Source organism: Zootoca vivipara, chromosome 5 (genome assembly GCF_965207765.1).
Source record: "Zootoca vivipara chromosome 5, rZooViv2.hap1.1, whole genome shotgun sequence".
Lineage (NCBI taxonomy): Eukaryota > Metazoa > Chordata > Lepidosauria > Squamata > Lacertidae > Zootoca > Zootoca vivipara.
In genome coordinates this window covers 67772705-67983471 of record NC_142588.1, presented here as the reverse complement: position 1 = coordinate 67983471, position 210767 = coordinate 67772705, and the positions used below count along the sequence as shown (strand labels likewise).

Below are 210767 nucleotides of genomic sequence, written 5' to 3'. Positions count from 1 at the left end.
GTCCTGAACTAGATTGCAACTCCATATGCTAACAGTTGTTCAGGGCCATCCCAAAACATTTTACTGCGTAAAGCAAAGGACAAGGTGGGAGCCTCTGCCCTTATTCCACATACAGAAGCTGGTCCAACTGGGTGTTGAATCTTAGCACTGGTGAGGAGTTGGCAACACTGCAGTATTTTCTACTGCCCCTGAAGGCATCAGACTAGTTTAGGGTGTACAGATAGTTCTGCTCTCACACAGAGAAGTCAGTTACCATTGTCGTGTCCCCCCCCCCCAATCAGTGTTCATTGCTTAAATTGACTGCATACTCCATTGTTCAGATAGTAACTGCCATAGCTGTCAAGTTCTCCCTTTTTTTAAGGGAAATTCCCTTATGCTGAATAGGCTTCCTCATGAGAAAAGGGAAAACTTGACAGCTATGGTAACTGCTGATGGGCAGCATCAAGGCCTCCTCTCTTCCTTCTTTATGGTTACTTACTTGGACCAGGTAACCCTACAAGCAGAGAAAGACTTTAAACAGAGGACTGTAGGAAATGTGACCACTGTGTGGGTCCAGGTGTCCTGGCTCCCATTCATGGACACACAGTTTGAGTATTCCCCAAAACTTTATTCCAAAAACCACAGCACAGCTTCACATTAGACCAGGCTACAGATCACAAGGTTCAGGGTTCAAAGCAGAGCTCTAAGATGCAAGGCTAGATACAAGCAACCAAATGTCCTGAACTCCTGGCCTACCTGGCAGCAAGTCAGTAGGCAAAATCCAAAGGTCGGGAAACACAGTCCAAGGTCACTGCAAGTAGCCAAGTCCAAAGTCCAGCAGTCAGGATACAGTCCAGAGTCAAACCTGAAGCACAGTCCTGTGGATGTCCAGGAACATCCAAGTCAAGGTCCATCAACATGGGCAGTTGAGCAGTCCCAGAACCTCACCTCGGCTTTCCTCTTGTACTTTGCATGCTGATCTGGGCTTAATGAGCCATGTGACTCTCACCTGCTCCAAGCCTACTTCAGCTGAACTTATATCAGAGCTAGCGAGCCCCACCTGGCCAGTTGGGAGCTGGGCTGTGGGCCCTTGCCTGTCTCAGGCTCCTGGAGCACTCTTCCCACAGCTCCCTACACCTCAGAGCCTGCCATGTTCATGGGAACAGGGGCCCCTGTCCTGCTGCTCTGGTTCTGGGGCATTGACCGCCATCCTCTGCAACCCAGTGAGTACTTCCTTCCTCAACCCCTGTTTGCCCTTGTGTGTCCCAGTCCTGACTACACCCCTTGCTGGGATCCTCTTCCTCCTCTCCATCATCTAGCCAGTTCATGGCATCAAGACGTTGTTTCAACACTTGACATGTTCCCTTTGCCCTGCTTTTGGAGAGTAGGGTGGGTACAGTCATTTGTGGGTTTCAGGTCCCAAGAGGCAGGGCTGGACAAGCAAGCGGGCAGTCTTGTGACTAGGCTGGATCTGTTCACACTGGCACATCTGATGGCATGTCCTTGGAGATGGGGGTGAGGCACCTTGGTTGCTGAAGGTAGGGCAGGGGCTGGTTCAGGTGGCTCTCCTTCCTCTTCTGAAACATCTGGCACCAGCGGGGTGGATTTGTCTGTTGGTGGACTTCTCAGCACCTCCCCAACATTGAGCTCGGCACTCTCCTCTCATTCCTCCTCCTCTCTGATCAGTCCTGCCAAGAGGTCTCCCTGGGAGTCATGACACTGGGGTCTGCTTTCGTTATGGAAAGAGAGAGTGGCCATTCATAAGGATATTTTTAAAGCATATGCTTTGCATAACATATAGTTTGACTCTTGGTGTTCATGTGTGTCCACTTATAAGAGTATTCATTAAGTTCAAGGTACAGCTTTTTAACATGCATCTCCTCCCGCTCAGAGATTTAGCTTCTAGATAGGCTTGAGAAAGGGCTGAAAGCTCAAGGGAAGCCATCGTCATGCCTGTGTCTCACAAAATATGAAAAGAAATATTCACAAAGTCTCCCCGGAAGGCAAACAATGGTGGCAGAGAGTGGGGAGGTTTACTAGCAGCAACCCCTGGAAAATGGGAACAGTTGGTGCATATGAATAAAAGTCTCATAACAAGTTCTGAGAGAAGAAAAGTGCATAGCAATTAAAATGAGAAATGGCTTAAGCTAGGAGCAAGATGTGCATATTTGCAATGTGTATAGGAGGGAAGAACGCAAGACTTGGCAACTGAGCTGAATTTCAGAGACAGAGAAGGAAGAATTCATAGATAAAATGAAGGGTTTTTGGATGAATGGCAATGTGTGTGATAATCATATCTGAAAAGATGGAGAGAGAACACGTACGGAGAGGCGGCTAGCATGAGAATATCATGTTGAACGTGAGACAGATATCAGTGTTCTGTCCATGAAAAAATGTATGAAAAGCATGTTGCCTCTTCCTTTCTTTTTAATTAGCAAGACCCTTTCCTGAAGCGGCTCCACATTCTAAATCTTTATATATTGCACAACTGATTCATGCACATAGCATCTTGCGGTTGGGCGATCTTTGTGCTGCATTCTTAATAATCATTAAAGCAAGGAAATTGTTTGAATTGAGGTTGGAAATCTATCCTTCGCCCACTCTGTTACGACTTGGCAAGTGAGACTCCCAACCAAGAATTCGACTTGGCCCACAGATCAAGGAATTCCAGCTCAGATTTCTCACATAGGCTCCATTTCTGCCACAGTTGCTGTGGCCTGCAGGTCTCTAGCAGCCAAAAGGTAGAGCACAAATCCCTTGTTTAGATCTTTGTTCATTCAGTATCATGAATACTCTATCCATTGTATGCATCATTCTACAACAGGAGTTGGAAACTCATCAGCCCCAGCCATCATGACCACTGCTCAGCCTAGTTGTGAGCTGCATTGACACAACAGTTCACCCCATTTCCCTGACATTTCCTAGCAGTCAATCTCCACATTATATTTGAATTTTCACACAGCATAAAAGCCACTCCTGGAAATCTAGTGGAATATAGTACAGTGGTACCTCGGTTTATGAACACAATTGGTTCCGGAAGTCTGTTCATAAACTGAAGCGAACGTTTCCATTGAAAGTAATGGAAAGTGGATTAATCTGTTCCAGATGGTCCACGGAGTACTTAAACTGAAGCGTTCATAAACTGAAGCGAACTTTCCCATTGAAAGTAATGGAAAGTGGATTAATCCGTTCCAGACGGGTCCGTGGAGTACTCAACCTGAAGCGTACTTAACCTGAAGCATGGGTGTAATTGGTCCCAGAAGTCTGTTCATAAACTGAAGCGTTCATAAACTGAAGCGAACTTTCCCATTGAAAGTAATGGAAAGTGAATTAATCCATTCCAGATGGGTCCGCGGCATTCGTAAACCGAAAATTCGTAAACCGAGGTGTTCATAAACCGAGGTTCCACTGTACAGTGGTACCTTGGGTTACAGACACTTCAGGTTACAGACGCTTCAGGTTACAGACTCCGCTAACCCAGAAGTAGTACCTCAGGTTAAGAACTTTGCTTCAGGGTGAGAACAGAAATCACGTGGCGGCAGCAGCGGGAGGCCCCATTAGCTAAAGTGGTACCTCAGGTTCAGAAGAGTTTCAGGTTAAGAACGGACCTCCAGAATGAATTAAGTTCTTAACCCGAGGTACCACTGTACTCATTTCTATATTAATTGATTCCCTGTTATTTCTCCCCCCCAAAAAAATGTGGAAGTAAAGTGATGAAATTTAGGGTGGTGCATTGGCACACAGTACTTTTCTGCTGTTTTCATGGAGGAACAGAAGCGCACATGGATGGAAAGCTTGGGGGAGTAGTAGCAACATTGTCCAATGCTGTTGGTTGTTGTGTCACACCATGCCCACTGGTGTGAATACCAGTTTATTGGTCAAAAAGCTATGGTTCTGTAACACAACAGGTTCTGCAATGTGAAAGGAACATTATAAAAATGGGGCAGAAGCACTAGCATTATATTCAGGAAAACTAACTGAATATTTCTCACACCTGAATGCACTGGTAATCTAACAGAATGAAAATGTATCCTGCATTGTTTTAGCCTTCTCCACCAACTTCTGTGCATTGATTACAAAAGAGAAGAGCAAAATTCAGGGGGGGGGGAACTCATGGATGGGATTGTGGGGCATTTGTTGTGCTTATTTTACTTTCAAGGTGGGCAAGGGGTGTTTGTGGGGGGTTCTTTCACTAAAGTCTGTGAATCATCTCTCCAGTGGCCTGGCCTTTCAATTGAAAGAAAAAATCAGCGACTGTAACAATTTCAAGTGCTCAGGAGCCCATCTCCCTGGCTTCCCTGTTTCAGATAAAGCTCGGGGGAGGGGGAGATGAAATGTGGTAACCTTTCCCATGGGGCTTTTTCAGAGCAGAAAGTACAGGCAACTGGGAAGGTGGCAGAAAAATGTGTACTGGAAACAAAAAAATACACACGACCACCCACAACCAGTAAGGTAAGCTCAGTCCTGCACGCACACACCCCAAATTCTAAAGGGATTCTCAGTGGCCCTGAGAAAGTGGCTGGAGAATGAAAAGTCCCTTTTGCAGGAGAAGAAAACTTTCAAGAAACTGGCGAAGAGGTTTTAGCACAGCACCAACAACACTGGGAGCTGCCACAGGTTCCCCATCCCTGTTCTAGAGTCAGAGCTACCCAAGAAAGCAGTTGACAAAAGTCTGGTTCACATTTTACTTGGGGGGGGGGCATAAAAATGTCTAAGCTTAAGGGGCAAAAAGACAAAAACAGCACTGTCACTTGAAAACGGATTCCGTGTGCTTAAAAGACCATGTGTCATCTAGATCAATGCATTTTAACATTGATTGGTTTGTTATCATTCCATATCTCCTAGAAGCTCAAGATGACATTCATGAATCCCTCTTCCTCTTGTTTATCCTCACAGCAACCCTGTGTGAGGGAGTGTATGAGAGAGACTGGTCCAAAGCCATCCAATAAATGTTAGGGTTGAGCAGGGATCTGAAGTGAAGCCTGAACCTAAACTCAAGCATTTTGTCTAACACGGGATTCCTCAACCTCGGCCCTCCAGATGTTTTTTGGCCTACAACTCCCATGATCAGGACCAGTGGTCAGGGATGATGGGAATTGTAGTCTCAAAACATCTGGAGGGCCGAGGTTGAGGAAGCCTGGTCTAACACATTTCAAAAAGCAAAGGTGATCTGGTTCTGAGATAAGGTGGGCGCTCATAATATGTTAAGCATACCTCAGAGTAGTGACAAAATTTGCTCTTAAGAAACGTTTGGTTTTTTTAAAAGTCTCTTAAAAGCACTGCAATTAAAATATTCCCAGTCTGATCAGCAGCTTCTGGACGCCTGTGAAACGACACACTTGTTGCCTCTGTGAGCCCTGCGGTGGGGCTCCTGTTTTCTTAAATCTGAAGAAGAGCTTGGCTTCAGCACCCAATTTCAAACATGCCCAGGAAAGAGAGAGGTGCAATATCTCTCAGGGGCCTCCTTTCAGAATGAAAATAGGCGGGTATTTTCAGAACAACATAGGGCATGTCAAGCACAAAGCAAAACTCTGCTTCCGCACCCGCTATCAATGAACCATGAGGAATCATAAATGCTGCACTTTCCTGCTATTATTGAGAGACTGCTTCTAAAACCAGCAAAGCACTTTACGCAAAACAGGAATAATCAAAGGCTTTGCCTGAAGGCTCATAACTTTATTTCTTCTTCTTCTGGAGTCTATGTATTTCTGACATAAAAAAACCAACAAACCATGAAAGCAACAAATGCTGTTAAAGTACACTAGGTTTGTTGGTTTGCAGTTGGATCTGAATACATCCAACGGCAGAGAAGTGAACATTGCTGTGAATCTTCCTGCTGCCATTGTCCACTTGCTGAATTCCACCCGCCCCCTTTCTCATTACCTGGGCATAGGGAACCTAAGGCCCAAGGGCTGGATGTGGGCCTCCAAGCATCTCTTTCTGCCCTATAGACAATGTGGTCCCAATGCAGCTCAGCATGCCCAGTCCCATAGATGCTTTAAATGGGATCGTGCAGGTAGCATGACCAATAATTTAGCCATTACAATGGACGAATATGCCCATTTCCTTTCCTCTCGGTTTCTCATTTTTAAAATCTTCACATTTCCACATCACTTTGTGATTTATTTATTTTTTAAATAAAAAAAGTGCCCATGAAAACTTATGAGTGGTTTGGGGTGGATATTTTTTGTACATTATTTTCATGAACATATTCATTTTTATGGATGCTTTATTCCACCATATGCATTTTTATTTACAATACCTGGCTGGAGAGCTACATTGCAAAATAAAGATGAGTTGCAGATTTCGAAGGAGGACAGCTGTGTTTTGCTTTGCGCCTTGGTTTCAGAAAGTGCAAATGGCATAAGTTCCCCTTTAAATGAAAAATGAATCCAATTTCTCCTGCATCCCTACCTGGCCCTTCCTAGAGGAGGAAACCCGAATTCTGCATCCACCTTATGTCTCAGGAGCAGAGCAGACTCTGGCACTCTGGCCTGTGGCCTCATTCTGCATTTTGCATTGGCAGCAGATTTCTAATGTGAGACCGTGATTCCAAGAGAAATCACCTCCTGGCAGGGACTGGCACCTTCCTCGCCCTTAGAGCAGACAGCTGTGCTAAGTGCCGTGGGGACTGCTCTTGAAAAATCTTTGGCAGCAGCTGGTAGCACAGGGAAGAGCACATGTCAAGCCGTGCGAGAGTGTCAGACTTTTATAGCAGCCACCTGTGCCTCTCTATAGGCAACATGATTTCTTGTGGCTTCAGACTGACAACTGGCTAATGAAATAACTAGTCTTGTTGTTTGACATCAGCTCTCTCTTCCCACCACGACCTTCAAATGCTTGCCTCTCCAACAGGCTCCTTCTCTTGGATTCATAGAGGTATGTTTTCACAATAGGGTGTCTCTAGAGCAGGCACCCCCAAACTTCAGCCCTCCAGATGTTTTGGACTACAATTCCCATCATCCCTGACCACTGGTCCTGTTAGCTAGGGATCATGGGAGTTGTAGGCCAAAACATCTGGAGGGCCGCAGTTTGGTGATGCCTGCTCTAGAGGGCAATCTGCCTGTCTAATTTTTCCTTGGTCATAGGAAAACAACCATTGGTGGACCTCTATGCTAGTGTATATAGTACTGTATACGCTCCCTCCAAACATGTGATGGCTTTATACAGTAGAACCTCGGTTGTCGAACGTCTCCGTTGACGCATGTTTTGGCTTTTGAATGCCAGAAACCCGGAAGTGGTTTTCAACGATTTTCAGATGCCGAACATGCCTCGTGGCTTCCATTTTGAGTTTCCCTATTGTATTGAGGCTTCCGCTTTCAGTTTTCGGTTTTTGAAAGTTTCGGAAGTCGAACGATCTTCTGGAACGGAATACATTCAAAGACCAAGGTTCTGCTGTACCTTTAAATGTCAGAGGTCTGTGAGAATCTCAAATAGAAATGGGGGCTGCATTCAACTATCTTTTAATCAGAGCAGACACATTGAAATTAACCTCTGTGACTAACTTCACTCCGCCAATTTCGACAGTGCTGCTCTGAGTAACAGTTGAACGCAACACTAGGTTAGCAGCAGGTCAGTTGGAATTAGTAGGATATGCAACAAAATGTGATAGCGTAGAGTCCTGCTGCTCAGGATGCCTGCCAGCCAGCCATGCCCTTTTCCAAGATATGCTATTCCAGCCCCCGCAGCTGAGCTTGGGAGGACAGTATCTAAAATGACATAACATGACAAAGGAAGGCAAAGAAAAGGGGTGGGGTTGAGTCTCCCATAAGCTGTGTGCACCTTTTGTTGTAAAAATTATCTCTTGCTTTCTATGTGAGCAGAACAGACACGTGTTTAAAAGCAGGGCGGTTATTCTGCCCCCTTAAGCATGGCTCTCCTCCTTCAGTGCACCAAAAATTTAAAACATGTGTACGGCATGTATAAAGGGATGTCTGCATATGGACTTTTCACTGCATGCCAATTTGACGTTGCGGCTACAATCTGAGCCTTGCCTGTGAAACAAGCCAACTCATTCTTTCTCCTGTTGTTGAATTCAAAACTCTTCTCATCTTGCTTTTCAGAGAAAGCAACACACCCCCTTAACCCAAAGCAACAATAGGTTCAGCCTTGATTACCTCCTGTATGTGGGAAAATAGATTTTGGTTGTGTTAGAGAAATTCAATCCCATACAACCCAGAGCATGCACGGGTTGGGAGTTCAAAGACAGAACATCTGATCTTGCAATATGCAGGGGCTACAGGAGATTTGGGCAGGTCAATATGCAGGGGCTACAGGAGATTTGCTGCAGTGTTATGGTTGAGGAAACACTTTCATCCTTGGCCCTCCTCCTCGGAGGCTTCCAGCCTCTTGAGAAAACTTCCCAGTGGGCTGAAATTTCTCATGCTCTCTCAGCCTTCCTCCCCCCGCATTTGGTTTTCCTGCTCATGATTTAATTGAAAGCTTCTGTCAGTGCTTAATTGTTGAGATACTTCCTCCACAAATGTGTAGTTTACAGATCTGTTGATGGTTCGCATCGGCAGCATGTGAAAGACATTAATTCAAGTGGAAACGTAGTCCAATTTCTTGAAATTCAGTCAGAGAATGACGTTCTTCCCAAAAGCTGAATAGCCAAATACACTTACATATCCGGTGCCTATGAAAGCTGTATATTTTCCAGGGAGAGAAACAACTTGCCATGAGCCCTGAGGCAGCATCTTGGAGGGCCTGATCTGATCAGGACAAGGGGTGGCAGGGAGTTTGATGAGGTGCTCTAGGATGACCCCGGGCAAGGATCTAGTGGGTTGAGGTGGACCACATCAGGACCCCAGGATTCCAAGCTGTAAAGGGCTGTGTTGGCATGTGAGGAATTTACTCCTGAGGGGGGACCCAATGGGTTGTTACCTCACTGGCTTTTGCCAGTCTAGTCCACCATCTTGTTATCATTAATGGTCCACTAGAAGCTTCTAGGAAGCCCATAAGCAGTAACTCTTTAAAGACGTCAATGGGAGAGTCTTTTACCTGGAGGCATATCTGGGAGTTTCTGCACTCAGCGCATGTGCTCTGCCACTGAATTATAGCCTTAAAAAAGACTGAATTGACAATGGCTGCTTTTCACTTGGATAAATGGCAACAACACCTCAGGTAGTTGCCCAAAATGCAGTCGGGGCTTGCTCTGGATTCTTACCTTTTGTTGCTTTTTGAAATCCAGCAAGAGCATGGATATGTTCCCAAATATATTTCAAAACTTTTCATTAAAAGCAGCAAAAGATCCTTTCCTTCACTTGAGAGAAAACCACACTATCTCAAGTGACCTGTCCCACAAGGCTTGTTCGCAGCTAGCGTAGCTGGGAAAAGACCATCCATCAAATTTTTAATTAAAAACACAATGCTGACAATGTTAAATGACACAGTCATCTGTGTGAGGCTGTTAAGGAAGCCGAAATGTTCATGCAAAGGAAATAAGTCTCAGATTTGCTCAGTAGTCAACCACTGTTCAATAACTAACTATTGCTCTCAATGATACCCCAGCATATTCTAGGGTCAATGCCAGATTCAATCCCAGGCATTCCTAGTAGGGCTGGGGATGCCTGAAACCCTAGACAGCGGCTGCTAGGCAGTGCAGACAATATGGAATTAGAAGGGCCCAATGGTCCGACTTGGTATGAGGAAGCTTATGACCCTTTGTTTATGCTTATGACGCTGTCATAAGGCTGGGAAGTTTTCGTCAGACAACAGCAACCACTGATGGAGATAGAGATAGAAATAGAAATATGGTGGTGTCATCAGCAAACTTAATAATTGCAGTAGATGGGTCAGATGAAATGCAATCATATGTATATAACAAATACAGGTATGGACTTAGCACACATCCCTGTGGAGTGCCAGTGCTGAGCTTCAGGGAGGTAGGTCCAATCCTCACTCTTTGTGCCCGATCTCTCAGAAAGTCTTTAATCCAATCACAGATGTTAGATGAAAGGTCCAGGTCCCTTAACTTTCCAATGAGAGTGTCTGGAAGGATGGTGTAGAAAGCCGAGCTATAATCAATAAGCAGCATTCTGACATAATTCCCTGGTGTCTCATGATGACTCACTGCAAGGTGAAAATGTACAATGTAGTTATAGGTGTTTGTAGGGAGAAATGCATACCTTCAAGACATTGCAACACAGGATAAGTCGGTGAACTTGACACAGGATGCCATTATTGACAGGAGCTCTATGCCTTCAGCGAAACGTTGTTTTATGTTTGTTTATTACTAAGGTTTGTCTGCTTCATCCACACCAGCGCACAGCTATTCTTGCTCCACTTGCCCTGCTCACTTGTCAACACCTTGGACGTCACTCAAACCACCCACTACCACAAACCCAGATCACTTGCCTGCTGCCACCCCTCTTGGGTACCCTGCTGTTGCAAATCCAGTTTTCTTGCTCACGCCCCACCCTCTCACATTGCCCTTGAGCAATGGCAGTGGCAGCACGACAATCGGCAGCATAACAATGGACTAGTACAACTGTAATACACAGAGAAATTTCTATCCCACCTTTTCTCGAAGCAGCTCATGGCAGAATTGGTTCTCTCCCTACCCCCCCACCCCCATTTAGTGACTTGCTCATTGTCATTCAAGGCTCAGGAGGAATTTGAACCAGACAACTACATCACACTTAAGTTAACTCCCCCTGTCCTAAAGCTGGGCATCTTTTTCATACTTCACCTGATTTGTAGTCAGCAGGAACCACTAGTGGACATTGGAAACTAGGTTCATCTAGCTTAGAACCATAGGTGCCAACTCAATGGGGCTGAGGACAGCTCAGCCCCCCAAAGTATGTGCAGATGGGACTGAGCCCCCCAATCTTGAGGAGCTAGTCCCTCCCATGATGGCAGAGGGCCTTGTCATGCTTACTCGTGGGGGCAGCAGGCCTCCCCAGGCCTTGCAGCCTTCTCTCGATGCATGTGTGTGTCGCATGTGTGATGTTGTGAGCTTAGGATGAGCCCCTCAGTCAGTGTTACATGGAACTCAAGTGCCTCTGCTTAGAACTGACTAGCTGTGGTTCTTCAGTCTTGGGACTTGCTGAGTCCAACTTTGAGGGGCCAGGGATTGAAAAACGGGGCCTTCTGCATCCAAAGCAGCTGCTCTGCCACCGGAAGTTTTATTTCAAAATGTTGACTGGGACACCTTTCATCAAGAGTGCCCGCATCTTTGTCCAACACAAGGATGGAGAACCTGAGACCCTCTTGATGTGGCTGGACTCCAACTGCTTTCAGTCCCATCCAGCATGATGAAAGGTCACGGCTGATGGAATTTGTAGTTCAACAACTCTTATTTATCTGCATGATAAATAACATCAGGATAATTTGCAAACCTAAAAGCATTAAAGCTATGAGGACTGTAAATCGCAGTAACACCTTAAAACCAGTTATAAAATACTAAGCTAACAACAGAAATGGGTGACATTGATAACTGTCCCCAAATGCCTTGCTAAAGAGAGATATCAGCAATATAGACCCTAGCAGTATTTCTGATGGAAGATCCATATATTGGATGCTGCCAGAGAAAAATCCCTGTTTCAAATCACTGCCTGTTGTAGCACAGTTCCTGGTGATGAGATCTCCAGAAAGGCCTCTGTTATGTACTGAGCTGAATCCTAGAACAATAGGATTCAGAATCAGCAGTCTGATTGGTCTGCAGGAGCTACCCAATCCAACTCCAGGTGGAAGTGAATCCGCAACCTGATTGGCCTGCAGGAGTAGCCAATCAGGCGGCTGGTAGAAGTCAATCCACAACCTGATTGGCCCACAGTTGTAGCCCTGAAGTAGCCAATCACGCAAGGCCCATTGTGTAAATAATGTATATAAGCAGATGGTTTTGGGAAAAGAGCCATTCTTCTCTTCTTCTCCTTGATGACTATGAGCTGAATAAAGAGCATGAAATTCACTCTCGACTCCGAGTATATTTCAGCCTCTTTGCACATCTCAGGGCTGATGGAGAGAAATCTGTGACAATCCAAACACTAGGCTCCATTAATCTACAGCCAGTGGCAGAGGAAGAGGAGTGGGGGGGGAGCGCACCGCCCCCGGCAGCGCGATCCCAGTGGGGGGCCAATCGTGGCTGTCCCCCCGGCTGTGCTGGGTGGCACACACTCGCAGGCAGCATGCCACGCCCTGTGGGTAGCGCCATAGCTGCCAAGTTATCCCTTTTTTACAGGGATTTTCCCTTATGCTGAATAGGCTTCCTCGCGAGAAAAGGGAAAACTTGGCAGCTATGGGTAGCGCACCATGCCCAAGGATGCGCGCTAGCCCTGCCTCCGCCTACTGTCCGCCCCCCAGTGCCAGAGCATGAAGCTCCTCCACTGTCTACAGCTGCAGTTCAGTACTGCAGAGAGAGAGAGGTGGCGGAGGAAATCTTAAAATTGGGCTACCAACTGGATAAGTATTATTACTTCCATGGGAAGCTGCTGAAAAGATCCGTTGCATGTTATTTTCAGGGATATTTAGAGACAGATGGAAGTAATAAATAAGGTCTGTAAAGAGATTTGAATGAAATGAGCAGCAAGTCGCCCTGTGTTGCATAAGAAACAGCAGTTGCTCTAGATCGCTATCGTAAAAGCTCATCAGAGCAGACTGCTCTTGACATTGACAATGACCAGATGCTTAGCTTAAAAAACATCTAGTTTCCCTTCCAAATTAACTTTTGCTCTGCAACTCAGCTGCTTCCTGTTTCAAATCTGCTTCCAAAGTGCTCTCTATTCTTTTGGCAACATAATTATTAGATCCTCAAGCACAATCGAAAGCCCTGATAGTGGATGAAAATAGATGCTTGTCAAATCGATTTCTCCATGTTCCGATGGCTGTACCTGCGAGGGCTTTTGCTTCATTCACTGACATGCCTAACTGCATGCTTCAAATCCTACACAGGTGTGGACAGGCTTTGAGAGGCAGGAAATAGGGCAGTGAGTACAAGAGTGGACTCCACTTTCCCATCTTGATTAGCCTCAATTTCTTGAGCGAGGTCTTAATAAGTAGTGCAGCCAAGGGGCAGACAAGTTAATGGAGACCATTCCAGATTATTTTTCACTCAGCTGAACCTTCCTCAGTGATGCCCAGCCCTAGGATGTACAGTAATGATGCCCTTTTGTGACTGTTCAGTTTAGTGATCAAATTTTGTGAAAATCTTGAAGCTGAGCTTATCTGCATATATTTCCCTACTAATTTGCATCTTGTTCCTTGATCTAGTCAAGAAGTGGGTTATATATTTTTTCAGTCCAGCTAGAAATATGAACAATTAGTATGTTAGCGGAATCATTAGTGCGAGGGCAATGGGATTTCCCCCCTGAGCAACTTTGGGACATGGGAGTGGGAAGGGGAAGTCTGATTCTAGCTCTCTGTGCCACACAAATGCCCCCCCCCCAAATATGCTTTTTGGAAACTGCTATTTGCATTTGACAGGAATCCTCCCTTGACTTCAATTGCATTTGCTTAGATTTAGTTTGGCCCTGAGGCTTTTGTGGTGGCAGCAGCAAGGGTCAGGATCAGGCCAGTTTCTCTGCTTGGAAAATAGGTGGTTGTAGGGTAGCAGAGAGTGGAACTGAGGAAGGGGTGGATCCTTCTCCTTCTGCCCATCAGAACTGATGGGATTTGAGCTAGTCATGCATCATCATTAGACAGGTTGACGTATTCTGTCATTACTGAGTGATTTGCCTCCAAAACCATTTATCTCCATCTCCAGCTTGCTTAAAAGTACGTTGGAACAGTTCACACTGTTCTCTTATGTGCCAAGAGTTTTTTAGTGGGGTATCCTTCATAATACAGCTGTGTCAACTATGATGCTTTGGGTTTGATCGAATGGGAGTGTTGGCATGTTATATTTCACGATGACTGATGACATTTTGGTAGGATACAGATGGTACTGCTATGAGCTCTAGATCATTTGCATTCTGCATCTCTTGGAGTGGCTGGGTGGGTTTTTGTTTTGGACAATATGGGGGAACTGGTAGAAACTGGTAGATCAGGAGGAGGCACCTGTATATCGCTGGAACATTGCTATAGATTAATTTGTAAGCAGAAGCAAGGCAGATGATTCGAGAAGGGAGTCGAAGAATATTGTGGATCATCTACAAGCCTGGTAGATGAAGGGAACGCTGTGGATGTAGCCTATCTTGATTTCAGCAAGGCCTTTGACAAGGTGCCCCATGATATTATTGTAAAGAAGCTGGTAAAATGTGGGCTAGACAATACTACCATTCAGTGGATTTGTAACTGGCTTACTGACCGAACCCAAAGGGTGCTCATCAATGGCTCCTCCTCATCCTGGAGAGTAGTGACTAGTGGGGTGCCACAGGGTTCTGTCTTGGGCCCAGTCTTATTCAACATCTTTATCAATGACTTGGATGATGGGCTTGAGGGCATCCTGAGCAAGTTTGCAGACAACACCAAATTGGGAGGGGTGGTTAATACCCCAGAGGACAGGATCACACTTCAAAATGACCTTAACAGATTAGACAACTGGGCCAAAGCAAACAAGATGAATTTTAACAAGGAGAAATGTAAGGTACTACACTTGGGCAAAAAAAAATGAAAGGCACAAATACAGGATGGGTGACACCTGGCTTGAGAGCAGTACATGTGAAAAGGATCTAGGAGTCTTCGTAGAACACAAACTTAACATGAGTCAGCAGTGTGATGCAGCAGCTAAAAAAGCCAATGCAATTCTGGGCTGCATCAATAGGAGTATAGCATCTAGATCAAGGGAAGTAATAGTACCACTGTATTCTGCTCTGGTCAGACCTCACCTGGAGTACTGTGTCCAGTTCTGGGCACCACAGTTCAAGAAGGATACTGACAAGCTGGAACGTGTCCAGAAGAGGGCAACGAAAATGGTCAAAGGCCTGGAAACTATGCCTTATGAGGAACGGCTTAGGGAGCTGGGTATGTTTAGCCTGGAGAAGAGAAGGTTAAGGGGTGATATGATAGCCATGTTCAAATATATGAAAGGATGTCATATGGAGGAGGGAGAAAGATTGTTTTCTGCTGCTCCAGAGAAGCGGACACTGAGCAATGGATTCAAATTCAAGAAAGAAGATTCCACCTAAACATTAGGAAGAACTTCCTGACAGTAAGAGCTGTTCGGCAGTGGAATTTGCTACCAAGGAGTGTGGTGGAGTCTCCTTCTTTGGATGTCTTTAAGCAGAGGCTTGACAGGCATATGTCAAGAATGCTTTGATGGTGTTTCCTGCTTGGCAGGGGCTTGGACTGGATGGCCCTTGTGGTCTCTTCCAACTCTATGATTCTATGATTCTCCATCATCCCACATATTAGAGTGCTGACTCCAGCCCAGATGGGCCAAGCCAGGCAATTAAGAATATAGGAACTAGAAGCTGCCTTACTCTGACTGTTTGGAACACCTGGTTCAATATTGTCTGCAATGGCTGATGCTACTAAGGATTGAACCTGGCATCTTTTCCATGCAATATATGTGCTCTACTACTGAGCTACAGCCCTTTCTGCCAGTTTGGTAGCTTAGTCCTATCTCGTTAGAGACCCTTATTTGGCTTTTGGCACACATTAGAATCATTGAGTTACCCTGGCTATTATGGGCAGAGGTTTAAAGTCGTTGTATATCTGGGTTGTCTCATGGCCATCAACTCCCTTCTCCCTGGATTTGTTTAAAGGTGTGTATATTTTTTAAGAAGATCTCATATTTCTTTGGCTTTTGAATTTATCATAGAGAAAATCACAAGCTGCAATTATTTTCTGCATCATGAAATATTTATGGTCATCTAATTAACTTGCTAAGTTTTATATTGTTTTGGAAATGTTTACACACACACACACACTCCCACTAAGTTCAGTGTGAAATTCACACACTAAAAGTGTCAGAATTAACATATGCTGTTTTCCAAACATAAAAATTAGATCCCCCCCCCGGACATTAAAATGATTTGGGGAAAGTTAGGTTTCCTTTACCCCCACCTCCAAATTGCAGCCAAGTAAAATATTAATTTTATACCATTTTTCATGATGGTGCTGCTCTACAACCTACTCCAAAGTAAACACCAGAAATGTGTCTTTTCAGTCTTCATAAGTGGGTCATGGAATACAGTGCATTTTTATTTTATTTTTGTAAATACTTGTTTTCCCTTTCACAGGGCTGCTGGCCATGTATGCAAAATTTCATGTATGACTCAGCCCTTGGTTTCTGCTTATCTATGCATCTAAAAAGCTAGCTCTTGACAATCCATCCCACTCTTACAACAGACTGTCACACAAGCGCGTGACCAAGAAACAGAACCCATGTTGGTACAAAAAAACATGACAGCAGCTTAATGACACTCAGGGATGAGGAGCAAGTTTATCACGGACCCAGAGTCCATCCTTTCACTTTCTTGCATAGCAATGGATGGCTGCCATTTATTTCTGTAGGGAAAAGCAAGGGGAAAGCTCTTGTTAAGTGAAGAACATCTGTTTTACATGCAGAAGATTCCAGGTTCAATCCCTGGCATCTCCAGATAGAAGAGGGAAGGGCAATGCTCCTATCTTCCTAAGGAAAACACTATGTTTCAGGATGCTGATGTGTTGCAGATGAAGCCTGCCTTCTACCCTGTAGTCTAGGTAGCGTGTCCTTTCTTATGGGGATCCCGCAGGAGTTTACAATCTGCCTGTGTGCACTGAGCTTACATATATGCTTTAGTTGAGATTCTTGTGTTGCAGGGAGTTGGACTAGAGCCAGTGGTCCTCAACCCCCGGGCCACGGACCGGGACCGGTCCGTGGATCAATTGGTACCAGGCCGTCCAAGGAACATTAAATAGAATTAAATTAAAATTATTAAATCAAAACAATCTAAATAAAATATAAACAATCAACGCCCCCCCCCCTCAGCCGGCCACAGTAAAATTATCAAACATTGACTGGTCCACGGTGATAAAAAGGTTGGGGAGCACTGGACTAGATGGCCCTCAAAGCAGTGGCGTAGTGTAGTTTGCCAGTATCCAGGGCCACACGGAGGAGTAGGAGGGAGGGAAACGAATGGAGTGTGCATGCACATTCAACTGCCTAATGGCGTTCATGTCATCCAGTAGATGGCAGCCACAGAGATAAGAAAAGAAGAGTCGTTCTGTTGTCTGGCAAGATCATTTCCCGGTTTGCATGGAAAAGCCGTTTTTAAAGGAACCAAGTGACAAAAGTGCACAACTGAATTGAAGCAGCACCAGTTGCTCCCCCTAACAGTTTTGCAACTGGAACAACTACCCCAGTGGCCTCCCCACCCCCCATGCTCTGCCACTGCCTGAAGGTCCCCTTTCAACTCTACAATTCTATGATATTTATTGCACCCCCATAAGCCTTAGGGCCTAAGGACTACAGCAGTACTACAAGCCTTCTCTCTATGGACGCCTACCCATCATCACAACTAGCATTTTTCATAGCATTTTAATAAATCACAGCTTTACGAAATGTGGGAGAATGAGAAAGCTCTCCCAATGCAAGCGTTGCTTTTAGAATGTTGTGTGTGCAGCGTGGGCGTTTGCTTGCTTTTCCGACGCAGTTTTTGTGCTTTTTGGAATTGATGTAAGGCTTTAGTTCATGCCAGTTGGCATAGTTGTCTCTTTTCCAAAGTCCATGCTGTGTCACTATTTCACAAAATACAGTCCCAACCTGTCAAAATATCATCTTCACTCTTCTCTGGAACTGACTCCCTGACTCCTGCAATTACTTTAAAGCAGGAGCGGGTTGAAATTGTTGCCTGTTATGACAGCATCCAAAATCCCCAGAGGCAAGGATTCCTATTTATTCTTACAGCCTCATCTAACTGCAACACACACACACACACACACACACAGTCCCTGCAGTGATCAGAATTTTAAGAGTGCAGAAGGATGTTTGTCACCTGTTCGAAAGTCTTTAAGCGTCTTTAAGCTCTGCTAGTTGCCATTTCCCCAGAAATGTTGAGTTTTAGGTTGAGTGTTATTCCAAGCACTTTGGCCTAAATTGTGGTAATTTGCTCAGTTGATTGCCTCACTTAGACCAGCGTTTGCCCGCCTGGCGCTTCCCCGGCTCCATCAGGCCCTAATGTGCTGGTGAGAGTAGCAGTCCACAATATCTAGAGGGCACCAGGTTGAGGAAGGCTGGCTTAGACTATTTTCAGAATAAATATAAAAAGGTAGAGGAGGGAGGATAACTGTGGACTAGTATGGTAATTTATCTCAATTTCTCTTCTGAACATTGGTTTGGTTCTAGGATAATATGGATTATTTATACAGGAAGTGAAGTAAAGAATAGTATATACATGAGTTTGTGGGTGCCAGACCCCACTAAATTCCTGGGTCTATTAGGTGGTAGAATTTAATCAAGGCTTGGGGAGTTGAATCAGATGCCAGACACCTAATCCCTGGACCCAGCTTCCCATGTTCCGATCGCCTGGGAGATGGCCCATTAAGAGAAGAAAGGAAAGGTAATGAGCCATTAAGAAAGCCAAAGAGAGGGGGCTCTATGCTAAATGGCAAGTGGGTGGGGCCCCTCCTCCAGCCCTGAGATAGTTAGAAGAACAAAATCTAGAGTTTATAGCAGAGAGTTGGCTGTGATGTGATCTAGAGGGGAAAAGATTACAGGCTGGTAAAGGCAGCAAGCTGAAAAATGAAAGAAGCAGAGCATGATGTTTGATATCTGTTTGAATCCAAGGCTGCAGCTATGGCAGATACAATACCGTTTTAGGGTGCTGATGCTGTGGACCCCCCCCCCCCCACCTATCACAAGCTCAGGTTGTATATATGTGTAAATAAATACGTTATAAAGACACACAGCGCCTGGAAACCCTGGAATCTCATGCCACTCAAAGATTGGGGTGGCATGCAATAATATATAATATATTTTGAACTGCTTTTTCTCTCCCTCCCCACTGCAGATCTTCCAGTAGATCCAGGCCTAGCTTCTGCCCATACTCATAGCTGCCAAGTTTTCCCTTTTCTCGCGAGGAAGCCTATTCAGCATAAGGGAAAATCCCTTAAAAAAGGGGATAACTTGGCAGCTAGCGCTCCCATTGGGTGATGAGCTGCTGCTTAAGATGGGAGGGACCTGCCTGTACGTTCTGTCCCTCACACTATGCATACTTAGTCTGCAATATACCATAAAGAAATGAGCTCATTAGGTATGGCCTAAGGGACAGAGAATTGCCCTCGATTTCACAAGAGAATCCCATTATGAATTTAGAAAGGCAATCCTGACCTTTTTGCTTCCCGGTCCTTTAGCCACAAAGCGGTTTGTGTGTCAGTTTGGATAGAGTTGCACAATCACTTTTCTCATGTCTTTTCTCTCACCCCTGCCCCTGTTTGTTTATCTTCTCTTTTCTTTCCTGTGATTATACCATGAGCCACCCACCCGCCACCCACAATTAGCTACTGTGCAATAGTTCTCAGCAAGATCTCCAAGTTTAAGCCTAAAGGTTTTCTTGGCTAGACACAGAGCAAAAGGCAAGCATTGTGTCACAGTCAGATTTAAAGTTTTGTCTTGTTCGTAAAATGTAAACCCGGTTAGCCAATGCTAATCCTCTAGTCTTAACGACTGTACTTTTAATTCTATGATCAAAACCCCTTCCGTTTAAGAGAAGGCTCTTAGAAATCTACTCATGCTTCAGAAAGCATGGAAACTATTTACTAAACTGTTAACTGAGCTGTCACTTTAACTTACACACCATGTAAGCAGAAAAGGACATACTATAGCAAGGGTCAAGGACTGGATATGGCCTGAGGGACACATTTCCACATCCCTCACCTCCTTGGCCACCAGGTGGGTGGAACTGCTCACCTGTCAGTCACCTGATGTCATAATGGTATTAAGCGAAGCCTTTTCCTTTTGCACAGCTTGGCTTTATTTGTGAGGATGGTGTTGCCTCTTTCACTAAATACAGGAATGAAAGCAATTCTGGGTAACCAGATAATAGAAAACTGCTTTATTCTGAATCAGGCAGCTAATGAACCATTTAAGCTTAGTATTAGCTACACTGACGTACAGCTGTATTTCAGACAAGAGGTCTTCCCTGAAGATGCCAGGAACTAAACCTGGGACCTTTGCCATGTAACACATGTCTTCTTCCACTGAGCACCCCTGTGATCCTAAATATACTTATTTAAAAGTTAGTTCTATGGAAATGAATAGGACTTAGTACTCAAGTGAATACATTCTGCATTCAAGAGGATGTGTGCTCAGAACCATCTCATCCTTATTAAGAGAGAGAGAAAGTTTTTCACTGACTTTTAACTGCAGCAAAATCAATTCAGCCAATAATGAGAACAATGTCTTGAACTAGAGAGAATTAATGAACTATGCACCTGAACAAAAGCCATTACTATTGGGAGATAATATTCTAGATCTGCATAGCCTTAGGGCCCTGAAAACTCATTGTAAGCTCCCAGGGTGGGTTATCTCCAAATACTTGCAGGAATCATTAGGACGTGGGCAGATCTCCCCTTCCCAGAACTCCCTAGTCACATCCATGCCGCCCAGTTGTGTGTGTCTATGCACTTCAAGTGTTCCAATTTTCCTGGGATTTTTCCAGAATTGTTGTTGTTTAGTTGTTTAGTCGTGTCCGACTCTTCCTGACACCATGGACAATAGCACGCCAGGCACTCCTGTCTTCCACCGCCTCCTGCAGTTTGGTCAAGCTCATGTTCGTAGCTTCGAGAACACTGTCCAACCATCTCATTCTCTGTCGTCACCTTCTCCTAGTGCCCTCAATCTTTCCCAACATCAGGGTCTTTTCCAAGGATTCTTCTCTTCTCATGAGGTGGCCAAAGTATTGGAGCCTCAGCTTCACGATCTGTCCTTCCAGTGAGCACTCAGGGCTGATTTCCTTCAGAATGGATCGGTTTGATCTTCTTGCAGTCCATGGGACTCTCAAGAGTCTCCTCCAGCACCATAATTCAAAAGCATCAATTCTTCGGCAACCAGCCTTCTTTATGGTCCAGCTCTCACTTCCATACATCACTACTGGGAAAACCATAGCTTTAACTATACGGACCTTTGTCGGCAAGGTGATGTCTCTGCTTTTTAAGATGCTGTCTAGGTTTGTCATTGCTTTTCTCCCAAGAAGCAGGGGTCTTTTAATTTCGTGACTGCTGTCACCATCTGCAGTGATCAAGGAGCCCAAGAAAGTAAAATCTCTCACTGCCTCCATTGCTTCCCCTTCTATTTGCCAGGAGGTGATGGGACCAGTGGCCATGATCTTGGTTTTGTGGATGTTGAGCTTCAGGCCATATTTTGCGCTCTCCTCTTTCACCCTCTTTCATCCCCAGAATTACAGAAGCCATTTTGGTTTTTGATTTGATTCCAGAATGTCCCCCTTTTTGCCCTCTAGCCCTGCCACTGAGCCACCGTTTGCAGTGCTGCCGCCAAAAGACACGTGTCCCAAATTTCATCGGAGGAATGTTGGAGGGTATGTTCTCTCTCTTACTCACTCACACACACACACACACACATGAGAGAGAGAATGAGAGAGAGAGAGAGAGCGTCAGAGTCATGTCGCTCTTACATCCCTGCCCACTTACACAAACTCTTTCCTATCAGCCACAGACCAAGACTTACCTGACTGCACTCTTACAGCTTCAGCTTATTTATTTATTACTTATATATCCCAGCTTCTCCTAGAAGAAGCTCAGGGTGCCATATATTTTTGTGTTGTTCCCCCCCCAACCAATTCATTCCCACATCCCTGTGAAGTTGGTTAGGCTAAGAGGCAGTGAGTGGCCCAAGGTTACTCAGCATGGTTTGTGTATCCGACTGAAGATTTAAACCCTGGTCTCCCACTGCACCACAATGGAGGGATGCAAAATGCTCTCTCTCCTAAGGCAATAAAGTTCCTTGACCTGACACAGCGATGGGGGAACCATTGTCCGACTCAGGACTGTATTTCTTTCTTGGCAACCTTCTGAAGTCCACCTTCCTGTGGTGGGCGGAGCCAAAGGCAAAAATGGGAGGAGTAACTGAGGCACCTATGTATGGTAAGCTAGTTTCTACACACATTCATGCAAGATGGGCAAGAGGCCTTATCAGAGCGGTGGCGAAGATGCTGTGTATCAAATCTCATATTGCTCGGACAAATTCGCCCAATTTTATAAGGGACGGAGATTCGTGGTGTTAATAGAGAAAGCCTCGTGGTTTCACTATTGAACTGCTACCCAAGCTCTATAATGAGGGACTTTCTGAGTGTTCTGAAAGGGTCATTCTGTGAGCTGCTGTGAACCGAAAGACAAGGAATTCCTTCATGCTACGCTGAATGCTTTCACTATTCTCAAATCTAGTTGTTAGGCTTTTTTTCAGGGAATGCCAAGGCTAACTGCAGACTTGATATATTTTTTAAAAACAGCACGTGTTGCTCTCTTTTTTTCTGGAGCTGGAGGTTAGGAAGAGGAGGGCGGGGAATGTATGGAGAGCTGAACAGATTTCGGTTAACTGGACGGCTTGGAGTTGTGTCTGCAGAACATTAAGGATCACTGTCGGCTCGATCTCTAGCCAAGGCTGTCGGATGTGCTGATTTACTACTTTGTTCCAACAGGGAGAGCTTATTGCCTGTAATTAGAACCTCATGGCTACTTCTTTGACAATAAAATAGCAAGGCGGGAACAGATAAATGAAGCCAACAGCAGGAACAGATAGAGATTGGACATGTTGCAATTGACTTCTTCCCATTGTTCCCAGCAAACATGCAGTTCTGTAGCCAGCATAACTTGGAGGAGGAAACAAAGATGATTAATTAGAATGATTTTCCCTAGCCAGGGTAAATCCTGAGTAAATTGGGAGGGGGATGCAGGCTGGCTTTTTGATAGCAACAATGTTGTGTGCATGAAGCAAAAACAAAACAAAACATACATATATGAGGAGCACCAATCCCACGATATAAACACCTGTCTGAAGCCTCCAGAGTCACAGGATGTGATCATAGCAGGAATAACACTGGAGGAATAACACATATTACCATAAATTTGGTATATGATTCTATTCACCTCCGTTCTATGTGTGATGAGAACTCCCAGGGGCTGCAATGCTTACCCAGGTTTGGTTCCCTTTGTAAGGTGGGTACTGAAGCTATTTTGCAATATCTGTGTTCTTTCATGAATACACAGGTTGAACACAGATGGAGGCAGAGCTTAACTCTCCAACAGACATCCAAATCCACTGCCCCCCCTCAACCCTTAACTCCCCAAAGGCATTTCCAGATCTTGCTCTCTCCTTTCCTCTCCCCAAAACAAAAACAACTGCAGTCTGTTTCTCAAAACGCTCCTGTTGTTTTTTCCATCCACACCTAGCTAACCCAAACCCTCTGGCTAGAGGGAGAGGTGAGTCATCTTCTCCAACCATCTCCTAGCCTTCTCAGGCCATTTAGCTGTAATTTCCTTCCTACCAACTTTGCCACTAACCACAAAGGTCAGTGCTAGCTCCATTAAATCTCACCTGTCCAAACTCTCAATCTTCACTACAGTCAGGGATACAAACACTTTTGCAGAACACCAAAGTCTGCGAACACCTACTGGTAATCGGATGGAATGTTATCTCTGAGGTGGCAGGTCTGGGGCAGCACAGTGGGAGACAGACCTGGAAGTTCTCCTGCAAAAGTTCTATTGCAAAATTAACAGGAGCTGCACCAGGACCCAGAGCTGCCATACTGAATGGGGCCTTCTTGATGGATTGTGTGCCACGTTGAGTAGTGTGGGTGGAGGTGTCATTTGGAAAGGAATTGACTTCTGTGATGGCATATCACCTGCCCATTTCCAATGGTAAATAAATGTGTACAAGGCCTCAGCTTTTCAGATGGGACACTGGTGCTCTTCTTAACACAGAACATTATCCTTAGCCAGACCAGTGGTCCTTCTAGCTAAGCATAGTCTACGGACTAGCAGTGGCTCTCCAGGATTTCAGAGGTCTTTCTTATCCCTACCTGGAGATGTCGGGGATTGAACGTGGGCCTTTCAATACATAAGGCATGTGCTCTATCGCTGATCTATGGTTCTTCCACAAATCTTTCTAGAAACGTGAATGATTTGCCTATTTTCTCCCCCGTATCAAAATGCCTCGTGCCTTTATAAAATAGTAGAGGATATTATGTAGCTTGAAAAGAGTTCTTAAAATTCATGGAGTGAATTTTCTCTCTCATTAAGCCTGCTCTAGTGAGAAATCTTACACTGCTTACAACCATTCTATAAAATGCCATAAGACTCTTCTTCATAGTTTTTTGTTGCAAAAACATAATGACTACCTTTCTGGAAGTAGTTTTCTTCTTGGTCATCTCAGCTTTTACTTGTTTTCAGCTCCTGAAAATGTTGGGTTATCCCCAAACAGCGAGCTATGATCAAACAGTTAGTGGTGTCAATAAAATGATTGAGCACCAATCATTTGGGAGAGGTTCTTGTATTACCAAGTTTCCTGGTTGTTCAAGTGATTCTGTAAACTATTTCCTGAGCAACATAGTCTTTTTAGGCCAGTGGGACTGCTTTGTGGTGTTGTTTAGTCGTTTAGTCGTGTCCGACTCTTCGTGACCCCATGGACCATAGCACGCCAGGCACTCCTGTCTTGCACTGCCTCCTGCAGTTTGGTCAAACTCATGTTGGTAGCTTTGAGAACACTGTCCAACCATCTCGTCCTCTGTCGTCCCCTTCTCCTAGTGCCCCTTCATGGATCAATGCCTTGTCGTGGTGAAGGGGCTTGAATAACTCAGAGAAGCTATGAGCTATGCCATGCAGGGCCACCCAAGATGGACAGGTCATAGTGGAGAGTTTTGACTAAACGTGATCCACCTGGAGAAGGAACTGGCAAGCCACTCCAGTATCCCTGCCAAGAAAACTCCATGGACAAAGACAACAGGCTTTGTGGTACTGAAGTCTTCTGGCTGTTATACTGTATATCATTTTTCTCTTTTGTAGATGGCCCCATCTTTGTTTTTGTGCTTTTAGGTGCGTAGGCACGTTGTGTTGGGAACATTTAGTCCTTTTGAAAAAAGTTTCTGTAATGTCAAGGCTGCTAGAAAATAGGTCAGCAGGAAAATTAGTACGTTACACTTGTATAAATGTGCTAATACCTGGAGGCATGTCCAAATATCACCCTTGAGTGCAAGGTCACCTCCCAACCTCTGTCCTTAGAAATTCAAAGTCACGTTTGTGAAGATGAAAGGTGTCCACCTCATTTTCTGCACTAAACTGTCTGGTGATTGAAAGGGACCAGTGTCTGCTTTGTGTCACCTGCATGAGGGCTGCATGATACAGATCTATTTCCAAGATCCTCATATGGATCTAATGTCCAACACCCACCCAGGCTGAGCCCAGAGATGGCACACCGTGCTCTTTTTGAAAATATTAGATTTCTCCAAATGAACTCACTTGCACCAACATTTCTCAGAGCAACCTTTTAAGATGAGGATTTTGACAAATTGCTTTCCGAAGGCATAAAGCACAGAGCACCCTAAGAAAACCACCCCAGAATCTTCAGCTTATGTTAATATGGCATTTTGAAAAAGGCATCACCATGGTTTCAAAGTGTAAAGCTTTGAAATCCCTGACACTTTGGCCATTAAAAAGTCATATGTATAACATTCATCTCCTCTGTGTCCTCTCCTGTCACCCTTCCCCCCCCCCCTCAGTTTCCTTAAACAGCTAGAATAAAAGAGTGGTCAAGACATACAAATTAGGCCATTGTTTAGCAGTTAAAAAACTATTAATAGTGGCAATTATAATAAATTCACACAGGACCTTTCAAGTGTCCAAGGCTCCGATTTTATACATAACATAGCTGGGTGTAAATGCCACAAAACACAGTTTGACCTGCATCTGAGAAAACAAAATCCTTAGGAACTTTTATAGGAGAGTCCTTTTCAATGCATCTCATAAGCATACCTATTAAAAGCTACAGAAGTTGCAAGAATCATGGGGCAGAAACCACACATTAATGCAGTATATCAACAAATAAAGTGTTAGGGCTGTGCATGGGCCCCTGATTCAATTCAGGACCCAGTCAAAGTGGGATTGGGGGATCTTGGGCTGACCCAACCTGGGTCCAGCCCCCAAAGGATTCAGGCCTTGCACAGTCTTATGGTTGGGACAGGGTGGGGAGAAGAAGAGACATGCCTCTCTTTCCCTCCCTGCTCCTGGCTTTTAAATCCTAAATAAAGAAAAGATGGTGGTGGAGAGATGCAAACAGGCTGTGTATCTCCTTCTCCACCCACCCACCTGCCACTGCTAGGCCACCCTCCTTCTGAAAACCCCAGATCACTCCAGCTGGACACCATCTGACCTGGGGCAAGCCATAGCTGCTGCAACCCAATCCAACCCAATCCCGGGTTGACCTAAATCAGCTCAATTTGTTATGTGATCTGGAATTTGGCCATATCTGGTGCGCAGCCCTATAAAATACATGTGATGAATCGAGTTATTGCCCATGCAAATGGATGCTATGTGCTAGTCCAGGCATCCCCAAACCGCGGCCCTCCAGATGTTTTGGCCTACAACTCCCATGATCCCTAGCTAACAGGACCAGTGGTTGGGGAAGATGGGAATTGTAGTCCAAAACATCTGGAGGGCCGAAGATTGGGGATGCCTGTGCTAGTCTTTAAGGTGCCACATTGCTGCAACAGACTGATGTGGTTAGTCTTCAAGTGCAGTGGGCCTGCAGCTCTTGCATAATCTACTTATGTGATCATACCCTTAGCCACATGGCCAATGAATGAATGAATGAATGAATGAATGAATGAAGAACAGTTAAAATCCACCATGGAAAGAGCTTGTTAAGCCCTCAGTCTTGCTTACCAGGCTCTGGGAAGGAGGTGCAAGGGCTTTGGGAGTGCTCCAAGGATCTCAAGCAGAGGGCAAGGTCTGCCGTTGGACAGATGGACCCCCATGTGGTGGGGCTGGTTCCAGGATTTCGTAGCCTTATGCAATTTTGCGTTTGTGTGTGGACCCCCAGAACTGAGCCCTCACATAAGCAGTGGACCCACATATTTTTAAATGGCTGGCCTGTGGTGCCTTTAAAAGGAATAGAAGGGCAAAATATGCAGGTCTCTGTCTCAAGGTGCTTACAGATTTCTGCATCTGAATTTCCATCATGAGAGAGATGACAAATGGGAGGCAAAGTTGGAACATGGGTGACGTGGGATGAAGTGGGCGAATGTATCTACAACCTGAATGCCAGCTACTTAGCTGTAGTTCCTGCATTGCAGGGGGCTGGATTGGATGACCCTTGGGCCTCCCAGCTCTACAGTTTCTATGATTCTACTTTCTGGATCATGGTTATTAGTGCCGATTTTAGGTGAGCTAGAGGGGGGGAAACACTGTGCTATACTTTCAGATACCACAGTGCATTCCCCCCCCCATAAATGGAGCCTATAAAAATCTCCTTCCTGCCACTTCAAATCTGTTTAGAAAATAAAGAATTTCAGAAGTTTTGGAGAGATTTTTTTAAAAAATCTGTCTGATTAGATTTCATCCTCTTCTACTGCTGCTTCTCCTGCCACTGCTCACTCCCCCCCCCCCGTTTTTGCTTCATTGCTCCTCACAGCTGGAGCTTGGTGAATGTCTCCTTTTTGTAACTGCATAAACCCTTCATCATGAACTGTCTGAATGTTTCGATGACTAAATCCTCCTCTTCCTAAAAGGTCAGCCGGCAATGTGTTTGGGAAAATGTGTTTGGTTCAAGAGAAGAAAAATACAGAGTAGCATCCAAAAGCAACTATCTAGGGTGGCAAGCACAAAATTACTTCCTTTGCTATTGAAGGAGCGTGAATTACATGCCTGTGACCTTAGCATCTTCTTGAAACCGCGAGCATGTTTTAATTTTGATGGTTAAAAATAAGTTTGAGAACAACTGTCTGAGGTCACTTGTCATGTTGCAGATTTATAAAATCCCACAAATGCATAGATTGGGAAAGAATCTCAAAGGCACTTCAGTCCAATGCCCCAAAGGCACATTTCTTTGTAACCTTAACACTGACCCAGCAATCGGGACCAAAGAATTAATCTATTTTACACAGTGCTCTTGGCTTAAAATTTTTTTGTTTCCCATCCCTTGCTGTCCAGACTACGTGGTTGCCGTTAGACTTCTGTTTTATTTAGAAATAAATATAGCTAAATAAAACAGCTTGCCTGCAAAACTGGGTTCTATATATAAAAGAAGTACTTGCCCTCAGGCTTACAATCTAAACCTTGCTTTTAGGTGATTGATGAATGCACAAAGAGGGAAGTGAGGCAGAATGCTAAATACATGCAGAAATATAAGTGAGAAACAGGAGAAAGAACTTTTAATGGGTGGTTGCTTAGAAGTAAGAATGGGGGTATAATTGCCATTTGCAAAACATGCACCCATTACTTTTGGGTTTGAATCTTGGCCATGGAGATCAGGACCCTGGGTAGTTCCCTCTAGGTCCTGTTGGTTGAAGTGTGGAAGATAACATCACAGCAAAGGACTGGAGTCATCTGCAAGCTTCAGAAGGTTGTCAAGGTCATTCCTTCCAGTGACTCCACCCACCTGGAAGAGCTGCCTGTAACCCTTAAAAGTTCCACAGGGCTCCCCGCCCCATCCAAAGTGGGTGATCTCTAAGTTGTCTATAGCTTAACCTTCATCAGGGCAACTCTGGGACCATACCATGACACATTGAGGTTGTGATCTGGCAGTTGATATATTTCTAATATATTAAGCAGCGTAGAAATTAAATAAGCAATCAATAAGCAATCAATCAACCTTGCTTGAGTGCGCATCCAACCTACAGTTAAGAAGCAGGCAAAAGAAATGGAAACCGGACAAACTGCATTTGATGATGGCCAATGCATCACTGTAAAGATGCATAATAAATCTACCTGCCCTGGGAAGTCAGTATGCAATAAATGTCTTTTTAAAACTCCTGAAATCTTCTGAGGTTTCCCCACCACCACCTGCCCCTAGTTCTACTGAAGTTTGAACTTTGTGACCTGGCTTAAATGAGACAAGGCAAACCCAAGGGAAGGCGAGTGAAAGGAAAAGGTGGATGTGCGAGAGCAGTTCAAAGAAGCAAGACTTAAAATAAATACATAAATGAAATCAGGTATTTAAATAAATCAAAGGGAGAAGCCAGAGAGACTTAAGAGGGAATTATGGAGGGCAAAGAGTCCAGAGGAGCAGAGAGACTACAATGAGATATAGGGAGAGAGAAGAACAGAGAAGTATTAGGAAGACAATAGCATTGCTTCCTGTGTGCAAAGTCTTGACTGCTATGCATTGACATGCAATTGGAATTCCTGCAGTTCTATACTAGAGAGAAGAAGGTGGGGAGGGAATGTCCTATTTAAAAGAACTACAGCCAAAGGGAATCCATAAAAGTGAGGCCTGTGCCGAGGTGAAAAATGGAGACCTGCCTGTGTTAATTCTAAGATACCCTCTGAGCATCGTCATAGACTTCCCATCAAAAGTGACCTTTTAATTTTGGTGTGTTCTCCCGCAGAAGCCATCCTTTTCAGAATAAACATGGTGATGTAATCTCCTAAACAAAACCCGGCAAAGGAAAGTGTTCTCACTGCGGTCAAAATGTTTTGTTAACTAGGAGTGCTGCTGCTGCAGAAGAAGAAGGATCTCACAGAAATGTCGAAACAGTGGGACTGGAAAGTCTCCCCACCACCACCACCACCCCTAGAATTGCTCCACATAATGTTTCTCAAAAATGTTCTTTTCAGCTTACAGTCACTCCCTTCATAAATTTTCTGCCCGCTGGCTTACTTGGGAGTGAAGTCACTGATCCAAGGTGCCACATCAGTTTACCACACCCATTATGTCATTAAGCAGAAGTAGGTTCTGGGAAGTGAGCTGTTTTCCATAGACAGAACATCTCTGACAGCAGTTGGGTACAGGAGACACTTTCTGTGTATTCCGCATTAACAACCAAGTCCCCCCAAACCCCAGAACAGGAGGATATCTTCAACTCATAAGGAGAGCCTGCTGGGTCAAGCAAGTGGCCTACCTAGTTCCCACAGTGGCCAACCAAATGCCTCTGGGAAGACCACAAGCAAAGCACTCTCCGAGCCTGCTATTTCCAGAAATGGCTATACAGAAGCATATTGTCTCTGAGGTAGAACATAGCCATCACAGCTAGCAGCAGTTAACAGTCTTATCCTCCATTTTGTCCAACCCTCCCATCCTTCCTTTCTTGAATTGTGTGGCAGAATCAACCACGTGCGGATTTTGTAGCTCCATTGGAAGCTGTTGGCTGCACGTTTGACTGGAAGATGAGATATTATAGTCACTCATCATGGGCAGCCGTTGGTTCCTTTCAGTTTACTCAGATATACTGCTGCATGAACACCATTATTTGTCAAACAATTACTGTTTGCCATAAACTTAATGGATAGGAAATAATCTGCCAGTGATTAAAGGACCTGTGCATATATGCAAAATCATCTGCCCATAGTAAATGTGACTGCTTGTAAAACGAGCCTTTATGTTCCCATAAACAAAGATTTATGCCTACAGGTCCTGCTCCGCTGGTTTCCCTTTCTGAATGGCTTGCATCTCATTTAGAGGAACATAAAAGATTCACTGCTAGCTGTAGGGCAATTTAAAGGTTTGCTGTGGTGATGGTCATAATCTTCCCCCACAGTTTTCATAAACCAGCATTCAGGATACACAGATGATGATGATGATGATGATGATGATGGGAGAAAGGTGGGGGAAAGTTCCTCAGCAGGATGCTTTCCAGTTCAGGCGATTCATGACATTTTTAAAGTTAAGTCACACCCTTAAGATATCAGTGACTCCCCTTCTTTTCTTTCCATGGTTCATTTTACATATCATTAATTCCTGCAGATTTTACAAAAACTATACCATTCATTATTCCATTATTAAAGGTAAAAGGTAAAGGGCTCCTGACCATCAGGTCCAGTCGTGTCCGACTCTGGGGTTGCGGCACTCATCTCGCTCTATAGGCCAAGGGAGCCGATGTTTGGCCGCAGACAGCTTCCGGGTCATGTGGCCAGCATGACAAAGCTGCTTCTGGCGAACCAGAGCAGCGCACGGAAACGCCGTTTACCTTCCCGCCGGAACGGTCCCTATTTATCTACTTGCAGTTTGATGTGCTTTCGAACTGCTAGGTGGGCAGGATCTGGGACCGAGCAACGGGAGCTCACCCCGTTGCAGGGATTCGAACCGTCGACCTTCTGATCAGCAAGCCCTAGGCTCTGCACCACCTGCGTCCCTTATTCCATTATTGCATCCATCAAAACTTGTTTACACTGTTGAATTTATCTTAACGCTGCCAGCGTTTTCAGTTGTACACAATTATTTCCCATATATTCAGTAAACATTTCCCAATCTTCTTTAAACGTATGGTCTTCTTGTTCTCTTATTCTATATGCTAAGTCTGCGAGTTGTGCATATCCTGTCAACTTCAGTTGTCATTATTCTTTTGCTGGGACCTCTCTCATTTTCCTTTCTGGGGCTAACAAAACACGGGCTGCAGTAGTAGCATACATAAATAACCTTTTTTTCACACCTGGGAATTTCAGTCTGAATTATTTTTCTAGAGAAAGAAAAAGAAAACAGATGTCAAAAAGGAAAACAACTACCAGACTTTTAGAAGACATCTGAAGGCAGCCCTGTTCAGGGAGGCTTTTAATGTTTAATAGATTATTGTGTTTTATTCTTTTGTTGGAAGCCGCCCAGAGTGGCTGGGGAGACCCGGCCAGATGGGCGGGGTATAAATAATATATTATTATTATTATTATTATTATTATTATTATTATTATTATTATATGGTATTGAGTGGATAGCTGCAACTTTACAGAATTTTGCAGACAGAGAGAGCCATCCAATACATGCGCGCTCTCTCTGCTGGTCTATATTGCAATGGAGAGCAGAAATAAAAAGCCTGCTAAGACTGCTGTTTGGAAGAAAAGGAAAATCTGAAGTTTATTAGTACGTACAGTGAAAGAAAGCTATTCTTCAGTATGTACAAGTTTACTTGTGGCTAACACAGGCGACATATTGCAAGCACTGTTGCTTTATTCAACTGAACTAGCCGGGTCCTCTTAAACCTCCTCCTGAACCTGGTTGTGCTTTGGATTGGCACCCTTGGATTCTTACAAGAACCAGGAATGTGTCTTTTCTCAGGGTCAAACAAGAGAGAGAGTGAGAGAGAGAGAGAGAGAGAGAGAGAGAGAGAGAGAGAGAGATCATGTGAGAGGTCACGGCAGAGAAACTGCTTTGCATGCCAAAGGGCTCACTTTCAATCCCTGCAGTTAGGCTGGGAATCGGCTCTATCTGAAATCGCGGAGAGCCACTGCCAGCCAGTGTAGGCAACATAGGCAACATTGAGTTGGATGGGCCAATGGACTGACTCAGCGTCCGACAGCTTTCTATGATCCTCAGTATAGGACATGAATGGGAAACCTGGAACCCACCAGTTGTTGGACTCCAGCTACCATCAGCCTTCACTAGAATGGTCATGGTCAATGGTCAGGGATGATAGGAGCTGGAATTCAACAGGGCACAGTTTTTGTCATCCCTGCTGTAAGGTGTCGCCTTCCAATCCAATCCCCAGCATGCAGAAGGTATCCGTTTGGTCAATGAAGCAGGGTTTCCTCCACCACCCCTCACTTCAAGGTTAATAGCTCTGCATTCTTACTGTATCTTTCAGTCTCTAGCAACTGCAGGATGGTAGTGCTCAAAGAGCCTTGATGAATACTAAAAAAAACCCACAAAAAACCAAGCCATCTGAAATTGCAAAGTTTGGAATACCCATTTTAATATCTGAACAACCATCATTCTTGGCAGCTGCATTGCATGGGGGAGCAGTCCAAAACTATGATAAATCAAATGCTGGCATTTCTCCAGACACAAATGTGTTTGAGAGAGGAAAACAAGTAGAGTGAGTAGCTTTCAAAAATCATCACTCCACTTTCACAAACACTTATCTTTTTCCTCCTTGAAAGATTTTGCTTTGTATTCTGATGGAAGACTCCTACTCCAGATGTTTTATTCAAACATTCATTATCTGTCCCTCACTACTTTATTTCTCCTTCCTTCCTTCCTTCCTTCCTTCCTTCCTTCCTTCCTTCCTTCCCCTTAATAATTGCTGCTATGGATCATGTTGGTTCCAGAAGAGTCAGGCAGTCTTTGGAATGCTTTCCCCTTGCCGGTGTACTTGGAGCCAACACTTTTCTAAGTTGACACCCTGCATGCAAAGCCTTGACTGGCCACCCAAGCATTTGCAGTGTTTTAGGCTGCAAGCCCAACCCTCCATCCACTGTGCTAAGTGTGAGTGGGGGATTTGAACCTGGGTCTCCCAAGTCCTAGCCGAACACTCTAGCCACAACAGCACACTGGCTTTGGATTGGAGGAAACACTGTGGCCCACCTGAAAGAAGCTTTTGGACCACAGGTGGTCTATGGACCGCAGTTTGGGAAGCCCTGTTTTAGCTCAAGAAGCACCACTAGTCACTCTTTTCCATACTTAAGTGTGAAAGTTAATAGCTTTTGTTTCTGTGAGTGGTGGGCCAGGCAGCTTCTGCAAAAATGGCATAGTGTATTTACAAACCACATTCTGATTTACATATATAAATGAGAATTCAGCATGTGGAATGAAGATAACACGAGTCCAATGGAAAATAAGCCTTTGCAGATATGCTTGTGACTGCTGTGGTTCAGACGGGTGCCTTCCTTTGAATTACTAATGGTTTTGATGTTCTCCCAAACCATTTAAAATCAAATACTTGATACAGCAAATGTTGTTGAAAGTTGGTTGGGAAAATATTAGCACTGATTTTAAAAAATAAAAATAAAAATGGGAAAAGTCAAGTTTCTTCCTCCTGTGCCTTTGATAGCCTGAACAAGAAAACAGAATAAACCCAGCAGATTAGCGATGGCAAGACTGCATTACAGGATATTTGCTAGAACCGTGACTGGGAATTCAACCCAGCCTCAGTTTTATTTCTGACTAACAATATTAACTATTTTGGACTATATTGCAGCACTGCTACAAGAAGCTACTCTCTTGGCACAGCTGTTCAACCTGCAACACAGTGTATTACTCAGTCTCTCAGCTTAATTTACGATGTTGGGGGGGGGGAACAATGTATAACATTGCAGTGGGGTTGTGCTCCTAAGCTAAAGCCCAATGTACAACTGTGCCACTTTCTAAATTTTGGAACTGATTTCAGTGTTGAAGCTTTTGGGGTGGCACTGTGGTCTAAACCACTGAGCCTCTTGGGCTTGCCGATGAGAAGGTCAGAGGTTCGAATCCTGGCAACAGGGTGAGCACCCATTGCTCGGTCCCAGCTCCTGCCAACCTAGCAGTTCGAAAGCACGCCCCAAAGTGCAAGTAGATAAATAGGTACCGCTCCGGAGGGAAGGTAGACAGTGTTTCCGTGCGCTGCTCTAGTTTCCAGAAGCGGCTTAGTCATGCTGGCCACGTGACCCGAAAAAACTGTCTGCGGACAAACGCTGGCTCCCTCGGCCAGTAAAGCGAGATGAGTGCCGCAACCCCAGAGTCATTTGCAACTGGACTTAACTGCCCAGGGTCCTTTTAAGCCCTGTTTAGGGACTTCCAGCCAATTATGTTACTTTGGATGACTCTCTTTAGATAACACTTTTTCTGGAAGACACACATAAGTGGCTGGAGGGTTATTTTCATCTGCCAGCCACGAGAAATTTCTTATTTCTTATTTCTGGTTTACATTAAGCAATGAAACAATACATAATCTGGAGGTCTTGTCAACAACTCTGCATTCTTCTTAGGGCCACCTTCACAAGGACATTTATATTCTTGCTCTTTTTAGTGGGTTTCTGTTTGTGACTACGACGTGAGTCTCTCTTGCATGTGCTACAATATGAGTCCATTTCACGTGTGTTCTAATATTCTAATGCTGTAATATATTGCATTGCTATACCTATTACAGTGGTACCTTGGTTTAAGTACACAATTGGTTCCAGAAGTCTGTACTTAACCTGAAGCATACTTAACCTGAGGCGATCTTTCCCATTGAAAGTAATGGAAAGTGGATTAATCCGTTCCAGACGGGTCCGCGGAGTACTTAAACTGAAAGTACTCAAACCGAAGTGTACTTAAACCAAGGTATGACTGTAATTACATTGAGTATCCCTTATACTCAATGTATAAGGACCCAGGTGGGACCCAGGTGGCGCTGTGGGTTAAACCACTGAGCCTAGGGCTTGCTGATCAGAAGGTCGGCGGTTCGAATCCCTGTGACGGGGTGAGCTCCCGTTGCTCGGTCCCAGCTCCTGCCAACCTGGCAGTTCAAAAGCACGTCAAAGTGCAAGTAGATAAATAGGTACCTCCAGCGGGAAGGTAAACGGCGTTTCCGTGTGCTGCTCTGGTTCGCCGGCTCCCTCGGCCAATAACGCAAGATGAGTGCCGCAACCCCAGAGTCGGTCACGACTGGACCCAATGGTCAGGGGTCCCTTTATCTTTACCTTTTTATCCGTTATACTATTTCTAAATGCTACTGACTTTCTCTATGGTTTTCCATAAAATGTGTGATATACAATTAATATGCTGGCCTTGAATGTGCCACTTTAAAAAAAAAAAAAACACGTTGCTACTCCAACACATGAATTTTCCAGAATTTGTGCTGTGTAAAGAAGCCCAGCAGATGCTACTGGACCTGTCAAATGAGACCCAATTCATATAGCCCATAAAACCGGCCATTTCCATGAACATGAAAGTGGGAGGAATTCAGACAACTTTGGCATGAGAAGTGATGCAGTTAAATAATTTTAGATTCTGGATGTAATGGCCTTAGGGGGGGCACTCTGCAGATATGGGGTCTTTCGTTTCAAGAAGTGTTAAGCGACTCCTGGGTTTAGGGACGAGTAGGTGGAGTTGTCAAGCAGGGACAGCAGCCCTTAGTATTACTAAATATTTGGGGGGGGGGTATGTTCATGCCAGATCCAGGAAAGTTATTCACTGTTATGTTCATGATGTACAAAACACACTGAACTAATTACCACAGGAGCAGATGGATACTTGTTTGCTATGTGGGTGATTATGTTCTAGCAAAGTTCAGTTAATTCGAAGTCAAAAACAGCTTCAGCTGTCTCTTCCCAGAAAATGCTTCGTTGAGAATCAATATTGATAATATTGCTGAACTGTAGGAGAAAAACAAATGTGCATCGAGAATGTCTCACACAGAAATATTAATTGCAGGGGAAATGCTTTATAATGTCAGTGATAGCAGGAAAGACAAAGCTATGCAGGGGGGGAAATGAGAAATTTTTATGTTATGTTTATGTTGACTTAGAAATAAGTCTTGTTGTATTCAGTGGTGCTTATATAATAATAATCATCATCATTATTATAATATTATAATTATTATTTATTTATACCCTACCCATCTGGCTGGGTTTCCCCAGCCACTCTGGGCGGCTTCCAGCAGAAAAATAAAATACAGTAATCTGTTAAACATTAAAAGCCTCCCTAAACAGGGCTTGCCTTCAGATGTCTTCTAAAAATCTGGTAGCTGTTTTTCTCTTTGACATCTGATGGCAGGGCGTTCCACAGGGCGGGTGCCACTACCGAGAAGGCCCTCTCCCTGGTTCCCTACAACTTGGCTTCTCGCAATGAGGGAACCGCCAGAAGGCCCTCGGTGCTGGACCTCAGTGTCCGGGCAGAATGATGGAGGTGGAGACGCTCCTTCAGGTATACTGGACCAAGGCCATTTAGGGCTTTAAAGGTCAGCACCAACACTCTGAATTGTGCTCGGAAACGTACTGGGAGCCAATGTAGGTCTTTCAAGACCGGTGTCATATGACCTTGGCGGCCGTTCCCAGTCACCAGTCTAGCTGCCGCATTCTGGATTAGTTGTAGTTTCCGGGTCACCTTCAAAGGTAGCACCACGTAGAGCGCATTGCAGTAGTCCAAGCGAGAGATTCCCTGTAAGTTGGATAGCCTAAATCAAGGCAGGTACCCGTGGAACTCCAAATGTTGTTGGACTCTATCAGACTCAGCCCACATACATGGGGGTGGGGGGATCACAAGTTAGTCACCCTTGGTCTAAATTATGTAAATTTAATTTTGTCACCATGGTAGGTTCAGTTTTGTAATTGGATGCAAATCTGTTCATTAGCTTACTGCAAAATACCTGTCATCAGCTTAAACATGCTCACTGTTTCTAGATGATGAAAACGGAATGCTATTTTGAGGGCCTGCTCTATATAATGTGTGGTGCTGTGGTCTAAACCACTGAGCCTCTTGGGATTGCCAATCAGAAGGTCAGTGGTTCAAATCCACACGACGGGGTGAGCTCCCGTTGCTCTGTCCCAGCTCCTGCCAACATGGCAGTTCAAAAGCACACCAGTGATAGATAAATAGGTACCGATGTGGCAGGAAGGTAAACAGAGTTTCTGTGCATTCTGGTTTCTGTTACTGTGTCCTGTTGCGCCAGAAGCAGTTTAGTCATGCTGGCCACACGGCCTGGAAAGCTGTTTGTGGCCAAACGCCGGCTCCCTCGGCCTGAAAGCGAGATGAGCACCACAACCCACTGACAAGCTGGAACGTGTCCAGAAGAGGGCAACCAAAATGGTCAAAGGCCTGGAAACGATGCCTTATGAGGAATGGCTTAGGGAGCTGGGTATGTTTAGCCTGGAGAAGAAAAGGTTAAGGGGTGATATGATAGCCATGTTCAAATATATGAAAGGATGTCATATGGAGGAGGGAGAAAGATTGTTTTCTGCTGCTCCAGAGAAGCAGACACGGAGCAATGGATTCAAACTTCAAGAAAGAAGATTCCACATAAACATTAGGAAGAACTTCCTGACAGTAAGAGCTGTTTGGCAGTGGAATTTGCTACCAAGGAGTGTGGTGGAGTCTCCTTCTTTGGAGGTCTTTAAGCAGAGGCTTGACAGGCCTATGTCAGGAATGCTTTGATGGTATTTCCTGCTTGGCAGGGGGTTGGACTGGATGGCCCTTGTGGTCTCTTCCAACTCTATGATTCTATGAACCCCAGAGTCACCATTGAATGGAGTTAACCATCCAGGGATCCTTTACCTTTTCCCCTATATAGTTCTGAGTAACACCCAAGGTGGTGAATCTATTAATGCACTTAAGGAGTCTTACTCCCCTTCCCTGTGGGGTCATCTTGACATCAAAGAGATTGCCAACCACTTGTTAAAACTAGTAGGAGAGGATGCCTAAAGCTGTGTCTCACCCGCAATAGAGGGTATGAGAGACATAGGGAAAGAAAGAGAAAGAAAGGCCGTTGCTATTTCTGAGTACAATTCAAACACACATACCAGGAAATTCAGGTTGCACAATTAAAGTTCGTTTGAAGGGCTTGTGCAATGAACCTGCTCCATCCCCCAAAACTGGACTTTTCACAGTAAAGAAAGGGAGGCGGAAATACACTAGAAAGTATAAAAGGTCACATGCTTGATGCCATGCTATCTGGCCTCCTCACAAGAAAATCAGAATGAATGCGCAGTAAACAAGTGGCCTAGAAGTAACCTAAGAGAGATTCCCTGAGGTACAATCCTATACTCCTCTGAGATAGAACTATCGACCTGTCTATCTCGCAGCCAATCTTTTGCTTCCTAGGCAAAGCCAAAACCATTCCTACTGTTGGCCATCCTAAATGCTGCAAGACCTCCACCCTGCATTGCTGGCTAATATCCACCTGGCCTGCACTGACTTATTCCAGCTGCTGCTGCTGTTGCTATTACAGGGACCAGAGCCCACCATACCTCACCATAGCTGTCAAGCTCTCCCTTTTTAAAGGGAAATTCCCTTATGCTGAATAGGCTTTCTCGCGAGAAAAGGGAAAACTTGACAGCTATGTACGGTACCTCAGGTGAAGGACCACCTACCATTTGCTTCGTCTTCTCTCATCTGTTCCTATTCAACTTGCTGATTATAAGGATTATGTAGTTTTAAACTGGTGCCTGTTTGCTTATTTTCCTCTTTGTTCCCCACCACTTTTCCTCTTGTGTTGCATCTTTTAAATTGTGAAGGGACATACAAGGACAGGGTTGTTTTTAATCTGTGCAGAGTGCCTAGTAAAGTTGAAGGTGCCTAAAAATAATAAAACTGCAGAACCTACACTACGTGGCACCAGCGAAAGATATCAGAATATTCTAATCCACAGATCATGGAATCATAGAATTGTAGAGTTGGAAGGGTCCATGAGGGTCTAAGTCTACCCAAAGCGACACCCACACCGGCAATGCAGGAATCTTTTGTCCAACGTGGGGCTTGAACCCACAACTCTGAGATTAAGAGCCTCATGCTCTGCTGATTGACAGCTATCTCAGCGGAAACGTTTTCAGCCTGAGAGGAGCGCATTACTTTCAGGACTACGTCCTGAGGACCACACGCCAGTGGCAAATACTGGTAGTGCCAGAGGCTGAAATGGGTGGAATGATAAACCATGAATTCAAACTTTGTACGATAAGCTAGTTTCTATCTATCCTATTCTCTATCCTCCATCCAGGCAAGAAAGAGGCATTATCAGAGCAGGATACATTCCAGCCAAGCAAAACACTAGGGCTTGAGGTAGAAAACTAGGCCTCCTATGAGGGGGGTGGCTTGTGGCTGAGGCAGTGGCGGAGCTTCATGCTCCAGCACCGGGGTGTGTGTGTGCATAGAGCAGGAGGAACGGGGCTGGTGCGCGTCCTGGAGGCATGGCACGCCGCCTGTGGGGGCGGGGCGCTCAGTGTGTGAGGGGGACAGCCGCAATGGCGCCCCACCAGGATTGCGCTGCCGGGGGCGGTGCGCTCCCCCCCCACTCCTCTTCCTCTGCCAGTGGGCTAAGGGACAATTCTCAGAGAAGGCTGGAGGGTTGCATTCAGTTCTCAGGCAAGCAGTTCCTGTTCTAATACTTTATCCAAAAGCTTCTTTAGTTAACCCTTATGCACAGTGAACTAGGCAGCAAAACAGCAAGCAAAAGTTGTAATGGGCTTTTCAGGACAAGAAAATGGTTTGGCAAGAAAGAAAAGGGGCAGTGCTTCTCTTTCACCCTGTAACTTGCTGACAAGCATCTGCACGCCTGGAGCAATTTCAGATTTGTTTCACAGCATCTCACCTTCATGCTGCCTGCTTGAGTGAATAATGTTGGCACCTGTCAACTTGTCCTTTCAGGGCTAAGAAGGCAATTGCAAGGGCAGCAAAACTCATGAACTGCCCAGAAATCAGGCTATAGTTGCAATGGCAGTGACCAGATATGTATGCATGAATGTACGGTATGTATCTAGCTAGCTCAGTTAACATTTATCTCACCGATTGTGTGTGTGTGTGTGTGTGTGTGTGTGTGTGTGTGTGTGTGTGTGTGTGTGTGCAGCTAACTTTAGGACTGAATTGCAGGTTTTGCTACTCTTCTCCCTGAAATCTCTGATGAGTTTGTTGGTGCCAGACACCTATAATCCTAGCAAAGTGTTAAAAGCAAAATAAGACAGGCTAGCTTCCTGTGTGGAGGAAATCGCCTGGGTGATGGGCAATTAAGAGAGCAAAGGAGAGGGGGCTCTGTGCCAGATAGCAAATGGGTGAGGCCCCTTCTCCAGCTCTTAGTTAAAAGGACAAAGGCTGAGTTGCAGGGCATGTGGGTGTATACACCATGCGGATGTATTAAGTTGCCTACAGGGATCAAATTGCAGTATTGGGTTATTCAGAGAAGTTGTTAAAAGCGCTCTGACTCATATCGGGGTGGCAGAAGGAAGGAAGGAAGTGCAAAGGTTATAGCAATAAGATGATGCAGTCTACTTTGGCGTAATAACTATCTTGTTTTGCAAATTGCAAACATGTTAGTTTTTTTTTTCTTTTAAAGACTTTTGCCTTAAGGGTGGGATTAAGGCTTTAGACATTCTCTCTTGGAAGAGGCTATGTTTTGCATACTGCAAGCCAAGAGAACCACAGAGATGTAAACAAACCAAGGATCATGTAAAAATAACAATAGGGCTGCCATATGTACCGGGATTTCAAAGAAAGAATTGAGGTCTGGGCACAATGTCCTTGATCTTTGGCAAGTCAATTGAAAAATCACATTTTGGGGGCGGGGGGCGGTCCTGGTTTTTACTTTTTGAAATATGGCAACCCTAATAATAATATTGAGAGGGTGCTTTCACTTTTAAAGCCCCAAACCAAAAAGTACAGTTTGCAAGTTTTGTATATGAGCAAAAGTGATTTCTTCTTTGCCCCCCCTTTTTGCCAGAGGTTTTATTTCTCTCCATTTACCAATACAGTGGTGCCTCGCAAGACAAAATTAATTCATTCCACGGGTCTTTTCTTATAGCGAAAAATTCGTCTAGCGAATCCCATAGGAATGCACTAAATTTTTTCCGACTTTTTTTTTGCCCGTAGGAACGTATTAATTGAATTTCAATGCATTCCTATGGGAAACCGCGATTCGCTAGACGAATTTTTCGTAAAACGCATTCGTCTAGCGAGGCAAGCTCCGCTCGAAAAATCCTTTCGTTAAGCGGAAATTTCGTTAAGCAGGGCATTCGTTAAGCGAGGCACCACTGTAGTTGGTCAGCTTGCTCAGTCCTCCATAGGAAGGTTTTGCAGTTTCTCCCCCCCCCCCTTTGGGTTGGAACAAGTGGAACCTCGAACAAAAGTTCATAGCACCAAGTGCTACTGCTCAGGATCCCGGCCTTTCCAGGATACTCTCTTCCACCCCACCCACCCCGCTTTAACAGAACTCAGCAGTCTGTGACCATGAAGCATGCTCATTCATCTTCATTGGGCTGTTTTTGCACTCCCCACCCTTAGGTAGTAGTTTCTTTCTAAAAATTACTCCTGCAAACCTTGAGGTTCCCTCAAGCCATCTGTTTGGGCTGCTGTAGTCACATAAGGTCTCACACTCCAAGTTCAGAGGTATATTTTCAGTTGTTGTAGAGTAGGAACATACTGTGCTGCCTTCATATCTTGCTTGGGGGCTTCCTGGGGCAGTCTGGTTGGCTCCTGTCGGAAGGTGGGGCTAGAGGTGACCTCTTGGTCCGACCCAGCAGAGCTCCTCTTATGGGGCTGCATTCTGTGCACGCTTCCTCGGAAGCAAGTCCCACCAAACTCTGAAATGTATCTGTGAGTAAATATGCGCAGGATCAGGTTCCGATAACTGTTTTTCATACAGGGTGTTTGAAACAAGGACTGATAAATCTAATTAAGACGTCCTTCGCAGGAGCATAACACAACAGTTTAACAAACAGCAGTTAACATTTACATACCGAACCTCACTTAGAAAGTCAACACTCTGCATAAACCACTTATTTGGCTTTTTCTCAGGGTTGCCGTGGAAACCACTGGATTCCTCTTCCACGATTAGCAACCAAGTCTGTACTCAATCAGCTAAAAGCAACAGTCTTTTACCCCACAGAGGTAAGCAGGATTTGTATCAGCCAAGCAACTTGAATGCAAAGGTTGCAGAGTATGGTACTTACTCTGTCACTGATGCTTTAAAATGTGTGTATAAAATAAGTCTATAAGTCTTGGATCTGAAAGCAGGTCTTCTTCACTCAAGGCTTCATTCATTATACAAGGAGTGGGGAACCTGTGGCACTCCAGGTGTCGTTGGACTCCAACTCCCATCAGCCCTAGCCAGCCCTACAACATCTGAAGGGCCACAGATTTCAGGTATAGTTCAGCTGGTTGAGTCTGAGACTCTTTAATCTCAGAGTCTTCGGTTCAGGCCCCAAGTTCAGCAAAAGATTCATGCATTGCAGGAGGCTGGACTAGATGGCCATTGTGGTCCCTTCCAGCTCTCTGATTCCCCATCCCTGTGCTACACAATACTGGCTGTGTCTGTGTCGGGAAGCGCTTATTGACAGAATGCTGCTCCTGAACTCTTGGGCCTTTCTGCACCAATGCAAAGTTCACTCCTTCCTGGTTCCCATAATTCAAACCTTACGTAACTAGAACCATCACTTACTGCAATGGTGTTTCCTGCTTGGCAGGGGGTTGGACTGGATGGCCCTTGTGGTCTCTTCCAACTCTATGGTTCTATGATTCAATGCAGTTTATGTGCGGCTGCCTTGATGGGAAGCTATGGCTGGCAAGGGATGCTCTGTTGAGCCTCCATAAGGACGTGAGGAGGTATAAATGCACAGTCCCAGGGTGGGACTCAACATCAAGCCAAGGTTTCTGCTTGCTGGATGGAACAATCTCTCCTCTCCTTCCCTGTGTGCTGCTCTGGGGGTTGTCCTGACCTCACCCTAACCACCTGAGCTGATTTCTGGAGTGCAGGGGATGCATAAGAGGATCAGAAAGCCCCATTGAGCTAGCAGAACTCACTGCATTGGTTCCTGTTAGCATAGCTATTTCGTTGAATCCAACCCTGTTTGGGCCAACTTTTCTGGCTTCCTGTTGGGTTCTAAGCATTATTTAAGATGTTTAAGTTGGGGGGGAATGGGTCCCTTCAGAAAACACCTGTTCCAAAGCTCATGGAGGCTGGTAGGCAAAGCCTTGTTTTATATTCTGTCCTTGAGAGATGCAGCTTATCAGAGCTGGCCTTGTGCTCTGAAATGGGCTCTTTATCCATATTCACCAACCCTGCAGGCATCTGAGGCTTTTAAATCCTTCCTGTTCCAGCACACTCTTCCTGAACGTGCCTTCATGTTATGCATTTGGCCCTGAAAAATTATCCTGAAAGGCTCTGTGCGAAGATCTCGCCACAACTCCATATGCCTCTTTCTCCTTCTTCAGCTGCTGCTTGCAGTCTTCACTTTCTTATCCTTTCTCATTCTTGTGCTGACCTCGTTTTTCCCTTTCTTTTTATAGTTCTATTTCTAGTGTAGTTTTTTTAAAAAGCATTTTCTTAATTCAAACGGCACTTTAAAGCTCCGTGGTACATGAGTATGTGGAAGACCCCAAGGCAGATCAGAATCTTGGAGAGGTCAGCTACAAGTGCTTCAGCAATGCTGTCGCCAGAAGAATTGAAGCTAATGATCTTTACACGAGCGATAATGGCGTATCATGCACCAGCAGATGAACATGGAAACGAAGGGCGCGTAACAACTTTGTTCCCAATCTTGTCATCAAAGAACACTGCGAGAGGAGGTAATTTCAAAGTCTCTCTCCCCACCAGCACCCCAGAATAATTAGGTCCCTTGTATATTCATTTTGCTGCTTAGATTTGCCGTTGCTGCTCAAAGCGAGCTGGAAACAAGCCACAGCCTCGGCTGAACCTGGATTTCCTTAGAGGCTAACATCTTAACTGCCATGACGAAGTGCAAAACCAAGGCACGGGTGCTGGAAGACTTTTAATGGAGCAGGAAGCTAAGCCTAAGAAACTAATTCCTGACTTCACCGAGGCAGATGGGAAAATGCAAATATACAAACTTGGGGGAAGGGGAAAGGTCATTGGTAGAGTGCATGTTTCATGGGCAAAAGGTCTTATCCTTTTGCCCATGCCGCCCCACGAGGCCCTTCTGGGGCCTTGGACAGCACTCCGATCCCAGGCGCATGTTTATTTTTGTTAGTCGAAGGGAAGCCCCGCAGAGTTCAGCTGGACTTCCCCCCGTCCCCATCCCCCTCCCTGGTCCGTGTTCTTGCTCGAGAGGAGGCGGTGGGCAGGTTTCTGACGACGTGAAGGCCCGGGTTTAGCAGGGGCCCTTTTGCAACCCTGTGCGAGTAGACCCCCCAAAGAAGCCGCTCTCTTCTCCTTTGATCTTAACCCTCCAGCGTGGGTTTAATGTGCGAACAGAGCACTTTTTTTAAAAAAAAAAAAGCCACATAGGGTTGCGTTTTGAAGGCTGGTGACCCTGTGCATGCTTTGCTTGGGAATGGGTGAGGCTAACTTCCAAGTAAACATGCAGAGGGCTGCATGGCCAACCCTTTTTTAAAAAAAGTGGGCAGAAAGGGGGTTTTCTAATCACCACAAGGGCGGATCAGCGACGTGTTTGAGGATTTCTTTATATCTGTCCCCGTTTGTTCTTTTACCCCTTCCCCCAGTGACCACCAGGCACTGCAGTGTTTGCAATTTCCCTCTCGCCTTTAGGACACTCTGCCGCGGCATTCCTTCACAGGGCGCAGGGCGCTGCAGTGAGGGTTTTAATACTGGGTAGTAGATTGCAGCCTGGTCTATTGCTTTGATTTTATGGAACAATGGCCTCGTTAGATAGTAAAATTAATGTTAAATTGCTGTTTTAGGGGTTGTTTTTCATCATTGGAACAGATTAATCCGTTTTCCATTACTTTCTATGGGAAAGCACACCTTGGTTTAAGAACACTTTGGTTTAAGAACAGACTTCTGGAACAGATTAAGTTTGTAAACCAAAGTGCCACTGTATGTTATCCTTCTTGTCCACCTAGAAATACCAGTAATTACACATTAACAGACTTGCGTGTTGAGTATATGGAAATGAGTTGTGGGCAACTTAAAGCCTGTAGGGCAGGCATTCCCAAACTTTGGCCCTCCAGATGTTTTGGACTACACTTCCCATCTTCCCCGACCACTGGTCCTGTTAGCTAGGGATCATGAGAGTTGTAGGCCAAAACATCTGGAGGGCCGCAGTTTGGGGATGCCTGCTCTATGGCAATGCCTCAACGCCTTCCACGTGCTCTGTGTCAGGAAAATTTGAGGCATATTACATGGCACAGAGTCTCAAAGAAAGATGTGCTCTCCCAAGCCCACATTCCTAGCATGTACACACTCCTGTCTCAGCGACGTCTACCCTGGCTTGTTCATAGAAGATGGCAGGATCCCGAAGGACGTGCTCTATGGAGAGCTGGTTTCAGGTATCAGGCCCATTGGCAGATCAACTCTGTGTTAGAAAGATGTCTGCAAATGGCACATGAAGGCTGGCAATATCAACCCTGCCATGTGGGTGCATGAGACATCTGTGACCTGATAAAAGAGACTTTTGAAACCAAAGCAAATCTTTAATAAAAATTACTATTAAAAAAAACAACCTATCAAACACCCTGCCATATGGGAATCCATAGGAGCCAACTCCTAGGAGCCGAGGTGGCTTTGCTCCCCCAGTAAAATATTTGAGGGGGCCAGCCCACCCACCCACCCCCCAATTAATGGGCATTGCCATTCAAACGGTGTGTGTGCATCGCTTCATGTCATTGATTATGCGGTCCAGGCTTATCTGCCCCCCCCCACCATATTTTATTCAAGTTGGCACCCTTGTGGGAATACCCTGCAGATGTCCGCAGTGCCTGGAGACAGACAGTCAGATTATGCATCCACAGCAGTGACCAGAGGAGAAGTGACCGCTAGCAGGAGTGTGGAGAGAAGAGACATCATTGTGCACCTGTAGCAGCACAACCAGACACCTTCATGTGCCCCAGCTGCAACAAAGCATTTCTGTCCTGTATCAGTCTCTAAAGCTGCAGCAGGCACCACAACTCTCCAGCAGTTTTACTTCACCCCCAAAGATGCAATCCTTCATTGTCTCCCAAGACAGATGGATGCCAACGTTTAACAACAACAACAACGTTTAAGCTAACTGTAGAGCATAGCAAAGAAATGTTTCAAGACTCTCCTTGGTGTGTTTGAGTGATTGCCTAAGTGCCCGAGGAGAAATTGGATGAAAAATACAATTGTTACAGTAGTTTTTGAAGGTAGTTTTAGAAGAGCTATTTTCCTGCTGGATGCTTTCAACAAGTTATTTCACTTTTATCTTTTATTGACAGAATAAATAGATTTAAAGTCATCTGTAGTTATTTTGGAAAATATCCAAAGTGGAACACCCAAGTGTGCTTTTGTTTGCTTTTTGAAAATCCATTGTTACCTTTAATGTTTTTCAGCTCCTGTTCTACTCAGCCCTGGCTGAGAATGGAGAAATTATTCCTGTTTAATGATGAGTAGGGAGGAAGGAAATTTTCTCATTTGGTTTGCATTTTTACGTGTAATGAGCCCGTTCACACCTCCTGGACTAATACACAAATTGGAACATATCTGTCCTTATAAATTTTGCACTCCCCTGAATTTTGCAATACATTTTTTAGCTCATTAAAAGTCCAAAATGAATATTTTTAGGATAAAACATGTTTAGAAATGTGTATATTGGGATGTAATGCCTATTTTCTCTGGACTTAAAAAAAGCTCAGATTAATGCAAAATTGGAGTAGAATGGATTTATGAATGCAAGATTGAAATTTATGAATGCAAGATTGAAACTCTAGTAATGGACACCCTGATACTTTTATGATTTGGGCATTGGCAACAAAGATTACAAATTCAGCATTATAAACTCTGACAGAATGCCTCTTTTGTGCTCATTTGAAGCATCACTTGATTTTTAAAAATGCATAAATGTCACTGAAATGCATCTTGGGAACCTGGTATGAGTAGTATGACATTCTTTGCCCCATCACGTTTTGCAGTGTCATGAGTCACTTTTTCATTTGGGTGCCAGGAAAAGATAAATTTGCTTGCTCAGGCATTTGCAGAATAATAGCATTTTTATGTGGAAGTAAGCTGCCCATTCTGCAGTTTTTACGGTTGTAATTTATACTGTATTTAAAAAATCTTTTAGGCTTGATTTAGTGTCCTGCATGTTTTGGGAATTGCAATTGGTATTGCACCCCTCCCTGAGATCTTATGGTGAAATGCAGGTTAGAAATGCATGAAATGAATACATATATACATAGCATTGTAGTCCCTTGCAACGCAGCCTTCAGGCACATTTCCCCTTGGTTTTCTTCCTTTGCAGACTGGAAGCAGCACTGAAAAAACTCCACTTCTGTTGTTACCTCCCATAGACCCAGAGGCATTTCCATCAGTTTGTTCCTTCAAAATGGCTCTGACATTGCAGGCGGTTGTTGTGCACCTCAACTACTAACTGCTATTGCAGGGAGATCATTGGCCATTATGGAACATTAGCCAGTATTTCTTCCTCAAAACATCATTGCTTCAAACTGCAGAGTGATCCCCAACAATCTGATTACAAACCCATAATATTAATAATAATAATAATAATAATAATCATAGGGTGTTGCTAGGCCCCCCAATGCTCAAGATGTGCATAGAGATTTGGTTTCACACCAGAAGGGAGATTTTGCCTGTTGGGAATTGTCTGACACATCCTTCCCCAACATGGTTGCTTCCAGCTGTTTTGGATGCAACTGCCAACAGTGCTAAAGTTAAAGCTATGGTTTCCCCAGTAGTGATGTATGGAAGTGAGAGCTGGACCATAAAGAAGGCTGATCCGATTGCCGAAGAATTGATGCTTTTGAATTATGGTGCTGGAGGAGACTCTTGAGAGTCCCATGGACTGCAAGAAGATCAAACCTATCCATTCTGAAGGAAATCAGCCCTGAGTGCTCACTGGAAGGACAGATCCTGAAGCTGAGGCTCCAATACTTTGGCCACCTCATGAGAAGAGAAGACGCCCTGGAAAAGACCCTGGTGTTGGGAAAGATTGAGGGCACTAGGAGAAGGGGACGACAGAGGACGAGATGGTTGGACAGTGTTCTCGAAGCTACGAACATGAGTCTGACCAAACTGCGGGAGGCAGTGCAAGACAGGAGTGCCTGGCGTGCTATGGTCCATGGGGTCACGAAGAGTCGGACATGACTAAACGACTAAACAACAACAACAACAAGCCAACATTGCTAGCCAGCACCAGGTTGGGGGAAGACTGGTGAACTTCCTCTCCACTGTTTCCTCTAATTTCAGCTACATTTACCAACATTGTTGTTCTGATATCCAGAATCTCTCTCACCTACAAAATTAAACAAGCACCACTTTGTTCATGTGCACCAGAAGAACATAAATGGACTACATGGTGCATTGACCAAGAAATGGGTATCAATTGGCTTTGATTGAGATGGCCTTTTAGGGAAATTTTGAAATCACAAAGGTATCACAAAGGCAAGGTAAGGAGGCAGTTTGGGGAACTGAATGGGGATCGGGAAGAAACAAACACATGCCTTATTCAATTGAATTCTAGCAGTTGACAAGGAATTATTCAGATTGAAGCAATGCAAAATAAATAACTCTAAGGTGTTTTTAAATGAAGGTCTGAAGCTCAGTAGCAGAACAGCTGCATTGTATGCAAAAGGTTCCTGCTTCAATCCCCAACATCTCCAGGTAGAATTAGGAAATATTTCCTATCTGAAGCCCTGGGGAGTCACTGCCAGTCAGTGCAGATATTACTGAGCTAGATGGGCCAATAGGGAGGGGCTGTTCAATGTTGTCCCACTGCCTTCTCACATGTTAACTTTTAGTAAAATCCCCAAATGGGGCTGCAGTGGCCGTTCTTTCAAAAGTCTTGAGAATGCTAGTACAGAGGTTCCCAACAAAATTTTCTCGAGGACCCCTCATCGAGCCGCTATTGTGACAAGGACCCCCATTAATTCCTAATCCTAAAATTAAAAAGTGAGAGCCAAATTAAGAGTCTTTTTATAAGAGTCCAGGGAGGAGGGAGGGGAATGGAGAAGACAGGGTACCTGCGCAGTAGCGCACAAATGAAGCCGACGCGCGCAAAGCATCTTGGGGAGGTGAGCGTTTAGAATGCGCGCGCTGCCTCTTTGCAAAACAGTAGTGTTTGTAAAGCGCCACCTAACGGCATACAGCAGAACTACTGCCTCTATCTAATTCTAGTTTTGCGCTAGACTCTGCTCATGCAGGAAGCGGCCAAAACAAAAAATCTGTTATCATACGAAATATATTTAATATATTTTTTATTCTAATAGCATCTTGCGGACCCCTCTGGCATAGCTCGCGGACCCCTGGGGGTCCCCGGACCACCTGTTGGGAACCACTGTGCTAGTATATAGGAAGATGATCAAACTTAGACAGGGACTATGGAATACTAAAACCTTTTAATGTAATCAGAGATAAATCACAGGTAGATGGCAGGAAGTGGGGCTAGTATTAATATTATTAATATTATTATAGGCGACTTTCAATTTACCCAAGGGTTACATTCCAGGGATAGTGCATAAAACCAAAATGGTGCATTGTCTCAACACAATGGGTACAATAGTGGGTAAGATTCATAGCTGTCAACTTCCGGATTGGAAAATAAGGGATCAGCAGTGGCGCGGCACCGAAAGTCGCTTCTGTGCATGTCTGGACATGCGCAGAAGCGACTTCCGGTGCCGGCTCTGCCCGATTTCCGGTGCCCAGACATGGACAGAGCAGCACTGGAAATCGGTTCTGCGCATGTCCAGACATGCGCAGAAGCGACTTCCGGTGCCGGGCTGCCCGTGTCTGCATGTCTGGGCACCATAAATCACTTCTGTGCATGCCCGGGCATGCGCAGAGGCGATTTCCGGCAGAACCCGGCAAGCCAAGGGAGGGAGCAGCCAGCCGGGAGCCGGGACATTTACGCAGCTGAGGAGCCTCCCTGGCCAGCAGGAGCTGCTTTCTTATAAATCCGGCGGATTTATAGGATATTTTGCAAATTCGGGAGAACAGTGGGAAACGGATTTAAATACGGGGGTTTCCCGTGAAAAATGGGAGAGTTGACAGCTATGGTAAGATTGCCAAAATCCCCCCCACCTTCTTTCTATGCCCACCACCTTCTATCTATCTATAGGCCCAGTGCATAAAGCTGAATGTGCGCAAGTTAAATATGTGTAAGTTGTGAGTTACCTGTGTTATGCCATAGTCACTTGTTACAGAGAGATCTCCAAGCAATGTACAACATATTTAAAAATGGAAACATAAATGCATTATTATATCAACACATTCATACAAAACACATGCAGTTCATAAAAAGATACAACACACACACACACACACACACCAGCTGCAGGAAGCTTTGTCAGCACACTAACAGCAAAAACAGCTAGTCCATCAAATGCCTGGGGTGAAAGGTAAGCGTTTACCTGGCCTCAAGCAGATCTCAGTGAAGGCGCCAGGTGGACCTCACTGGGGAGGAGTGTCCTAGACCACAGCTACCTTTCAGACATTTTAAGTGGAAGAAGCATTATGCAATATAAACTGGACAAGTAACTCTGTTCATTAGCTGTGTATTTTGAACAAAAGCTGACTCTTGGGTCATGTAAAATTCAGCAAGTTCATGCAAGTCATTTTTTCTTCCCCAAATGAGAACAGACCTTATAGGAGTAAAATGGTAGCCTGCTGCGTCTATGCTGGATAATTGTGATAAGTTTAAGAAAATATCGTAGTTTTCACAGAGTTTAAAATATATCTTTGGTTTGCTGGAAGCAAAGAAAAAACGATTTCCTGTTCTCTGAGACTGTAATAAGGAGAAAGATATTAAGCCCTATTCTTGAATTGTTTCCTTTCAGAACATTTCACTGTAATATAATAAGGTCCAAGATAGAGGAACAATGTTTCTCTCTCTATACTATATGTCTACTGCATGCTGTGTTCTTAATTTGAAATAGACTGATTCTTTTTAAGGGAATTATTCATAAAAGAATGCAGAAAAATATATTATACAGACACATTTTGACAACCGCAGTGAAATTACAGCAAATCTTATTTTACTAGAACATTGCTTCCAATAAAAATCTCTCAAGTTTTAAGAACAGTGTGTTCCTATATACATTAAAATGTAAGGCTGTCTTCATGCAGCTCAGACTGGAGGATTTGTAGTGTCATGCTATTATTATTATTATTATTATTATTATTATTATTATTATAATTTTCTATACCGCTTTATATTTTAAAGAATTTTTTTTCAAAGCGGTTACAACCAACATTAAAACACCAAAAGAAACCACCCAAAATTTAAAAAAAACAGGGGGGGAATCAAATAATAAGTATACAATCAAAGCAGCATAATTAACTGGAAACAAAAATATTATCTTAAAAAGTTTTCAATAAGTAGGTGAGTAAAGTTTAATGAGAATTTACCAGCTACTTGTCAGAGAGGATTTAAGGGATGGGGGCGATATTACAATATATGTTGGCAATGCCCAGTTGTACAAGCAAGCTTGTTTTCTCCTGCTCTGGGGGGTAAGACTTGAACCAATGGCTTCAAGTTACGAGAAAGGAGATTCTGACTAAACCTCAGGAATAACTTTCTAATAGTAAGAGCTGTGTGACAGTGGAAATGGAATCCCTCAGGAGGTTGTGGGCTTTCCTTCATCTGAGGTTTTTAAGCAGAGGCTGCATGGCCATCTGCCATGGATGCTTTAGTTGAGATTCCTGTATTGCAGGGGGTTGGACTAGGTGAACTTTGGAGTCCCTTCCAACTCCACAATTCTATGATTGTGTGATTCTATGATTTTAAAAAGCAGAGACATCACCTTTCCGACAAAGGTATGTATAGTTAAAGCTATGGTTTTCCCAGTAGTGATGTATGGAAGTGAGAGCTGGACCATACAAAAGGCTGATCGCCGAAGAACTGATGCTTTTGAATTATGGTGCTGGAAGAGACTCTTGAGAGTCCCATGGACTGCAAGAAGATCAAACCTATCCATTCTGAAGGAACTCAGCCCTGAGTGCTCACTGGAAGGACAGATCGTGAAGCTGAGGCTCCAATACTTTAGCCACCTCATGAGAAGAGAAGACTCCCTGGAAAAGACCCTGATGTTGGGAAAGCTGGACGGCACAAGGAGAAGGGGACGACAGAGGACGAGATGGTTGGACAGTTTTCTCGAAACCACCAACATGAGTCTGACCAAACTGCGGGAGGCAGTGGAAGACAGGAACAGGGCCGTCTCAAGCAGGTTGGGCGCCCTGGCGCTGAGGCGCGGAAATCGCTCCGGCGCCCCCGCCCTCGCAGCGCGCAGCACGGCTTTGCCACGCAGCACCCCACGCCACCGGGACTACACCTAGAGCCGGGCCTGGACAGGAGTGCCTGGCGTGCTCTGGTCCATGGGTTCACGAAGAATCGGACACAACTAAACGACTAAACAACAACAACAACAACAACAACAGCATGATTTTTGAGTAAAAGTTTTTCAGACTATGTCTTCCAATAGTGCAATAAAATATTCTTCCAAACTTCCAGGTCTGACATTGCTACTACACTTTCCAGAAAACATGCACAATGTGTTATATAAGGATCTAATCATCCTCCTAGTAACAGCAGCTAGGCTGCAATTGACCCAGCATTGGAGATATCATTCCCATTGTACTCTAAAGGGAATAAGTTATGGCAGTTACTGATTGCAGAAGAAGTTACAGAGTGTAACTGACAACTTAGAGGGGGGGTTAATCTAAAATACCATTCTCAGTTATATGGTTTTCATTTGTCGAATGTGTTTTGCAGTAACAGGGAGCAGTCTTTCCCCAGATCTCCATCATCCATTACAGACTGGTATCATACCCAAACATTTTTGGCCTTCAGCTTAAAATCTATACATTAACTTTGCTGGCATTCCATATCACTATTTTTACATCATCTCCATGATTCTTTTGGTTTTGCCTTTTTTCTGTGCATTTACAAGCAGCGCCGGAACTAAGCTTACAGTCAAGTTTTGTTATGTGTGCCTTGTTTGTTGTGATGTATATTTTGTTTATCTGAAGAAAATCAGTAATTAAAAAGAAAAAGACAAGCAGGAGAGGGCTGTCGTGCTCATATCCTGCTTAAGAGCTTACCTCGGGCAGCTGAATAGCCACTGTAGGATCAGATGCTGCAGCAGAATACATATTTGGTATGATCCAGCACAGCTCCTTTTATGTCATTAAAGGCATCAAATGCTTGCTGGCAGGTGAACACTGGGATGTCAGCAAAAAATTTAATGTAGACAGAGTGCTATGTTCATTGCCCTGCTCTAGCTCTCTGCCACTTGCTGTTTGATGACCTTTGCATGTATGCAGCAGTTCTTTAAAAGCACACAGGGATGCTTTTGAGGGACAGAATGAAGAAAGGCTATAAGGATAGCTGATCTAAGTCCATCCACTCGTGGTGATATTGAAGTGAGGGGAGAAGGTGGACCTTCTGGCCATCAGTGCCACAGTTAGAGAGCCAGTGTGGTGTAGTGGTTAAGAGTGGTAGACTCGTAATCTGGGGAACCGGGTTCGCGTCTCCGCTCCTCCACATGCAGCTGCTGGGTGACCTTGGGCTAGTCACACTTTTTTGAAGTCTCTCAGCCCCACCCACCTCACAGGGTGTCTGTTGTGGGGGAGGAGGGGAAAGGAGATTGTTAGCCGCTTTGAGACTCCTTCGGGTAGTGATAAAGCAGGATATCAAATCCAAACTACTATTCTTCTTCTTCTTCTTCTTCTTCTTCTTCTTCTTCTTCTTCTTCTTCTTCTTCTTCTTCTTCTTCTTCTTCTTCTTCTTCCCTGCAAAAGACACCACCCTGAAGAAGCTTCCTTCTGCTCATTGTGAGATTCAAAGGCACCAGCTTCTCCGAACGTGACGTCGCACAACGTCCTGATGTTGCACGCCAACGCCCTTGATGAGATTGGATCTACTGTCTAATAATGGGGGCTTTGAAAAGAAGCTGTAGGTATCGCAGGAGCCCTGCAATGAATTCAGAGTGAGGAAAACATATGGTGTGCCTCTTCAGCAGTTCTTCACATGGCTCCTTCACCTTCACCTTCTCTTATGCTCCCAGCTTTTGATCTTCTGACACCTATTGTTCCAGTTCCACTTTCCTGTTTCAGTCTCAACCACCTGGCTTGTCTTCCCTTCTATACTCCAAATAATTAAAATCCTCCCATTTATTAATTTCTAGGGTTTAAGGCTCGCCCTCCCACAAAACTGTAACAATATGTGGTTTTTTTTTTTAAATGTAGGGTTGGTTTATTTATACATTATCTTGGGGCACAGAAACTCCCATACTGCTTGTAGAGCTGGCAAGGTGGTTCCTTCGCATGCACTCACTTGTCATCATTTATCTGCAGAAGTTATTAAAACACATTGAGGCAAGAGCCAGATTGGAATGGACCTTAAAACTATTTCCAACCTGCCATTCCACACCTGAGAAATCATGTGACTATGGAGCAACTGGGAGCTTACGTGCTGCGGAGGAAAAGAAAGCCTTGTCTTCAGAATAGATTAAATAAAGGTGACTGAGGAATCGGTTGCCCAAAACAGACATCGCAAAACTGATTAGATTCCTGTTGTTTCTGGGTAATGTGGTTGCTCTGCTGACATTTGAATGACAAATGCTGAAAATCTCCGGGTTTTCTGCTTAAAACTGTTACAGACCAATCCCCAGTTTGCCTTCTGCGTGCCTTACAGAATGATGCTTGACCTCGAAATATTGGAATTTCTAATAACATGGGCTGAATTCACTTTTAACCTGATAATCGTATCCTGTGGACACATATTGACATTGAGAAATGCTAAGAGCTCGCATTTTGCTGCTGGCTGGTGGAGCGACTCATGAAAAGGAGAGTGATGCTCCATGTGACTTAATTGCCATTCAGGATGGATTTCTGCAGCTGCTCAAATAACAGGCAGATAGCCAACAACAGCATCCTCTTGATGCTCCAGGACAGTGTTCCTTGTGTAAGAATAAAAATATAATGACTCTAATGTGTCGTTTGGGTTGCTTCACACATCACCTGCAGATTGCCATTTGGAATGTATAATTAGAGCAATGCTCGGGGAGGGGGGCAGGAAGTGGGGGCTTAATTGCAATCTCTTGGAGGCTGGCCAAACATTTTGAGCACCCTTCTGTGATGTTTGAACTGTGCTGCCTACAGAATGAATAATATACCTGGCTTCTTCCAGATGCTGCACTTTGGGATGTCATTAATATGCCTTGCATGCTCCTCTAGACTCTCTCTCTCTCTATATATATATATATATGGGGGGCCCTGACCATCAGGTCCAGTCATGTCCGACTCTGGAGTTGCGGTGCTCATCTTGCTCTATAGGCCGAGGGAGCCGGCGTTTGTCCACAGACAGCTTCCAGGTCATGTGGCCAGCATGACAAAGCTGCTTCTGGCGAACCAGAGCAGTGCACGGAAACGCCGTTTACCTTCCCGCCGGAGCGGTCCCTATTTATCTACTTGCACTTTGATGTGCTTTCGAACTGCTAGGTGGGCAGGAGCTGGGACCGAGCAACAGGAGCTCACCCCGTTGCAGGGATTTGAACCGCCAACCTTCTGATCAGCAAGCCCTAGACTCTGTGGTTTAACCCACAGCGCCACCTGGGTCCCTATATATATATATATATATATATATATATATATATATATATATATATATATATAATATATATATCTGTAGTTTACTACAGTAAACTACAGGTATATATATATCTGTAGTTTACTTTGGGGGGAAATCTATCTATCTATCATCTATCTATCTATCATCTATAAATATCTATCTATTCATCAACCATCTACCTATCATCTCAACAGACTAGAACTTTGTCATAATTGTCAAGCTGCCTCAAATTACACAATAACTCGGCAAGGTAATCTACTATTAGTTATTATTTATTTACTTAAATGTTTATAAACTACACTTTCATAAAAGATACAAGAAGGTGGTGGGAACCCAACCAAAAATACCTACGTGTCTATAAAAATGGTTTATTAAAAAATCCCAAGTGTCATACGTAGAAACATAGAATTGTAGAGTTGGCTGGGTCATCTACTTTAACTCCTTGCCATGCAGGGATCTCAGCTAAAGCATCCATGACAGATTGCCATCCAGCCTCTGCTTAAAAACCTCGAGTGAAGGAGAATCCACAACCTCCCGAGGGAGTCCGTTCCACTGTCAAACAGCTCTTACTGTTATAAAGTTATTCCTGATTAGTCAGAATCTCCTTTCTTGTAACTTGTATCAGGTCCCAGAAAACCTGGAAAAGCTCTGCTGGATGACCACTTGAGAATGTAATAGAAGCAGTAAGGTAGGATTCCTTTGTTGCCTTTTTTGTCACATGGTAGGTATAGTTGTGCTCTCTAAACAATGCTCAGTCGGCCATGGAGCGAGTTCTTATAAAATAAGTTTAGAAATGTGATAAATGATGTAATAAAATAGTATTTAGATATATTTTTTGTAGTACAGATTAATGGAGAAATGAATTGGGACTTATGATCACATGCAAAATCGACATGAACCAGAAACAGACTGATCTGCGCATCCCTAACTATGGGAAATTATTATTATGTCTTTCATACCACTTTGGCGGGGGGGGGGGGGAGTGACCTTCTTTGGCCTTGATTTTATATAGAAGAGAGCAAGCAGATTTGGGAAAGAAATAAAAGCCACCCACTGTCCACAAAAGGTCCCCTGCAACCTTCACCACCGCCACATCTTTCTTCCTCCTCTGGTTGGTCAGTCTGCCCTTTTCTCCTAGCTTTGCTGACCATCATAGTTCCCAGGAGATACAAGGCCAGAGTATTGTTGATGTCATCCACATCATAAAAAACCAGCACTGAATTTTAACAGATCCATTAAGGATAAAAGAGGTTAGACAAGGCACTTAATGGTGTGATGTTCTGAGTTAATGGAGAAAGTTAAATGTAACTTTAAGGATAAACGGGCACTAGCTTTTCACGGGTCTACATTTCCTTAGACCCAGCTGAAACAGTTCTCCCACTGTGCTTCGGTTGTCAGAGCCTCGTCTGCATGAACAGGGTATACCAAGTCCATTCTGGACAGTAGATGAGGTTGGTGTTTGGGCAACATAGGCTATATATTGTGCTTCATTGCCTCATTAATGAACTGACAATTATTTATCAGTTATTTATTTTGTTACTGCATTCTGAGGGTTGAATCCAACGCAGCAGTAAGTGAATTAGTTAATGAAGGGATTTGTTGCTTTGTCGTTTAGTCGTGTCCGACTCTTCGTGACCCCATGGACCAGAGCACGCCAGGCACTCCTGTCTTGCACTGCCTCCCGCAGTTTGGTCAAACTCATGTTCGTAATGAAGGGATTTACAATTGTGCAATGGAACTTCCCCCTGCTCTTCCCTATAACTCATGGACCCGCTAAATCTGTTCTGAGGTTTTCCCTAGCGCTCTGTAGCAGATTTGGGGAAGGATGAGAATTTCCATTGCACAAGCATAAATCTAATAGAACAAGTGCATAGAATGCTGCCCTGAATTTCCAAATCATAACTCTTTTCTTTTTCTTTTTCTTTTCCAAGCTCAGAAACATCCATCTTTTATGGGGAAGTTATATATAGCTGAGGTTCATCATCACTTTATTTTTATATTCTTAAACCAATGCCTAATTTTTTTGATGTTGATTACATTCTTATTTCTGCTTGCTTAAGCTAAATCATAGAATCATAGAATCATAGAGTTGGAAGAGACCACAAGGGCCATCCAGTCCAACCCGCTGCCGAGCAGGAAACACCATCAAAGCATTCTTGACATATGCCTGTCAAGCCTCTGCTTAAAGACCTCCAAAGAAGGAGACTCCACCACACTCCTTGGTAGCAAACTCCACTGCCGAACAGTGGAAAATGATTGTTACCATCACAATTCTTTAAAGGCCTTGCTTTTCTCCAAAACTATTAATATTCCAATGCAACTCAGATAAAAAACCTCATTGCTTTTTGCTCAGCATGTGCCATAACTCCTGAGTTTCTATACATCATTGTAAAAAGATCAGGGATTCCATCATTTCCCAGGATAGTATTGTTTCTCTTTGTGCTCAGCTTCCAACATTTAGTAACATTGATCGTTTATCTTGTTTTTCCTCAGTGTAGCGAATCATTCTAATGCTGGCTCAATATTTAAGAAAATATTTTTGAAGAAAAGAAAAAAGGGAAAGTAAGAAAAAGATGTTACACATTTGCAGTTCTTGCTGAAAAGAATAAAAACACAGTTGTTTTCTTCATGGCTGCTGTTTTCCAAGGCTGCTGTTAATTTTAACGCATGTACTGTACTTCCAAACCCTTGTTGCTTTCCTTTCTTTTGCTTCCTTTTTTGTCTTTTCCTTTTGTTACTTTTGTATTCCTATTTTGAGAAGAATGGTTCATTGTTCCAGTCTCTGCAGTGGAAATTGTGTGATTTGGAATAGCGGTCTTCTAATTTTCTTTGAGCAAAGTATCTTATCTGTTTGTGGTACCAGGGTTATTCCCAAGATCAACTGATGCAGGTTAAATGGAGAGCCAAATGGGATGTGTGCTTATGTGTATCAGATTTTAACTGAGAAACTAGTGCTGGGGAAAGGCTTGAATCCTCCACACCCGCTGCATAATGTACCTGGTTGAAATCAGGGAGCCCTTGTGGCTTCTGGTTACACTTTAAAAGCAACAACATGGGAGAGTCTATTAAGGGATGTTCCATATCGGAAGGTCGGCGGTTCAAATCCACACGATGGGGTGAGCTTCCACTGCTCTGTCTCAGCTTCTGCCAACTAGCATTCGAAAGCATACCAGTGCAAGTAGATAAATAGGTACCACTGCAGCAGGAAGGTAGAGTTTCCGTGTCCTCTGGCACTTGTCACAGTCCTCCGTGTGCCACTAGCAGTTTAGTCATGCTGGCCACATGACCCAGAAAGCTGTCTGTGGACAAATGCCAGCTCTCTTGGCGAGATCGAGCACCACACCCCATAGTCACCTTTGACTGGACTTAACTGTCCAGGGGTCCTCCTAACTTAATTTGGTTCTCACCATTCCTACCTTTAACTAGTTTTGATCATGCTATCAACATACAGAATGGTTCAGTACAGAGGCATCTAAAAAGTGGAGTGGTTATTATAATACAATTAAGTATGTTATCAATAGTTCATGGTCAGATGGTGTGATGGGTCAGAATACTCACCTGAACTACCAACAGCTTAGTCTCTGCTACTTCCCAGGAAAGAGAGGGGGAGGGGGAGCCAGTGGAAAGGTTGGCATAGTGCAAATGTACCAGTAGAGTTAATTTGGTGCTCCTGCAGTAGAGCCTCTGGCAGGACATGAGCATTGGTGGTTGGCTATACCGTAGTATCCAAGCCAACTCCTGACTCCTTGATAGTTAAGTGGTATGTTGTGCACGCAAAGGTGTCAGGCTCAATTATCTTCCTAACCCTTATAGGTGAACACACAATTAAGAACATACAACCAATTTACTGGCTTAAATGTTGCAATATTGCTTCACTTAATGTCATCTCAAAAGAATCAGCAGAGTTTCACACTGCCAATTAGTCATTGTCTATCAGCAGGTAACTAAACATTCTGAAACAATTCTTTCAACATGTTCCCAACTTAGAGTTCCTAACTCCCACATCAGGACAAATCTCCCTGTGGATTTTCATTTTTCAGTTGTTCCTGTACAATTGGGTTTGATTGACTCTACTTCCAGTACAAAAGAATCAGCTCTACATTTCTCTGGTACGTCACAGTAAATTACTATCCAATCCATATCAATAAAATGCAGTTTCATGCAGGCAGTTATTTACAACTTGCTGGGTATTAAATTATCTCTTGAAAATGTCTACTCAAATTCTGTTGGTGACTGGAAATGCAGGCCTTGAAAGCTTATATGCTCTTCGACCTTTTTTTTTTTTTTTTGTCCAGTAGAAAATTTTCCATCTCATTCTTGGGGATTCTGCACCAAACTGGTAAGCTGAACTCGTGAAGCTAACTTTTACTCAGAGAAGACCTGCTGAAATTATTTCTGCTATATTTCAGTTTTTCAGTCACATTTATTAGCATATCACTACATGTAAACACGGGACGCAGGTGGCGCTGTGGGTTAAACCACAGAGCCTAGGGCTTGCGGATCTGAAGGTTGGCAGTTCAAATCCCTGTGACGGGGTGAGCGCCCGTTGTTCGGTCCCTGCTCCTGCCAACCTAGCAGTTCGAAAGCACGTCAAAGTGCAAGTACAGTAGATAAATAGGTACCGCTCCAGCGGGAAGGGAAACGGCATTTCCGTGTGCTGCTCTGGTTCACCAGAAGCGGCTTTGTCATGCTGGCCACATGACCTGGCCAATAATGCGAGATGAGCGTCGCAACCCCAGAGTTGGTCACGATTGGACCTAATGGTCAGGGGTCCCTTTACCTTTACATGTAAACAAGGCCCATTACTTTCAGTACAATATGAAGAAAAAAAATTCTAAATAAAGAGAACAGAATTTAATTGAGTACAATCTTGTGACAAATGGGGAACTCTACACAAGTAAACTGAACTGTGCTGGCCTTTGCATTTATAATCCCAGCCTAGAAGATTATCACCTTTACACAGGCAAAATTCTCCTGAAATCGTTTTACCCAGCACAATGAACAATATATTTTCCTTTAATTTGTAATCATTAACTTATAATGGATACACATGCAATCCTGTTCAAATGCTCATTCACCTGGGGAACTGTGATTGCTTAACAGGGCTATAGATGGCTGCTTCTTGCTAAGTGAAATTGAACTCATAAGACTACATGGCAACAGGCAATCTGATCCTCCTAGACTCTACCTGTTGTATTCCATTATTTTTAAGTCTGTGTTTAAGAAGTGTGCCCCAGTAGTTAAGATGAAAGGAATTAGAGCAAGAGCTGCCAACCTGGCACTTGTTTGTGCCATGGTACGCATGAAAGCTTCTACTGGTGCATCTGGGTAGGTGCCCCAGAGTCTGAACTTTCACTTCTTTTTAAAGCAAGTCTCTAGCCCTCCTAGAATGTAAGTTATGGGGCAACATGTACAGGCACCTTCTATGAGATTTCTGTGGAATGAATGTGGTGTGGCCACTTCACATATTTTATTTGGTACTTAGGAATTGTGCACCCTGTTGACATTAGACAGTAACAGTGTGTGTGTGTGTGTGTGTGTGTGTGTGTGTGAAATAAGTAAGGTGTGATTTCCCCAAGCAGGACATAACTGACTTCCTATGCTAACTATAAAGTTGTCATGGGCAGCACTCTCTCTTATTTTGTGTTACCGCATGCTCCCCATGGCAGCCATTCTTTGTGTTAAGCCCCACCCTGCCCCATAGCAGCTATTTTGTGCCTCCAGTACACTCTTTCAAAACCTGAAATGTGCCCACTTGTCTAAAAAGGTTGAGAATCCTTGAGTTAGAGAAAAGTGGTGGTGGTGGTGGTGGGGAATGCTGAGAATTTGGCTGGAGGTTATGAATAAAGATCTGCATTGAAGTGGGTTGGACTACTTCCACAATGGGCTCCTCAATTAGATTTTAACCTTTGCTGGATCCAGGAATTAGAAAGGACTCAGGTCTACATACTAACCCCTCTCCAAAGTATAAATTACTTCATCAACAGGTTACGGGTCCAGCAGGGGGACTACAGAATATGTGAGAAATTGCCTTGTGCTGGCAAATGTGTGGAGACAGGGATACCGGTACCTATACACACTTCTGGTGGACATGCCCGAAGGTGAATTTTTTTGGGAAACTAGTGTTTAATGAGATAAGTAAAATTGTTGTCGTTTAGTCGTGTCCGATTCTTCGTGACCCCATGGACCAGAGCACGCCAGGCACTCTTGTCTTCCACTGCCTCCCACAGTTTGGTCAGACTCATGTTTGTAGCTTCGAGAACACTGTCCAACCATCTCGTCCTCTGTCGTCCCCTTTCCTTGTGCCCTCAATCTTTCCCAACATCAGGATCTTTTCCAAGGAGTCTTCTCTTCTCATGAGCTGGCCAAAGTATTGGAGCCTCATCTTCAGGATCTGTCCTTCCAGTGAGCACTCAGGGCTGATTTCCTTCAGAATGGATAGGTTTGATCTTCTTGAAGTCCATGGGAAAGTAAAATTACTCATCATCATATCATGAAGTCTCCAGAGCTTGCTTTACTGAATCTGTATTTGGAGAAGAATCAGAACTTGGTGAATAAACCACTAATTAGATTTCTCTTATGGCAGTACCCATGGTTATAGCCACATTCTAGAAAGACTGAAAAGGTGCGAACTTGAATGCTTGTTACAAGAGAGTAGGCATGAGAGTATCTTAAGTTTGATTTTTTTGGGGGGGGGGAGGAGAGAGTTAAAAGCAAAAACACTCCTCTTGATTGTTTCCTACAAAAAGCCTAGCACTGTGACTTTAGTAAGAAAAGGAAAGAGCATATATTTCTGCAAAATCCCATTTGTCACTTTAAGATCATTCAAACTGTAAAATGTTGCTTTCCATCAAGTCTGAAAGGTGTTCATTTGTTTGTGTTGCCAAGGATACATGTGGTAATAACAGGAAAAATATTTCTAGCACGCAATGCACAAAGCTGACAAAAATAAGCCAATGTTAAGCCCCGTATCAGCTCTACAGCCTAATCCAAACTTTGGCTATCTGATTATACTTTACTGACTAGCTGGCATCAGCCCCTAGGGAGCTTGAGGAAATCCCACTGCTTACTTTGTTCCACTTTGAAATAATGACTTTTAACCACTCATTGACCAAACCTGTCTACTTATCCGTGTTCAAATATTGCTGTTATGATGCTCGTTGAATTACTTCACACCAGTTACTGTCTTTCAGTATAACATATCTCATATAATTTTGCATCCTGAGAAGAAAGCAAAAGAGGAGCCTAAGCTCATCGTATTGGCTCCTGAAGAGGCCATGACTGACTGAATTCTGCTGTTTTATGCTTGTTTTACATTTTGGATTATAATCATGGGGAATTGGCAGAAAGGAGTGCATAGTAATTACAGTGCATATATAAATATGCACTGGTTGCTGATTTTGGTGGAACTCAGATAGACAAAATCATCTACCACCTCAAGCATGTGGTCACCAAAGCTGATGCATGGAGAGCTGGCGACATCCTGATCTAGGATGTTGGTTTTTGTCAGGCTGATGTGGGCCGAATTCCCTGCAGGCTTGGGCAAAATGGTTGATGAGTCTCGGTAGAGCTTCCTTGGAGTGCACTGTCTAGATGGAGGATAGAGGGGTTTGTGAATATGGGCGTAGCCAGGATTTATGTTGGGGGGCCAGGCTTCATATTAGGGAGGGAAGAACCTCAGTTAAGTATTTTTATTGATTTACCTACTTGATTTGGGGGAGGCTATGCCCATGTTTGTGTGTGTATAGTAATTAGCATACCATGCAAAGGTAAAAGTTACATCTGTTGCTTTTGCTTCTGCGATGCCCCCCCCAACCCACCCCCAGCATGTGCCCCTTGAAAAGCTGTTCAGAAAGGAATGCAGCTGCCTTGCTGACAAATATTCCTCACCCCTGCCCTATAGTGAACGTATTTGCCCAGTGGGAATTCCTCTTTAGCCAAAATGGCACCATCTATGCTTCAAAAAGGAAGTATCCAACTTAGGCAGAAGGCTCAAAGTTCACCGAAGTTTGACAAATCTTTAGCAAGGCACTTCCCCAAAACAGCCCAATTGGACACAGAGTGTTGACTGAGCTGCTGAAAAGCAGAAAACTGGGGAAGGGGCAATGGCATATCCCAGAATTTGGCACAGCTGGCATGCTGCTTGGCTTCCCCAGCAAGCACTCCATGCTGCAACATTTTCTTGCAGGCACCACTTGAGAGAGAGGCGAGCTAGAAAACTTAAACTTGTTATGAAATTCCATTATAATACTGTACCAGAAATGAGTTGCTTTGTTGTTGTTGTTTTCGCCCCCTCACTTTTATCCCCTTTACTAACGAGCGACTGTAAAAGGAACTCAAGTTTTTAAAACACACCTAGTTATAAAACTCTAATGATGAGGCTGGTGATGCAAAAAACAACAACAACACGCCATAACAAACAAACAAACAACCGGGTTCTGGCGGGACCCAGGTTCTGCCTGACTCGCTCCAAACCCGTGTTTACACATCGAGTCACATCGTTGTTCTCCTCGGTGCTCCCTTTTTTCTTTTCTTTCGAGCGCCTTGGACGCTCTTGGAAAAGGCGGAGAGGCGCTTCTGGACTTGAGGGAGGGAGGGAGGGAGGGAGGTGGCGCCTCAGGCCGGGAGGCGAGGCCTCCTGGCGGCGTGGTCTTTCGAGGAAGGGCGGGAGCTGGGCGAGGCGGAGGAGGAGGAGGCCGCTGCCGAGGAGACAAGCGGCGGCGTCGGCGTCGGCGGCCCCAGTGGGAGGGGGAAAGGCGAGTGGGCGCCGCCCGGCCGCTTCTGCGCTCTCTCGCCGGCGGGCGGGATAAATGCGGGATTCGGGGCGGCCGCTCGGCTTAGTCGCTGAGCTGAGCGGGAGGAGCAGCAGAGAGGAAGCTCAGCCGCCGCCGCCGCTCTTATTCCCCCGGAGAGGCGCTTCTCCAGCGAGGGCGAGAGAGGTGAGGGCTCCTGAGGGGGTGACTTCGCCCTGGGGGTCGCGCTTCCCCCCCCCTCTGAGGTGGGCGTCGCTCTCCGCCTTGCCTGCCCTTTCCCTTTCAATGGGATTTATTGCGCCCCCCCCCCAACCCCAGCTTTCAAAAAGGAGGGTTTATTTTGGCGATCACTCTCATCCTGCTTCCCCCCCCCCCCGGCCTGTGTACTTTCCCTTTCTTTCTCGGCTGCTTATCAACTTCATGACTAACTCTTCATTACCCTACGGCAGTTCAACATCTCCATTAAGGTTGTTCTTTACTCTTTTTATGAATTCTAACGAGAGATTGAGTTTGTGGGACGGGGGGGGGGGGGCGGCGGCTGGGCAGCCAGAAATAACTGCTGGGTTTGCAGAAGCCCCCCCCCCCCGGTGCGGTTTATTGAGTTGAATTTACAAGGGCTCTTCTTGCCCCTCTCCTCCCTCCAAATCTGTCATGTGCGTAGTAAATGAATACTGTAAATTCCCAAAGCCCACAACTATGCGGTATATCGGGGGTGGGTTTTTTTTTGGGGGGGGGAGAGAAGAGCGTCCCAATTTAGTTCTCCGATTTCCATCTCCAGAAGAAGGAATGAGTGTATCTGAGATCCCCCTTCGGTGCTTTTATGCTTCCCATTCACCCCGAATTTTGTGCGGTCAGGGCACCCTTGGAAACAAGTCCGGTCAAGTTACTAGCCCCTACGAAAACGTCATTAGCTCACATTCCCGCCGATACTTGTAGCAGGAGCTTCTTTCTCTCCCCCCCCCCAGGCTTTTCAAAAGAGCTCATTCTTATCCTGGGGCGGGATGAGATTTTTATGTGCTATGGTTGAATGGTAATTTACAAATTTGGCATAGGGCATCAAAGGAGTGCCATAAAGAGAACAGGTGACTATAATAAAAAGTGGGCGTCTAAGTCCTTACATCTATCTTAGTCTGCGGCTGGATATGTTGCTCATAAGGTAGAAGCTATTTGCAACACAGACAGATGTCCTTGTCTGCCTCTGTAAGGTAATGGTCACCACAGGGAGGCTTTTGAAGGACCTCTAGTTTTTCTTCTCTTGCTGGTGGGTGTAAAAGTGGTAACAGCACAACCGAATTTAAAGGTGTTATACTTGTATAGAGAATATCTAAGAAATATTTAGTGTAGAGCATATCCCTGAATTGAAATGGAAAATGAGAACGTTAAAGAGATGTTCAGACAGGAGTTGATAATTTTATTGTCTTTTGTCCGTCCGCCCCCCCCCCCCCCGGGTGTGTGTGAGGGTCTGAAACAGAGACATTTTCCTTGAACTATGGGAACACTTGAAATAACTGTGAAACTTAATTTGCTTAAAATTAGACAAGAATTTGTTTTAAATTAGACAGTACAGTGCATCTCATGGCCTCAGTTGGTAGGAGCCCAATTCAAAATATATTCTGTGAAATAGTGGTCTGTGTGTGGATTCTGCCTAAATCTCTGTAGTGTCCTTTTGTACCAAAGTAAATTATAAATGGCTTACAAGCTATTCACATACACATAGCAGACAGACACCCTTTGATGCTCTTGCATACTTTTATTTTTGGAAGTGGAATCTTGAGCTGGAAGCCGAAGAATATTTATTTGTATAAGAATTTCCATTTGGTGTTGAATGTCACCACAGAATCAAAAGGGCACTTTTGCCTCATTTCTAGCCCTCCTATGTGCAAAGATGCTCGACATGCCCAGTAATAACTTGTGTGGGCACTTAAAAAAGAAGACGGGAGGAACACATTATTTGTTAGAAAGATATGTTCATCCAAATTGACAGTTTCCATCCAAGACCCATCTGTTCCAGACTTGCTTTCCCCCCAAATAGATTCATGATAGGACAGAGGACATTGCTGCTGTACTGGTATCTGAAGTCTAAAGTACAATGTAGTCAGTTTGGCTGTACTGGTTTTTAAAGAGCTTGCTGGAAGATAGTAGTCAAGCAGTAGATTATGAGAGGTAGGGTATAGTATCAGAATAGTTAACTGCACTGCAACTAAGAACTGTAGGTCTTCTAGCATGTAATGCTCTAAAACTATATTTTGAGGGCACAGCAGCATTACACATGCTGGATCCTGCTGGATCAGGCCAATGACCCATCTAGTTCTCACAGTGGTCAGCCAAATGCTTCTGGGAAACTTGCAAGCAGGATCTGAGCTCAAGAGCACTCTCCCCTCCTGTGGTTTCCGACAAGTGATATTCAGAAGCTTTACTACCTCCAGCCATGGAGGCATCACATAGCTAACATGTCATTGTTGGTTAGGTGCAACATTCTTCTTTAATGGAACTGTATTTTTGTCATCATCTTCTTGAGCCATCCTACCTGAATTGAAAGGAAGGGCTTTTCTGGTGGTGGGAACCTAAACAGTTAGTCGGGAATGGGATGAACCTTTTGTCCACTCATTCATGGAAGTGGAATGTCTTTTCTAGTTAAAGCTTGGCAAGGCATTTGGCTCTCTAACAAGCAATTGCCGACAACATCCTTTGAGTAACTGCTTTGAGTAAGTGAAGAATTAGGTCAGCCACAAAGTACATGCTCTAGAAAGGCAACATTTCTTTCCCCAAAACAGTTTTAGAGTCCACCTGAACAATTAAGAGCAAATCCAGACTTGCAGTGGAATAAATAATAGGCACAAAATAAACAGTAGTATTTGTTTATTGATAGTTTTCTGGGGGTGTGCTTCCTTATTCACTGAATTTCAGTACAGTAGAAGCTATTTTAACACAGTTCTTGCATTTTGATGCAAGTACAACTATAGCTGACAATTTGTCTTGAATTCACTTGCTAACCTCACTGGTCTGTGTGTGAACATTTTGGAAACTTTGAGATGGGACCTGTGCAAATAGGAATGTTGGTGTACTTTCAGGATTAAAATGTATCCTACTTAAAATTTTAACAACTACTACTACTACTACTTTACTGGATCTTCTCTTGAAGATATGGGCTGGATTAGCTCTTTATTCACATGACAATTATTTAAATGCACTACACAGTCGTAAGCAGTTGTGTTCTAATTAAGTTTTGGCATAGCTTGCTGCTTTTTTCTGAACAGGGATGTTTATGTTCTTTGCATCTTTGATAACATTCAGTGCCTTTTCACAGGTAGTGAGTAGATAAACAATAGGGCATCACATAAATTAATATGGGTGTTTTAGGAACGGTTAGTTCTGCATCATCAATCCTTTTAATGTATTGTTGCCTTGTAAAACACTGTTATTTCACAAGATAAGGGACAATAAAAGAAAGCACCATGATGAAGGAACACATTTGAAGAAATTAAATGTTGTTTGTGACCTAGTAGCAGTTAGTAACCAACACATATTAATTACGCAATGCATCGAAATATTGTCATCAATGCATGTTTGTCAAGAACACAATTGTAAGGCTTTAGTTCTCTTTACATAACATTTGATAGGATTACCAATATGTCAAATGAGTGTGCTGCTTTTTTTTTTTTTTAGATTGGTGTTTCAAATAGCTTTCTTCTTACCAGTGCAATTTTGGTTTTTCAATTGGGAGCCAACATTTTGGACATGGACAAGGGGGTCTCCCTCCTCATACATCAGTCTTCCTCAACCAATGGTTGTAGTGGCTAGAGTAGATGGGAGTCGACTCCATAACGTCTGGAGGGTACCATATTGGCTACCCCTGATTAAAACATCTGGAGGGCACCAGGTTGAAGAAGGATGTCATAACACCATTTGGCCTTTCTAGAGAGATACTTAAACAAGCTTTCACATGTGTTTTAGACATCCTGACTGCGTCCTTCAATGATCAGTACTTATTGAGCATTTTATGGATCATAGCTATATTATTAGATATAAATTAGTAGGTAAGACTCCCATTAATGGCAGCAGCATTAATGCAGATTTTTATATTTCCGAATGGTGGAATAATGGAATGTGCAACTTCAAAGGAGAAGTGTTTCTTCAAAGCTTATTTTTCTATAGTTGTAGAGATGGTGATGACTGGTGCTAAATCATAAGCCTCTTCAATACAGATTCCTTAGCTTTTTTCTGATGACTGCTAATGTACTTTACTGAGTAATTACACCTTTTTACTGTCAAGGTTTGCATACACCGGTGGAAGAGATAAAAAAAAATTGTTTTGTTTTCACATAGCCTTCCCAACCATGTATCTTTAAGTTGACAGTAGAACTGTCGGTTTTGACAGTTTAGTTATACATAATAAATGAGGGCTCCAAACATATTTTGAATAAACTCACTTTAGTTGGAGACAAATATTACTTATTTCATGTCCTCCCTTAGAAGCCATCAAGGAGGAAAAATACATTTATGTCTTTAGAAAGGTTCGAGAATTCATCTGCATGTAAGAGCGCCCTCTGCTGTCTGTAAGCTAGATAAAGGGGTGCATCTTCTTTGATCTCTGTTTTGAGTATCTATTGTTGTAAGATATAAATAACAATATTCTGATGTATAATTAGTCAATACCCTGTTTCTCATATTTTAAGACATACCCATAAAATAAGCCATAGCAGGATTTTTAAGCATTCAAGGAATATAATCCATACCCCGAAAATAAGACATAGTGATAGGCGCAGCAGCAATGCTGGCCGCGGCAGGAGAAGGAGGAAAAAAATAAGACATCCCTTGAAAATAAGCCATAGTGTGTTTTTTTGAGGAAAAAATAAATATAAGACATGTCTTATAATATGAGAAACACGGTACATGTGGAGCAAAGACTGAAATCTATGTTAATGTCTGAAATGTCAAAATATTTCTGTCACTCTTATTGCAAAGAGAATAAGAATTATCTCAATAGAATGAAAGCTCTTGAAATACAGTCATTTGCATGCAAAATATATTTTGTTTAGAATTTGAATGGTTTTGCATCCAGACTGCTACTACTCCCAAAAAGTTAAGGGTAAATGGTATGCGTCTCATTCTGCCCCGAGGCTAAAAATTGCTGGTCTGAAGTAGCATCAAATATACCTGTATATTACGGAGTATAAGACGACTGGGCGTATAAGACGACCCCCAACTTTTCCAGTTAAAATATAGAGTTTGGGATATACTCGCCGTATAAGAGATATGACCCGGTGTACAAGACGACCCCCGACTTTTGAGAAGATTTTCCTGGGTTAAAAAGTAGTCTTATACGCAGGAATATACAGTAAACAATATTGTGAAGGGCAACTTTAAGAAAAAACGTTTAGATGCATTGCATTCAACAAGGGGAAAACCAAAATAAATATATTTGAGCAAGAATGTTTAAAGAAGTTTGGGATCGCAAACAGAAGGGGCATACGATTAGTTAAAATCCTTTTGTAATTTTGTGAGAATATGTGAAGGACCATATATATATAATAAAATGGGTTCTTTAATAGCTCCCTTCTTTCAGTTATATGATATTCACTAATTTATATTGATTCATTTTCTTCTCTCTCTCTATATAATTTATATTATATATTTATATTATTATGGATTATAATAGCAATTACTGCTATTTAAAATTAATTTATAATTTCATGTATTTTTGTAAATTGTGCAGTTATTGCTTGGATTTCTATCTCAGTTAAAAAATATATCAATAATAATAAATTATTCCTCCTAGCCTTTTGCAGGCTTGAGGTTTTTCACCTTTTTCTAAAATAATCCTGAATTCACCTATCCAGTAACTTTAATACGGTGTGGGATGGGGGAATAGGAATCTGAAAACTTGACTACCAAGTACAGTAGCTGCATTTAACTTACATTTCTAGTCAGATTTTCTGGGTAAAGCCCTCAGAGTTTAGAACATTTTTTTTAAAAAACAACCTTAAAAACAATATATGATACATGAATAATTAGAACAACAGTTAAGAAACATTTTGTCTAATGGATTTCTAGGAAAAATAATGTGTCATGAATAAGTTTTGTGGCGCAAAACAGGCATATAAAACTAAAAGGCTCTAGTAAAAAATATGTTTTGGGGCAGTAGTAACGAAAGGGACAGTTCAGAAACCACAGGAAGAGCTATATATATTTTTAGTATAACTTTTTTCAATTACAAGAATGAGAGAGTACTAAAAATTTGGTGTGCATTGTGTCTCTACTTTGTTGTGAAATTTTCAGTAACCATTCATCCAGCTGAAGTTTGAGGTTTGCATTTCTAGTCACGCAAAGTGTATATATCTGAAATTAAATCCAATATAATAATGCTTATTGAACAGAGTTGAATCTACCAGCAGAGCAGTTTTCATCACTAGTGCTTGATCTCATAGCCACAACTGCTCCTGCCACTATGTGGCTGCTGTGACCATTTTTCCATTTTGTTCTTGAGCTATTTTGGGATAGGCTCTTATTAGCTATCAGTTCGTCTCTCTCACTTCTCAGTGTGTCTCAGAGTATATTCTCCTGTGCCCAAATAACTTTGAGTCAAGGAGCCGCAGGGCTGCTTGTACAAAAAGTATGGTGTGTTGCAGGTTAACAGATGCGGCAGGAGGACAAATGGTCAGATGAAGACTTTCTATGATGCTTGTAATAACCTGGTAGGTTAGCCAGTGTGGAGCCCTCCAGATACTTTGGACTGCAACTCCCATCATCCCTGATCCCTGAGCATTCTGGCTGGAGCTGATGGATTCCGCAACATGTTGGCTACCCCTCGACTAGGCATTATACAAGAATTGCAATAAGCTACAAGTAGACCATTGAAGTTTTGATCTGACACAGAGGAGGAGGATGAATCTACCGTAGCATGTGTGTGGTATTGCTGAATTGGAGAGACTTTGGAGGAACAGAAGGCACATCAATGAGTCAAAAAAAAGGAGGTGTCGTTGCATTTGGTTTAACTGTTGACCAGTTCAGCATTCAGTATGCAAGTATTTTGAAGCTGCCTTTCTCGCCTAAATTAACCATTGTGGGTAAGGAAGTGCTGGTTTTGGGAATGTGGTGCAAGCCTGAGCATTATAACACAGGGAAGGGTTATATATCCCCTCCCGACCTATATTGCCAGCTCCATCCATAAATCATGTGGCACTATAGAGGCAGAGAAGCTATATGTGTAGCTCCAACCAGAACAGTGTGGAGGAAAGTGTTCTCCTCTGCTTCCTTTTGTTACTGGTTGGGGGAATTCTCTGTGTGTGTTCATGCTCCTTGTTGAAAGGGGTGAGGGGGGGATTGGCCTTTCTGTGATTAGCTCTTCCTCTGTTTTTATGAAAGGTGTTTGCACTGGCTTTCAAAAACATTCCTCCTTCCTCAATTTATAGCTGATGGAACCTTTACATTTGCCATCGAGCATGACCTTGACTCCCTCTTATGGAAATCTGCTTAATGTGAGATTTCCAAGTGCTTCCTAGCATTCTCCCTGAAATTCTTTCTTGGGTTCTTGGTCTACAGTTTAACTACACCTCGTGGTAGGATTGTGCCCCACAAATTATGCTTATGAAGCCTAGTACTTAAGTCTGAAACTCCTATCTTTCAAGAGAAGAATACTGTATTTGACATCTTTCTGCTTTTTAAATTTTCTGTAGGCAGTGAGAGCAGACTGACTTTTTTTATTGCTGCAAAATTGTCTTAGCAGCACTGACATAGTCATGTGACACTTGTATTCATGCCTAATTCTCGGGGGTAGAGTCTGAAATCTTTGTGGCGTGCATTATTTTTTAGCCCCAACAAAGCTCTAAAATGGATTTTATCACTATCATTATCACTATCATTTTTTAGTCTTGCAATTATTTATTATGGGAATGGTTGGCCACCCGTGGTTTCTCCTTTCCGTTTCTCAGGCATATTGCTTCAAATACACAGACACTATCTCTCCTGTCTGGGATTATTCTGGTGTTATATCTTCCAGTGTTGGTAGGAGAGAGAGAGTTAACATGGTGCTAACCCTGTTTCATGGGGTTAGAGGAAAGGCCAGATTTCCTCTTTTCAGTTTGTAACTATTTTGAGGAAACTTGAGGGTAAACAGCTAGCTTTAACTGTTTAATAAAAAAGAGGAAGGTTATCATGGGAGTTCCCTAAATGGTCTGTATTGGGAATGTTGTAGTTTAATTGTTTGCCATCTTGACTGTGGATCAGAGAAGTAGTCAGGCTTGTAGATGACACCAGATTATTTCAGTGGATGAGCCATTTGGTGATAAAGCATATGGTAGTGCATGTGGGTTGTGTTGTATGTAATATCATGCAACTCCATTTAAAAGTACCTCTGGTAGCAGGGCTGTGAAATACCTTTCAATGACAGCAGCTCTTTAGAGTAGAGATAGCCAGTTTGTTTTTGTTTTATTGCAACTCCCATCAGCTCCAGTTAACATGGCCAATTGTCAGGTTGTAGTCCATAACATTTAGAGCAGGTTTGTGGAATATTAGGTTCTCCAGATGTTGCTGAACTCCAGCCTCCATCAGCCCCAGCAACCATGGACAATGGCCAAGCTGGATCCTGGGGCTTGGGGGACCCAGGATCCAGCTTGGCTATGGGATATAGATAGCTGAAGAGGAAAGAGAAATTGGAAGAAATCATCCCCCTCCAAGAATGGAGGAGCAACTTGAGTTCCACGCCAATGTAGTGACCTCTTCCTTAAGCTCTCTGCTGAAAGCTTATGAATGGTTCATTTCTCTTTATTTCCGTAAATATGTACCCTCGATAATTTCACATGAATCTAATCTAGCCAATAAAATCTGCTCCAGGAAGTCAAATATAAGACTAGCTTTCTTGATAATGGGCACACCACAGTCATATTGAATGTGTTTGGTAATCCTTTCATGATTAGATAAATGTTGCCTTTTTGCTCTTTGTTCTGCTTCTAGTGACCAGAAGTGTAGGTGAATATTTTCATTATTGCTACAATTTATTTGGCTCTTGAGAAGGCGAGGGGCCAGCTGCCCTACCTTCCCCAGTGGCTTTTCCATGTGGATGGCAGTTTCAAATCTCGTCTTAATAGAACATTTAAAAAGTGAGAAGGGTACTTGTAAAACTTTCCTAAGCTATAATTAGGAAGCTGGAGGTTTTCCCTGTGCAGTAAATAGTAGTTTAGCAGTAAATTGAGGCATTATTCAAACAGAACAGAGTACAGTTGACAGCTATGTCTGCATTCAGCCCATTTCACTGTTACTTGCTTAAGTCACATCCCGTAAAGTGGAATAAATGTTTATTTGCTAGTTATAAGTAAAACTGTCTCTCACCCACCCAACCCTAATCTTTCTACAAAGTATTGCTGGTGGTCAACAAATGAGAGGCAAATTTTAAAAAATGTAGTATAAACACCAACAAATGGGAAATGCTGGCCTGAGAGTGCTCCAACTGGAGAACAGCCTTTACCAAAGGTGTCATGGGCTTTGAAGACACTTGAACTCAGGACGCAAGGGAGAAATGTGCTAAGAGGAAGGCACTCTTGTCAAATCCACACCATGATTAACTCCCGCCTGGAAACCAATGTCCCCACTGTGGAAGGACGTGTGGATCCAGAATTGCCTCCACAATCATTTTCGGACTCATTGTTAAAACCAGGGGTCAGGTCAGCAAACCGTGGGCTGAGTTTACGAGCCCGGTGGGCCACATCCGGGCCCCGGGCCATAGTTTGCCAACCCCTGGTTAAAACTGTGTTTATGGAAGACAATCTTACTCGGCTACGAGTGATTGCCAAAGAAGAAGACGTTTATAGTATAACAAGTTACATATTGTAGAGGCAAACTTATATGCCTGATATTTGAGGGTGGAAATTCTTTTGGCTCTGTACCATTCCTTTAACCCATATCATCTGAATTCAGAACAAGCTGAAACTCATGATTTTGGGGGTGGGGACAGGGGGATAGGCACGTGAATGAACAATGTTAAAGTGTCCTGAAGTAGATGGAAGCTGTGCAGTTTTAAGTGTTCAGTGAAAGGTTGCAAAAACTGACTTCAGTAAAAACAAAAAACACCAAAATTTGAAATATCATCATCATCATTCTTTATTCGACCGTCAGTCAGAAAAGATACATTTCTCAGTACAAAGTTAAAACATCTAAGACATCTAAAAACTAAAATAAAACATGGGCAGCACTAATAAAGGCTATACAGATAAACTCGCCTCAATGCAATCGATTTTACTCTTACGACGCTTGAGAGCTAGGAAGAGAAATTTGGCCACCAAGAAAGCTGTTTTCCCAGTGGGATTATTGAACAAATGTACAACCTGACTTTCTCTGGATAGATAGCTAAGCTGAGATAGGCATGGGGCTATGAGACATTGTCTTAACTCTACATAGAAAGGGCAACTCAGGAGGATATGTTCGGTGGACTCTACCTTACCCAAGGCACAATGGCAAGTTCTCTGATCGTATGGAACTCCCCTGTACCTTCCCCATAATACCACAGATTCGAGGACATTCAGTCTGGCCGCAGTAAGGAGTCTGCGGTATTCCACATAGTGGATTACCGTGAGATAAGGGGCTGGTGTAACCTGATAGATCTGCTCCCCCAGGAACATCCCTGGTTTCACGCAGGCTATGTCCTCTTGTCTAGCAATATCGCCCAATCTCTGAGCAATCACGGCTCTAGTTTGACTGTATGTCATAGACTCAAAGTAAAGGTGTGACAGTCCGCAAGTTTGTACTTCATCTAAGACCAGGGTGGATTTGATTTAAATCAAACTGATTTAAATCACGATTTAAATCACGATTTAAATCACTAGTCAGTAAGGCTTGATTTAAATCATAGTTGATTTAAATCATAAAGACTAATTCTTGCTGGTATAACTTTAATATGCAAGTAGATGAAGATTTTTAGAATAACAACTTTTCATATTAGTTTTTTTATCCCCAGTTTAATAGGTTAATCATTCATATTTGGACAACTTTACTGTTGTACTTAGGAAGGAGAAAAATAATCATTACCTTAATAATAACAATTTAAATAGATTCATTCAACTGAAACAATAGCATTTCAGCAAATGTTATTTGTTTAAACAAACATCCATGTTTGTTAACTAATTTGGCTAAACAAAAACAAAATATATATATTTTAAGAAACTTAGACTGTCAGCCCAGCCTACATATGAAAAACTTAAATACTGTCCACTCCAAACAATCAGAAAAATATTGTTTCTATTCTATTCACTGAACTTCTTGAAACTTAGCACTGAAGGGGTTGCTTCTGTATTCATAGGTTTGTAGAACAATAGGATTAAAGTCTTTTTCTCAACTCTGTTCATGTTATAACATTTTTGCTGTGAAGAAGAGGCATGTGATCTCTGTTGAGTCAAATTCAGTTTTGAGAACTGCAAAAGTAAACCAAGCACCTGTGATAATATCTTGTAGGCAGAGAAACTGCCCACTAATCTTACAAAAACCTCTGGAAGAGCATGACATTGTGAATGGATTAATGGAATTTATTTACCCCCAAAATTAAACATATACAACCTTATACTACATAATTAAAAAACTAATCTTTATTTCATGATGGAATAACCTTTGGATGGTAATATATTTTCCTCAAAAAGCATTTTATTAAAAGAAAAATCCAATTTAAATCAAAAAAATCGATTTAAATCAAAAAAATCCGATTTTTTTGATTTTTTTAAAAAAACCATTGATTTTTATCCACCCTGTCTAAGACCTCCCTTTCCCAGGATGATTGAAAATCATCCCTCAATATCAAGGGGGCCAAACCCATGGGTTTAAAGCATAGCTTAAGTCATAGACAAAGCTTTGCTTTCAGGGCCACGTACCGAAAAGCTTGGCAGCCAGCCTCTAATCGCATGACCGCACCTGCTACAGAATGGGGGATCCTGAGGATGGCTCTAAGAAATTGCGATTGGATGGATTCCAGTCTTTAAAAATCCCTGCGTGAACCCAAAGCAATGCCCACCAAAAGTAGTGGGAGGACTTTCATTTGAAAAAGTCTCAAAGCCACTTTCACTGTTTGCGCCTGTTTCTTGGCATATAAGGATCTAATCAGCATAGCTGCTTTGGATGCATTTGTAGCAATATAATCTCTGTGTGCCAAAAAAGACCTGTTTGATTGGATTACCTGGCCCAGATATTTGAAACAGCTAACCTGCTCCAGAGAAATACCATTAATCGATCACAAATGGGGTTTCGGTCGGGCAGAGAAGACCATAATCTTGGTCTTGGCATAATTAAGTTGAAGCTCGTGTTGGTTCCCATATTCATAGAGTGCTCGGAGCATTCTCCTCAGCCCAATGGGGGATATAGCTAAAAGAGCGGCATCATCCGCATACAAAAGGACACTCAGGGCACAACCTGCTAATTTAGGTGGATGGAAAACATTATTGACTATATGGGCCACTAGCGAGTTAATGTAAAAATTAAACAGTGCAGGGGCTAACAGACAGCCCTGTCTTACCCCCCTAGCGGTGACGACCGGATTAGAAACTAGGCCATTATTATCTAGCCTGAATCTCAGAGTGGTATTTGTATGCAGATTAATGATCAGGAGGAGAAGACTGCGATCAATTGTTGTGGCTGCCAGTTTTGTCCATAGCTGCTCCCTAGAAATACGATCAAAGGCCTGCTTAAAATATATAAAGGCCACATGGAGAACTTTTGGGGCTTTGCTAGCATACTTTTCAGCCAAATGGTTCAAGGTTAGAATTTGGTCTATTGTAAAATTCGAAATATTAAAGTTGTAGTTCACGGGAGATCACCCTATGGCCTTCCAGATGCTGTTTGACTCAAACTCCCATCAGGTCATGCTAGCAGGGACTGGTGGGACCTAAGAGACCAACAGCATCTCGAGAGCCACAGGTTCCCCACTCCTGTTGCAGAAGAATGCAGTGTGCCTAAAATTAAAATAGGAAAGAAGAATCTGGTCCCAGGCATGATTTCTTGCATTGTGTGGCAGCAGCAACTTCATAGGCGTAGAAGCATTTTCAGATGGTTCAGAGAGAGAATTTTTACTTGAATTTTGAGGTTCTCTCACAACACACACATGCCTCCACTCATTTGTTTTTCTGTGATGCGATCTCAATAGTGGAAGGTTGTGTATGAATGACGCAACCATGTGGTAGGGACAGATTGAGTGGTATTTTCCCATGGAGTCAGCATGATATTGCAACACAGAAAAGCAGCTCCCATGCAACTGCATCTAGGTGTGAAGGACACTTGGGGCTTGATAGCTTGCCAGCAAATAGTCTGTTTTGATGACACTGTGCCAGTGAAGCCACAAGCTCACCCACTACTTTCGGAAAATCTGAGCAGTGTTAAATCTGTTACCAATAACAGGGGGTTGTTTTGGGTTTTTAAAAATCCATTCATTCTTACTCACTCCCAGTTCTTTCTTCTTCTGTTGCTGCATATTATCCTCAAAGAGCCCCTCGACTTCATATCTAGGATATTCTGACATATTCAATGAAGAAGGCAGCTTTTTATAGTTTACAGAGTAGGGATGGAAGGATATATCACTTCTGGTTCTCTCAGTGTCTAATTTTCCAATCTTCAATCCAGTTCTCTACAATGTGCAACAATTTGCTTTTTTATATATATTTAAAAAATCATCATGGAAATTATTCATCAGTTTTGTGCTAATTTCTCCGAATAAACACATTTTGAAATGCAGGCTTGACTGGTGCACATATTTTTGCAAGCAGTTTTCCTTAGTACAATTGATTTTTCTATGTTTTTCATTAATATTTTCTTTTTGATGCACACTTTGCCATACATTATGCATTTTTGTAAACACTGATTGGGGAATTGCATTGCAAAACTTGGATGAGTGTGCTTCAGTTCATATATGGAGAGGTAGCAGTCTGGCTGCGTAGACTGCACTGTTCATGGGGTCATTTGCTCTTGAATCCAAGGCAGGTAACTCATTGGAACTCACTTAATTTTTTTTCAAGCATTTCCAGAAGGAAGGGGATTAGGGAGAGTTTAAGAAGAGAACAAAAACCTTCTCTATGCTCAAGTAGTAGCAAGAAGAAAGCATTTTGTGGACCGTTATAGCTGATCAGGGCACATCTCTATAGGAATAGAACCAGCTCCTAAGAAAAGCTTAGGAGAGGAGCATAGTGGATTCAAGAATACAATCAGGTCTGCCACAAGCCCAGAATGTAGAAGGAAGATTTTGAAATTTTGGTAATGGTAATACTTAAGTTTCTAATGCAGTCAAATCAGCAGGGTATATAGCAGGGACACTGGCAGCTGTAGTCTAACATTGGAAGACATTGTAGTGGTTACTCCTGATATAAAAGCACTTCATGTGCTTAAAAATGATTCCTTTGTTCTCTAGCATGTACAGTAGTCTGCAACCCTAAATACCTTTACTGACTTCAGATCCTGAATTGATGACTTAAGCTTGTCATCAATCCTGTTTTTTATTCCTTCTAGCCTCTTTCTCATGTTTTTTCTTGTGAAAGGCTAGCTCTAAGGGTGCTGGATGTAAGGTCTGAATTTGTGGACATACATAAAAGCATATGACTTTCAACCAGTGGGGACAGTACCTGCAAATAAGTGCTGTAGAGAACTGACATGCTTCTTCTGCTCAGTCCTTAACTTTGTCTGCTTCCCCCTCTCCTTTTAGATTGTTTTGGGTTAGGAATCATGAACGGGTGTCTTCCTCTCCTCTTTGCTGCCTTGATTTCTGCGTGCCTTTGCTTCCCACCGAGTCCTCTGTCTCTTGAGGAACTGGGCTCAGACATTGGGATCCAAGTTTTCAATCAGCTGGTCAAAAGCAGGCCGAAGGAGAATGTTGTGGTTTCCCCGCATGGAATTGCATCAGTACTTGGAATGCTTCAACTTGGAGCCGATGGCAAGACAAAGAAACAGCTAACAACAGTGATGAGATACAGCGTAAATGGTCAGTTGTTTTGATGTGTTGTTGTGGGCTTTGGGGGCTTTGTGTTCTTATGGGAAATTGCGGTATAGGTGAGAATTATTTTAGTCACTGATACAAAGTGGGACTGATAGCAAGAACAGTAGATACTGTGTTTGAGAACACTAGCAAGTTATCTTGGTCTAGTGTGTATTAAATAAGTGACAGTGAAGCAGTATCTCTAATACCCGAAGGCATCTTTGGGCACAGTGTGAAGCATTGATGCTAAACACAGTAAGTTCAACAAGGACTGTCCTCGTGGTTCCAAGGAAAACAGAGTTGAGTATCATTGACAGGCTTGTAGGGGAAGAATAAAATGGCCCTTTATGTGGGACTGACAGCTTTTCATGCCTTCCTCCAGATGTTGACTAAATTATCCCTGCATTTAGTGATATATTAAATCCACAGTACTGTTGTGTATGAAACAGTACAGCCTTTCCAAAGTTCTGCTTTTCTGCTCAGGATCTTACCGTACTTTTGTCAGGCTGCATTCCTGACACAGGCAGGTATCAGAGTTGCATTCCTAGCCAGTAACCCTCCCTTGACAGGAGCTCACTAGCCCTTGTTGCCTCCCTTAGCATGGATGTTTTGCAAGTGCCTGTATGATTTACAAGCACATATCAGTATGTTAGTACCCACCGTAAACATAACTCACTCTATCAATACCTTCCTTCCCAAAAATATTAATTATAATGGGACATTTCCCTATGCCTACTGAAAGAAGAATACAGTAATGTACTAGCAAGTACACTATTGCACCATGACTTATTTGGGAAATGGAAATCACATATTGCCGAGTCCTTTTCCAAACCCTGAAGATAAGAACTCTTTTGTGGAGTAATCTTAAATACCAAGAATTTTATACCTAATAGATCTATTTAAATCATCTGCAAGCATCTTAGTCTGCTTATATTTTTTCCTGATTATATTCAGACCATTCTGGTCACGGAACTCCCTGCACAAAAGTTTAAGTACTTTTCCCCAGCCACTTTGCGTTGGAACTCCAAACAGCATGACACCTTCATGGTAGGCAAATTCCTCTCATGGAACTATAGGCCCTAGGGTATGTCTTTAGTAAACATGGTTTAGCCAACAGGAGAGCTAGCAGCAAGTCACAGCTTAGTTCTTTCAATTGCCCACAGTGAACTGCTTAAATAAATTGGTGGCAGTGCCCAGAATTTGCTCTGAGGGTGCACGATGGGTAAAACAGCAATATTGCAATTCAAGTGTAGCTCTATTATTATATTCATGCCCACCAGCAGTGGGTACCTTTCTCAAGGCTGCTTTATCTCTCTTGCAGTTCATCTGTTAAGTGCATTTGATCAATCTGTTGTCTTAGTACATTGCTTGAACTTTGATAAAGGGGCTGTGTGTTGGGCATGTTCCATAATGCCTAAGGTTTCCTCGGCACTGGAATCCGATAAACAAACATATTTGGAAGTAGATTCCACTGGAATAATTGGAACTTGCTTCTGAGTGAACATGCCCCAGATAAGTTTTAGGTGGCTTCTCAACCTCTGCCTGTGTGCTTACCACTGCTTATTTTGAAGAGGGTATTTTAAGCATTTATTATTTTTTACTAAAGGTTCTTGCTTGTTTTTCAATCAGGAGTTGGCAAAGTACTGAAGAAGATAAACAAAGCCATAGTCTCAAAGAAGAATAAAGATCTTGTGTCAATTGCAAATGCTGTCTTTGCAAAAAGTGGCTTGAAACTGGAAGTGCCTTTTGTTTCAAGAAACAATGAAGTCTTTCAGTGCAATGTTAAGAGTGTGAACTTTGAGGACCAGAACACTGCCTCTGATACTATCAACCAGTGGGTCAGAAATGAGACCAAGGGTATGTTGTACCAAACAGCTAACTTTTGTTCCCTTGCCCCCCTGTTATCCCGTTTGTCTTGTTTCTGCTCTGGTTGTTAGATTTATCTCTCTTCCCACTCTTACTCACTACTGCTAACATGTAGACTGTAAGCTACTTGGAGAAGGAACTGCTCTGTTTTGATTTGGTTATAATGTACAGCACATTGACGGAGTAGAATAGTAATAAAAGTGTCTTGGATTGGGCAATATCCCTTTGCGTCCCTGGTCCCCAGCACCCCTGACTTAGAGAACAAGGCAGGTATAACATAGTGTTTGGGGTCAAATAAGGCCACAACTTTCTTGATTACAGATGTTAAGAGGTTTGGGATGTCCAACTTCCAAGAGACTGCGATCTACTCCCAATATAAAAAAACTGGCAATGATCTACCCATTGTCATTGGAGGGAGGAGGAGCGTGTATGGGGTGGGTGGATTGCCTAGAGTTGTTGAGCTTTTTTTGGGGGGGGAGGATTGCACAGAGTTTTAAAGCTTTTCCCCCTTAACCTTTTGTACACGATAAGGATCCCCGCGATCTACCAGGATCAGCTAGGGATCTACCAGTAGATTACGATCTGGTAGGACATCCCTGGCATAGACATTGGGTGTAACCATAAAACATCCATCCCACTTGCTGGAAGTATTGCTGTAGGGGTCGATCCAGAGGCAGGGAGGACCTATGACTTAAATCTAATAGGTTTGTCCCCGTGGGGTTGCCACCTTGAGGAGTGCTGTGGCCCTAGCTCCCACTTGGTGCCTGGAAAAAGCATTTCCGGTTCCAGTATTCTTTTAACGGGATGCCCCTTTCCCTAGGAGAGGCAGGCAGAGTCTTACAACCTCCCCTCCAACCCAATGCCCAAACCACCACCTATAGTAATAAACGTGTCTTGGATTTTGGCAGTATCCATTTCTGGAGCCTCTAGTCCCTGCTGCAACTGGTCTCTTCCTCTTCAGCTTAACATTTTTTTCCAAATTCTTTGAAAAACTGACCTTTAAACATCTGAAGCATTTGGATTGATTTTGTACACCCTGCCTGCAAGTACAGACTGTTCTTTTAAACATAAAAAGTGTAAATCAAACTACAAAATGGCAATATATATCAAATCTTTTTCACTAAACTTGCCTCTTGACTACATTATCTTCTGTGTGAGTACACAGGTAGTGGCAATTTCCTTGATACTCACTTATCTCACTGTTTTGCCAAGAACACCATCTCCTCAAAAAATTCTCGTCCCTGTATTGATGTAAAGTTCCTTTCCTTTCCTTGTGTTTTTCTTTATATCCACTCCTTTGTTCTTTGTTCTTTTTATGATGAGATCTCAAAGAAAAAGCACCAATGGCAAATAAAGTGGGTAGTATATTTGGGTCAGGAAGAAAGCTGAATGTTATTGAAGCCCGTTGATTTCTTGTTTGTAAACTCATAGTGTTTAGTAAATTGCTTACTGATTTATATTACTTTAAAAAACCCAAAATACTAATTAAAAAGACCATGGACTGATTTGCCCCTGTAATTTAGGGGAATATTTCTGCATAAATGCCAGAAATCTTGAATTTGGGGGGGGGGGGTTGGTGCCTGGAGGCTTCAAGATGCCTCAAGATGCCTCAAGATGCCTGCTGATCATGAGACTGGCACACATATGTACAGAAGGACAGCAAGGTCTTTGAACAAGGGGGGGGGTGTCCTTTAGAACACCCTTCCCCAACTTGGTGCCCTCCAGATGTTTTGGATCATAACTCCCACCAGCTACATATCAGAGGGCACCAGGTTGGGAAAGGCTACTTTAGTACAAGATGGATTTCAATGGGTTTGATCCAGGCAAACCTCCAAGTGTATTGAGAAGATTTGAAGAAAGTTTGGCAGCAACCCAAGGCTAGTTCCAGGGGTTGGGAGCTCTAGACCCTCTATCAATCTATCTTGTGCTTTACTAAATCACAGCTGAACTCCAGCATGGGTCTCCTGTGCATTCTCTTGGTCTGAATCTTGTTGTAGCTTTTATTTAATGTATTGAATTGGGTCCCCCCCCTTTCTCCCTTTCAGCTTTTATGATTAATAAGCTTCTTTGTCTGCTTGTAAAGTATAGGGTTTTCTTTTGTGCTTTTCAGGTATGATAGACAGCATCATATCTCCGGATTCTCTTGATAGTGAGCTGACCAGATTGGTGCTGGTAAATGCAGTATACTTTAAGGGACTATGGAAATCACGTTTTCAGCCAGAAAACACAAAAAAGCGAACGTTTAACGGAGCTGATGGAAAGACTTACCAAGTGCCTATGCTGGCTCAGTTGTCAGTGTTCCGATGTGGTATGTTCAATGATTTTTTTTTTCTTTGCTGGACTGTTGTTTTTGTTGTTGTTGTTTTTTGGCTCTAGAGTGGATTTCATCCTGAAAGCAGCAGGTGCCCATCTTGCCTGCTTTCCCCCAGTTTCTGAGAAAGGCAAGGTAGAAACTCAACATGTATAAAACCATCCCAGAATACATGCTAAATTTTGTGGTGATGTTGTTTCTTGAAGGCACCAAGCATGAGAACAGCAGTGGTTTTGCTGGTATGGCTCTGCATAACAGGGCCCTCCAGATGTTGTTGAACTACAAGTTCCACCATCCCTGGCTTTGGGCAGTTCTTCCTGGGGTTGATGGGAACTGGAGTGTGTGGAAATGTCATTGTTTCTTTGATGTGTGCACCCACTAGTATTGATGCTATATACGGCCCCCTTTTTATCCTAAGCTTGGCTATGTAGTTGCCATTTCTTGGCCAGTAACACTTTGATTAGCTAAGTTCAGTTGCCTTGGAGGAGGCAGCTAATGTAAGTCTTTGCCTGCTGAGAAAGAGGATATTCAGCATGAACATTTTAAATCTTGTAACATTTCCAAACTCAAGTTCCAATGTAACGTAGGGAGTGTTTGAACAAAAGGAAGTGTTTTCAAAGAACGCGGAACCAGTGGCCTTGCAGATGATGCTGGATTCCAGCTCCCATTAGCCCCAACTAGTATGGTCAGTAGTCTGGGAAGATGGGAGTTGTAAGTCAACAACAACTGGGGGGGGTACAGAGTTCCCAATCCTGTGCTACTTTATCCCTTTCAGAATTCCCTCTTCCAATGAGATGTGGTCAGGTGTCCTTTCATTCTTGGCAGAAATCTAGCACTAACAGCTCCGATCTTCTGTTGAAACATTTTGTGTTGATAGATAGCATATGGTATTCCTAATGAGCATTATTACTCTCATCCCCTTAAAGAAACCCAAGCTGGATTAACAGGTTTTAGCTCCATAATTCATAATTAAATGTTCATACCTCAACACATGCATCAAATTGAGAATCTTAATAAAAATGGAGGGGGTGGGAAGTGAGAACAGCTTTAAAAAATTGCACCAGTTAATTGGGGGCCAAGCACTTATAGTGCAATATTGTGCATGTTTGCTTGGAAGCAACTCCTACTGGGTTCAATGGGCTGACTCCCTAGTAAGTGAATTAGGATTCCAACCCACTTTGGAAAGTCTTCATTAGCTTGTTCATTTTGATTAATTAAACTTGGCAACCCTAATACAAATGCTAGCTTACAAAGATTCTGTATTTCACAACAGACTATTGCTATTTGCAGTATTGTAAATCTATAACAGGAAGTTTGATATTTCAAGATTTCTGAAAGAGGCATCTTATTGCTAATAAAACTATTATTGTAATCTTTTGAAGTTGCCAGTTGAATCTTACTTTATTACTAGCAGGATGCTTATTTAAATGTTGAATGTAAAGAACAATGAGAATAACTAAAAAAAGGGATAACAGGAGTCCTTAAACATTAAAAACCTTTTTGTATTTCTGTTGAAGGTACCCCATTCTCCTTAGCGTATGCAGCATTTGAGAATAGAAACTTTTTATTGAAACTCTGTAAAAGCAGCTGCAAAACATTGCACGCAATAATAATTTGCTGTAGTTTTTCCAACATTGTATTTTTGTTGGTTAGCTAAGTCACCTGGTATCACTTGATGGTTGTAAAACCTGTAAGCTGCTTGCAGCAATATTAAAATTATCAATAAAACAGATCACAATATTTAAAGATAATTAAAATTAACTGTAAAAAGATTAAAATACACCCATATCTGTGAGTCTGGGCAGGCTTGCCTAAACAAAAATGCTTTAAGTTGTTGTGACAGCTTTACAGTGAAAACAGGGCTGCTGGAACAGAAGGTATCAGCATCTTCAGGGAAGCTCCAAGGTTTGCAGAAGTACAAAGCAAAAGGGGGGACACTCTCCTGTCAAAAAGGCTCAAAGACAGACATTATTAGAGCTGCAAAATGCTTGAGTAGTTGTGGCAAGCAATGTGTTTGTTGTACTTCCTGTTTTCTTGATGTCCTCATAATACCAGATTCATGGCTCGTGTTTAGAAGTTATGTAGAGACAGTTGGTATGACACTTGGCCGGTTTGGGGATGTCTTTCCCCCAGTTTTGAACATGGCGTGAGTAGATAGGGAAAGCCCCTTTTTGGTTTCTGTGTGTTTATTTCCTTTCAGCTTTAATCTATTGCAGAAGCATTGAGAAACAATTGCTATCAGTAGCATGCCTTCATATGCAATGATATGCAGGTACACCACCCTGGTATATGCAGTAGTGAAAAGGGTGGGTTATGCATTTTTTAAAGTTTAGTTGTGGCGCCACGACTTCTGTAACGTTCTTTAAAGGAGGCTTCACCAGCCTGAGGAAGGAGGTGGGAATAGGGCAATGCTGGTGGGGCGGGGAAAGAGAAATGGTGATTCTTACTTGTGCATATCATTGGCCTTTTACTTTGCATGAGAGTGTTTATATAAACATTAAGAACATAATTTACGGAGCATAATAATAGACAGAACAATAATAAAACAATCAGAAGAACAGTCCCCTCCCCTCACACATTTAACATGCCATAGATTATTTAATGGCTGAAGGCCTGAGTAAAGAGGAATGTTTTTATCCAGCACCTAAAGACATGTAATGCCAGGCGAGCCTCTCTAGGGAAAGCATTCCATAAACGGGAAGCCACCACAGAAAAGGCCTGTTCTTGTGTTGTCACCCTCCAAAGTTTTGTTTATTCAGGCCTGAATCAGGATCATTTGCTGAAAACATTGGGGGATGTCATGATGACTCCCTGTCACCCCACAGAAGCCCTGAAATTTCCATGGACCAGCTTGTGCAGGTGTGCTGTCTGAAAATCTGTAGCAGCAGAAAACATTGCACAGGCAGAGTCTTCAGACAGTCGGAGCTGGAAGTCTGGGTGGCTGCCTGTTGCTACTCGCTTTCCTTCAGAATAGCCTGAAAGGTATGAACAATCTCCTTGGCATCGGGATGAACATGGCTTTTGTGAGCACGGGAAGATACATTCTGGTGGCCAATGGGGCCAAAAGGGAGAATGAACAAATGAGGCTCCCCCTCCAGCCTGAAATGATTCCTAATCACCTAATCTCCCTAATCACCTCCAGGGTGATTAGGGAGGGGAAGAAGTGACCTGCAGGGCAGGACAGCAGCTGCAGATGAAATGAAAGGGGCAAGTTATGATATTCACAAGGAAGTTCTGGGGCAAAAAAATGTCATTTTTTTCTGCCTTTCTTTCTCTGCCGGCAGCGTCCTTGTAGATCCCTAACTCTCCTCCTGCTTCAGGGAACAGGCTGAGGACAAGCTGATCCAATTTGTTTCAACAGCTACTTATTACTGAGACAGTCTTGCAATACAGACTGAAGGTTTTCTTGTCTTGGATTTTCTTTCTTTCAGGCACAACAAGTACTCCTAATGACTTGTGGTACAATATCATTGAATTGCCCTACCATGGCGAAAGTATCAGTATGCTGATTGCTCTGCCCACGGAAAGCACAACTCCTTTGTCTGCTATTATTCCTCACATTAGCACAAAAACGATACAGAGCTGGATGACAACTATGGTGCAGAAGAGAGTGCAGGTTATTTTACCCAAGTAGGTTCTGTTCCCCCCACTTTATCTCACACGTATTTATGTCACCTCTATTGAAAAATCCTTTCACAATTGGACTTAATTTTAGTCTCAGGCTGATGCTTTTCTGTTGCTCCCACCAGGTTTACTGCAGAGGCAGAAACAGACTTAAAGGAACCTTTACAGGAGCTTGGCATTCGAGATATGTTTGATCAGTCAAAGGCAAATTTTGCAAAAATAACAAGTGAGTTACCCTCTCATTCTCTTGTCCATGAGTTTTAGGACTAGGGATTTGTGGAAATAATTTGGTTACTTTGGCTTTTATCCCACTTCTCACTGAAGTTAAATGATCAAAACACTGCTTTGCGATCTGTCAGTGTCATTTATTTCATACCAAGCGATTACCTGGCACAATTTTTTTTAGCAGGTGGGGGGGGGATGGTATCTTAATAACAGCGTACAGAAGCAGATTGACTTCTACTTCTGTTTTTGTATTACGGAAAGAGTTGGCTTCTCCCTGGAATGTAGCATGAGGATGTGTATACATAATATTTACCACACATATGTTCTGTGTTTGACCCTTAACAGGAACAGGAAACATTCATGTATCTCAGATCTTGCAAAAAGCAAAAATTGAAGTGAGCGAAGATGGAACCAAAGCATCTGCAGCAACAAGTAAGCATTTCACTGGTTCCCCTAAATCATCATTTATGCATATTGAAATTATAGGTTTTGTAAAATAATAATAATAATCAAAAAATCATAATTTCATTAATTTTAAAGTATAGCTGAAATGGCATTGCCAAACCAGAATAATCATTTAACAGACTTCCAGAAAGCACTCCTGCATCCCCCCCCAAGCCTAATTGGAACTTAGGAAGGCAGACCAATGGTCCATCTAGGTCAGTTTTGTCTACACTGACTGGTAGCAGCTCTCCAGGGTTCAGAATGTCTTTCCCAGCCCTGGAGAAGTGGGAGATTGAACCTGAGACCTTCTGCATGCAAAGCAGATGCTCTTCCCCAGTTATGTCACTCTGCAAGACAAAATTCTTCACTTGGAGATTTTTCTTTTTTCTTTTTTTCAGAAAGTAGTGTAGAATTTTTCTAAATAAATATAGCTTAAAGCAGTGGTGTTCATACACTCACCAGAGCAATGTGACTCTCAGTAGCTACTGGACCTCAGCATTTCCAAATTATAGAGTAATTTGCCCAAATCTAATTACAGTTTAAGAATATGGCATTTTAGTCTCAGGCTGATGCTTTTCTGTCCCCACCCCACCCCCACCCTGGACTACTTAAGAGGTAAATAGATTAAATTCTTCCATTTAGAAAGTACTTGTATATTGCTATCTATTTAGAAAAATGTCCACTGGTTCCTAAAAAAAGGTTCTAGGTGACGCAAAAATGAAAAATACAAAGTGTCTTACAAAAGTATTCAAAATACAATACAGTAATACTAGGCAGGAACTTTTCAGAACCTGTTTTTAAACCTGCTTCTGTTTAGGCACACCTGCCCAGATACGTAATTTTAAGATGTTATTTGATTAGGAAGATTGTTTTACAGTTGCTGTTTTTATTTATATTTAGGGGGGAAGTAATGTCAACTTGCTTTTAATGTTTACTTTTAATGGATATTATTTATATAAGCCACTTAGAGTGTTTATTGTTTGTTGATTAAGCAATTTATAAATCTTGCTAAATAAAATGTAAATATAAGTTTAAAACCATTGAGTGACTATTCCCCCCCCCTGTTTCTGTTTGTCCAAGCTGCAATTTTAATAGCCAGGTCATCCCCACCTTGGTTTGTGGTAGACAGGCCATTTGTATTCTTCATACGGCACAATCCTACAGGTAAGTAATATTGACTTTCACTGAATTAAATGCAAACAGCCTTCCTCAGGAAACAGAAGCCCGCAGCTGAAAACAGACATCTCTTACATGCTTTCTTGCCTTACGAAATTCGGTCCTGAACCTCCTATCTCCTTATACTGTGCATAAGAGATTTCTTCACTTGGAGGCAATGCAGCAGCCTGCAGCTGCGCAGGATCCCAACACTCGAGGGGTTGTTGCCAGGGACTAACAGGCCCCTCTGTTCCACTGGCATATTTATTAGCTCATCTCCATAAATGGTGCATGCTGGAGGTAAAAGTGCCAACGCTGTGGAGGAAGAGGACTTCTGGCATGAGTTCCCAGACACAGGCAGCTCAGGACAGCAAAGGCACATTATGCGATCCCGAAGAGGAGCACTGGCCGGTTGTCAAAACACACATCTCTCTTTGCTCCACTTTGAAACCCTGTTTTTCTTCTAATTGATATTCTAGGCTCAGTATGAGCTTAGCTGCTTAGGAAAAACACCTCACCTCCCTCACCCCCCGGCTCTGCGCAAAAATGACTCACAAGGGGACTTGAGGGACCAGGACATCTGAACACTCTCTATCTCTATCTCTCTCTCTATGCAACATTTCAGTCATCTCATTCTCTCCTCCACTACCACCCAGCATCAAAGCAGGCTAAGAACAAAATCTGCTGGCATGCACTGAATATTTTAAAGATGCCATACAGAAGCAGCAGGCTGATTTCAGTGGAATCTTCTGGGAAGTGTTGCTCCCAGTAGCAGACTCGGATGCATAAGCAATTTTTACTAAAACTGTACCTGGTGGGTTAGATCTTTTGAATAACGAATCAGAACTGAAAAGCAGCACACTTCGTACATCCACCTTCTCTCACACAGAGAGGTGTATTGCAGGCCCTTTGTATTCTCTGGATGCAGCTACACTTAGCAATACCTAGTGAACATTCAGTTATTAATTCAGGACAAGCCCTCTGTATATAACTTCATAAGAAGGGGCTTTTTTTTAAGCAGGGAGTTGGGAATGAAATACTCTGGGATTGAGGTTGGGGATGTTTGTTTGTTTTCCTTGTTAAAATTCAGTGGCCCTATTCAGGCAATAAGAGACCTCAGGGAATACTGTCTTGCTTCTGATTTTTGTAGGTTGCTCTGGAAGTCTTGATGGTGCTTTAAATAAACAAAATCTTGCATTTTCTAGCACTAGCCTTGGGGGCAGGGGAGTACCACACATGAGTGGGTGTAGGGATGAGCACGAGAATGCTGCCCCACCTAGCCTGATCCCTGTCACCCTCTATGAGTTTGAGGGCAGCTGTGTAAAGCAAGGGAGCCTGTTTCATCTTCTGGAAGCTCCCCTCGTGATGCAAAACCCCAATTTCCCACAAGCAGATAAGTCTTCCTGCTGCAAACACTGCGTTTCAAAAAGTCAAATTTACCGTATTTGCTTTAAGTTCTTTTTAATCCTACTCTTTAGCTGAAAAGGGTCCCAGAGCGTCTTAACAAAAATCAGCCACAATTCAGTCTCTGCACTGCAGACTTTGATTCTACAAACACGACACACGAGGAAAAAGGAATTACAAGGAAGAAAGAGAAAAGCAATCTCAGGGACCAGGTCTTAAAAGTTATAGTGCTTGTAAGAAACAGCTAGGGTAGAAATAATTTAGGTAGCCTGTTGTACTTGCTGCCACTAGGTGATAGTTGAAAGAAGGGCCAAATGCAGCTTTTATTAAGTAGGCCTGCCTGCCTTTGTTTTATTTTATACATTTATATGCCATGAGAATCTTACCTTGGTGGTGTGCATAATAAACTCTGAGTTAAAACAATAAAAGGACAGATAAAGAAACTGATATGCTTTATCACATATGTATCGGTAGAATTGTATAAAGTCACATATTAACAAGCATCTTACAATATACATTTAAATCACTTTTTTTTTCTTAGTTCTCAATATGAAAAGGTTTAGTTTGACTGGTGGCTGAAGTTTGGAAAACAAATAGTACACATACTAATGGATTGACGGATTGATTGATTTGTGTACCGCCCTTCATCTGAAGATCACAGGGCAGTTCACAACATAAACCTACAAATTGAGAACGCAAAATACATAATAAAGCAAACAAACCAATAACCCCCCTCCCACATTTAAAAGGCCATAGAATATTTAGAGAATTGTTTCCCCCAGTGGCCTAAAGATACGTAATGAAGGTGCCAGGCGAGCCTCCCTGGGTTACAGCATTCCACAAGCAGGGAACCACTGCAGAAAAAAGCCTCTTCTCAGAACCTCTTTGTAGAGGAGGCACATGAAGAAGGGCCTAATCCCCAGTCCGACCCAACTGTGGCAGACTTCAGGCTCTCAAATTTCAGCGTGCCCCCCTGGCCTCTAGCACTTTGTTCTACAGTAGTGTTGTGGTGCCCCCTGCAGCATGGTGCCCAGTGCCTTTGCAAAACCACCTCTTGCCCAAGACCAAAAACACCCACTCCACCCAACCAGGTCTCTGTGATAGAGACCAGATCGGCCGCCTCATCCATAATCAGATCATGGGTTTGGGAGGTCTTACTCAGTGCCACCCTTGCATTCAACAACACCAGCCGCAGACCCCAGACCTGCACACATTCGCACTGGAAGGATCTTTATGTGCATTTGAACTTTTGTCGCTGTCCCCCCCCCCCCCCCCGGGCAGCAGATGCAAACTGATGAACAGCCACTCTCTGATAACCCACATACACAAGTATATAAAGTGGCTTTTGTGAACTGGCTAGCTGGGAACTCAAGTCCAGAGTGCATGCCTTGCTCTCTTCCTCTCTGTTCTTGAGAAACATTGATAGTGTCTGCTGAAGTAAAATTGCACTGTACTCTAAAATGTTGAACATTTTTTTTAAATCCCCATTGATTTTCTGGTACTTGAGTGAAATTAGGGGATTTAAAGCTCTTCAGTTTTACCAGATCCTGTTCCTTAGTGTTACTAAATTGAAAGGGAGTCCTTGTCAGGTTTTAGAAACAGGCAGTAAAGTATCTTTACACAATAAAAGCAGAAAAGTGGTTTCTACTAGGATAATCTGGCTTTTAAAAACACAGGTTTTATCTTTTTCAAAATGCTTTATCACATGTATAAATGCCTACTGATTTTTAAAGAATTCTTACATATTGTCTGGCATGTAACGGTACCAATTAATTAAAGTATTAAATTTACATTTTCATATACCAACTCTCGCCTCTGAGAAGTTGAATCCATGGACTTGTGAGAATCACAGTTTAAAAGTAGAAGTACTGTTTCCTTTTAGAAGGAAGTCCAATATTTGATGACATTCCCTATTAAAACTATGCATCAAAATGACCTTAAAACTGAGCCTTTATCTTTTAGGATCACAGACTAAAATTGGGTTCTGCCTAATAGTCATTAATGCATTTAAGCTTGCTGCTTAATTGAAATCATTCTTGCCTAGATTGTGTTGAATGTTGAACCATCTGGAGGGTTTTGTTTTGTTACAAAACAGGTGAATCGTGAATTAATCCAATATCTGCAATAATGTTTTCTCGTTCCACAGGTGCCGTTTTGTTCATGGGACAAGTCAACAAACCTTGAATGTGGGAGATTTTCCTTTTGAAGCAAATTTTAAAATGAATGCCCTTCTTCCATTAAATATTTTTGTACATTATTATTTGGCTATGAACTAGCATTTAAGTGTGGTTGGTCCGACTAGGTTTTGAAAAGGAGTTTTAAGTAGCTGGGGAGTGTTGTGGAAAAACAGAATGCCTTTTCAAAACAAGATTCTTAAAACTACTGATTAGTTCCCTGTGTTAATAACTTTTGAAATTTGGGGGTGGGGTGGGATCTTGAGTATTTTGTATTGTGATTTTAAGTCTTAACCAGAGTTGGAACTAAAGGAGCAACTTTGATTTCTGTTTGGTTTGTACATAAATGCCCTCCTACTGCTATTGCCATCCACCGAGTAGTTTGATGAGGCATTGCTGTAAGAATTTCAAAGCTTTAGCCATTTTTATTTTATATTGTGCATGCACTGTTGAGACTTAAAACAACTAATGTCCCAGTTAACGCCTTTTCATTGGTGTAATGTTCAAACTTGTCATTGCTAGTATACACTTTCTATGGATTTAAATTTTATATTTTTTTGTACAAAGGAAAAAAAATAAAGTCATTATGAACAGATGAAAGCAGTGTAGTATCAAAGTGATGTTGGCAGAGATGATTAGTGAGTTGGATGTAAAAGGTCAGCTGTCAAGTGGAAGGAAACACAAGTTTGAATTCTCTGGACTGATGGGATTTTGCTGTGCTCTGGTATGCGGTAACAGCTCCAGCAAAGACTGACCTCTGTTTACTCAATATTCTGAAATGTTCCAGACTGTATTATGTATGCAGGTATCTTAAAATACCATTCCCGGTGGTAATGCAGGGACAAGATAATTGTTCGTTAAGAGAAATTCATAAAAGTGTCTACGGCTTGTATAGCACCATAATTAAATACAGAAGTAATTGTTAACTGGACACAGCCACCTCCTTTGGGTAAACCTTTTTCCGTGTGTGTTTTTGTTGTGTGTACAAATAAGAACGAGATTAGCTATGCCATCCCTTGGGCCTGTTGGGTTTTGAATATTCTGCAGAGAAGTCCGCATATTTTCCCACCAGCTTGATGCATTTTAGCTGCCCCAGCTGAGGCCAGGCATTTTCTCTTTACCTCTCAGTGATGTTATTCTCATGAAGGTTAATCTCTATTCCAGGAATCCCCAAACTGCGGCCCTCCAGATGTTTTGGCCTACAACTCCCATAATCCCTAGCTAACAGGATCAGTGGTCGGGGAAGATGGGAATTGTAGTCCAAAACATCTGGAGGGCTAAAGTTTGGGGATGCCTGCTCTATTCAGCTGAATGGAAGTTGTTTCTGATATCAGTTACTGTGGTGGGAATGTATCTGAGGCAGCCAGCGGTTTTCATCTTGTATGTAAAGGGAAAGAGAAACACTACATACATTCTCCATACAATCAGCAGTAAATGTTCCTTCCTGTTTTGGAAACAATAACCTGTGCTATATTTGACGCACGCTGACTTTCAACACAGGTTGAAAACTTACTAGTACATGTTACCATCTTCATGCTTGTTTTGGAATTATCCCAGTTACCATTTTTTGCTGTTCTTATTCATTTATACGTCTTAGGACTGCTTCCCACTTTCCCCAAAACATTGGGCCAGTAGGTATACAGCTTTAATTAGCAAATTTGTCACGTGGTAAAGAACCTGTAAATTATGCCCCTCTGTCAGCTGCACATTTGGGATATTAAGCTAGTGGTGGATGGTTGGGGAAGGACCCTGAGTGAGAGGCAGGGAAAGGAAGACCTCCTGGGGTTAGAGACAGGGGAAAAGAAAAGGAATCTCCCAAGCAAGAGCTGGGAGGGTTCAACATTTGCGTGTAAATTAACGATTAAGAACTACCTTGGAGAGAGGACTCTGCATTTTCTGTTTTCTTTCTGTGTTTTCGTTTTTATTTAGATTAGTTTATTTAATCTTACTGCATTATGAAAAAGATTTAATGAAAATTCTTATTTCTTAAAAAAGGAATATTAACCTGGGAAACTGAAGAATAGATTATCCATTCCAATTGAGGGTGGGCAATAAAGTCCTTGCAGAACATAACAGAACAGAATCCTGTAATTTTGCAAATGATACCACTTGATTATTATAGTTTGCTATACAGTACTATATACAGTAGGCTTTTTTTTCTCCAATCCGGAAAAGGTAGGGGTAGACTGGATTGTGTTTTTAACATGCTCTAATGTGCCTGAAAAGCTGGTGTTGGATTTACCGCTGTCCCATTTGTGTTGGACAGGAGTCATCCCAGATTATTCTGCATGCAGAGGAGAAATGACAAGCAGATGCTTAAAGAAACAGTCCCTGTGGCTAGCAATAAACTCAAACCATGGTTTGATCCTGGCTTGTTCTTGCTAACCATACTCTTAAAGAAGGCAGAGTTCCCAGAGGTCAGACACCATGGAGCTATGATTTTTATCTTTAAAAAAAGAAGTTTCCAATCTCATTGGGGGCTAAAGAGGAGGAAGGCAGGAGTACAGAAGCCTGATGCTCATTCACGTAGCAAGGAACCATTATTTCAGCAGAACTAGGCCTATATGTAAACTCCTGTTTTATACTAGGCTAAAGTTTTTTTTAATATACAGCCCCACCCTGAGGATAAGGTCATAAAATAGCATCTGCTTTAAGCCTCTGCTCCCAAATACTAACCAAAATGGAAGAGCCTTTGAGAAATGGTTCCCTGGAGGATCACAGATGAAAACGCTAGCAGCTGAAATGAAGAGATGTCTCCACACAGCCAACGTGTGCCTGGTTATTCTAAGAGCAAATACATAGTTCCTCTGCTTTTTTCCAAAAGGAATTGCAGAGGGGGACATAAATATACCATCTAAATTTTCAAGAATTGCTTCAAAATCTTCAGTTTGAACCTCAGTGACCCCATAGGAGCGAAGGTTCCACTTTGTAGATAGGAAACTGAGACTGAAAATGACTTGTCAAAAGTCCCATGGTGCGTTCAGACCAGTATTTGCATGCCCTATACAGTCATGTGAATATTAGAGCCCATATTTCTCAGCCGAACACTGGTGTTTTAATCACATCATTTTGTAATGTCTGGTTTTGCTTAAGACATTCATTTCTTTGTCTCTGAAACTACTACCGGTAGGTCATGTGTGTTTGAGAGCTTGTTCAGCTTTTAGACAACTAAGTGGTCTAGTTTTAAAAAGAAAAAATGTTCTAACTTTGGTCAGGAAGATTTATACAGCTGCCCCTTATTCCTATAAACTCAATTATTAAGCATTCCATTCAAGTAAGAAATGTGCAAGTGGGAAACCAATTGGCGCAAGAGGTTTTGTACCCTGGTCACCTGCCTGGCCCCGCTATTCCCCACCTTAGTATTTGCTTCAGCAGGAGTCTGCATGAGGGGTGATGTAGTTTATGAGCATCAGAGCCTATTCAATTGCAGTCTCGTTTGGTGTATGTATTGTTAGTATGCAAGCTTATCTCTACTACGTAATATTTAAACCTACAAAATTGTGCTCTATTTTGAAAGTTGTTGGGGTTTTTTTTTTGCAAGGCACAGTCTGTTGTCAGAATATTTTGAATAACTTGTTTTCTGAGATTGAATTGCAGAGGGTTTTTTATTATTAAAAAGGTTATAGCACCATCTTGTGGTCAGATCACTGATATAACATTGAATAAAACCTTTTATCTATTTATATTACTGTGTCTTGTTTATCTAGTTACAATACAGTGCTTCACTACAAGTAACTCGAGGAAAATCCAAAGTCTGGCAGGACCTTTATTGGGGCCAACTAAAATGTCACCGGCGTAGTAGCATTTTTTTTATATTAAAAATATACTGTAATAAGAGTAGGAGGCTCAAATGATCAGTGTTACTTTTTAAAACCTGAGTTTGCTATCTAGAATTGGAAATCAAAACTGCCAAGCTAAGAAGAAAATAATAAAAAGAGGCAAAAGCTACGGTTTATTTCGAACCAAAACTCAAAATGCTACAATGATCTGCAAGTGGAACAAGGCATGGTACAAAACTCATGAAAATGCTATTTAGTGGTACAGAACAACTGCATCTAACTCCATACTGCAACCTATTGTTATATATGCCTCATGGGTTCAGGAATTACCTTGGTCTCCTTTGGAGGCCAGTAGGCTTACTGGTATTTGTAATATTTCTTTATAAACGTACAGCTTGAGAAGAGGTGGAGGTACAGCTTTAAACATTTCTAGGAGGGTTGTATGTGCACCTCAAGAATATGGCTCCAGAACCAAGTTGACTCTGACACTCCTCAGTCTGGCTTTCTGAAACCAGCATTTCTTCACCCATAATCTTGATGACATCACCCCCAGTCAGAAGAGAGATGAAGGGGGCAAGGGAGAAAAGAAAGACATGCCCCATTTTATGAAATAGCTTTCCTTTCCCAGAGCAGTCTGTGGCCATTTCCTTGTTGTTCGGAAGAAAATTGTCCCTAACGGTCCCTATAATAACCTATCACCTTACTTTTTCTAATAATAGACTGTGCATGGCTAGATCTGCTTGACGGGTTTGCAGTGGCAATTCTCTTACCATGAATGTTGGCAGAGGCCCAGCCCAAACCCATAACACTATTTGGCAGGGTGGGGAGCTGCATTGTGTTGGCGCTCGAAAACTTTCTCTCTGGGAGCCTCATTTTCAGAGTCATCCAGTATTGTCCTCACCTCCACAATCATGAGGGATAGGAACATACTCGTTTTTAAATTTTAAAAAAAATTGTAAAAGGGGGACAACTGGTAATGTAATACATGCCCCAAGTCCTAGGCTGTGGACACACCAGCGGTTTAAAACACAACAAGGCTGTTTCCATCTGTGGCACATGACGTACACACCAGAGAGGGGAGGAATGCATTTGCCGGAAGCACATTACCTGATCTGCTTCCCTGCGCTTTCAGCCCCCTGACCTCCAGTGACCTGTCATCTGCATGTCCAATGGCTGTCTGAACTCTACTAACCGCAGCTTGTGTTTTCAAATGGTGTGGTGGAAAATGCATCAAATGAGAGTGTTTCGCATGAAACTACTGGATACATATGGATTGTGGTTAATGTCCTGTGTACTCAGCTTCAAACAGTAGTGGTGGAAGTGCACTGGGGTCAGAGTAAAGGGAAATGGGTACACTGCCCTGCTACCAGGACAGCTCACTTTTTAGTGGTTGGCAATTGCCGGCAGCCAGTACGGTAACAAAAAAGATAAAGGGACCCCTGACCATTTAGTCAGTCGCGGACAACTCTGGGGTTGCGGTGCTCATCTCGCTTTACTGGCCAAGGGAGCTGGCGTACAGCTTCCAGGTCATGTGGCCAGCATGACTAAGCTGCTTCTGGCAAACCAGAGCAGCACACGGAAACGCCGTTTACCTTCCTGCTGGAGCGGTACCTATTTATCTACTTGCACTTTGACGTGCTTTCGAACTGCTAGGTTGGAGCAACGGGAGCTCACCCCATCGCGGGGATTTGAACTGCCGACCTTCTGATCGGCAAGCCCTAGGCTCAGTGGTTTAACCCACAGCGCCACCCGCGTCCCATGCCAGTAACATACATCCCTGCTAAAGTCGCTGCTGACCAACCAAGAACATTGGGGCGACTGCTCCGAAGCAGCTCAAGTCTATTGTGGCAAGCACCCTCTTTTTAAAAACATGCAAGCTAACACGAGCCACAGTGGTGCATGCTCTAGTTATCTCCCAGTTGGACTACTGCAATGCGCTCTACGTGGGGCTACATTTGAAGGTGACCCAGAAATTACAACTACTGTAATCCAGAATGTGGCAGCTAGACTGGTGACTGGGAGTGGCCAACAAAACCATATAACACCAGTCCTGAAAGACCTACATTGGCTCCCAGCACATTTCTGAGCACAATTCAAAGTGTTGGTGCTGACCTTTAAAGCCCTAAACGGCCTCAGCCCAGTACAGTCAAACCTTGGTTTACGATCACTTCAGCGAGCGACCGCCGCGGACCCGGAAGTGTTGACAAAGCGTGCCTTCAGGGAGCAACCGCTTCAGCGAACGACTGCCTCCGCAGGATGGATTGCGGTCGCAAACAGGTACCTGAAGGAGCCTCTCCACCCCCATCATTCAGCCTGAGGTCCAGCTCCAAGGGCTTTCTGGCGGTTCCCTCCCTCCGAGAATTGAAACTACAGGGAACCAGGCAGAGGGCCTTCTTGGTAGTGGCGCCCACCCTGTGGAATGCCATCAGATGTCAAGGAAATAAACAACTATCCGACTTTCAGAAGACATCTGAAGTCAGCCCTGTTTAGGGAAGTTTTTAATGTTTGAAGTTTTATCATGTTTTTAATATTTTGTTGGGAGCTGCCCAGAGTGACTAGGGAAACCCAGCCAGCTGGGCGGGGTACAAATAAATTATTACTATTATTATTATTATTATTATTATTATTAAGCTTGGGGGTGTGTAGTAGTATCTTGACCACTTTTCACCAAGGTAACATGGCTCTCACCTGAAGAAAGCATCTCCACCCCTCTGTGGGGTCCCTGAGTTCAGAGACAGTTGGGCAGCAATGCTGGGAGTCAATTATTGCTTGTAGGTTTCACTGAGGTATCTGGTTGCGTATGGCTGAAAGCAGGACTTGAGGTCGGAACCTTCAGTTTGTCCCATCAAAGCTCTTCCTAGTCCTCAATTCCATGGTGGGGGTTGCATCGTAACCATGTGTACTTGGAAGTATGCCCTGTAGAATTCAATAGGGGTTACTCCCAGGCAAATGGGATTAGGATTGCAGTCTTAGATGATACCCTTGAGGGAGACATTTTAGTCTGCAATATGCACTTCAGAAAGGCAGCCTTGGTGGTGGTAATGGGGTGGGGGAATGCTGTATCCTGGCGGGAGACCAACAGGAATGCTCTTTCTGATTCCTTGTGGGACAGGGAGGTGAGTGGCATTTTCTCAAGTGGACGGAGATGCATCCTTTTCCTTACCCCACCCCTTTAATTTGGAAAAACCAATAGCTAAGTGCCAAACCACTGTCACATGGTTTGCATGAAAAAAAGATCTCTATCAGCTATGGTTAAAGAACTGCACTGGCAGGCTGCCGCAGTCCTATGCAGGTGAAACTCAGAAAATTAGAATATCGTCGAAAAGTGCATTTATTTCAGTAATGCAACTTATTATTTTTTTATTTTTCTTTAATTTTTACAAATGCTTTCTTTTGGAAATTCCACAGTAATAAAACAAATACTGTAGTTACAATAATACAAAAATAACCATTGCTATTACATTTCATTAATTACATTCCATTTATAATTGACCCGCCCAACGACAAATAATTACAATTACAGTACAACAAATAAAGGCTTGACATATCTTGCTTTCCATGTCATGCATCTATCTCATACAGTATATTGGTTTCAACTTTTAAGTTGCATTACTGAAATAAATGCACTTTTCGACGATATACTACGTAATTTCCCGAGTTTTACCTGTACATACATACCCAGGACTAAGCCCCATTGAATTCAATTGGATTTACCTCTGAGCAGATACTTCACAGCTAGTACTTTTCAGTTTTGCCTGTGAATGCCAGGATTTTCTGTCCTTTACCAGCCACTGGCTTCCTGAAATCTTAACATTTGCCAGCAATTGTCAGCCATGGCAGAATTTCAAACACTGCTTTGATCCAGAAAGCGAGTCATATACCCCATAGAGCTATGCTCTCAGGCTAAAACCCATCGATCTCGGGAGGTCTTTGCCTAACTTCGAATATCAGCCGCTGATCATCTTCATGTATTCCCGCATCTGCAGGAGGGTTGGACTAGATAACCCTCAGGATCCCTTTCCAACTCTACAGTTCTATGAGTCTTCTGTGCTTACTATATATGCGGTACCAGCTGCGGCTTTTCCTAGGGCTGCGATGTTGCGAAACGGTATCTGAATCACACAGGGGTGAAAAGACGCCCGCCTGGGACAACGGGCCCTTTCGGCGGCCCCTCTACGTTTTATGGCAATCTCACGACAGCGGTCGGGCGGGGCTGCTGCTGCTGCCATTACGGCGCCATCCTCTCCCGCGGGTTTGATGGGAGGAGTGACGTCGGCGTCCGTCGGCGCGTCTACTCCAGACATTACGGAAGATGTCTGCGCGCTGAAAAGCCTTTTTCCCGGAGTCGCCGCTACACCCGCCACTACGGGCCGCCGCGCTCCCCTGGCCGGTCCGGGCTTTGCGAGATGGCGGCCGAGATCCACTCGCGGCCTCAGAGCAGCCGGCCCGCCCTGCTGAGCAAGATCGAGGGGCACCAGGACGCCGTCAGCGCCGCGCTCATCATCCCCAAGGAGGACGGCATCATCACCGCCAGCGAGGACAGGTGAGAGGGAGGGGGCACCCCGGGGACCCCTTCCCCGCAGCGGGCGGCGGGAGACGCTTCCCCCGGGCGAGGGTCCCCCGAGGGTCCCTCCGCTGCCTCTCTCCTCCGCACCCACCCAGTCCCGGGCCCCGCAACCTATTTCTTCCTTTGCAGAGACCCGCCTCTTTCCTCCTCCTTTTATAAGGGCGAAGCGCAGCTCCTGAGCATGGGGTTGTTGTTTTTTTGAGGGGCAGCAAAGAATTGGGAATGGGTGGCTGTTATTTTGTCGCCCCCCCCTTTTTTGCTCCGAAATCTCTGGGTACATAATTGTTATTGTGGGGCGGAGAGGAAAGGAGGAGGGACACGCCCCCTGCCCTCTTGCTTGGCGTTTTTTTTTTGGAGGGGGGGCTGGTCTGCCTCTGGTGGTGATGTTCACGCGCAGCCCCCCACCCCCATTGGAATAAAATGTGCAACAAAATGTAAGAGCGTTTCTTTAAAGGAGGAAGAAAAAGTTTTTTAAACAGTAGGATCCTATGTAAACGCCTACGCGAAGGAGGGTGGTGCCTTTTTCCTTTTAAAAGGGACACACACACACACAAACAAATATAAATATATATCTCGACACTCATATCCACATGCAGGGCCCTGGATGACAACGCTTCCCCTCTCCCTCCTTCCTCCCCAGACACAGCCAAAAATCAGCGGGGGAGGTAGCTGTGTTAGCAAGCATGTGGGTTTCTGGTGGGATGGGAAGCCTTGTGAAACTTAACAGATTTGTTTCCTTGGTGGACTAGACCAGAGCTTGCTTTGTCGGATGCAGGAAGAGCTGCATTCTTGGGCAGTGGCTGCACAGGTGGGTTTGCAAATGGGCACTGGAGATGGCTAAACAATGGACACCCCCGCCCTCCCCGAAGGCTGTGGACACATGCAAACTTGCAGGAAAGGAAAGAGCATCCCCCTTTTATCTCTCCTTCTCTCTCTCTCTCTCTCTCTCTCTCTCTCTCTCTCTCTCTCTCTCTCTCTCTCTCTCTCTCTCTCTCTCTCTCTTCTCCCTCTTCCCAAGATTGCCAAGACTGGGGAGTGGTTTTGGCACTACTTACCCAGTTTGGATGTCTGGTGTTGAGAGTGTGGGGAGTAAAAATGTAAGAGAGCCCTGCTGGATCAGGTGATCTAGTCCAGCATCCTGTTCTCACAGTGGCCAACCAGATCCCTCTGGGAAGCTTGCAGGACATCCACATAATAACACTCACCCATGGGTGAGAGGGAGTCAGGTGGGGTGATCGGGTATTAACGTTGCTTGTCAGGTATTAATAACCAAAAGCTGTCTCCAGTCTCCTACATCTGTCCAACCAGAAAATCTTCCTTTTTTGTTGCATAGAAGCCACAGCCGAACTTGATAAAAGGAGTAGTGTCAGGCTTTGAAGCTGCCTTGGGTTGTGGCAGGCTTTCATCTCACACACATGCACCCCAACTTCTCTATTTAGGTGAGGGGTGACCTCAGCAGTGACACTGTGCATACAGTGGGGATAAAAAGAGTCCTGCATATACATTTCATGGGTGAGTTCTGATGTTTTCATAGAATCATAGAACTGGAAGGGACCCTGAGGACCATCTAGCCCAACCTCCTGCGATGCAGGAATATGCAGCTGTCACCTATGGGGATCAAACCTGCAACCTTGGCGTTGTCAGCACCATGATCTAACCAACTGAGCTGCCTGGGACTCCCATCTTCAAATGTAGGTTGTGTGATGAGGTCCTGGTGAATCCAGTCTCTAATGATGCCCAAGGAAGAGCGCCTTTATTCTTTTTCTTTCTCTCCTTGCTCCCACCCAAAATGCACACTAGTTTACTGATGCAAAAAGATGAGAGCCCTTAACCAGTCCCCCCAGGCTTGTTTGGAGAGAAGCAAGTGAGAATTGGGTGGATGCGCACCAGTTCGGATAGACTGGTCACTGGTGACCTTCCCCCAGTGCAGATGGAGAAAGGAACAGACAGGCCAATTTGCTCATTCTATTTGTAGAACTGCCAGCAAACCTTCAGCTTAGGGTAGGAAGGGCAACTTTGAGCTTCCCTGAGACAAAGCTGAGTTCTGTGCAACTTTAATGCTTGCATAACCTTATCTGATGATGGGTTATATTTCTGAGTTATTCAGAGAACAAAATATAAAGGCTTTTCTGTCCACCCTCCCCATATTTCACATTATCCCTACATCAAAACACCCCAGTGTCCTGTGTGTGCATGCGCATGTGTTGGGTGTGTGTGTGTGGAGAGAGAGAAATGGTTGAATACTGGCGCACTGCCTTGAAGCAGAAATAGCCCATCCCATTTACTCAGTCTGGGGAAGCGTCTGACTGTACAGAAATACTTTCTTCCTTCTGCTCTCCCTTCACAAAGACAAAGAGCGCTCATACTCCAGCACAAATACTTTTTCGCATTGGTTTGGGTGCTTAAAGAACAACAACCCATTTTTGTGTCTCCTTAGCCCCTTCAGTCCTTCTTTGCCCTACTCTGGCCTTTGAATTTGTTCCTTGAAATCTTCTCTGACCACTCTTTATATTGCACCTTTGAGTTGCATGGCTGAGTTACAGAGTCAAGTGCTCTATAGCCTAAGTTTAGATTGTCTGCTTTGATTTTGCATCCTGCTTTGCACTAACAACATAATTTGCACACATTCTTCAAGTTGTGTATTGCCAGCTGCCAACCAGCAGGTAACATTGAGGTTCACATTGCCTTTGTCTTCATTGTGACGGAGCAGAATTTATAGGGGAATATACCGGTACATGTTAGTCTTTTAAGCAGATGGTGCACAAGAGAGTGCGGAGAGAAAACTGCCCCACAAAGCTGTGCTTAAGCAATCAAGATAATAATCGGTTTCATCAGACCAAAGGGTTAATTGGTGCTAGTTCTCAAAGCCCTCGGGGATTACAGCATCTGTTGCACAGGATTACATTTAAGCTAAGAGAAGAATGCATGTTTCCTCAAAGTGGATGAACAATGTGGCTCGGCAATACCAGACGAAGCATTTTGATTCTTGGCTTGTTATTCCAAGCAGTGCTTGAAGTGTGCAGAGAGGAGGTCGCTCTTGTTGTTACTCACTTGGGTGGAAATTCAGCAGCAGACTTCCTAGCACCCAGCAGTGTCATGCACCTTGGGGCCTTTGCCACGCATGCCATCTCATGTCATCGGAGAACTGGGATGGGGGTAGTGGCCAGGTGTGAATGGTCAACTGGCAAATCCACCATTCCAGTTGCACCTCAACCACAAACCTGTTCAGTCTCTATTCTCTGATTGTGTACAGTGGTACCTCGGTTTACAAACACAATTGGTTCCGGAAGTCTGTACTTAACTTGAAGCGTACTTAACCTGAAGTGAACTTTCCCATTGAAAGCAGGGCCGGCTCTAGGTAGACCCCCGGTGGTGTGGGGCGGCAGGCCGCCGCGCGACGAAGCCGCGCGGAAACCATGCTGCGCCCTACGGGGGCGCCGGAACAATCTCCACCCCTCAGCGCCAGGGCGGCCAACCTGCTCGAGACTGCCCTGATTGAAAGTAATGAAAAGTGGATTAATCTGTTCCAGACGGGTCCGCGGAGTACTCAACCTGAAGTGTACTTAATCCGAGGTATGAGTGTAATTGGTTCCGGAAGTCCGTACTTAACCTGAAGCGTACTTAACCTGAAGCGAACTTTCCCATTGAAAGTAATGGAAACTGGATTAATCCGTTCCAGACAGGTCCGCGGAGTACTTAAACTGAAAATACTCAAACCGAGGCGTACTTAAGCTGAGGTTTGACTATATTCGCTGCCATTTTTGTTGTCAAATGTGCAGACTCTTTTTTTAATGCTGCTTCGATGCATTGTGTTATTGTGCTCATTCAACAACAATGTATATATACCGCAATGCATTAAAAAAATATCATGATTAGGAATTCTCAAAAAATGTTGTCATGTATGAAGTGGGGGTGGGGTAGAAGTCTGTTACCTTCACTGTTATCACCAGAATTGTTAAACCAGTGTGTGTTTTCACAAAGCACCCAAAGAACTGTTCAGTTCCACTTCCTTCAATTATTTCATCCTGAAATCAGTCTCTCCATCTTTCATCCATCTTCTCTCAATGTGCTTCTCACGACACACCTTTTCTCTTGAGCTTTTATTTATTTTGCTGCGTTCACCCTTGCCAGTCACAAGAATGGCAACTTTGGGCTTTCTAACTTAACAACCATTATTCCGAGTCAAATACAAAAGCTTGGTGAGCTTTGTAGCCGAAGCAGGATTTGAACACGTTTCCCATATCCATTCGGGATGGGGTGGGTGGGGCCCCAAATGTGGCTCTCCAGTCCTCTCTATCTGGGCCATGGGACTTCTCCCAGCCGTGCCCCCTCCTAAGCCACACTGTTCACAAGCCCTGCTTTGCCGCCACCTTTGAATGTTCTTAACTGGCTAGAATGTGCCCTTAAATTCTGATAATGCCTTTTGCATGCTTGGATGGAAAATGGAGAGGAATGTGTGAGTGTGAAGAAGCTAGCCCACTGGACAAAGGTACAATTCACACTTTATTGCTTTAACCACTTTGTCTTTGGTCTGTCCACCACTGGCATGTGATCCCCTCTTCCAGTTGCCCAAGTGGGAACATGAAAAATGTTCCCCACGTCTCCTCCTAGTGCTGAACCATGTTAGTTTTCTGCTATATGATACACTTCAAAGGTAACAGGGTTACGATGGAGGTAGTGTCCCTGTTTCTGGTCTACCCTCTAATCCAGGGTTCCCAAACTAAGGCCCGGGGGCCGGATGCGGCCCAATTGCCTTCTAAATCCGGCCCGCGGATGGTCCGGGAATCAGCATGTTTTTACATGAGTAGAATGTGTCCTTTTATTTAAAATGCATCTCTGGGTTATTTGTGGGGCATAGGAATTGGTTCATTATTATTTTTCCAATATATAGTCCGGCCCCCCACAAGGTCTGAGGGACAGTGGGCCAGCCCCCTGCTGAAAAAGCTTGCTGACCCCTGCGGAGTCTAATCTGAGCCTAGGGATACGTATGAGACCACAAGTAGGCCACAGCGTGTATTTTCGTGGACTTAATTCTCTGTACCAATTATACTGTATATTTTAGAACCCTCATGAAAATGAGCAGGTCATATTGAAAGGCTGAAGACAGAATGGTGAATAATCATTTACAGTTTTGATCATATAAGTATTATATAGCTGTGGTGTTATGGCTCATAAAAAGTCAGCTGATAGGTCACTGATACAGTACGGCAGTGGAAGCACACGGAAATAGCCAGGATTAAAATAAACGACTCCTTTTAATACTGGTGTGTCTGGTAGACATAAATTAAGATACATACTTGCCTGAAAGCACTAGAAATATTATTTTCCACATTTCACTGCAAAATGATTCTTCTTTCTTTCCCTAAATTCACAGGACAGTTAGAGTATGGCTGAAGAGGGACAGTGGTCAGTACTGGCCCAGCATTTACCACACAATGTCATGTAAGTAAGTACAGACACTGCTTTGTTGATATCATTGGTTGAGTGTGTCTCTTGTGCAAATCTAGGAAGAGATCTATGAAGCTGATGTATGTTATGTCCTACTGTTTTGGGTACTACTGTTAATGTTTTGTACAGTGGAACCTTGTGTTACGGATGGGATTTGCTCTGGAGGTCCGTCTGTAACACGGAACTGATGCAAGCCGAAGCGCCGCGTCTGTGCACACACGCGGTGTGATTTAGTGCTTCTGCGTATGCGTGAGCAGCGAAACCCAGAAGTAACCTGTTCCGGTACTTCTGGGTTGCCGCGGGACGCAACACAAAAGCATATAACCTGAAGCAGACGCAATGAGGTATGACTGTATAGTGGTTTCAGTGCGTGGTGTTAAATAATAATAATAATTTATTTATACCCCGCCCATCTGGCTGGGTTTCCCTAGCCACTCTTGGCGGCTTCAAACCGAATATTAAGAACAGAATATTTACTTCCCTAAACAGGGCCACCTTCAGTTGTCTTCTAAAAGTAAAATAGTTACTTATTGCCTTGACATCTGCTGGGAGGGCGTTCCACAGGGTGGGTGCCACTACCGAGAAGGCCCTCTGCCTGGTTCCCTGCAACTTGGCTTCTCGCAACGAGGGATTATTACTGCTACATTGCTAATTATTACTGCTACATTGCATTTTGTCACGTTGCAGACCGCTCTGTGAGAAAAAGGGTAGAACAATAAGAATATTTATCACTATAGTAGTGATATATAATACTATATGACTATAGTAGTAGCGTGAAAGTAACAGTAGATGGCTGTTATTGTCAACCAGGATGGCGGCATTTGTTTTAATTCCTTGTTGCTTGATCCTTTTTGTGGCTCCTCGCTGTGCTCTTTCTGACTCCTTTAAAGGCTTTTGATGGTGCTTCCTCAGTAGGCTTGTTTCAGCAGTCTGCCTGTTGATCCACGAGATCGTCTTGTGACCCATGTAGGAACTTTACAGCTGGAAGGAAGCTGACCAATGCAAGAACATCATTCATGCTCTGTGAAGTTGCATGAGATTATGTTTTCTGCTTCTGAGAAGTTCAGTTACTTATCTAGATCTACCTATCTAGTATATTTTGCAAATCGGTTTTAACTTTGCTAATGGAATGACTTGCTTTGTTTAACCATTTTTGTTGTTGCTTAAATAAGCTGCTACTCAACCCAAAGGAGAGAGAGAGAGAGAAAGAGAAGAATGTTGCTGTTGTTTTTCCCCACCAAGCTGATAATTGAAACCAGAGCCTCGTTTTAGCCGGGTCATCTTAACATTAAGTCAAACCTAACAAAGGCTTTTGCTTTTAAATATGATTGCCAACTGTAGAGGAAAAACAGCTTGGCTTTCTCCTTTGCCTCTTAACAGCAGTTTCATCCATTAAAAAAATCAGCAGATACTTTTCATAATATGCAGAAAAGCACAGTCACTGTTTTCAGATTAAACTGCATAAGAGCATAAAGGCAGTGCTCTCTAAGAATCCTGATGGCGAGATACTAAGGCTGCAATCTTATATACGCTTTCCTTCTGAGTAGACATGCCTAGGACTCTGCTATTGAAACAGTGTGTTCTGTGGCAATTCTTCTGGTTTTCCTTGGAAGAAACATGGATGAATAAGAATTTCACTGCAGAACAATGCCTAATGTTGATAATGCTTCGACTGGCAAAAATAATTGATTTAGATTAATTCCTATGTAAAAATTATTTTGTAAATATGTATTTCTTTGGGCAGCTCCGTGTTCCACCATGGCTTATCATCATGACAGCAGGCGGATATTTGTGGGTCAAGATAACGGAGCCATTATGGTGAGTATCTCGTTTGTATTCAATACTCTTTTTAAGTACTGAGTGCTAGAGTCCTGTTTAGTCAAGTTTCATGGGATCAATTCCAGTCTGTTACCTCCCGAGGATGACCCGGGTCATCGTACAGCCCAGACACTGAGGTCCAGCTCTGAGGACCTTCTGGCGGTTCCATCACTGCGAGAAGCGAAGTTACAGGGAACCAGACAGAGGGCCTTCTCGGTAGTGGCACCTGCCCTGTGGAAAACCCTTGCATCAGATGCCAAGGAAATAAACAAATATTTGACTTTTAGAAGACATCTGAAGGCAACCCTGTATCAGGAAAATTTTAATGTCTAATGTTTTACCATTTTTTACGTATTTTTATGTATTGTATGCCGCCCAGAGTGGCTGGGTATTATTTACACCTAAAAAGGTAAAGGTAAAGGGGCCCCTGACCATCAGGTCCAGTCGTGTCCGACTCTGGGGATGCGGCGCTCATCTCGCTCTATAAGCCGAGGGAGCCAGCGTTTGTCCGCAGACAGCTTCCGGGTCATGTGGCCAGCATGACAAAGCTGCTTCTGGCAAACCAGAGCAGCGCACGGAAACGCCGTTTACCTTCCTGCCGGAGCGGTCCCTATTTATCTACCTGCACTTTGATGTGCTTTTGAACTGCTGGGTGGGCAGGAGCTGGGACCGAGCAACGGGAGCTGACCCCGTTGCAGGGATTCGAACCGCCGACCTTCTGATCAGCAAGCCCTAGACTCTGTGGTTTAACCCACAGCGCCACCCTGGGTCCATTATTTATACCTAGCAGGGTATAAATAATACAGTTGTTGTTAGTTGTTGTTGTTGTTATTATATTATATTATATTATATTATATTATATTATATTATATTATATTAATTATTATTATTAATTAAACCCCTGCTAAAAATGAGCCTTGCCGTCTTGAATGCATGTATCAGAATACTGTTACTGCTGAGCTCTCACCCCCACCAATATATATATTAAATATATATATACTGGGAACAGTTGCTCATGGGCTTTCCTTTTCCAAGACTCCTGGAGGAGCAGGTTATGGAGCTCCCAATTGTATGGATATAAATTCATGCTCTGGCAGGATTCAAGCTGATTTTCATGGCCTCCAGTTGTGCTTTTTTTCCAGCCCATCTAAAGCTGTGAGGGGAACCGGTAGTGTAAGCCACCAGGACCAAACGGTGACTGATTTAGGTGATGCATAGGCTGTTCAACTGGTACAGCTGCCAGACTGCTGTGAACACAGGGGTCTCTTGAGTTTCCTTATGATCCTTCCTGGTCTCCCAGGTAGAGCTGACATACATCTTTAGAAAAGCACCTGGAAGGCCCAGGACTTGAGATAACCAGGCTAGAGGTGAGAGATTTGTATTCTCAAACAGCCTTGTGTCAGAAACACCCTTCTAGCGAACGCACTGAGCAGGAGAAAAGTTTCCAGCTTGCTGTTCCTAAGGGGTAGGTATCCTCTGTATAGATTCTTTTTAAAAAATGTGCAGTGGAGCCTTCCAATGAGCACTTCCCTCGCTTGCATTCTGAAGTTGCACAGGCCCAGAAGATTGTGCCACACATGTAATTCGTAGATTGGCATTTCACTGTCTTCCATTCACTTGGGCATAGATGTATGTCCTCTTGGCTGTTTTCTGCATTTGTTGGCTATTTGAGTTATTAATATTCCGTTGGGAGCCGCTCAGAGTGGCTGGGGAAACCCAGCCAGATGGTCGGGGTGTTGTTGTTGTTTTGTGTCCGACTCTTCGTGACCCCATGGACCAGAGCACACCAGGCACTCCTGTCTTCTACTGCCTCCCGCAATTTGGTCAGACTCATGTTGGTGGCTTTGAGAACACTATCCAACCATCTCGTCCTCTGTCGTCCCCTTCTCCTTGTGGCCTCCATCTTTCCCAACATCAGGTTCTTTTCCAGGGAGTCTTCTCATGAGGTGGCCAAAGTATTGGAGCCTCAGCTTCAGAATCAATCAATCAATAAATAAATATTGACTCATTTAAAATAGGGGAAATGTAGCAGTTTGTGTGGGACCATATCCCTTATTATTATTTACTGTTTTCTTAGTGCTGTACAGCACTTCTTACGTTATCCCTGAGATCATTCTTCAAAATCCTAATGAAGCTGAATGGATGGCAGTTGAAGACCACCTAAACATTTCTCCATATGAAAGCACAGCTTAAATAGATGGAACTCCCTTACAGCTTTTCTTATTGTGTCATCTTGAGCCTTCCTGATCTCAAGAGAAGATTGTGCCTCTTTCTCTTAATAACAGCTTGGTTTCTTGGTTTCAGGAGTTTCATATCTCGGAAGACTTCAATAAGATGAACTTTGTGAAGACTTACCCAGGTAATGAAACAGCGAAGTGTGCATTGTCTTTCCCCCCAGAGGCGGGGAATTTTAGAACAGTAGCTTGTAATGTATGACCTGTCTTAACTTGCATCAGATTATTGTCCCTGTTTTGAGACACAACTGATTATCTACCTATGTGAGCCGAAATCATACATTCTGTAACTTAAGTATCGAAAACAAAATAGAAAATTGTAAAATATATTTTAATGATGGGTAACCATTAGGTTTCAGAAAGGTTGGATCCAGACTATGCAATAATCAGGACAGGTTAGTTGTGACTAATTTCAGGCCCCTTGATTTTCAATCATGAAAGCATGAATAACTTGGTGAGGGGTTAAGAAGTGGTAATTACCAATTTAACGTCTGTTTTTCGCTGACTTTTCCTTCCATTTTATGGGTTCTGAGGCCACTTGTGGGATGGGCTTGACCTGCCATTCTTTAAGCAGCTGTTCTCTGCTGCTCTGTGGATGATTCTGAGCTCAGACACCTATCGCAGGACATTTACATGGTGGGGCAGTGCAGTTTGGCCACAAGCAATGACCAGGCTTCTGACTTCATCTGATCCTCCAGCTCCTCTCTTCAGTTCCAGCTAAATCAGTTGCAGCTTTGCCAGGGGTCATGGAGGATCAACGGACCAGGAAGAAAGTCTGCATGCGACAGTGTAGGGAAGACATCTGGGTGGACATTAGACTCCATTCTGGGGAGCATGTGCACAAGGAAGGGATGGGGGGACATTTGACGGCTCCATTTGAAAGCAGCCCTTCTTGATTACAAGGCCAACCCCATTGAAACAGACCTGTCTTATGATGTGTCCCTCTTTCTACAGATGCAAATATTGGCTTTGAGAGAGATCTTGTGTTAAGATGACAACAGAAGAGTCTTTATGTCACGGCAGATGACGCTTGTCTATTCCGATATAATGCTTTTCTCTATTCAAAGTAATTTCACAGTAGTTCTCCCCCCAATGCTCCTTCCTTCGATCACCTGTTCTGATTCACTGTTTAATCTAATTTGCAATCACATATGTGCTTCTTCTAAGCTGTTGTTTTGCCATAATGGAGACTGACCTTCATATATCCATGTGAAGGATGTGACTCACCGCAAGAAGCCTTTAAATAAATGAACTCCTGGCAAATGGGGGTGGGGTGGGGGAAATGCACACTGTTGTTCAAACAATCATAGCAAAGTCAGTGCTTCCCAAGAAACTTAAATTTGTTTTCCAGGAATGCCAGCCATCTTTGGAGTCTTCAGAACAAAAGTTTGCATTCAACATTTTTGTGCCTTGACTTTTGCTTCTCTCCTCTCCCACCCTATATGGCTCAGGAGGCTCACAAATTAAATGGGAGCCTGGCTGAAAGTTAATTTTCTCCCTATCTTTTGTTGATAATACTGGCTGCATTGCTGTGGGTGCAGTCCCTAGTATTATGTCTGTCAGCATATTTTTTTCCCTCCTGAAAAAGCATGGGGTGCCACAGCAGGTTCTGGGGCTGCAAACAAACCTTGCATTCCTCTTCTCACCCCCTTTCCCTGACAGCCAGCGTATAAGATGGAAACAAGGCTTAAATGTATGGATTGAACGGGTCACCTGTAGAGCAAAGCATCCTGCTGATTGCTGCCTGCAAAAATATTCTCTTCTTTTGTGTCTCTGCAGCTCATCAGAACAGAGTATCTGCAGTCATTTTCTGCTTGGAAGCAGAGTGGGTTATCAGCACCGGCCACGATAAATGTGTCAGCTGGATGTGTACCAGAAGTGGAAACATGCTGGGAAGACATTATTTCACCTCCTGGGCGTCTTGCCTACAGTATCTTTCAAAGTAGTTGTATCATAGCAGATGTGGGAGTTTCTGAAGGTTTATTTAACGTGTGCCCAAAGCTCAGTTGCTCTACTGCACAATTCTATATTCATTTTGAATAGCCTCTGCCAAGAGTTTTAAGTGACTGTTTCTGCTATTAGATTTCATTAGTGTAAGAGATTTTAAAGGATCTACTGTAGCTAACAGATTTACGAAGTACTAGTCACTGTTGCCATGTGCAGTATTTGTTTGGCAATTCAGCAGTCTCAGGCTGCGTGCCACATGTGCTTCAGAAGTCCTCTTCAAGTGTTCTGCAAGTTAAATAAACTCATGATGGGTGGGGGTGCTTGAGGACCAGCATGTCATAATAATAATAACAACAACAACAACAACAACAACAACAACAACAACAACAACAACAACTATTATTTTATACCCTGCCCATCTGGCTGGGTTTCCCCAGCCACTCTGGGTGACTCCCAACAAAATATTGAAAATACAATGTGCTACCATTGCTCTGATCGTCATCTGTTAGTTGAAAGGCGAATGCACTCCTGAGTTCATGGAGGCTCACTGCATTTTAGAACCCTATTTTTCTAGGATTCTAAAAATGTGCAGGGAGCCTCAATGAGTACAGGATGCAGAGCCACTTTGCTTTCATATGTAATGCCTGGAGGAGGCTACAAGCTGCTGGCAGTGCTAGGTGCTGTCTTCATTCAGTGTTAAGAGTGACAATCTGTGATCCGTAAGGTGTTCTCTTTATATCCAAAAGGTCACTTTGGTGTTGCCACTCACAGGCCATAGAATGAAAAAGCAGGGTGTGCACACTTAGTCATTGGCTGGGAGTTCTTAAGAATTATTTCACATCCGTTTATTGTATTAGCTGGGTGGACAAGTAGGGAATATCTGTCAAGCATTCTGCCTAGTCAACTTTCTAACCACTCCAGCCTATTGTTGAAGACACTGCTCTATGGAACAGAGCAGTTCTGCTATTTAGTATATTTTAGAACTATGTATTCATCTAGGCAAAGCATGTTGGGAAGGACATGCCGCAATCATTGCTAATTCAAAATCGGCAGCCCTCTTTAACCCTTTCCTTCTTTTCCTTGCTGGCCATTGGAAGCTGTAGCCAGGGCCCAAACCCCCTCACATTCCATGAACACTGTGAAATGTTTTTCTGTGCCTTACAACCCAATTTAGCCTAAATAATAGCTTGTCATCCCTAATCCTTGCACTACCTCTGTGATGCTCTTAGTCACTATTCCATCTCTCCCACCTGTAAAAGACAAGGGTGTGATTTGCGTTTAGGTGAAAGCGACAAAAGAACCTTGTGACACTTTAAAGACTACATTTAAAAAAAAAAAATGATTGGGTTTTATAACAGGTTTTTTTTATGGCATAAGCTTTCCTGGGCTGCATTCTTCCCCAGTCTGCATCTGTGTCACAGTTGTTTTTTAAAAAGTTGCTTTGTTTTGTTTTGTTGCTTGTTGTTTGCTGCCCTGGGCTCTTTTGGGAAGAAGGATGGGATATAAGTTTAATAATAATACAGTTCACTTCATTGGATGTCAGCTGCCTACTCAACGAAAGCTGGATGAAATGATACCTTCAGGGTGCTACAAGACTCTTAGTTCTGTTTACTGTGAGAGACTAAAGACAGCTACTCCCCTGGGAGTTTCCTTTAGGTGTTGAGTTAGTCTATGAGAGAGCTGTGATTTTAGCCCAGGTCATATAGGTTTACTCTGCCCAGTAAATCATTCTGACCCTGAACTTTACTGAGAATCTAGCATGGCTTCCCCAGAAAGCATCGTCTTTATCTTTTGAGAGAGAGAGAGAGAAAGTAAAGACTTCCTTTTCCTTAGCAGGGTTTTTCTTCTCCTTAAACAGTCACACACTGTTTGCTGGAGTCATTAATAGCAGGGCAGATTATTATTTCACTACCCTTGTCAAGAGCTTCTGAAATATAGCAGCTAATGAGCCAGTTAGAGACAGTTAAGCAAACATGAAACGTTGCAGCAGCAACGGGCAGTCAAGAGTATTGTCTGCTCCATAAAAGCAAACACTGACAATATTTCACAAGTAATGGAGTAATGCGGGTAATGAGGCTGGGCAACAGGCTGGCTCAGTGCATACACTGCCAGTCTCCATTTCTGGCAACCACTCCCCCTCACCCAACTACCCCGTTTCGATATGGGGTTGGCGAGCCAAGTCTTTCAAGTGTGAAGTAGCACACAGTGCAGCATGCTGGCCTTTTTTTTTTGTTTCGGATCTGCCCAATTCAGAAGGAGGTAGCAGTGAAGCGCAGCTCTTCTGTTCCTGCTCAGGAGTGACACCCCCCCCCCCGTGCCACAGCTTGGATTTCCGTGCTTGTAGACCTTACAGTAATTTTATACGTAGAAAGAGAGAGGGGAGCCAGAAGGGAAGAGGAGAAAATGTCTCCACTCCTGTTAAATTTGAACAAGGCATCGCCAGTGCTGTTTTTCTAGGGGCTGGGGGAAGGATCCGGAGCTCACTTTGAACTTCTCCCTTGTTCTCTTAGAATGGCCATGGTGCCTACCTGAGAGGTGCCGGAGCTGAGCTCCAGCTGGGGGGGGGAGTCCCGGGCACGGCAGTTTTAGAATCAGACTTGCTTTAAGATTGCGATAAAGCTCTTAAGTCCGGGAGGAGGGACCTGAGATTCCTGCATTGCAGGAAGTTGAACTAGCCTGCTGCAGAAAGGTCCAGTTTGTTTGTCTGCCTGCTTTTACCTCTGGCCTTGCCTGCCACTGGCAGGTGGCTCCCAGAAGGAATTGTGACCCTCCAAGCTGACAAGTTTCCCCACTCCTGCTCTAGGCAGTTTGGCACTTCCTTGCTTGTACCTTGGAATAAACTTGATGGGTTCAGGCACCACTCAAAGCCACCCAGTGGCAAGGTCTCCATTCTCTCTTTCCTCAGGAGAGAGAACTGTAAGAGATTCCTCCTCAGCCTCCTGCTGGTTAGACTCTGATTATACCAGTCACACCTGCTCTCTCCACCACCACCCCCTTGCCCCCATCACGAAGTCCCTTAAGTCTTTTTACTGGCACCGTCCTGCTGTTCTGTCACCTGGGAGACGGATCTAGCACTCCTCACACCTCCCATGGTGTCAGGCTTGTTTTTCTTACCCAGCTAGTCCAGCTGCATCTTGGCAGTAGAGCGTTTCCCGTGTTTAACTCATACCCCGGAATGATCAGACTAGTTACCCCTCTTAGAGGGGTTTTAGAACCTTGGGTGACAGCGACACGGAGGTCGAGAGCCTTGTTTGCTTGAACTAAAAGCAGCAGCTAGTAAGATCTCTTCTAGTTCAGGCACACCTTCAACTGTGGTTTTTATAGCACTACCTTTGGGACAAATTAGACTCCTTTTTACAACCATCCTTTCACACTCTGCCTCTGTGCTGCTTGAGCAGCTGACGCATGGAAGACCGGTAGCTACTCCTTGACTCGGCTGCGCTAAGATACGACTTTGAAACCCAGCATGCCTTTGTCGGAGACTATTCTGGGCAGATCACGCTCCTGAAACTTGAACAGAGCACGTGCTCGGTTATCACAACTCTCAAGGGTCATGAAGGTAAATATATATGTATGCATGTATCTTTTTCTAATTGCTTTTCCTCCTGAAATGAAATTAATTATAAATATATGCAGCTGGACCTTCCCTGAATTCTTAGGGTGAGTGGCACTAAGTGTCCTCCCAGCTAACCTATGAAGTGCTCTTCTGAACAGGAATGTGGTTGCCAGCAATTGTGGTGCTTTCTCAAATGACTGGGCACTAGGCGGTATTGAGTCTATGGCCAAGAGGGCTGTCGGAGAGGATGACCTGTCACATTTGTAAGCAGACTCAAACCAACTTCTCTTTACCTTCAAAACTTAGGGTGTAGTAAAGAGTTTTAGGCACCAGATGGCAGGCTTTCAAGGGTTGACCCTCTGGCAGCTCATAGGAAGCAATACAGTACTACGGTATATACAGTGGTACCTCTACTTACGAATTTAATGCGTTCCGAATGCACATTTGTAAGTAGAAAAAATTTGTAGGTCGAATCCCATAGGAATGCATTGGGAGAAAAAATTCGTAAGTCGAAGCAACCCTATCTAAAAATTCGTAAGTAGAAAAAATCCTATCTAAACCGCATCCAAGATGGCGGGCGGAGCTCCGTTCGTAAGTAGAGTTATTTGTAAGTAGAGGTACCACTACTTTACCTGCTGTGTGACTGACACACATTTGCATTAAGTGAGAATGGGAACTGGGGATTGTTGCTTCTTTTGTTGGTTTCCCTGCCTTTTATGTCCTGCCTTTCTTCCGTTGTGGAATCCATGGTGGTGCGGACATGGTTCTCAGGTGGCCTCCCATCCATGCTCTCACCGGACTCAGGCCTGCTCAGCTTCAGCAACCTTGTATGCCTTCAGATCTGACTGACACACGAGGACTCACTGAGGACTTGAACTGTCTAACATAGAGACCCTCAAGAACATTGTTTCCCCCACCCAGCCTAGTCCCTCTCATTAACCCCCGCCCCGCCAGTCTTGTCATGGCCATGTGCTTGCTGTGACAAGCATCTCTCCCCACCCTGGTAAGCTGCTGTCCGTCTCCTCAGCCTGTTGCTGTGGGTGAAGGAAGTGGGTGGGAACCGATGGGTTGGAATGCAAATTCGGACTCTGGTTCCTAGTTTCAAAAGTTGAGACAACCCTCCCCAAAGGCCTATTCTTGCACCCTGCTTTGGCACTACAGGGTTCAGAGTGGCTTATTTATAGCTCACATCTATGTCCAGACACTGCCAAACATCTTAGCATCAACCCTAAGCCACCACATGTGCCTTCAGGCCATTATCTGAAGCAGAGGTGTGTGTGTGTGTGTGTGTGTGTGTGTGTGTGTGTGTGGTTGGTTATCTCTTACTTGTGTGCTAACAGTGGTGTATGGCCCTGCCGGAGAAGATAATTAGTTGCACAGCACAGCTACACACACTGAGAAAAATGAGGACCAACACTGATTAACTTATTCAGATGTGCTCCAGTGAAAATTGCTGGTTTCTATGTACCTTTATAGTAGACTGTGAACGCCAGACAATAAGAATTATGTGGAAATGGTCAATATTGGGGCTCTGCTATACAAACAAGGACAACAGGGCAAACTCTAATCACAGCTGGCTCAGATAAACAGGCCTGATAAAGATGCTGATAGCTGAGAGTCTATTTCAGAGGTTGTTTGTATGAAGCAAGCTTGAAAGACTCTACTTTGTTTGAAGGCATAATTTGGTAACCCAAGCATGGGCTTGCAGAGGACGTGATTTCTGGAAAACGTTTTGGGCTCCCGCAAAATATTTCTTGTCTCTCATCGTCTTCATTGCTTGTCATGAAGACTTTCCCATGTGGTTGGCTTATGCTGAACTTCTAAATCTGAGTTTAGGTGTGCTTGTCTGCTGTGCTGTTCAAGTCTGCTGCTTCGTGATTTATTACATGGTTTATGAAGCCAGGAATGATTGTCTAAACTAGGCAAATGTATCCCTTTGTAAAAGGGAATATTTAGACCTACCCTTTGGAAGTGCTGTATTATATTTCACCCCCCCACACACACTCCCATTTACCTGAAGTCTGAAGAATCTGCAAGCTAATGCACTTATTCCTTCTCCTCAACCTAGGAAGCATTGCCTCCCTGTGGTGGGATCCGATTCAGCGGCTACTCTTCTCTGGAGCATCTGATAACAGCATAATCATGTGGGATATTGGAGGAAGGAGAGGTCGGACGCTTCTGCTTCAAGGCCACCAGTATGCTAACATTTTATTTTCCCAGCTCTTACTGCTGCTGGTTCAGTCCTTGGTTGTGTTAACATAAAGGTAAAGGTAAAGGGACCCCTGACCATTAGGTCCAGTCGTGACCGACTCTGGGGTTGCGCGCTCATCTCGCATTATTGGCCGAGGGAGCCGGCGTATAGCTTCCAGGTCATGTGGCCAGCATGACAAAGCCGCTTCTGGCAAACCGGAGCAGCACATGGAAACGCCATTTACCTTCCCGCTGTAGCGGTTCCTATTTATCTACTTGCATTTTGACGTGCTTTCGAACTGCTAGGTTGGCAGGAGCTGGGACCAAGTAACGGGAGCTCACCCCGTCACAGGGATTCGAACCGCTGACCTTCTGATCAGCAAGCCCTAGGCTCAGTGGTTTAACCACAGCGCCACCTGGGTCCCCTTAAGTGCTATGCATTGAAAGCAGCATGAGACCACTTTAAACAGTCCTGGCTCCCCCCCCCCAAAAAAAAGATTCCTGGGAGCTGTAGTTTGTTAAGCATGCTGAACACTGTTAGCAGACCCCCTACTCCCCTCACAGAGCTATAGTTCCCAGAGTGGTTTAACCAACCAGTCCTCCTTCCCAGGGAACTCTGGGAATTGTAGTTCTGTGACTACAGTGGTGCCTCGCTTAACGAATGCCCTGCTTAACGAAGTTTCCGCTTAACGGAAGGTTTTTTCTAGCGGAGGTTGCCTCGCTAGATGAATTCGTTTTACGAAAAATCCGTATAGCGAATCGCGGTTTCCTATAGGAATGCATTGAAATTCAATTAATGCGTTCCTATGGGCAAAAAAAAAATTCAATGCATTCCTATGGGATTCGCTAGACGAATTTTTCGTTATAAGAAAAGACCCGTGGAATGAATTAAATTCGTCTAGCGAGGCACCACTGTACATACAAAACTGTGGGAAAGCACTATATACCAAAATTTTGCAGGGCTGGGGGGCAGTATCTGGTATTTGAAATTAATAGATGAAATTAACAAAATGGGTAACAATTTACTTCTCTGGTCAAATCAGCTGTCCCTTTGTTTACAAATGAGGCAGTAATATAACCAGGAAGGAGAGCATGAGAACGTCTGTGGTGATATTGGGGGTTTCACTGTAACTTCCTCCATTACCATTAGTAGCATTGTGCACACCCCTCCTTTCAAAAACGACAAAACGTAAGGCCATGTGACTCATGTGGCATCAGGGAAAGTTTCCTGTCAGCATGAATCTTAAGAAGCTTAAGATGGAAACAAAAATTTCAAGAGACAGAAATTGTTTCAACTGCCGCCTGCAGAAACATGGCCAAGGTTCTGTATCAGTTTTAAATACTGAAATGGAGAATGCTTTCTGTTTATTTATTGTACAGTGACAAAGTTCAGGCCCTTTGCTACCTCCAGCTCACACGACAACTGGTTTCTTGTTCAGCTGATGGAGGGATCACAGTCTGGAATATGGATATTAGCCGAGAAGAGGTAGGAATTATCACCAGGCTCAAAGGCTTTATCTCAATTCCCTTGAGCGCAGATGAGAAGCTAAGGTCCCATAGCCATGATGCTCTAGTTCTCCTCAGATTTCTGCGTTCTCTTCACAGGCCTCTCGCTTAATAGGCAGTTAGCTAGGGGAAATTATTTATACATACATACATACATACCCCGCCCATCTAGCTGGGTTTTCCCGGCCACTCTGAGCAGCTCCCAACAGGCTATTAAAAACACGATAAAACATCAAACATTAAAAACTTCCCTAAACAGGGCTGCCTTCTGATGTCTTCTAAAAAGTCAGATAGTTGTTTATTTCCTTGACATCTGATGGGAGGGTGTTCCACAGTGTGGGCGCCACTACCGAGAAGGCCCTCTGTCTGGTTCCCTGTAACCTCACTTCTCGCAATGAGGGAACCGCCAGAAGGCCCTCGGCGCTGGACCTCAGTGTCCGGGCTGAACAGTGAGGGTGGAGACACTCCTTCAGGTATACTGGGCCGAGGCCATTTAGGGCTTTTAAAGGTCAGCACCAACACTTGGAATTGTGCTCGGAAACGTACAGGGAGCCAATGTAGGTCTTTCAGGACCGATGTTATATGGTCTCAGCTGCCACTCCCAGTCACCAGTCTAGCTGCCACATTCAACGTCATAGTAATATGATTGTTCCATAGGCGCAAGTATTTCTGCCTGCTAGATGGAATCAATCTCCCCTCTTCTTCTGCACCCTGGTATGGGGTTTTCCCAAACTCTCTGGAGCAGATTAGGGGGAGGAGAAGCTCTCTTGCGCTTCCATGAGTATGTGCTGGCCTCCGCTATCACACTGTGTTAGTTGAATCCAGCCATAAGCAGATCCCACTTGTGGGCATGTTGCATTTATTTATAGTCATTCTTACAGGCCTCAGTCACCTCCTGAGGAATCTTGGTTAAAGGGATGTTGATACTTAAGGAACGGCCAGACTCGGCTTGTTTTCAGATAGTTCTTCAAAAAAGCAAACAAATAGGGAGAGGAGGGAGCTTTGTTGTTTTCACATTTTCAAGGTTTTTCCAGCAGCTACAAAGGCAAAAACCTTCTTAAACTCGAGGTCAGGTAGTGACAAGCCCACAGGGTGTGCCAGAGTGGCTTGCAGGCAGTAAGTGCAACTTGAATTGCTCAGTTTCTGTTAGTATATGGAAGACTTGCATTTAGCTGAACCTCTGGTGTCTGCCTATAGGGAAGCAGGTGAGGGGGAAATCTGGTCCTTCCATGGGTCTCTGAGCTGCCGCAATACGCAGTGAGGACAGGAATAGAAGCTGATTCATATACAGAAGAGAGGTCCAGGCAAAAGCTCAGTTAATTGCTTTAAGTGGCATCAATAGTGCTCAGAAACAAGGACAGGACATGTTTAACGTCAGGTTATGAGTGAAAAACGGAAGGCATGATTATTTGACTATGGAATGCTTCAGTTTTTCCAATTATGCGCTATCTCTTCTTAATCATCCAGACACTGAAAACTGGGGAGCTTCGAAGCCTGCAGCAGGCTAATAATTCAGACGTGGCAAAGGGAGGCTTCCTCATTAGCGTGGTGGAAACGGAATATGCCACAGCTAAGGGCAAAGTGTGGGAGGCACACAAAGATCTGGGAGACAAGGCCCCATTTCATTAATCCCTCATGGACGTAGCTTGACACTAAATTGGACTAATTACGTCTGGAGAGTGGCAGATTTTATGAGGCAGGCTTGCGTTTTGGGGACTTTTCACAGCTCCTCTCAGTTGAATAACAATATAATAATAATTCGTTATTTGTACCTCGCCCATCTGGCTGGGTTTCCCCAGCCACTCTGGGCGGCTTCCAGCAAAGATTAAAAATACATTAAAAGACCTTAAATGCATTTCTAGTTTTGTTGCTAGTGCAAAGCAATAAATAAAGGTTAAAACTTGGCACCCTTAATTCCAGCGACATTTATGGGATTTTGGGAGAGCGGGTTTCTCCCCTTTTGCAACAAAATTTTTAAACGTTTTTCCGTTGCCTCTTCTGGTTCCAGGCCCCTCAGTGGTTAGAAAGCGATTCCTGTCAGAAATGCGAGCAGCCTTTCTTCTGGAACATAAAGCAGATGTGGGACACAAAGACTCTGGGGTTGAGGCAGGTGAGTGTGTCCTCCTGCCTGCAAAGTATTTTGGTGCTGGCCATTTATGGAGTTGGCAGGAAGGATTAATGTTTAGTGCTGTACTTGGATCAGGCCTGCTTTCAGCACTAGGAGTGCCCCATCTCCCTTTGATCTAATTGAAACGAGAACGGGCTAGTCCTGTGGCGGACAGCATAGATCTGTGCAAAGGTAGGAGGTGAGAATGCTTCTGAAAACCAGCTGCTAGAATCTGCAGGAGGGGAGACAGCTCTTGTGCTCAGGTCCTGCTTGTGGGGCTTCCCACGGGCAACTGGTCAGCCACTGAGAGAACAGGATGCTGGACTAGATGGGTCCTTGACCTGACGTTGCAAGACTCTTCTTGAGTTCCCAAAATGCAGTGTTTGACTTATAAAGTCCTAAATAGTCTGGACCAGTGTTTAAAAGGACAATTTCTTTCCATATTGACTTGCCTATCAAGCTCTTAATCTGAGATTTTTTCCCCTGAGTTGCCCACCGTTTGGAGGATAGCAGGCTGGGGACTGCAGAGGGAGTCTGTGGTGAATCTTCCCTCCCCAAAACCACAGTTGGCTGCAACTAATTTGGCTTTTTTTATTTTGCTTGGTTTGATAATTTTCCATCTTCCTTGTTTCTGCTTTTCAATTCTCTCACCCAGCATCACTGTAGGAAATGTGGCAAGGCAGTGTGTGGAAAATGCAGCACAAAACGCTCCAGCTATCCTGTGATGGGCTTTGAATTCCAGGTCCGGGTCTGTGACGCCTGTTTTGATTCAATCAAAGACGAAGAGTGAGTATGCTTAGAACAGACTCCTTTGTTTTCAGTGATTATTATTTTTTAATTAACCGTAGGACATTGTATACAACACAAACCAAACCAAAGAAAACCCCAAAAGGGAAAGGGGAAAAAAGATAGTATACACTAATTATGAGCCAGATTATGTAAAGCTCTACTCAAATATTCATTGCTTTGCTTTCCTAGCTGTCAGCTGAGGCTTAAAAAAGAGAGAGAGAGCTTCGATATAGCGGGTGGCACTGTGGTCTCAACCACTGTACCTCTTGGGCTTGCTGATCAGAAGGTTGGCGGTTCGAATTCCCGCGATGGGGTGAGCTCCCGTTGCTCTGTCCCAGCTCTTGCCAACCTTGCAGTTCGAAGGCACACCAGTGAAAGTAGATACGTAAATAGGTACCACTGCAACTGGAAGGTAAACGGCATTTCCATGCGCTCTGGTTTCTGTCATGGTGTTCCATTGTGCCAGAAGCGGTTTAGTCATGCTGGCCACATGACCCGGAAAGCTGTCTGTGGACAAACACCGGCTCCCTCGGCCTGAAAGTGAGATGAGCGCTGCAACCCCATAGTCCCCTTTGACTGGACTTCACCGTCCAGGGGTCCTTTACCTTTTTAGCTATATTCCATAATTTATTCATTATCAAACCTATGTTAGATATTTTAAATGCACATATGACTTCTAACACCAATGATCTTTCATTGTAGTAGTTGTAGTTAGCTTCCAAATATTCCACAAACGTTGCAGGTTAGCAAACAAATCCTCTATGGCTAGCTAAAATGCAGCTTCCCCCAGGCATAAGGCAGGAATGCTTCCAGCACTTCTCCCGTGCCTTGTGGCAGACACCGGGCACATACCTTGTAAATCTTGCAGAGTAAAACAGACAGACTGAGGCAGAGGTGCGAGCTACAAACTACATTTATTGCTAAGAATAAGGCAGAACAATAGAAAGCATGTCTCTTCTCGCTGAGAGAAGTCCGAAGAAGAAGAAAAACAAACGGAAACAGAATACAGCAAACATCCGCTCCCGTGATTCCAACAGTCTTTGCTGGAATGCATAAACACAGTCTTGTGACTGCACTGTGAGAGGAATAGAAACCCAACAGTTTTATCCTTTATCCTGAAGTAGGAACCTCATCAAAATAAAGAAGAGGAGAGTCCACCACCTATTTGATTCTTCCTCCCCCCCTTTCCTTTTTTTGCATTTAGTTCTTTCCAGTTTGGGATAGCGGTTTCAAATGCTGGAACTGAAGACACTTTCCTCAGTGGCCCTTTCGGCCTGCAACCTCTGCAGAGGAGCATAAATCCCCACCCTCCACCACCCCAACCTTGTTTTGTAAACAGAAATCCCTACTTGCTCCTGTTTGTTAGCATTGGCAAGATGGTCTTCTTCCAGTCTCCTCACCCCTCTTGAATATGAGCTATTAATCATAGTAAAACTTAAAAAACATCACTGAGTGAGTCATTTACGTTGTTATCACCTCAGTCACTTGCTAGGACAGGAAAGGCCTGTTGCTATAATTATCCTGCTGCGTGGATTTATTGGAGTCTAGTTATACATTGGAACTCAATCCCTCGCCCCAAAGGTTTACAAAGCAAATCCTAGCTGATACTCCAACAGTTCATGCGAATTCCTATTGACCACCACTTACTGATGTTCTGAAAGTATCCTCTGTAAGATATCAGGCCAACCAAATAACCTTTTTTAACCTCACTGAGCTCATGGCACCACAGTTGGCTTCCCCAACCTGTTGAGTCGTCCAAAACATCTGGAGGGCTACAGGTTGGGGACGGATGTGCTACAGCATTTGCACCAGTCCATGCCAAACAGTCAAGAGACTTAAACCAGTTGTTTAAAAAATAAAATAGGAAGAAGCGTGTGGGTAACAATTGCTGATCTTCTCACTGTACAGAGACTTTCACAGATCAGCAGTGGAGTCAAAGGTCTGAAGGTTTCACTCTTGAACATTTAGAGCTTAATAGGACCTTAATGAACTCGCCAGTTCTCCAAATGTCATTCAGATGCTGAGGCTGATCCTGAACTTGACACATGAAATTTTCAGAAATCTTATTTCCCTGAAGTGTTTTTCTGTCTTGAAGCAATTTCCTGTGCCTGGTTTGAGAAACGTCTAGCAAGTGGCCCTTATCTAAACTCATTTTTCTCCCTTCTTCAAGCCGCACTTCTTTGGCAACTTTTCACGAAGGAAAACATAACATTTCCCATATGTCCATGGACGTCTCAAGGGGACTTATGGTGACATGCGGAAGTGATCGTGTAGTGAAGGTATGATTCTCTCTCCCCACCCCCATCTGTCTTGGCCAAGACCTGCAAGTAGCTTTCACAGTTTCCAAAAGGTAGTAGATATGAAAATATCCAGAGGAGCTAAGGGAAAACCCCAACTAAACAGCAGAACCAAATGTTTTGGATAGACTTAATAGTGTTGTTCTGCAGAGATGCAGGAAGCAGGGTGTTTTGGTCTACTACAACTGTTGAGCCATTCTGCCTTTGATGGGTAGCACAAAGTTGTCTAGTTGCTTTTCAGGAAATGCAGTTGTATCTTGGATCTCAAACGCCTTGGCTCCTGAACAAATCGGGTTCTGAATAATCGAAACCTGGAAGTGACCGTTCCAGTTTTCAAACATTTTTTGGAAGCTGGATGTCCAATGGGGATTCCGGGGATTCCGATTTGCTGCAGGAGCTTCCAGCAGCCAATCAGAAGCCGTGCTTTGGTTTCCGAATGTTTTGGAAGTCGAACGAACTTCCGGAACAGATTCCGTTTGAATTTCAAGGTACAACCGTACCTCCTTTAGCTCCACACCTTTGATCCGAGGTTGTTATTGCCCTGGCTGCCTTTGAACCATTTTTGTAGGATTCATTGGAGTGGAGAAAGTGCCATCCTTCCCCTTTAGCTCTGTGCAGATGCTTCTGTATCAAATCACTGGGTGGGATCCAACATTAGTCCTACTCAGAGTAGACCCTTTGAAGTCAGTGGAGTTGAATGGGTCAACTCTGAATAGTCAGTGTCTGATATCATCTGTTGGAACTGAAGCGGAAGCAGTAATATTTCTAGCTAGGAATCTGCAGTAAATTAAAACGGGAGTGCCTGTGTTTAATAAATGGGGATCATGTAACATTTCTCTGTGTTTTAAGCACATAGGTATTGGCTTGTTGCACATGGCTAAATAATGAACACTCTGTCTCCAGTGACTTCCAACTAGAAAACCTTTGATAAGTTCACAAGCAGGGCATGATGGAAGTAGCTAGCATCCTGATATCATACTACCTTTGTGGTTCTTAGCTGTCGCCAGCCACCAGATACTGGGCAACTTGTCCTCTGTTTCGATTAATCTTTATAAGAATTTGCTTAATAATCTCACAAGCCAAATTGTTTGTTTTCTGAATAAGTGGACTGTTGAATCTCCAAGCGTTTATTGTTTACTTCCCAATTTTCCCCCAAAGTATTGGAAATACTCCAGTATTTTAAGAATTAATGGTTACGAAGCATTCATTTCCCTTTTTTTAAAAAAAAATTCAAACAGAAGGAAGATCTATGCCCTTGAAGGATAAAATGCCCCTTAAGTTTCCAATTTAGACTACTTTAGCTCTAGAAAGATTAGAATCAAAACAACCTTTTCTGTTCCATCCTTTTTACTTGATAACCTGAATTCAATGTAGAATATTTGGTGTGTCAAGTAATGCTGTGTTTGCAGCACTGAAGTGACCTCCCTAGGGTGCAAGCCTGGGCAGTGTGTATGGAGGTCCTGGGCTGCTCAGATGACAGGACTCCCCTCTTGGCCTTGTTGGTGTTCTCCAAAGGAAAGGAAACCATTGCATTTGGCAGCAGCTTGGCTGCAGGAGTTGCCAGAAGGAAGTGTACAAGGCACCATCCAACCATCTTAGGGTCTCTACTCCGGATTTGTGTAGGATTTACTTCTTAGCCTTTTCTTCTGAAGATGTTCCACAAGGGAGCGGGTACTGATTTTTTCCTTGGGGTTTACTCCTGAAGCCTTTCTCACAAATGAGTGTTAAGATTAAGATTTAAGATTAAGATATCTTTATTGTCATTGTCCCCTTGCGGGAACAACGAAATTTCTCGGTTGCTACATCCACTCAGATAAAGCATTCCGCATAATCCAAAATACAAAACCTAATTAAAAACAGTAAATGTAAACAGTGTAACTGCAAGGTAGCAGAGGTATCGAATCAGAGTTTTCCTTCTCCTAAATGGGCTACCTTCCAATGTTGATGAGCCCCATCTGCCCCTCGTTTTGCCTTTACATCTCATGCAGAGGAAAGCATTGCATAGTACAAGTATCAAGGAAAAAGCTTGTAATATGCAACGTAGAATTCATCTGTGGTATAAAATACTACAGTTGTATACCTTGGTTCTCGAATTTAATCCGTTCCAGGAGTCCATTCGACTCCCGAAACTGTTTGAAAAACGAGGCGTGGCTTCCTTGGACATTGGGCTTCCAAAACACGTTCACAAACCGGAACAGTCACTTCCGATTTGCGATGTTCAGGAGCCGATTTGTTCGACAACTAAGGTGTTCGACAACCAAAGTACTACTGTGGAGTTATATAACCAACTAGCTTATGCAAAATATAAGTGTAATTGTTCTTACATTTTATTCATGCGTTGCCTGCTGAATTGCCCCTCCCCCCATTTTGGTCACCTTTATCTGACAGAAAGGTGGGATAAATCATTGGTCTGAAACTGTTGGGTCAGAACCACCCTGCTGGGTTGCCACCTGTATTATGAAGGGTCTCAACAGCAGCCCTGCCACCAATCATGTTGTTGGCATCCGTCTGTCTTGGGAGACAATGGGGGAGCGAGCTTTCGGGGATGAAGTCAAACCGTTGGAGAGCCACAGCGCCTGCTGTGGCTGTAGAGACTGATACAGGAGAGAGAGAGAGAGTATATATATATAGAGAGAGTATATAAGGTAAGATATCTTTATTGTCATTGTCCCCTTGCGAGAACAACGAAATTACTCGGTTGCTACATCCACACAGATAAAGCATTCCGCATAATCCAAAATTACAAAAACCTAATTAAAAACAGTAAATATAATACAAATAACAAGTAAAATAAGATGACTTCAAAGTCCAGGCTTTCCATTTAAGGCCAAAATTGCTCTAGAGAAGAAACTGTTCCTGAGATGCCTCGTTCTTGCCTGCATTGTTCTGTATCTCCGTCCCGATGGCAGGAGCTGAAAGAAATGGTGCCCAGGGTGCGTTGGATCTCTTGATATGTCTAGTGCTTTTCTGTGGCACCTGGTGGTATAGATTTGTTCTAAGGTGGAGAGTGAGCAGCCAATAATGCTCTCTGCTGTTTTAATAATTCTACACAGCCCTGCTCTATCCTGAGAAGTACAGCTTCCGTACCACACACATAAACCGTATGTGAGCACGCTCTGTATGGCACAGTGATAGAAGGCAAGCAGCAGCTTTTTTGGAAGATGGTTTTTCCTTAAAATTCTCAAAAAATACAGTCTCTGATGCGCCTTCTTCACAAGCCCCCTTGTATTAACACTCCAGGACAGATCCTCCTGTAACTCAATGCCTAGAAATCTAAACGTGTGTGTGTGTGTGTGTGTGTGTGTGTGTGTGTGTGTGTATGGCAGTGAGACCCCAAATACCCTAAATACATGTTAGAACTACAGGCACCTCTTGAGTTTGAAGATGTTGGGTCTGCTGCCATTATTCACACAGAGTCTTACTTTGCTTCTGCATCTCCTCCTTCAGATATGGGACATGACACCAGTAGTGGGCTGTGGCCTTGCGACCGGCTTCACTTCCCGCTGACCTGGGCCTGCCGAGTTAATGTACCAGATGCACCAAATGGATAACACTCCCTTCTGTGATTCTTGCCACCACAACGCCGGCTGCTTGACTCTGTGAACTCTGCTTTTCCCAAGATGGACAGCCTTTTTGTGTGTCTTGTGTGTGAGAGAGTGGAGCAGAATTCTTCTGTAATGCTTACCAGGAACAGCGGAGCCTGCTCAACTACAAGTTGACAGCCTACGGAATGAACGCAGAAAAGACTTTAAGTGCAAAAACAACAACAACAACAACAACAAATCCTTGCCTAGAGAGACCACTCCTCATTCGATTTACTTGTAGTCTTCAATGTGTGCTTTTTAATCTGCTGAAATAATATTGTACAGTGGCAAAGGGTTAAAATGAGTGTAGTGACAACAGAGTGTGCAAATAGTTGTAACTTATTCTCCGTCCTTGTAAACCATCCTTGTAGGCTAGTCTTATCTTATGAACAGCCGCTGTTCTTATGAAGGCTGCCTCACAAAGAATATATACTGTACCTTTTGACGGAAGAAGAAAGCATCTCTCCACCTATAAGGGTGAGAAAATGGGTAAGATTTTTTGGGTGGAGAATTTTCTATGAATTCTGTTTATTCTTTCAAAGTTGTTCAGACTGAGAATTACGTCAAGTTGTCTTGAGAATTTTTGTATCTGGCCAAAAAAAAACCACAGCTCGAATCATGACCTTTTTTTCTGTAACACTAAATGCAAGTTGACATGTCTTGTCGTATGCCTTACATGTAAATATGTGTTGCAATAGATGCCGGGTGAACTCAACAACCTGCACACTTTGAGTGAACTAGTTGTTGTGTTCTTTCTGCTCCCTAGATGATGGCGCTTCCTGTATTCTCTTCCCCCCCCCCCCTTAAAAAGTCATAATAATGGAGACGTGTGTGTCACTTTTATCTTACTTTCTTCAGCCAGTGCTGATCATGCTTTTAAAAACATTTCAGCAATAACTAATTTTGTTGTGGGGTGGGGGCACATAGATAAGAGCTCCTGCAGTTAAAAATGGATGGGATGAGTAGCAGCGGAAAGTTGTGAGATTAAAGATGCCTGTAAACTTTGAGAATGAAACTGATTTGTCACGTTGCGCTACAGCAGTATAAGGAGAAGGGAACGATCCTTCGTAACCTGAGCATCATTTCAAGTCACCTCTCTGTTCGTTTGCTTCATTGGCACTGTTGAGTTTAAATTTTGGGAGTAAATGTAGCTTTGTGAAATTGGGCCGGTGCGATCGCTAGCATTAATGGGATAAAATCATTGCCTAAAAGCCTTTGTAAGATCTACGGCAAAGTTAGTTCATACTGGCTAATATATCCGAACTGCTCATCCCCCCCCCCAAATAAGGTAGCAATATCTCTTGTCTCAATGTATAGTATCTCTAGGGGTATTTTCTGGAAATGTACTAAAGCGGGGGGGGGGAGCTATTTGGTGTTTGCCGTGAAAAACTTTCATAAGGCCAGTGTTAATTGTATACTGTTTTATAAGTGTGTAAATCGCTAAAGAATCAAGTCTTTTAAGTGTTTTGTGTTAGGGAGAGGCATATGAGAAAGAGCAGTATAATTTTCTGAGGTGAAATGATGTGTTTGCTGACGATCACACTAGGACTTAGATCAATGCTATGTGCTGCAGTTATGTGCAAGATTTGAGTTACTTCATTAGAATGAAAACTCGGGGAAAAAAGATGCAGTTGATCTTTTTAGGGTCAAGGTGCAGGGAGGAAAAACATGAAGGCCGCAGTTTCACCTCCATCCTAACATAAAGTTTGAAGAGTAGCACAATCTTTATAGAGAACAGTTTTCTCTCTTGACTTGATGCATTCTTAAAGCCTGAGAAGAAGTTGGCCCCATTGAACCAGTAAACCTGTACTACTCATTGCCTTATTGGACTGCATGAAAAGTGGAACTGCACTTGTATGGATTAAACCAGAGTCATTTCACCTCAGTGCCCAGAGGAAAAGTTTACTTTATCTGGAAATGCACATCTTGTGTTTTGAAAACTACCCGACTTGAAAGCATTTGTTATATCTCTCCCCCGCCTCCCCTCTTAAAAGGACAGTTGCCTTGGAACATATGTTCCCTTTTCCCATCTTGGAAACCTGGGATAACTGGCAGCAAGGGGGGCACCCATTGTTTCACCATTGATAGTTGACCCTACAGAGTAAATTCTCCAACTTGATTGGCTACTTTTTCAGGTATTAGCTGCATAGACCACAGAATAAGAATTTCCAACTCTTGGCAACTGCACTTAGACTCTTCTGTGAGTATTTTGCCAAAGGATGTTGAATTTGCTCCATGACTGAATAATTTTTATTTTATTCTATATTTTGGTAATATGGAGAATTTGACATTAAGGTGTTGTCTAGATCCGTGGAGATATTTTGTTGAGAAAACACAAGTTTGTTTGCATAATTCCAAACACGGGAGTTCTCCAAAGTCGTCAAACCCTTCCCTGATTGTGTGTTTGTAGAGAAAACAGTTTTCGGTTGAGCAGAAGGACAAACATAATGCTGTGCAATGTAACAATAACGGTCCCAGTAATTTTAATTGTGCAATTATTTTGACTTGATTTGACACACTTACCTAGTCCGCCCCCCCCCCCTTAAAGCCTTTCTTTATGTGGGAGCAACAAGTACTAATGTATCTTTTGTTGGATAGCTGTGTTCTGTGAAATACTGTATCCTTTGTTATCTGAGACTCTGTTATGGCTGTTCTTCGTTCTCCCTCCTGTCTTTTGGAAGAGAAAAAACTTTGAATATTGTACAATTAAAAAAAGAATATTTCCTGATAGTATATTTCCTGATAGTATTCCCCTTCGCCTCTCTGTTCTGATGACCTATCTTTTGTTTGTGGGGAGAAATAACTTGCTATGTGTGTGCTTTACACAAAAGATTGTCCAAATAGATGAGCAGAGAGAAATTGCTTGCTAAGAACGGTCCAGTGGAAGGAACGGTCCAGGAATGAAATTGTCTGGGGGGCGAGGAGAGAATTGAGAAAGTTGAACATCTGAAACTTGGTGAACTATGCTCGCACAGTCTAGGAATAGAGAGGAGGAGAAGGGTGCCTATTTGAATTGTAATAAGTGATGAAATCTGGGATGAACCTGCTGTAAAGGAGCTGCAAACCTAAACAACGGCAGAGCAATCCAAAACCACTTTGTGCTGGTCCGAGAGGGGTGCTTCTCAGCTGGCCTATGTCTCTGGCTGCTGTTGGTATCATTGGTGCGTAGCTCCTCCTTCCACCCGCCCAATGAGATCCCCAACGACAACCAGAGGAAAGGCACACATCATGCAATGGCATCAGTTCAGTCACTGTCTCCCACCCAAGCCAATGCACCCAGCAGGGCTGCAGGTGTGTGTTCGCCCCATCACTCTCTAAAGCCCGACAAGGCATGAGGGGCTTTTGGGATTCCTTTGGGAGTAGTGCCATAAAACACTAGGACCTCAGCACAACCCTGCAGATATTTAATTTGAAAAGATATTTAATTTAAAAGATCTGGGATCTTTTAAATGTAAGAACAAATATACAAGGCCAACCCATCCAAGAAAAGGGTGAAGTGTAGAAAAGTTCCAGAAGCTTTAGCTGCTCAGGTAGAAGTAATGCCCAATTTACCTGTCTGTTTTCCCCTGCAAGAAATTTATTTCTTCCCATTGGCTGGCAGTCCTGGAAAGGTGAGAGAAATGATGCAGCTAGTCTTAACTTTGCCTGTGGTTAATTGCAGAGGCCAGACTTTCCTGTTTCTTAGAATGCTGCATTACTTCATGTTTCCAGTTTTATTGTTCCCTCTGTCTGTTGCACTTGAATCAATGCTTTATGTCCCTGCTACAGAATTTGTTCGTGTACTGTCAGAAATGCACAGTATTATTTCCCAGCAAACTCTTGCCTGAAGGACTTTCTCGAATCAAGGTTTCATATTGAAAGCAGGTACTTCTGAAGTGTGTTTGAAGCATGGCAGTGCTGTGCTAGATTAATGGGAACATGAAGATGTGCACATATTGTGTTTTTGTGTTTCTCTAACAGTCCCGCTTTTTTTAGCTATCCACAAATTAAGTCCTTTTTTGGAATTGTGGTTTTCCGAGGTCTGTGGGCAAAATCAAACAGCCACGTTCATTACACAAAAGCAGTACCATCAAGTAACAATTTGCATGTTAGCCTTTTAGCATCGCTTGATGTCTACATTGGTGATTGTGGCTTGTGTCCCTTCAAACAAACCATGATCTGAAACCACTTACACGCTTGTGCCCCTTCAAACAAACCATGATCTGAAACAGAGTTTTCTTCTTACCAGTTGTGGTTTGTTTAAATGTGGTGTAGTGTGGTGTAGTGGTTAAGAGTGGTAGACTCGGAATCTGGGGAACCGGGTTCGAGTCTCCGCTCCTCCACATGCAGCTGCTGGGTGACCTTGGGCTAGTCACACTTCTTTGACGTCTCTCAGCCCCACTCACCTCACAGAGTGTTTGTTGTGGGAGAGGAAGGGAAAGGAGAATGTTAGCCACTTTGAGACTCCTCAGGGTAGTGATAAAGCGGGATATCAAATCCAAACTCTTCTACTCTTCTTAAATGGAAGAAACCATGATCCCATGAAGGATGGTGGTTTGTTTCCTTCAGCCCGTAGGAGCCATTTACATTACCTTGCTTGTGCATGTAGCCACTTTATCAAGAGTAACAATTTAATGTGTTAAAGTGTGAGTATGAAATAATGGACTGGCTGCATGTATGAATCGGCCCTGAACCCGGCCCTGAACCTTGGCTCCTCCTCATCCTGGAGAGTAGTGACTAGTGGGGTGCCACAGGGTTCTGTCTTGGGCCCAGTCTTGTTCAACATCTTTATCAATGACTTGGATGATGGGCTTGAGGGCATCCTGAGCAAGTTTGCAGATGACACCAAATTGGGAGGGGTGGCTAACACCCCAGAGGACAGGATCACACTTCAGAATGACCTTAACAGATTAGACAACTGGGCCAAAGCAAACAAGATGAATTTTAACAAGGAGAAATGTAAAGTACTACACTTGGGCAAAAAAAATGAAAGGCACAAATACAGGATGGGAGACACCTGGCTTGAGAGCAGTACATGTGAAAAGGATCTAGGAGTCTTGGTAGACCACAAACTTGGCATGAGTCAGCAGTGTGATGCAGCAGCTAAAAAAGCCAATGCAATTCTGGGCTGCATCAATAGGAGTATAGCATCTAGATCAAGGGAAGTAATAGTACCACTGTATTCTGCTCTGGTCAGACCTCACCTGGAGTACTGTGTCCAGTTCTGGGCACCACAGTTCAAGAAGGATACTGATAAGCTGGAACGTGTCCAGAAGAGGGCAACCAAAATGGTCAAAGGCCTGGAAACGATGCCTTATGAGGAACGGCTTAGGGAGCTGGGTATGTTTAGCCTGGAGAAGAGAAGGTTAAGGGGTGATATGATAACCATGTTCAAATATATAAAAGGATGTCATATAGAGGAGGGAGAAAGGTTGTTTTCTGCTGCTCCAGAGAAGCGGACACGGAGCAACGGATTCACAACTACAAGAAAGAAAATTCCACCTAAACATTAGGAAGAACTTCCTGACAGTAAGAGCTGTTCGGCAGTGGATTTTGCTGCCAAGGAGTGTGGTGGAGTCTCCTTCTTTGGAGGTCTTTAAGCAGAGGCTTGACAGCCATCTGTCAGGAATGCTTTGATGGTGTTTCCTGCTTGGCAGGGGGTTGGACTGGATGGCCCTTGTGGTCTCTTCCAACTCTATGATTCTATGATTCTATGGTGATCGCATTCACAACCGTACCATGTATGCAGAGAGGAGAATGGCATGTGCGAATTCATCGGAGAAGAGCTGTAATTCAGTGATAGAGCTCTGCTTTGCATGCAGAAGGTCCAAGTTCAACTCCTGGCATCTTCAGGTAGGGCTGGGAGAGAGACCTTTGTCTGGGGGACCCTTGTCTGTCTGTGTAGACAATACTGAGCTTGGTCTCTATATAAGGCAACTTCCTCTGTTCAATCCTGGGAGAACACTCAGAACCTTTTAAAGTAATGGTTCAAAGGCATAATGTACCTCCTAGCATCCCTCCCGATAAACAAAGGCAGAATTTTGGGAGAAGCAATCCCCCCCCCCCCTTGCAGGGGTGAGAGAAGCTTACAACATGCAGGTTCTTCATCACAGACAACTGTTGAAAATCTGAATGAGTAGCCTGGTCCTCCACCTTCAGATTATTCTAAATCACTAGCCCTGACTGAGCACTGTCAGCAAGCAGGGAAGAAGTTAAATGCTAGAGGACAGAGCAGAAGGAGAAGCTCCTTCCTAATGAGCAGCGTTGAAAGAGAATGCGGCTTTGTGGTGCTGTTTACAGAAATGAAGCTCATCAGCAGGCCCCCATGGAATTCCTGGCGATGCCTTGAAGGCGCCAGCTGAAAGTGAACCAGCTTGGCATGGAGATGCAACTGAAAAGTAATATTTTAGTCTGGGGATGGGGATCCCAGTGGCCACACACATTTGTGGTGGTTGGTTACCAAAGGCTAAAGCGAGCAAACAAATGTGGGCTTTGCCTTTGTACAGTAGGCTGGACTCTCACCCATCCCTCTGCCCAGCATCCAGACAAGCAAGAAGCGTTAATAAAGTTCAAGGCAAAAACATTTGGAGCTAGCTAACTTAGCTGGAGCAAATGCACCTGACATCAGCTGGCAGGGCCAGTGAGGGGTGTAGCCTAAGGAAGGGTGGGGGAGTTCAAAGGGCCAGATTCAAAAGCTCAGAGGGCCACATTTTCCTCCTGGGCCTCAGAGGTCCCCCATCTCTGCTTTATACTGTTCAGCTGAAATTATGATGGACCAGAGGCCAAGACTTCCATCATACTTATGATACCGCCCCCTTTACTTAAGACATGGCTTTCATGCAGGGCAAGGAAGGGAAACTTGTGACTCCTCAGATGTTGTAGGACTACAACTCCCTTTGTTTAGCTCCAGCCACCATGGCCACTGGTCGGCGATAATGGGAATTGTAGTTCTTTTTTTGTAATATTTTTATTGGTTTTCACAACAAACAAAATCATTACATTAAAGAAAAATAAAAAAATATAAAATAAAACATTTAAAATAACTGTATACAGACTTAATATTAAATCCACATTATGGGATTACTTGAATCCCCACCCCCGACTTCCCTCCACTCCCTCCCCTGGTTCATTTGTATTATCTTGATTTATGCATGTCAATAAAGTCTTTATCTCTAATTACCTCCAAATTTAAACATTATCCATAACATTACAACAAGTGATCTTAAAAACCTGCCAATGTATTCACTTCTTCACAGTGCATTTGTAAATATGCAATAAAGATTTCCCATTCTTTTTAATATTTGTTATCGTCTTGATTTCTAAATTTCCCAGTTAGCTTAGCCATTTCCGCATAATCCATTAATTTAATTTGCCAATCTTCCTTAGCGGGGACTTTTTCTTCTTTCCAGTGTTGGGCTAGCAATATTCAAGCGGCCATTGTTGCATACAAGTTCTTGTACTCTTTAGGTAAATCAGTTCCTGTAATTCCTAATAGAAAAGCTTTTGGTTTTTAAACAAAGGTTATTTTAAACATTTTTTTTCAATTTGTTATATATCATTTCCCAATTTTTAAAAATAACTTTACATTGCCACCACATATGATAAAACGTACCTTCAACTTCTTTACATTTCCAACACTTATTGGAATTGTAGTTCAACAACATCTGGAGGTTTACAAGTTCTCGATCTCTGATGGAGGGGTGGGGTTTAGGAAAAGCTGTAACTACTGAAATCTGTCTCTCTAAAACTAGCTTCATTGTTCTCCTTTGAACCTGGCTGCCCTGTGAAAGCACAACAGACATAGGGGGAAACCTAGATTAATTAGAACAGAAGAACTTGTTAAATTATTTTGGTTTTAACTGGCACCTAAGGTCTTGGCCCATTTGCTGTCCTGCTGATTTTCCATAATTGTTTTATACTGGATTTTTCTTTATTAGAATTGTATGACTTATTTGTATTTTGTAATTTTAGATGTTACGTTGAAAACTGTCCTGTAGCTCTTTTGTAATGATGACAGGTAGTCTATATGCTCTGCTGATAAATAAATTGAAAATTAGGCTAAGCAGATGAATGAAAGGAGGGGGGTTGCTAGTCACAAAGGTATTTTATATTTATTTTTTGGGAGGGGGCGTTAAAATAGATGTCTTTTCTCATTTTTGCATGGCACACTGACCCCCACAGACTAGAATATTAACTTCTCAGTTCTGTCTTGTTTGGCATCCAGTCATCTTACAAGGACAAAGAGATATGTATATCTGGAATTATAATTGTTCATTCTTATAGTGATATAGTATACATTTTGTGTTCTTTTTCACGTTTTCACTTTTTAATTTTATTCTATGTCATTTAAGTGTTTAGAAAAATTAATAAAAACAAGTTTAAATCTCTAGTAAACTGCCTTGGCAGAAACATGATATATTAAATGCAATTAAGCTAAATGAACTCACAGCACCAGCTGTTATCTGAATCAGAAGAAGAGCTTCTTGTCCAACAAGGAAGGATCTTGGGGATTCCAACTTGCCCTGAACGCTGGCAGCAATTTGGACTATTGTGAATGTATTTAAGAAACCAAAAGCAGCACAAACCAGATGGATGGGCCAAACATACCAAAACCTAAAGCGGAACCAACAAGGAAGATGCTTTTTTTCTTCCTTCTAGGAAGCCCTAGGTCAAAGCTCATATTTTTTTGTTTTTGGAACAAAATGTCCCTCTTAAAAATGGAAGAATTAAAAACAAAACAATAAAACCAGTGCAGGAATGCAGGGAAGAGAAAAAAAGAGTGATGAGGATCTCTTTGTAGATGACTGTTTAACAGGCAGCAGCAACTATAAAACAATCGCACATGAATCAGGTTTACTGTACTTAGGTGACCAAGCTGTGCAAAACATACTTTGTAGCTGGCTCCTGTGACCTGCTACTCCAGATGCAAGATCCAATAGGGCTCTGAATTTTGTAAGATGGGTCATAATGTTGGGCAACTGAAGGGTGTGGTTGACTCGCAAATTGCACTGAGCGCGACAGCCGGTGTTACGGTTAGGCTGAAAGGAATGAATAAGAAAAGCACAAAGGAAGAGGAAATCTGCAACCCAGTTCAACAAGAATATCTGGATTTGTGGCCATTTAATAGCTTTGGCTTTGACAGGATAAACATTGGTTTGAAACCAGGTCCTCCACTTCAGCAGGCTGTCAACTGTGCAGTAAGTCTTAACGAAATGCTTTGCAATTTTGCATAGATCAGAGGGGCCCCATCTCTCTCTCTCTCTCTCTCTCTCTCTCTCTCTCTCTCTCTCACACACACACACACACACACACACACACACACAGCGCAACGTTTTTGGAGTACCAATTAAACCCATTACTGGTTTTTTACCTGGTACCTGTGCCAACTTTGAATCAGAGAAGACTCAGTGGGCGGTATTCAATGCTAGCCCTACTCAGAGAAGGCCCACTGAAATTGATTGACATGAGTAACTTAGGTTCATTAATTTCAATGCATCTACTCTGAGTAGGACTTGCATACCATCCACAGAATCATAGAATTGCAGAGCTGGAAGGGACCTCGGGGGTCCACACACCCACACCCACACCCGGCAATGCTGCAATCTCAACAATAGCATCTGTGACAGATGGCATACCTCACTTAGAAAGAGGATCTGACAACACCACGTATGGAATTTTGAAAATGTTAACATGTTCAAAATGTTGGCTTCCTCTGCCCATTATAGGGAGACTGCTGTAATAAATTTCGAAAATGAGTAGGTTGTCAAATGTTAAAAATGTGCCAATGTGTACATGCATTGCCCCAAAGTGATTTTATCGTGAGTTAGCAACTTTTCCACCTCTCTCTTTGAAAATTTTCACATCTTTAAAATTCATTACATGACAGAAAAGTTGGCAGGTACTTTATACCTTTTGGTTAAAGGCCAAAGTGTTACTGAGTCCTAGTTGCAAGCAAATGTCATGTCTGTCTGTCTAGTACAGTATGCAAGCAGAGTATCGCAAATTACTTTACACAGATATTGGGCAACCAGAAAGGAACATGTGGTGAAGACAGAAACAGAAACATGAAACGATATAAACTCAGCCATATATCTTTTAATGGATTTGCATTATACTGCCCTGTGGAACTCCCTTGCATCAGATGTCAAAGAAATAAACAACTACCGGTATCTGATGTTTAGAAGACATCTGAAGGCAGCCTGTTTAGGGAAGTTTTTAATGACTGATGTTTTAATGTATTTTTTAATCTTTTTTGGGAAGCTGCCCAGAGTGTCTGGGGAAACCCAGACGGGCGGGGTTATAATTATTATTATTAATTATTATTATTATTACTACTACTACAGGAAGTTTGCTGCTTTTATAACTATGACTCTTGAGGCATCCAAGTAAAAAATTACTTCAAACCTATGAGCACCTTTCGGCAAACTGTCACCAGATTTTTCACCAGCTGCCAAGTATTTATTGTTGTTGATTGATTGATTGATTGATTTTCTATACCACTCTTCATCAGAGGAACACAGGTCAGTTTACATCAAGCAAGTTCAAATGTAAGATTTGAGCCTTTACAACATTTGGTTGGAAAGTGTGCACACAGCATTATCATACGCCAATAAAACAAAACTTGTAAAATTGCAAAGAATAATTAATTGTTATAAAACTCATAATAACACACAGGCTTTGCAACTCACCCACCCACCTCTGACTAGTGTAGCAATGAAACTGCTGGCACATTTGCAAAGCTAAGCAGGGTCCAGTATGGTTTCAAATTGGATGGGAACCCGCTTGTTGAGATTCCTGCATGGCAGGCAGTTGGACTTAGATGACCATCAGGGCCCCTCCCAACAATTCTATGAGTCTAAGACTGTGAGACAAGGGGCTCCACTGTGCACAACTTGTCCCACAGCCCCACAACAGCCTAAACTAGCACTGACATACATACTCAGAAACAAACCCAGTTGTGCCGCTGCATAATGTGCAAAGCAGCAAGCTGAAAGTCCCAGGTTCGAAATGGTATATAATGAACTAAAGAAAATGCTTAAAAATACTTTTGTTAAAAAACCAGAAGCCTTTTTACTGGGTATAGTGAATGAAGAGATACCAAGGGAAGATAAAAGACTGTTTATGTATGCAACAACTGTGGCAAGAATTCTTTTAGCCCAAAATGGAAACAAGAAGTACCAACGAAAGAAGAGTGGCAGATAAATATGATGGACTTTGCAGAACTGGCGAAGCTGACAGGAAAAATCCGAAACAAGCAAGATCAAGTATTCCAAAAGGAGTGGAGTAAATTTCTACAATATTTGAAAGAATACTAGCAGGGTTGTCTGAAGACTTGTAACGAGAAATTTTCCATCTTTCTATATTTATTTAAATTTTGAGCCATTTTGTAATGAGAGTAATTAGAATTGGAAAACGTACAAAATGCAATGAATTATAAAGGTTAATTTTGAAAGCCATGAGGCAGGAGGGAAGTCAATAGGCTCTAAAGAGCCAAAGCAGTAAAGTGGATAATGATGATGTGAATGTAATACTAAATGGAATACACACACACACATACAGCATCTTCAGGTAGGCTTAAGGGCATAGGAACTAACTCGTAGGGGCTTTGGCCCCCACAAAGTTGATGGACATTTTCATTCTCATGGTGTGTGTGCATTTCTGTAAAATTTCAATCTGAAAAACCAAATAAATAAATTTCTTTTTTTTAAAAAAAGATTATGTGGGGCAGGGCTTACGTGCCCCCCCAATATTTTTTATTCAAGTTGGCACCACCCTTGTTTGGGAGATGCCCCTGTCTGAAATCCTGGAGAGCCCTGTAGACAACAATGAGCTATGTGGACCAATGTCCTGACTCGGAACAAGTGGGAGATACTTATGTTTTGCATCTCTTCGTTACCGCTGCTTCTTTTCCTATACTGTAACTTTCTCTCCAAAGGAGACAAGTAGAACGCATTACTGCAGTCTCCTCGGGGCCGAGACCCAACCTTTTGCTTCTTCTGTTCTCCTGCAAAGCGCTGGAGAACAGCAGCATCGCTCAAGAGGAGGAAAACTCTCCGGAGACTCTTATCTTTCCGCTTAGAGAGCGCTAGTCCCTAAGTAAGGGGAGGAGAGAGAGTCTCTCCCCGCGAAACTTCCTCCCTCTCGGTGCAAAGCGACCTCTCCAACCCGCCCCTGGGGCTGTTGCCGGAGTGATCCGGGAGGAGGAGGAGGAGTGGGGTGGGGAGGAGTCAATAACTTTCAGTTTGGGGCATTATGGGAAAGCAGGGCGAGCGGCTGGGAGTTCACCTGTGCCTGCGGGGGGGAGGGGGGAAGACCCGCACAGGGCACGACACGGGGCTTCGAGCCACCCGGGGTGGGGAGCGGCTCTCTAGCAGCCATGGTGAGTACCCCCGAGGGGGAGCGCCGGGTTGGTTGGGCTGACACAGCTTCAAGGCTCCGGGGAGCCAGGAGGAGGAACTACCTGCTGGCGCCAGGTGAAGCAGCCTCCGCGCGGGAGAGAGGCAGGTCGGGCTAGGCTCGCCCTTGAAAAGCGCACAGAACACCTGCTTGGCTTTTCCTGGTCCTTTTATTTTTTTGCAAGGAAACGGCACCCGGACGCGCAGTTTACAGGAGTTGAGGGGTCGGTCGGTTGCCCAGTGGGCTTTTCTCTCTCTTTCTGGGCTTGAACCGGCAGTTATAGAGTTAAGAAGGCTTCCCTCCCCTTGCGCGGGTATTGAACGCGCGCGCCCTCCCTTTCTGACATTGCAAGGGAGGAGAGGGCAGGAGTTGGGTGGCGGATATCTTCCTCCACCTGTTGCTGGTTCAGGGTCAAGGGGGCGGGGAGATAAGAGCCAAGTGCTGCAGGAACCGGGACCACCGCGCCCAGTTTCTGTGTTCAAGCCCAGCCCCCATTCCCTTCCACTCAATTCGAAGGAGGGATGTTGGGAACAAACTTTGCTGGAGCAGTGGTCAACACAAGGTACTGTCCCTTAAATAAATCACCTGGACCACTGCCAACAATAGGGGAACGAAACATGATTTAAACTTGCCCCAAAGAACTAAAGCAATCAAGTGCCACTTGGAAGTTGTGCAAGGGGTATCAGGAGAGGGGCTGCCGGCTTTTAGCAGCTGTGTGATAGGCAGGTTTCCATCAGGGGCAGTCCCCCCCTTCAGCTTTGAATATACAGGGATGGTGAAAGCTGTACCTGACAGGTTTCTACCTATCATGCAGGTAAGAAGAGCAGGGGGATGCCACACCTATGTTAGAAAAAAAAAAGTTAGCAAAGGGTTTCTCCCCCTCTCCTGCTAAGGTTTGGATGGGTTGTTTTATTCTCTTTGTACTTTGGGACACTAGAAACTGCTATACAAAGATACAGGAATTTATTGGAATAAAACTTCCCTGGTTGGGAGTGGGATTAATTGGGAAGATCTTATTTCACTACCTGGGTTTGGGAAATCACCACAGGTCAGAAAGGAACCTTCTTCTAGCTAGAAATGCCTCACAACCTCAAATAGTTTTCTGACAGTGGTGCCGTGTGCCTTGTCTCACTCGCTCGAGACATCTACACCTGTCTGATTTGCATGCACCTTGGTGTGGTGGCTCCTCATTCACTCTGAGCTTCTGCTTGTGGCATGCTGTGGCCTGCATTTAATCCCACAGAGGGGACCCTTCAGAGTTTGGACCTCTGTGGCAACCTTCTGACTCCAGATGCAACCCATTGCAGGTAACCCCACTTACCTGAGCGGATGTGGTTTAGTTATTTGCTAAAACTAAAATCCATTTTGTCTGCAAAGATTGGGGGTGGGGGCAGAACGGGGCCAATGCATTAATACTGCTCAGTGTGACAATGTTCAAGGATGAGCAAGTAAAAAGAGCTTATTTGTTGAGCAATGAATGAGGCGGCCAAGAGTTTAGGGTGCCTGACGACATTCCTGAGCTCAAATCAGGTTCCTCCTGGTTCCACTCTTAATGGGCGACCCCTTGGCCTATCCACTTCATGGGTATGTGTCGTACATTTCCTTCGTAGGTTTACTGTCAGGTGGATTTTGACCCTCGATTTGCATGTGGTTTCACTTGCCTCTCTCTCCCTTTTCATATTGACTTTGCTTTGTGTAGTTCAAACAGGCCCTTCAATTAATGGTAATGTGAGTAGCTTTATCTAAAATACTAAATACTAAGTGGAGCCAACTTATTTGCTTTTCTAAAGCAGCAGCCTGGTGACGGCTTTCCAAGAGATTTCATCCACGCCCTTGGTTAGATTGTTCCACTTCTCTTTGGAAGGGACCCAGTAGAACACCTGCTGTGTGTATAGAAGGCCCCAGGTCCCGTCTCCTGGTCTGACTGGGAATGCCCCCAGTTTGAAATCATGGAATGCTACCAGCCAGCCAGTATACGGCAGCTTCCTACTTTTTCCTCTTTCACGGTTAGGAATGGGAGAGAAGGCAATCACGTTCCTCTGTTTGCGAAGCTGCCTGATAGCAAGCCAGATCATTTGTTCATCTAGCTCAGTGCGTCTCAAACTTGTTGTTGGACTACAACTCCTATCATCCCTGTCCTGCTAGCTGGGGATGATGGGAGTTGTAGTCCAACAACGGCTGAGAATCCTCTATACCAGGCACAGGCAAACTCGGCCCTCCAGATGTTTTGGGACTACAACTCCCATCATCCCTGACCACTGGTTTTGTTAACTAGGGATGGTGGGAGTTGCAGTCCCAAGACATCTGGAGGGCTGAGTTTGCCTAGCCTGCTCTATACACTGGTCCTTTCAGATGTTGTTGGACTCCTTTTCCCTGACCATGAACTCTGCTGTTGATGGGGTTGAGTGGAGAAGTAGTCTAACAAGTTCTTGAGGGCCACAGCTTCTCCATCCTTGGCAGCAGCTCCCCACGGCCTCAAGCAGCAGTTTCTCTCTACTTGGAGATGTCAACGATTGAACTCGGGACCTTCTGTGTGTTTCACCATTGAAAAATGGGCCCTCTCTGCTGTTACATGTAGGCCTGAAGTCCCAATGTGGTGTCTCTCCCAGTTTTTGTCTTTTGTGTAGTTTGGTTGGGGGGGGGGACGACACTTGGCTGTTTGGTCCTTGTGGTTTTTTGTGGGGGAGGCATGTATAGGTATGTTTCTTGTTGCTTTTTCAAGTGTGTGTGTGACTGTTTAAGCATCATCCATTTGTTCTTCTGTGAAATGGGTATTTTAGGTTTCCAGCTGTGCCCCATGGCTCAAAACTCTGCAGACCCTGGATGTAAATTGGATAAAAATGGTTGCTGGTGCAGTTTGTGTGGGGAGGAAGAGACCACCCTTCCTCACTAAGTTGCTTCTACCTTTCCAACTGCAGGGAATCACCCAAGGTTGTATTTAAACTCTCTGCCGTTGGGTGCTCCAGAAGTCCAGTGTGACCCCAGAAACTGTGATTAGCTGAGTCTAGAGGGGAGGATTTACAAAAAAACCATATATATTTTTTCTGTATGCATTGACCCCGTGTCAACTCCTCATCCCATTAGTTATGTTCTAAATGCTCCCCATCCTTAAGCAGCTGCCAAAGATGTGGGGCTGAAAGATGTTGTGTGATGAAATCGGGACATGGGCTACATTTTATGATGTGCTTTATGGCATGGAGAGCTAGTGTGGCAGAGTGATTAGACTGCCAGACTAGGACCTGGGAGACCAGGGTTCAAATCCCCACGTGATCATGAAGCTCACTGGGTGACCTTGGGCCGGTCACAGCCTCTCGGCCTTGCTTACCTACCTCACAGGGCTGTTGAGGGAAATAACTGCAGAAGGGTGAACCATGTGTGCTACCTTGAGCTCATTACGGGTGTGGAAAGTGGGTACAAATGCAATGCAACCGATCAGTGTCACAGAGAGGGTGCATATGGCATGGGGCCAGTGCTTTTTTTTCTGGGGGTATGCAGGGGTATGTATACCCCTAAACATTTTGTGAATCTTTGTACTTTTGTGCATTTACTGTAATTATTTCCCCCGATTTGAACTATAAAATGGTGATTTTCTTGAGTCAAAATGAGAGTACCCCTAAACATTTTTTGAAAGAAAAAAAAGCACTACATGGGGCTTTTGTCAAAAAACAGCAGCCTTCGTATTTTACTGTTGTAAATGTGTACTCTTCTCCGAGAAGCACATATTTTCTGAGCAACTCCGTACTTAAGCTAATATTTGAACCCAAGTCCGGTTCAAACACATGGATTTCTCATTTCATCTGCTTATCTCTGGGCAACGTAGCACAGTGCTTTCAGGAAAGTGAACTTGCAAGAAAATTTCCTAAGAATTTGCTGATCACTAGTTGTGCCATAAAACATCTAAACGGTACATTTTCCAAAAAAAAAAAAAAAAAAACCACCCACTTGATCGATGACTCAGATCGAAAGCTTCCGAACAACTGTGTGAAACTTTACAAGCTAATAGAAGAGGAAAGGTGGTCATGTTGGTCTGTAGGGACAACTCACAAAGTCTATATTAGAGCAACCAAAATGTCATCAAAATAGTGTGAAAGCTTTCAAGTTTTGGGTGGGGTTTTTTATTATAGAACTCTTGATCTGGCTACATGTTGACAGGATGCAAAGGGTAAGAATGAGAAAAAGGTTGTTGGTGTTAGTCAAGCTATCCATGTCTGCATCTGGGTAGGTTTTAAGAAGGAGTGACAGGGAGGGGAGAATGAAGCACTTTGCCAGCCCTATACTCACCACTTCCCAAAGTGCCAAGCATGGGGCTGGCAATGCCTCCAACGCTGTGGTTCCCATGCGCCTGGCAGCCAACTGGTGGGTGGGGCAATCCATCTCAGGTGACGTGACATCATAACAATTCCAAGTGGTTGACAGGTGGGTTGTCTTGCCCTCCTGTCAAAGTTGGCATATGAGGTACGCCAAAGAAAACTTCCCTGCCCCTGATCTAGCCTGATGAAAAGTTCTGGCGAACCCCAAAGCTTGCTGGCTATTTTGGGACACTTAGCTCATCCTAATAAAGGTCTTGTTCTAATGTGAATGTTGAAATTTTGCAGACACGTAAACTTCTATTAAAATGAATCAGAATGCGCACGTTGGCTTATGAAGCGTTGACTCTTTTTGGAAAAGGCGAGCCTCAGGGGAGGCTAAAGCAATCCCAGACATTTTCTGGAGAGATGTAGCAAGGGATTTATTTCCACTCGAGAGTGAGATCCATTGAACTTATTGGGAACTTGCTGCCAAGGAAGCATGCATAGGATCAGGTTGTTGATAAGTAATGTTTATATCCTCACGGTTATAAGAACATCAGAAGAGCCCTGCGGGATCAGACCAATCGCCCATCTAGTCCAGCACACTGTTCTCACAGTGTCTGACCTATGGGAAGCTCACAAGCACTCCCCCATTGCCCCGTGGCGTGAAATTCTGATATTCAGAGGCATGCTGCCTATGACAGTAGAAGCAGAACATAATTATTGTGGCCACAGATAGCCACAGGTATCCTTATCCTTTTGTCTATAGAGCCATCCCTGCATCATGTAGGAGCAAAGTCCATAGTTTAATTTTCTCCATACTGTTCCCATGCGCCTGGCAGCCAACTGGTGGGTGGGGCAATCCATACTGCTTGGCAGGGGGTTGGATTGGATGGTCCTTGTGGTCTCTTCCAACTCTATGATTCTATAATGTATACATGCCATTCATGGTTGCCCTTACTCTCATTTTCCCCACCCCTAAAGTAATACCCACATGCCACCCCCCCCAACTCCAAACCTTTCCTCACAAGGAGTTCCAGCCTCACGGTCATTTTGGTTGCCCATCTCTTTTTCCCCAGTGTTTCTCAAACTTGGGTCCCCGGGAGTTGTTGGACTACAACTCCCATCATCCCTGACCACTGGTCTTGCCAGCTATGGATGATGGAAGTTGTAGTCCAACAACAGCTGGGGACCCAAGTTTGAGAAACACTAACACAACTATTGTGTCTTTTTGTGTCAGGTTCAATCCTCAGACCTTAGTCAGCCAAGGAGAGGAGAAAAATCAGGCCTCCTCCTCTTTCTGTTTGCTCACAGCACCAGGTAGTCAGTGGTACTGAACGTGGAGATTTGTCTTAATGTAAATTTCATTTAGGGAAAGGCTGGAGAAAATCCTTCTGGTCTGCCTGCTCGATAATTCACAGCTTTATATTAGGTAATTATTTGCTCTTTTACATATCAGCTGCCTGCCCTTTGATTATTCAAATAAATTTAGATTGACAAGAAGACATGGCCCTTTAGCTCCAGGGAACATGCAATCTCTGTAGGAGAGATAACAGAACAGGAACATACCATAATAGGGGGGAAAGGTGTATGTGTGCGGGAGAGATGGAAGGACAACATAGCCCTGTTGAATAAAACAGTTGCTGCTAGGTAGTGCGATATGGCAATGGCAGTCTGTATATAACGTAGTTGCGATGATCTGATCTTCTGTTATCAGGAACAGTTTATTATCTGAATTTACTGTGTCCTTTGATCCATATGACTCTTTTATTTAAAAACACCTCTAATGTATCAAAGCATATGTTCATTTGCCTGTTGTTCTTGATTTTTGCTTTGCTAACTTCTGTCTTCCTGCAGACGACATACAGTCCCCCTCGTCCCTGGGCCCTGTGTGAGGTTTTGCTGCCAGCCAAATGGCTTCTTCGCTTTTCCCAAGGGTTTTGCAGCATTTAGTACGACCTTCCCTGGAAGGGAGCCACATGCCTTGCTATATCCCAGTTGTTGATTGTTAAAATTCCCCTTGCATGTACCCAATTTCCACGGGAATGTTGCCTGTCCTTCACTCTGTCATGGAAACATTATCTAATAAAAAAATTATTCTGTTACTGAGCCTGGCCCTTTTTGAGGAGGCCCAAGTTATGTACCAGATCAGCCAGTGAAGGTGGGTTGGGTAGGAGAGGAAGGTCAGACTCTGCAGGTAGGCAAGAGCTTTTGAAAAAAGCAAATATGATATATGTGAAGTGGTAGCAGGAATCCAGAGGGTTCCAGGTCCTCACCCAAGGTTGTGTGTCTGTTGGGAAATGGAGGCACAGAGGAGGCCTTTACGAAACCTGTTGATGACTATTAAGGACTGCAATTGGTCTTACAGGAAAAAGCAAGGGGTGAGATGGCTAAAAATAGCTTTATCATGTATAATGAGATAAGAATCCAATGTCTCTATTCAGACCAGGTCTCTCCATGGTTTTAAGTTTGGTAATAAGTTGTAATTCAGCAACTTATCTTTCCAGTCTATTTCTGAAATTCTTTTGTAATAAGACAGCTACTTTGAGATCTTGTATAGAATGTCATGGGAGATTGAAGTGTTCTCCTACTGGTTTCTCTGTCTTGTGATTCCTGATGTCAGATTTATGTCCATTTATCCTTAGGGGTTCGAGTTATTATCCTTAGGCGTAGGGTTTGGCCTGTTTATCCAATATAGAGAGCTGAAGGGCCCTGTTGGCATTTGATGGCATACACAATGTTAGAAGATGAGCAATTAAATAGTCCTGAGATGGTATGTTTGATGTTGTTGGGGCCAGTAATGGTGTTGTTCGGGTGTATGTGGCAGCAAAGTTGGCATCTGGGTTTATTGCAGGCTCTGGTACCAGTGTCTGTGTTAAGTCTGGTGGTGGTATTATTGTGGGTGAGGAGTTGTTTAAGATAGGGTGGCTGTCTGTAGGCAACGAAAGGTCTTCCTCCCAAAGCTTGAGAAAGGGAACTGTCATTGTCTAGGAGAGGTTGTAGATCTCTGATGATGCGTTGAACTGTTTTAACTTGGGAGCTGTATGTGATGACTAGTGGTGTTCTGTTATTTTCTTTTCTTTTCTTTCTTCTTTATTTTTAAATCCATGTTCACAATGCATATGTATCTTGTACTTTGCTGTAAAATACTATCTGATACGTTGCTTCTCAATCCGGCTTCATGCTGATTTGGGTCCTTCCAAATGCATCTCTAGCTATGGTGCGAACAGTTGTGTGTGTAAGGTCAGACAATCCCCACTGTCAACACTAACAAAAACTAATCCGACACTAGTGAAGTTGCACTGATTAGAGCAGCTGGGAAGGGGAAACTGAAACACACTAAAAACACACACATCTCCACTGTACTCTAAGGTGCTGATGTGAGCACACTCCTGTAGGTCAGGATTCTTCCAGGCTGTGAAACCTATATCTCTCTGATATAGGTATGCCAGTTTCCTTTGCCTCTTCACTCCCTTATTGCTATTTCCTTAAGCCCCTGCTTTGGTGTGTGTTGTCCTGGTTTAAGGTGCGTTCAGATATAAAGACCAACTCTGATGTTGTTGTTAAAAGAGCATGCTGTAAAAGTGAGCTTCAGACTTGCCTGCCCCCCCCTTTACATACAATGGGGAGAAGAGCTGAGACTTCCACTTGCAGTTTGAACAAAAGCACAAAAACTACAAACAAATGCAGGAAACCGTGGTTTGCGCAAACTATGGACTTTGCTAGATTGGTAAAGAAAAGGCATTGTATATGCATTGCTGTTAACACTATTTTTGCATTGTATATGCATTGTATATGCATTGTATATGCATTGTATATGCATTATAACACTGTGACACCAGATGGTGCAGCGGAGCTCCGTTTTGGCCAACACAATTTCTCATACAGAACAAAGTTTAAAATGCGTTTAACTGAAATGCTTCTTTGCTGTGTCTAGATGCAGCCTGTGTTTAAGTAGGAAACCAGGAAACTACAGTTTGCTCCTGGAGTGATATCCTGGCTTGTTAAGAACTGTTGCCTGTGAAAATTGAAGTTTCCTTGTCGCCGTCCCACTGACCTATTCAAGGCCTCCTTCTCCTTCTCTTGCCATGACAGCTGATCTTGACCCTATGCTCTAGGAGGGTTTCCATAGCTATTGACTCTTTCACTTCAACCTACAAAGTCAGAATGTTGCAATCATTCTAAGGCTGGCCACTTCCCCCAGCAGGTGGAATGCTTATGAAAATTTTACACTGCTGAAAGTGGCGCTGGAAAAATATAAAAATAACTTGTTGTGTAGCAGGGATAACGAAATTCTAGTCCTGCCTTTAGAGCTTGTTGATGTGCTGCTTGTACTAATAATGTGAAATGATCTGGAGAAAAAAAAAATAGTGTTAACAGCAACAACAAAAACCTTGATTTTTTTTTGCTGCCCTGGTGGCTTTACTATAAGTAGCTGCTGTGTGTCTCCCATGGCAACAAGTGCACTCCTCCTCCTCCTCCTCCTATGGCTTATGCTCTCTTCCTCCTCTCACCACCCACCTTCCGTATACACAGCATATTGCAAGCAGATAGTGTTACTTCTGTTTCAGAAACGCAAGGTGAAAGTATCCCGTGTAGATGGATGAGCAATCTGACTGAGAGCCAGGAGGCCAAATTAATTTTGACGACTGTTACTTTATTAAGCCACTTGTATCTCCCTTTAAATTATGTCACTGTGATGCACGCTAGGAGAGGGAACAAGAAAGCACACGGTGTTCTCTTGTTCGCTGCTTTGAACCTTTCCTCTTGGACCACACATTGATCGCCTCAGGCTGAGAAATATTGTCAAACAGGTGAAATGTCACCAAACCCAAAGTGACTCAGTTCTTTCAATCAACAGAAACTTTTGCTCAGGTCCAGGGAGACTGAGGCCTAGAGCACAATGCAAGCTTAAGATAGCCAAGAACTCTTGAGGCTTATGCTGCTGGTGTCTTTGAACTCAGGACTGAGCGGAAGATAGACAGGGATTTATGGGTATCTGCTGTAGATCAGAAAGTGGGAAGTGACCACATCCTCTTCAGATGGGCTTCTTGTTATATGCACCTACAGTAATTCTGTCTATCTTCCTGAAAAGCTGAAACAATCTCGTCATGTGCTTCGTTCATCTTGGAGCAGATAGTGGCCTTTGTCATCATTAGACTAGAGCAGCAGTGCACAGCCTCTGGCCCGTGGCAGGGGTCCAAATTTGGCCCACTTGGTTATTTCCACAAACCACACCCACTTGTCTTGTCCCGGATGTTGTATGTGATACGAAGTGGGAGATAGATAAAGTTACAGCCTTCACTTCAATATAAACCACATGGAAACACATTTCAAAAGGTTTGTTGTCACCTGCTGTCATAAGGACATTTGGTGATGGATGGGTAGCCCATGGGGCTTGTGGAGATAAGGATCCAACCTGCGAGGTTGGAAAAGTTCCCCATCCTTGGAATAAAATCTACATTCGGGATGGGGAACCTATGATCCTACAGTTGTTGTTGGACCACAACTCCCATCGTTGCCATTGACCGTGTTGGCGAGGGCAAATGGAAGTTGCAGTCCGACAGGTTCCCCATTCCTGGTTTATGTCAGGTAACAGCCAGTGTCCCTGCTTAGCCATGAAACCTATTGCATGACCTTGAGCCAGTCACAATCAACCTAACTCCAAAGTGTTTTGGTAAGCGGACAATCCCAATGAATAACACACAGACCTTTGTGTAAGCAGGTTGGGATGGAAAAGTGATTAACAGATACAAAATATTTGCTGGGTTTTTTTTTGTACATCATTATGTGTTTTCCACTTGGGAAGTCATGCAAGATATGTTGCTCCTGGAGAAAAAAAGTGGCATCCTCCATGGCTCTAACTGTATATTAAATAAAATGCATTCAATGAAATCCCAAATCCTGCAACTTTAGGTGGCCTGCCCCACTCTGACTGAGGTGCATTCCGAACAATCCTGTTCAAAATCTGGCATCATCTTTTGATAATTGCAGTGTTGGCACTGGGGGTATTTGGGTTCACCCAGATAGGTGTGTTCAACAGTCACAGGTACGCACTGTTTTTCTGTTCTTTTATGGTGGTGTTTGGTTACTGCAGGCATGAACCTGATAAATAAGGCCATAGCAGGATCTTCACCTGCAGCCTGTGTAAAAAAAAACAGCACAGTTGGTTACATGGAAAAACGATAAGCTGAAGATCTTTTGAAGGACTACTGCCATGGCTCTGACTCGAAGCAACCAAATGTAGCTGAACTTGCACAACACATGACAATTGCTTGTTTAAAAGTTCAGGAAGACAGCTAGTTTTGTTTGGTTAAAGTACGCAGTCTATGCTATGATTTAACATTACACCTGAACCAGTCCATGGCAACCCTAGCTTCTCTTGAAACCATTATTATTCATCATTTCCTGACCTTTAAGTGTTTTCCTTGAGATCAGGGCAGATATTTTCACTCAAATGCAGTTTGGTTAATGCAAGTTGTGTTGGTCTTTGTCTCAATATTACCCCAAATGGTTTTGTTTACTCTAGATGCAGTTTATACTGCTCTTCAGCCGACAAGGGAAATTAAGACTCCAGAAATGGTTTATTACACTGCCTGAAAAAGAGAAGAAGAAGATCACCCGAGAAATTGTGCAGATTATTTTGTCTCGCAACCAGAAAATGAGCAGTTTTGTTGACTGGAAAGACCTCAAGCTTGTTTACAAAAGGTGTGAGTAGTTTTACAAGTTGGCTTTTTACACAAAGCATGTCGCTTCCCATAGAAGCAGCGCAAAGTAACAACAAAACAAAATCAATCTAGTTTGTCTGCGTTGGCGGGGTGAACTGACAAACAAGAGGAACACCATTCAAAATGTCTGTATTACTTACCACTAGTAGAAAAAAAGGCAGCAGCGTGATCTCTTGAAGGAAGCCTGTGCCCAGTGAAGCCACTGTCCATTCTGGGCAATCTTCTGGGGCTGCATGCCAATGGATGGGACCAGAAGCAGAAGTTGATAATGGAGCAATAAATGTAAAAATGTTAGGCTAGTTTCTATGCAAACTCTCACACACCTCTGTCCTGCATCCAGGCAAGCAAAAGGCACAATTGGGATTTCAAGGACATATTCCAACCATGCAGAAACACTTGAGCGTGCAAAGTAGGGCTGGTGAGGCATGTGGTTTGGGAGAGAAGAGTCCCAAGGGCCAGAGAAAGAAGTCTGGAGGGGTGCATCCCTGTTATAGTTCTAATTTTAAGGAGCATTATTCAAGATAGTGGGGGTGGCAGATGCATCAAGGGAATGGAGTATCAAACAGGAAATTGAAGCTGGAGCCAACTAATTTGGCTAGAGGAGGTACATTGACATCCTCTGGCAGGATGACCCGGGGAGAGGGTATAATATGGAGAGAGTCTCAAGGGCCAGATTTTAAAAAAGGCCACATTTTGCACCCGGGCCTCGGGTCCCCCACTCCTGCTTTACATCACTTAATTGGAGCCAGCATTTGAGACGAGGAATGAACATGGAGAGCACCTCCCTGAGATAATAAAATCTACTGAAGTGCCTTTTAAATGAATGGGCATCAAGAGTTGCCATTAAATGCTGGACTTGCAATGATTTTCATGGGATGCCAGTGCATTGATCTTCCTCTGTATTGTTCCACTGGGTATTTCTAAATGCTGGAGGCTGTCCCAGTTTTAAAGGAAAGTACAGAAATGTTCAAACTTTCTGAAGCTGTCTTTCTGAACATTGCGTGTGAAAGAACGTTTGGAAGATCATAGCTTGGTGAAACCTTGAAGGCGATATGATAAGACCATTGTTGCTTGTGGCTATAAAACAGATCAATCCCCTCCATATGTTAGGGCCAAATTAACAGGTTATGGTAAACACAGTTTTTGCCCTGTGTTGCTTGTGTTTCCCTTTCTAATTCGGGGGTTGGGGGGGTGGGATGAAGACTGAGGAAACTGCTGTTTATTCTCCAGCACTGGGATGGCGGTGGTGAAATTTGTCAGGGTGATTGTCCAGAAAAAGACAAGTTAAACGCACTCCACAGACCTGATCCATGAACACCCCTCATCCATATGCCATTTTGAAAGGGAAAACCAGACCCACAAGGAAAAGGACATATTTAATATAATTTGGAGTTTGATCCTCGGTATGAAGCACTACAAAAACGTATAAAACTTTTGTGTCCATATTGTGTAATGCAGCAGGGTGGGGAACAGCCCCCAGGGCCAAATCAGCCCTCTAGCCTCTCTGCCCTACCATCAGGACTTGGCCCACCCAGGCTGCACCCCTCGCTGACCCTCCTGGGCACCTTCCCCTAGCTCAGTGATGGCGAACCTATGACACGCGTGTCAGACGTGACACGCAGAGCCCTCACTGCTGGCACACGCCCCATCGGCCCATTCACGCTATTGTTGTTTTTCCCCCATTTGTTCTCCTGCTCCTCCTCAGGCTAAACCCAGATCCCCTTTTTTTGTTTGTTTTTTGTTGCTGGTAGCCAGAGATTGGTTTTTTAACCCTTTCTGTGCTGTTTTTCTGGCGCTTTGGCAGACAATGATTGGGTCTAACAGCATTCATTTTTAACCCATTCTGTGCTGGGTTTTTTGGCGCTTTGGCAGACTATGTCGGTGCTGCGTGTTAGTTCCAGCGAAGGTATTATTTGTCATTTATTTCTGTTCTCTTTCCCCCCAGAAAAGCGCAGCAGCTTTGGGGCATCCCCCCCCCAAAGCAAAGCAACTTTTGCACCACCCAAAAAAACCTCCAAAACTTTGGTCAGCAGCTCCCCCCAAAAAAGCTCAATAACTCTGGGCACTTTGTGATAAATAAGGGGTTTATGGTTTGGTTTCGTTAAATAATTAGTATTTGGTTTATTAAATACAGTTATATATTACAATTATACATTTTTGTTATTTAAACTATAAATATCGTGGAATTATGGGGTTTTTTTTCTCGAAGTGACACACCACCCGAGTTATGCTCAGTTTTTTGGAGAATTTTGACACACCAAGCTCAAAAGGTTGCCCATCACTGCCCTAGCTCTTCTGCCTGGCTGGAATGTGTCCTTGAACTGTGATCACTCTTGCTTGCAGAATGGAGGGTAGAGAGTGGTGTTGTCTGGCCTTTGCTACTTTTCCCACACCCACCACTGATATATGGCCCTCAGAAGGCCCCACCCCCATGAGGGAATGTGGCCCTTGGATTAAAAAATGTTCCCCTTCCCTCCTATAATGGGATAGAAAATACGTACGTCGGTGCTTGTAGCAAGGGGGAAATGTTTTTCTGTGACACAGCCTTCAGTTCTTTCAACAGCTGTTGTCTGTATCCAAACTTAAGGTCATAGAAAAGATGTGTGAGGACCAGTGCTTTTTTTTTTCTTTCTAAAAAAATGTTTAGGGCAGGCATCCCCAAACTGTGGCCCTCCAGATGTTTTGGCCTACAACTCCCATGATCCCTAGCTAACAGGACCAGTGGTCAGGGAAGATGGGAATTGTAGTCCAAAACATCTGGAGGGCTGAAGTTTGGGGATGCCTGGTTTAGGAGTACTCTCATTTTCCTACTCATATTGAAATACTGCCCCTCAATGAGGCCAAGCTTTGATTCACAAAATGTTTAGGGGTATCCATGTCCCTGCGTCTGCCCAGGAAAAAAAAAAGCACTGGTGAGGACACAATTATAATAGCATCGGATGCAGAGCTGTGAGAGATTTATGTGATAAAAAGCAAGCTTTTATTTCCTATTCCATTATCTTCTGATTATTGCACAAAAAACTGCCCACGTTTGCATATCTGAAATGATGTTCATCCTGTCATTTTCATTAGTGCTGGCAAGGAAGTCAGATGGATTTATATGAAAGGCCTAATTAATTAAGGGCTATTCTCATTGCTTTTGAGATAAATTGACTCATTATGTGAAAAAGCAACCGGGGAAAAAATATTTCAGGGTAACTGACCGTGTAAAGAGCATTAATATTAATGCTGATAGGTCTCAATATATTTTCATATTTTTAAATTTCAGGTATGCTAGTTTATATTTCTGCTGTGCAGTTGAAGAGCAGGATAACGAACTCTTGACCCTAGAAGTTGTCCATCGTTATGTAGAGCTATTGGACAGATATTTTGGCAATGTAAGTTTACTAAGTTTTCCCCGCCTCTGCTTGTTTTCCTTGTCAGATATTTGTCGAGTGTTGTCTGTTGTTTCTTCTGTCCACAGAACTGACTCAAGATTCCCTGCAAGGTTTGTTTGTGTTTTGTTTTCAGGATAACAAGTTTCGGCCATTTTCGGTAAAGATACTCTGTTTCAACTGAAAAGAGTTCTTGGAAAAACTTTGCTTTCCCAAGTCTGAAATGTAGGAAGCCCAGTGATTCTCAACCTGCTGTTTTTCTTGGACAGAGACAACCTGGCCACAGTTATCTGTGCTCTGGTAATCTCTAGAGCAGGCATCCCCAAACTGCGGCCCTCCAGATGTTTTGGCCCACAACTCCCATGATCCCTAGCTAACAGGACCAGTGGTCGGGGAAGATGGGAATTGTAGTCCAAAACATCTGGAGGGCCGAAGTTTGGGGATGCCTGTTCTAGAGCATTGACTACTGCAGTGCTTTTAATGTAGGGCTGCCTTGTAGCTTTCACAGAGTTCTACAATTTCATTGTGCCTTTAGATTGGAACTCCCTTTTTCCTTTCATTGAGAAAGGTGGGAGAGAAATCCACAGAATAATTTAATGCATAAATAGCGAGAGGCTCCTGTTAATTAGGAAGGTCTTTCATTCCACAGACCGCCTCTTTTGCAGCAATAAAATCCGCCAACAGCTGAGAAACATCCCACTCCAGCTTTCTGGTACTGGGAAGCCACCTCCAGGGCTGTTTGCCCCCCCTCCCCACCATTGCCTGTCTGTAGGCTGATTATTTGCCTCTCTGGTCCTCCACATACAAATAAGGCTAAGCCTTTATAAAAGTCAGAGCAGAAGGAGAGAGCGAAAACAGCAGGGAGCATAAATGGAGATAAATGGGCAACTGAGCAAAGTTCACGTTGAGACATCTGGGGCTGGGCGAAGCTGTTTTTAATTGGAAGGAAGACATGATTAGCGGAAATGCTAAAACAGCTTGGAAATCACCAAGAAAGACAAATGTGTTACAGAAAAAAATGTGAGTGCTAATAAATACGGCACTTTAAAAAAAAATCAGGTACACATGCACACCAGTGAGTTTTGGAGTAAAAATTAATTCTGGCTTTCGTGCACAGGGTGCACTATGTTTAGTACATTATGATTATGACACCCCACAACTGCTTTTGCATGGTGTCACCCATGCCCCTCTACAATAGTTTGGCTGTCTTCCCCTGCAATACCTTCTCCTCACCCAGTACTTAAAGAGCCTCTGTGGTGTAGTGGTTAAAATGCAAGACCAGGACCTGGGAGACTAGGGTTCAATCCCCGACTCAGCTCATGGGGTGATTTTGAGCCAGTCACTGTCTCTCAGCCCACAGGTATATGAGTTGGAAAGTGGAGGCAAACCAAGTACCAGTGGTACTTTGGTTGTTGAACAGCTTGGCTTCTGAACAAATCGACTCCCGAGTGCCGCAACCCCACAAGTGAGTCTTCCAGTTTGCAAAGGTTTCTCGGAAGCCGAACATCCGATGCGGCTTCTGTGGCTTCTGAGTACCATGGAGGGGAGGTGGGATAGAAGTGACAGAGGAGTTTAAAAATCAGTTTGGGCCATCAATGGGGTAAATCGTTCTGGGAAGCCTATGCACTGGGCATTTCTGGAACATTGCAATGCCAGAGTATGATGAAGTCAGTTTAATATGGCATTGTTTTGGTCTAACCCAGGGTTTCCCAAACTTGGGTCTTCAGCTGTTTTGGACTGCAGATCCCATCATCCCTGACCACTGGTCCTGCTAGCTAGGGATGATGGGAGTTGTAGTCCAACAACAGCTGGGGACCCAAGTTTGGGAAACCCTGATTTCACCCTATACCTATAGGACAAAACTGATTGAAGGATAATCCAAGCCCTGAGTGAAAGGTCAGAGGTAACTTGGTGCACGTGTGTGCAACTGAAAAGGTAACTTGGTGGTTAAGGAAGTAAAATGATCATGGGATCCTTTGAAATATTATCATGTTGAAACCTCCTTAATGCTTTCAGTCCTGTGTTTCCATTGTTCTCTGCCTGCCACCAGGGTGCATACACAGAACAGTTTTTTGATGAGCCTGTGCACATAACCACACTCAATGCTATAATAAGTGTGCCTGAATATTTCTCTCTGTAATCCTTACCAGGTGTGTGAACTGGATATTATTTTCAATTTTGAAAAGGCGTACTTTATCCTTGATGAGTTTCTGATGGGAGGGGAAATTCAAGAGACTTCCAAAAAATCTGCAGTGAAAGCTATAGAAGATGCTGATATGTTACAAGAGGTAAGAAGAGATAAGAGAGATAGGGGAGAAGCTAAATCCAGGTCTCTCTCTCTCTCTCTCTCTCTCTCTCTCTCTCTCTCTCTCTCTCTCTCTCTCTCTCTCTCTCTCTCTCTCTCTCTCTCTCATTATTTTAATTTTACTCTTGATGCCCAGCTCGACTCAAGGTTTATTGCTTGGGCTGTGGGTCACAACCAAATGAAGTCTACAAATGCCAGGTGAATGGAATAAGGCAGACCACAAAAATGTACAAAGCTACAAACAAACAAAACCCCATTAAAATAAAATATCCTTAAAACAGCCTTTCCTAACCTGGTTCCTCCAGATGTTGTTGGACTCCCCCACTCCCATCTGCCCCAGCCAGTGTGACCAATGGTTAGGGAGGATGCACAATGTAGTCTAACAACTGGAAGAAACAAGGTTGGTGAAGACCGATTAAAACAATCTTCATTGTAAATATTCATTCATACAGTGTAAACTTGATTCCCCCCCCCCACCCCGGTGCAGGTACAAATGACGTGAATCTTCCAATAATGTGCTTGATTTTATTTGCTAATAAATGTTCTGCTGACTAAGTCAAAAGTCAAAGAGCATTAGGAGGTGCATGTTTTACAGCCTATTTTATCCATCTTCACTGAGAAATCTCATATTCAGTGGAGTTACTCCTAAGTAAATGTCTTTCAGTTTTCTGGTGTAAGTAGAAGCTTAACTCTTGCAAATTATAAATAGCAGACTGGTGGGCTGTGTGATTTCCTACCCGCATTTGGCATTCTTTAAACCCTGGCTCGAGCTATTCAGAAGCGCTTTGTGTTGGTTGTTTTTCTTATAAAAAAAGAAAAAGTGACCACCCTTTGCTGAATCCTTGATGGAATGTTCGTTTCAGCCCTTTTAGTGTCTAAAAAGTGCTTGGCTATTTTTACTGATTTATTTTGCGCAGCAAAGCGGAAGCCTGCTACCTTCAAAACCAGCCGAGCTGTCTGCGGCAACCTCAGTTCTGGGCCAAAAACAGACCTTGCGGTAAATCCCCCTTTGAAAGAGAATAGGGCAGGCATAGGCAAACTTGGCCCTCCAGATGTTTCAGGACTACAGTTCCCATCATCCCTGATCACTGGTTCTGTTAGCTAGGGATGATGAGAGTTGTACTCCCAAAACATCTGGAGGGCTGAGTTTGCCTATGCCTGGAATAGGGCCTGTTATTCAAAAGCCTTGTGGGAGTGTTGCTCCCTCTTTAAACAAATATGGCGGACATGAACTGAAAGTGCCATGAATAAATAAATAAATGCTAAGGGAGATGTTTTTGGCACCTTTGCTCTGGTCAAGCTGGTTATGGACAATAAGCCAGCAGTATTCAATGCTTCACTTATGTGCCATAGAGCGAATATCACTGGAATAAGCTAGCTGTGGTAATTGCAACTGCTGGCTGTGCAAAATGGGCAGTTAGACAGAGAGAGCACAATCCAGAACACATTACAAATTCCTAAGGAGCTGTTCATACACTAAAGTTCCTGCCCATCAGAGTGGCTAGCCTTCCCAGGCAATGCGTTTTGTGTGGATGGAAGTAAAAAGGGATCTAAATGCAGGGGCGTACCCAGGATCAAAACTAGGGGGGGGGGGGCAAGCCATGGTTGTTAGGTTGTAACATTTCAGCATGGAAAAGGCGAACGAAACCAAAATTTTATTATAAATAAGGAAAAACGGGAGGGGAAACAAAAATTAAAACACAACCACACAACCACCAACGCAGCAGAAAAGAAAGATAGGAAGAAGAGGGGTGGGGATGTAGATATTTGCTTAGATGTCAAAAATAAATTAAAATGAAGCAACAGGGGGAACAGGGCCGTCTTAAGCATATCTGGCGCCGTGGTGCAAAGATCCCTTTCCCATAGTTGTCGACCTTTTTAGGGGGGTGACCCCAAGGTTCCCCAGAGTTCTTGACTTTTTTTAGGGAGCTGACACCACGCTTACACTTTATCTCTGCTTGGGAAAAGAAAACAGGAAACATAAACAAACCTCAGTCAGTAAAGCATGAGACTCTTAATCTTAGGGTTGTGGTTTCAAGCCCCATGTTGGGCAAAAGATTCTTGCATTGCAGGGGGTTGGACTAGATGACCCTGGTGGTTCCCTTCCAACTCTATGAATGGTTCTGTTGTATCTGAAGGGTTGTTCACAGGGAAGATGGAACAAACTTGTTTTGTGAGAGATGCTTGTGCTGTGATTCCTGCACTGGAGGGGGTTGGTCTAGAGGACCCTCGGGGGTCCCTTCCAACCGTCCAGTTCTCAAGAGAGTGGCTTGCAAAGGGCACCTTTTGTTTATCTGAAACCAAAGAATGTTACGGATTTGCAAGATGCAAATTTAATACCTGCCCCCAGGCAAATCTACTGTACTTGGGGTGCAAATTGGATTTGAGCTCACAGCTCCTTCTTTTATGTGGCTGGGCACAGGAGGAGGTGCTGCTAAAAAGATATATTAAAAAGCAAAACTTTTGAGGCCATTTATCGTAATAATTTTCACAACTTGCCAGACGGAAGTGAACTAAAGAGTGTCACAAGAGGAAGAGGGGGTTAGGATTAAATGCTCCTGGAGATAAAAGACAGGGGGGGGGAGAGATTGCAGCAGATCCCTCACCTTAATGGGGCAACAGCAAGGATCACTCATCTTTTTTACATGCAGGAGCATTGCCGGCCAGCTGCTGGGCGAGGTGGTGTGTGTGTGTGAGTGAGAGAGAGAGAGGCAGAGAGAGGCAGAGAGACAGAAAGTGAGAGAGACAGAGAGAGACAGAGAGAGAGAGAGAGGCAAGAACCACCTGCAAGGATCAGGCCAGTGGCCCATCTAGTCCAGCATCCTGTTCGCACAGCCAGCCAGATGCCCGTGGAAGGCTTGGAAGCGAAAGCTGAGTGCTACAACAGTCACCCCTTCTGTGGTTTTCAGCAACTGGTATTCAGAAGCATACTGCCTCTGGCAGAAATAGAGCATATCCAGCTACCTTTGTAGCCACTGATGGCCCTTATGCACCAGGCCCGGGGGCCGGATGCAGCCCAATCGCCTTCTAAATCCAGCCCACGGATGGTCCGGAAATCAGCATTTTTTTACATGAGTAGAATGTGTCCTTTTATTTAAAATGCATCTCTGGGTTATTTGTGGGGCATAGGAATTATTCATCCCCCCCAAAAAAATATAGTCCGACCCCCCCCCCCTACAAGGTCTGAGGGACAGTGGAGCGGCCCCCTGCTGAAAATGTTTGCTGACCCCTGAATCCTTCTATAAAAAAAAGCCACCCAAGTTGGTGGCCATCACTTCCCCTAGTTGGGAGCAAATTCCATAGCTTAGATATGATCTGGGTGAAGAAGTACAGTCAAACCTCGGTTCCCGAAGGCCTCCGTTATAATACGTTTCAGCTCCCGAATGCTGAAAACCCAGAAGTAACTGCTCTAGTTTTTGAATGATTTTGGGAAGCTGAACAGCTTCCAAGGAATTTTCTTCTTTTTTCTCTGTTGACTTTGCCAACCGCCCTTTGGTCCTCGGTTGTTGAACGTTTCGGAAGTCGAATGGTCTTCCGGAACGGATTACGTTCGACAGCCGAGGTTTGACTGTATTTTTTTCCGGCAGTCATATTCATTGGACCTCCATGAGTTCTGGTGTTATGAGGCAGGGAGGGAAAAACCATGGATACTTTTATACAAAGGTCCCAAATTGTGTAAGCTTTCCTTAGGCTGGCTGCTGCATCTGTTTGATCGTTTTGGTTGGGCAAAATGCCAGTCTCTTGGACTGGGATATCTTTGAACCCTCAGCCAACATGATAACAGAAGTTGGTGGGAACCGTATCCATGACTCTGTGGCTAGTGTGTCACATTTATCCCTGAGGGCAAGTATCCAAAGAAAGTCAGGATGCCTCATGGGGGAAATGTCTTCTGTGCAATTCAGCCCTAAGTGTGGTGGGAATCAATGTAAACGTAGCAGTTAGGACAGTAAAATGGCTCTCAGACACACTTTAGGGTTTTAGGATTTATTGATATGTATCTCCTCCCATATAGATAGATATCTCACGCATGCATGGAATTGTGGATGTCTTTTATTATATAGGAAAAAATAACTAAGGACTTTAGTACAAGCAGCTGAAAAAAATTGGAACTAGGTTAGACTACTGTATTGTAAACTGAGCGAGCAACACTTACTGGTAACTGGGCCAAATACACCTCCCTGTGATTTTTGAACCCTTGGCTTGATAGACAGCCCACCTGACTGGGACACTAAGCTGGAGAGGGGAATTAGTCTACTTATGCAAGTATTCATACAAATTCTGTTAATGATCTCCAATTAGCTTCGCAAATTAGCTGCAGTGCTAATCTAGATGTTCATCATTTCCAAAGCACCTCTTGGTACCAAACCAATTGCCTTGCTGTCACATTATAGTCTATGCATAATTTTAATAACTGAGTTAATAGTTGATTGTTCTTTGTTGCAGACAATGGAAGAATATATGAGCAAGCCTGCCTTCTAACTAGAACCTACATAAACGGAAAACGAGGCTGCATACCAATGGTATATGCAAAAATCTGCCTGCTCCTGGATTTTATTTAAACAATGAACCCCTCCCACCTCAAACCCTCCTGAAGGGGGCTGCCTATGCAATAGTCAAGATGAAGGTCAGCCACAATAGTGCAAACATGTGTTCTATTTTATAGGAGCACGATAGTAAACTTTCTTGGCTGTCCTGATTGAATGTTTGTTTCTACGGCAATTTTTAGCTACCTGCCTTTCACTTCCAAGGAACGGATACTAGAACACTTGAAGGATATATTTATATGACTTTGGGTCACTTTTTGACCAATTCAGTGTAATTTTGTAAAATAATAATAATAATGATAATGAATCAACCAAAAACGTTTATTTTGAATGTGGTCATTTTTCTTGGATTAATAATAAACATTTTGCAAAAATGTTGAAGTGCTGATGGATTCTCATTTTCGGATTGCTCTGAAAGCAGGCTTCAGTGCCGGATTTACGTATAAGCTAAACAAGCTATAGCTTAGGGCTCCACTCTCTTGGGAGCCTCCCCCCCCCCCAATTTCACTATTAATATACGGTACTACTTCTAAATTGTATTTCAGTTCAACAATTACTTTGCTAAAATACATATTTTGTTATGTGCAAATGACTTTAGATACCTATTAGGTCCATAAATTACCATATAGCATATATTCAACATAAAAAAACAGTGACAATTTGTTGTTGACAAAGGATGCCTTCTAAAGGTCTGGTAATTGTTGTTCTCTTTGACCTCTAGTGGGAGGGCATTCCACAGGGTGGGTGCCACTACCGAGAAGGCCCTCTGCCTGGTTCCCTGTAACTTGACTTCTCGTAGTGAGGGAACTGCCAGAAGGCCCTCGGCACTGGCCTCATCAAACCTAAATCCGGCCCTGGCAAGCTTAATTGATTTGTCAGTGTGATTAGTTATAATGAGAATGTTAGTACGCTGCGCGCGCGCGCACACACACACACACACACCCCTTATAAAAAAAGACATTTCTCACAACTAAGATAAAACTAACGTGGGTTGGGCTATAGCCCAAAAAGTCATGCTGCTAGCCCAAGGACTTGCACTTGAATAATGGAACTTCTCCTCTCCCCTGGCCACCTCCCAAATCTCTGGAGCAGAGAGGGAGGAAAGGTTGTAGAACAATAATTGCCAGAGCCCTCCTTGGAATAATGATCAATTAATTGCCTGGAACAGAGGTGGCAAAATGTTCTCAGTGAGGCCACTTCTTTTAGTTCACCCAGCTCTTCCTCACCGCTGTTATCCTTGCCCATTTGCTTTTCTCTTCCTCTTGGTCCAGTCCACGGGAACTTTTTACAACCTGGTGGGGGTGGGGTGGGGGTGGGGTGGGGAAGCAAAAATGATTTGTAAGCTGGCATGTTCCAGTGCAAAGAGTGCTGGGTGTAAATTATGGAACGCAAAGCTCAAGTCTCTCTGCTCAGCTATTATTTCAATTGATGCCTTGGGCAAATTACTTTCAGTCTTGTGTTCGTAACTGTGAAAAAGAGGAATAATCATGATCTCCTTCCTAGGTTCCTAAAGAGGCAGTGTGGGTAGTGGCTCGTGGATCAGGGAGATCTGGGTCCAAATCCGCTTTCAGCATGAAGCTTGTGGAGTAACTTTGATCCAGTCGCTATTTCTCTGCTTAACCTGTCTCTGTGGGTTTGTTGTGAGGGGGAAAATGGGTCACCTTGAGCTCCTTGGAGGAAGGATGGAATGCAAATGTTAATAATGATGGGTCCTGCTTGTAGCTTCCAGAAGCATCATATAACTTCATGCATCACTTCTTTTCTTGCCGCTATTATCTAAATTCTCGGGAGAGCCTGTTCTGCGGTTTTAGCATAATGCTGCCCTTGGTAAAAAAAAAAAAAAAAAAACAACCCCCAAAAACCCTTCCATCTGTTTCTTCCGTATTATGTCAAAGGAAAGCTTCCAACTTCTTGTGGTGTTTTTTTTTTAAGAAAAGGGTTGTGCATAGTTCCCTATAAATAACTACCGATTAACATTTGGTGCGTTAAAATGTGCAGATGCTTATTCATGACTTGGAAACAAAGTCCATGTGTTCAAGTAAAAATGGATGATGGAAGCCGGAACTCCCTGACAGCAAAGGAATGATTAAGCAAAAGTAGGACCGCAGCAGATATTTTTAGCGGAACTATGTCAACCCGCCTTTTTAGCTTTTCTTCTTTTTCAGAACTGTAAAAATGTGGGCTGGAACACCCTTGTTTTGTGGGTTGTTGGGAGCAGAAGTCCTGAATCCGTCATCCTGATATTGAGGATGCATTTCCAAAAGACGTCTGCCCCTGAGACCGTTCCCCTCTGCTTCAAAAGTGACAGCATCGTATGTTCTTAACTATGCTAGTTAGATAAGCACCATAAACATAACTTACCCTTTGGGTGAATTTTACAGGTACACATTTTCCCTGACTTCATATGAGAATATAAAACCACAGGCTTAAGATGTGAGGTCACAGGTCTGCCATCATTTGACTTATCATGCCCAAAGGAAGGAGCTTGGGGCTTCCTAGATTTCTCACTGCTTTGTGAATTTCACCTCCTTCAGCTGCCCAAATCTCAAATAGCTAAGAAAAACTAGCCAGAAATCTAGGAAGAAGTCCTCAACATCTCCCTTTGGCATGATGGTATGCTTTTGCCAGTCTCTCGTTCAAAATAAAACAAATTGAAATGGATCCATCAAAGTAAGAGTGAGATTGCAGTTCCTTGGGCAAGAAAGCTGCATATTCTAGAAAGAGAAGAAAGAAAGAAAGAAAGAAAGAAAGAAAGAAAGAAAGAAAGAAAGAAAGAAAGAAAAATAAAATTGCCTGTGCCAATTATCTGGGTGTCAGGGGAGGAAAAAAGAGAAATAATTTAACACACACAAACCCCCATTTTCAATTTGCTTCTTGTTAATTTCAAAGTATGAGTCTGAATCTATGTGCATGCTAAAATGTTGTTCTTATGATAGGATGCATGACCCAGTCTTTGGGGTGGGAGAAGGGAGGTATTATGGGCACATCACACAGTTCTCAATTTCCTGATCACCTGGTTCGGACATCACATTAAGCCACAATCAAAGCAAATTGGCTTCATGTGAGCAAGCAGTGGGTGCACACTGCTGAAACTGCAGGCACTTGGCTTCTTCTCTACTGCTTCTGTGCTTCCATGGTTTAGCTTGTCATAAGGCAGAGGGCCTTCTCGGTAGTGGCACCCACCCTGTGGAATGCCCTCCCACCAGAGGTCAAAGAGGACAACAATTACCAGACCTTTAGAAGGCATCTCAAGGGCAGCCCTGTTTAGGGAAGCTTTTAATGTTGATGGATTTCTGTATTTTAATGTTTTGTTGGAAGCTGCCCAGAGTGGCTGGGGGAACCCAGCCAGATGGGCGGGGTATGAATAATAAATTTATTATTATTATTATTATTATTATTATTATTATTATTATTATTATTATTTTGTCCAAACCCAGGCACATGACCCGTCTTCTCTCCAAAGAAGATTTGCTCTTGGATTGGCATTCATGATTGGGGGTGGAGGGGAGAGAAGTCACAAGCCTGGGTTCAGTCAACATGACCAGCCAGATTAGGTCTCATTTACCAGCAGCACTGCAAGAGAGGGAACAAAGCACCTGCAATTTCAGCTGTGCGTACAAGGACACTACTCGTTCACATTAAACCATAGTTAAAATAATGTGATGGGTGAACCAGGCCATCGTGTGTATCTGTTAGCTACAGCAGCATGGGGGGCGGGGAGCTGTTCACATGAGGGATTTGATATCCCTCTCATCATTTTGTCAGCAAAAACCAAAAGAGCTCAGCTTATTTAATGGAGACCTCTGCTTTGCTTCAGTGGCTCCAAGAGAGAGAGAAGGAATAAATACCATTGTTGGTGTTCCACAAGATCTCCAAAATAAGCTATTCTTCCCTCACTTTCTATGGGAAGGCTGTGCTTTGTATTATTTTGAAACATAACTTCCTCCTAGACAGTTCACAAGGTCTAAAGCTGCTTCCTGAGATTCCAGCCATGGAGACAGCCAGTAATTTCACCCTTCCGTCATTAGAGTACAACGCTGCTCAGCAAAGGCAAAATAAAAACACGGTCTGATGTGTCCATTTGTTCAATTGTCCATTCGCTTCTCCTGTAGCTTGTGAAGAAACAGTATACAGGTCTCTATTTTTGTCAAGCCAGAAGATCACCCTGAAATATCCATGAAAGACGGAAGTTCAGAGTCAACATAAAGGTTGGCATTTTTCTAACGGCAGAACATTTTCGATTCTGCTTTGTTCCTTTTGCCTGCTGTCATGGAAACCTGTGGGCATGGAGAATGACTAATGAGGTGCAGGCTAAGAGGAGAAAGTGCCTCCACCAAACAGGACTTAGAGGAGACTGGTAAAGTACGGATAATGACAGAAGTATAGTCATTCCCTGGTTCATTTGTGAAGGATGCAAAACAGCCCACAAGAAGACAACGACTTATGCCAGAATCAGAGCAGCATATTTGCATTAGAATGTGCCTCAAAATTCTGTGATAGGAGTGAAATATAAACATGCATGCTTTATTCTCTTGGCAGAATCTGTTGGGTTCTTTGGCCCCTTCATCTGTTATAAATATACAGACCTGGCAAATGAGGAGGAGCAGGGAGAGAAGAGCAAGGCCTAGATTTGAGTCCATGGGTTAATAAAATCGCCATAGTCTACTTGGCGAAAACAAATGGGGATAGATACACAGAAAGATAAATGGGCGTTGATCCATATTGGATAATGCACATTGAGATGGCTCAATCAGATGTGGTTTCATCTGCACTGTGGGTGTAGCTGGAGAAGTGCATTTTGCATCTTCCTTAGAATCCAGCTGTGAATTTGCATCTCTTCCACTGGTGGAAGAGGGACCATAGATCAGTGGCGGAGCATATGCCTTGCATGACAACTGTTTCAAGGTTAATCCTGGAACTTCCAGTTAGAATGACCAGGGAGCTGGTAATGGCAGAGGCCTCTGCCTAAGTGCCACTGCTGTAAGAGTAGACAGCTTGCAGCACCAGGCCAATTGCCCATCTAGTTAAGCACCCTCTTCTCAATAGTGGCCGACCAGGTGCCTATGGGAAGCTTGCAAGCTCTTCTTGATGACTGAAAAGGTGAGATGTATCCTACCTTGGATCTTGTTGCCCAATCGTACCAAGCTGCTACTTAACAAGGGGAGACAACCTGGGAGAGAGAACAATTTTCCAGAGGGGTAACTGACTGAAATCCCATGCAAGCTTCTCTGGGAGCAAGTCGAATTGAACTCAGTGAGATTTGCTTCAGAAAAGGCAAACGCACAAACGTGCAAAGTTCTACTAGCACCTTGAAGACTGACTTTTGTTGCAGGCACCACTCCTATTATCAAAGAAGCAGGCACTGGTTAAAAAAACCAGTCAATGCAGTACAAAGGAGTGATATATATATATATAGCAAATACACAGCAGTTGTTTGTTACTTGCATCCAAAGAAGTGAAGTTTAAAGCTTATGACACAACCAATTTGCATGAGCACAAGCCAATGAAATAACTTTTCTTTTTCTTTGTACAGCTAACAGATGTATTATGCCACTGTAAATCTGCTGGTCTTATAGATGCTGTAAGTTGCCACAAGCCTTCTTTCGCTTGCGTTTGAATTAAGTGAGACGGCGATTGGGCTTCACACATTCAAACAAGCAAATGGCAGCTGCAGAGATATGGAACACAGCTGTGAGCCATTGCTTTAAAACTCTGGAGCCGCTTTTTCTGCTCCCCACCCAAATAGTGTCAGTCATAAACTTCCAGTTCAGTTTTGCATTGAATTACACATGCAGCAGCAGCAGGATTCTCATCCCCAGGCAGGCAGAGGGGATGCATTTGAGGGTAAGAGGGAGAAGTCAGACAAAGCCCTGAAGGTTAGTTATGTGACCACAGGCTCCAAAAGACAATGGGAATTAGGAATCAGCAGGCAATCTAAGCCAGAAAGCCAATCACCTCTTAAGGAAGTGGTAGCTGGTAGGAATTTCTCTCCCGCCACCACAACCACCCTGGGATCTTTAGATGAAAGGTGATGTACAAATTCAATAAACAACAACAACAACTTGCTGTGCCCTAGGGGAAGGTTGTGTTTTTCTGCCTAGTCTTGCACCAACTGGATATAAATATCATAAATACAATAGAGTTAAAATTATATGACTGAAGATGGTCATGTGTGAGTGTTCTTAGCAGAGTACAAAAAGCTACCTTTTACCTTGTCAGCCCAACAATCCATCCAGCTCAGTGACTTACAGGGCCTCTCCAGGATTTCAGACATGGCAACTTTCCCAGCCCCTACCAGACTGTTAGTGCAGTCTGTAAAGCACGAGATTCTTAATCTCAGGGTTTTGGGTTCGAGCCCCATGTTGGGCAGAAGATTCCTGCATTGCAGAGGGGTTGCACTAGATAACCCTCACGGTCCCTTCAAACTCTATGATTCTATGACAGAAATTGAACCTGGGGCTTTCAGTGCGCAAAGCAAATACTCTTGCGCTGAGCTGCAACCTTTTCACTTTTTTAAAAAAAAATTTTTTTTGGCAGGTCCTCCAGGGCATTAAGAGACATGACTTTGTTTTGAGAGAAATTTGGGTAAATTGTGGTTCAACCTTGTCTTTTGATCCGAAGGGAAGGCTTGTGAACTTTGGAAGCTTGTGCCTGACATTTTAGAAAGTCTGCTCCATCAAAAGCGCCCTCTCACAAGTCTCTCCTCAGCTGCAGCAACATACCGTGAGTGGCCTGTGGAGTGTTAAGCAGGTCAGTTTATGTATTTAGGAAAATTCATAAACCACTTAATAAAAATAAATAAATCTCTATAGGGTGTACCTGAAACAATATAAAATAATAATCAGTCATGCCCACATACAATCAGAAAAATGTAGGGGGGGGGATATACTAAATTATGCTAAACAACTATCTTATGAGACCAGATGGTAAAGGATGGGTAAGAAATCAAATTAAATAAGAAGAGCCTGCTGGATAAGGCCAATGACCCATCTCGTCCTTCCTGCTGCCTTACAGTGACCAGCCACACAACATAATATACCAGTAAATAATATAACTGGATAGACTTATTTATATTATAATAAAAACTTGCCACTCCTTGGCTCTATTCAAACTAAGCCTGATCACAGTAAGGCTAAATCAGATGTTTGAGATGTTTTGGGGGAAGCGATTCATAAAGGGAGTCAAATAAATGGATAAATGTGTGGGGAGAGCTTGGAGCGTTCACACCCATCTTGCCCTCTACATGGCAAGGTTGGGTGGAAAGGTCTGCCAGGGAGCCCTGCACTACCTGAATTTCCAATCAAGAGGAGTTTCCTGAGCGTGCTCAGTCGAAGGTGCGCAGAAGCCCCTTTCACATACTCTCCAAGTGTCCTGTTTTAAGCGAGACATCCCAGATTGATGGAAGGGCTTCCAACCCTTGGCTTCTGTGCTCTAGATGGGCATTTTTTTGGGCTCCGCACTGTGGTGCAAATCAGTTGGCTCACACCAGAGCATGAGACCAAAAAATGGGGGGGACCCTTACCTTGACTCTGCCACTCTTCTTCCTCTATCTGTCATGGTCTGCAGGGCTGGTGAAGGAAGACCAGGTGGACACCAGTGGACAAAGGTAAGAGGGGGGGGTAAGCAAGAGAGTTGGTGGGATGGTGGGGGCGCCCCGGTTTTCCCCTCTTTAAATGATGGGGGGTAGGCTTTCAACACAAAGTAGGGGAGTGGTGATGGAGAAGATGTACTTGGCTACAGTGAGGATGGAGCCAACATACTGGGCCCTTGCACCTTACACCCATTTAGGTTTCACCTGATGAGGATGAATGATTGGTTAATGGGCAGGTTTTGGGGCTGGGCCTTGATTCATCAGCTGCAAGTGGGAGCATCCCAAATCTTTTCCAAAGAAACTTAACTTGATCCAGTTGATAGCTGGCAGGAATAATCATTTCCTCCTTTCTCTTGAAACTAAGGCTTTGGTTTCTTGCTAGATTTCAGCTGGTCATCTGACAAGCTGAGAAGGCAGCCAATTAGTCCCCACGTGGGCGGGTGAACAGTTCCCCTTAAAGGAACCGCCTCTCACAGCAAACAGCCGAAATGTCTAGTGGGGTCATGTTTTCTGTTCCTTTTCATCTAGACAGTATTTTCTTCTAATGAGGGAATGTATAATTTATTGGGATCAGGGAGATGTTCTTCAATTTGAGTCTGCCGATCATCCTTGATGCTTGCTGGAACGGCTTCTGTCTAGAGCACTCGCTCCACAGCTTCCCTCCACCCTTCCACCCGGACCAATTCCTTCTGTTGAAATTGATGAATTCTGTTGAAATTGATGAAATGAATGTCAATAGCCTACCCCCCAAATCATCCGAGTTTGTCTCATCTTAAATGCGAGGGACCTAAAGTTTTTTATTTTATTTCTTTGAGCCTGCACGGATCTCCTGATCGAAGTGGAATTTGTTCTGGGAATAAAAATGCTTTATTAATATATTAATGCACGTTTTTAAATGCAAGCGGATTGGCATTTCATCTTTCCGTCTTTCTTTACATACCATAATGTGAGGCATTGATTGGAATTTTAAATTGCCACTTAAAAATTAAGAGAGACGTTGACTAAGGAAATGCTTAAGCATGTTTAAAAGGTCAAGGATGGAGGAGAGCCCAGTAATAGTAGATCTCCCAGCCAGGCAGGCTACACTCTGTGGGCCATGGCTGCCTTGTAAGACTGTCAGCTCTGGACCCAAAGTCTGAAGCCAGTCAGGTGACCTGACAAGTCAGGTGGCACATCAATCCATATAAAAACCTTTGCTGCCATTTCTTCAGTCTGAGAAACTCAGAATACAGGGTGGCAAGCAACACAGGAGAGGGCCAAGGATCAAAGGTAGAACATCTGCTTTCCATGAGGAACATCTCAGGTTCAATCTCCAGGGAGCGAAACCTTGGAGAGCCATTGTCAGTCTGGGCTAGTATAAAATTCAGTATAAAAGAGTTTCTGACATTCCTAACACCATCTTTCTGTCCTCGTCCCATCCAGCCTTGCCTGCCTGCCTGTTCTAATAGCTGACCTCCAGCTCATCTTTTATCGGGTCATCTTGCTGCCTCTGGCTTTTCTGGACTTGTGCTGTATTCAGCTAACATTTATATATTAATTTATTTTATTTAACAGCATTTGTATACCATTTGATTACAACAAAACCTCTACATGGTTCACAAGAAATATTAAAAGTTACCATTGAAACTTTCCCTCAGAGTAGACCCTCTGGAATTAATGGACTTAAGTAAGTCATGATCGTAAATTTCAGTGGGTCTAACTCTGAGCAAAAAAGTGAGCTAACTAGAATCCCTTGTTTGCCTGACCTCCAGGCAGACACCTGTGACCACATTGCCTGCCTCTGGTCCATTCAACTGTCACCCACCCAGGTCAGAATTGAATCCCAGCCACAGCCTGTTAGGTTTACCTAATCCCCAGACCCCAAGTGGGGCAAGACACCAGAAGACCACCATTTTAATCAGCAGCCCAGTATTTCTGATATCTTAGTTCCACACTGACTCTTTGCATCTGGCTCCTTTTCAAAACCATAAACAGTATTCTGTTTTGAGGTCCCATCTGCACTATTCTTTTAAAGCAGTTTCATACCACTTTAAAAAGCCATGGCTTCCCCCAAAGAATACTGGGAGTTGTAGTTTGTGAAGGGTGCTGAGAGTTGTTAAGAGACCACTATTCCTCTCACAGTACTACAATTCCTAGAGTTCCCTGGGAAAAGGGATGGATTGTAAAACCACTCTGATGATTGCAGCTCTATGAGGAGAATAGAAGTCTCCTAAGGATCTTCCGCACCCTTCACAAACTACATGATTCTATGGGGAAGCCATGACTGTTATATGACTTTGCGCTGCTTTAAGTGTATAAGACAGATTGTGCCTGTAACTGTATTGCCGTGCCTCAGTTTTTGCCTTCCTAAGGTAGCACAGCAAAGTGCTTTCGGTTGCCTGAAGCAGAAGCCAACACGCTTCTTAGGGAGATACCTGTGGTTTTCTGCCACCTCTCTAACTTTGCTCCAGTCTGTCTCAGACATGATCCATTTGCCCAAAAATTAAACAGTTTTGTCTTGAATTTGGATGTTTACACTTTGACCAGCATGTACGGTGAGCAGTAATGGGCAGACAGACACTTGTGTGTTCCTTTTCCTGTCAATCATTGCCAATCATTGGTTGTTTGGTATATTCCTGTGAAGAGCTAGCAAATCTCCCTTCTACAAAGCAGTTTGGGTGACCTCTGGCAACAAGCAATGCTCACTATCCCATCCCACTATTATGCTGTATATCTGAGACTAGGAAAGGAGAAAGCTTTCTATATATGAAGCATTGCCTGAGGGAACTGCCGTCTAGGTTTTATTGCATATACACGTTTGATTTCATATCATTGCAGATGTGGTATGAATATCATAGATGCGAAGCAAAAGAATTTCTCGCAAGTACTGGTTTTTAAAATATATGCTTTCCTCTCTGGCCTCCCTCTCGCTGTCTCTCCGCATTCACACACTATAGTATTTTGTTTTGTCAGCTTTTTCACTGACTTGCGCAGGAGTGGAATCAAAATGAAATGTATTCACGCCTTGGTCCTGGTTTACTGGTTATAAATTCTATTGTGTTCATGCATTTAATTTTAAAGATGGGACTGTAGCTGGTTTGAGCTAAAATAGGCTGTGCTGCAAATCCAAGTACCAGTACAGTTCGTATCTATTGTATGTCCACATAAGAATTACTCTTGGACAAAGTATGTTCAACTGGGCGTCTGATCTCTGCAATCTTTTCCTGCCTCCCAGAAAGCATTTATCCTTTTGCTGACCTACTGCTCTGACCACTCAGCTCAGGTAGGAATGGAAATGAAATCTGGTGAACTCGGGTTCTGAATGGAACTCAGCAGCTCCAATTCACTTGTGGTTGTTTTGAGAATCGACTGCTCTGCCAGATTCCCTATATCGGGTGGTCCAACGGCAAGTGGCTACCACAGAGGGCTTCTGCTGCCATTTGCACCTTGAAGAATGCATAAAATTTCACCCTCTGATGCCATCACTTCGTGTGTGCATGTTCTATTTGTTTCGAGGTGTAAACGGTGGCAGGAGTCCTGTGTGCTAGCTACTCATCCCCATCAATTAGAAAGCTCTCAGATCACCCCATCAATTGTAAAGAAAAGAAAGTTCCCAGACCATCTTACAGTTCTCTCTCTCTCTCTCTCTCTCTCTCTCTCTCTCTCTCTCTCTCCCTCCCTCCCTCCCTCCCTCCCTCCCTCCCTCCCTCCCTCCCTCCCTCCCTCCCTCCGTGTGTGTGCACATGTGCTTTTTAATTTTCCCCAATAATTATCCTAAAAAATCTGAAAGCTAAAATGAAACAGACTTGGGTCACTGCATCTGTCCCAATATAGCTAACAAACACTTTTGCATGCATTGTGCAGTCTATGACCAGGATCCATATCATCATAGAATTGAAGAGCTGGGAAGCACCACAAGGGGCATCTAGTCCAAACCCCTGCAATACAGGACTCTTTTGTCCAAATTGCATCCACCATCATTATCTTTAAGTTGTTGCGATGTAGGAAGGGTGGTTCTGCAGGGGAAGAAGGATCTAACACCTGTGGGAATATGGCACTCTGATCACCTGCTTGGGGACTTTGGTTTCAGCTACTCTCCTCAGCACCGACAAAACAGATGGTGGCTTTATTTCTTTGGCAGGAAAGGACCGCTTGCAGAGCACTCTGTGTGCAACTTGCCACTGCGCACAAGTATCTGGATCGGTTCTTGCTAGGATGGTTTGGGGCCATAGCTCAGCTTTGCCTGCAGCCTGTGCTAGTTCCCCGTTGAAGAGTCAGCTGGCAGGTGATGGGAAAGGCCAGTTGCCCGAGATCCACTGCCAGTCAGTGCAGGAGACAAGGAAGCACTGGATCAGCCAAGAGTCTGAGATGGTAGCAGGGAACTCCCCATGTTCCTTCCAGTGCAAGATACCACTTACCCCTTTGCTATGAATTATGGAATTGGGTGGGCAGCTTCCACATGGACACAAGCTTAAGTTGACCAAGAAGCACTCACTTAAAAACAAAACAAAACACACACCAAAGTTTCTCCCATCCAGAGCTACAAATCCATACTATAACGCAGAGGTGGGGAACCTCACATCCTGGGTTCAAATGCACCCCCAGGCCCTCTCTATGTGGCCCTTGGAACTATCTCCAGGCCTCCAGTCCACACCACCTCCTCAGACAGAAAGCACCACTTCATACACTTCTTGAATGTTTTTGTTTGGAAAATTGGAGGATGGAGGGTATGCGGAAACCATACCCTTCAACTCCCAGTAAGAAAAATCTGAGATCACCAGCGGCGCGGCACCGGAAGCCACTTCTACGCATGCCTGGACGCTGCCTGATTTCCGGTGCCCAGACATGGGCAGAGCGGCACCCGAAATTGGTTCTGTGCATGTCCAGACATGCGCAGAAGGAGCCTCCCTGGCAGGTAGGAAATCCAGGGGATTTATGGGATTTTTCTCTATTGGGGATAACAGCGGGAAACGGGTTTAAATACAGGGGTTTCCCGTAAAAAACAGGAGACTTGGCAGCTATGGCGGAAACTAGCTTTTTGTACAGAGGTAACATTTGCATCCATTGCTGAGCCCACCTTTGCTTTTGGCCCTGCCCACCTCTGGCTTGTGGCCCCTGGAAGGTTGCCTATGTGGGAATGTGGCCTTCAGTGTGAAAAAATGGTTTTCCCTACCCCTGCCATAAAGTAATTCAGCAGTCGTGTCATTACTTTACAGCACCACCATTAGCATGGCATTATTATTGCTGGAAAATTAGCAGCCACAGCATTAACTTAATAAAATGCTGCAGTGCCAATGTATATATTTTGGAATTTTGACAAGGACTTGCATTAGCTTGCAAGTGCCCTAATTACTAGGCTGCATTGCATCATATAGCATAGCTTATTTTTAGCTATTCTCCTACCCAACTGCCCCACCCCATTTTAAGAGGTCACACATATGCATACCAGCCTAAAACTCAGGAAAGAACCCTAACTTTCTATGCACTATTAGAATTATTACTTTTTTGAAAAGAAGAAGAAGGAGGAGGAGGAGGAGGAGGAGGAGGAGGAGGAGGATTTGGGAGGTGAAGGTGGATTTTTTGATCAGGTTTTATTTTAAGACTGAAGAGTCCCATGAGATATCAATATGTACTGAGCCAACATCAAAGGTTGCTGGAAGATGTAGCAGACAGATGCATATTTGAGTCTCACTTCCAGTTTTCACTACTTCCTTTGGCTAAAGTTCCAAAGACAAGGGGCCCCAACAGAAGTCGTATTATTATTATTATTATTATTATTATTATTATTATTATTATTATTATTGCACATTCATGCTGATTTGTGCTCTTGACACTAATAAGGTGTCACATGATGTTTAAGATAATTTTTTTTGGTTAATTTTGCTGCATTAAATGTGCATTCTGTAGTTGCCCTTCTTTGTAATGTTTTATTCTGAAATCTTTAAGAAATCTTCGAACTCTACCTAAATGTATTTCAGCAAAGACCTGAAAGAAATGGCAAAAAATTATAGTAAGCTTTATTCATCAGGGCAAGAGACCTGGACTGTGACTAACTGTACAGTATTGTATCAAGATTCCCAGAGTGGGTCTGGGTCTACCACATTTGCAAATATACCATGATGCAGCCCATATACAAAATGTCATTAGTATGATATACCATGGAAAATAGAAGATATGGATACAATTGGAATTTGATAGACCTGTGCAACACAGAATACCAGGCATCCCTTTTCTGATTCATAACAAAACTATCTTAGAAATGATAACAAACCCATTTACAAAAGCAGAATTGAAGATCTGGCAAGCCTGGATATCAAAATTAACACCACCTGAATCATCATTGATTCCTCCTTCTACACTCTTGATAGAAAACTGATGGATATGAAATGGAAAGAAAAAGGCTTGTACGGATTGATTCATTTTAATGAAAATGACATTTCTCTCACAGCAGGACAAATCACGGAAAGAATGGAGGGATGTAATGTGAATAGGCTATTAATCTATCAGGTGATACATTTTACCTCAAAGTCAACAGTTAAATCTCAAGCAGCTAACACCATTGAAAAACTGATTCTGAATATGACTGAACAGCCCCCAAATACTATAAGTTTTATACAAAATACTCATTGACTTAGGCATTGGGCAATGCTCAGGAAAAGGACCTAGGTATAGAAATCAAAGAAGCAGATTGGAGCAATCTATGAAGGCCCCCCTTTAAAATCAACATCAACCTGCATAAGCAAAATTATGAACCACAATGTAAAAATCAGCCCATGTTTAAGTTTATGAACAATTTTCAAAGATTACACAAGGAACTTTCCATTTTTCTTCTGGAAGGGGCAGAATTACTTACAGGATCTTCTCTGTGGTGGCACCATGATTGCGAAATGTCCTCCCCTCTGTGCAGTGACTAATGCAAATGTTTATTGAGACTGTTTTAAACTTTTCACATGATGCTTTCACTTTTAAATTTATCTGTCTTGGGTTTTGATTGTGTTGCATGGGCTAGTGCCTGAGACTTAGATTAAGTAGACCCAATGGACTGCCAACCATTTTAATCCATCCAGTTTAGGCTCCGAAGAAGAAGAAGAAGAGATAAGTAATACAAATTAAATCAGTATCTCCCTTGTGTTCTCCCCTCCAGATATTACAGTGAATGAAAAGCAAAAGTGCAAGTCATTCATCTACTGTGCTGCATAACCCCTGAGGCCACCCTCAGTTATGAATCAGAGCTTCGGGTCATGGAATGTTCCATTGCCAATCAATTTTCAAACCAGACAAGAAGTCGAGGCTCTGTGCACATGTTGGAAGTTGGAAGTTCTTAGGTTATGATGTTTTGTTTTAAGCTCTCCTCCTTTCTTTTCAGAAGTTTGACGTCATGTACCGGTGAGTCACCGCTCTTAACAGGATAGCAAGCAGTGACTGCCTGCGCTGTTTGCAGCTTCTGCTCTGTTAGTCATTCATGGAAGCCTCGGAGAAAGCTCAAGGGGAAAAGCTTGTGTGAAAAAGTAATTAAATTTCTATTTTCATTATAAGAACTCATTCGATTTAGGTGCAAAGCTGAATATGGAGAAGGAATCTTTCAGAGGACTCTTCTCTTCACACCATTATTAATAGCTCCTAGAGGGACACAAATGAGAGCTCTGTGCTAAGCAGGTTACACAATTTGGATTTTTATAAAAGCTCTTGTCCTATCAAAGATGCTAGGTCCGTGCCTTTGATAAAAGACACCTTTGCCCAATTAGCACCGTTGTAATGATGTAAACAGGAGTGTTGCCATTGGCTTTAGTGGAACAGAGGAAACTGCTTTATAGTGTTATGAAGATTCACAATTTCTCATTTTCTAGCCAGTCACTCTAGTCGGCTCTGCAATTTTCAACCTTTCCAAAGAATCCATTTGAAATTCTAAAGGCTTTCTCTGCCTTAAAATATAATAATAATAAAATAAAGTTGTAAAATGAAGTGATATTTTGTTTTTGTTTTTTGTTTTAAGAAACACACCACAGGGAGCTGAAGGAATGAAAGAAGCCCAGCTGAGATGACTAGGAAGGGTCTGGTCATGACCAAAATATATAGTAAGCCATCATTCCTTTCTGGGAGAGATTAAGAACAATCTTCGGTTCTGCAAAATGTGCCATAGGATCTGTGAGGTGTGTGCCACACTCCATATGATCTATTCATTTCTAAAGAAAATGTATTCAAGCTTGCAAGCACAAAAAGTTACATCCTTAACTGCCTGTTCTCTGGACCTCATGCTATGCTCTCAGTGGGGCGTCCACCAAAGCCAGACAACTGCGGGATGAGACATAATACTTCAAGATGTATGTGATAGAAGGTTGATTTTCTTTCTTTGGGACACTTTACAAACCTGCTGAGGGCATTATCTAGCTGATATCAGACATAAAGAACGTAAGAAGACAACAACCGAATCATCAGAGCATCTAGTTCAGCTTGGAGAGAGCCCATACCATCAAGAGTCTGCTCTTAATGCTCAACCAAAATCTACCCACTTGTCATTTAACCCTGCAGATCTAGTCCTGCCTTCTGGGGTAGCAAAGAATGAGCCATTCTCCACTTCTGGGCATTTGAAGAGTATTGTTATAAGTTTGTGGGTACCACAACTTTCTAAATCCTGAACCTGGCAAGTGATAAGATATAAGCCAAGCTAGCTTCCTGATGAGGAGATCACCTTGAATGATGAGCCATGAACCATATATATATATCCTAAAGACACTACAGTCTCCACTGTGCCTCATTTCCAAAAGGGAACATGAACCCTGCGTAAGCGCCAGGAATCTCGCACCGCTTGGAAATTGGGATGTTGTGCAACACTATTATTTGAATCTCGGGTTCAACAGATTGAAATGACATACTGTGACTATTCTACCACTGTGGTGAAATCTGACTCGGCAGTGAATCAGAGGGAATTTGGTTTGTTGTTTTGCTTTGTATTTCGAGACCACAATAGTAGTGTTTCCCCCCCTGTAAATGGAGCAAGTAACTACAGCACCTGTAAAGAGCCACAGTGGTGTAATGGTCAGAGTGTTAGACCTGGACCAGGGAGACCCAGATTCAAATCCCACACTCACTCAGCCATGAAGCTCACTGGGAGACATTTTGACCCACCTAATTTACCTCATGGGATGCTCTGGTTCACCAGAAGCGGCTTTGTCATGCTGGCCACATGACCTAGAAGCTGTACGCCGGCTCCCTCGGCCAATAATGCGAGATGAGCGCGCAACCCCAGAGTCGGTCACGACTGGACCTAATGGTCAGGGGTCCCTTTACCTTTAATTTACCTCACAAGGTTGGGTAGCAAAAGTGTGTGGCAGTTCTGTAGGATTCACAGGTTTGCTATTTGTAAAGTAGATGTTGTTAACTTTCATGGGTTCATCCACACAGTTGTTTAAAGCTGATGGCAAGCTTATTGTAGCTCTGTTGTCCATATAATGTTCTCCTCTAAATCATTGCCTCCCCACACTTTCCCCTCAAGCTGGATTTTCTTATACCCTCTCCTTTTTGGAGTATCTCTGGTATGAGAGAGGGGGAAATGTGGGAAGGCTGTGATTTAGAGGAGAACACCATATGGGCAATGGATAAGGCAATATTTTGTTTCGACTAACTCTAAGCCAAAGTGGTGTTGGAAACATAAGCTCGGACAACCATCCCTAACTTGGTGCTGTCCAGATGTTTTGGACTACAACTCCAGTCATCTCTGACTTTTGGCCATGCTGGCTGGGACTGATGCAGTTGGAGGATAGCTGGCTGCAAAAAAGCCTTTGCAGCTGTATTGGGTGTTTGGATTAAAGTTAGGAAGCTTCCCAGAGCTTGGCCAGGCAGGTTCTGTGGTTGTGCAGATGCTTTCTCCCAAGGTTTGGAAACCCTGCTGGATCCCAGCTTCCAACAACTCTGACCATTGATCACATTGGCTGTGGTTAATGGAGTCCAACAAGATATGGAGGGCCACAGGTCCTCCACCCCTCCCTCAAGCCTTGAAAACAATCAAACCTTCGGGTATTTGCTTAGCTCTGTTTTAAATTAGATTCATTTCCGAAGCTGAGGGGAGAAAACATGGTGTTGATTGTGTGCACGGTATTCATTTAGTTTAAAATGCCATTTTAAAACAACAACAACAATTTACTAGAGTGCAGCCAAGATTGTGAGTCAATTTAGAACTCTCGGTTGTCTGTGTGCAAATAATGGATTAGCCACCTTTTCAGCACTCAGTGAGAAATAAATGAAAGCAAAGCAATGCCAATGGCCAACCGTGTCATACAGCAGCAACAAAAAACAGAACAAAACACCAGCACAACAAACAGGTGGCCAGCTTCAAACAAAGAGAGAGATGCATTTGCAGCCCAAATGCCAGGTAGACCAATGTAGAGGGGGAATGCATCTTTGAGCCACGGGGCAGTTCTGTATAAAGCTCTGTTGTGACAGACTAGCTCCATCAGGCTTCATTTCCTTCAACTGTCATCTGGAGGGGCATCAGACCATCTCAGCAGGAAAGATAGGAAGCAGGGCTCATTCTATCAGCTCTGCCGAAAGCCCAGCTTCATCAGGTACCCCCTGTCCAGAACTGAGCGGGGTAGTCATTATAGGAACATAATGTTTAGAAATTGGTGCCTGAGTTGGAGTTCGATTTTCCTCTTCCCGCCGTGTCCCTTTCCCCTTGTGTGGTGGAGATTGTAAGCCTGTGGGTAGGAAGTGTCTTGTTTTGGCTGCCCATCCTTCATCAAGATAAGTTTTGGGAACAAAGAGGGAGATCTGGTGGTGGTGGGGTGCACCAAAATAAGTCATTACGAGGTGATCCTAACCTCTGGGAGTGTTTAGAAACTTCTTTGGCTGTTCCCCCTCTCCACCAAGCTGGGGGACTTTGTTACTCAACAGCCAGCCACATTTCAAAATTTGGTGATGACTGTATCTGAGATAGACTAAACTGGAGTGCTGTTATCTTTTAAGGCACACACAAAATGAAATAAAAGCAATAATGGCTTTTTGGTAAATTCCAGTCACCGCCCCCCCCCCTTAAAGGTGAACTTTGCAGCTATCATCATCAGGAGTTATTTCATTAACTCTCTTTAGAAAATTTAATCAAAATGGAATCTAGTTACTTGGGCTTTTAAATAAAGTGGCTAAATGCATTTTGGGGCACTCAAACTTAAATGACTCATTTCCTTCAGCTAGTCATTGAGTCAGAGCTCATCTCAGGGCTCCACAAGTGCATGGAAATGAGCCTGGTGTTCTTTCACTGCATGAACTTCAATATACTCCCCACACATACTTCAACTGCATTCAGATAAACAGGCTGTCCTTCACCTTCACAACTTGAAGGAAGTATGGCTGAAACAATTGTACATGCCTTTTCATGTATGGACACTGGCACTTAATAAACCTGCCAGACTTGGAGGAAGAAACTTGGATGGAAGACAGGCTAAATCAGTTCTCATTTCCACCTCAGCTAATGGCCTTGTTCTCTGGTTTCTTCAACTATGGTTTATTAACACATGGCTTAGCATTGTGTGAACCTTGACTAGTAGCTTAACTATGGTTTGTTTACTGCCAACAAACTACAATCTGCAGCCCTGGTTTGTTGTTGGCTTATAAACCTTTGTTTGTTTTAACTATGGCTTGACATTATGTGCAAATCCAGGGCCCCACCTGGGTTTCTTAACTACCGGTTTTTTTTAACCATCTCACCCCAAACCAAACTATAAAGGCATGAAGGAAGGGCAGCTAAAGAAGAAACCAGACTTTGAAAAAATGAGCCATTGTTTGTTTGATCATCTGCAGAACAGCTTCCAGTTAATCCACAGTTTTTAAACACACCGTGGCTTAAACAAACTATGGTTTACCATTACATGTGAACCAGGTCAGTGTCAGAATAATGACAGCATTCTCAAAACATGCAAGTCTTGTTCAGGAATTCACCTCCTCAAACAATTAGGATTGCAATTAGAATCACATGATGAGGGATTGCCCTGCCTCATTAGTCATTTTGCCACTGGTTTGCTCCACTGCCCGCTATACACTGGAAGCAAAACATCTGCAGTGGGAAGGGTAGCCAATGTGGAACCTTCCAGATGTTGCAGGACTACAGCTCCCATCAGCCCCATCTGGCATGGCCAATGGTCAGGGATGATGAGAGTTGTAGGGGAATGACACATAGAGGGCACCACATTGGCTAGGTTGGTGGGCATCCATCTGTCTCGGAAGACAATGGAGGAGTGTGACTTTGGGAGTGAGGTCAAGCTGTTGGATGGTTGCTGTGGTTGTAGAGACTGATACAGGAGAAACATGTTTCGTTGCAGGTGGGGCAGATGAAGGTACCCAGTTGTGCTGCTGTTTCTTCTCTGCGCTCCTCCCAGCGGTCATTTCTCCTCTGGTCACTGCTATGGATACACAACTTGATGGCCTGTGTCCAAGCACTGCGGTCATCTGCAAGGGATTCCCACATGGCGGGGTTGCTGTCGCCAGCCTTCACAACTCATTTGCAGTAAAATAAAAAAATTCCTTCAGTAGCACCTTAAAGACCAACTAAGTTTTTATTTTGGTATGAGCTTTCGTGTGCATGCACACTTCTTCAGACACACTCATTTGCAGTTTACAGAAACCAAAATATCACAAACCTTAAAGAACTATAAGCCACGAGAAGTATAAGACAACACAAAAACTTCAGCAGCAGAGAATTAAAGTAGTATAACAAAACTCACAAGCAAAACCAGAGAATATTAAAAAGTAAACAAATAATAGTTTTAAAAGACCTGGGAAAATCAACAGGTCTCCCATCTGATGCTGAAAAGGCCAAAGAATGATCCCCAGGCAAGCAGTGCCTTCCTGTGCTTTTCAGACTCTGGGTGCTTACAAAGTTGCTGTTTTCAGGTGGGATTCTGCCACACTGGTAAATTCGTGTTGTGAAATTAAAATTGATTTGGAGCCCTTGCACACCAAACCCACTTTCTCGTAAGATTGGACTTTTCACGATTTATTTATTTATTTGCAGTATTTCTAGCCCACTCTTCATTTAATGTTTTCAATCCTAGAGCAGGAAACAAAGTAATAAAAATAAAGAGAGAAAAACAATATACAGAAAATTACATAATCCTAGAAACAGGTCCAATAAACAAGAATTCTATCATAAGGTAAGCACGAGAAACTACAGCAATAAAAATTCCAATTTAACCAAATAACGACATCAAAATAAACAAAAACAAAATCTGGAAGCAACTTCTGTTCTCGCTGAGGTGGAAAACCTGTGTCTGAGTGGGACCTCTACATATTGCATGTTCAGGTCTACAGAACTGAGTGATACTACCCACCATCCCAGTTATCTTCACACAGGAAATTTGATGGCCTTGAGAAGACTACAAGTTGCTCCAACTGAGCTCCTCCCGCTTCCTTTCCTAGCAACAGCACTTTCCCTTGTGGTGGCTGCTGGGGGCTAATTGTCTCTGAATCCTTTACTCTTGCACCCTCAATGAATGCCAAGTTCTGGGAGGGGTGGTGGTGGTCAGAAAGACTCTCCAGTGATAACATATCAGCTGGCTGCTCTGTCTCTCCTGGCTCTGTCTCCCTCCTCCCTCCTCCCTTCTCCCAACACCTCCCAACTCTTCTGTTGGCCTGTCTCTGAGCTGTGACCTTCCTCCAACCACAGCTGTAATTCAATACTGCCTTCTTCTCCTCTGGAAGCTCCAGGAGAAGAGCAGGGGCAATCTCCACCTCCCCAATCTCTCCCCCTTCAGTCCAGTTCCGGACACTGGCAGGCAGTAAGTAAGAGGGGGGCAAGTGGGAAGGAAGGAAGGCCTTTTAGCCTGGGCATTAGGCTCAAAGGGGAGTTCAAATTTAGACATTTGTACACTAGTTTCAGGGTGTCCATGGCTTGGCTTTTGAAAAACAGTACTTATTGGGAACCACTGAGCACAAAGTCTGCCAATGTTATGTTCTTAGGCTATTGCACAATAGGGGGAAATTTCCCAATTTGTTCATTCATCTCCTACCCACCACTCTCGATTCCTCTTTGGAATCCACAACTTTTTGCTATCTCATATTTAAATTATAGCCATATCTCATTATACGCAGGACCTTGATTTCTCACCCCATCCTTCTGAAATGAAAAGCTGAGGAATCAAAGTCGGGTGCCTCATTAGCAACAGGCTGTGTTTCCGGCACATCATCTTTTATGTAAGGGAATGTGGCATCCCTCAAGGCGCCCAGATTGGTGGAGAGTATCGAGGAGGAAGAGCTCCTTTAGTAAACAACTTGCTCGCAGCCCGGATGGTGTTATATACTTGACTGCATTCTTGATGAATAAGAGCTCAAGTGGCACATCTCAAGAGAGGTCATAAGCAGGAAACAGCCACAAAATGAGAAGAAGAATTTTGCAATGATGATTTGCTCTTATTCCATAGATGTGAGCCTTTCTATGATGTGAAGACCAGCATCGGTATCTGCTAGCCACAATGACCATGTTCTGCCCGGGCTGTTTGAGTCAGCATGTCTCTGAATAGAAGTGGCTGGAAATCACAAATGGAGAGAAGTCTGTTCTTCCCATAGGCATCTGGATGGCCTATAACAGTAATGGCCAAACTTGGCCCTCCAGCTGTTTTGGGACTACAACTCCCATCACCCCTAGCCAGTGGTCAGGGATGATGGGAATTGTAGTCCCCAAACAGCTGGAGGGCCAAGTTTGGCCATCACTCGCCTATAAGAACTGGCTGCTGGACTTGATGTGCCTTTCATAGGATCCAACTCATTGAAAAAATAAGGAATGGCCCCAGTTCTCTCCTTCCTTCCTTCCTTCCTTCCTTCCTTCCTTCCTTCCTTCCTTCCTTCCTTCCCTCACCCCCAGCATCTTCCCTCTCTCCCTCCAGCTGCTCTCACTACCTGTGCTGTGGCTCCCTTCTTGTGGATTTTCCTCTTGCCTGTGGATGTAGTCTTCAGTGGAGCCATTGGGCCAGAGGAGGAATCAGTTCCTCTCACAGCCTCAGGCAACTAAACTCCCCTCACCTGCCCTTGTCCTTTTCGGGGACCGTCTCCCTCTCAGCCAGTTTAAGATAAAGTATGAGCAAGGGTTGTGGCTCAGTGATAGAGAATCTCCTTGGCATGCAGAAGGTCCCATGTTCAATCATTGGCATCTCCAGGTGGGACTGGGAATGTCCTCTGCATGAAAGTCCTTTGAACTGCTGCCAGGCAGTTGCAGCAATATTGAGCTGGATGAGCTAATATGCTGACTCAGTATAAAGCAGTTTCCTATGTTCATAATCTGTTGGGAATGAGAACTTGACATGGACAACTCCTGCAAGGTTTCCCTTCAGACAAACGTCAGTTTTGCTCCACAACAGATGGGTAGGAGAGGGAGTGCAAGACCTAGGAAAGGACAAGGGGGGGTGGGACATCTCCTAAGGATGCTCCCAATATATGCAGGCTCCTACCTGGGCCCATAATGTGCATCCAGTGCCTCAACATGCTCAGCCCACATTTTATTAATGGGGCGAAAGCCAAAGGATTTCTTTTCACTTTCTCCTGACTATTAGCTATGAATATTGCAACGCAGAGTGTGTCAGTTGTTGGCTTGCAATATGAAACTAACCGTAATGAACGACTGACTTAATTTCATCTTTGTTTAATTAGTGAGGATTGCAGCATGTCATCCAACATGGAATCTGAGCGGCTCCAGCCTAAATTGCTCTCCAGGATGAGTTAAAGTGCATTTCCAGGTTGAGCTGTTTTGTAATGCCGTCGGCTATGTCTGCAGAAGGAGGAAGAAGGGAAGCACGAGATGGAGAGTGGTTTTCCCATATTCATGAAAGCTCCTGACAGACTCTGTGAAGAATAAGGTGAGGAAAGCAGCATTTATAGCAAGGGAGAGATGCTCTTAGTCTGGAGGATGTGCAACTAAGGGTGCATATCTCCTGAGGCCACCTAGCCACCCCATTTAGGCCACGAGCTGCAGATTCAGCTGCTAACATGCACTGGCAACTTAAGAGCAGTGTAAGGGCAGGCCACTGCTTTAAGAATGATATGGCATGAATCAGCCTGTGTTTCTCAAACTTGGGTCTCCAGCTATGGTTGGACTACAACTCCCATCACCCCTAGCTAGCAGGACCAGTGGTCAGGGATGATGGGAGTTGTAGTTCAACAACAGCTGGAGACCCAGGTTTGGTAAATACTGAGGCCTCAGCTGTATTCTGAGCATAGCTGCCAAGTTTTCCCTTTTCTCGCGAGGAAGCCTATTCAGCATAAAGGAATTTCCCTTAAAAAAGGGGAGAACTTGGCAGCTATGATTCTGAGTGATATGCAGGTTGCAACCTGGCATTCCTACATTTTTGGTAATGCATCATATTAATGATTTCATTTCAGTTTTCAGATAATTTCTGAGGTAGCCCCACCCTATGGTCAATTTAGCACAATGCACATTTTAGCATAACCACAAGGGAAGGATTTCTGTTCTGCGCTAGAACAGTCTTGGAACAGAATAAGCACTTTGAGCTTATTCCTATGATTCACATTGATATGGGATCATTGCAGGGGGGGGCAGTTTTCAAACTGGCAGGGGGTTGGACTGGATGGCCCTTGTGGTCTCTTCCAACTCTATGATTCTATGATTCTATGAAATATTGTCTTCTGGAGGCTGAGGTCACTGCAGATCCCATGCGCCAACATCAGGAAATGGGGCTATGGAGCACACTCAGGAGGTGTGGCCTTGTTGGCAACTCTTCCAGAGGTGAAGTCAAATGGCTGTGTTAGCATCACTGAAGTGACCTCCCTTGGGTGGAAGCCTGGGCAGTGTGTATGGAGGTCCTGGGCTGCCTCTTGGCTTTGCTGACGTGGCCCAAAGGAAAGCAGAGCAATACATTTGACCCCAGCTTGGCTACAGGAATTGCCAGAAGGAGGCGTGCAAGGCCCCATCCAACTGTCTTAGGGACTCCACTCTAGATTTGTGTAGGGTTTACTCCTTAGCCCTTTCTTCTCCTGAAGATATTTCACAAGGCAGTGGGATACCACCCAGACACCCAGGAGTATTATTTCCTATCAAGGAGACAGTGTCAAGCCTCTCCACTCTCTAGCAAACTGCCTCCTATGCCAATCATCTCATCCTCCTTCTACAGTGTAAGGTTGTTGTTGTTGTTGTTGTTGTTGTTGTTGTTGTTGTTGTTGGAAAATGGGGAGCAGCAGCAGCAGCAGCAGCAGAGGTATGATAATGTCAGTAAACCTCATTATAAGCCACAGCAAAATTCAGAGGGCTTTGGGGCAGTTCATAATAGGGTGTCTTCTGAACCGAATGAGTTCATAATTTATCTTGGCATAATCAGTGAAACTACCCTAACCCTGTCCACTTCTAAATTTCACTAAAAGTCAGTGTCACATAGGCTCTGTTCTTGGAAACATTGTGCTGGTGTAAATACTGTTGAAGTGTGCATATTGATCATTCCAGGAAGTTGCATGAGAATCAGACTGGTCATTTTAAAAAATCCCATGATGCTTTTTCTGGCATTCTGGATATGGTCCCATGGTCTCCGCTCAAGAGCACAATGGTGAACATAATTTTCAAGGATCTCATTGCCAAAGCATGTTTGCTGAGCCAGCGAGGCTTCCAAATTCTGTTTGCAGTGAGAAACCGGGTGAATGAGCTGTGTTGTGTTTCTGCTTTATGAGAAAGCTGCTTTCTGCCAGAAAGCTTTCCTACTATGCAAGCTGCCAGGCTTTGGCAATAGTTGCACTGAAGGTGCTATCAGTTTGCAAAGTTGTCCATGCTGCTTGGGCAAAAGCTGAGAAAGGACACTCTTGTTGCCTGCATGCAAAGGGGATAGATTGCCTTCTGTCTGCCGCCTGGGTGAGCTTGGTTGCTAGTGGGAATAATCAAAACCGAGGAATGGGCCATCGGCTACAGCAGGCGTGCCATGTTTACCCCAGTGGCCATTATATGGAATGAGCCTAGGTACATAGTGCTTCCCAGATAGTCCCATCCCATCCATTTCTCAATGCTCAAGGTGGCTCATGTAAAATCATAACATCATAAAATGCTAAAACACTGATTAACACAAGAACCAGAACAACTAATGGAAAATCTGCCATCAAGGACAGGCTTGAGGAAAAGAAATTTTTATCTCAATGAAAGCAGAGATGGAGGTTGGCGGAACCTCAACCTGTGGGGCTCCTAGGAGGTCATGTGGGTGGTGCCTAGGTCCCCATCTTCCTCCCTCATAATTTTGTTGTAATACAGTAAGACTGCAACTTACACAGGGGTTACATTCCAGGGATCGTGCCTAAAGCCAAAATCATGTATAGTCAAACACTTTGGGTTTAATGGCAGGAGGGATTGCCAAAGTCATTTTCCCAGGAAGCTTTCTGCCCTGCCATCCGCTTAAAGCTGAATGCACACAGTTGCATAAGTTGCAGGCTTATTGTACTAAGTAAACCATTCTATGGCTTCTTTCCTTGTTCAATTAAGGGAGAAACCTGATGCAACAGACTCTCAGGTAGATGGACAGAGGATTGCAGGCAGCAAACTTCATTCATCAAAACAAAACCGTAGAAATTACCCCAGTGTCATATAGTGAGCATCATGGTTGAGTGAGGTTTTGAACACAGGTCTCCCAGGCAACTTGGTCATCAAAGTTGGACCTCAAAGCAATTCCCAGCCTTCCCCTTAAGCCAGGGATAGGGAATGGGCTTGGTCTCCGACTCCCTTTGGCTCCAGCCAGCATGGCCAATGGCCAGGGACGATGGGAGTTGTAACACAACAACATCTGGAAGTCTTCAGGTCCACCATCCTTTAAGGGGTGCAGCCCATCTGGAAGAATCTGGTCAAATGAACTAGTGGTCAAGTAACAGTACTCGTGTCTTGTCTGAATTTCTGCCAATCAGAAAAATTACTAGTCCAGTTTCCGCTCCCTAGAAACTCTGAACTTACATTCCATTTCAGACGTGTTGTGTAGAAAGGCTTCATTAGATGGTACATATTCATAAACAATATCGTGAATAGTTGTCGGCTCAAGATTAACTTGTAAGATATCCCAGATGCTTCAGAATCTCAGGATTTGCGACAGAGGGAATTTGGAGAGAAGAGAGCAAGCTGCATATGGTTTTTCTCCTGCATTTTGAAAAAGGATTCCTTAACATTTTCATTCTGCAGAGATTTGTAAGAGGATTATTTTTAGTACTTCTATTTTTATTTTGCATGTTAAAAGGTGGCAAATCATTGCAGCATTTGAAAAAAAACCGGCATATGCTATTTTTCCATCAGAAAAATATATAGTCCAACAAATTATTTGTGTTAGGAGATCCTCAAAGACAACAGAAGGTTTGTCATTAAAAAAAGGAACTTTCTTGAGTGTTTGTCTAATGATTTGCTTGGAATAGAATTTGATTTTTGAAAGCAAACCAACATGAGAATATCCAAAATTATAGCAGCCTTTTCCTCAGATGCCAATGAATAGACTAGCAAAGGCATGGCCTGAACTGACCTGTGAACCACTTCCACTGACTCAACAGCCCTCTGTGGAAACTAGGCACCTCTTCTCCCAAACTAGGCACCAGTGCATTTGCTGGAAGTCCTTAGAGGCTCAGAAAATAGGAAGGAGCATTCCTTCCTCCTTGCCCAGAGCTGTGATGAGGAAAGGAGGGAGAAGCTAGGGAGAATAAAATGCAGTACCATTATTGATGCTAAGTAGGTACTGACCTGAATAACAATGCCTGGATGAAAATGAAACCAGAACTGTGATGGCTATTTGCCTTTGGGGGGAAATAGTTGACTTTTATGATATTGGTTCAGGGAACTGAGGTTTGCTTTTATTTATGCTCAGAACTGTCTGTGATACAGTTAATACACCTGTAAGCACATCGATATCACAGCCACACAAAACCTATCGAGTCTGGAAACAGGATAGACAAGCAGAAAGCCACCAAATTCTTCAGCTGAAGTGTAGAAACCTAATTTTTCTGACAAGTTAGTAGTAAATGTGAATTACTACCATGTTTACTGTTGTCTTTGTCAACAGGAGGGCACAAGGAGAAGGGGGCGACAGAGGAAGAGATGGTTGGACAGTGTTCTTGAAGCCACGAACATGAGTTTGACCAAGCTGCGGGAGGCGGTGGAAGACAGGAGTGCCTGGCATGCTCTGGTCCATGGGGTCACGAAGAGTCAGACACGACTAAACGACTGAACAACAACAACAACACCATCTTTACTTGGGATACATTTTATTCATTTTCCTGTTGGGAGCTAGCTGCAGATTTTTTTGGGTATAGCTTAACAGTTAAATCAGAAAGCAACACATAAAATCTACTACTCAGAGACTTCATCTGGAGATCTAAGTGAATTACTTATCTATGTGTGGCAGTTTACAGCATCTGGTGCAGATGCAATATTGATGCTCTTCTTAAATAAATCTAGCTTTCATGGGTTAGCCTTGTCTGGAAAAAAATGACATAGGGACTATTTATTATTATATATAGTACGTTCATATCCACAGATAAATGCCAATTAAGGGATTGATGCCGCTGGACAGAACAACTATGTCAGCAACCTTTTTCAGCAGGGGGCCAGTCCACTATCCCTCAGACCCTGTGGGGGGGCCGGACTATATTTTGAAAAAATAATAATGAACGAATTCCTATGCCCAGAGATGCATTTTAAATAAAAGCACACATTCTATTCATGTAAAAACATGCTGATTCCTGGACCGTCTGCGGGCTGGATTTAGAAGGTGATTGGGTTGCATCCGGTCTCTGGGCCTTAGGTTGCCTACCCCTGCTATGTGATCTGCAAATGATCAAATCCTCTAAGTGCTCTCCTTGGTTCCCCCCTTCTAAAATCAGTCCATTTTAGAGCCAACTACCTGTCGAGTCTCCGGCCAGCCTCACTTAGATTCGCTTTTACTGAGCTGCGTTTTCAAGCTATGCCATCAGCTATCCTATGCCAGGAGTGTCTGGCGTGCTCTGGTCCATGGGGTCACAAAGAGTCGGACATGATTAAACGACTAAACAACAACAATCCTATGCACACCACCCTACCCCACACAGATTAGTAAGGGAGAGCTTTCATATGACTAAATCAAAGGAGAACATGTCCTTAATGGAAGTGGGAATTAGACAAGGGGCAGCACTTGATGAAAATTCCCTGTTATCTATCTATCTATCTATCTATCTATCTATCTATCTATCTATCTATCTATCTATCTATCATCTATCTATACAGTCCTTATGCTTCCTTTGCATCCAGTCACCGTAGAGATATTTGTTCCTGTAGTATTTTTTTAACATAGAAGCTTTGTGCACATGGAAAATAATAATGTACTGATCACTAGCACCGTGAGGTATGTGCTGCAACAGCAAGTGAAAGAGGCAAGCAAAGAACTTTCCGTTACCATATAGAATGAAATCACAGTATTTTCTCTAATTGTATCGGCTGTACCTACCATTTCAGACCTTCCACCAGAACGAGATATAATTTAGAGCTGTGGATCCGAACTGTTATCAGTGTTTCTTATCCTCAGAGAGCGATTTGGGGCACCACGTGAAGATCTTGCTATCTTCACCGGTCAACATATCACCTGTCAGCTGAGCAATAACTGAACGAGAGAGCACTCATCGGATTTTGCCTTATTGCTTGAGTGATGTGCTACCATTGAGATTTTCCTTTCCTTTTTTTTCTTTTCTTTTTCTCTTTTTTATATTTTTTGTATTTGTTAAAACCAATAAAAATATATTTTAAAAAAGAGAGAGATTTTCCTCCTTGATAATGGTGATTCTTATTAAAGAAATCTCCAAGGGAATCATTTTCACAGACACACGAGCAACATTTTGAATAACAAAGAGGCAGGTAGCCAAAAGAGAGGCCTTCTGGGGGAAATTGAACAGCTTCACTTAGAGCTTCAAAGAGCCCTGCTGGATCCCACCAAAGGTCCATCTAGTCTAGCATCCTTGTTTCAACCAGATGCCTCTGGGAAACCTGCAAGCAGGACACGAGTGCCACAGTATTCCCCCCACTTGTGAGGAGTATAACTCTGATGAGGAATGGTGGGAGCCTACCCCTCATGGCCAGGATCCCGAAAATCCACAGGAGGAGTGGAGTAGTGTTGATTTGGAACAATGGTTTGCTGAGGGGCACAGTTCAGAAGACAATAGTTGGGCAGAACAGGGCACTCTGCCCTGAAGATAGTCCACAACCATCATGGCTAGTAGCCACTGGTATTCTTATCAGCCTAACTTCTCTGGTGACCAAAACCCCATGTAAATGACCAAGTCTTGGTACACTGGATAGCTGACTGGGTGGTTACTTACTCTAGCAGTGCTGGCTGGCACCCATTGGGGTTGGTAGGGTAGAAGGTGGGGAGAGCAAGGGCAGGTGGAGTCAGAGCCAATGGCAGGCAGAGTCAATGGATTCTAGTTTCATTCATCCTCCTTCCTGCAGAGTTCAACATGGTCCACACTGAGGCTAAGGAGGATGAAGCTGACAGGCAGTGCTGCCCCCTGGCCTGGTTTCAAGAAAGAAATCAGGCTGCTGGTGGTTAGCTGAGTTAGTGTAGCAGTGCCCTAATGGACCAGCCTCCAAGGAACCCTAACCTGTATCCAGAGAAGCAGGGGCAGAGTTCTGCTTGTGGATTGGAGCTTTCCCACCCCTTCCTTCCTGCTGTAGCCCCTTGTGCCCCCTGAAGAGCTGCTCTGGATAGTCAGAGAACCAGACAGAATGGCTTGGGGTTGCAGTTAGAAGGAGAATCAGCAGTAGTGAAGAATGCCCCCCTGTGAATATAAGCATATGTGCCTTCTGCTCATTTAAGAAGCTCTTTGGATCTCACCCCTAAATCTTTCCAATCAAACCTCCCATCCACCCTCTGGCATGAGTTTGTAACTTATGGTTGCATTCTTCATATCTTTCCCATGAATAATAGCTTCAGTTCATTAGTTTTCAGGCCACTTTCACTTGATAAATATTATGGGCCAGGATCAAAATGACAGAGAGGAGAATAATGAAGTAAGAATGGCATGACTCTGGAATTAAAGCTGTTTATCTAGAGAAGAATGTGGACCGGCCCTGGTAGCCTGAAATGATGCAGAGTTAATGGATACAAGTAATTCAGTGCCTTTGTAATTCTTAAACGAGTCAATTAAAATAAATGACTGTCACCTGGAATGAAGGCCAAAAAGAGCCATATCTAAAAATAATTGAATATTTCAAGTTCTGCAAATCAAATGTGCCAATTTATAAGGCTTCCATGAAAAGACAATATAAAAATCATGCCCCCCCCCGGGTTTTGCAAAGCATAGTTGCTGCAAAACATTTGCAAGATCCATATGCATGGCCAGAGCTGCAAAGCTATTCATTAGTTTTGTGTTTCACCAGATTATGATGGTCAGGAAGAACAGTGGAGAATTTTGTGTGGCGATGCCCCGAGTCCTCCCCGCGAGAAATAAAGACACAAGACACATTGCATAAGGTTAATGGGCATAAAAGGCCACAACTTTATTGATTACGACTGTAGAGGGGTATTGGCATAGGCATTGGATCTAACCAACTATATCCGACTCCAGCCCGCTCTGCTGGCAGTCTGTGAAGGGTTAACCACCATTGGATGAGTCCTGCGATGCACATCAACTAGGAACTTATCCTGGGGCCACCATTAGGGGCGTGCCCTCTGGCCCTCACCTACCACGGCTTCGGACTTGGCAACGCCCCGGACTCCTTAGGGGAGTACCCTTCCGCATTTTGGGGGAGGTGATGGCAGCAACCTCCCCCCCCAACACCTGTACCTTAGCCAGCTTCCCATGTGTCCATGGAGCCCCATTTCCACGTTTCTACCTTTGCATGATTAAATACTAATCCTATGGCAGCAGAATACAATACAATACAATATAATATAATCCAAGAGTTCCTTTGTGCATTCCCTCCAGCATTGCAGCCTGGTGGGGGTACCTTTCTGTTTGGGGGAAACTCCAGTGCAGTGCAAACATACCTTGCAAGGAACTTATGGGGCCATAAGGATGGTGGGCACAGGGGGAAAATAACCCAGTGGCCAGTTGCCCCACAAGCTAATAGATAGTGTCGGCACAACATTTGCATCAGCAGAGTGTGCATGTGTTGTATTTGTAGACCGGACTGAAGCATTTGATTTGCACAAGAGCAAGATGCTTTGAATTATCATATCTGATATCGATACAAAAACTCCTGTTTCTAGTCATATTTTGCATTCCATGAAACATTTGAAAGCTTTGGTAGGCTTGAGAGGTCAATTTCAGCACCCAGAGGTGTCAGGCGGCAATGCCTTCTGGCAAACTTTAGTTGGAACTGTTATGTGAACAATAAAGTTAATGGGGTTTTAATGTTTATTTCTTCCACTGTTAAATCTCCCTGTTATTTTATGCTGATGGTATTGTCCTTATCTCAAACAAGGAGGTTTGGTATGTTTGTTGAACAAGGTTTCAATGTAAATGCCGTACTATGAAGAGTAATAAGTCCAAGTTGGTTGGGTTTGGCAAGAGATATAAAGCCAGTAGATGTCTGTACTGTTGGATATGTGGTTGGTTTTTAGATATATCAGTATCTTGTTTCATGAACAATCTTCATGGAAAAGCATTATGCACTTACAAAGATTTATAGATCTTCACATGCAATCTTAACATTTCATTAATAGAATCATAGAATGGTAGAGCTGGAAAGAACCCTGGGGTTGTGGTGCTCATCTCGCATTATTGGCCGAGGGAGCCGGTTTACAGCTTCCAGGTCATGTGGCCAGTATGACAAAGCCGCTTCTGGCGAACCAGAGAAGCACACGGAAGCACCGTTTACCTTCCTGCTGTAGCAGTACCTATTTATCTACTTGTACTTTGACGTGCTTCCGAACTGCTAGGTTGGCAGGAGCTGGGATCGAGCAATGGGAGCTCACCCCGTTGTGGGGATTTGAACCGCCAACCTACTGATCGGCAAGCCCTAGGCTCTGTGGTTTAACCCACAGCGCCACCCGTGTCCCGACAATGCAGGTAGCATTCAGTAAATAAACCTGCAACACTGAAGTCTTTCCAAATGACAAGGGACAGCCAGATAGGTCAACGTCACTGAATGTGTTATTTCTGCTTTTCAAGGTAAAGGTCAACAGCCTTTTTCAGATCTCATGTGTTCTATGCTGCACATCTATCTCACTGGAATTAGCAGTCGAGACTGTCAAATATGACCTAATGCATATTACATTTCTTCAAGGCCCAATGCCAGATTCAGTCATTAATTTCTCTCACTATTGACTCCTACATAGCATTCCCTTAGTCATCATGTGTACTGAGATTTATGTTGTTTTCTTGAATTACTTTTCCTTTCCTTTTTTTGCTTTGCTGATCACTATCTGCAGCTTGGTTGTCTATCCATCTGTAGGGTCAGGCTTTTCCAGTCCATCTTCATATCACTTCAAGCAGCAGAAAAACACATGAAGGACTAAGGGGCAAGGGGAGAACAGCACCCTCACCCCTCCCGGTATACCTTGCAATGCAGATCTGTTTGCTTTTTATTGCTTTTATTTAGCAAAAATTGTATACCTCTTATTCATCAAATCCTTTAAGTGGGTGATAAAAAAGGATAAAATATACATTAACACCATCAATAAAATCAGCAGATATGATAAAGGATCAAGCTGTGTCTGCTAGGGTTCTTCTGGTTCTGGGAGACCAGAGGGGAGGGGACTTTGTTGCAGCAGAAGGGGGAGACACCTGTGACTCTTCACCAGCCGAAATCATATCTGCCTCTTGGTCTTCCTCCTCCCACTCTCCTGCTTCAGCTTCTGCATCTGATTCTGGACTTCTGTCTGCCACAGACTCTCCCTGCTCACTAAGCCCTGTTACATTTTGAGCTTCTGACACTTCCTATTCCCAGTCTTCTCCCTCTTCTCCCATCATTGTCCCACCACCACTTACCTTGATGGTTCCCCAGCTGGCTCCTCCCACCATTCTTCTGCATCCAACCAGTCCATGACAGCACCATTCTAGAGTTCAGCCCTAAAAATTTAAGAAGCAATTAAACGAGCCATTCAGGATACTGGAATATTGTCTCTGTGTGCCGGAGAGCTAAATATAAATGCTATTTTGATCTGAAGAAATGACTGCATCAAGCCATTTCCATTCATTCATGTTTGCTGCTTTACTTCCTTATAGTCCCTGCATCTTCCTTACAGCATGACTCAGGATTTCTCATTGTCTTATCCCTTTCTCTGCTGTTTTGACTTTAAATTCAGATGTCTGACGCAAAGCTGCACTGAAACCATGACAGCTTGATTCAGTCAAGTTCCCAGGGGACTCTTGATCTTTGCTAAAGCTTGCTCATAGCAGCTATGCCGAGTAGATACGGATATGTATATTTTCTCGAGGTAGGACGGGCATGTCACGGTTCTTGCAAAGGAGCTCTCCGAAATTAGATAAAGGGAGGAAGGTGGGAGAGAAGGAAGGTTTAAAAATACACCCTAATTATAAAAGATGACACACACTGAAAACAAACACCATGTTGTCACATGCTGACTTTGGTTGGTACATGCTGAAGTGAAACTTGAGGCTTGAGACAGGGAAAGTCCTTTCCTATGGAAACTTTTCTCAGGCACCTGGTTTTAGGCAATGTTAGCATGCCAGAAGCTCATGCTAACACTAATATATGTATGTGCAAGCATATGTGGTAACAACAGCAGCAGCAGCAACAACAACAACAGGGGGGGGGTACCCCAATCACTCTGAGCAGCTTCCAACCCTTGAAACTAGATCTCAGTGTCTCGGACTGAACGATGGGGGTGGAGATGCTCCTTCTGGTATACAGGGCCATAGCTGTTTAGGGCTTTAAAGGTCAGCAGCAACACTTGGAATTGTGCCCAAACACATATTGGGAGTCAGTGTAGATCCTTTAGGATAAGTGCATTTAAATATGATTTAGGACACACGAAACAGCTACACAAATAACGGTGCTACCCCTGACCCATGTCCTCTAGTCTTGCCTTAGGGTTCTAAACCTTTGGTCCACTCCCATTAGCCCCAGCCGGCATGGTCAATGGTCAGGGAATAATGGAAGTCCGACAACATCTGGAGGGCCACTGGTTTACCACCCCTGTTTTTGGAAGGGCGAGAAGGCTGGTGCACAGGCTGTGCATGCAAAAGGACTCAAGTTCAGTCCCTGCCATCTCCACATTGAGGTCTGGGGCCTGCTCTAGGCTCTCCGTGGTGGGTGTTTCACAATTACAAGCTGCCAATGAAAATTTCCCACAATGCCTTGGAGCAGCCAGCACAACATCACTCCTGGCTATTCTAAGAAGTTTTAATTTGTGGCTAGCTACCCAGCCCTCTGCTGCTACCACCAGGTGAGGGCATGAAGGTTTCGGACTGACATAGGAGAAGGCCCTTGAGATGGCACTCTTTTGACACAACCACAGCCAGCTCTGCAAGGTGGCATAAACATCCAAGCAAACAAGCAAACTACTACCTTACTCTGTATTGTCTACCAGCTCAAACCAACCTCAAGACCATGGCAAGTCAGAGAGATGTTCCTGACCACACACCTTTCCTTTTCCCCAATTTAAATGAAAGGCTGTCATTCACTGAAGAACATAGGAAAAACCTGCTGGATCAGGCCAATGGCCCATCTGCTCCAGCAACCTGCTCTCTCAGTGGCCAACCAGTTGTCTGTGGGAAACCCACAAGCAGAATTTGAGCACAAGAGCACTCCCCCCTCCTTTGGTTTCCATCAACCACCAACCCCATGATGCTGATGCTGCAGCAGAATGTCTTCCTAGCAAGTGTGGAACCCAGTCTTTAAAAGTGTAAGTTCACACCAACAGCAGTGATAGGGTATTTGCTAGCAAAGCAATATGGGAGAACCCATGACCCTCCAAATGTTGTTGGGCAAAGGTGAATGACTCTCCAAAGGCTGTCCAAAGGAGAGTGAATAGTCTGGAAGCTAAATCCTTTGAGGGATGGTTAAAAGAGCTGAATTCATTTAGGGTGGAAAAGAGAATAATAGAATCATAGAATTGTAGAGTTGGAAGGGACTCTGAGGCACATCTAGTCCAACCCCCTGCAATGCAGGAATACGCAGCAGTCCCATTTGGGGGATCGAACCTGCAACCTTGGTGTTATCAGCACCAAGCTCTAACCAAGGTTAAGGGGAGACTTAACAGTGGTGCTCAAATATCTGAAGGGTTGTCACACATAAAATGCAGCAGAATTGTTCTCTGTTGTTGTTTTGGAGAGCAAGACAGATGGGTGGAAATTGCAAGGATGCAGGTTTCAGCTAAAGAGTAGGAATGAATTTCCTAATGGTAAGATTTGTTTTGACAGTGGAGCAGACTGTATTGGGAAGTGGTGGGCTCTCTTTCACTAGCGATACTTAAGCATAGGCTGTCTAGCTTCCTACCAGGGATGCTGTAGCTATATTCTGCATTGCAAGGGAGTTTTGGGCTAGATGACATCTGAGATCCCTTACTACTCTATAACTCTATGAAATACTGTGAATTCTCCACTGTACCATATGAATTTTAAATGTTATTATTGATGTTGCCAATGTGCTCCACACTTACATTGGAATGCATTTATATATTTATTTTTAAAACATTTAATAATATTATAAATGCACCAGTCAGGGTAGTTGACAGGCTATAAAATTACAGTTTCATGGGATATCATCTGATCACTGAGCCACACTGAACTCTGGTTGGAATTTTTTTTTTTTCAATCTTGTTGGGTAATACAGAATTTCTCCCCTTAAACTTACATACTGGTTGTCTGTCCCACTTGTCTACTCAGGTCTAACATGCAAGGACGGATGTTTGGTTCACCGCTGTGAATCAGATAAATGAAAATCAAAGACTTTTTTATTGTGTGTGCATGAAGGTCAGAGGTATAATATTTGCATACAAATATGCTTGATCTTTCATGCAGGAAAAAATTGTGTTGAAATTAAGTGGCAAAATATGGAATGAAATAGCAGAGATTTATTGCACAAAACCTTCCCAGCTGCCTTCAGATCATCCTTGCCTGGAGTGACATGTTATAATGGAGGGGTGTGTGTGTGTGTGTGTGTTAAATCAATCAAAAAGTTGGGGCTATTTATTCTCCCCCCCCCCAATTTGGTAAAGAACATTCTCAATGTATATACACTGAAATAAACTGTGTATCTGAAGTAAACTGCAGATTATTTTTTCACTGTCTTTCAAGGGACATAGATGCATTTTCTTTCATAAGATCCACAGCCTTTGGTTTATTTTTAAGCGGCACTAACCTTGGGCAACATCAATTACATAAATCAGGAAATTAACTATTCACAAACTGTCAGATCCTCTGAATCTGACCATTACATTTACATAATTTCAGTGAGCTGAAAATAGCTTATTTTGGCATCATCAGAAAGACACGGCTGAAATGAAATTCCTTTTTAATAGAACCAGTATACAATGGCCCTATCTATCCAGCTGTCTGACTCTTCGCTGTGTGTATCTTGATTGATTTTTCTATGCTTAGCATGAGCGGAGGAGAGGAAATACAAATAGCGGAGGAGAGGAGGCAAGCAAAATGCAAGGGAGATAGGGAAAGATACAGGAAACTGAATGCAGATTTCCAAAAAACAGCAAGGAGAGACAAGAGGGTCTTCTTAAATGAGCAATGCAAAGAAATAGAGGAAAACAATAGAATGGGGAAAACCAGAGATCTGTTCAAGAAAATTGGAGATATGAAAGGAACATTTCGTACAAAGATTACCATAATCAAGGACAAAAGTGGTAAGGACCTAACAGAAGCAGAAGACATCAAGAAGAGGTGGCAAGAATACACAGAGGAATTATACCAGAAAGATATGGAGGTCTCGTACACCCCAGGTAGTGTGGTTGCTGACCTTGAGCCAGACATCTTGGAGAGTGAAGTCAAATGGGCCTTAGAAAGCACTGCTAATAACAAGGCCAGTGGAAGTGATGATATTCCAGCTGAACTGTTTAAAATTTTAAAAGATGATGCTGTTAAGGTGCTACACCCAATATGCCAGCAAGTTTGGAAAACTCAGCAATGGCCAGAGGATTGGAGAAGATCAGTCTACATCCCAATTCCAAAGAAGGGCAGTGCCAAAGAATGCTCCAACTACCGCACAATTGCGCTCATTTCACACGCTAGCAAGGTTATGCTTAAAATTCTACAAGGCAGGCTTAGGCAGTATGTGGACCGAGAACTCCCAGAAGTGCAAGCTGGATTTCGAAAGGGCAGAGGAACCAGAGACCAAATAGCAAACATGCGCTGGATTATGGAGAAAGCTAGAGAGTTCCAGAAAAACGTCTACTTCTGCTTCATTGACTATGCAAAAGCCTTTGACTGTGTCGACCACAGCAAACTATGGCAAGTTCTTAAAGAAATGGGAGTGCCTGATCACCTCATCTGTCTCCTGAGAAATCTCTATGTGGGACAAGAAGCTACAGTTAGAACTGGATATGGAACAACTGATTGGTTCAAAATTGGGAAAGGAGTACGACAAGGTTGTATATTGTCTCCCTGCTTATTTAACTTATATGCAGAATTCATCATGTGAAAGGCTGGACTAGATGAATCCCAAACCAGAATTAAGATTGCTGGAAGAAATATCAACAACCTCAGATATGCAGATGACACAACCTTGATGGCAGAAAGCGAGGAGGAATTAAAGAACCTTTTAATGAGGGTGAAAGAGGAGAGCGCAAAATATGGTCTGAAGCTCAACATCAAAAAAACCAAGATCATGGCCACTGGTCCCATCACCTCCTGGCAAATAGAAGGGGAAGAAATGGAGGCAGTGAGAGATTTTACTTTCTTGGGCTCCTTGATCACTGCAGATGGTGACAGCAGTCACGAAATTAAAAGACGCCTGCTTCTTGGGAGAAAAGCAATGACAAACCTAGACAGCATCTTAAAAAGCAGAGACATCACCTTGCCGACAAAGGTCCGTATAGTTAAAGCTATGGTTTTCCCAGTAGTGATGTATGGAAGTGAGAGCTGGACCATAAAGAAGGCTGATCGCCGAAGAATTGATGCTTTTGAATTATGGTGCTGGAGGAGACTCTTGAGAGTCCCATGGACTGCAAGAAGATCAAACCTATCCATTCTTAAGGAAATCAGCCCTGAGTGCTCCCTGGAAGGACAGATCGTGAAGCTGAGGCTCCAATACTTTGGCCACCTCATGAGAAGAGAAGAATCCTTGGAAAAGACCCTGATGTTGGGAAAGATTGAGGGCACTAGGAGAAGGGGACGACAGAGGACAAGATGGTTGGACAGCATGGGCGTAGGCAGGGGGGCAGGAGGGGGCAATTGCCCCCCCTAGAAGCAGGGCCACTGGCCAGCCTGCCCCACTGCCCGCCCGGTGCCGTCTCCCTTCTCCCTGGCTGGCTGTGGGGCGGGCGGCGGGAAAGCACCAGAGCCGCGCAAAGCGTTTGGCTGGCTTTCCCTCCCTCCGCCCCACAGCCAGCAAGGGAGAAGGGAGACGTCCCTTCTAGCTGGCTGGCTGTGGGGCGGGCGGAGGGAAAGCCAGGCAACCGCTTTGCGCGGCTCTGGGGCTTTCCCTCCACCTGCCCCAGCGATTGCAGAGGGGGAGGAGGGAGTCGGAACAGCCCGATTTCGGGCTGATCCTGGCTCCCCCTCGCCCCTTCCGATCGCGGAGGGGGAGGAGGGAGTCGGAGCAGCCCGATTTCGGGCTGATCCTGGCTCCCCCTCGCCCCTTCCTATCGCGGAGGGGGAGGAGGGAGTCGGAGCAGCCCGATTTCGGGCTGATCCTGGCTCCCCCTCGTCCCTTCCGATCGTGGAGGGGGAGGAGGGAGTCGGAGCAGCCCGATTTCGGGCTGATCCTGGCTCCCCCTCGTCCCTTCCAATCGCGGAGGGGGAGGAGGGAGTCGGAGCAGCCCGATTTCGGGCTGATCCTGGCTCCCCCTCGTCCCTTCCGATCGTGGAGGGGGAGGAGGGAGTCGGAGCAGCCCGATTTCGGGCTGATCCTGGCTCCCCCTCGTCCCTTCCTATCGCGGAGGGGGAGGAGGGAGTCGGAGCAGCCCGATTTCGGGCTGATCCTGGCTCCCCCTCGTCCCTTCCGATCGTGGAGGGGGAGGAGGGAGTCGGAGCAGCCCGATTTCGGGCTGATCCTGGCTCCCCCTCGTCCCTTCCGATCGTGGAGGGGGAGGAGGGAGTCGGAGCAGCCCGATTTCGGGCTGCTCCGATGTGGCCCCGCCCCCGCCCCTTGGCCCCGCCCCTTGGCCCCGCCCCTTGCTCCCCGCCCCTTGCCCCCCCTGATTTTCATCCTGGCTACGCCCCTGTTGGACAGTGTTCTCGAAGCTACGAAGATGAGTTTGACCAAACTGCGGGAGGCAGTGCAAGACAGGAGTGCCTGGCGTGCTATGGTCCATGGGGTCACGAAGAGTCGGACACGACTAAACGACTAAACAACAACAGCATGAGCACTTTCTTTCTCATGCACTCATTTATAATGGCTATCATATTTGCGTGGACAGGTGGAGTCCCCCCCAAACCCCAAGCAACCCCTGAGCGGAATAAAGACTCAAGACAACGTGTTATGGGATTAAACTGGCCACAACTTTATTAAGATTCAAGTGTAGGAAGACCTTGGCTCAGGCATTGGGCGTTATCCTTCCCCAGTCCCCAGCCGGGGATCTGGGGGACTGCAGGGTTATCCAGAATGTATGGGGTTGGGCTAACTCTGGAGAACATATGTTCAAGCAGAGGGAGCCCGCCCCTGTTCGCCGCCGCTGGAGGGGGAAAGCAATGACATCCACTCGGTGTATGGCCAATGCTTCCCCCCAAGACCTCTTTAATGGGGGGGAACCCTGATCTTGACGCCGCAAAGGGGGTGAGGTCACCGCCTCACCCCCCCTCTTTAGGAAGATAGCCAAAAGGAATCTGCCCAAGGCCTGAAACCACCAAAGTTGTGATGTATTGCTATGGGAAAAGACAAAATCTGCCAATGCAGGAAAATTCCTTTCCGGCCCTTCAACAGTGACCCTGACATGTACCTGTGGATAAAAGGTTAACCTGCAAAAGAAAACTTCAGTTAGAGTGTGGAGGGTGGGAGAAGCTCTGGAGCCAACTGGTGCTTGCAAGTAAGATTCAAATTCTATTGTGTGAGCTGGACAGTCCCTCCCCTTTACCTGGCCTGTCCCCTGGCAACACCTCCCCAGGCAGGATTGGACGATTTGCTGGGGCAGGTGGAGACCCCATGTATCCAGCCTGGAGAGGTAGTGGCCAGATCCAAACTACCAGGTAGCCGCTGTGTGGTCCAGGGGGCTGCGCCGACCACGCAAAAATCGCCCCCTGTTTAATGTGGGGAGTGGTCATTCCTAAACATTTAAAAAACCTTCCTTACACACTTTCCACTGCAAATTCAGCTGCAGAAAGAGTTACAATTAAAATTGCAAGCCAGAAGCAGTGTGGTGTAGTGGTTAGAGTGTTGGAACTGGGAGACCAGCCGCTCAGCCGGGAAGCTCACTGTGTGACCTTGGGTCCACCACCATCCCTCAGCCCAACCTACCTCACAGGATTGTTGTGAAGATCACCACCAATATCATTGTTTTACTTGTATGTAAAAACCATGCTCAAGGCGGCTTACAGCAGGACAAGATTTACACAATTACAAACATAACAAAAGTAGTAATAAACAGTAAATAAAACACATTAAAAAGTACACAACCAAACTGAACAATTTCCATGTAAATGATAATAAGAGCAAAAAAGGATACCAAAAAATAGAATAATATCAATAACAGCAATGAAAAACCCTGAACAGCCCAAGAGTCTTTTTAGTAGACTCAGGTTTTGTAGTTGGAGTCAGTCAGGGTCCTGCCCTCCCAGCCAGGTGGAGAAAGGCCTGCAAGGCACAGAGAAGGTCTTCCAGGACTCACAGCCAAGGTGGACTTTCGCCTCTTCTTCAGCATAAAATGAGGCAGGTAGAGAGGCTGCACATCACCATGAACTTCTTGGAGGAAAAGTGGGGTGCAAATGTAGTAAATAAATAAATACAAATGGGAAAAATCAGTTAAAAACAAAGCAACCCCCCCACATGCAGATGAAATTATAATAAATAAGCACTCATCGTGGCATTAAACTTCACAAAGACCTGTGAGAATAACTAGGTCTTAGGAATAGAGGAAGCTCAGTATTGTCTACACTGCCTGACAGCAGCTCTCCAGGGTTTCAGTTAAGGAGTCTTTGCCCAGTCCTACCTGGAGGAGCTAAGGATTGAAGCTGGGAACTTCTGCATGCAAAGCAGATGCTCTGCCACTGACTGACCACTTTTCCCAGTTAGCTCTGAATGCTCATCTTAGAGGGAAGAGAGCTTGGGGGCCACCACCAAGAAGGCTCTCCCTTGCATTATCACATGGTGAGCTTCATCTTGATGAAACTGGACTGGTCTATATGGGAGCAGGTATTCATAGAATCATAGAATCTTAGAGTTGGAAGGGACCCAGGGGTCATCTAGTCTGACCCCCTGCAATGCCGGAATCTCAGCTAAAGCATCCAGGAGAGATGGCCATCCAACCTAAAACCTCCAAGGAAGGAGAGTCCTGAAATGTATAGGGCTTTATAAATATTGATAAGTCAACTTGAAGAGGGCTCAGTAGTTCCTTCTGTTTAATATAGTATTTATGGGATCCCCTGGCTTTAGAGTTTGGGGCTGGAATCCTATGAACACTTTCTTGGGGCTAAACCTCAGTGAACACACAAAGAGACAGGCATGTCTGCAAATGGCTTGTGCGGCCTCATTCATCGATAGGAATGCCAGATGGCTCAAAGGCAGGAACAGAAAAGAGAAAGAAAACGGCAAGATAGCAGAGAAACTTGGGTCAAGTGGAGAGGGAAGGGACTCAGGCGAAATGAAAGAAAAAACAAGAGTTGGGAGATGGAAGCCTCTGCTGTGAGGACCAGAATGTACTCAAAGTTGATTTATGTGAAGGAGCCAGCAAGGCAAGGACTTAAGAATAAAATAGGCATAATGACAATAAATGATGGGAAAGAAAGATGATTTCAACAGAGGCAACCAGAGTCTCACATCCATCAATCCCTCTTGTGTGGGAGTCTGCTAGAGCAGAACTATTCAAGCTGCTGTTTTCAGCCATCAAAACTGGGAGCTGTGAGGTGCTTTCCAAGCATTTTGAACAAAGAGAAACTCCCCTTATGTGATCTCTTTCCAAGAACACTCCACTGGATCACATTCTACTTTCTCCTACAAGTTTCTTTGTGCTTCACTGCAGTTTCAGGTTCTTGGAGATCATTTGGCAGGGTCTGGAGCAATTGCAGAGCAGGGCAGACACCAAAGGCATTTAATTTGTAGCCCACTTGGAGAACTTGGTTCTGTCTATATTCCATGCCACCATTTGTGGAAAGGCAAAAGAATATCACATTTTCCTTCTGTCCTTCTTGAGATGGAAGAGACCCCACACATAATGTAAAGAACAGACTAGCATATAGAAGCTTAAAAGTTTGGTGTGTTCACAGTACACGTTTACTGTGTCTAGCATCGATTTAATTTCCTAACACTGATTGAATTGGAAAGAAGATTCAGCCACATTTTTTATTTTTTATTATTCTGTGAAAGGTCAAAATTGTCAAGAAAAATGTATTTTGCAAGTGAAGGGGAATAAAGAAGTCATTATGGAACAGGCAGGATGCAGGCACATTTTAATAATTTTCACGTCAGCCATTCCAAGACAGAATGCACATGGAGTGCTGTAATTTTCCCTTGCTTAGTGCAAGAGATTTTCTTGGAACCACAAAGTCAGAAGGGACTTTGGAAGTCATCTAAATGGCCTCGGTCCAGGATACCTGAAGGAGCATCTCCACCCCCATTGTTCTGCCCGGACACTGAGGTCCAGTGCCAAGGGCCTTCTGCCGGTTCCCTCGTTGCAAGAAGCCAAGTTGCAGGGAACCAGGCAGAGGGCCTTCTCGGTAGTGGCGCCTGCCCTGTGGAATGCCCTCCCATCAGATGTCAAAGAGAAAAACAGCTACCAGATTTTTAGAAGACATCTGAAGGCAGCCCTGTTTAGAGAGGCTTTTAATCTTTAATTGATTATTTTATTCTTCTGTTGGAAGCCGCCCAGAGTGGCTGGGGAAACCCAGCCAGATGGTCGGGAAATAAATAAATAAATAAATAAATAAATAAATAAATAAATAATAATAATTTACTTCAACGCACGGCTCAATTCAGGATCTGCCATGCAGGATGCAACTGCAGAATTCCTGGCAGATGGCTGTCCATCCTCTCCTTAAATACTGCCCAAGAAGAGGCCCGAGAAGAGGCCCCCAGCACTTCCTAGGGCAGCCCATTCCACTGTTGAACAGCTCTTGCCATAAGAAAGTATTTCCTAATGCTTAGTCAAAATGCTTCCTTGCCATTTTCACCCACTAATTCTACTCCTGCCCTCTGGAGCACTATGTGGATTTTCAGGTCAGGATAAAACCCACCTAGGATGGAGAGATATAAGAATAAAGAGCATTCTAATCTCTTGGGAAAGGAAAAAAACAGGATGATACATATTGCACTGTGCTCCTGTCTTAGCCCATGAGGAAGACAGCAAGACCAGGGGGCACTGCTAGTACTGTACAACTATTTTAGAGTGTGTTTGTTTTTTCATTGCAGTCCCAATTTTGATTGCTTTCCTCTCCCCTGCTATGCGCTTTTCAAGAGTGACTGGCATCTATGAGCTTCAGCCTAAAGTGTTAAATAGTACCTGCTGAAGAACAGCTGGCATAGTTGAACATCTACCCCTTTATTCCTTTACTCCTTTATTCCTGCCAACCTAGCAGTTCGAAAGCACGTCAAAGTGCAAGTAGATAAATAGGTACTGCTACAGTGGGAAGGTAAACAGCGTTTCCGTGTGCTGCTCTGGTTCTCCAGAAGCGGCTTTGTCATGCTGGCCACATGACCTGGAAGCTATACGCCGGCTCCCTCGGCCAATAACGCGAGATGAGCGCGCAACCCCAGAGTCGGTCATGACTGGACCTAATGGTCAGGGGTACCTTTACCTTTACCCCTTTATAGTTGAGGCATCTCTCTCTCTGAAAAAAAAAACATGACTCAGAATTGTCCCTGAGGGGAAGGTGGGGGACAATGCACAATCTTCTCTGCACACCACTGAGGGATCTCCCCCCCCCCTGAAATTAATGTCTCCCTTCCTTTTTTCTTGGGTAGGAGTAGAATAGGAGCAGGAATCCCCTCCCCATCCCCAAGCAGAAGGAAGAAAGCTTGTTTTTTATTAGTGCACAGATCCTGACCCCCACTGATTTGTATTTATTTTTAAAATTTCTATTCCACCCTTCCTCCCAAAGGAACCCCTGCCAGGCACCTTTAAATCAACCACCAATAGATTTTTATTCTTTGTGTTTTCACATGCAGTTTTAAGAAACTAAGAGGAGACAAAATACAACACTTGCTTTAGGGATATAGAATTTATAGATGACATTGCACCTCTCATTTAAGGCGCCATTATGATTGTTAACTGGGAATCCCTCTCATAAACTCACCCTGCATTTGAAAACACACACACACACACACTAATAAGAGTCTGCTGTCACCTTAAAGATTAGTAAATTTATTGTGCTATAAGCTTTCCTGGCCTTCAGTTCACTTCCTCAAAGGTAGATTTCAAAATAGCAGTAATAGTAAAATCCGATTCAATCCCAAAGGAAGAGTCTACAGAGGTGTCTATACGCTGGCACCTATCCGACAAGTGTAATTATTTGTTTGTCTAAGGAGGGTTTCACTGGCTGCTTAACTGCAAAGAGGAATGTAGTTCTTCTCAGAGGAAGGCAGGTGGCGGAAACGTACAATGGAAACCTGTGCAAAACACCCCAAACGAAGCTAATTCTGTAGCATTCTTTCTGAACAGCTCAGCTGCGCTCCCCCCCCCCGTGGCCGACTGGGGTGACGTCAGTATGGCAGTGGCGAGTCAGGTGATGCACACTATAAGCGAAGGGAGCTGTCCGGGTGCTGAAAACAGTCCATAAACTTGCCGCGGACAGATAACGAAGACCATGCTTTAAATTGTCTCTGCACACAGGTAAGCAGACCTACTTTCTCTTTAATTGACAAACAGAATGGGAGACCAAATGCGCACACTCTCTATGCCTATACAGTTTCCACTGCAAGGATCAGGCGGGGTGGGAGGGGGATAGTGTAGCCAGGAAACGTCTGAAATTGCCACCTGATGCACTTCACTTAAGTAGCACAAAAACACGGTTTTACTGGGCAATTTAAGAACATTTCCTTTGCACCTGATAATGAATACTAAAAATAATAACAGCCAAAAGCCCTGGAAAAGGTTGATTCTATACAATTACAATGTAAACCAGTTATACTGTGGCAATATCCTAGAAAGGTGATTTTGGTAATTTCACTTGCTCTTAGTACATTATCAACATGTGCATGAAGCTACATATGCTTCTAAAGAGCAGTAGTGAATTTAAGGAGAACTACAAACACCAGCAAATAAGGTTTTGCTCTTCTCCTCTAGAACATCACAGTTCTTTCTGATTAAAGTGAAAGTGTTAAATCTTCATGGTTAAGATGGGCTCACTGGATCTCTTCAAATGCTTTAAGGGAAGCTGCTGTTGAACCATCTTCATAATGAGCAACGAAGTGGGGGTTTGATTCAGTGACAGTAGATTTGTACTCCATAAATGCAATGTGAATTACAAGCAAACTGCAGGGTTTCAAAATAAACAGTAGTAAGGAAATATTCCCATTGTGCCTGAATGCAATGTGAATTCACAGGAAGCAGTAATCTGGAAAATAATACAGCTGCCATGCAAAAACAGCTGAAACAGCGTATTCCTATCATTTCCCATTTATATTAAAATATGTTCCATTTGGAACAAAATCAAATCCCGAGGCAGCATAGAAAATATGCAATTCTTAAAAATATTACCTTTCAGTATACAGTACTACGATTTTCTTGTATTTGGAGCTTAAAAGTTTAAGTTTTATCGGGGAACTAGAAAGAAAGGTGATTTACAGTTAAAGTACAAAGTTTTATGGTTCAGAATGCAAGGTAAGACAGAGACAATGATAAGAATTCAAAAAGCAAAAAGAAAGAAAGAAAGAAAGAGAAATGATTCTAAGATGTTTCTCATGACGTGGTAAAATTCTGGTTGAATTGCTATCTAATAGCCACCTGTGTATGTCTGCTGTTGCACTGAAAAATAGCTGTAACAGAATAAAAGTATTTCCTATTCTCTTAAGGGTACTGTGAATTGCTTTTCAATCACTGTTTTCCTCTACATCCAGTCTTGAAAATTAACAAATTATTAGGTAGCATTTGGGGGTATTCAAAGTTCTCATTTGTGGTGCAGCTGGGAGGAAACAAGGCAATTCTGTGGAACACGGTGGTACTTCAATTACCCCAGTATGTGAAATTATTTCATACTGTGTTGCAAAAGAAGAAGAAGAAGAAGAAGAAGAAGAAGAAGAAGAAGGAAAAAGAAGCTTTCTTGACTGGCATAACAAATCCACTGTAATTTTCTACTCAGAGCAGTGGGTGTGTACAGGCATTAGGGATTTTTCCCTCTCATGAATCACAGGCATATCAACAGGATATTTTACAGAGTACAAAGAAAGGGGGAAATGAATGAACTGAAAAATATGAATTAGGCAACGACAAAGGAAGCTGCCTCTTGCAGAGCCAGGCTATTGGTCCATGTAGCTCAGTACTGTCTGCACTGACTGGCAGCAGCTCTCCAGGGTTTCATGGAAAAGTCTTTCCCATCCCAGCCTGGGCACACCGGGGATTCAACCTGGGACCTTCTGCATGCAAAGCAGATGCTGTAGCACTGAGCTATGATTTTATGTGTGGTATAATTTTGATTTACCTTGGATGGTTTGTTACCTGAAAGAGAGAAAATAATATATTAGAGATCCTAGATTTCCTTCAGCCAGATTTTAACTGCCTAGGGAACTTGAATAGTGCCCTAGTAGCCTGGAGAAATGATCTAAACACAGCACAGTATGTGTGCATGGAAAATCTATTTCAAATCTTTGACAACAATATAGGCAAAGCCTATACTCAGGGCTTAATTTGCTTATGTGTTTTCATAGAATGTATTAAGTAGGAACAGATAAACATCTCTTCACCACTGAATTCCCCCAAATCAGGGATTGGGCTGGAGGGCTTCTAGATCTGACAGCATTATTTTCATGCGGTCAGAGTGCTCTAAATCTGTTGTTTTAGAAATCAACCCCTTCTCCAGCCACATCCTTACTATATAACATCCAATGGACTCTACTGCTTGCTACCCACTTTCATAGACAGAAGGATAAAATGCCAAATAAGCAGAAACACCTGATCAATAATGTTATAAGCTTAGAATTATATTTACTATGCACTGTATTATAGCCCTTATGATGTAACAGACTGACAGAGATGAATTCTCATTTACCACCAACAAAATGATATACATAACCCAGCAAAAATGTTCATTCAAGGCACTGGAAATCAGAGAGCTATAGACAGCTATCCAATACCCAATTATCTAGAAGTAAGCCTCATTGAACTCATTGGGACTGATTTCTGAGCAGACATGTATAGGATTATTCTGCAAACATAAAGAAACAGTAAAGGATTTTGGTCTGTTCTGATAGTCTATAGTCCATCAAGGTTGTTTATTTTTAGGTTTTCTTTTTTTAAAAAAAAATCAAGCATCAATAAAAGCATGTACCTGGTGCAATATTATGGACAACATTTTCCAAAGTTCAATTTAGTTTGGAAGCACATTTTCAAAAAGCAATAATCCTCCAGGTTTAAACACAACCTTTTGGAGGGGGGGCGTTTCCCTAGGTTGGGGGCCACACAGGCTGTTGGAAAGGAAAGAAGGAGGTGGTGCTGAAATAAGAACTGAATGGGACATACCTTACCTCTCTTCCTTTCTTACCTTCTCCCTCTCCCTCTTTCTGCCTCTCTCTCACACACCCCTTCATTCATCCATCATCCATTCATTGCTTCACACACATTTCACCCTTCCAT

General features: G+C 43.7%; 4 protein-coding genes and 1 long non-coding RNA gene across 10 annotated transcripts in view; 4 read left to right on the top strand and 1 right to left on the bottom strand.

Annotated features, from left to right (window-relative positions):
* Positions 1 to 64727: 64727 nt before the first annotated feature.
* SERPINE2 (serpin family E member 2) lies at positions 64728 to 93378 on the top strand. 3 transcript variants are annotated; one of them, XM_035132465.3, is made up of 9 exons: positions 64728 to 64829; positions 79306 to 79581; positions 81205 to 81432; positions 83552 to 83749; positions 87184 to 87382; positions 87502 to 87602; positions 87947 to 88033; positions 89126 to 89209; positions 92751 to 93378. In XM_035132465.3, the coding sequence occupies exons 2-9, from the start codon at positions 79326 to 79328 to the stop codon at positions 92786 to 92788; spliced, it is 1191 nt and encodes a 396-aa protein (XP_034988356.1). In that variant the 5' UTR covers positions 64728 to 64829; positions 79306 to 79325; the 3' UTR covers positions 92789 to 93378. The 3 variants fall into 3 exon arrangements, with proteins under 3 accessions (XP_034988356.1, XP_034988358.1, XP_060130533.1); XM_035132467.3 differs by having other exon boundaries at positions 64728 to 64888; XM_060274550.2 differs by having other exon boundaries at positions 64728 to 65110.
* LOC118093414 (uncharacterized) lies at positions 83744 to 100628 on the bottom strand. The gene is made up of 3 exons (XR_004693635.3): positions 100272 to 100628; positions 99246 to 99473; positions 83744 to 83873 (listed from the first exon to the last, which is right to left on the bottom strand). It is a non-coding gene; the product is annotated as an uncharacterized LOC118093414 (long non-coding RNA).
* A 291-nt stretch (positions 100629 to 100919) lies between these two features.
* On the top strand, positions 100920 to 131333 carry WDFY1 (WD repeat and FYVE domain containing 1). Of its 2 annotated transcripts, none has more exons than XM_035132462.3 (12): positions 100920 to 101100; positions 106499 to 106566; positions 108317 to 108390; positions 110695 to 110749; positions 112404 to 112554; positions 116018 to 116130; positions 118196 to 118322; positions 119698 to 119803; positions 121832 to 121933; positions 122586 to 122716; positions 124890 to 124998; positions 128464 to 131333. In XM_035132462.3, the coding sequence occupies exons 1-12, from the start codon at positions 100964 to 100966 to the stop codon at positions 128521 to 128523; spliced, it is 1233 nt and encodes a 410-aa protein (XP_034988353.3). In that variant the 5' UTR covers positions 100920 to 100963; the 3' UTR covers positions 128524 to 131333. The 2 variants fall into 2 exon arrangements, with proteins under 2 accessions (XP_034988353.3, XP_034988355.3); XM_035132464.3 differs by having other exon boundaries at positions 106499 to 106570.
* A 6183-nt stretch (positions 131334 to 137516) lies between these two features.
* On the top strand, positions 137517 to 162591 carry AP1S3 (adaptor related protein complex 1 subunit sigma 3). Of its 3 annotated transcripts, none has more exons than XM_060274551.2 (5): positions 137517 to 137776; positions 151794 to 151972; positions 155261 to 155369; positions 157517 to 157654; positions 162115 to 162591. In XM_060274551.2, the coding sequence occupies exons 1-5, from the start codon at positions 137537 to 137539 to the stop codon at positions 162148 to 162150; spliced, it is 702 nt and encodes a 233-aa protein (XP_060130534.2). In that variant the 5' UTR covers positions 137517 to 137536; the 3' UTR covers positions 162151 to 162591. The 3 variants fall into 3 exon arrangements, with proteins under 3 accessions (XP_060130534.2, XP_034989592.1, XP_034989593.1); XM_035133701.3 differs by lacking the exon at positions 137517 to 137776 and adding an exon at positions 140803 to 140958; XM_035133702.3 differs by lacking the exon at positions 137517 to 137776 and adding an exon at positions 141312 to 141537.
* Positions 162592 to 207550: 44959 nt separating this feature from the next.
* Positions 207551 to 210767, top strand: part of SCG2 (secretogranin II) — a 7222-nt gene continuing 4005 nt past the window's right edge. Inside the window, exon 1 of the mRNA XM_035133332.3 lies at positions 207551 to 207809. The gene's annotated coding sequence lies outside the window, so the exon portion shown is untranslated. The remainder of the gene's footprint in view (positions 207810 to 210767) is intronic.

What these genes read in the sequence shown, in the direction of transcription:
- SERPINE2 (XM_035132465.3), top strand. Translation starts at nt 79,326, where the DNA reads ATGAACGGGTGTCTTCCTCTCCTCTTTGCTGCCTTGATTTCTGCGTGC. An exon ending in GATGAGATACAGCGTAAATG is followed by an intron (nt 79,582 to 81,204) that starts GTCAGTTGTTTT and finishes TTTTTCAATCAG; the next exon opens with GAGTTGGCAAAGTACTGAAG. An exon ending in CAAAGCATCTGCAGCAACAA is followed by an intron (nt 88,034 to 89,125) that starts GTAAGCATTTCA and finishes TGTTTGTCCAAG; the next exon opens with CTGCAATTTTAATAGCCAGG.
- WDFY1 (XM_035132462.3), top strand. Translation starts at nt 100,964, where the DNA reads ATGGCGGCCGAGATCCACTCGCGGCCTCAGAGCAGCCGGCCCGCCCTG. An exon ending in CTTTGTGAAGACTTACCCAG is followed by an intron (nt 110,750 to 112,403) that starts GTAATGAAACAG and finishes GTGTCTCTGCAG; the next exon opens with CTCATCAGAACAGAGTATCT. An exon ending in GATTCAATCAAAGACGAAGA is followed by an intron (nt 122,717 to 124,889) that starts GTGAGTATGCTT and finishes CCCTTCTTCAAG; the next exon opens with CCGCACTTCTTTGGCAACTT.
- AP1S3 (XM_060274551.2), top strand. Translation starts at nt 137,537, where the DNA reads ATGGGTCATAATGTTGGGCAACTGAAGGGTGTGGTTGACTCGCAAATT. An exon ending in TGGACAGATATTTTGGCAAT is followed by an intron (nt 155,370 to 157,516) that starts GTAAGTTTACTA and finishes AATCCTTACCAG; the next exon opens with GTGTGTGAACTGGATATTAT. An exon ending in ATGCTGATATGTTACAAGAG is followed by an intron (nt 157,655 to 162,114) that starts GTAAGAAGAGAT and finishes TCTTTGTTGCAG; the next exon opens with ACAATGGAAGAATATATGAG.